This window comes from Schistocerca nitens, chromosome 1, assembly GCF_023898315.1.
Source record: "Schistocerca nitens isolate TAMUIC-IGC-003100 chromosome 1, iqSchNite1.1, whole genome shotgun sequence".
NCBI lineage: Eukaryota > Metazoa > Arthropoda > Insecta > Orthoptera > Acrididae > Schistocerca > Schistocerca nitens.
In genome coordinates this window covers 22,393,695-22,682,052 of record NC_064614.1, presented here as the reverse complement: position 1 = coordinate 22,682,052, position 288,358 = coordinate 22,393,695, and positions in this window count along the sequence as shown.

Genomic DNA, 288,358 nt, shown 5'->3' with positions numbered 1-288,358 from the left:
TTGGTGAATTGCGAATTTGCTGCACGAATGCGTGAGGACTCTCTACCGCCCAGATTCGCACATTGTGTCTGTTCACTTCACCATTAAGAAAAAAATGTTGCTTCATCACTGAAAACAAGTTTCGCACTGAACGCATCCTCTTCCATGAGCTGTTGCAACAGCGCCGAAAATTCAAAGCGTTTGACTTTGTCATCGGGTGTCAGCGCTTGTAGCAATTGTAAACGGTATGGTCTCTGCTTTAGCCTTTTCCGTAAGATTTTCCAAACCGTCGGCTGTGGTACGTTTAGCTCCCTGCTTGCTTTATTCGTCGACTTCCGCGGGCTACGCGTGAAACTTGCCCGCACGCATTCAACCGTTTCTTCGCTCACTGCAGGCCGACCCGTTGATTTCCCCTTACAGGGGCATTCAGAAGCATTAAACTGCGCATGCCATCGCCGAATGGAGTTAGCAGTTTGTGGATCTTTGTTGAACTTCGTCCTAAAGTGTCGTTGCACTGTTATGACTGACGGATGTGAGTGCATTTCAAGCACGACATACACTTTCTCGGCTCCTGTCGCCATTTTGTCTCCCTGCGCTCTCGAGCGCTCTGGCGGCAGAAACCTGAAGTGCGGCTTCAGCCGAACAAAACTTTATGAGTTCTTCTACGTATCTGTAGTGTGTCGTGACCATATGTCAATGAATGGAGCTACAGTGAATATATGAAATCGATTCAATCATTTGTAATAGACCTGTATATGAACAGCACCTGTCGGCAGTTAAGGGTTTTGATTTAATTATCATTTCAGTCTAAAGAATTTGCACGGTTATCAATTGTATCTGTTCTTTCAGGAACATATACGATCTTCATACAGCTAAAGGCTACCTTGCCATTGACCTTCCTCTGTCGGAATGAGCCCACATTGCCTTAACTCTTATTGGACTCGTCAGCTTAGTCTGGAGAGAGTAATGAGTGATCTGGGAAATATCTATTAGGAGCACTACGAATGTAGGTTGTGGACAGTTGGAAATGTTGGTCTCACAGGATGTGTGTACCCCATAAGTCCCTGGCATTGCATTATCCTGTGTGACATCGGTGGCTCAGGTGGACAGCCGGCACGGTAGCTCAGCGTGTTCGGTCAGAGGGCTGCGTAATCTCTGTAATAAGAAAACTGAGTCAAGGAACCAAGGATCAATTTGAACGGATGTCTTGTGACGTGCGCCCCGACCAAACGCAACGAACTATATCGAACAAAATGAGGAAAAAAAAAAAAAAAGAAAAAGGTGAATGGATCATTTGCCGTATAACCAGAAGATCACAGATTCGAGTCCCGGTTGGGGCAAACACTTTCAGCTGTCCCCATTGATGTATATCAACGAGACCTGTTGCCAGCTACTGATTTCGATTTTATTATCATTTCAGTTTTCACAGTTATCAATGGTATCTCTAATTTCGGGAACAGATACTATCTTCATATGGTAAATTTTGGTTTGTGTAACAATACTAAGAAAGCATTTTTGATAGCAAAAATTGCTTCTGTTGTTGAGAAGGCCAACTTCTAAAAAGAAGTCACATGGTTTGATCCACTTCTTCAAATAAGTGTTATTCCTATATATATATATCAGTCTTCCAGGAAGTAAACGTCATTGAGTCATCAGAGATGGTGCCATTTTGAAATGAGTACATAATTTTAGTCCTTTATTTGAAATACGATTATAATCAGAAGACATACTGGATGAGTAACAAAATATTTTTATTTGTTAGTGCAGTAATTTCTGTCCCAGTAAAATAATGGATCTGCTTCCATAAATGCTACTACGGTTTCTAGGAACTTTTAGGAAGTCTTAGGTTTTAGGGTACAAATACTTTCAGAAACGACTTCCTGACACTTAAATCTATACTCGCTGTTAACAAATTTCTCTTCTTCAGAAACGCTTTCCTTGCCATTGCCAGTCTACATTTTATATCCTCTCTACTTCGACCATCATCAGTTATTTTGCTCCCCAAATAGCAAAACTCTTTTACTAGATTAAGTGTCTCATTTCCTAATCTAATTCCCTCAGCATCACCCGACCTAATTCGACTACATTCCATTATTCTCGTTTTGCTTCTGTTGATGTTCATCTTATATCCTCCTTTCAAGACACTGTCCATTCCGTTCAACTGCTCTTCCAAGTCCTTTGCTGTCTCTGACAGAATTACAATGTCATCGGCGAACCTCAAAGTTGTTATTTCTTCTCCATGGATTTTAATACCTACTCCGAAGTTTTCTTTTGTTTCCTTCACTACTTGCTCAATATACAGATTGAATAACATCGGGGAGAGGCTACAACCCTGTCTCACTCCCTTCTCAACCACTGCTTCCCTTTCATGCCCCTCGACTCTTATAACTGCCATCTGGTTTCTGTACAAATTGTAAATAGCCTTTCGCTCCCCGTACTTTATCCCTGCCACCTTCAGAATTTGAAAGAGAGTATTCCAGTCAACATTGTCAAAAGCTTTCTCTAAGTCTACAAATGCCAGAAACGTGGGTTTGCCTTCCTCTTGTGATGTGCAGTCAATTTGATATTAACTTGTATCGACAGAGATCTCTTGGATTTCTGTAACTATGAGGAGGTGTTTCGCAAGCCAAGTACACCAGAAGATATAACTTTTTATTTTATAGCTTCCCTTCGTGATACGACTTGTTCATCTATAATTGACCCTTTGTATGTAGAACAAAATATCCAGATTTTTTATTGTTTGTGGTATCCAGTAAACTTAATTTAGCTTTACACTTAGCTGCTGCAACTGCGTGTATAGTCAGATGGTAGACCTGCTGCTCTGACATATTTGCCATTTACTGAAATTAATGAAGATCATCGGGATTAGCTGACACAGTTCTGTCTCGCAGGCTGCCTCTGGAAATTAGTAATGCAGATAATCTCTTAAAGAAAACATCCAGATGTAGGCCATGACGAATGGTGTGCGACTACGCGACGTACGATGCATCAGTCACGGACATACATGACGGGCACAGCTGGTTCAACGAATCCCGAGGATCCAAGGCCTGTTGCATTACTCAAGGAATGGCATAATCTTCGCCTTTGTGGAAAAAGCACTCTCAGCGATGTTCCTATTATCTCCCTCAATTCCACTGTTACGTTTCCTGTACCTAAATGATCAGTACGTATTCGTCACACACCTCATATCGCGTGGTATAATGGTCAGTCCTAAGTTACAGTTAAAAGCATTCCGTACTGTACATTGAATACCCATTATGAAATACGTTAATTCAGACATTTCATATGATGAAAACTGCCTAACACAAGTATCCTCTCAGCACTTCTTTCAGTATACTATTATTAACCTTGACTTGTACTTTTCATTACTTATCTCATTGTATCTGAATTCTTTGGGTTGTCCGGAGGAGGTCTACAAAGAAGTCTGTTCCATCTTTTAAAGCTGTTATCAGTTTGAAAGTTTGAACACAGTAAACTGATCGGCCCCATTCACGAAATTAATGACGTAATTTTCAGCGCCAACTTCTCTAATTCAGCTTCTGCTACTGCCAGTTAAATCTGATTTATATCCTTCAATGAAGGTTACTTCACAGTACTGACCTATTTCGTTTTCATACTAGTACAATATATATAGAAATTTTTTAAAAATTAACTGTGCAATAAGAACACAACTAAACAGGTTTTAAGGTGTTTTATTTCACGCCAAACCAGGCAGGCTTCCAACAATCACATCACAGCGCTGCTTCAAGTAGCTGTCGTGTTAATGGAATAATCGGCGGGAAATTAGGGTCAGGATGTTCACAAAGAGGAAAGTAATCACGCAGAGTTGAATCAATGCCTGCCGGCAGCGTTTTCTTGTCCACATATTTCTTCAGATGCAGAACTCTTCTCACTGCCTCACGAGCAAATGCTAATCTTCCCTTCATTCGGATGACGAACCCTGCTCTCTCTGCCAACCCATGGTTCCGGCGGTAATCTCTCTTGTTTCGATACAGGTCGATTAGAGTCTCCACTAGAAGCCCAATCCATGTTGTAGGTCGCGGGTTCTCCTGAAAATAACAAATACAATTATTTTTGTTAAGCTGCTTCCTTGAGCAAACCTATATCTAGCACTTGAAATATTACAGGCTACAAAAAAATCTATAACGGTGACATGACTACGACTTTTGCAAGTAACAAAAAATATAGAGCTATAATGTGTAAAGCGAGTTAACTGAATCTTCGTATTAATAATGCCACTCCATAAAAATACCTTCCAAATGAATTAATGAAAGTTTTGTAAAATATTGTAATGTTTGTCTGGACCAACTCTTGACGATCTTTACTCGTTTCCACATATTCTCAAACGATATATCGTGTTTGGCTTCAAGATGCCTTGTTAACCCTCATCAGCAATTGAAAGTAGTCTACACAGTTTGGATGTATGTGTAGATTAAAATGAGTCTTACAGTTACATTTATTTCAAGCGTTAATAAAAAATCTAAGATTGTGCTTCTAACGTAATACAGTGTTTTTAACAGCTAAGCGTTTAACATACCATTGCTTGTATCTCATCTCTTAGATGTGCCATCGCAGTCTGCACTTCCTGCGATGGTGGCTCTCGGATAATCTTCCTTCGGCGCGGTCTGTTGGCGAAGATCTGCAGCCGACTGGGTGGAACTGGAACTCCAGGAGGGTAGTAAGAGCCAGAGACTTCCTCCTCTTCATCTTCATTGTCAGACAAGTCAAAATGCACAATTCTTGGTATCGGTCCAAACTGTGGAAAGAGAACGATATGTCAGTAATCGTGTCTGCAGAACAGTATTCGAATTCATTTCTGTCTTTTTTTCTTGGAACTCTCTGACAGTTATTATTGTTGAATGTTGTACAAAGGAGGCTCTCCTGCTTACGTGAATTGCCTGAAGCTGTGGTTTATCAGCAGCGGCCTCTTCGCAGTCGGTGGTGGTGGACTCCACCTTCCTCTAATTCGGCATTGGTCGAGGCGGCCGAAGGCGGCGTAGAGGCGCAGGTGTTGGCGGTTCGTCGACCAGCCTGGGACACCCCTGGCTGGTAGCTGGCAAGCCGAACAGCGACTTCACTCGCGAAAACATCTGTAAACGTAAAACAAGAAGTCTTTAGTAGTTACATTGTTTCCTGAGACGAAAATTGTCAAATGAAATGTGGCTTATTGACAAGAAGGATTGGTCAAAACAAACAATTCCTCCTCATATGGTTCATGGCACCGTATGTGACACACACCAGCTCTTATCACAATCATTAAAAAAATTAAATGATGCTGATTGTAAATTGAAACAGCAAGTAAACTGAATAATAGCTGGATGGATCGTTAAAAGAAAACAAATAATTGTATCAAGCCAACAATTATTGAGATTCTGGAGTTACTAAATATGTCAATAATACACTATATGAAATACAGTGTGCACTGTACATTTAATTATCTGCCGTAAAAGCTTTCTACTGTGCCAAATCAAATTAATCAGCAAACATTTTAAAGGATGTTGGAGAATTGATAAGTATAGCAGTTGTGGTGATCACCATTCCGGTTTACTGAAATTCTTGAGCGAAGTTATTTCCTTTCTATGAGCAAACTAATTACGAAACCTGCTGACGTTGTGAGAACAAGACGTTTTCCATATGTTCAGTTGTGCTCCTCGTTCCATACTGGACTATGAGTGACGCAATGCAGCGGCTCAGGAAATACAGAAGTTCATCAAAAATGTAGAGTATCGTGTACAAAATGGGAATTGAGGAATATGCCGACCTATTGATACAAAAAAATTATTCCAACTAACTTCAGTTGGGAGAACAAAAAAAAGAAAAAAGAACGTATATTACAGACATACAGTATATACACTAAGAAATTTCATACATTTCTTCCAAAACATTTTTAAAAATAAGTCATTTACAGTCATTTCCATTTTCACACTGGTTTAAGGAAACTAATTTTGCGTCATTACAGTCCAAATAACAAACAGCACACAAATAATATGCACGTTAGTAGAGTAGGTGTAGCCTTCAAATAAAATGAAAAAATAAACACATATACAATAGCACAGAACATTTTACCTTAACACAGAAGAAATTGTGTGTTTCAATATTTTTTAAAGGAATGTAAATTTCAGAGACACACAAGCATACTCATGATCACAGTACATTTTGCAAGGTTCAGCAATTAATGAAATAATGAAAATTTCAGATTGCATTCACATGTGCACAAATATCTACACAAACAGCTATGAGAACCTTTTCCAACTGACTCTTTAAATACAAAACTAACTATTCAAGATTTGTTTTTTTCAAAATTATTAACTTTAAAGCTGGTCTTCATTAATAGCAGTCCGAAATATTTGTTACACACAAACACACTAACATACTCAGAACGTATGTTTAATTATCACTGCTGTGTTTTTAAAGCAGACAGTGCAAAACTTTAAGTTATTCCAGAAAACCTCATCTCGAAAACAGCTGCAACTATCTAAACAAGATTCGAAATACATTTTATAATACTTTTTGATTGACTTTAATAAAAATAGTCAGTCTTTAACACACTGGTCAAAAGACCGAACTTACTTCACTGCTTGCCTCAGCATAAGCAGTCCAAGTTACTCATTCCGCCCATTATTGGTTTGGCAGTCTTTGTATGTAATCATTTAGGCCTATAAACACTTTTTAGGTTAAGAACATTAAAAGGCACATTTTTAAATTGACACACAGCCCCATCCTCTAGGTTAGGCAGTTCATGATCACTCATCAACTCCTTGTCCCCACAATGGCAAGTCCTTTGGCTACTGCTCACATAGCATATTTGGTAGTCCTCAACTTCAGGACCCCAGCATTTTTATTCTTTTGTCTTGTTTTTCTGCCCAACAACATATTTTTGAGCAGTTTATTGTCATCATCTTTAAGTTTTTCATCATTATGTCACATCATTGTTACCAATTGCATTAAAGGCATAAAACATGAAACCTGTAACTTTGAAACAGTAACTAGACACTGGAAACAAAACCAATTATTTTCAAATGACATCAGGTAACATACACATCATTAATCAAGGAAAATTTTAATGACATTTTTGGTATAATGACAATGTTAAGGAGATATTTTAGAGTCCCAGATTTGTGGTTTTTCTCCACACTTTGTCACTCAGTAATATTTCTGCTAAAGTCAACATTCAGTCCAATTATTTTTACACACATTTGGGTTATCAAATATGTCAAGATCAGAACAATAATTTTATATCCTATTGCTAATGATTTCTGCCAACCCTTTGTGGCACTAGGCACATACATCTCACATCTACTTTACAGACATTAGTCAGATTTATCTCCTCAATTTTGAAACAAAATATTTTTCATCACCGTTCTTACCCATTTCTATACAACCATCTCTAGACATTAATCATATTATATTATTTATTTTAAACTTTAGCTTTATTTACTCTTTCACCTCTCTGCATAGAATCATTTACTCATTTATTTTCACTGCATGTTTCTATTCCCTTTTAATGCTTTATTATTTTCTAGTTTGCCCAAATTAATTATTAATTTACTTGTCCTCAAACAAAGCACCTTATATTACATCTACATCTACACTTTTTGTTTATTCTGATAGAGAAGAAGGAAAGAAGATGGTAAAAGTTCTGAATGATGAAGAGGAAGGTTGGCAGCACGAAAAGAAACGACGAAATGTGGCGTTAATGGGCTACTACAGCGGAGACGAATGCGAGTGTCTTTACTAACTCTATCTGCACCAACTTTCCTAGGCTCGTGATGACGTTAGTTGAACCCTAGGCAACCAGAAACCTGTGGCCTGGTCAGATGGGTCTTGATTTCAGCTAGTAAGTGTAGTTGATTGGAGTCAAGTGTGAGGTATACTCCATGAGACTCCACGAGGCCATTGACCCATATCGTCAGCACGGCACTGTCCTAGTTGGTGTTGGCTACATAATAATATAGACTGCGTTTACATCGAATGGACTGAGTTCTCCGGTGCAATTCAGGCGATTATTGACAGGAAATAACTACATTCGGCTACTTGGAGACCATTTGCAGCCATTATTGAACTTGATGTTCCCAAACAACGGCGGGATATTTATAGTTGTCAATGCGCCATACCTCTAGGACACAGTGTTTCACGATTGTTTTGATGAGCGTTCTGGACAAATCGCACGAAAGATTTGGCCGCCCTGATTTCCCGGGATCAGTCCCACCGAACCTTTATGGGTCATAATCGAGAGGTCAGTTCACGAACAAAATCCAGTACTGGAAAGAGTAATGGACGCCTATAGAGGCAACGTGGCTCAATAATTCTGCAAGGGTGTTCCAGCATATTGTTGAGTCAATTCCACATCGAGTTACTGCATTACGTTGGGCATTAGGAGGTCCAACACGATATTACGAGCTACCGGATGGCTTTTGTCACCTTAGCGTACAGCTGTGGTTTCCTTTCTCTGTGATCACTATTCGTACTCTGCTATGAAAGTATTAAGGGTATACGGAACGTCCTATGCTTACAATGTTAAATTGAACCGAAAGTTAGGAACATTTTCTCGTTTGTTATTTGGACGATACTCTTGATTTTTTCACAGAACGCTGATATATGTTCTTCTTTTATGCTGAATTATTAATTTTGAAAGAATAATGTACAGTTTTCCAGATATTTGTTTTATAAATGTTAAAAAAAGTTATACACTTTAACAAGTATTTTAAAATTTACATCCATTAATACACAATAATTCCACATATCTTTTAATTCAGATATATTAGAAGGTCTTAAGGAACAACTACAGAAAATTTCATCTTTCTACTATAAATAGGCCCAGAGAAAATGTACCTTATACACAAAAAAACTAAAGTTATGGGAAATTAGCTTCAAAGATTTTACTTCAGTACAAGCCTGCTCCATAGCTTGTATCATCAGAATCGTCCAACAGCTTCCTCTTGATGGCTCTGCTACGCTGTCTAGCCATCTTTGAATATACTTTTATGGCATTATCTGAAGACCTGAGCCATTCCTTGTCCGAACAAAGCATAGCTGCGGCAGTTCGTAGTCCTACACAGAGCCCCAACTTCTGCAGAACTTTGCACTTTGTTATATTGCCCTGATTGAATGATGAAACAGCATCATAAACGCCAAAGTGAAGTGTTTTTATACCCACAAACAGAGTTTTAGGTAGTCTATTCCATATCACATGGTTCACACACTCATTTGGAATTTGAGTCTGGCCATGAAGACATTTCTTTAGTAGACTAATATCTGCGAGGTCTCGGAATATTGGTTTTATTTCATCCATTATGACAGGTGGCAGGTGATGAGGTTGTTTGTATTGTTTCTTAGTTACCTTGCCTCTGTTGTACTTGCACCAACTATCGTCTCCTTTTGGACGTAGCCCATGTTGGTGATTCGCATTGTTTGAAGCTGTATGAAAAAACAGAGCCCAGACAGCTCTTCTCATTAATTCTGCATCTGCTGTATTCTGTCTTATTGCTAGACCATAGCACTTCTGAATATGATCTATTGTAGCATCTGTCAGTCTATTTTTCCCATCTAAAGTTTCTCCATCGCTCAATTTCTTGCCTTTCATGCTAGCCTTGAGCCGTCGAAGTCTTGATCCCATCCTTTTCTGAACATGGCCAACACACTCCAGTTTCGAAATTTTCACATCATTACCACAGGGTTTCAGTTCCTCAATTTCTTTGAAAGCCTTTGAGTTACCATCTCCAAGATAATTTATGTATCTAACGTTGTACCATTTTACTGAGCGTTGATAAATACTTCTTACACCAGCAACTTCCATACCACCACTTGACCCATAGTAATTTGCCATGCACTTCTCTTCATGTTTAGTTTTCATTTGCTCCTTGCATCTGCAATGCTTGGAAAGTATTGCCACATCAACTACCTTACCAGTGTCCACACTTGTAGCTGTTATTACACCATTCAGAGATGTGTGGCCTCTCTTCTGCGAGCTTCCATCAAAAGCTATGGACAAGTCTCTGCTATTATTATTTTCAACAACTGCTTCCTCAACAGCATCTTTCACGTTTTCCTGTGCCACATCTTATACAGCAGAGCCTATTGCAATTATGTGTTTGTTAAATTTTGAAGGTGGAGGAGGGAGGTTCATCACACCGCACAAAATGGCACCTGCAGCCCTGCCCTTTCGTATACACCGTAATCCATAAACCAGCCTAATGTTTATATCGTATAGTTTACCTGTGTCTGCAGTAACATGTGAGGAATTGAAGAAAGTAACACTGTGTTTGCAATAACTGCACATCAACTCTAATTCACAAGCAAGTCCTACACGTAAGTTTGTTTTCAATGAAACACCACATTTTCCACATTGTTTGCAGCCCACATTGTTCTCCAAAACGTCTGATAATAAAGAGGCGTTAATTACCTCATATTTTGTAGTCCCAGCATTTATTTTCTTGTATTCTTCTTCAATTCCAGCTAGTTATCTTCTTGAAGCACTTTCCGGTGTAGTGGCAGCAGCATCACTCAATGTATCACTACCAGTGTTGAGGTTAGTCGCTACTGGGACATCAGATACTGATGAAGATGAATCAGGCGAATTTTTAGTACACTTTACTTTCTTGCGCCAGTGTACACGCTTTCTAAATACCTTCAGACTAGGTCTTGGGATGCTGAAGGAAAGAAAACTCAATGACTTCTCCACATAAGACTTTCACAACAATGACATGGATGTACTCACAAAGGAAACAAAACAAATGGTCCAGAATCTATTGTCAACTGTCTAGCAGTGTAGCCAACAGAAAAGCTAACTCTCGTGCTCAATTATATCTCTGGCAAGGCTGTCTATATCAAGTATATTTCGCGTCTCATATACAAGGTGCGGAACATCGTGTTTCGAAATTATTTTAAAAAATTATTTAAAATAGTTCTATTCACGTCATCTAAATATTTTATACATGGTATTAAACGGGAGAGTCTAAATTTTTCGAAAATGCACTTACCCAAAAATCGATTTTTTCATCGAAAAACTCATTCCATATACCCTTAATAAACTGTACTCTTGGCTGATGTAGACTAACAGTATTGTTGTTCAAAAATATATTTTTGTGTTTGGAAGTAACTGGTCGTAAAATACTTTTAGGCTACGGTTTGAGAATTTCTTATATACCACTTTGACAATCTTCCTTTTCGTAATTTATCTCATTCATATCTCATGCTTAAAAGTTTTTATTTTATCTTGGCGTGCAACAATTTTAGAGTAGAAACTGACTCGTATTTGCTGTCGTTGAGAATGCCACTAGTTAACCGACCCGCTCGCATTTAGCTGTGCTCTATGCTCACACTTCTTACACCGAAACAGTTGGCACCATTCACAGGATTTGCTTAAACTTGATATGTATATTAAAGTTAATGGCATTTTACTGTCACACAGATTATGTTACGGTTATTCTGGTGTCGGCTTTCATAGGTACGTAAGCCATCGATCTAAGCATCTAAGTCTGTATCCTCTAGAAAACACGTACAACTACGTGTCAATTACCAAACGAGAATAGTTTCCCTAAACGTGCCCTACCACAACACCATTTAACTTTACACATGATGTTTCATGTTATGTGTATCCATTGACTACCACTTCTTCTGTCCATAAACGGTTTTGGGATCACGGAGTGTAGGTCTTCGGAAGATATAGAGCTTATGTTTCACTATCTACTTATTGTAAGCCTGATATGAAGATCATTGGCAACTTATCGCTAAACTTGTGTCATCAGATTATGTCAAGATTTATAAAAAATATTCATTTTCTTGACAAATGATTTATGGTCAAGATCAGGAGAAGTTAAGTAATGCATCTTGCCTGGTACGAAACTGAATGCTTCCATACTCTGAATTTCGCTTTATAGCTGTCGTATCATTTGTAATTCTACATGATTTTTTTATGTAATTAAGATATGACACCATACATTCAAGTAGAATTACGCCATTATCGTTTTCCTAGCACAATACCTTGACCTACACAAGCAGAGGCTTTAGCAAGGTCACACAAAATGCTAAAATGATAACTGTTTTTGGTTGGCAATATTAGGACAGCCTTTTTTATAACAAAAACTGATTCCTTTGTTGAGAAGGCCAACAGATCTGTTGCTAACAGATTATTTTCAGAATGGGTGCCAAGGTTTCGAACAAGAAGTCATTTCCTTTTCTCCACTATTTCTAATGAGTGTTACCGCTATGTGTATCAGTCTTGCAAAAAGAACTCGTCATTGTCTTATTAGATAAGTTAATCAAAGGTGTAATATTGAAGTGAGTACGTATATTCAGACTTTTATTTGAAATACGATTATAATCAGATGAATTACTTGATGAGTAACGGAAAGATATTTATTTGTTATTATAGTCTGTAATTTGTGACTATGTAAGGTAATGAATCTTCTTTCGTATATCGTTTGAACTACCATGGATTTTACGGACTGTTTTTAAATCATAAGGTTTAAGGTAAATAATCTGAATTTAATATAACCTGACTCATCTATATTGCCTTTTTAGAACTGAATGTCGTCTGCCTTAAAACGTTTATTCATTCGGTGCACATTAACTCTCGTAATGGGCTTTGCTTTCTTTCTGGAATTTTGTACCTATTGTGCGCAGCGCATGGCTTTTGCTCTTCGGAAGAGGTTGATGAACGTATTGAAGGATTATTTACTAAGCAGTTCCAGTGTTGTTTGTGTTACCCGCGTGTTTTATTTGTAGCACTTTGTAGCACAAAACTCTTATGAACTGCAGTGTATTTATATCTGAATTGTAGTAAAACAAAACTGTTTGACAGTGGCCTTACTTAAACAAACCTGTCTGATGTGAAATGTTTTTGGCTGTCTTTTGCCATTAAAGTGGAGATGAACGACCTTTTTTCACGAAATACCGTGGGATTTAGAAACTAATTATCACGCACTGTGTGCTTCTGGCCTTCCTAGGAGAGTTCGAGTTGGAAACGTACCGAAACTGCCCACCATTAATTCCAGGTGCCGTCAGCCTTTACTGTGCTATGTCTGATAAATAAATCCTCACATATTTAAGCAGATTTGCGGCTACTACCGCAGACGTACTTGTGTCCTTTGTAATAGTAAAATGAAGTGTAAAACATTTCCTTTTTGGAGCCTCAACACTGACAAAACCATGACGTTCTGTGTTTCCAATTCTGTCCCTGAAGTACAGCACTGGAAGAGGTGTTTAATACTGTACTCCTTTACGTCTGGCTTGGCACCTTATTCCATCTGTCGTTTGTCTTGTAATGTCTACAGAAATTTGATACTATCCTGTATCGACCTAGGTTTATCTCTTCGAGTTCTGTGAAAAGTTGATTTATTATCCTAGCCAAGCACACATGTAGAAATATTATTTTGATTTTAGAGTTTTCTTTCGTGATACGAGTCGTTCATCAGTAAAAAAAAATTATGTACCCGAAAATACCAAAATTTTTTATAATTTGTGGTATAAAATTAACCTCTTTCAGCTTTTTACTTAACTGCTGAAGCACCGTATATAATAAGATGGTGTCTCTGTTGCTCGGAAATAATTGCCATTTACTCAAATTATTGGAGATCATCGATATTAGCTGACAGAGGTCTTTCACGAAAATTGCCTCTGCAAATTAGTAATGCAAATATTCTCTTAAAGAAAACATCCAGGTGTGGCCATGTCGAATGTTGTGCGGCTATGCGACGTACGACGCATCAGTCTCCGACATATATGACGAGCACAGCTGGTTGAACGAATCCCGAGTATCCAAATCCTGTTGTTCTACTCAAGGAATGGCACAGTCTTCACCTTAGTGAAAGAAGCATTCTCAGCGATGTTCCTGGTATCACCCTCAATTGCACTGATATCATTTAAAATTTTCCTGTGCCTAAATGATCAGTAAGTATTCTTATTTACGAATATCCATCGCCACACACCTCATACCGCGTGTTATAATGGCGAGTTTTAAGTTTCAGTTGAAAGCATTCCGTACTGAGACGTTGAACACCCATTATGTTCTGCGTTAATTCAGACATTTCATATCATGAAAACTGCCTAACACAGGTACTCTCTCAGTATTTCTTTCAGTCTACTATCATTAACTATGACTTGTATTTTTCCTTACTTGTCTCTTTGTATCTGAATCCTTTGGGATGTCTGGAGGCGGTCTACATAGGAGTCTGTGCCACGTCTTAAAGCGGTTACCAGATTGACAGTTTCAACACAGTAAACTGATCTGCCCCGTTCACAACCCTAGTGACGTCATCTTCCGCGCCAACTTATCTAATTCAGCTTATGCTGCTGCCACTTAAATTTGATTTATTTCCATCAGAACAGGTTACTTCAGTATTCATAGTGCTGACCTTTTCCAGTTTCACACTAGTACATTGTGTGTAGAATGTATTGAAATATTAACTGTGCAATAAAAACACAATTAAAAAGGTTTGAAGGTGTTTTATTTCAGGCCAAACAAGACTGGTTCCAACAATCACATCACAGGGCGGTTTCAAGTAGCTGTGGTGTTAATGTAATATCCGGGGTATAAGTAGGGTCAGAGTGTTCACAATGTAGAAAGTAATCACGCAGAGTGGTATCTATGCCAGTCGGCAGCTGTCTCTTGTCCACATTCTTCTTCAGATGCAGAAATCTTCTCACTGCCACAAGAACAGGCGCGAATCTTCCCTTCATTCGGATGACGATCCCTCGTCTCTCTGTCAACCCATAGTTCCGGCGGTAATCTCTCTTGTTTCGATACAGATCGACTAGTGTCTCCACCAGAAGGCCAGTCCATGTTGTAGGTGCCGGGTTTTCCTGAAAATTACAAAAAGAATTATTTTTATTAAGCTGCTTCCTTGACTAAAACTATATCTAGCACTTGAGGTATTACAGTTTACAAAAACGAAGTAGCTGTGACATGAGTATAACTTTTACAAGTAATAAAAATATAGAGGTATAATGTGTAAAGCAAATTAACTGAACCTTCCGTTTGGTAATATCACCACTCCATAACCATTCCTTCGAAATGAGTTAATAGAAGTTTCGTAAAATATCGTAATGTGTATTTGGACCAATCTAAAGACGATCTTTTTTCGTTTCCACATATTCTCAAACAATATATCGCGTTTGGCTTTAAGATGCCTTGTCAAAACTGAAAGTAGTCTACAGAGTTTGGATGTATGACCAGATTAAAATGACTCCTACATTTACATTTATTTCAAGCGTTAATAAGAAATCTACGTTTGTGTTTCTAACGTAATACAGCGTTTTTAACAGCTAAATGTTTAACATACCACTGCTTGTATCTCATCTCTTAGATGTGCCATCGCAGTCTGCACTTCCTGCGATGGTGGCTCTCGGATAATCTTTCGGCGCGGTGTGTTGGCAAAGATTTACAGCCGACTGGGTGGAACTGGAACTCCAGGAGGCTAGTAAGAGCCAGAGACTTCCTCCTCTTCATCTTCAACGTCAGACAAGTCAAAATTCACAATTCTCGGTTTCGGACCAAACTGTGGAAAGCAAAAGTTACGTCAGTAAACGTGTCTGCAGAACGGTATTGGAATTCATTTCTATCTTTTTTCTTGGAACACCCGAACAGTTATTATTGTTGAATGTTGTACAAAGGAGGCTCTGCTGCTTACATGAATTACCTGAAGCTGCGGTTTATCAGCAGCGGCCTCTTCGCAGTCAGTGGTGGTGGACTCGACCGTCCTCTCATTCGGCTTTGGTCGAGGCGGCCGGAGGCGGCGTAGAGGCGCAGCTGTTGGCGGCTCGTCGACCAGCCTGGGACACCCCTGGCTGGCAGCTGGCGAGCCGAACAGCGACTTCACTCGCGAAAACATCTGTAAACGTAAAACGAGTAGTCTTTAGTAGTTACATTGTTTCCTGAGACGAAAATTGTCAAATGAAATGTGGCTTATTGACAAGAAGGATTGGTCAAAACAAACAATTCCTTCTCATATCGTTCCTGGCACCGTATGTGACACACACCAGCTCTTATCACAATCATTAAAAAAATTAAATAATGCTGATTGTAGATTGAAACAGCAAGTTAACTGAACCAAAGCCGGATGAATCGTTAAAAGAAAACAAATACTTGTATCAAGCCAACAATTATGGAGATTCTGGAGTTACTAAATATGTTAATAATACACTATATGAAATACAGTGCGCACTGTACATTTAATTATCTGCCGTAAAAGCTTTCTACTGTGCCAAATCAAATTAATCAGCAAACATTTTAAAGGATGTTGGTGAATTGATAAGTACAGTAATAGTGGTGATCAACATTCCGGTTAACTGAAATTCTAGAGCGACGCTATTTCCTTTGTATCAGCAAACTAATTACGAGACTTGCTGACGGTGCGAGAACAAGTCGTATCTCACATGCTCAGTGAGTTGCGCTCCTCGTTCCAGATTAATTTTCTGGAGTATGAGCAACGCAATGCAGCGGCTCAGCAAATACAGAAGTTAATCAAAAATGTAAATTATAGTGTACGAGATGGGAATTGAAGAATAATCTGACATACCGATATGTAGACCAAAGAGAAAATATTTGTCTTCCAGACGCTGATCCCGTGCCTGCGACTGCAGAATAATTTAAAAGTCAGTGTTCACCTACCTCCTCACTACTTCTCAACTTCTTCTCACAGCCCGAAGGATGCGAAAGAGACTTCCTAGAAAGCGCACTTCGAAATCGACTCTCTCCTCGGAAGGTTTGTCAATGAGACTGATGCTACACAAAGTTCGGTAGGTTTGGTGCCGAAAGTCATTGTTGACAGTGACGTCATGAAGACACGTTCTGTTACATTCATTGACAATCGGAGTCTGTATATAATGAAAAGAAGAAGGCGATGATGATCAAGAGGCAGTCTGTGACCGCGGGAGGTGGCGCAGTGGTTAGCACACTGGACTCGCATTCGGGAGGACGACTGTTCACTCCCGCGTTCGGCCGTCCTGATTTAGGTTTTCCGTGATTTCCCAGAATCGCTCCAAGCCAATACTGGGGTGGTTCCATTGAAAGGACACGGCCGACTTCCTTTCCCGTCCAACCCTAATCCGATGAGACAGATGACCTCTCCTCCGCCAAACAATCCAACCCCCATAGTTTGTGAGGGAAACACTCGGACGCGATCTGAAGGGAGGGAATGCCAGGGGTTCAGAACGGCTCGCTACATTCTCGTATAGTCGACTGGTTCGCGACCTAAAGCAGTAAGTGATTTTGGATTTGTGGAATAACGATTGAATCCAACCACGTCTGTCCTTATTTCAAAAGTGATTTCTCCTTGTTTCCTTTTCCAGATATGTGTGTCATCTACAAATATATCCTTGCTACGAGTTTATTGAACGACAAAGGAATGTAACTAACAAATACCAGGAGAAAGAGACAGATCGCCACTGGAGTGAAATTTTTGAACAATGATCTCCGTCGACATATGTATCTATACTCTACAAAGCACTATGAACTGCATGGAAGAGGTTCTTGTGAAAGTATCAAGATTTGGGGGTTTTTGCTGTTCTGTTTGCGTGTGGGACGCAAGAACATTGATTGGTCGCCTCTGTGGGCGATGAGGTTAAATTAACTGTGTCTTCGCGATCCCTACGGGAGCGAGACGTATGTGTTGTACTGATTCAAATGCCTTTCGGTAGTTAGGAAATACTTCATAGGGTCGAATGCATGCTTCCATGACTTTCAGTCCTTCGTATAAGGACGAGATTTACATTTCACGTGATCGCTGTTTACCTACTCAGTGCTGGATAGCATGAAGAAGGACAATCTGTTCGAGATACCCTTTAAAATTTCACCTCAGATTATCTTATAAGACTGCATAACAATGGAAGATGTTGAATTATATTGGACAGTGGGTTTGTGGTTCACTTGTGCTACACTTCATTTGGAGGATTCTGACCTGTGCTTCTATCCTATCATGTGGCGCCGCTATTCTCTTTCTCTCTTTTCTTTTTCTTTTTTTTTTTTTTTTTTTTTTATTAAATCCTCGGTGTATTATGGTTAATAGAAGTGTTAACTAAGGCAGATCATCGGAATAGAATCAGATAGCTTTTCCGTCAAGATCTGGATTTTTGTCTGACTTTAGCAATCTCAACGGTCTCTTAACGACATTGAATAATCTTTGCAGTCGTACAAGAATGAAACTGGATCACAATGGCCCAGGGCAGTTTGAGAAAGGTGTTAAGCAGTTCTGCTTTAAGTCTGCTAAACGTATTATTAGTCGCTGCCTCGTCCCTCAGAACCTATCAATAACTTTCGTAGCACTAACAGCCTTTACATACGACCGGAATTTTATCAGGTCTTCTGAGTGATTATTCGATAATTTTCTTCTAACGTACTCATTGAAGGTCTCCTGTGCTCTAGACAGCCAAACTCGTTATATTCGTCGTCTGTCTGTAGTCCTATAGTGTGGTTTACATTTGTTATTGAGTAGTGTCCGTTTCTTTAGATGTTTCTGTGTAGTGACGAATACCACGTAATGTCCATCCTGTCACGAATTTCTCCAGTAGGTCATATCTAACGAGGGCATTGTCAGTTATTCTTTTAAAATAGAGCCATAGTACGCCTACACTACATCCACCTGTCGTGAACTGAAATTTCATGTCCCTCATTCTACATCTACATCTACATGGACACATTGAAAATCACATATAAGTGCCTGGCAGAGTGTTCATCGAACCATCTTCACAATTCTCTATTATTCCAATCTCGTATAGCGCGCAGAAAGAATGAACACTTATATCTTTACGCACGAGCTCTGATTTCCCTTATTTTATCTTTGTGATCGTTCCTCCGTATGCAAGTCGGTATCAACAACAATTTTCGCATTCCGAGGAGAAAGTTGGTGACTGGCATTTCGTGAGAAGATTCCGTCCCAACGAAAAACGCCTTTCTTTTAATGATGTCCATCCCAAATCCTGCATTATTTCTGTGACACTCTCTCGCATATTTCGCGATAATACAAAACGTGCTGCCTTTGTTTGAATTTTTTGATGTACTCAGTCAGTCCTATCTGGTAAGGATCCCATACCGCGAACAGTATTCTAAAAGAGGTCGTACAAGCGTAGTGCAGGCAGTCTCCTTAGTAGGTCTGTTATATTTTCTAGGTGTAATGCCAACGAAACGCAGTCTTTGGTTAGCCTCCTCCACAACATTTTCTGTGTGTTACTTCCAATTTAAATTGTTCATAATTGAATACCTAGGTATTATTTGAATTAACGGCTTTAAGATTAGACTTATGTATCGTGTAACCGAAGTTTAACGCGTTCCTTTTAGCACTCATGTGGATGACCTCACACTTTTCGTTATTTCAGGTCCACTGCCACTTTTCGCACCATTCCGATATTCCTTCTAAATCGTTTTGCAGTCTGTTTTGATCTTCTGATGACTTTATTAGTCGCTAAACGACAGCGGCATCTGCAAACAACCGAAGACCGCTGCTCAAATTGTCCCCCAAATCGTTTATATAGATAAAGAACAGCAAAGGGCCTATAACACTACCTTGGGGAATGCCTGAAATCACTTCTGTTTTACTCGATGACTTTCCGTCAATTACAACGAACTCTGACCTCTCTGATAGGAAATCACAGATCCAGTCACATAACTGAGACGATATTCCATAAGCACGCAATTTCACTAAGAGCCGCTTGTGTGGTACGGTGTCAGAAGCCTTCCGGAAATCCAGAAATACGGAATCGATGTTAAATCTCTTGTAAATAGCACTCAGAACTTCATGTGAATAAATAGCTAGTTGTGTTTCACAGGAACGATGTTTTCTAAACCCATGTTGACTGTGTGTCAATAGACCGTTTTCTTCGAGCTAATTCATTACTTTCTAATAGAATATAAGTTGTAAAATCCTGCTGCATATCGACGTTAACTATATGGGCCTGTTATTTGGTTGATTACTCCTACTACCTTTCTTGAATATTGGTGTGACCTGTGCAACTTTCCAGTCTTTCTGTACGGATCTTTCGTCGAGCGAACGGTTGTATATGATTGTTAAGCATGGAGCTAATGCATCAGCATACTCCGAAAGGAAACTAATTGTTATACAGTCTGGACCAGAAGACTTGCTTTTATTAGGTGATTTAAGTTGCTTCACACTTCCGAGAATATTTACTTCTACGTTACTCATCTCTTATCCACTCGAATTCTGGAATATTTACTTCGTCTTCTTTTGTGAAGCCATTTCGGAAGGCTGTCTTTAGTAAGTCTGCTTCGGCAGCACTGTCTTCTATAGTTTAAAGGCGTCTAGTTTGTGACCATCAGTAATATCTGACCAAATGAAATCTTCTTCTTCGAAAGTACTGACTGTAGCTACTAACATTCCCTTGTGCAACTCTTTGTCTTCCACTCCGAAAATGTCAATATATTCCGTACTTTTCTTTCTCCCTCAACGTCTTGAACACGTACAACACTTCTACGTACAAGACAATGTGATACATCTAATTCATCATTTTCTTCTAATGGCTCTATTAGACAGACTGTATCTGTAGGTACCTCGGGGTCAACGGTAACCCAGAAAAGTTTTCCTGAGCCAAATGGTATCTTATCCCGCGAATCAACCTTCAAGGACGTTGCACGCAGTGTAGTTGATTTCGCCTTCCGGTTGGGGAAATCTTGCGGCAGCGGGCCCTTTGCAGCAGTGTCACCTAGCTGAAACACTATTCGGCTAAGTTCTACAGTTTGCTGTCTGAGGTCGATTTCAGCGTGATGTTTATTCAGGAAATCCAGCCCTAGGATCGCATCGTACCCGTCAGTTACCTTTGTTACCACTTCTACATCTTCTTGAAATTGGACACCGTGAATATAGAAAATCAATGATGTACATCCTAATGACTTCACTATACCTTCTCCTACCCCACTCAATCTATACTTTGGAGGGTCATATTTCTTTTCTCCAATGCATTCATTACACACTATTTATATGTTTGCGCCTGTATCCACCAGTATCCTTGCCTATTTATCCTGTATGGTAGCAGATAACTAGCATTCCGCCTTCACATTCGCCTTAATGGCATGAAAATTTATTGGGTACGCCTGGCGGCAGCTCCAACATTGCCATTTGAGTTTAACTGATTTCTGTTTCCCAAAACTTTCTTAGACCTGCAGTCCTTGAATGCGTGACCAATTCTTTGACAATTAGTGCACTGAGGTTGTCTGCAGTTTTTTGCTATATGTCCCTGTCGATCGCACCTAAAACATCGTACTCCTGCTGAAAATACATTTCTCTTCTCTTTGTATCTGGTGGCAATGTCTGTTTCCTCGAAAGTCGTCGCCACAGATACAGCTTCCGCTAAATTTTTAGTAAACTCTGCCCTGACACGACGGGACGTTTCAGGAAGTAACCCATGTAAAAATGAAATCAGAGCTCTATCTTCTGCCTCTCGTAAAATAACTTTATTTGGTTCATCACTAGTTGTCAACTAATAGGTGTTAATATTAACTTTTCTAATCCTATCTACAAATCTTTCTAACGACTCGTTTTGCCTTAGAGTGATAGTGTTTAATTTTTCCCTATAAAATCTACAGCTGTTCTGGTTTTGAAATCGGTTAAGTAATCCTTTCTTCAATTCCTCAAATGTTGGAGCATTTCGTAATTCTTCATGGTATAATACGTGTGCTTTAGCCTCTCCTATCAATCTTAACTTTGTCATTTGTAAGAGCTGTTCATCTGACCATGATCCTAGCCTTGCAGCTGCTACTAAATCATCAAAAAAGCTGTTATGTCCTCGCCAGGTTTACCTGAAGAAGGAGTTACCAAGGCTGCTGCTGAGGAATCTAGGGTGGAAGGGATTGAACCGGTTTGCCTAACCTCACACAACTGTTAAAATAATGCAGTATTGTCATTTTTAAGCTGTGCTATTTGATAAACTAAGCTCTGAATAGTTTCCTCAGTAGAAACCGCTTGTGGTGCTGACTCTGAATTTGTACGATTTTACAAACTATTAGTTACACAATCTTACTACAATGAATTAAAAAGATGTTTAAATATTTTTGACAAACTCTTAAAATTATGAGAGAAAATACACTTCTAAATAAAGAAAATATTACGACTGCTGTGCAAACCCCTATCCTTTAACACATTAAACAAGTGGACCTTTAGTGACTGTCATTCAAACCTTATATTGAGCCAAGGGCTTTTTCTCTGACACCTAATGTAACCGAGTTTTCACTTTTGATGCTAGTCAATTGTCACGAAGAGCATTACTGCAAAAGGCATTTGATTCTAAGGCATTATGACAGGGTGAAAAACACTAAATAAATTACTTTTTCTCTCTTAACAAATGTGGGCAGGGTGGGTTCTTCCTTGGCTCGGGTATGAGGTAGAATGAAACAGCATTTTTACATGAGATAACTTTTATTAAAGCTGCTGCGGCAGCGGCGGCGTCTGATTACGCCTGGCGGTGTGTATCTCGTGTCGCTGTTTCGCCCAGTTGACTGGAGACGCGCATCGCGACGTGGCCCGTTTAATTATTGAGAACGAAGTCGTGAATCGGATGGTGATACCTTGGATGTGGCCTCCCAGTGTTTCTCTTCTCTAAGCGACCGCGTGTTTCAGTGTTGTGCGTCGGCTAGTGGAGCGGTGGGGCGGGGGAAGGCCAGTGTCCTGGACTCGAACAACGGACTCCAGCTTGCCAGTCTTCGGCTGTCAGATCTACAGCACCAGCTCACAGGTGACTGCTGATGTGAGGCCATCTCCTTCCCGTCCTCACGAGTCACCAGGGTACGTAAAAATGTCTTCAAATACCCTCTAACTTCAGTCTTCTGGGGGCGAGGCTGCTGCTTGCTCTTCCATTACAGCGGCGGACTTGGTGCTTCTGTGTACGATGTATTCTCTTCCTGCATGACGGTCTTCAGCACCGACTGAACTGTACTGGAACTGAACTGAACTGAAAACTACTGTCGGGCCCACTGCGTCTCGGGTATTTATTTACTTCAGTTCACTGGAGGTGAATGACTTCACGGTCATTGCCTCTTCTGTCACGTATAAAACCTTCTCGAAGAATCTTCTTAACGTCGGTCATTGGCTCTTGGAATGTAGGCGAGGGCCTTTGATCACATGTGACAACTGAGAAACACGTGAGCCGATCGGGCGATGCCCTGACGGCTGAATCGACAGCTTCCGCTTATGTGGGGAGGGCGACGGCTTCTGCTGACGTGCTGACTTCATGGTCATTGGCTCTTCTGTCACTGCTGCTCTGCCCGCTGTTTGCCATTGTGCAATTCTTCTAAACTAAGCTAAGTTCACATTGATTTCACTAATTTATTTCCCTATCTTAAGTACCACTCAACATTTGTTTTTGAGGTGGAAGGATGACTGGACCGTGGTTCATCTTCAAATGTTCCGCAGCCATTTTTAAATCTGTTGAAACAGAGTAAAAACATTTGACTGGCTCACACAAGTATCTCCAAAAGCTGTTTTTAATAGTTCGTAAGTCTCAAAAGCTGATTTCCCAGTTTTATAACAGAATTTAACGGAAACTCGTTGCTCTGTATTTACGTCCATTTTCAAGCAGACAGAATCCGGCAACAAGCCTTAACAGACCCGCACTCAACCAGCTGCCACAATGGACTGATTATAGGAAACGCATTTTCCTGTCAGAGGGCGTTCAAGGACAAGGCAATAACTCACTTCCCACCTCCGTGTACCTACCCTCCAAACCAGTAATCAGTAGCGCATCCATTTTTAACAGTTTCCAATCACACCTCGTAGTTTCTGTACCCGTGGCCTGCTTATAACAACTTGTTTTACACTTGAAGTTTCATGTAGTATGTGTCACTGCTTCTTGTCTATATAGGCAATAATGGATTCACGAAATGTATGTCTTTGAAAGATGTTGGGTTAATGTTTTGCTGTCCACTAATTGTAAGCCTGGTCTTTGGGCACTTCTTGGTAAACTTATGTCATCAGAATGTATCAATTTTTTTGAAAAATCGTTCGTTTCCCTTTAAAATTTACTTATGCTCAAGATCAGGAGACGTTAAGCAATATATATTGCGTGGTACCAAATTCAACATTTCCCGACTCTGAATTTCGCTTTGTAGCAGTCACATCATTTGATATTCTGAAATTATCTCAATGTAATTAACATGTGCACCGTCTATACAAGTAGAATTACACGATCATAATAATCCTAGTAGCATCCCTTGATCTACGCAATCGAAAACTATAGAAAGATTACAGAAAGTGTTAAAAGGGCAACTTTCTTTTAGTTTGACAGTACTAAGACAGCATTTTTGATAAGAAATATGCTTCTGTTGTTGAGAAGCCCGTCTCAACTGTTGTTAACAGATTACTTTCAGAATGGGTGTAAATGTTTCTAAAAAGAAATCACTCGGTTTTATCCACTTCTTCAAATGAGTGTCACATCTACCATATATATATATATATATATATATATATATATATATATATATATATATATATATACGAGGCGTGTATATTAAGTAAGTCCGTTCTGAAATTAAAGAAAAAGACGTGCTAAGATATATCAATAATATTATGTTTACATGAAACCCTGTACCTTAACCTACTTTTCTACATGATTTCCGTCAGTATTGAGGCACTTCTTCCCGTTTTCAAGACCCTCCTCATAGAAGGCTGTCGCCTGACTTGTTAAACACTGCATCACCACTCGTTTTACTTCGTTAGCCGGCGGGAGTGGCCGAGCGGTTCTAGGCGGTAGAGTCTGGAACCTTGCGACCGCTAGAGTCGCAGGTTCGAATCTTGTCTCGGGCATGGAAGTGTGTGATGTCCTTAGGTTAGTTAGGTTTAAGTAGTTCTCAGTTCTAAGGGGCTGATGATCTCAGAAGTTTAGTCCCATAGTGCTCAGAGCCATTTACACCATTTGACTTCGTCATCGTCTTGAAGACGCTGACCGCCCAGGTGTTTCTTCAAGATCAGGTACAGATGGTAGCCACTAGGCGCAAGATCGGGGCTGTACGGAGGATGATCTAAAGCTTCCGGTCGAAAAGTTGTGATGATATCTTTGGTCTGATTCGCCACATGAGGACGGGCATTGTCTTGCAGCAAAACGATGCCCTTGCTCAACTTGCACGTTTTTTGTTGTGAATTGAGCGGCGCAGATTGTGCAATGTCTTACAGTAAGGTGCTGCATTGATTGTCCCATTATGAGGCAGAAATTCCACAAACAATACTCCATTTCTGTCCTAAAAAACTGTGCATATGGTTTTCCGTAGAGAAAGTGTTTGCTTAAACTTCACATTTCTGGGTGAATCTCAATGCCGCCATTCCATGGACTGTTGATTTGATACTGGTCTGACGTTGGCCACCCATGTTTCATCGCCCGTAACAATTTGGCGTAAGAAATCATCAACGTCGTTGTGGTACTGCTCAAGGAAAGTCAATGCTCGGTCTAAAAGTTTTGTTTTGTGCACAACCGTCAACATTTTCGGTAGCCAACATGCGCATAATTTTCGGTAATTCAACTGCTCGCTCACAGTGACATACAAGACACTACGAGAAACATTGGGAAAGTCATCCCGCAAGGACGAAATCGTATAGCGTTTGTTTTCTCTCACTTTCATTAACGATCGAAGGACGCCCACTCCGTTGTTCATCAGGCACATTTGTGGGGCAATCTTTAAATGCGCTCACCCACTTTCTTACCATTCCATCATTCATATTTCCTCCGTAAACTGTACAAATCTCACGGTGAATATCGATCTCTTTTAGGACTTTAGCAATAAGAAATCTAATAACAGCCCGTACTTCACAGTCGGCGGGACTCGCAACTATCGGAGGCATCTTAAACACTCAGTACACAGCGTAAACAAGGAAGAATCAGACTGTAATGGCGTCTTAGACAGATGGTGGCATGTTGAAGTGAGTATATAATTTTAGTCCTTTATTTGACCGCGTGACCGCTACGGTCGCAAGCTCGAATCCTGCCTCGGACATGGATGTGTGTGATGTCCTTTAGGTTAGTTAGGTTTAAGTAGTTCTAAGTTCTAGAGGACTGACGACCACAGATGTTAAGTCCCGTAGTGCTCAGAGCCATTTGAACCATTTGAATCTTTATTAGAAATACGATTATAATCACAAGACCTCCTGGGGGAGTAACAAAAGATTTTTATTTGTTAGTGTAGACTGTATTTTCTGTCTAAGTAAAATAATGGATCTGCTTCCGTAAATAGTTTTCTCTACTACTGGCTCTAATGGCTGTTAGGAAGTATTATTAATAATGGTAAATAATTTGAATATAAAATAACCTTACTCAGCATTGCTGTCTTTTTAGAGCTGAATGTCATCTGCCTTAACAAGTTTATTTATTCGGTGCCTAATAATTGTCGTAATGGCTTTTGCATTCTTTCTGAAATTTTTTACTTCTTGTGTGCAGCGTGTGGTTTTTACCATCCGGAATATGTTGAGAAACGTGAAGGATTATTTGTAGTATAGTTCCGTCTTTGTCGTGCTAGCCTTGTGTTTTATTTGGGGCAAAGTGTAGCACAAGATGCTCTCGAAATCCTGTACGGTTATCTGTGAGCTCTAGTAAAACAAAACTGTATTGGAAATTGTCTTTCGTAAACAAATGTTACTGAAGTGAAATCTTTTTTGCTGTTATTTGCCATTCATGGGCAGATGAATCAACTATCGTAGGACTCGAGTTTTTTCGTCGAAAAAGCGGGGTATTTAGAAACTAGTTGACAGGGACTGTGTACTTCTGGTATTCCTAGGAGTGTTTTGGTTGAGAACGTAACGAAACTGGCCATCGGTAATTCTAGGTGACCTCCATCTCTACTGTCCTACGTCAAATAAATACCGAAAGCCTCACATACTTCACCGACTTCCCAGCTATTACCTCAGTCCGTATTTTGTTCGTTGTAATAGTTAAATGAAGTGTAAACAATTTCCTTTTTGGACACTCTACACTGACAGAACCATTACGTTCGGTGTTTCCAGTTCTGTCACTGAAGTACAGCTCTCGAAGAGCTGTTTAATATTGTACTCCTGTACGTCTGGCTTGGCACCTTATTCCATCGACACTTCCTCTTGTTGTGTGTAGTCAATTTGATATTAACTTGTACCGACATAAATCTCCTTGATTTCCGCAACTAAGCAGAGGTGTTGTAGTGTACTAGTCAAGTACGCCGGAACATATATCTTTTGATTCTATAGTTCCCTTTCGTGATACGAGTTTTTCATCGCAAATAGACACTTTGTATGTAGCATAAAATACCCTTATACTTAATTATTGGTGGTATCCAGTCAACTTATTTTAGATTTACACTTAACTGCTGCAGATGCGTGTGTAGACAGATGGTAGCTCTGTTGCTCAGAAATATTTGCCATTTACTAAAAGTATTGGAGAATATCGGGATTAGCTGACAAGAGTTCTGCCTCGCAGACTGCATCAGCGATGTTCCCGGTATCACCCTCAATTGCACTGTTATGGTTATCATCTAAAACATTTCCTGTACGTAGATGGTCAATAGGTATTCTTCTTATGAATATGATTCGCCACACACTTCATAACGCAAGTTGTAATGCTGAGTCCTACGTTCCAGTTAAAAGGTTTCTGTACTGAGAAGTTGAATAGCCATTAAATCAGGCATAAATCAGACATTTAATATCATGAAAACTGCCTATCGGAAGTACCCTCTCAGTATTTCTTTCAGTCTCCTATTATTAACCATGTTTTGTACTTTCCCTTCCTTGTCTCAGTGTTTCTGAATGTTGTGGGTTGTCTGGAGGCGGTCTACTAATTGGTCTGTACCTTCTCTTTAAGCTATTACGGGATTGAAAATTTGAATCCAGTAAACTGATGTGCCCCATTCACAACCGTAGTGACGTCATTTTAAGCGCCAACTTCTCTAATTCAGCTTATGCTGCTGCCAGTTAATTTTGATTTTTAACCATCCAAGCAGGTTACTTCACGGAACTAACCTTTTACGCTTTCACACTAGTACATTATGTGTAGAAAGATTTAAAAATTAAGTGTGCAATAAAATCACAACTAAACAGATTTTAAAGTGTTTTATTTCAAGCCAAACCAGACTGGCTTCTACAAACACATCACAGCGCGGTTTCAAGTAGCCGTGGTGCCAAAGGAATAATCGGCGGGTAGTTAGGGTCAGGGTGTTCACAATGAAGAAAGTAATCACGCATAGTTGAATCTATGCCCGTCGGCAGCTGTCTCCTGTCCACATTCCTCTTCAGATGCAGAACTCTTCTCACTGCCTCACGAGCAGGAGCGAATCTTCCCTTCATTCGGGTGACGAACCCTGGTTTCTCTGCCAACCCATGGTTCCGGCGGTAATCTCTCTTGTTTCGATACAGGTCCACTAGAGTCTCCACTAGAAGCCCAATCCATGTTGTAGGTGGCGGGTTCTCCTGGAAATGACAAAAAGAATTATTTTTATTAAGCAGCTTCCTTGAGCAAACCTATATCTAGCACTTGAAATATTACAGGCTACAAAAAATTTGTAACGGTAACATAAATAAGGCTTTTGCAAGTAACGAAAAATATAGAGGTATAATGTGTAAAGCGAGTTAACTGAATCTTCGTATTGATAATATCACCACTCCATAAACATTCGTTGGAAATGAAGTAATGTAAGTTTTGTAAAATATCGCAATGTGTTTGTGGACCAATCTCATGACGATATTTTTGTCGTTTCCACATATTCTCAAACAATATGTCGCGTCAAGGCTTCAAGATGCCTTGACAAGCCTCATCATCAATTGTAAGTAGATGTACGTGTAGATTAAAATCAGTCCTACATTTACATTTATTTCAAGCGTTAATAAGAAATCTACATTTGTGTTTCTAACGTAATACATAGTTTGTAACAGCTAAATGTTTAACATACCATTGCTTGTATCTCTGCTCTTAGATGTTCCATCGCAGTCTGCACTTCCTGCGACGGTGGCTCTCGGATAATGTTCCTTCGGCGTGGTCTGTTGGCGAAGATCTGCAGCCGACTGGGTGGAACTGGAACTCCAGGAGGATAGTAGGAGCCAGAGACTTCCTCCTCTTCATCAGACAAGTCAAAATGCACAATTCTCGGTCTCGGACCAAACTGTGGAAAGAAAAATTTATGTCAGTAAACGGGCCTGCAGAACATTCTTGGAATCCATTTCTATCATTTTTCTTGGAACACTCTGACAGTTATTATTGGTCAATGTTTTGCAAAGGATGCTTTGTTGCTTACATGAATTGCCTGAAGCTGCGGTTTATCAGCAGCGGCCTCTTTGCAGTCAGTGGTGGTGGACTCGACCTTCTTCTCATTCGGCTTTGGTCGAGGTGGCCGAAGGCGGCGTAGAGGCGCAGGTGTTGGCGGCTCGTCGACCAGCCTGGGACACCCCTGGCTGGAAGGTGGCGAGCCGAACAGCGACTTCACTCGCGAAAACATCTGGAAACGTAAAACAGGCAGTCTTTAGTAGTTACAGTGTCTCCTGAGACGAAAAAACGAAATCTGCCTTATTGACAAGAAGGTTTGGTCTAAATAAAAAATTCAGTCTCATACCGTACATGGCACCGTATGTGACAAACACCATCTCTTATCACAATCATAAAAAAATTAATATTAAGTGATGCTTTATTTTAGATGAAACACCAAGTAAACTGAACAAGAACCTAATGGATCGTTAAATGAAAACAAAATATTTGTATCAAGCCAACAATTATTGGGAGTCTGGAGTTAGTAATTACGTTAATAATACACTACATGATATACAGTAGGCATTGTACATTTAATTATTTGTCGGAAAGGCTTTCTACCGTGCCAAATCAAATTAACCATCAAAGGTTTTAAAGGATGTTGGGGAATTGATAAGTCTAGTAATAGTGGTGATCAACATTCCGGTTAACTGAAATTCTTGAGCGATGTTATTTCTTTTGTATCAGCAAACTAATTACGAAACCTGCTGACGTTGTGAGAACAAGTCGTTTTCCACATGTTCAGTGAGTTGCGCTCCTCGTTCCAGATTAAATTTCTGGACTATGATGAACGCAATGCAGCGCCTCAGGAAATACGGAAGTTCATCAAAAATGTAAAGTGTAGTATACAAGATGGGAATTGAAGAATAATCTGACATACTGATATATAGACAAAAGTTAAAATTTTTGTCTTCCAGACCCCGATCCCGTGCCTGCGACTGCAGAGTAATTTAAAAGTCAGTGTTCACCTACCTCCTCACTACTTCTCAACTTCTTCTCACAGCCCGAAGGATGCGAAACAGACTTCCTAGAAAGCGCACTTCGAAATCGAATCTTTCTTCGGAAGATTTGTCAATGAGACTGATGCTACGCAACGCTTCGGTAGGTTTGGTGCCGAAACTCATTGTTGACAGTGACGTTATGAAGACACAATCTGTTACATTCGCTAACAATCGGAGTCTGTGTATAACGAAAAGAAGAATGCGATGATGATCAAGAGGCAGTCTGTGACCGCGAGAGGTGGCGCATTGGTTAGAACACTGGACTCGCATTCGGGAGGACGACTGTTCAAACCAGCGTTCGGCCATCCTGGTTTAGGTTTTCCGTGATTTCCCAAAATCGCTCAAAGAAAATGTTTGGATAGTTCCATTGAAAGGACATGGACAAATTCCTTTCCCGTTCTACCCTAATCCGATGAGACCGATGACCTCGTTGTTTGGTCACTTCCCCCAGACTACCCAACCACCGTAGCCTGTGAGGGAAATATTGGCACGCTACCTGAAGGGAGGGGATGCCAGGGGCTCAGAATGTCTCGCTACAGTTGCGTATAATCGACTAGTTCGTCACCTACAGGAGTAAGTCATTTTGGATTTGTTGAATAATGATTGAATCCAACCAGGTCTGTCCTTATTTCAAAAGTGAAGTCTCCTTGTTTCCTTTGTTCCTAGACACTAGGTCCCTGTCTTCCTGCTGTAAGCTGACTGTCTTCCTGCCTGAGCCAGGAGCCCTGTTGGTGGTGCCTCTTTCAAGGCAATCTACAAATACTGTATATCCTTGCTACGAGTTTATTGAACGAAAAAGGAATACAACTAACACATACCAACACAAGAAACAGATCGAAACTGGAGTGAAATTTTTGAATTATACACGTAAGCTCTACATCTCCTTTTACATATACAGGGTGTCCCAGCTATCTTGTCCACCCAAAATAACTCTGGAACAATAATAGCTATTGGAAAACGACTTTCACCGGTATCAATGTAGGGCTGGGGCCCATGAATGTCCGTATTTGGGAACATTCTAAAACGAAAGCATATGTGTTTTTAACACAAACTTATGTTTTTTTAAATGGACCTCCTATATGTTTTCTTCAGCAATCCATAGCATGACAAAGCACATACACAATGGCGTTGATTGCATCGCAATATTCCCATTACATCCCGAGATATTAAGACGTGAAGTTGACGCATGAAACACCCGACATGCGCTGCTGGCGCACGTCCTGAGGCTCAGGCGTGAACCCCATGCTGCCCGTAATCGCGATGTGATTGACATGCGTAATCACACTTCTATTCTTATCAAGAGGTCCGAAACGAATAATACGGTCTGCTGCCATTCTGCATTAACGTCGTACATTCCAGCAGACATTTATCCCATAGGCTAGGGGTGATGCGGTTGTGTAACATATCTGTGTACCGCAACGTTAGTCACAAAGTTAACTTCGCTTATCGTTAATCCGTTACTAAAAAGATAATGCCGTTCAAAGTTAAAACTTTACTTTACTGTACATCTAGCGCAAGTGACAGTTGATCACTCACTCGTAATAGTAAAATTCATGTTGATGGTTTTAGTGAAACGAGCAAGAGGACTAAAAGTTATACCGTTGTTTAGGTAAAAATGTTTTGATTTGGGAAGTTCAGGTAGGACATAGAAGATGAATGTAAACATGTTTAACCAATTAGTTTTATTATCACGTAATTATCAATGTTATGTTTAGCTAATGCGTTAAATGACAAATTGTTGCAAACAAATGTTTCTTAACATCACTGGGTAAAATGGCCCTTTGTAGAAACTTCCACTGTGATACCAGCACTACATACTAAACATAGCGTTCACATCTCATGCTCAAAGTGATGCCCATTGGCTTGCATACATAGGGTCACTCTGCGGATGAAGGATGCCCTACTTCGTGCTACTGTTTCTTCTTTGATGGCTGTACAAGCATCAATAATGCGTTGCTTCATGTCCTCTGGTGTTGTTGGTTCATGTTGGTAAACAGCATCCTTCACTGCTCCCCAAAGAAAATAATCCATAGGTGTAAGGTCCGGAGATCAGGCAGGCCGCCTAACTGGGCCACCTCGTCCATTCCACCTACCAGGGAACTTGCGGTTCAGAAGTCGTCGTGCTCGTAAGGCGTTATGTGCAGGGCATCCGTCATGCTGATACCACATGACCATTCTCCGGTTCAGAGGTGCGATGTCCAAGAGAACAGGAAGATTGTGTCGTATGAATCTGGAGTATTGTCTGCCATTTTGGATGCCATTTATAAAGAAAGGTCCGATAATGGTATCTCCAATAATCCCACACCAAACATAAACTTTCCACGGACGTTGATGCTCTACCTGACGGAGCCATTTTGGATTGTCAGCGGACCAATAATGCATATTCCTCATATTGAAAATTCCTTTGTTGGAGAATGATGCCTCGTCGGTAAAGAGAACATCTGCAAAAAAATTTGGATTTGTCAGAAGTTTCTGCTGAGCCCACCGACAAAATGTTACCCTATTGCGGAAATCATTTCCGTGAAGATCCTGGTGTAAATGAACATGGTAAGGATGAAATTTATGACGTTTAAGAATACGCTGTGCACTTAATTTCGACACACCAACTTCACGATCAATTTGACGTGTGCTGATTTGAGGATTCACAGCTATGGTAGCGAGCACAGCAACTTCAGCACGTTCATCTGTGCGTGTTCTAGGACGATGTCGAGGTCTTGGATTTAAGCTTCCCGTTTCACGTAGACGAGATATGAGACGACCAAACATCCGGCACGAAGGCGATGGCTTGTCATTGAATCGTTTTCTGTACAGTCGTTCTGCCTGAACAGCATTTCGTCCACCTACAACAGGATACAGTACAGGTATGTAGAGTAGGGTAGAAAACAGACATATTTACTTAATAATCATAATGTTCGCTAACAGTACTATCAACAAACAAGCAATCTCATAACGTATTTCAACGTACATTCTCCATAGACCAGCAGCATTTCTACCATATCTTCATGTGTGTACATTATACTGTACAGTATAAGTCAGACAACACAACTTTAATTCACAATGTGTACTACCTCCGTGCCGTCACTAGATTACTGTGATGCACGACTACACTGCAAAGCGGTGTACTGCACGCCAAAGCAACAACAAATGGGATGCTCGGAGGGTGGTGGAGTACAGGAGTTTTCATGGGTCGCAAATAATAAACAAGGCGAAGTGGTAACTGTGGCAGTAGTGGGAACTACGTTGGACACTTGACTAGGCAGAGCCAGGCCCTGCGCGACAGGCACAATGGGTCATATAACGGATTAGATGAACCTTATTATGGGTGTGCTGTATAAATAAGGCAACCTGACGGGTGTACCCCGAATGGTACTGGTTCATATTGTGTACGTAGATACGTAAAACGTGCAAGAGGGAAACCATTAGGTGCTTATGAGAGTTGATGGCAGCAGCCCGTATTATTCGTTTCGGACCTCTTGATAAGTATGGAGGTGTGATTACGCATGTCAATCACATCGCGATTGAGGGCAGCATGGGGTTCACGCCTGAGCCTCAGGACGTGCGCTAGCAGCGCATGTCGGGTGTTTCAAGCGTCAACTTCGTGTCTTAATATCTCGGGATGTAATGGGAATATTACGATGCATTCAACGCCATTGTGTATGTGCTTTGTCATGCTATGGATTGCTGAACAAAAAATATGGGAGGTCCATTTAAAAAAACAAAAGTGTGTGTTAAAAAACACATATGCTTTCGTTTTAGAATGTTTCCAAATATGTACATTGATGGCCCCCAGCCCTACATTGATACCGGTGAAAGTCGTTTTCCAATAGCTATTATAGTTCCAGAGATATTTTGGGTGGACAAGACAGCTGGGACACCCTGTATATTTATACTCTACAAAGCACTGTGAACTGCATGAAAGAGGGCCTTCTCAACGTTTCAAGTTTTCGTATTTTTTCCTGTTTTATTTTCGTATGGGTTGCAAGATGATTGGTTGAAGGCCTCTGTGCGCGATGAGATTAAATTAAATGTGTCTCTACGGAAGCGATACGCATGTGTTGTACCGATTCAAATGCCTTTCGGAAGTTATGAAATACTTCTTATGGTTGAATGCAACTTCCATGACTTTCAGTGCTTTGTATAAGGACGAGATTTAGGTTTCACGTGATCGCTGTTTACCTATTCAGTGCTGGTTGAAGTGAAGAAGTACAATCTGTTCGCATAACCTTTAAAATTTCACCTCAGAATATCTTCTAAGACTGCATAACAATGGAAGGCGTTGAATTATATAGGACAGTGGATTTGTGGTTCACTTGTGCTACACTTCATTTGGAGGATTCTGACCTGTGCTTTCATCCTATCACGTGGCACCGATTTTTTTTTTTATTTTCTTTTGAGAGATCTTCGGTATATTGAGGTTAATAGAAGTGTTAAAATAATTCAGCACGATCATCGGAATATATATAGCTTTTCCGTCAAGAGCTGGAGCTTTGTCTGACTTTAACGCTCTCAACGTTTTCTCAACTCCATTGACTCATATTTGCGGTCGTACAAGAATTATACTGGATCAGAATGGCCCATGGCAGTTTGGAAAAGGTGTTGAGCATTTCTGCTTTTAGTCTGCTTAACTTATTATTAGTCGCTGCCTCGTCCCTCAGAGCCTATCAATAACTTTCTTGCCACTAACAGCCTTTACATACGACCGGAATTTAATCAGGACTTCTGAGGGATTTTTTGATAATATTCTTCTAAGGTACTCATTGAAGGTCTCCTGTGCTCTAGACAGCCAAACTCATTCTATTCGTCGTCTGTGTGCTGTCCTATACTGTGGTTTTCATGTAATGTCCATCCTGTCACGAATTTCTCTAGCGTGTCATATCTAACGAGTGCATTGTCAGTTATTCTTTTAAAATAGAGCCATAGTAGGCCTGCCACTACATGATCCTATCTTGAGCTGAAATTTCAAGTTCCTCATTCTACATCTAAATCTACATGGATACTCTGCAAATCACATTTAAGTGCCTGGCAGAGGGTTCATCGAACCACCTTCACAATTCTCTATTATATAAATCTCGTGTAGCGGCGGCATGAATGAAAACCTATATCTTTCCGTACGAGCTCTGATTTCCGTTACTTCATCTTTGTGATCGTTCCTCCCTATGTAAGTCCGTGTCAACAAAATACTTTCTTATTCGGTGGAGAAAGTTGGTGATTGGAATTTCAAGAGAAGATCCCGTAGCAACGAAAAACGCCTTTCTTTTAATGATGTCCATCCCAAATCCTATATCATTTCTGTCACACTCTCTCCCATACTTCGCGATAATACAAAACGTGCGGTCTTTGTTTGAACTTTTTTTATGTACTCAGTCAGTCCTATCTGGTAAGGATCCTACACCGGGCAACAGTATTCTGAAAGAGGACGGACTAGCGTAGTGAAGGCAGTCTCCTTAATAGGTGTCCTGACAATGAAACGCAGTCTTTAGTTAGCCTTCCCCACAACGTTTTCTATGTGTTCCTTCCAATTTAAATCGTTCGTAATTGTAATACCTAGGTATTTAGTTGCATTTACGGCTTTTAGATTGGACTGATTTATCGTGTAACCGAAGTTTGACGCGTTCTTTTTAGCACTCATGTGGATTGTAACCTCCCCGTCACTTATCGACCTTAATGACAGTAAAAATTAAACCGCGTGTACCTAATGGAAATTTGGGAAAAGCACTCGTCACCGAAGTTAATCTGTCGGTAATGAGGGAGGAAAGGGTTACATCTAAATGAAAGGAAAAATGCAAATGAAACTGGTGGAAATTAATTTTGAAAAGGGGTAAAGTTAATAAAGAAAGTAAATGTTTGGTAGTTATGTTAACAATTAACTGGCGTTAATTAGATATTTGAGATTTGGGGAAAAATACGGTCGCCAGTCCTATGGACAACTACTGTAATAACTGAAAAAGAAAGGTTATTGCACACATAATTAGCACTAAAAGCGTGGCAACTGAAGGTTGACACGTGTTGTGTGAAAACTGAAAGTTTGTCAGAAGTAATAAATTTCGCTACACTCTGAATTTAGCAAAAGAATTAATAAAACCGGAAAATTGTTAGTTAATTTAGTGACTGAAATTAATAGTGAACTTTGTTTCTGAAGCACTACGAAATTCAGTAAAATATTGTTAGCCTTGGGCTACCTCAAGAATCATTTCAAAAGCTACTTGAAGCTAAGCAATTTAGAAATAAGAGATTTAACATTAAATTTGAATTAAATGATTCTGAACAATTAACAATAGTAAATTTTAGCACGTACCCAGCTGAGCTGCAGTCACAGGTAAGCTAAAATATGGCGACAAAACTGGCACTCGTAATTTGTGCTTGTGTAATCTAAATATTGTAGCCAGCTATGAATACTTTAACTGAACTTTGAAATTAAAGCAGTGAAATCGAATGATATTACTTTAATGCTGGCGTTTGAATTTCAACGACACTCGGGTTCATTCCGGCGGAAAAGGAAGGGACCTTGCTTGGTAATGCAATTGGGACAATGAGCAACAAAGGTTCATGCTAAGTTGCTGTAATTTTGTGAGGCAAATGGAACAATTTTAAACGCTGAGGTCTGCCATACAGATCTAAAACTTTACGTGCTTCCAGTCTTCCTTGTTGGTTGATTGAAGGTTTTAAGTCGTGGGTCGAGGAGGTGGCGACAATCACTCATTCTCGGCCGTAGCGTTTGCAGAAGCTGGATGTTGGCGCGCCTTCTTCTCGACACTGTCCACAGCAGAAACGGGCTCTTGATGTGTGCCAGCTAACGCTTCCCGTCCGCGACACCATGTGCAGTAAAGTAAAGTCGAGCGCAATTACATGCTGCCAAACCCCGATAGCGCGGCAACTCGCGGGAGCGTCACACAACACACATGATCCACTGCCCTACCCCCGCCAGACTCTCTTCTGCCCGCGCTCCACGCGACCGTGTTCACGCTAGCAAAGATCCTAAACACTTTGGTTCTCCACACGACCTATCGATGTATTCGTTCGATAGTATAGTTTACCCTAGGCAAGACCCAGCGTAAAAATACAAATAGTATTTACAAAACAAACCAATTATACATCGACATAAATGTATGTATATGCAAATAGTAAAACAATTACAATATACAAACACACAGAAACATCATATCTTCAGGTAACAAAATAAGGAAAAAAATTTATAGTACAGTAGATTGAAATAGGAGGATATGCATTTCCGGCGTTACAGGATGACCTCACATTTTTCGTTATTTAAGGTCAACTGCCACTTTTCCCACCTTTCCGATATTTCTTCTAAATCGTTTTGCAATTTGTTTTGATCTTCCGATGACGTTATTAGTCGATAAACCACAGCGGAATCCGCAAACAACAGAAGACGGCTGCTCAAATTCTCTCCCAAATCATTTATATAGATAAGGAACAGCAAAGGTCCTATAACACTACCTTGGGGAACGCCAGAATTCACCTCTGTTTTACTCGATGACTTTCCGTGAATTTCAACGAACCGTGACCTCTCTGACAGGAAATCACAGATCCAGTCACATAACTGAGACGAGATTACATATGCAAGCAATTTCACTACGAGCCGCTTGTGTGGTATAGTGTCAAAAACCTGCCGGAAATCCAGAAACACGGATTCGATCTGAAATCCCTTGTCAATAGCACGCAGCACTTCATGTGAATAAAGAGCTACACTCCTGGAAATTGAAATAAGAACACCGTGAATTCATTGTCCCAGGAAGGGGAAACTTTATTGACACATTCCTGGGGTCAGATACATCACATGATCACACTGACAGAACCACAGGCACATAGATACAGGCAACAGAGCATGCACAATGTCGGCACTAGTACAGTGTATATCCACCTTTCGCAGCAATGCAGGCTGCTATTCTCCCATGGAGACGATCGTAGAGTTGCTGGATGTAGTCCTGTGGAACGGCTTGCCATGCCATTTCCACCTGGCGCCTCAGTTGGACCAGCGTTCGTGCTGGACGTGCAGACCGCGTGAGACGACGCTTCATCCAGTCCCAAACATGCTCAACGGGGGACAGATCCGGAGATCTTGCTGGCCAGGGTAGTTGACTTACACCTTCTAGAGCACGTTGGGTGGCACGGGATACATGCGGACGTGCATTGTCCTGTTGGAACAGCAAGTTCCCTTGCCGGTCTAGGAATGGTAGAACGATGGGTTCTATGACGATTTGGATGTACCGTGCACTATTCAGTGTCCCCTCGACGATCACCAGTGGTGTACGGCCAGTGTAGGAGATCGCTCCCCACACCATGATGCCGGGTGTTGGCCCTGTGTTCCTCGGTCGTATGCAGTCCTGATTGTGGCGCTCACCTGCACGGCGCCAAACACGCATACGACCATCATTGGCACCAAGGCAGAAGCGACTCTCATCGCTGAAGACGACACGTCTCCATTCGTCCCTCCATTCACGACTGTCGCGACACCACTGGAGGCGGGCTGCACGATGTTGGGGCGTGAGCGGAAGACGGCCTAACGGTGTGCGGGACCGTAGCCCAGCTTCATGGAGACGGTTGCGAATGGTCCTCGCCGATACCCCAGGAGCAACAGTGTCCCTAATTTGCTGGGAAGTGGCGGTGCGGTCTCCTACGGCACTGCGTAGGATCCTACGGTCTTGGCGTGCATCCGTGCGTCGCTGCGGTCCGGTCCCAGGTCGACGGGCACGTGCACCTTCCGCCGACCACTGGCGACAACATCGATGTACTGTGGAGACCTCACGACCCACGTGTTGAGCAATTTGGCGGTAGGTCCACCCGGCCTCCCGCATGCCCACTATACGCCCTCGCTCAAAGTCCGTCAACTGCACATACGGTTCACGTCCACGCTGTCGCGGCATGCTACCAGTGTTAAAGACTGCGATGGAGCTCCGTATGCCACGGCAAACTGGCTGACACTGACGGCGGCGGTGCACAAATGCTGCGCAGCTAGCGCCATTCGACGGCCAACACCGCGGTTCCTGGTGTGTCCGCTGTGCCGTGCGTGTGATCATTGCCTGTACAGCCCTCTCGCAGTGTCCGGAGCAAGTATGGTGGGTCTGACACACCGGTGTCAATGTGTTCGTTTTTCCATTTCCAGGAGTGTAGTTGTGTTTCAAAGGAACGATGTTTTCTAAACCCATGTAGACTGTGTGACAATACACCGTTTTCTTCGAGGTAATTTAATACGTTCGAACACTAAATTCTGCTGCATATCGACGTTAACGATATGGGCCTGTAATTTAGTGGATTACTCCTACTACCTTTCTTGAATGTTGGTGCCACCTGTGCAACTTTCCAGTCTTTGGGTACGGATCTTTCGTCGAGATGATTGTTAAGTAATGCATCAGCATGCTCCGAAATGAACCTAATTGCCATGCAGCCTGGACCAGAAGACTTGCTTTTATTAAGTGATTTAAGTTGCTTCACTACTCCTAGAATATTTACTTCTACGTTACTCATGTTGGCAGCTGTTCTCGATTCAAATTCTGGAATATTCACTTCGTCTTCTTTTGTGAAGACATTTCGGAAGCCTGTGTTTAGTAACCCTGCTTTGGCAGCACTGTCTTCGATAGTATCTACATTGCAATGGCGCAGAGAGGGCATTGATTGTTTCTTGCCGCTAACATACTTCACATACGACCAGAATCGCTTTGGATTTTCTGCCAGGCTTCGAGACAATGTTTCGGTGCGGAAACTGTAATCGCTTTGAGTAGTATATGGGTCACTTCGGACCACCCCTCATCTTAAGGTTAAAATCAACCATAAATAAAATACAAAGTTATGGTCCAATCTAACCTTAAACAATTATTCCACTATTTTATTTTACTACCTCATTTATGGTGGGTGACCCCTTTAACAATCTTAATTTTTATAACTTAATTTATGGCTCCTATTAACCATAAATTAAACGCCTATCCACCCCTCATCTTAAGGTTAAAATCAACCATAAAATAAAATACAAAGTTATGGTCCAATCTAACCTTAAACAATTATTCCACTATTTTATTTTACTACCTCATTTATGGTGGGTGACCCCTTTAACAATCTTAATTTTTATAACTTAATTTATGGCTCCTATTAACCATAAATTAAACACCTATCTACCCCCTCATCTTAAGGTTAAAATCAACCATAAAATAAAATACAAAGTTATGGTCCAATCTAACCTTAAACAATTATTCCACTTATCGTATAATCTATGTTCCCAATCTACCAAAATTTATTTCTTTGCACTTATCTGTAGGATATGCTCTATGTCTTACCATAACTTTATTTTTAAGATATAAACTACTTAATATCCCCAAGGAAACGTTTCAATAATGCCACCGTTCTCAGGCTTAATCATTCTTTTATCATATTCGAATTTGAAATCTTTGCTAACATTCTTATTGACTAGAGTTTTGGATTTCGAATCCCTGGTAATCATTTTGTAGTTTAATCTAACCATAACTATAGACAAGAGCATTGTTTATAAGAATGTGATGTATAAACAAAAGTTTCGGTCGGAAATAATATGACAATCAGACACAGAACGCCACGCGCTCTTGTTACGCCACCCAACGGCGGTCAAGGTACGCGATTTCCGCCAAGCAGCGTTGTGAAGGTCAGCGTCGGCCGCGGGACGTGCAGTCAGCCTTTGATACACTCAGTAGCGCAATCGGTAGCAGCTAGCACGTAATATTAACTCGTTCATTCGCTAGTAGATGGCGTTATCTCGTCGTCCTTGTGTAACTAGTACTCTATCCGAGAAATGTTATATTGCCGGCGTGGTAGCTCAGCGCGTTCGGTCAGGGAGCCCGGCCACCTCTCTGAAGAAAAAACTGAGTCGTATTTTCATCGTGGAATTTTGAGTGACGTCATGAGACGTCCGCACAGATCCGCTCTCCCTCATCAGCCAAAGATGTATGGGACGAGACGTGGAAACAAAGAGGAAAAACCCTGTGGGGCAGAAGATGGACGACGACAACGACGATGATGACAGAAAGAGAAGACCCCAGAGGGTTCCTTGGCGCCAAGGTTTTGCTCTTTTGAACAATTTCTTTTACTAGCCAATAAAGGGTTAAGAGTAACCTGTGGAATATTTACTCGAAGCCAAGTTTGTAACAAGTAGTCTCCAGCACGTGATATAGAGACTGACCATTCTTGTCCAAAAGCTGCATTACCTGTATTTCTAGAAAGAGGAACTGGTACTTGTGTAAATCAAGTCGATTTTCTAATTTCTCTTACAAAATATGCTGTTGCTGTTGGACCTCCATACATATATTTTTCGATTTCGTCGAAAGTGGCGATATCAATAAACCCTGACGATATATTTGATGAAGACATATACATGTTTCATTTATTAGTAGCAATATTTCAGTTAACTGGTGGTTCAAGCGATTTTTAATGCCCCAAGAGTATAAAATGTTTACCTTTGGGTCAGAAGAAGAAAAACGAGTAAAAATCATTTTTTAATAAAAATTTTTGTATTAATAAATAATAATGAGTAATCAACTAGTACCTCCTTGTAGCATGACGAGGATAATGACAGGCGGCGACAAACCAGCAGTGCTTCCTTTTGATTTAAATAAGGTGCCTGAAGGTGTAAAAGGTATCGTTTTTAACTATCTAAGAAGGCTTCAGTACCTACAGCTGACAGTTATGGAATTAGTGGAAGACAATCGTGATCTCTGGAGGGTAGGTGAAAGCATATCACAACTCGAACAAGAATTTGAAAAGCTGATAGCTGGACTCATTGAAAAACCTTAGTATCTATTCAAATATTGTATTTTTAATGGTACATTAAACCATTAAAAGTAAAAATCTATACAATCTTTCACAATACAACGTTATCTTTATTTAACCAAGTATTATGCGAGCTATCAAATCCTAACCACTTGACAAAAACTTTATCGCCTTTCCTTTTCAAAACCTTTTCAACGAGATACATATCTGGATAATCAGTTTTCTGGATCTCATACTCGTAAAAGTTTCCTTTAATTTCTTCGCCGTCTAATGCCTTCAATTTGTATGTAATCGGATCTGAATAGATTACGTCGTCAATTACAAATAGTTCTGTCGACCAGTTGGCTGTATACCCTTTCTCAAACAAACCTTTCAGTTTACTGATTCTTACTTTAGCGCCCACTTTATATTTCGGCTTTACAATAGTGTAATCCACATCCTTAAGCAATTGTTTTTCGTAGGCTTTATTAACATCCTTGGGTTTCATTTTTATGGTCCTGTGTGTTGTATTATTGTAATCATTAATTAACTTTGGTACTAACTCAACCCACTTATAATTTCCTTGAAGGTCGAATTGTTTCCACATCTTCTCTTTCAAGGTTCTGTTAAATCTCTCTACTACAGCGGCTTTCATTTCTGTAAAGGTAGAGTAGTGGTTTACACCACACATTTTCATCAGCTCCTTAAAATCTTTATTGTAAAATTCTTTGCCATTGTCTGTTTGTAAGTTTTGTGGCTTCCTCAGTTTTAATATTAATTTGAAGGCCTCGGCAACATTCTTACCAGATTTATCTTTAACAGGAACTGCCCAAGCGTATTTTGAAAACACATCGATAACTGTTAGTAGATACTTGTATCCTTTATTAATCTTAGACACTCCTTTAAGCTTTCCAGAGTCCATCTCAACCAAGTCGGCTTGCCACAAATCATCAATACCGTAAGCTGTGACAGCTCTCCTAGGGAAATTCTTTCTTACTGGTTTGTGTAGTTCGTTTACAATACCTTCACGTACAGATGGCTGTTCCTTAGGAACGTTACCCCCTACATTTTCTACGTCTTTTTTTTTACAAACTTACTTTTCCTACTTTTGCACTCAAAACAAATACCTTCAATCCTGTGACGACCGTTTTTCGTCGATACTCTCTGAGGATGAAGTGTGTTGGTAAACCTTTTACACTTTAAACACCAAATATGATAGTCGTTCATTTATTATTTAAAAAATCATATTTTAAATAATTTAAAATGTTTCTTATCGGTACTCATTTTTTAAAGATCCCAGAGACCTTTAAAAAATATATTAGTAACAGGTTTTAATTCTCAATATCCTCGACAACTGGTATCAGTTCACCGTAAATTAGAAATCTAACGTTAACAGGTACAGTTTTAACAGTATCTTTGAGTCTTACAGTGAGAAAATTTCCTTCTTTTATTGTTATTGAATGGTTTACGCCATTAATTAGATGCATTTTATCATAAACACTTACTGCCATATCAAAGTCCTTAGTTGACAGACGTTCATTGGCATTTTCGCCAATTGCAATGACTCTTCTTAGCTGAAATTTGTACTCAAAGGTGTGCATTTTTTGTTCATCACCTGTCACAAACGTAAATTCAATTATTTGTTTATCACACATTTTTCTCTGAGAACTCTCAATATATGGCATCAAATCTGCTTTAGTAAAGTAATCTGAAAGGGCTTTTTCAATCTCCTTCTTGCTGTAATAATTACTGAACTGTGTTAAAAGACCAGTGTACAATCCACTACTCTCTACAAGATTTGTTTGCAGAAACCTCTTGTTAACTACATCCATATCATCAACAGGATCATCGACGTTGACTAATCTTCTACCTAGAAAATTAATATAACGCCTCGATTTCTTCAACACATCTGTGAAATATTTTTGAAATTTGGTAAAGCTCTTTTCGATATTTTTGAGTTTATCTAACTCTTCTTTCGTCATGCGAAACGTTGCATCAGTAGCTACAGCTAGTTTTTTCCCAAAAACGTCCATTTATTCTATCAAGAATTTTACTAAAATTCCACCCATCTGTAAATAGCTTCAGTACCAGCATACACAGGTGACCACAAATGTACTCGTCATAATACTGTATTCTTTCTGTGTTATAAAACAAATTATCAGGTCCCAGGTAATGCACTAACGTTTGTGGGATACTACCACCAAACGAGTCAAAAACGAATTTTTCATCACCATTTTTGTAATAGCATATCCAGTGAGTGCCTAAGTGATCAGATGTATCCAAGTTAACTACCCCTGATTCGACTTTATTAGGTTCTAACGGTAGTTCGTCAGCCATGAATACACCCCTAAAGGTTTTTAGTTTCATTTCTTTTGCTAACCTCTCTATATCATAGTTACTCAATGGATGGTTATATTTTTGCACTATTTTTTCGACTTTTTTTAAAGATGCCAGAACCAGCTTTCTTTTCCATTTCAAGGTTATGCCTCTTCTGTTCAGCCAACTCAGCGTCTTCTTTTTGCTTTTTGTGAACAGCACTTGTTATTGCTGCAGCACCACCAGCTAAAGAACCAATCGCCCCCAATGCAGCAAGTATCAGTGGTAGGAATCCACCTTCGTGTTCACTCAACCCAGACCCCTTTTTTAAACTCTTTGAGTTAAGGTACTCAAGAATCTTTTTCACGACAGGTATAGATAGTGTTAGCAACAAGCTACCTCCTTTCTTAAGTTTACTTTCTTTCTGTTTCACTTGTGTATCTGTGAGGAAAGCATCAAGAAACCCATGACTTCTCAAATCATCGTTCGACAGCTTAACTTTAATAGATTTTGCTCTCGGATTCCCACTGGAGGGAACACTGTAGTCAATACTAAATCCTTTCATTTATTAATTCAGTTAAATTAAATTAAATTTTAATGCAACAGTTGCATTAAAATTACGCACGTTTCACAATTCACAACACCCAACCGTTATCATCGACTTCTAATCCCATTCCCAGTTTCCTTTTCCCAAACATTATTCCAGCAACGGCTGTTGAAGCTAGTCTCTCTCCAAGTGAAGCATCTTTGCTGAATATCCTTTCCTTTGCAGCTTTCTGTAGTTCTTTGTCAGCTACGTGTCTATTCTCCAAATCTTTATGGTCTCTATAAGCAATGTCATGTTGTTTACATGCTTCGTCTAAAGGATTGATTCCTGCATCTCCTCTAGCTAGTCTTTCTTCTAGTTTCGTACCTGGCGGTACACCCTTCAAGTTTCCCTGAAGGCCGGACTGTATCTTAATGGATCATCAGAGTTGATCAGACTCCTCACCACCACACCCGTTCAGTCTCTGACGGCCGTCCTTACTAGATTGATCATTTTTTACTAGCTTAGGACGTAACCATGCGGATTACCCAATCCCAACCGTTTTTACCATTGGAGCCGGTCATTACCCGGGTTCCCCCTAAAAGTTTCCAATTAGAGGTGGTAGATTAGGCTCTAAGGGCGTTCCCGCAACAAGGTGTGTATTGCTGTGCTCTTTTCAAGCGCAACAGTGGCCCAGTTGACCACAATAGTTGTATCCAGGAAGGTGCAATTCAACCGGAAGCTTATTAATTAAAGTATTCACTAAACCTTTCCCATGTTTTTCTGACTTCCAGAAGGTGTGAGGGAGGTTGTTTAGAAATCTAATTAGGTAAGGTATTCCCTTTGGATTATCGATAATAAAGTCATTAAACTTATTACTGAGCATTTTAGTTATTGCAACTTTTTCATTATGGTAATTAGTGTTTCCAGCATTTTCTTCCCCATGAATAACCATAAGTCTATCAATTAAGTCCCGGACATCATCCATCCAGACGTATTCAATCGGTCTGTCACTGTATTTCTTAACAAAACCCATACCGCCCTTGGTACCAGGCGAGTTACCACGTTTCTTCTTTATAGCATTATATATTGGCTTAATTAATCTATTATATTTTTCACTCGCACTTGATTTAGGTCCCTTTGTGGGATCGTTGTTCTGATATATAGCATTTGTTAATTTTAATATATCTGCATAATTGTCATGGTCATCAAGTGGTATTGTATCTCCTACATCTTTCTGTGTTAGAAGATTCATTAACCCTTCAGTAGCTTTAATTCGTTTATCCTTGATTATAATATCATCATTCTGAAAATTAACTTCTGAATCACCAATATAATGCTTACCATTATCGAATCTTAAACCAAATACCTTATCATGCAGACCTCCTAAGTACTTGGATACTACAGGGCCTAAATATGTTGTTGCATAATTGGTTATAGCAGCCTTTGGTGTACTAGTTAATTCACCCTTCCTAATCATCTTTTCCCTTTCATTTGCTTCAATTTCTGCTAAGGTTGATTCTAATCTTTGTTTTGTATTTGGAGAAACATCACTGTCAGTATCATAATACCTGTCTTTAAAAATACTCTTTTCAAATGACGTTTCATCAGGTGTTGAGGGAATAGGAAACATGTCTTCGAAATCTGTTTTTTTATATGGAACCAGCTGCTTTTCTACTTCTCTGTTTAGTTCTATTGCTTTTATTACATTATCACCTAAACCCTCCAATTCTCCCTTAACCTCTTTAATTGCATCGATAACGGGTTGGTCTTCTTTTTTATACTTTTCATACTCTGTTATTGGTTGCTTCTTCCACGATTTAAAACCTTCCTTGAGTTCTTCAAACTTTTTTCTGTTCTTCCGTGCACTCTTAATAGCATCGGGATTATACTTTGCAAACATCTTTATTATATGCGATATTTTACAGTAAACGTAAGCGTTGGGCGTTGGGCGTTAAGCGTTAGACGTTAAGCGTTAAGCGTTAGACGTTGGGCGTTGGGCGTTGGACGTTAAGCGTTAGACGTTAAGCGTTAAGCGTTGGGCGTTAAGCGTTGGACGGTAGGCGTTAAGCGTTGGGCGTTAAGCGTTGGACGGTAGGCGTTAAGCGTTGGGCGTTAAGCGTTGGACGGTAGGCGTTAAGCGTTAGACGGTAGGCGTTGGACGTTAAGCGTTGAACGTTAAGCGTTAGACCTTTAAGAATGTTTTGATCTTATTTCTGTACTTGCCATCACTAGATTTATGTGTTAAGTCTATCGTTACAAAACCAAAATCGTCTTCATTCCAGCAATTACTACACATGGTTTTGAATTCTTCGTATCTCATATCACCGCCAACAAATTCGTTAAATATATGATTTAGATTTGTATTATCTTGTCTAAATACGTTCAAAAAATTAAGGTTATCGCGAACCAGTTGTTTCGGTATCTTGGTGTATGTTTGTGCTAAGTAAAAGCAGTCTATACCTTTGTGTCTTCCTCTAGTGAAATATTCTCTAACTATATCTTGGTTCTCCAAAATAAAGTCATCAAATATAACAACTGAATTTTCTGTACATTCATCTAAAGGTATGATATCTTGCGCAGCTTCAACGAAAGATGCTATTTTTACATCGGTTTTTTCTTCTAGCGCCTCACACATTTTAATTAGTTGTTGATACTTTGACTGATCTAGACTTTTAGAATATATGTATACATGGTTAACTTTATCCCAGTTCAGCCACCCTGGTGCAAGAAGGTAATTGTCGATCATGAGTGTTGTTTTACCACATCCGCTTGGACCGATAACTCCACAACGTATCGAATTAGGTAAAAGCTTCCCATGTTTCAATTTTCTTTTCCTTTCTGGTATTCTAACTTTAGGTTCCCAGTCTGTCTTCATTTCTTCTTTCTTCATTCTTTATTCTTTATTTAGCTTTATTAACTGAGTTAATAAATGAGCAGATTATTTAAGTTGAGTGGTAGATCCTCCAAACTAGAAAAGAGGCTAACAGTTCCGATTAGAGACCACTTTAAAGGTGTAGCTTTAAAAGGATTTTACACGACACTTTTAACCCCGAATATTACTACAAAGAATAATAAGTTGCACAGTGATGGTGAAACAATCGTTATACCTTCTGGGCAGTATAGTGTAGATAATTTAGAGAAATATATTCACACCAAAAACCCTCACATAAGTATTAAAGCAGACAAGGTTTTGAACAGAGTTGTTATAGAAAGTGAAGTGAAGCTGTATCTTGACAGAGGAGATAGCATAGGAAGTGTGCTAGGGTTTAATAATCAAATCGTTGAACCAAACACAAAGACTATTGCTAATAATGTCCCTAAAATCATCCCTTTCGAAACGGTAAATGTTCATTTCAACTTGGCAGATGGAATGTTTGTAAAAGATTCGGAACACTACCACAGAGAAACGAATATTATAGCTTCTTTTAAAACAAATGTAGAGTATGGTGCACCTATAATCCATGAACCAAAGAACCTCACGTTCGTTCCCATTTGTGACAGAGTTCAGCACTTGGTAATAACTGTAACTGATGAAGAAAATAATTTGATTGATTTTGGCGGAACCGATGTCACAGTAATTTTAGAAATGCAATAAAATTTTTGCAATAAATAAAGGAATGAACAAAATAGAAAGTTATCAGTACCAGTCTTTTCCCGTAAACGAGAAGACGAAATTTAATCTCAACGTACCAAACAAAGATGTTGAAATAGACATCAAAGTTGGTGATGGTTGGATTGATAGTAAGAATGCTTTTCTTTACATGAATTTTAATGTAACTCAAGCAGATGGCACAGATTATCCTACATATGATGGAAAATCCAACAAAAAGCTAATTGATAATTTTGTATCACAGTTGTTTTCTACAATCACCATCAAAAAGAAAGGAGCAATTATCTCTAGAATTGAACATCCCGGTATTTCTTCAACAGTATTATATCACCTGACCTCTTCACTTATGGAAGATGTTATGTATGAAGGAAATTTTATAAACAATGGTAAGCTAAGGTCTAAATCAAATGAAGTCTTGTATCCACTAAAAATGTTTGGGGGTTACTTTAAAGACTACAAAGAGGTTATGTGGGAAGGTGATCTTACTGTATCTTTTACTTGGAGTGCAACTGCAGGAGATTTTCTTCATAGATGGAGTGATCACAACACTGCTGGAGTCGAAATCAAAGATACTCTACCAAATGAGGGTAAACTAGTAGTAACAAATGTGGAGATTCGCGTACCAATAGTAAAATATGAGCCAACTTATGAGCTCGAACTAAGAGATAAAATATTCAAAGAACCTAAAATGCCCATATCATTCTTTGAACTACAAACACAGGAGATTGCAGGCATTAGTGGTAGGAGGAACTTTGAGATTGACATTACTAATTACTACACATCCCTAGAATTTGATATGCCCTACTTTATTTTTGTTGTATTCCAGACTAACCGGAAAGGAAACCAAAAACTGGATTCATCATTGTATGATCACGTAGAGCTTCAGAACATTAGTTTGAAAAATGGTAGAAACGAAATATTTCCTGAGGAAGCATGGAACATCAACCCTCCTTCAACTTACTTCAAGGCATACAATGCATTCTTAGACTTTAAGCGAATAACGGAGTTGAAAACTGATTCGAAAATCAGTCCTTATAGTTTCATTAATTTGTATCCAATTTATGTTATTAATATGAGCAGAAGAAAAAATGTTGTAGCAACAAACAAAACGAGTATGAAGCTCTGTGCTACTTTTAATGCTAATATACCTGAAAACACTACAGCTTATATTGTAATGTACACCAAAAAGAATTTGATCTATGATGCAAAGCATGGAATAGTAAATGAAAGCTTTTAATTGAAGTATTTTTAATACCCAATGGGGTATTAAAAATTATATAAATTCCATGATGTGTCTCGGTTTTAGGTCATCTGACATACCTCTATAAATCAACTTCAAACCTATAATAGACCTAGAGTCTTCCCAGCTTAGGATTTTGTTGTACCTTTCAGGCAAAATAACTTTTAAATGAGCATCGAGTTCTAAAATGTATCCGCTACCATATTTCATTGTCTTGAACTCTACATCTGTAATAAGATATTCATAATCTATTTCGAGATCTCGCAAACGACAAAACGATGTTTGCTTATTGGAACTATTGAGTTTTAGTAGAAGTTGATGTTGTTGGCTGTTCATTTATTATATGGAAAATTTAAATTAAAAATTTATTTCTGAAAATAAATTAAGAAGAATAGCACACGAGGAAGCAAAGAAAGAATTTGGAGTTTTAACCAGTAAATAAATGGAAAGAGATAAAAAAGGATATGTAGAATGTGAATGTGGTAGGGTCCTAAGTTCTAAAGATATAATGTCTCATCAGAATAGACCATGTCACGATAAAGCTATGAAAGAGAGAGGCACAACAAAAGAAATTAAGAAAAAGATACAAAGGTACCTAAAATACGGAAATGGATCTGAAATTAATGCATTGATTACAGAATGGGAGAAGACTAACAAGAAATAATTGACTTATTGCCGTATATGTGCAACTCACTGGGAAGACTTAATTGAAAATTAAAAATTGATTTTTTTTTCAAAATAATGTATATTCCATATACTACTCCTTAGGTTAGTTAGGTTTAAGTAGTTCTAAGTTCTAGGGGACTGATGACCTCAGATGTTAAGTCCCATAGTGCTCAGAGCCATTTGATCCAGTTTTTTGTAACGTAACTGTGACGGTGCATGAGAAACAGCGTGCTGTAATCGAGTTTCGAATTCGAAGAGTTCGTCCACATGTGGAGCACCAACTCCTTCAGCATGACACCACATACGACGCTGCCACGTAGGAGGAACTTCTTATCCTTTTTTTTCATTTAAAGAAATAAAAATAATAAAGAAATATGGAAGAAGAGCAGATACAGAACTATGCAGCTAAACACTGCAACAAGTGTGGGGTGGACATTACTTACAAGAACTGGTCCAGACACTTGAAATCAAAGAGTCATATTAAGAATGACCCTAACAACGAGGAGGTGGCGGGTAAACGGGAAGATAAGGTGACACTTCAAGATCTCAGGACTATGGCCAAAGATTACAGTCTCACAGGTTTCTCCAAATGGAACAAATCACAACTTATTGAGGCTTTAAATAAAGTAAATGACATGGTGTACAAAAGGGACGATTTGGAAAAGCTGACGGTACCACAACTTAGAGAGATAGGTAAAAATAAGAACATTAAGGCAACTTACAGGATGAGAAAAACAGAAATCGTAGAATCTATTTTAAAGACGCAGGACAATATTTTTAGAAATAAGGTAGCTCAAGAGTTAAGCTTTCACGAAGACATAATAACTCCTGCAAAGGAAGAACGGAAACCACCATACACCATCACAGAAACTAAATCACGTTTCATTAAGTATTTTAATGGCACAGAAGTAGATTACACTATAAAGATTGAAAAGATTATGGAAGTTGAAAACGCCATCAATGCTATGATTAAACTGGCCAAAGAGAAGGGTAACTACAAAAAAGGAGACAGGTTAACTATAGTAGCACACAACCCAAATTTCCATCATCCCATCTCAACAGTTGTTCAATCAGATATCAAAGCAAGGTCCTTCATGAATCACGTTGGTAGAATTCTATCTTCTAACGAGAACTTAAATATCACACAAACCAGGTTCAATATTAGGATTCTGAATATGCCTAGAGGTCAAGGTAGATCAAAAATTGTCAATTTGTCAGAAGATGTCCACACAAAGAAATGCATAACCCAAATAAAAAATAAAGATAACTTTTGCTGCCCACGAGCCATAGTAACAGCCATGACCTACAATACTAACAAAATTTTAGATAGGCCGCTCACTGACTTAAACATCAAACACTTGAGACAAGGAAGGAAAATTCAAACGGAACTAACTGAAGAGTTGTGCAAAAGGCTTGGTACTTACAACGAAGAAGGCTTTACTTTAGAAGATATAAAGAACGTGGAAAAATTATTACAAGTTCAAATAAATGTTGTCTGTGCCGAAAACTTCAACTCGATTATTTACTCAGGTGAAGAAAGAGATACCAAAATTTATTTATACAAAAACGGAAACCACTTTGACGTCATAAACAGTATGAAAGCTTTCTTAGGTAGTGTATATTACTGCGACAGGTGCGATACACCTTACAACAACAAGGATAAGCATAAGTGTAAGAGGAAGGGGAATGTGTGTATTCTGTGCAAGAAACCAGCACACTCGATCGAAGATAAAGCTAAAGTTTACTGTACAAAGTGCAATAGGTACTGTTATAACCAAGATTGTATGGATAATCATAACGTAGTGTGCAAGGAAATTTATAAGTGCAAAGGTTGTAATTTAATTCTTTTGAGGTCTAAAGAGCACAAGTGTGGATACTCCTTTTGCTACAATTGTATGGAACCTTTTAAGATTGGTGAACACCAATGCTACATCCAGCACAAACAACAGAAGGGTGGGAAGTGTGAAGGGTTGTGTATTTGTAATGCTAAAGATAAAAGTAAGTTTCTACAACGTTTTAAGGATAAAAATAGGTTACAACTGTTTAAGAAACCAAAGATTAAAGACCTCCATAAACGATTTTTAGCTAGAGAAATTACGGTAGAAAGGTATACATCACTACTTAACAATATTTTGATTGACATTATCACTCGCGAAAACGGCTGTAGCTACACAGAAAAATATATATGGTTCGATTATGAAGCAGAACAAGAGACCGGGGTACACATACCAAACCTCATTGTAGCACATTACATCGACGGTACCAAAGAGTACTTCAACAACAATGAAGTATTTTGTAAATGGTTGATATCAAAGTATCACAAAGGCTACACCGCCATTGCACACAATGCTAAAAGTTATGACTCACAATTCATCTTAAAATATTGTGTTGAGAATACGTTGAAACCATATACTATATACAATGGTACAAAGTTAATGATGCTAGAGGTTAATGGTCTAATTAAAGTTATTGACAGCCACAATTTTGTAGCTTCTCCTTTGAGCGATTTCCCCAAAACATTTGGTCTAAAAGAACTTAAGAAGGGCTATTTCCCACATTTTTTCAATACAAAAGAGAATCACAATTACGTAGGTCCAATTCCACCTACTAAATACTATGGTGTTGACACAATGAAGACTAAAGCTAGAAAAGAGTTCCTTGAGTGGTACAATGAGAAGGTTAAAGAGAACTACGTGTTTGACTTTCAAAAAGAATTTATGGACTATTGTAACTCTGATGTAGATATTCTGCGTAGAGGATGCCTAGAGCTTAGAAAACAATTTTTAGATATAGCTAACATTGACCCATTCCAGTATATTACTATTGCTAGTGTATGTATGGCTATTTATAGGTCAAAGTATCTCCAAGAAAATACTATGGCTGTTATTAAGACTGATAAGAAAGAAATGTATAGTGAAGCTTCTATAGCCTGGTTAAATAGTTTTAAAAACGTACAGCACGCTTTGAATGGAGGTGAAGTGGCGGTATGCGGCGCTAAAGTTGACGGGTTCGACAAAGAGACCAATACAGTGTACCAGTACCATGGCTGCTTTTGGCACGGTTGTCCTGATTGTTATCAAGAAGAGACTATTAACAATGTCAACAATGAGACTATGGGTGATTTGTTCGAGAAAACAAGACGGAGAAGTGTTCAGATTAGGGAAGCGGGCTACAAATTAGTAGAAATGTGGGAATGTAAATGGCTTAAAAGCAAAGAATACAACAAGAAGTGCACAACAGTCGTAGACCCACTGAACCCTAGAGATGCTTTCTATGGTGGAAGGACTAATGCAAGCAAGCTTAAAGTCCAGAATAAAAAGCTTAGATACATAGATGTGTGCAGTCTCTATCCTACTGTTCAGTATTTTGATTACTACCCAGTCGGCCACCCTACAAAAATATTCAAGCCGAAAGCATACAACAAAGATTGGTACGGTCTGATTAAGTGCAAAATATTACCACCACATAAGCTTTACCACCCTGTGTTACCAGTAAAGAAGGATAAGCTGATATTTACGCTGTGCTCCAAATGTTTTGAGGAAAAATGTGGTACTTGTCAGCACTCTGACGACGAAAGGGCAATTACTGGAACGTGGACCACTGATGAAGTCAACAAAGCTATCGAAAAGGGTTACAAGATGGTAGAAGTATACGAGGTTTGGCACTTTAAAGAAAAGAGTAATGATCTGTTTAAAGGGTATGTGAAGGACTTTATGAAAATAAAACTAGAAACGAGTGGGTGGAAAGATGACTTTGATACTATTGAAGAGTACACTGCAGCAGTTAAGAAATATCTTGATATAGACCTAAATCCTGAAGAGGTGGTTCCAAACCCTGGTAAGCGTGCTGTTTCTAAGATTTGCTTAAACTCATTGTGGGGTAAATTCGGACAAAGACAAAACTTAACCCAGACTGAATACGTAGTAGATGTGAAGAGGTGGTATACCCTACTACTGGATGATAGGTTAGATATAAGTAATATGATTTTTATTAATGATGGTGTAGTACAAGTTACCTATAAATACAAAGACCAATTTGTTGAGGATAGTTTATCTACTAACGTGTTTATAGCCGCATTCACTACTTCAAATGCAAGACTTAGACTTTACGATATGTTAGACCAGTTAGGGTCAAATGTGGTCTATTACGATACGGATAGTGTGGTTTACCTAGATGATGGTAAGAATACTGTAAAAACAGGTTGTATGCTAGGGGAATGGACTGATGAACTGGGAAAGGATGATTACATAACAGATTGGATCTCTACAGGACCTAAGAGCTACGGTTACTTGACAAGTAAGGGAAAGGAGATAATGAAGGTGAAAGGTTTTACATTAAACTACGAGAACTCCAAATCATTGAACATCGAAACTATGAAAAATATTGTAGATAAAGAGATAGATAAGGTTAGATTAAACTACAAAATGATTACCAGGGATTCGAAATCCAAAACCCTAGTCAATAAGAATGTTAGTAAAGATTTCAAAATCGAATATGATAAAAGGATGATTAAGCCTGAGGTTGGTGGTATTATAGAAACGTTTCCTTGGGGGTATTAAGTAGTTAAAATAAAGTTAAGGTATCCTACAGATAAGTGCAAAGAAATAAATTTTGGTAGATTGGGAACATAGATTATACGATAAGTGGAATAATTGTTTAAGGTTAGATTGGACCATAACTTTGTATTTTATTTTATGGTTGATTTTAACCTTAAGATGAGGGGGTAGATAGGTGTTTAATTTATGGTTAATAGGAGCCATAAATTAAGTTATAAAAATTAAGATTGTTAAAGGGGTCACCCACCATAAATGAGGTAGTAAAATAAAATAGTGGAATAATTGTTTAAGGTTAGATTGGACCATAACTTTGTATTTTATTTTATGGTTGATTTTAACCTTAAGATGAGGGGTGGATAGGTGTTTAATTTATGGTTAATAGGAGCCATAAATTAAGTTATAAAAATTAAGATTGTTAAAGGGGTCACCCACCATAAATGAGGTAGTAAAATAAAATAGTGGAATAATTGTTTAAGGTTAGATTGGACCATAACTTTGTATTTTATTTATGGTTGATTTTAACCTTAAGATGAGGGGTGGTCCGAAGTGACCCATATACTACTGCTTTGGATTTTCTGGCAGGTTTCAAAACAAAGTTCCGTTGTGGAAACTGTTATAAGCATCTCCCATTGAAGTCCACAATAAATTTTGAGCTTCTGAAAACATCACCAATCTTGGGGATTTTGAGTCAGTTAAAATTTGGCATGTTTCTTTCGTTGTTTCTGCAACGGTGTTCTGACACGTTTTGTGTACCAAGGAGGATCAGCTCCGTCGTTTGTTAATTTATTTGATATAAATGTCACAATTGTTGCCGATACTATTTCTTTGAATTAAAGCCACATCTGGTCTACACTTACATTATTAATTTGGAATGAGTGGAGATTGTCTCTCAGGAAGGCGTCAAGTGAATTTTTATCTACTTTTTTTTAAATAGGTACATTTTTCGCTTATTTTTCGAATGGTTGAAAATGGATCTGAGCACTATGGGACTTAACATCTGAGGTCGTCAGTCCCCTAGAACTTAGAACTACTTAAACCTAACTAACCTATGGACATCACACACATCCATGCCCGAGGCAGGATTCGACCTGCGACCGTAGTGGTCGGCGCGGTTCCAGACTGAAACGCCTTAGGTTAGTTAGGTTTACGTAGCTCTAAGTTCTAGGGGACTAATGATCTCAGATGTTAAGTCCCATTTTGCTCAGAGCCATTGGAAACCATTTTTAACACAAAGTTAGCGCCGGTGGCGACACCTACAACGTGCTGACATGAGGAAAGTTTCCAACCGATTTCACATACACAAATAGGAGTTGACCGGCGTTCCCTGGTGAAACGTTGTTGTGATGCCTCGTGTAAGGAGGAGAAATGCTTACCATCACGTTTCCGACTTTGATAAAGGTCGGATTGTAGCCTATCGCGATTGCGGTTTATCGTATCGCGACATTGCTGCTCGCGTTGGTCGAGATCCAATGACTGTTAGCAGAATATGGAATCGGTGGGTTCAGGAGGGTAATACGGAACGCCTTGCTGGATCTCAACGGCCTCGTATCACCAGCAGTCGAGATGACAGGCATCTTATCAGCATGGCTGTAAGGAATCGTGCAGCCATGTCTCGATCCCTGAGCCAACAGATGGGGACGTTTGCAAGACAACAACCATCTGCTTGAACAGTTCGACGACGTTTGCAGCAGCATGGACTATCGGCTCGGTGACAATGGCTGCCATTACCCATGACGCTGCATCATAGACAGGACCACCTGCGATGGTGTACTCAACGACGAACCTGGGTGCACGAATAGCAAAACGTAATTTTTTCGGATGAATCCAGGTTCCGTTTGCAGCATCATGATGGTCGCATCCCTGTGTGGCGACATGGCGGTGAACGCACATAGGAAGCGTGTATTCGTCATCGCCATACTGGAGTATCACCCGGCGTGATGGTATGGGGTGCCATTGGTTACACGTCTCGGTCACCTCTTGTTCGCATTGACGGCACTCTGAACAGTGGACGTTACATTTCAGATGTATTACGACCCGTGGCTCTACCTTTCATTCGATCCCTGCGAAACCCTACATTTCAGCAGGATAATGTACGACCGCATGTTGCAGGTCCTGTATGGGCTTTTCTGAATACAGATAATGTTCGACTACTGCCCTGGCCAGCACATTCTGCAGATCTCTCACCAATTAAAAACGTCTGGTCAATGGTGGCCGAGCAACTGGCTCGTCACAATACGCCAGCCACTACTCCTGATGAACTGTGGCATCGAGTTTAAGCTGCATTGGCAGCTGCACCTGTACACGCCATCTAAGCTCTGTTTGCCTCAATGCCCAGGCGTATCATGGCCGTTATTACGGCCAGAGGTGGTTGTACTGGGTAGTGATTTCTCAAGGTCTGTGCACCCAAACTGCGTGAAAATGTAATGACATGTCAGTTGTGGTATAATATATTTGTCCAACGAATAACCGTTTATCATCAGCATTTCTTCTTGGTGTAGCAATTTTAATGGCCAGTAGTGTACCACACCAACACTCAACGTAAGGTCCTGGTCACGGAGGCGCAGTTTTTACATATGTTGAATGAAATGTACAGAGTTTCTGATGAGGTGCTGACATTTACCGACGTAGGACCGTAATACAGCCGTTTGATGTTTGGCCAGCTGGTACGATGATGAGCCTATTTCGCTTACACTAGGACGGAGAAGAACGTCCTGTGTAACAGCTCGTGGTTGAAACTCCTGGACGATTACCTTCGGTAGGGACTGACATGGAAGCTCATGTCTTCTTCTTCATTCTATTCGTCTGGTCTATCTTCAGTTTTCTGTGTGCAAAATCCTGTAGTAGTTTTACGTTATTCGAATGTACTCTGACAGCGGTTGTGGTACAGTGGCATTTACTTTGCCCGCAGGTAGAATGACAATTTCAGGATCCTTCGTAGTTCTCTTCCCGCTTTCTTGGTTTTTGGCTCTAGTGAGCGTGAGGTACATTTCCCAAAGTGTCTCTTCAGCACTGTCGCCAGGGAGCGCGGATTACTTGTTCCACACCACCGACGAAGTCTGCATAGAGATCTGCGTTCGTTCAATTCCTTTTCCAGAACTGATTTTTCCGCGTTGTCATTTTCTTCCCCCGCGTAATCATGATATTATGCTCCGGTGCACTAAATATAGACGTATTGACAATGGGTCAAGGAGGGACAATGACAAGCTACAGAAAACGTAATGTGATTAATCTGCAGATGTATGTGTTGACCATTTTCAGACAAAGTGTGCGCTTATCCAAGAACACTTGTTATTTTTTAAACAAACGTAACTACAAAATTTATTTTAAGAGGTCCACCGATATAAATGATGCATCTACTCCTCGCTGCCTCCCCAAAACTTTTAAATGGTTTTGCCGTCCCAGGAGGCACTCTGTTCCCAAACCAACAAGACAGCCTCCCATACCCTTGAAGACATGGCAGTTACAATTGCTCACATCACACGCATCACGGCAAATGATCCTCTCCTCATCTCGAATGTGAAGTTCGTCAGCAATGGATGGAAAATTGTGTTTATGGGCACACCTGAGCAATGGTTTCGCTTTCTTAAAATGGCTGTTTCGTGTAAAAATTTACCTGTTTCTTGCCTCAGAAAATCTGCATCATTTAGTTTTCAACTCTCCAACCCTAAGAACGCTCAAGCGGGCTGGGCGGCACAAAAATTGAAAGAAGCTACCAATGCATGCTTCAACACAAACACGGACAGGCAAACCTGCATTTTGCGCTGTTGTATTTGACCACTAACGGCACGTTTGCAATATCGTCAACGCGTTGCAAATCTCACTCGCGGTCAGAATAGTGTGCTGTGTGATTGTGGTGCATTAAGTAGAAGCCCAGTGCGTCCGAACGTGGGAACATTTTCAGCTCGTATTGTGGGTGCTTTCGTAACCAGTGTAACCGAAACGTTTATTGATTCAAGTGGCTCCGATCGAAGATTGATACCGCACAGGAGGAAAACTGAGAATATCATCCGGTAAGTACCAGCGTGGACAGAAGACTGTTTTGAGTGACCGTGGCGAACAGTGATTGCCAAGCACTGCGACGATATATAAGAAGAGGTCAGCGGCAGAAGCCATTGCAGAACTGAATATCGCATTGGCGAACCCTGTAAGCACGAAAAGAAAACTATATGTCCTTTATAAGCAGGATTTTACTCGGTGAGCTGGAATTCCAAAACCAATAATCACTATGCAGATGCCTATAACAGGATATTGTGGTGCTGAAGTCATAAAATATGGACTCTGGTGTAGCTAACGGAAGAAAAACATTTAGGCTGCCCAAGAGCGAAACAAAGCAGGGGTTCGGGAATGTTTTGGACAGAAGTATCGTGGTATTCCGGTAGAGCCATGGTTACTGTGGAAGCTGGGGTTACTGTCAACGTTGAAGTGACCATTTTTCCTGCTCAGGATCACCTCATAGTACAACGGGTGTTCCAAAATGACGCTGCTGTGTTCCAGGAAGACAGTCGCTTTTTCACACAAGTCGTATATCTGAGGACTGTTTTAGTGAGCACAAGTATGATTCGTCGCATCGCTCTGGCCACCACAGCACCAGATCTCAATATTGTTGTGTATTTGTCATCTACTACGCATACAAGCGTGCGTGATCGCTGTACACATACCGGGTGATCAAAAAGTCAGTATACATTTGAAAACTGAATAAATCACGGAATAACGTTCACACAGAGGTACAAATTGACACACATGCTTGGAATGAAATGGGGTTTTATTAGAACCAAAAAACACAAAGGTTCAAAGTATGTCCGACAGATAACGCTTCATCTGATCAGAATAGCAAAAATTAGCATAACAAAGGAAGACAAAGCAAAGATGATGTTATTTACAGGAAATGCTCAATATGTCCACCACTATTCCTCAACAATAGCTGTGGTCGAGGAAGAATGTTGTGAACAGCACTGTAAAGAATGTCCGGAGTTATGGTGAGGCACTGGCGTCGGATGTTGTCTTTCAGCATCCCTAGAGATGTCTGTCGATCACGATACACTTGCGACTTCAGGTAACCCCAAAGCCAATAATCGCACGGACTGAGGTCTGGGGACCTGGGAGGCCAAGCATGACGAAAGTGGCGGCTGAGCACACCATCATCACCAAACGACGCCCGCAAGAGATCTTACACGCGTCTAGCAATATGGGGTGGTTCTTATACAACCCCATGTCATTCCAAGCATGTGTGTCAATATTTACCTCTCTATCTACACTATTCCGTGGTCTATTAAGTTTTCATATTTATACTGACTTTTTCATCACCCAGTATATTACCATTACTCCTGAGCTTGTACTATCTGCCCGAAGTTTCGTCGGAATTGACTCTCGTCGTTTCCGTTTGTGTTGAAAACATGCTTAAAGTTGTGAAGCTTCCTTGGTAGGCTTACGTCGTCTGTTTTTGAACGAGCCCCCTATGCAGAGTAGAGTGCGTGATCGCTCTCCACGCACGTTACCATTACCTGGAATTGACACTATTTTGCAGGAAGAACTGTACGCGATTCCCTTCAAATCCACGCAGTACCTGTATTTTTACCAACGAGGGATGACAGGAAGCTATCTCGGAATGCCAGCTGTTTTCCTACACCGCATCAGGTGTGGTAATGTGTTTTTGTGTGTCCGTATTTCTGTCCTCTCTTTGTAGACAATAATTCTGCCTCCCTGTAGCCACTGGAGCATAACCAGGAAGATAGCCGCACGGTTAGCAATGGCTACAAAAAGACGGTGAGACACATCGCGTCTTCAATGCATATCTGCACAAACGGGCTGCCGACCATGGCGGCACCTATATATAAACTTTGCCAGACCAATACTGAGGGTGGTATCGTTCATAGAGATGATGTTCATTTTTAAGACCAGATCTTCATGTCATTAGTAATTTTCAGTTGTCCATTAATAATGTTTTAGCAGTATTTGCGCATTATTTGTTAACAATTATGTTAACTAATATTTTGAACCGAATATTAACATTTTCTATCCACGCATAAATAATTCTTAAATAATTTGTAGTTTACTGTCCACTTACACGGTCGATAACTAGTAGCAACAGAATAGGGGAAAGTGTTTCCCTTTGTGCTGGCTGGCAAGAGAGCATAAACGATAGTTGGTTTGAGCGAAAAGAGCGATCCAACTAGAACAAAGCACCAGTTGTGTAATAGCCTTAAAATGGTACATTTCCCGTTATGAATGCATGGCGAAAGTATCTCCAGTTCCTATGGATTCCAGTCCTGAATTGACGCTGTTTTCACGTTTAAATACGTAGAATGCTAGAATTACTCTTCGCGGCAGTTGTTACTGGAAGATGAGCAATGTGTATGGCATATAATTGCTGACACAATGGCTGTTTAGCACCCACCGAATTCATCACCCGCATTCGCACCATCCCCCGGAGGCAATGTATATCTTTAAATATGCTTCTACCAGTATTCATTCGGTGTTGTTATGCATGTATTGACACAGTTTAACATGCGTATAGGTTCAGGATGCCATTAATTCAAATCATGTTGGACTGATAACATTCTCGTCCGAATCTTAAAATGTATCTTAATATTATATCCGCAATGGAACTCCTTAAATTATATTCTTTAAAGACTGGTAGAAGACAGTAAAGATGGTTGAGTTTCTTGAACATGAAACTGCAGATTGAAGAAAGACAAATATTTTTGCACAGTTTCATTAACTTAAAAATAACTTGAATCTTGCTGTACTGTCCAACAAATTTTAGGTAAATATTTAAATTTTGTTTGGTATCGCATTGTTTTATGGGCGACAAGAGTCTATTGACCTATGAATACAAGAGCTAGCCGAGTATCTACATAAAGATAGCGGGCCTAGTGGTTAAGTTCCGTAATACACTGACATGACGACTTATTCAGAACCATCTAACTAACTTTCTTCAGCGTTAGCATGAGGAAATTATTCCCATGTTCACTACTATCTGCTAGTAAAGAGCAAAATTAATACTATATTGACCAGTTGATTCCCTGAAATTGTTCTCTCGAAGCTGTGTGTGAATATATTCAATTTATTTACCGGAAAATCTAGTTTCAAGACTTCATTTGCATGTTTTACTAAAATATATGTACGATTTGGACCGGCGTCCGTCCTGCTATCTGGAAAAAACTAAACTGCCTGACAAAAAAAAAAAAAAAAAAAATTTGAAGCACCCAGAAGACGTGATTGGTCGTTAAAGTACCCTCGTAAAACTTCACATAAAATTCGTGAAGAAGACTCGAAAATTAATATCGTGATTGAAACCAAAAACTATTTTGTACAAATGATATCAGTGAGATTTATTGTCTCTTGGATTTCTGAGTAAGTTGTATGTATCTGGAGGTAAGGAGCATAGATAGGAAGAGTAATTTTAAACGCTTTCCTGAGAAGACATGGGGAGAATAAGAGGCAACGAATTAACACTGAAAATGTAATTGAACTCCAGACTGCTGTGAAGAAGAATTGAGGAAATTGTTATTCTTGTTTAGTATCAAAGCTATGACATTCGATACATGTATTTCAAAGACGGTAGAATATGAATTGTTTACAACTAAGTCTTAGCGTGTTATCTCATCCAGCAGTAAGGCTGCAGGTGAAGATATCCACGGAATATTGGTTTATAATATTAAAGAGAAGTGACATAGTCGGTATTCTAATACACTTCACTATGTGATTAAGACACGTGGATCATTTCACTTAGCTGCTGATTCAGTGATGTTACCAACATTTTCCTACCTTAGGCAGACCATTCGGAAAATTGTGAAAGCTTACTGTTCCGTTTTAAATAAGCAAACTTCCTAATATCTCTTAACAAAATTATGCCTAACTAAATTAGTAGTCAATGAAGACAATACGAAGAGTACTACATTGCTGCATAATGCAAAATACCAGCAGTTCAAAAGAAAGTTTTTTGAGTTCTGAAAGTAATCGGTAGATTTATTGCGAGTGCTGGACAAAGCTGTGGGGAATTATATACATATTGGGATACTGTCTGTCTTCTTCTTCTTCTACATGATCAGGCCCAGTGGACCACAAGCTGCTACAAGTATTCTGTCCATTGCTGCTATCCGCCACCCGCCTATATCTATTGATGTTTGTTTTAAAAATTCATGGATGCCACGCTTCTCTGGTCTCCCTGGGGGTTTCTTTCCTGTAGGTGTGAAATCGAGGGGCTCCCGAAGCCACCTGTGATTTTCCATCCAGGAGACATGACCGACCCACTGCATTCGTTTGGCTTTCACAGATCCCGCTATCTTGGGCTGCTGGTATACCTCCTCAAGCTCTTAGTTTTGTCTGATCCCCCATTCTCCTGTGTCTACATCCAGAACCGGAGTGAAGATCTTTGAAGCACTTTTCTCTCAAAAACTAGGAGCTTACGGAAGTCCTGTTTCCCGATACTCCATGTCTCACAGCTATGTAGAACAACAGGCTGCATCAGGGTTTTGTATATTCGAATCTTTATCTGTTTGAAGAGATATGTGGACCGACGCAGTTGTGCTAGGCAGCAATAATATTGGTTTCCTGCTTGTATTTTGGCATTCATCTCTGCATCACGTACATAGTATCAGTGAAAATTTCCCCTAGGTATTTAAATTCATGCGCTGTCTTGTAGGACTGGAGTCCCACCAACATTGATTGTAGATGACCAGCAGTCTGACATGGACCACGTGTCATAATGAGGTACTCTGTCTTAGGTCTTTTATGTTTATCTTTAGCCCAAATTTTCTGGCAGCCTCAATTCGTGCTCTGGTCAATTGCTCCAACTCCTCTTCAGACCTAGAAACGATGCTGTCTGTGTGGCCGATAAAATCCCGACTATTGGAACGTGAGACCAACATTATGACTCACACCACAAAGCATTTAAGAAAAAACTTAATTTTCTTATTAAACTCAGTAAGTTGAATGTTGACATATACCATCAGGGAGAATATGCCACGTTCCTCCGAACGGCACACGTGCATGTCGTAATACGATTAATTTTATGATGGGTATTATTTACGCTTTTAAATATACTGTATCGTTAACCACAGTAAATTACAGTTGTGGTTCACTGTTATTTTTCTGTTATTTATCCTGTGATTTATTTTATGCATTTCAGCAACTACCTGGGCAGTGCCATCTGCACTGCCCTCATTTTTGTGTTATTTATTATCAAGAACTGAAGCTGGAACCTATCTGTGTGCAGATATTGTCATCACCAAGGAACACTGCCAATTTTGCTGTCTTTGAGTAGGGCGGAGGGAGGGGGGTGGGCGTACAAGCAACAGACTCCAAGCAACCAAAGCAGTGCCAACGTCACAGCATGACGTCACTTCTGTAGCGGGTGGGTACAGCGACTGACACGGGCTCGAGGCAGATTCCTGACAGCCACGGGCTACTGACCTGGCTGAGGCTGCCACTTGTCACCAGCTGATACGCCTCGCCCACTTCCTTGGTGAAATCGATGTCCTCCAGTAGGCTCCTCTTACCAAATATATCATCATAAATACTTACGAAATATTGGCATCTCATTCAGAGTTCATTAGTGTTGAAGTGATAAAATGAATAGTAATTACGTATCCCTAATTCCAACGCCATCTGCGCTTCTCTCGATCTGCTGTTCTGCTACCATACATGTCTATAGGATCGTTGTGCCTGGTGGCCTGAAAGTATTTTGAAAATTTATTCTCGTAGATATTTCATACACTTGGAAGATTGTGCTTGTTAGATAGCGCTGATATCTCCTTCTGCTGTATTCGTTGCTTATCATGTTTACGTGTCGTTTATGTTTCCATATTTTGTATACTGTTGTTACGGCTTTGTATAGACTACTTAAGTAGTGTCGATCGGTTGGTATCGTAGCTGTTTACTGACCCATCCAGGATGACAAGCCTACTCCAGACCGAAGCCGCCTCGTGGTTTAAAGGAGGGGGATGGAGAGCGTCCAGCCTGCACGTGATTTTTAGGCTGTTTCCCCACATATAGCCAGGTAAGCACCGGGCTTTACCCCAGTACAGCCCCAGATACATACTACCCAAACTCTCAGAAAACGTTCCCAAGCTTTAATATGATATTTACTTTAGACGCAATGAAACGGGGGCGGTAAACAGAGCCAGCCGGGGTGACCGAGCGATTCTAGCAGCTACAGTGTGGAACCGCGCGACCGCTACGGTCGCAGGTTCGAATCCTGCCTCGTGCATGGATGTGTCTGACGTCCATAGGTTAGTTAAGTTTAAGTAGTTCTAAGTTCAAGGGGACTGATGACCTCAGACGTCAAGTGCCATAGTCCTCAGAGCCATTTGAACTACACTCCTGGAAATGGAAAAAAGAACACATTGACACCGGTGTGTCAGACCCACCATACTTGCTCCGGACACTGCGAGAGGGCTGTACAAGCAATTATCACACGCACAGCACAGTGGACACACAAGGAACCGCGGCATTTGTGCACCGCCGCCGTCAGTGTCAGCCAGTTTGCCGTGGCATACGGAGCTCCATCGCAGTCTTTAACACTGGTAGCATGCCGCGACAGCGTGGACGTGAACCGTATGTGCAGTTGACGGACTTTGAGCGAGGGCGTATAGTGGGCATGCGGGAGGCCGGGTGGACGTACCGCCGAATTGCTCAACACGTGGGGCGTGAGGTCTCCACAGTACATCGATGTTGTCGCCAGTGGTCGGCGGAAGGTGCACGTGCCCGTCGACCTGGGACCGGACCGCAGCGGCGCACGGATGCACGCCAAGACCGTAGGATCCTACGCAGTGCCATAGGGGACCGCACCGCCACTTCCCAGCAAATTAGGGACACTGTTGCTCCTGGGGTATCGGCGAGGACCATTCACAACCGTCTCCATGAAGCTGGGCTACGGTCCCGAACACCGTTAGGCCGTCGTCCGCTCACGCCCCAACATCGTGCAGCCCGCCTCCAGCGGTGTCGCGACAGGCGTGAATGGAGGGATGAATGGAGACGTGTCGTCTTCAGCGATGAGAGTCGCTTCTGCCTTGGTGCCAATGATGGTCGTATGCGTGTTTGGCGCCGTGCAGGTGAGCGCCACAATCAGGACTGCATACGACCGAGGCACACAGGGCCAACACCCGGCATCATGGTGTGGGGAGCGATCTCCTACACTGGCCGTACACCACTGGTGATCGTCGAGGGGACACTGAATAGTGCACGGTACATCCAAACCGTCATCGAACCCATCGTTCTACCAATCCTAGACCGGCAAGGGAACTTGCTGTTCCAACAGGACAATGCACGTCCGCATGTATCCCGTGCCACCCAACGTGCTCTAGAAGGTGTAAGTCAACTACCCTGGCCAGCAAGATCTCCGGATCTGTCCCCCATTGAGCATGTTTGGGACTGGATGAAGCGTCGTCTCACGCGGTCTGCACGTCCAACAAGAACGCTGGTCCAACTGAGGCGCCAGGTGGAAATGGCATGGCAAGCCGTTCCACAGGACCACATCCAGCATCTCTACGATCGTCTCCATGGGAGAATAGCAGCCTGCATTGCTGCGAAAGGTGGATATACACTGTACTAGTGCCGACATTGTGCATGCTCTGGTGCCTGTGTCTATGTGCCTGTGGTTCTGTCAGTGTGATCATGTGATGTATCTGACCCCAGGAATGTGTCAATAAAGTTTCCCCTTCCTGGGACAATGAATTCACGGTGTTCTTATTTCAACTTCCAGGAGTGTATTTGAACCATTCGGTAAATAGATTCCGTAAGGTAGTGGCAGCGTCACTTGGGCCATCCTACCACCGACTGTCATTAACATTGCCAAAACTCATACTATAACACCCACCCCTTAGAGAAACGTAAAACAGCAAAAGGAGGAGAAGATTTTAGCAGTTTACTAACAACCTGATAGATTGTTCTGATCAGCTGTCCAAAAACTAACTTTTCTGCTCCATTTCTAAAGGCTATAATCCTGTGCTACAGAGATACATTTCACTGTGAACATATGAAGTAGTTATGCAATTTTTCAGCGGTTTATAGTTCGGTAAGTTTTTTTCTGCATTCAACAGAAGATCTGAAATACTACGTTTTTCGTGTCTGTGATGAATACATTATGTATTTAGTACAGATAAGATCGTCCTTGTACCTTCAAATGACAGACGATGTGTTCTTGAGATATCAAAGAGTGATATCGTATGCACTGTCACAAAATTCAGTTCACCGCAGAAATCATTGTGGGCCGGAAGTATCACGCACGTATCCGTTCGGACAGCGCATTGAAATGTGGCGCTAATGGGCCACGGCAGCAGAGACGGACGCGACTGCCTTGGCTAGCAGCTCCTGCGCTACCTCTCCTAGGCTCGTTGCGACTTTGGTTGGATCCTAGACAACCAGAAACCTGAGGCCTGGTCTGGAGTACTCATTCCAGTTGGTAAGTGCTTATAGTAGGGTCGAGTGTGGCGCTGACCCCACGAAGCCGTAGACCCAGATTGTCTGCAAGTAACTGTTCCAGCTGTTGGCTTCAGAATGGTGTGGGTTGCGCTACATCGAATGCACTGGGGCATCTAATCCTATTAAAGCGTATATTGACTTGAAATATTTGTGGATGAAATTACAATGAATCCAGTCCATTAGCCTCTTACAGGCGTTGATAAATATCAACGGGAACTGTTGAAAGTGTGCGCTGCGACCGGGACTAGAACCCGGAATCTATTTCTTACATGGCAATCGTCCTATAAGACAGAGCCATCGTGGACACAGAGGATAGTGCGACTGCAGGGACGTACCTCTGGGACGCCCCCCATGAGACCCACACTTCCATCTTACTGTCCACATACTACATCTCTAGTGCCCCTGCGCACTATACTCATTATTCGCAGCAGTCAATCTACCGATTCCCGTAAGTGTTTGAGCAATCTGAGTGCATCCGCAGTGAGGAAGATTATTGGCCGGGAGGCCTTATTTATATGAAGATATGTCCGAAAGAAAAGATACCACCTTCTTATATTCAAGTATGAAATATTTACGTTCGGCTACTTGGAGGCCATTTGCTGCCATTCAAGAACTTAAATGTTCCCAAACAACGATGGAATATTTATAGAGGTCAATGCGCCATTCCACCGGGCCGCAATAGTTCACAATTGTTTTGATGGACGTTCTGGACAAATCGAGTGAACGATTTGGCCATCCAGATCTTCCAGCATCAGTCCCATCGACCTTTAATGGCCCGTAAACGAGAGGTCAATTCACGAACATAATCCAGCACCGGAAAGAGTTTGGTAGTTATGGACTGCTATAGAAGCAACATGGCTAATATTTTTGCATGGGACTTCCAGCGAACTGTTGAGTGAATACCCCAACGAGCTGCTACATTACGTCGGGCAAATGGAGGTCCGATACAATATCGTGAGACATTTGTCACTGAAGTGTAAACAAGAGATATCCTTTTTCTATTATCACTATTTGTACTATGCTGTGTCAGTATTAATACACCGCTATACCGCACCATTGGTTGATGTAGACTAATAATAGTGGTACTCAAGAATTAATTTTGGTTGTTTCAAGTAACTGTTCATAACATGCTTTTCGGATAATTTTTTGAGACATCTTACACCACATCTTGACAATTTTCCACGTAGGATTTTCTCTCGTCTTTCAGATCCTGTGCTACAAATATTTCATTTTGATTTCGGGTGCAACACTTACGGTAGGAACGTATTTGCTGTTGTTGAGAATGCCACTAGCTAAATGACTGTCTCGCATTTTGTCGTGTTCCGTGGCGCGCACTTGTTAAACTGTAACAGTTGCCACTGTTCGCAGGATTTGCTCTAACTTTATGTGTACATTAAGATTAATTCCGTTTTTCCTGTCACACAGAATTATGTTACGGTTATTGTTGTATCGGTTTTCGAAGGCTCATGAACCATCGATTTTTGCATCTGTCTCTGCATTCTCTAGTAACTCCGTGCTACTATATGCCAATTACCAATATACGAGGAGTGATTGGAATGCTTTAAGAATGGGACTGCGATTGTAAAATCGTGGTACTTACATTCTGCTGTGATGCATCTCCTTCAGAATAATCCCTTTATGACTGAATACACCGACTTCAAATGTGTTGTCACTTTTGGAAACATTCCTGGAAATTTTTTCCTGAATTGTGTTAAGGACACTCACAGTGGATATCTTCAGTCGAGTAAAATCGCTTCCCATTCATGTAAAATTTCAGTTTAGGAAACAGGTAGAAGTCCGCAGGGGCCAAGTCAGGGGAATATAGAGGTTGTGGAAGCACAGGAATTTTGATCTTGATCAAATATCCAACTATGGAGAAGGCACGATTACCCGGAGTATTGTCTTAGTGGAGCATTCAACTCCTGTCTATCCACAATGCAGGACTTTTCTTCTGCACCTTTTCGTGCAAACGCTCAAGGACACATTTGTAGTCCTCCTGGTTAATTTTCTGTCCTCCAGGGGTGAATTCATGATGTACAATATCGGAAGAATCGAAAAAAATCACCAACATTGTCTTCACCTTCGCCCAACTTCTGTCATGGTGAACCTGGAGTCTTCCACTGCGAAGACTGCACTTTGGCTTCAGGATCATATCTGTATACACAAGATTCGTCACCTGTAATTACCCTATTTAGCAAATAGTCCGATTAATCTGTTCTTGGCTCTCTATAAGTCGGTATTGTCCCTGGTCACTTGACAAAACTTTTGGAACGAATTTTGCAGACGCTCAACGCATGTTCAGATCGTCAGTTAAAACTGACTAAACTTGCATACAAACCTAAATGAAGTTCATCACCCATCTCCCGAATCGTAAGTCTACGGCCAGAGCGCACTAAATTGCTAACATTCACAACATTTTCATCATTTTTGAGGCAGAAGGGCGGCCAGACCGTGGTTCATCTTCAAATGTTTTGCCGCCATTTTTAAGTCTGTTAAAACCGACAAAAACATTTGACTGGCTCACACAATTTTCTCCAAAAGCTGTTTTTAATAGTTCGTAAGTCTCAAATGCTGATTTACCAGTTTTAAAACTAACTTTTCACGCAGACAGAATCCGGCAACAAGCCCTAACAAACCCACTCAACCAGCTGTCACAACGAGCTGAATAAAGGAAACGCAGTTTGCTGTCAGAGGGCGTTCAAGGACAAGGCAGTGAGTCACTCAACACTCTCCGTGTAACCCGCCCACCAAACCAGTAAGCAGAAGCGGATCCATTCTTAAGACTTTCCAACCACACCTTGTAGTTTCCTTGCCCACGGCCTGCTTACAACAACATTTAACTTTACACTTGGACTTTCATGTAGTGTGTGACGATTGATCACTGCTTCTGTTATCTACAAGCAATTTTGGATTCAGGAAATGTATGTCATTCGAAGATGTAGGGATAATCTTTCATTGTCTGCTAATTGTAAGCCTGGTATGGTTCCTTTTTGGGTACTTTTTGGTAAACTTGTGTCATCAGAATGTGTCACATTTTTTGAAAAATCATTTACTTCCCTTGAAAATTAATTTATGGTCAAGATCAGGAGACGTTACACGATGTATATTGAGTCGTACCAAATTTAATATTTCTATACCCTGAATTTCCCTTTATAGCTGTCGTATCATTTGATATCCAGAAATTATCTTAATGTAATTAACATGTGACACCGTCTATACAATTAGAATGACACGATCATAATAATCCTAGCAGCATGCCTTGATCTACACAATCAAAGTCTTTAGCAAGATTGCAGTAAGTGCTAAAACGGTAACTTTATGTTTGTTTGACAGTACTAAGACAGCACTTTAGATAAAAAAACTATTGTTGAGAAAGCCAACTCAAGTGTTGTTAAGAGATTACTTTGAGAATCTAGAATAAGATTTTCAATCTGCGGCGGAGTGTGCGCTGATATGAAGCTTCCTGGCAGATTAAAACTGTGTGCTGGACTGAGACGCGAAATCAGAATGGGTATCAAGGGTTCTAAAAAGAAGTCACGTTGTTTTATCCACTTCATCAAATGACTGTTTTATATATATATATATATATATATATATATATATATATATATATATATATATATATATATATATATATATATGTAGAGAGAGAGAGAGAGAGAGAGAGAGAGAGACAGAGACAGAGAGAGAGGTAAAGGTGGGGTAAATCCGAGCTAGCAAGTTCTTGTGGCTATAAAACGCTTTTCCGAGGTTGTATCTTAACGTTATATCTGTTAAATTATAGATAATATAAAGGAGCAACTGTTCGCAAAATATTTTTGTTGTAATATTAATAGTTTTGGAGATATCGGTATTTTAAGAAACGTCCAATTTTGCCATTTGCAAAAATGGTGGGGTAAATCCTACCCCCTATTTGTTTGGCTGATTTTGCACATAAATAGTTCTAAATGAACGATTTTCTTGGGAAAAAATTATAAACAATTATGTTTTTTACATAAAAGAACAAAATATATAAAAATAACCACGTTTAGAGTACTAATTGCACTGAAAGTTAAATGATTGTAAATTTTAATGGAAAAAAAGATGATTTCATTGTACTGCGGTGCAACAGAAATGTCGGTCTCGGAATGTATAAATCACGAGCGACAGCTCGTAAAGACATTCCCATTTGCATTGCAGTGACTGTTCGCCGAATGTCGTTTTGATTGCGTTTTGTCGTTTTTCGTTTGTAATTTTGCACTATTTTCCTAAAATTAAAAAAATAAGTCACTTTGTTTCCATAGATAAATAATTCCATACACATAAATGATAAAAAATTTGGAGTCGGATTTACTCCGCCACTGAGCGGTCGGATTTACCCCACCATGCCGTTTTTCATTTAAGACACAAAGAAACAATTTACATGAAATTTCCAACACAAAAATATACATACTCTGCATAGGCCGCAAAATGAACTACAAAATCAGTTACCGTTTGTTTTGCGATCGTTTTATTTAATAAGGTAAATCTAGTGATGCAGTTTGGACAAAAATTAAATTGAAACAATCGAAAACACACTTGTTGTCTTTTGAGTGTCTAAATGTCAAATGCAGCAAAGATTTCAAGGTGAGACTTTCGTTATTTCGAAAGCTCTATATGGTAACACTAATGGGAAATCGGTCGGCTTTGCCGTTTCTCAGAGGGCGGTCGGGTTTACAAACCTGGTCGGATTTACCCCACCTTACAATATATATATATATATATATATATATATATATATATATATATATATATGTGTGTGTGTGTGTGTGTGTGTGTGTGTGTGTGTTAACGTGTAAAGTGAGTACATAATTTCATAATTTTATTCCTTTATTTGAAATACGATTATAATCAGAAGACTTACAGGGTGATTAACAAAAGATTTTTTATTTGTTAGTACAGACTGTATTTTCTGTCTCAGTAAAGTAATGGATCAGCTTCCCTAAATGGTTTTCTCTACTACGGTTTCTAGGGACTGTTAGGAAGTCTTACGAATAAGGATAAATAATTTGAATTTAAAATAACCTTATTCAGTCTTGCTGTCTTCTTAGAGCTGTATGTCATCTGCATTAAGAAGTTTATTCATTCGGAACCTAATAATTCTCGTTATGGCCTTTGCTTTCTATCTGAAATTTTATGCTTCTTTTGTTAAGAGCGTGATTTTTACCTTCCGGAAGATGTTGACGAACGTTGTGAAGGATTATTTGTAATATTTTTTAAGTCTCGGTTGTGCTAGCCGCGTGTTTTATTTGTGACACTTTGTAGCACAAGATGCTCTTGAATCCCAGTATAGATATCTCTAAGTTGTAATAAAACAAATCTCTATTGGAAGTCCTTTCTTAAACAAATCTGACTCATGTGAAACCTTTTTTGCTGTCACTTTGTAACATTATTGGTATTTCCGTCGTATGAAAGCTCTGAGTACCCTTGGAAAGGCATTCACCTATCTGTATATTAAATGATCAACTTATGAGATGAGACATATTCTTTGAAAGACATTTATTTTATATAATTTACATAACTGTAAAGATGCGCATCTAGCATCGATTGCGCAGTCAAAGAGACATTTTAACAGAAGCGTAACTGACGTTCCGCTTCGATCTAAATAAAAGATGACAGTAACAAACTTTTGTAGATCTTCAGATTTTAATATACTTCTGCTTGTAATGTGAAAACGTAAAGGAAGGTCGACTTTAAGCTAGAAAAGTGAGCAGTCTTGCCAGCGTGCAGACAACATTATTAATTAATAAAATTCAAGTAATTTATGTTCGAAACTGTAAATCGGCAAGTTATTGTTATGAAGGTGTTGGACAGTGCAAGACTTGTCTTTAACGAAGGAGAAAAGTAATGACTGTAATTTGTGACAAAAACGTAAACCACGGAGACAGCACAGGGTAGGCTGAAATCTGATCGCACCATACAGTTAGAAAAGTACTTATGAAAGTTATATTGTTTATAAATAAGCCCTAATTTGCTAGTGAGAATTGTTTGAATATATTTAGTGTTTACCAGATTTCTGATTCTGTTCTTTTCCTATATACTTTTTTAACCTCCATGCCATATTATTTTTATAAATGCCAACCAGCCTTTACTACAGCAGAGAACACTGCGGCATCCTGGTCGTGTACAGAAGGCCGCCCCTTGTCTTCTATACAACTCATAGCTGCCCCATTTATTAATGATTTCATTTGCAAATGCAATTTTTTTTACTGTTCATTGTTAAAGGTCCCTTAGGTAATTATAAAATTCATACTGATTACGTAAAGAACTCCGGGTTGTTCTTTTCCAAATAATAGAAATCTTTGCGTAATCAAAAACTAGCCTCCTTCTGACAACGATCAGGAGCCGACCAGAAGACGGACGTCTTCGACCGCTTTCGTGTGTCCTGTGGCAAAGCTGTGCCAAACTGGGAACACGTCATTCTAGTATGAAACACAGATTTAAATTGAAAGAATTGAAATATATTTAACCTAATAATAATTTTTTTTATCATACTAGAACTTGACATTAATGAGCAGATAACCCAGTTATCGTGGAACTCGCGTTTTTTCCTCAAAAAAAAAATGGGAGTTTAGAATATAATCATCAGTGACTGTGTGCTTCTGGTACTCCTAGGAATGTTTAGTTGGGACCATACTGAAACTGGTCGCCAGTGTCTTCAGGTGCCCTCAATCTTTTACTGTCCCACATCAAATAAATACCGAAATCCTCACATACTTTACCGACTTCGAAGTTAATACCACAGTCTGTCTTTTGTTCTTTGTAATAGTTAAATGAAATGTAAAGCATTTCCCTATTGGAGCCTCTACACTGACAAACACATTACTTTCTGCGTTGCCAGTTCTGTCACTGAAGTACAGCAGTCGAAAGTTGTTTAATATTGTATTCCGTAACACCTGGCTTGGCAACTTATTCCATCTATATTTCCTCTTGTGATGTGTATTCAATTTGATATTAACTTGTATCGACATTGATCTCTTCGATTTCTGTAACTATGAAGAGTTGTTGTATTGTCCTAGCCAAGCACACCAGAAGATATGTATTTTGATTTTTTAGTTTCTTTTCGTGATACGAGTTCTTCATCTTAAACAGTCTTTGTGTATGTAGCATAAAATACCCAGATTTTTTTATTATTTGTGGTATCCAGTCAACCTATTTTACTTTTTCACTTAACTGCTGCAGCTGCGTGTATAGTCAGATGGTAGCTCTGTTGCTCAGAAATACTTTCCATTTACTGAAATTATTGGAGATCGTCGGGATTAGCTGACAGAGTTCTGTATCGCAGACTGCCTCTGGAAATTAGTAATGCATGTATTCTCTTAAAGAAAACATCCAGATATAGTCCATGTCGCATGTTGTTCGCCTACGCGGAATACGATGCATCAGTCACAGACATACATGGCAAGCGCAGTTTATTCAACAAATCGCGAGGATCCAAGGCCTGTTGTACTCCTCAAGGAATGGCACAATCTTCACCTTAGTGAAAGAAGCATTCTCAGCGATGTTTCTGGAAACCCCCTCATATACACTGTTAAGTTAATCATCTACAAAAATTTCCTGTACCTAAATGTTCAGTACGTATTCCTCAATACGAATATCCTTCGGCACACACCTCATACGTTCCTGTTAAAAGCTTTCCGTACTGAGATGTTGAATACCCAGGACGTTCTGCGTTAACTCAGTCACTTCATGTCATGAAACTGTGCGGCTGGTCCCGGCAGAGGTTCGAGTCCTCCCTCGGGCATGGGTGTATGTGTTTGTCCTTAGGGTAATTTAGGTTAAGTAGTGTGTAAGCTTCGGGACTGATGACCTTAGCAGTTAAGTCCCATAGGATTTCACACAAACAGATCTCATGAAAACTGCCTATCAGAAGTACGCTCTCAGTATTTCTTTCAGTCTACTATTATTAACCTTGTCGTTTACTTTTCATTCCCATCCTCATTGTATCTTTGGGTGTATGAGGGCGGCCTACAAAGGAGTCTGTACCATCTCTTAAAGCTGTTATCAAATTGAAAGTTTGAACACAGAAACTGATCGGCCCTATTCACAACCTTAGTGACGTCATTTTCAGCCCCAGCTACTGTAATTCAGCTTATGCTACTGCGAGTTAAATTTGTTTTTTTTTTTTTTCATCCAAGCAGGTTACTTCAGTCTTCAAGGTTCAGACCTTTTTCGCTTTCACATTTTACATTGTGTGTAGAAAGCTTTTAAAAATTAACTGTGCAATAAAAACTCAACTAAACAGGTTTTAAGGTGTTTTATTTCAAGCCAGATCAGACTGGTTTCCAACAATCACATCACAGCGCGGTTTCAAGTATCTGTGGTGTTAATTGAATAATCGGCGGGTAATTAGGGTCAGGGTGTTCACAATGAAGAAAGTAATCACGCAGAGTTGAATCTATGCCCGTCGGCATCTGTCTGTTGTCCACATTCTTCTTCAGATGCAGAACTCTTCTCACTGCCACACGAACAGGCGCTAATCTTCCCTTCATTCGGATGACGAACCCTGGTGTGTCTGCCAACCCATGGTTCCGGCGGTAATCTCTCTTCTTTCGATACAGGTCCACTAGAGTCTCCACTAGAAGCCCAATCCATGTTGTAGGTGGCGGGTTCTCCTGAAAATTACAAAAAGAATTATTTTTATTAAGCTGCCTTGAGAGACACTATATCTAGCATTTCAGATATACAGGCTACAAAAAATCTGTAACGGTGACATGACTATGACTTTTGCAAGTAATGAAAACTATAGATGTACAATTAGTAAAACCAGTTAACTGAATGTTCGTATTGATAGTATCACCACTCCATAAACATTGCTCCTAAATCAATTAACATTAGTTTTGCAAGATATCGTAATAAGTATATATCCTTTTCTTAGACCGATCTCATGACGATCTTTTTTCGTTTCCACAAGTCCTCAAACATTATATTACGTTTGGTTTCAAGATGCCTTGTCACCTCTCATCATCAATTGAAAGTAGTCTACACAGTTTGGATGTATGTGTAGATTAAAATGAATCCTACATTTAAATTTATTTGAAGCGTTAATAAGAATTCTAAGTTAGTGTCTCTAACGTAATGCAGTGTTTTTAATAGGTAAATGCTTAACATACCTTTGCTTGTATCTCAGCTCTTAGATGTGCCATCGCAGTCTGCACTTCCTGCGACGGTGGCTCTCGGATAATCTTCATTCGGCGCGGTCTGTTGGCAAAGATTTGCAGCCGACTGGGTGGAACTGGAACTCCAGGAGGGTAGTAAGAGCCAGAGACTTCCTCCTCTCCATCTTCAACAGCAGACAAGTCAAAATGCACGATTCTCGGTCTCGGACCAAACTGTGGAAAGAAAAAGTTATGTCAGTAAACGTGTCTGCAGAACAGCATTGGAATTCATTTCTGTGTTTTTTCTTGGAACACTCTGACAGGTATTATTGTGGAATGATGTGCAAAGAAGGCTCTGCTGCTTACATGAATTGCCTGAAGCTGTGGTTTATCAGCAGCGGCCTCTTCGCAGTCGATGGTAGTGGACTCCACCCTCTTCTCATTAGGCGCAGGTCGAGGTGGCCGAAGGCGGCGTAGAGGCGCAGGTGTTGGCGGCTCGTCGACCAGCCTGGGACACCCCTGGCTGGCAGCTGAAGAGCCGAACAGCGACTTCACTCGCGAAAACATCTGGAAACGTAAAACGAGCAGTCTTTAGTAGCGACATTGTTTCCTGAGATGACAATAGTCAAATGAAGTCTGGCTTATTGACAAGAACGTTTGGTCTATATAAACAATTCAGTCCCATACCGTACATGGCACCATATGTGCACACACCAGCTCTTATCACAATCATAAAACGATTAATATCAAGTGATGCTGTATTTTAGATTGAAACACCAAATAATCGGAACAAATACGTGATGGATCGTTAAAAGGGAACAAATACTTGTATCAATCCAACAATTATTGAGAGTCTGGAGTTACTAAATATGTTAATAGTACACTACATGATATACAGTAGGCATTGTACATTTAATTACTTGTCGTAAACGCTTTCTACTGTACCAAATCAAATTAATCAGCAAACATATTAAAGGATGTTGGAGAATTGATAAGTACAGTAATAGCGGTTAACTGAAATTCTTGAGCGACGTTATTTCCTTTGTATCAGCAAAATAATTACGAAACCTGCGGACGTTTTGAGAATTAGTCTTTTCACACATGTTCAGTGAGTTGTACTCCTTGTTCCAGACTAAGTTCTGGACTATGAGCAACGCAATGCAGCGGCTCAGCAAATACAGAAGTTAATAGAAAATGTAGTATATAGTGTACAAGATAGGAATTGAGGAATAATGTGAACTACTGATACGTAGACAAAAGATAAAATATTCGTCTACCAGACCCTGATCCCGTGTCTGCAAACGCAGAATAATTTAAAAGTCAGTGTTCACCTACCTCCTCACTACTTCTCAACTTCTTCTCACAGCCCGAAGGATGCGAAATAGACTTCCCTAATGTAATTTTTTCCTATGAGGATTATTTAACCCGGTGGATGGCATATTACGATCTTCAGTTGTTAGAGAGCGTATTACGCTCTTCAGTTCTAGGCAACTGCTGTCCCCCAATGTAGTAGTGCATTGTCTCTGTTTACTAATGGAGCGATACACCTGGATTGAGTACACTTATACGGTTGGTGCGTACTGCGTAGCGCACCACAACGGAGGAGCTGCACAGCGGGTTTATCAACAACAATATCCTAATCGCCGTATCCCGGATCATACGAAATTTGCTGCTGTGTACCAACGTCTGCGTGACACCGGGTCATTTAGCAGATTACCTGGACAGGGACACCGCCGCGCGGTAAGAATGCTGCAATTTGAGGAAGCTGTCTTGCAGCATGTGGAGCGGGATCCTTCAATCAGCACTAGTGCGATTGCACGTAACATGGGGACGAATCAGACGAATGTAAGAACAGTCCTTCGAGACCAGATGTTACTTCCATTTAACTTACAGTGTCTCCACAACTTGGAACCAGTTGATTATCCACCCATACCACAGTTCCTATACCGGTTTAAATACTCGCCATAGGAAAAATGACATTATGGAAAAATATTTGTCTTGATGTCCCCTACAACCTCCCAGAGTTTGTCTGTTTAAATAAATTTCACCCTGTATAATGAAAAGAAGAAGGCGATGATGATCAAGAGGCAGTCTGTGACCGCGAGAGGTGGTCCAGTGGTTAGCACACTGGACTCCCATTCAGGAGGACGACTGTTCAATTCCGCTTTCGGCCATCCTGATTTAGGTTTTCGATGATTTCCCAAAATCGCAGCAAGCAAATTATGGGATGGTTCCATTGAAACGACACGGCCGACTTCCTTTCCCGTCCCACACTAATCCGATGACACCGATGACCTCGCTGTTTGGTCTCCTCCCCCAAACAACCCAACCCCCATAGTCTGTGAGGAAAAAACAGGGACGCGAACTGAAGGTAGGGAATGTCAGGGGTTCAGAATGTCTCGCTTCTGTCTCGTATACTCGACTGGTTCGCTACCTAAAGCAGTAGCTGATTTTGGATTTGTGGAATAACGATTGAATCCAACCATATCTGTCCTCATTTCAAAAGTGAATTCTCCTTGTTTCCTTAGCAAATAGTTGTGTCATCTTCAAATGTATCATTGCTACGAGTTTATTTAACGACAAAGGAATGTAACTAACAAATACCAGCAGAAAGAGACAGATCGCCACTGGAGTGAAATTTTTGAACAATGATCTCCATCGACATATGTATCTATACTCTACAAAGCACTGTGAACTGCATGGAAGAGGGTCTTCTCAAAGTATCAAATTTTGGAGCTTTTTCCTGTTCTATTAATTTTGCGTATGGGACACAAGAAGATTGATTGAAGGCCTCTGTGGGTGATGAGGTTAAATTAACTGTGTCTTTGCGATCCCTACGGGAGCGAAACGTATGTGTTGTACTGATTCAAATGCCTTTCGGAAGTTACGAAATACTTCATATGGTCGAATGCACGCTTCCATGACTTTCAGTCCTTCGTATAACGAATAGATTTAGGTTTCACGTGATCGCTGTTTTCCTCATCTGTCCTGGTTGGCATGAAGAAGGACAATCTGTTCGAGATACCCATTAAAATTTCGCCTCAGAATATCTGCTAAGACTGCATAACAATGGAAGGCGTTGAATTATATTGGACAGTGGGTTTGTGGTTCACTTGTGCTACACTTCTTGTGGAGGACTCTGACCTGTACTTTCATCCTATCATGTAGCACCGATTATTTTTTTTTTGAGAGATCATTGGTATATTATGGTTAATAGAAGTGTTAAGTTAATTCAACCGGATCATCGGAATAGAATCAGATAGCTTTTCCGTCAAGAGCTGGAGCTTTGTCTGACTTTAACAATCTCAACGGTCTCTCAACGCCATTGACTCATCTTTGTAGCCGTACAAGAATGAAACTGGATCACAATGGCCCAGGCCAGTTTGCTGAAGGTGTTAAACATGTTTGCTTTTAGCCTGCTAAACTTATTATTAGTCGCTGCCACGTCCCTCAGAGCCTATCAGTAACTTTCGTGCCACTAACAGCCTTTACATACGACCGGAATTTTATCAGGTCTTCTGAGTGATTTCTCGGTAATTTTCTTCTAAGGTGCTCATTGAAGGTCTCCTGTGCTCTAGACAGCCAAACTCGTTCTATTCGTCGTCTGTCTGTAGCCCTATAATGTGGTTTACATTTTTTATTGAGTAGTATTCGTTTCTTTAGATGTTTCTGTGTAGTGAACGTATACCGTGTAATGTCCATCCTGTAACGAACTCCTCTAGTAGGTACATATCTAACGAGTGCATGGTCAGTTATTCTTTTAAAATAGAGCCATAGTAGGCCTACCTCAACATGCTCCTGTTGTGAGCTGAAATTTCATGTCCCTCACTGGTATACAATGCTACTGACTGTATCTAGTTTGCTAAATGTATAACAACATCTGCTACTTCTAGTTGAGCTTCGTTCATTGGTGACCATTTTGACTACAACTGCTTCATAGTCAATTGTACCATTTTAAATGTGGACATCCTCAAAAATGCGAGATCAATTCATTGCCATTAAATCGAGTTCAGTCTGATCCTGAATGGGGTTTGGAACTAGGTACTTCCCAGAGACGTATTCAGTAACGGTTCTCAGGATGTTTCCTGGCACTGATCAGAAATATTATCATGAACAGATTCTGCTTTAGAAACCTTCGAGTAACTTGGAATTTTGTTGACTGCGCCTTTCGTCATCGGTTCTGAGAATTGCGTTTTTGTGATGGACGCCCCAACAGTTTGGGTGGTCGTAATTGGAATGTCACTTGCACGAACATTGTCATTCCTGAGAATCGTCGAAATCGGGGTGCGTGCATCCTGTGCAGTGACAGCCGCTACAGTACTGTTTTCTGATACGGTACTTATTGGAGCTTCCGCCACAGATTCTGTAGGCCGCAGTGAAGACGGGGATGCATTTGGTATCTATCATCTCATTTGGAGATACTCTTTCACTATCATTGTCATTCGGGATCATGGTCGCAATTGTGGTGGGTGGCTTCTGTCCTGTAGTAGCCGCCGGGTAAGCTGTCGGCTTAGTGGTCGTAGTCGGATCTTCCTGCTTTCCCGGCCGGATGCTGAGACACCCGCTTCTCTACACATTAGGCTCGCACGTGACCCGTTCCACAGCTTCCAACGGACGTTTTGGTTTGCCCATCGTAGACCACTATATCTCTATATCCGCTCACATTAATGCAGGGCGAAATATGTCATGAAAGATCATTTATAGTTGTCTCACGCCGTTCAATACAGAAAACCTATGGGCGTTGGACCACTTCTCTGGATTTTGTTCGATACTTTGCCGGCAAATCTCAGGTACGACGTTATCTTTTCCTCCTCTTCGTTTCCTGTCTGCTGAGCTAGCACTTTCTGTCTGAAGTTACGTCGGATTTGACTCTCGTCATTTCTATTTGTGCTGAAATCATGCCGTCATTTCTATTTGTGCTGAAATCATGTTTAATGTGTGAAGCTCCCTTGATAGGCTTACTTCGCCCGATATTGTAGGAGCCCTGTCTATCAGTGTACGTAGAACACCCTCACGCAATGAAGGATGATAGCAGCTGGCAACGTGGAGATACAAATCAATGTGAGTGGCTTTGTTGTTTGCACTGTGTACTGCAGCGCCGTTTACTCTGTGCTTGGCTAATACAGAATAATGTAAAACTCAGTGATCACGTACCTCCTTACTTCTTCTCAACTTCTTCACACAGCCCGAAGGATGCGAAACAGACTTCCTAGAAAGCGCACTTCTAACTCGATTCGTTCTTCGGAAGGTTTGTCAATGAGACTGATGCTACCGCTTCCGCCTCCTGAAGGCGTAAAGCATTTTGATATTGTGGAAGAGAGGTTGAATCCAACCATGTGTGTCCTTGTTTGTAAACTCTATTGTCTTTTCCTTTTCCGATAGATTGACCATCTACAAATACATCTATACTACGAGTTTATTGAATGAAAAAAGGAATATAACTAAAAAATCCCAACAAAAGCAACACATCGCCACTTTAGTGAATGTTTTGAACAATGCGCGCCACCTTTGTATATCCATCTACATCTACATCTATACTCTACAAGCCATTGTGAAGCATAATGAAAAGGGTACTTTCCATTTTTCTCGTCCCATTTACATACGGAGCGCAAGAATGATTGTGTAAACGCGTCTCTGCCCGGTGAGATTAGTTTAACCGTGCTTTCACGATCACTGCCGGAGTGATAGCTACGTGTCGGAACGAGTCAAATGCCTTTAGGAAGTCAACAAATACTTCATCAAGTTGAATGCATGGTTCCATGGCTTCCAGTGAGACGTATAAGGACGATTTACTTTTCGCGTGATCGCCGTTTACTGGATAATGTTGGCTTTCATGAAGAAGGTCAGTCTGTTCTAGATAACCTAACAAATTTCAGCTCAGAGTATTTTCTAAGACTGTATAAGAATGAGAGGCTATGAAGGATATTAGACAATGGTTCCGTGTTTCACATGTGCTGCCCTTCTTGTGAAGGAGTCTGACCTGTGCTTAGTCGTAAGACTTGGCACAGTTTTCTATTCGAGGATTCATCGGTGAATTACGGTTAAAAGATGTGTTAACTCAGCCATATCATCGGTACAGAATCTGATAAGGATTCTGTCAAGCGCTGGAGCTTTCCCTGACTTCAACGATATCAGCTTTTTCTCAACGCCGTTGACTCATCTTCGTAGTTGTACGAGAATTAAACTGGAACAACATCGCCCAGGGCTAATTGGAAGAGGAGATATGCATTTCTGTTAGTCTGATAAACTCAATATTTGTCCCCGCCTCGTGCATCAGCGCCTATCAATAACTTTCGTGACAATAACAGCCTTTACATGCGACCAGAATTTTTATCTTTCTTTTCTGAGTGATTTTTTGATTATATTCTTCTAAGGTACTCGTTGAAGGTTTCCTGTGATCTTGACAGCCCAACACCTTTCTTTCAACGTCTGTCTACAGGCCTATGCTGTGTTTCTTATTTATTATTGGTAGTATCAGTTCCTTCAGATGTTTCTGTATAGTGACCGTATACCACGAAATTTCCATCCTGTCCTGATTTCTTCTGGTAGGTACATATCTAATGACTGCATGGAGAACTACTCTTTTAAACTTCAACCATGTAGACCTATCTCTATATGCTCCTGTTCTGAGCTATAATTTCAAGTTTTTGTCTTGGGGGTATAACGCTACTTACCCTTTGTCTAGTGTATTGAACATATAGCAATTTCTGTCTGTTTATAAGAGCTTTGTGCTTTGGTGATCTCTGTTACTCCAACTGCCTCATAGTCACTGATACCAATTTCAATGTGGACATCCTCAAAGATGCGAGATCAAAATGGTTCAAATGGCTCTGAGCACTATGGGACTTAACATCTGAGGTCATCAGTCCCCTAGAACTTAGAACTACTTAAACCTAACTAACCTAAGGACATCACAACACACATCCATGCCCGAGGCAGGATTCGAACCTGCGACCGTAGCGGTCGCTCGGTTCCAGACTGAAGCGCCTAGAACCGCTCGGCCACACCGGCAGGCGATGCGTGATCAATTCACTGCATTGAATCCAGTATATTCCTATGGTGTGTGCGGTTCCTACCTATCTGCTCTAGGTAGTTTCCAGAGATGTATTCTGCAACGATTCGCAGGATGTTTTGTAGCGAGCACCACTAACAGGACTGTAATTAGATCAATTTGTTACTGGATGATAAAGTATAATACTGGAACTTACATAATAAGAAACTTAGAGCTTCCTGTACCTATTATTAAGTGAGATGTACTGTTCGTTAGGAGCTCTTCATATTCGGTCATATTGTTGCTGATATTTAGATTTACCGCCTGTGGTTCTCAACCACACGAGGCCTATATTCGTGTTATGATAACTAAAAATCAGCAATTAATTTCATTGAGCAACATAAAATTTAATACTTAATAAATGAGTCAGTTCTACCTGTAAGTTGCACACAAAATATTCGCTATCGCCATGGACTGGGAAATTTTAGCCTTTTTTAAAAATGAATACTGGATGTTTCATTGAAGTAAACAAAGATTTATGTTTTTGAGTTAGTAATGGACCATATCCTTGACACACATGCATAGACGTAATAACGACATTTGGTATTCCTGAACTGTCCAGTAACTTCTGAGTCAGTATCACATCTAGAACGTCAATGTTCATTCTGATGTGGCTTTTACTATCAAACAGAGATATTTCATTACTAATTCGTATTGTAAGTGACTGATGTAGTAAGCCCATAAATTACAAGCTTTTATTTTTGTTAATAACATTTTTGCATACATCGACATGTACGTATAAATAACACTTTACACACCTTACATTAAAATAAAACATTACGATGTACAATGATCTATCTTAATGTGAGGTGTGTAAAGTGTTATTTATACATAGCGGTGTATTCAGACAATGTTGGTTCTGCAGGTGCGTGACAATGACAAGTAATCGAAATTAGCTAATCGCACGATTAAATAAAATCGCATTGCAACCTACTGGGACCATGTTTATGTTTATTAAACATCTGGAGCTGTGAGTCATCAGAAATACAGAATTTTAATCCGATAATCTACCTGAAACCTTCTGGGATCTCCAGGTCTCATCCGCGTATACCATCTTTATCCATAATTCTTAAAGTAAGTATTAGCAATGATTTCATTGTTCTCTACGTAGCATTCTGCTAGTCCATGTTTTCCTACCTATTTTCCTTTCCTACGTTGTCGTATTGTGGAATTCCATCACAGTTAAATAATTACCTATATTACATACATGAGTAGTGTCTTTTATGTCTTCTAAGTTATTTGAGTCCCTTCATTAATTGCGCATCTGGCAGCCACATAAGCTCCTACTACGGAGGTGCATGTTCTCTTTCTATCAGCATTGGTTGTGATAATCCGGACACTATGTTGTACGTAGCAAGTTATCTGTGCTCCTATTTCATTATAGCATTTTGCATCTAATCCGTCATTACCGCTATTCAGTTTTGGAATTAGTACCCCGTGCTCTTCTGATCAGGAGTCCTGTTTTATCTGCCACTGTACTTTCGCAATGTATCAAAGTTTAAACTGTTAATTTCCTTTTTTAAATTCACTAACCTACCTAATCAATTAAGGGATCTAATATTCCGGCCCAAATCGCCAGTTTTATTTTTCCTAATGATGACATCCACCTTGGAATCCCAGTGGGGGGATGTTTAACCTTATGGAAGGAGGATCCATAATAATTAAGCCACACACTAGTGACTAGAACAGCATGTTGGTTAATACTTCGGAAACAGATCAGTAAACAGCCCAGACTGTTGTTACTACAATTACTGGAAAGGCTCATTCACATCTTCGGGAACCACATGTTCTTGTGGTCTGTCCACCGGTACCCTTCCAATGAGGCTGTATCTGTGGCGTTTCTCTTTGTATTGTTCAGGCATGAAAGCCGTGGCAATGCTGCCACCTACCTGGATCGTGGGAAGTATGAGGTACAGCAGCAACAGAAAGGAGTGGCTCAATCCATGACAGACTAGACTAGTAAGTACGAGAGTCACCGAGTTGCTCGTCAAGCAGTTGTGGTAGACGCTTCTAAAGATTCGTTGTGCCTGGTGGGGAGGATCACTGTTAATATTACGAGGGTGTACTTTCGAAGATGAGCCAGGAAACTTGTTATATCCTACTAAACGTATCATTCGACAATGATAGTAAAAGCTGAAAAATTCCGGCTCATAAAGGTGCTTACACAAAGTCGTTTTCCTCGCACTCCATTTTACGAATGGATTAATACAGAATAAAATTACAATGGAGTCCGATGTATCCTCCACCACTGCAAAGTTTTTTGAAGAATGTAAACATCAATTTAGATGTAAAAATTCTTGAAAACTAATTATTATTTGAGGGGATTATTTTTGAACGACAGTCCCGACGATATCGAGCGAAGTACTTCGTGTTCTATGACACCGTACTCGATGACTCAGTCTGTTTGCGATTAGCCTGATAAAATGCAGATCACGCTTGATATACATACTGGGCTCTCATTACAACAAACCATATAACAACATGAATAGCGCCATTGACTTTTCTCATTACCCTTGCATTTTTAGTCATCGTTCAATTAAAATTAATAAACAAGCATTTATTTATGAGTCTTCTATCGCCATCTTTGTTGCAACATCAAAACCAGATTTTTATTCGTCTTGAAGCAGTTCTCGAATTCAGGTTAGGAACGAACCAAATATCAACACGTGGTAGGGAGACCCGTCAGATAGTTCGTCGTTTCCACCAAATTAACATTTATTTGAGAAAAACACACTAACCATTTAAATTCCAGATTAGTAGCAACATGAAAACCATTAGAATTATAGTGCCATGTAAAGCGAGAAACTATTGAAATTTTCCAATATGAGCAACAGGAAACAGTAGTCAATAAACTCAAAGCATCTGACAATAAGAATGGAATTTGAACCATTCAGTAAAGGGAAATTACATTTACCAAATACAGAGCACATCCGATTTTATGAAAAACAGTTAGTAGAGAATTTAAAAACTATTTTGTAAGCAGTAAGAGGGTTAACAGCTTGATTACAGTTTAAAAAGTTCATGAGTTAATCCCGCTCAACTCCACACCCTACAACCCTGGGGGCAGTCAATCAACCCAGGTACATCTCCAAGGAACAAGTTTTGCTAGTTATGGCAGACGACGCGGCAAAGCGCTCCCGCGGCAATGACTTAGACCTCGGTCGGTGGGCAGAATGGCGCCGAGGTTGCGGCCCATAAGTCACGGCTGCAAACACCAACGTAAACTCGCGTGTATCGCAATCAACTGTGAACCTAAATGCCACGCGAGGCAGTACCTACAAATAATAACAGAACGTACACTAACAAATGATGAAACTCGCTTTAGCATGATAAATGTAACTCGTAACCTCAGATAAAACTAATGGTTAAAGCCACACTGAAATAAACTACACTACTGGCCATTAAAATTGCAACACCACCAAGATGCCCAGATGACGTGTTATAGAAGTGAAATTTAACCGACAGGAAGAAGATGCTGTGATACACAAATGATTCGCTTTCCAGAGTATTCACACAAGGTTGGCGCCGGTGGCGACACCAACAACGGGATCAAATGAGGAAAGTTTCCAACCGATTTCTCATACACAAACAGCAGTTGACCGGCGTTGCCTGGTGAAACGTTGTTGTGATGCCTCTTGTAAGGAGGAGAAATGTGTACCATCACGTTTCCGACTTTGATAAAGGTCGGATTGTAGCTTATAGCGATTGCGGTTTATCGTATCGCCACATTGCTGCTCCCATTCATCGAGATCCAATGACTGTTAGCAGAATATGGAACCGGTGGGTTCAGGAGGGTAATATGGAACGCCGTGCTGGATCCCAACGGCCTCGTATCAGTAGCAGTCGAGATGACAGGCATTTTATCCGCATGGCTGTAACGGATCGTGCAGCCACGTCTCGATCCCTGAGTCAATAGATGGGGACGTTTCGGAGACAACAACCATCTGCACGAACAGTTCGACGACGTTTGCAGCAGCATGGACTATGAACTCGGAGACCATGGCTGCGATTACCCTTGATGCTGCATCACAGACAGGAACGCCTGCGATGGTGTACTCTATGACGAACCTGGGTGCATGAATGGCAAAACGCCATTTTTTCGAATGAGTTCAGGTTCTGTTTACAGCATCATGATGGTTGTATCCGTGTTTGGCGACATCGCGGTGAACGCACATGGGAAGCGTGTATTCGTCATCGCCATACTGGCATATCACCCGGCGTGATGGTATGGGGTGCCATTGGTTACACGTGTCGGTCACCTCTTGTTCGCATTCACGGCACTTTGAACAGTGGACGTTACATTTCAGATGTATTACGACACGTGGCTCTACCTTTCATTCGATCCCTGCGAAACCCTACATTTCAGCAGGATAATGCACGACTGCATGTTGCAGGTCCTGTACGGGCCTTTCTGGATACAGAAAATGTTCGACTGGTGCCCTGCCCAGCACATTCTCCAGATCTCTCACCAACTGAAAACGTCTGGTCAATGGTGGCCGAGCAACTGGCTTGTCACGATATGGCAATCACTACTCTTGATGAACTGTGGTACCGTGTTGAAGCTGCATGGGAAGCTGTACCTGTACACGACATTCAAGCTCTGTTTGACTCAATGCCCAGGCGTATCAAGGCTGTTGTTACGGCCAGAGGTGGTTGTTCTAGGTACTGATTTCTCAGGATCTATGCACCCAAATTGCGTGAAAATGTAATCACATGTCAGTTCTAGTATAATATATTTGTCTAATGAATACCCTTTTATCATCTGCATTTATTCTTTGTGTAGCTATTTTAATGGCCAGTAGTGTAATATACAGGGCGTCCCAGTTATCTTGACCACCCTAAATACCTGTTTATCCAGAAGAAATTATAAAAGTTTCAAGCAAATTTTCTTTGGCCGTCAGGAGGACATCAATAGGCATTATTGCCTTCGTTGTAGCTTTGTTTCTTACATAGATATGAACAGTGGTAAGACTTTTTAAATGGCACCCTGTATTTTTTATTCGGTATTCCATTTCCTCTCCTAAAGACCTATTCATAAACGTGTCACAGCGTACCATTCACTGAGACACAACGTTATTAATTACGTAACACAGCTCGGGTTGAAAAACTCGTCCACTTGCTGGAGTTGTCAGAAAACAAACGAAAACCCAGTAAAAACATAACAGAAAGTAGTCTTGTACTCTCCTGTACCATTGCCCAGGAGTAGAACATTCAAAGGTGGTGAAAGTGGTGACCCTGGACACCGATATACTGGTGCACTCGTTGAATGAAAGAATTATTTACTGTTTCCAGTGTTGCCTGCAGAAGAGAATTACAAACGAGCATGATACGTTCCTGCATGTCCTGTGAAGTTGTTGGAATATCGCGATAGACAGCGTCTTTAATGCATTTCCAAAGAAAACCGTCCAGAGGATTTAAATCAGGAGGCCTAGCAGGCCAAGTAACTGTTCCTCCTCGACCAGTCCATCTCGCAGGATACCTTCGGTTCAGAACACGATGTGCACGCAAGGCACTACGTGCTGGACATCCATCGCGTTTATACCACATAAGCATTCTGGTTCTTAGCGCCACTTCATTCAGAAGAGAAGGAATAATTCGTTTGAGCAAGTTGGCATACGCTGTGCCGTTTGGACTGCCACTGATGAAATAAGGGCCAATAATTGTAGTATCAAGCATCCCACACCAGACGTTAACTCTCCATTGACGCTTATGTTCCACCTGTCCATGCAATCGTGGGTTGTCGCTGGACTCGCATGTTCCTTGTATTTACCTGTCCTTTGTTTGGGAAGGAACATTCATCGGGAAATAGAACATTGGAGAAGTAGTTCGGGTTGGGGAGTATTTGCTGCTTTGCCCGATGACAGAAGTGTATACGATTCTGGAAATCATTACCATGCAAATCTTGATGTAGGTATACATGGTAAGAATACGTGTAAGAATACGATGTACACTGGTTTTAGGAATGACAATCTCGTGCTCAAGCTGTCGTGTGCTCACATGTCGATTCATAGTAACCGAAGCCTAAAACAGTAACTTCGGCAGCTTCGTCTGTACGAGAGCTACGACGATTGCGTGGTCGTCGATTGAAACTTCCCATTTCCTGAAGCGTCGCAACAATACGAGGAAACATCCGTCGGGAAGGTGGTTTCTTGTCACGATATCGCTCTCTGAACAGTTCCTCTGCCTGCGTAGTTTTTCGCCTACCTTCAACAACAACAACAATAAAAGAAACGCTATGTCGATGCAGTTTGTAGGAAGGACAGCCTTTACTATATGCCTACTCTATGCAACGGCATTTAAAAGGACTAAACTACTGTAGTAAATGTACCCGTACGTAAGATAACAGTATATCAATCACTGTTCTGCTAACTTACATTCCCCATAGATGAGTAGCGTTCTACCTTTCCTTCGTTGGTGTACATTCTAATCACACAACTCCTTAACTATGGTTCGCCGGCCGCGGTGGTCTCGCGGTTCTAGGCGCGCAGTCCGGAACCGCGCGACTGCTGCGGTCGCAGGTTCGAATCCTGCCTCGGGCATGGATGTGTGTGATGTCCTTAGGTTAGTTAGGTTTAAGTAGTTCTAAGTTCTAGGGGACTAATGACCTCAGCAGTTGAGTCCCATAGTGCTCAGAGCCATTTGAACCTTAACTATGGTTCACGGAAAGACGGGTGTGGATTCTACTCATTATAAATTTTTCCTCTCTCAACTCCAGCACGTGTATCTGTTCCATGACCCAGAGTGCCTGCACTAAGCGCTGGGAGCGTCAACGTCAGTGTTGTGTTATGTAATTAATAACGTTGTGTTTCAGTGATTGGTACACTGTGATACATTTTTGAATAGGTCTTTAAGAGAGAAAATGAAGTACCGAATAAAAAATACAGGGTGGCATTTAAAAAAGTCATACCGCTGTTCGTATCTTTGTAAAAAAGAAAGTAACAACGAAGGAGATCATGCTGATTGATGTCCTCCTGATGGCTAAAGAACATTTGCTTGAAATATTTTGTACTTTGCATCTGGACACACAGTTATTTAGGGTGGTCAAGATAAATGGGACAAACTATATAAGCCTTCACAAGGCCTTTAATCAGGTCAGGGGAAACTCGCTAAGATTGACAGAGATAATTAGAATGGATGTTGTTGTACACCGTAAATACATGCGCCTCTGTCTAGGTAAGATGATAAGCGAGTACATGTAGCTGACAAGGTGCAGATATAAACAGAGCCGCTACAGTTAAACCCTCTAAGGCATAATAAGTATTGCTAAAACGCCTTAAGGAACACTAGTTAATGTCAGCTTAAGCAAAGCAGAAAATTTCACTCAGTAGATGGCCTACGTTATTCAATTATGACTAAAAGACACTTTACTAAATCACAATTACATTTCAAATTCATACCCAGAACCTGGTATTGTACCGCGACATTGCCACCGGGTACAGTGCCACTCACCGGTGTTACCACTTCAGTTCATAACATCGCATCCCTAGCGGGTGCACACAAGCGATCTAGCAGTTAACAGAATCACGTGGCTGCAAAGAAGCCGCACTAACAACTATTGGCCACTCTCAAGCCAAGGCACACAGCAGAACCAACTTCACTGAACAAAACACAACAATATTGTGCCAATTTTCCTTTAAATAATAAAACCACAGGGGTAGAATATCAATAGGTAGTATGTTACCTCCTAACTCCTTTTCAAATGAAAGAAGGAGGCTCCCCTCACCAGAGCTCCAGAGCACGACCTTCGTCACCTTCTTTAGCGGCTACCCAACATACGACAATTCGCTCGTCGATCCGGCTGGGTAAATGAGTTGTCAAACGCTAATCGGCCCAACCAAACCCCGTTCCCAGGCACTGCTGCTACAGCCCTCCTACTCCAGCCACGTGCCGTTCACCACTCACTTCTTTCACGCCGAGCCTCCACACCTCAACCAGGAAAACAGAAGGTAAGTCACAAGGGAGATGACTATCGATACCGGTGCCAGAGGTAGTTAGGCCAGCCAACCGAGCGACCACGGCTCACGTGCAACTATGTAAAATACTGTGGACTGATTAGAAAACATCCACTATTGGCCATTAAAATTGCTACACCAAGAAGAAGTCCAGGTGATAAACGGGTATTCACGGGACAGATATATTATACTAGAACTGACATGAGATTGCATTTTCACGCAATTTGGGTGCATAGATCCTGAGAAATCAGTACCCAGAACTACCACCTCTGGCCGTAATAACGGCCTTGATACGCCTGGGCATTGAGTCAAACAGAGCTTGGATATCGTGTACAGGTACAGCTGCCCATGCAGCTTCAACACTGTAACACAGTTCATCAAGAGTAGTGAGTGGCGAGCCAGTTGCTCGGCCGCCATTGACCAGACGTTTTCAATTGGTGAGAGATCTGGAGAATGTGATGGCAAGGGCAGCAATCGAACAGTTTCTGTATCCAGAAAGGCCCGTACAGGACCTGCAACATGCCGTCGTGCACTGTCGTGCTGAAATGCAGGGTTTCGCAGGGATCGAATGAAGGGTAGAGCCACGGGTCATCACACATCTGAAATGTAACGTCCACTGTTCAAAGTGCCTTCAGTGCGAACAAGAGGTGACCGAGACGTGTAACCAATGGCACCCCATACCATCACGCCGGGTGATACGCCAGTATGGCGATGACGAATACACGCTTCCAATGTGCGTTCACCGCGATGTCGCCAAACATGTATGCGACCGTCAAGAAACTGTTAACAGAACCTGGATTCATCCGAAAAAATGACGTTTTTCCATTCGTGCACCCAGGTTCGTCGTTGAGTACACCATCGCATTCGCTCCTGTCTGTGATGCAGCGTCAAGCGTAACCGCAGCCATGGTCTCCGAGCTAATAGTCCATGCTGCTGGAAACGTCGTCGAACTGTTCGTGCAGGTGGTTGTTGACTTTCAAACGTCCCTATGTGTTGACTCAGAGATCGAGACGTGGCTGCACGATCCGTTATAGCCATGCGGATAAGATGCCTGTCATCTCGACTGCTAGTGATACGAGGCCGTTGGGATCCAGCACGGCGTTCCGTATTACCCTCCTGAACCCACCGATTCCATAGTCTGCTAATAGTCATTGGATCTCAACCAACGTGAGTAGCAACGTCGCGATACGATAAACCGCAATCAGGATAGACTACAATCCGACCCTTATCAAAGTCGGAAACGTGATGGTACGCATTTTCCGTCCTTACACGAGGCATCAAAACCACGTTTCACCAGGCAACGCCGGTCAACTGCTGTTTGTGTCTGAGAAATCGGTCCGAAACTTTCCTCATGTGAGCAAGTTGTAGGTGTCGCCACCAGCGCCAACATTTTGTAAATGCTCTGAAAAGCTAATCAATTGCATATCACAGCTTCTTATTCCTGTCGTTTAAATTTCGCGTCTGTACCACGTCATCTTCGTGGTGTAGCAATTTTAATGGCCAGTAGTGTATTTCTCATGTCACGTTGCCTTTCTTGGCTATCTCATCGCATGAAACATAGTGTTTTCTGTCGGCTGGACGGAGTCACATAGGAAAACATGTAATAGACATACGTGCCTCACTAAACCAGTCTACAGAGTATCATACATGCAGTTTTGCACCAAATCTAATTAGACATCTGACAGGCAATTAAATACGTACACCCTTCGTGACTACTTGCTGTACATGTTATGTGACTTACGTATTTCACTTTGCTCCTGCCTCACAATGTATTGGCTAAACTCTTCACCTAATTCTGACCTTAATTACACCGCTAGTGAGACCGGCTACAGTAAACGGAGGATATCTCGGCGGGATACGACCGAGCACTCCAGTACTGGTGGCTGGACACGGTACGGCCAGTTTCCAACTATCCGGCATTTAATTACCATGAGGGTAGCGGTACCACTGACAGTAATTTGTGCAGCGAGGATGCGACCACATCAACTGCCCAGGAAGAGCCGCACTAGCTGCTGAGGTATTCGGTTAATGAACGCGGCGCGGTTTAATACCGGTGTAGCAGAGCCAGAAGTTCCTGAGGCCTGCGTGGCGACAGCATCGGAATCCAATACCGACGCACAGGTCACACGCTACCTGAGGTGTCCTGGCGGGTCACTAAGAGCTGACCGAAGCTCACGCTGGTCCAGCTGCTCTCATCCTGCCGCCGGCTGAGCCGGCTTTCGTGCTTAGAAACTTCAAAGAAACCTACTTGCTATTGGTCAAAGTACGCAGACTGGCTTACACAGCCTCTGAGTCGTTTATATGTGAGCCAAACCTGCGAGTTGTAACCGCTCAATGTCATTCAATACGATCACGACGACACCCCTCGGTCGACGTTAAAACTCGTGGTGTCACTCGCCTTCATACATGGCAGTGGACATTTGAAAATTCGTGACGCTAGCTCAATGGTCGTCAATTGACTTAAATTTATTTCCCGGCTGACTCTTAATTCAATTACTGCCACGAGGGTGAGGAGAAAGAACACATCATGGTGGTACCAGCATTATGCGTATTTAGATGTTCGATTAATATGAATGGTTTGCAATGTTCCAGCGATTCTATTCGAACTCTTTGCTGATGTACCGACAAGGATAATTTTCGCAGATAAACATGCAAGTACGTAATGGATGTTCAGTTTCTTAATATAGTTCGTCGCACTCACACGTGATACATCCGCTGTAAGAACAATTTCATGCATTTACGTTTTTGGTGTCCCACAAAATTGGTTGGCTAAATATTATGATGATACATTGCATACAACTTCCACAGATATTGTTTATCATGTAATCAAGACTACGTAATGAAGCCGAAATCATGGATAAAATTGAAATGTAGTTTGTTTATTAACACTTCTCTTTTCACTAACTAAATATGAAAAAATATGAATCGGGATTGGAGGTGATTATCCTATCCTTCTTTTTTAGTATTTTAGGTCCCCGTTAATTAATATCTGGTAATTAATAAGCAGCCATTTTTTATGCTGGCGCGTTGTTTGTATCAGTTACCCCCGCAACCGTCCATGGATAAGATTCTATTAATGTTCCGAGCACACGCGTTTCACCATTTTATAAAATGCAGAATTACGTAAACTATAGCTTTCCGTTGCGCACAACTTTCGTGGGTTCCACAACCATAATAGTTTCGCAAGAGTATTTTTCCCAGCTAACACAAAGTTCGAATTATGATGTCGGATTCATTTTCACTCCACCCAACAATAAACGTCTCTGATCACTTCGTCACACGTAATTTATTTTAAACGTGCTTGAAGAGTCTTTAATCTCCTTAACGAATTTCGCAGTCGCGTACTACTTTTTCATCGACTAGCCCGATCGCGATAACTGAAGGTAGAGAGCTCAATAACGTGTTACATGTTCTTTTATATGTATTAAAAAACAAACGCGCCTCTATATCTTTCTGTCTCGCTTTGTCTTTGCTACTTTGCTTTTTATTACTTTTCATTATATTGCTTCTTAGTGATACCGTGCGGTTATTAAAGTTTCGTATTACTTTCCCCTTTTTAATTCTTCCAAAATAAAGTCTGTTTATCCCCCATTTCAATTAATATGATGCTAATTGACACGCCTGTCCGCAAAGTACCGTTATAGAGTTTACTACTTTTACGGTGGTTAAAGTGGATTGTAAACACTGACAGTCTACAGCACGCAGTGTTGAAGGCAACCATCTTAGCATTAGTGCTCGGAGAGGCTTTCTGCATAGTGAGTTTATAACTGCTGATGGTGTCTTCAAACCGATGACTGTTATGATGCAAGTCTCCGGGCTAATATATCGTGTGAATGCCTATTCATTCAGGACAACTACTACAAATCACATCCATTTCAATCAGCGTAAAGTAATGAAGCCTTGCTCTCTCTCTATACCATTTCTATCTCCTACACTTTCCTCCGTTACCAAACTGACGATTCATTTATGCCTCAGGGTATGAGCTATAAGTCGATCCTCTTCCCTTAGTCAAGTTGGACCATAAATTTTATTTCTTCACAAACTCGAGTCAGTAATTCCTCATTAGTGATCAGATCTACCCATTTAATCATCAGTTTCCTCTCTATCACCTCAGTTCAAACGTGAACTGTTTATTGCCCACGTTTAACTTCCGTACAAGGCCCCAACCGGATAGCTCGAGAATATACTTCCCAAAACTTAAATTGATATTCGATATGAACACGATTTTCACAACTGTGTTCCTTGTTATGACGATTTGCGTTTTATAGCTTTTATGCTTCGAACGGGAAGTTTTATTTTCCCGTCATAACTATGAAGTTTTAAATCGTGCTGACTGTGCTTTCCTGCCTTAGTGGTAGTGCTAATGGACAATAACACAGAAAAACAGCCGTTGACCACTAGAGGCCATCTTAACTACTCATTTGTGTATAACATCCGCGAACTTCAGAACCTTCATACCCTTCCCTTTCTTACATCAAACTAGAAAGGATGGAAGGATGATGAGGTTTAACGTCCCTTCGACATCCAGGTCAGTAGAGACGGAGCACAAGTTCGGATTTTGTCAAGGATGGGGAGGGAAACCGGCCGTGCCCTTTCAAAGGAACTGACTTATCAAAAGAGCAATCCCGGCGTTTGCCTGGAGCGATATAGGGAAATCATGGAAAACCCAAATCTGGATGGCTGTACGCGGGTTTGAACCTTCGTCCTCCCGATTGCGAGTCAAGTGTGCTAACCACTGCGACAACTCTCTCGGTTACATCAAACCTGATATCCTTAGTGAGTTAACACTGCAATACGCGTACTGCAAAATTGCTAAATAATAACAGTAATAATAATAATAATAATAATAATACTTAGGCGAGGTCCTAGAACCCACAGGGGGAGAGAAAACTGCACAAAAAGTTCGACTGCAAAAACTGAAAAGAGCATACTGGAAAACCCACAAAATCTACAATAAAAAGTGTCTCTCCATTCACTCAAAAATACGACACTACAATACAGTAATCAAGCCCGAAGCGCTATATGCCAGCGAAACGCTCACACTTCATAGAAAAGGCGACCTGGAAGGCATCCTGAAAGAGGAACGCAAAATGATCAGAAAGATTCTTGGCCCAAAAAGAACTGAAGATGGATACAGGTTACAGTCTCGGAAAACTACAGAAAAATTATCTAACCTCGCCGCAGGCATCCGGAAACGAAGACTAAAATTTTACGGTCATATCCACAGACTCCCAACACCCAGACTCTCCCACAAAATTTTAATATACATTGAAAAATTGAAAACCATACCCTGGATACAAGAAACCAAAACAGATCTAGCAAATGCACAAATAAATTCTTCAGAAGTTATAAACAGAAATGTATACAGGCAAAAAATCAATAGTTGGAAAGTACAACCCGAGAATGAAGTTTGCAAGAGACAGGGGACAAAATGGACAGAGGAAAGAAAGAGAATTCATGGGGAAAGAATGAGAGAAGTTTGGAGAATTAAAAAATTGAATCGGAAAATCTTTGCGTGATCCGTATGGGTCCAATCGCACATAATAATAATAATAATAATAATGGATGTAATAATCACTACAATGTGCCAATATTAGAACAGGAAAGCTGCGACTCACCATATAGCAGAGATGCTGAGTCGCAGATAAGCACAACAAAAAAGATTCACACAATTATAGCTTTCGGCCATTAAGGCCTTTGTCAACAACAGACACACATACACATATGCGCGCACACACTCACGCAAACGCAACTCGTCTTAATGGCCGAAAGTTATAATTGTGTGAATCTTTTTGTTGTGCCTTTTGCGACTCCGCTATATGGTATCAACATCCCCTCTCTAACATTATTACATTCCATCCCGAATTTTCCATTGTTTCATTGTAATGTGCATAGTACATAAAGAGTATACGGTAATAATAATAATAAAAAATTTGAAAAAATATTGAAACATAGCTAGTTAACACACACTTCTGTCTTTGTAACATGTAGTGTTCTCTGTTTTAAATTCGGCTATACAACGTCAAAGCTATATGTAATACATTTTGAGGTAAATATCTAGTGAAACAAAAACATTGCGTCGCTTATCTGGATGCATTCATACAATCAAACGGAAAAGTAGATAGAAAAGACGATATATTAAGTCGACATTTCGGTGTATACGGCCGCGGAATAGACATCTGCCTACTCTACCTTGTCACAGGAGTTGCTCAATTAAGTCTTCACCAAATAGTACTACAATACACCTACAGTGGTCACGATAAATGGATGTAATAAAATCTGTTACGACCATCAAATTCCACTACATACAGAACGAACGCTAGCAGCCAGCAAGGATGACCCTTGTACATGAGCCAGAAAAGAGTTCATGCCTCTGAATTGGTGTCTTTCGTTAGTTGCGTGTGATAGGAACACTGGCGGTAAGGTACTCAGGTTAAATTCAAATATAATGACTTAAGGATCTCGGTCAGGCGAATATGAAGTTTAAAAATTGATGTGAACCCCGTCATCGTTTGTGGTCTGGGATCAAGAGCATATAATCTGAAGAGCGCTCTTGTCTAGAATCTCAGAACGTAGCAAAGCCGGTGATATACTTGGTGTAGCATTGTTCAGAGTCGCCCATGTATAGGAAAATGACTTAAGTCACTACGCCTACTCCTGAAGAAACTGAAAGTAGCATGGAGATGAATTGGTTGCATTCAACAATATATGCTTCAGACTAGCGCCTGATTTTAAAATAGCGCTAGAGACTTCCATATTCGGTTTTCGCAATTTTCTACCGTTTTTGCTTACGCTAGACATGAGGATGTGTTTCGTGCAGCATTTGGAGATATTTCGAGTTCGACAGATTTAAGAATAGTAAATCCTCGCTATATAATGTTAATTCTTCATTTACAGAATTTTGTGAAACTAGTTATATAAATAACGTTTTGGCGGCAAGTCCATATTTCCTCGGTCGTGCACCATATTGTACCTCGAAACAGAAGAAGGTCTTTCACTTCTAATGTGACATATTTGTAAATTAACTGAATTTCACTAATGTCTTAATACTGCTACCTAGCTTGAAAATGGATCGGACACTGTGGGCGATCGGGTCTAGGGGCTTCAGTCCGGATCCGCGCTGCTGCTACGGTCGCAGTTTCGAATCCTGCCTCGAGCAGGGATGTGTGTGTTGTCCTTAGGTTAGTTAGGTTTAAGTAGTTCTACGTCTAGGGGACTGATGACTTCAGATGTTAAGTCCAGCAGTGCCTAGAGCCATTTTTTTATCTTGAAAATGGAAATATGTTTTTAGTTTCCAATTGCCTCAGTTTGGAAACCAACCGCGTGTTTGGTATCGTGGGACCCTTAACTGATATATGCAGGCAGAATCACGATGTTATGCAAATCACACCCAAATGATTCAGTCATACTACTTGCTTTTGACAACAATAATTCCCACTTTATTCTTTGCTTTAATGCCTCCATTCAGTACTGCACTGCACTGCCTCGGATTTGTTTACCGGCAGAACTTTTCAGATTCACTCATGGTGCTTCCTGTTGGCAACAATAATTCCCACTTCACTCTTCACCCTCAAGCCTGCATTCAACGCTGCACTGTACAGCCTCGGGTTTGGCTTTCTGGCAGTGTTAGTCGTACGTTAATGTGATACACTGCATTATGGATAGGTTTACTCGGGAAGAGTTGACCGATATATATTTCGTGTATGGTTTCAATGAAAGCAGTGGAAGAGCAACACAACGACACCCATGTAGTGACATTCGCACAATAACGACAATCACATGGCATTTCTTTTCCATTTGTACACAGCCTTCTACGACAAACTGGGTGAGCAGTACGTTTGGGTAATTGCATGTCAGGCTTTTTCACTGTCATGACGGTATTTACTCAGACACTAAGGTAACTTGGTCAGAAACTAAAGAAATGATGTAAAGGTAATATCCGGAGTACCACAGGGAAGTGTGATGGGACCGTTTCTGTTTACAATGTATATAAATGATCTAGCAGAAAGCGTCGTATGGTCTTTAAGCCTATTCGCAACTGATGCAGTTGCTTATACCACAGTAGGAACACCAGAAGATAGTAAGAATTTGCAGAATGACCTGCAGAGAATTGATGGGCGGTGCAGACTCTGGCAGTTGACCCTGAACGTACGTAGAAAAAGAAATCGACTGCTGTACAGCTACACTAGTGATGACAAACAGTTGGAGACAGCGTCTCCCGTAAAATAACTGGGCGTAATTATCCAGAGCGACCTTAAGTGGAATGATCATATAAAACAGATAGTTGTAAAAGGAGACACCGGTCTCAGATTCTTGAGAAGAATATTAAGGAAATGTAACTAATCCACGAAAGAAGTGGCTTATCAGGCGATTATTGGCCCCATTTTTGAGTATTGTTAATCTATCTGGGATCCCTATCAGGTAGGACTGATAGAGGAGATAGAGGATGTCCAACGAAGAGCGGCGCGTTTCGTCACGGGATCGTTTAGCTGGCAAGACAGCGTTACGGAGATGCTAAACAAACTCCATTGGTAGACGTTTAAGAGTTGTGCATCACGGAGAAATTTACTACTGAAATTTCGGGACAGCACTTTTCAGGAGGAGTCGGACAATATATTATTTCCCCCTCCACGACGAGAAGAAAGTTCGAGAAACTAGAGCCAACACAGAGGCTTACCGACAACCATTCTTCCCACACACTATTCCTGGCTGGAACAGGGTTTGGAGGGATCAGATAGTGGTACCGAAAGTAACCTCCGCCACACACCACTAGGTGCCTTGCAGAGTATGGTGTAGATGTAGATGAAAAAGTTATAATTACATTATTACTATGTAACGAGCAACCGGAGACCATGGGTCTCTCATACCAAAACACTCACAAGCTATCCCTCATGACCTCTCACAGTTTGTTGGTGGAGTTCTGGTTTACTCCTTTAATTGAAACGTACATCAGGTCAAAGTAATGCCCCATTGACAATAATCATAAACTATATGTCAACACGGTAGGGACACCTTTCTCAAGGGGGGCAAATTTTTAAGCTGAATGCAGGTACAGACTCAGAGGCCACTACGGCGTTCAGGGCCGAACCAATGCACACAGTCGTTGCAGGTCTGACGGCTGAACGTTCGAGCCGAACACGGGGGATGCCCCTGTGCGCCGGAATTATGCAGGCGCCCATCCTCGTGTGGCGAGTGTGATCGGCAGCTTGTGGTCCGCGCCTCGTGTCGCATACATTATGCATGCGCGGAACGTGTGTGTGCCGGCTTGCTGTGACCAGAGGCAATCTGTAACGGATTAGGATTTAGGCAACGTGAGCTGGGCGTACGAGCGCAGAGCGACGGTTTCGCACTGCAGAACGTACAACCTTGACTGATAGTAAGTCACAAATAGCGTAATGAGTCTCGGTTTTAACCAGATGAGCAGAACGTAAAACAGAAGTATACAAATTAAAGTTAAAGACGAATCGAAGGGACATCATACTCGTGTGAAGGAAGCAAAAAAAGAACCAGGGATACAATTCTGACATAGAAGGCATACTCAAGAAAAATCAGGATAGGGAAGAAAATCTTTGAAGGGGAATAAACCATGCGATAGTAAAGGTGGTGTAGATTGTACGAGAAAACGACAGCTTAGTCAACATTTTAACTGGGAATTCCAGAGGTGGAAGAAGTCAAACATCTTTTCTTTGTGGTAACAAAGTTATTGTACACCAGCACAGAGAGCTACAGTCATAAAGTATGTTAAACAACTCTCCAACGGGTATGTAAAATCTTATTGTATCTCATGTTTCATTGTGGTTGTACTAATTTCTGTGTTCCCTGGACATTCATTAAACTGTATTTCATCATTAATAATAACGAGTCTGCTTCCTTTTCGCAGTCTTAGCCATCTTCATATCCCTTTTACTTACTTATAGCGGTCACTCGTTAGAAAAAATTTTTTTCTTAAATGATGACACCTCAGTATCTGTTATTATCTATAAAATCTTTGTTTCATTGCATTTTCACGATTATCAACCACAGCGTTTCACAGTCACCAATTTCGGCCTCCATTTCAGTGAAAGTAACTCTCTGACACAAGTGACCTCCAACCGAACTGGAGTGAAACTCTTACAACAATGATGTCTGTGGATCTTGTAAGTCCAAATTATTTAAATTATCTTTCTCTCATACTTTGCATTGGACGTAAGGCATTCTATGTTTACATTATCCAACAGGCCTAGATTGGAGGAGGGGGAAGAGGGTGGGGAAGTGGTGGGAAAGGGGATGACTGTGACGTTTGGAGAGATATGGGAACAATGTAGGCAGATACTGGATTGGCTATGCTCCACTACTTTAGGAAACTATTTCGCCATTGTTCTGTCGAAGTTCACATCTGTTTTTACTGCAAAAGAGCACTGAAACCGACACTGTACCAAGAAATTGGTAAGTTTTCAGGGAACAGCGTAAAAACAATAAGCAAAAAGAAAAACAGAGTTCACAATATATATTGTCAGATTCTACAATGTTAAATCAGTATTTAAGGATAGCCACAGTCTGTGAGTGAAAAACCTGCACCGTGATTTCAAGATGAAGTATTGAATTGTATTTTATTTTGTGGAACTGGGGACCTAGCAACGACAGAGAGGCTTCGTCCCCGCCGTAGCCCTCAGTGGTTCACAACCCGACAACAGGCTACAGCAGTCCACCCACCCCACCGCCGCCCCACACTGAACTCAGGGTTATTGTGTGGTGCGGCCCCAGTGGATCCCCCTGGGAACGTCTCAGACCAGACGAGTGGAACCCCAATGTTCACGTGGTAGAGTAATTATGGTGTACGAGTACGTGGAGAAAGTGTTTGCGCAGCAATCGCCGACATAGTGCAACTGAGGCGGAATAATGGGAACCAGTCCCCATTCGCCGTGGCAGATGGAAAATTGCCCTAAAAACCGTCCACAGTCTGGCTGGCACACGGGACCTCGACACTAATCCGCCGGGCGGATTCGTACCGGCAACCGGCACGCCTTCCCTCCCGAAAAGCAGTGCGTTAGACCGCACATCTACCTGTTCGGGCAAGAGGAAGTAAATTCCCGGCTTACCTTCCCCCTACCACCAGCAGTGGTTCTTTCCGTATTTCTACCCACAGCTGGAACAGAAAGGAGTGAAGTAGTGGTGATACAAAGTACAGACATGGACATAGAAAAGTCACGCAAATTACTCAGTTCAAGGCTAGCAGCCCGCGTCTCGTGGTCGTGCGGTAGCGTTCTCGCTTCCCACGCCAGGGTTCCCGGGTTCGATTCCCGGCGGGGTCAGGGATATTTTCTCTGCCTCGTGATGGCTGGGTGTTGTGTCATGTCCTTAGGTTAGTTAGGTTTAACTAGTTCTAAGTTCTAGGGGACTGATGACCATTGATGTTAAGTCCCATAGTGCTCAGAGCCATTTGAACCATTTGAACCAAGGCTAGCACTTGCTTGGCTGCTCTCCACTGAAGACCACTGTCTAAGCCTAAAAGTTCCAGCCACACAATGGCGACCACAGCTGTCCGTACAGGCAGGCCTCTCAGACAAGCTAGCGCCACTTTTTACGTGATTTTCCAGATGCCAGCTCTGTTTGCAATACCTAAAACAATGGAATTCCCAGACCTCTGTGCGGTGGTCATTCGTTGCAACCAGCCTGTAAGGACATGCGTTGTGTGCGGCGAGTGACACCTAATTTGCCGCATGTCGGCGTAATTAGATTGGCAGCCGGAACAGACGATATTTTCAGGCTGGCATGTGGCACGCGTCCCATAGCGGTGCCTCGGCTATCGTCTGACCCACTCGTTACCAGCAGCCTAAAATCGTAACTGCAGCTGACGCGGGAGTTCAGCCTGCACACTAATATCAGTAACCCCTTGTTTTGCAGCTTGTAAACAAATTTTCCCGTTTGCCTGTTAATGTGGTTGCCTTCAGCCTGGAGCTCACTCACAGTTTCTGTCTGTCCTATGAAAGTCCTTACACTTCTTCATAACTACTGTTGTCTACATTTACTTCAACCTGCTTACCGTATTCAAAGCTTGGTGTAACGCTACAATTTTTAACCCACCTACTCTCCCCACATTTACCTGTATTGCCAAATAGACAACTTCCTGGTGGCTTACAAAGTGTCGTATGAACTGATCTCTTCCTTTAGTCAAGCTATGCGATAAATTTCTGTACATATTCATTAGTTGCTCAGTTTATTGAAATACACTACTGGCTATTAAATTTGCTACACCAAGAAGAAATGCAGATGATAAACGGGTATTCATTGGATAAATATATTTTGCTAGAACTGGCATGTGATTACATTTTCACGGAATTTGGGTGCATAGATCCTGAGAAATCAATACCCAGAACAACCACCTCTGGCCGTAATAAAGGCCTTGATACGCCTGGGCATTGAGTCAAACAGAGCTTGGATGGCGTGTACAGGTACAGCTGCCCATGCTGCTTCAACACGATACCACAGTTCATCAAGAGTAGTTACTGGCGTATTGTGACGATCCAGTTGCTCGGCCACCAGTGACTAGACGTTTTCAGTTGGTGAGAGATCTGGAGAATGTACTGGTCAGGGCAGTAGTCGAACATTTTCTGTATCCAGAAAGACCCGTACAGGACTTACAACATGCGGTCGTGCATTATCCAGCTGAAATGTAGGATTTCGCAGCAATCGAATGAAAGGTAGAGCCACGGGTCGTAACACATCTGAAATGTAGCGTCCACTGTTCAAAGTGCCGTCAATGCGAACAAGAGGTGACAGAGACGTCTAACCAATGGCATCCCATACCATCACGCCAGTATGGCGATGATGTATACACGCTTCCAATGTGCGTTCACCGCGATGTCACCAAACATGGAAGCGACCGTCATGAAACTGTTAACAGAACCTGGATTCATCCGAAAAAATGACGTTTTTCCATTCGTGCACCCAGGTTCGTCGTTGAGTGCACCATCGCATTCGCTCCTGTCTGTGATGCAGCGTCAAGGTAACCGCAGCCATGGTCTCCGAGCTGATAGTCCATGCTGCTGCAAACGTCGTCGAACTGTTCCTGCAAATGGTTGTTGTCTTGCAAACGTCTCTATCTGTTGACTCAGGGATCGAGACGTGGCTGCACGATCCGTTACAGCCTTGCTGATAAGATGCCTGTCATCTCGACTGCTAGTGATACGAGGCCTTTGGGATCCAGCACGGCGTTCCGTATTACCCTCCTGAGCCCACCGATTCCATATTGTGCTAACAGTCATTGGATCTCGACCAACGCGAGCAGCAATGTCGCGATACGATGAACCGCAATCGCGATAGGCTACAATCCGACCTTTATCAAAGCCGGAAACGTGAAGGTACGCATTTCTCCTCCTTACACGGGGCATCACAACATCGTTTTTCCAGGCAACGCCGGTCAACTGCTGTATGTGTATGAGAAATCGGTTGGAAACTTGCCTCATGTCACCACGTTGTAGGTGTAGTCACCGGCGTTAACCCTTTGTGAATGCTCTGAAAACTGACCATTTACATATCACAGCTTCTTCTTCCTGTCGGTTAAATCTCGCGTCTGCAGCACGTCATCTTCGTGGTGTAGCAATTTTAATGTCCAGCAGTGCACTCTTCTTCATTCTTTTGCAACAGCACATATTCGAAGCTTGTATTCTTTTCTTGTGATAAAACTGTTTATCCTCCACATTTCATATCAGGCTAGACTCTAGGTGAAGACCTTCAGGAAAGGCATCGTAACCTATCGATGATAACAAATTTCACTTTTCCAGAAACGCTATTCTTGCTGTTATCAGTCTGCGTTTTATACCCTTTCTGCGTCATCTGCCACCGATGGTTTTCTTCTCAAACTGCAAAATCTACTCTGTTAAACCGCTCTTTCGAGTCATGTACCACAATCCGCTCTGTAGAATACCTGCCCGGTAACCGCGTTACCGAATCCTGCATATTGGCTTTAGAATCCGGCGCTGTCTACAGCTACTAGCAAACACTTCACTTCTATTCCAAAACTACGTTTGAAATATCAGCAGAATACACAACAGAAATAAATGTAAATAAAAAATTTTCTCTGGGTGAATAGTGTATAATTAATAGCGTCATTGGAATTATTTCATTTTATTATCTATCCCCATTCGGTTACGTTTATTAAATAAGTAGTCTACTCAGGAGTCACAAGTGGATGGAAAACAAAATGGGTAATAACGAAAACTTTTCTAAACGGAATAGTATGTCTCAGGAGCGCATGTGTAAGTGGATTTTACGAGAGAGGCACGTAGAAGGCTACGGCAAGGGGAACTGATTGACGGAATTTAGCAGCGCCAACGACTCTTACGAGGCACTCTGGATTGGGGAAATCATTATGTAGAAAGAACTTCTGCATTAAGGAAGTAATGAACGCAGTTTTACCCAAGTGGCAATGGCGTAATACAGTTGATAGCGACGTCATTGTCCCGACAGCAATTTGGGAATTCTAAGAGCGGCGATGGAAGTAGCGAGACGCGTATTACGCCTGCGAGGGAGGAGAAATCCGTGAGAAAGGATTACGGCATAGCGAGATGCATCGATCACTGGGAAATGTGGCGCATTACGTTCAAGTGTCTCCATATTTTGAACCTTTAAATGTCTCACTATTGTTCGTGAATGGCCGTAAGGAGAGCTCCAAGATGAGAAACACTTAACTAAACATACGCAGTATAGAAACGGAAAGTAAATTACTTGAAAATATTTCATACTCAGTAACGTTCTTTGAGTACTGCGGCACCCACACTAGATGAACCTAACTTCATTGATCCTGTACAGAAAAGTACAAAAAAATACGTGCCAATGGCTGTAGAGAACTGCACATACGTTGGCCGAACATGACTCTCTCTCTCTCTCTCTCTCTCTCTCTCTCTCTCTCGTCACCAGTACATCAGTGTTACGAACAGGTGAGTAAGTGAAGCTGCCTTACGAATGCGAAATGTGGAACCATAGTCCTGTATACCTCTTCGGAGTGGAGGAATTCAGTGGTAGTACGTCAACTTCAACCTTGCATAAAGATTGATATCGTGAAAAATTATTTCTCATACGCAGACATTCTGATTCCTGCACAAAAATACACAAATTCGCCAACTGTACCCGACGTCATCTACGAATGGATCCCGAAATTCCTGGCAGATAACGTCAACAAGTCTTTATTAACGGAATGAAACCAAAATATGTAACAGCAACTTACGAGCGCACCGGGGAAGTATTAATCGGCCACTAGCGTGTACAGTAAGTGTAGATAATTAGTGAAAAAGGCCAGAAGTTCCATGACACTGTTTTTGCCCGATGCCCTTGTCTAAAACAAGCTTGTAACGCTCGTAAAACTGTAAAGGAATACCTGAAGAGGATAAGCAAATGATGCAGGGATTGACGCATGGATCTGAACAGAATTAAATATCAGTAATTTCCCAGATTACTTACTGACTGAATGCACTAATGGACACAAGTAACTGGAAAACAGTTAACAAGCTTGATACATGTTTGACAAACTGCCCGAATCACCCTACAGTTGAATGACAGGACTGTGTTGAAGTTAAGATAAGGTGTCATTCGCTGGAAGATACTTAAGCAAAAGTAATTAAGCGCAGAATACGTTAGAAAACCCTCGTTCAACCGACGCTGGGTTATCGCTCGTCAGCCTGTGACTTTTACCGCCTTGCCAGGTGTGGACGCTACGGGCAGGCTGTGTACATAACTGTGAGGATTTGTGTCAAAGTTCCTGGAGTTGCCGTAAAATGGAGTCAATAGAAACAGATTTCAATTGTAAAAGAAAAAAGAATTTAAAATTTTGTGTAAAGATATGTGAAAAATCAAAATTTTATGTGGGCTTACTGGACATGTGCCTAACTTTGAACTTATAATTATATCGGGCACACAGTTCACGGTTTTATGAAATTAAAAAATTAATTGGTTGTTTCCGTTCACCGCGCAACGAGGGTGAATACGTCAAAATCTGTTTTGGATGTGGTAGGATAAGAAATTAAATTTATGTGGTTAAAAAATATTTCATTTCACACAAAAACTAAAAATATCGCATGATAACATCTTAAGCTCTTTCACCCACATTCTTTTCTTTTACTACTTGTAAGGGTTCTGAAAACCTCGCCATTGAGCACCAATAAACCCTAAACACATACAGTCACAGCATAATTTCCTGGCTTGGGAACAGTGACAAGAGGATTTTCATTTCCATCAAAAGTTTGATCGGTTTTTTGAATAACATTGATATTTATTGCTTCTCTTTATCCCAAAAATTTCGAAAATATCACGCTAAAAATACCTAAAATTCTACCCTACCTTTCCAATTAGCCCAAACACCATTCAGATTAGAGTACACATTAAAACTGAACTTTTGGTTAATGAAACGGAACTGAAAAATTTCTTAACATATGAGATCAAGCTGCAAGTAGGCAAATTCAGCACCACATCCGATGTTTGTTATAGAGTGAACGAAACATCAACTGACAATGCTGTCAAATTTGAAAGTCACAATTTTCCTATTACATTGGTTCAGTGCGATACAGATAGACAAAGTTTTGATTGAAATTCCAAAGTACCGGAAACGAGAAAAGTGAGACACTTAACATCAAAATTGGCGATCACAAAATAATTGTTGTTAAAGAATTCTTCTCTCTCCGAAGCACAGTAACTGATGGCGGAGGAAGCAAGTGGGACCTAAAAAGGAAACTATCACAGGGAAACGGGGCATTCCTCTCGGTAGCAATTCTGTTGGTGTCAAACATAGGTCTTAATTTGTGGAAGAAATTTCTTAGGATATACGTTCGGAGCATAGCATGGGATCGTACATCTACATTTACATCTACATTTATACTCCACAAGCCACCCAACGGTGTGTGGCAGAGGGCACTTTACGTGCCACTGTCGTTGCCTCCCTTTCCTGTTCCAGTCGCGTATGGTTCGTGGGAAGAACGACTGCCGGAAGGCCTCCTTACGCGCTCGAATCTCTCTAATTTTACATTTGTGATCTCCTCGGGAGTTATAAGCAGGGGGAAGCAATATATTCGATACCTCATCGAGAAACGCACCCTCTCCAAACCTGGACAGCAAGCTACATCGCGATGCAGAGCGCCACTCTTGCAGTGTCTGCCACTTGAGTTTGCTAAACATCTCCGTAACGCTATCACGCTTAGCAATTAACCTTGTGACGAAACGCGCCGCTCTTCTTTGGATCTTCTCTATCTCCTCCATCAACCCGACCTGGTACTGATCCCACACTGATGAGCAATGCTGAAGTATGGGTCGAACGAGTCTTTTGTAAACCACCTCCTTTGTCGATGGACTACATTTTCTAAGGACACTCCCAATGAATATCAACCTGGCATCCGACTTACCAACAATTAATTTTATATGGTCATTCCACTTCAAATCGTTCCGTACGAATATTCCCAGATATTTTACAGAAGTAACTGCTTCCAGTGTTTGTTACGCTATCATATAATCATACAATAAAGGATCCTTCTTTCTATGTATTCGCAATACACTACACTTGTCTATGTTAAGGGACAGTTGCCACTCCCTGCACCAAGTGCCTATGCACTGCAGATCTTCCTGCATTTCGCTGCAATTTTCTAATTCTGCAACGTCTCTGTATCCTACAGCATCAACCGCGAAAAGCCGCATGGAACTTCCGACACTATCTACTAGGTGATGGTAGTGAAGAATGGGAAGAGGAAGAACCGGAAGGAATGGGAATCGAAGTGTTTGAGATGCGGTGTTATAGAAGAATGTTGAACATTACGTGGACCGATAAGTTATCGAATGAAGAAGTTCTCCGCCGATTAGTTGAGGAAAGCAACATATGGAGAACACTAAGAAGATGATGATGGATATTAAGACCACACGGAATGAGCTCCATGGTGCTAGAGGGAGCTGTAGATTCTGTAAACCGTAGAGAAGACGGCCACTGAATACATCCAACAGATAATTAAATAACTGAGGAGGTGCCACTACTCTGAGATGCCGAGGTTGGTGCAGGAGAAAAATTTTTCACTGGGCGCATCAAACCAGTGAGAAGATTGAACACTCAAGAACTAGACTGTTTTAATTGCCATTCTTCTTCTGTAATACCTGTAATGACTTCCCAGAAAACAATTCGTCGTAAGACTACAGTAACAAAAAATCAACATATCGAAAAGAAAATTGTACAAATTGCCACTGAAGCAATCAAAGCCTTTCAAGAGATTTTGAATTTGGAGCAAATGAAGCCTGGATCTTTGAAAGCTATACGATGTGTTTGAATGTTTACAGTGAAAATGGATAACCAGTCTTACATTACAACATTAAGGAACGACTTTTAATTATAAAACAATTCAAAACGCTATGAACGCTCAACGGGCAATGAAAAAATATGTTGTAAATTCCAGAGGAAACAGGAAGACAAAGAAGTGCAAAAAATGAATGCTGCATTGGAAAACGAATTTATGACACGACGAAAAAGAAGTAGTGGTGAACAAGCCATGCAGCGAGGCAAGTAGGTGGGGAATAGACCTCGAAAATCCTCTGCAGGTTTTCAAGAGATCCAACAGTGAATATCAGACATCTTACGATATGTACAGGGGGTGACTTTTCAGTGAGTATAGAAAATCAAACGACGTGCATAGAATGCTCACAGAAACCATCATTTACTCACCTGTGGCTATTTTTCTGTAGCTCAGAAACTAGAGGTCGGCAGAACACTAAGCTAACAGAGTGAAGTGCGAAATGACCACATCGTATTACTCTCATGCAGCTGCTTCGTCTGAAAGAAGCATCTTTGACCCAAAATTCAAGCAAAATTTTAGTTTTCAACTAGACGAAACAAGTAACTTGGGAAACACAATGCTTCCCTGGTGTCTGGCTGCGAGAGTTACTTGGCGAACATCATCGAGCGCGTACTGTATATTCTCCATTGTTCGTATCCACTGCGTATTTTCAACGCAAAGAAGGAAATCTTTCGCTTATCTGCTTCTTCCGACATTCGCTCATGTCATGGCCACTGATAACTTCCAAATGCTATAAACTAAACAGATAGTAATTAAACGTTGGCCTAACAAGAAAATGGAAGAGATACTCTCGGTTTCAAACTATAATTTTTGCGGTTACGTTTCAATGTGCACCGACAAGTTGGCACATAGGTATATATTCCTCGCATTTTCTCCAGTGTAATATTTCGTATGTAATGACACACATTATCCCGCTATGAGAGTACAATTTACAATCTAAATCGTTTACTGATGTGGAATTCAAACGAACAACATACACTTCTGGAGAACACTATGCTGCCATATAATCACGTTGGGACAATTAGTAGTGTACTACATCTCAACTGTAACACGTAATTGATAACCTTTCTCACCGTGCAGACTCAGTTACCTAGAATTTTTATAACTTAATGTTCTTGTGAATATATATCTGCTTGGACAGTAAGGATATACTTAAAAAACCGCAATTGGTATTCCAGAAGAGCTCAATGCTATTTACATTTTCAGTTACCTAATTTTATAAGCTTTAAGCAACATAACAGTATCAGTCAATGTTTTCTGTGTTCTATCAGAAACTATTTACTTAATAACTAAAAGCATGCTATTGGGGAACTTGAGGTTCAATGGCACTAATATTATAACTAAAAGTATGAAACTCCAGACTTAACAGAAAGAATGCAGAAACTTTCCCACACCACTCAAAAACTGGATACAGCGAATATTACCATTATCGCAGAGAAGATCATTAAATGAGTTCCTAAACATTAACTTTTAGATCTACTGATGTTTCAACATTTATACATAACATCATCCATTTAATACAAATCAAGGAGAACTTGTTCTCTTTGAAGGTTACAAGCCTTTTAATCAGTTATAATAGGCACAGACCAATAATGTGAATTGTGGAATTGGCAGATTACAGCTGTGTGCCGGATCCGAGTTCTAGTCTCGGTCCGGCACACAGTTTTAATCTGCCAGGAAGTTCCATATCAGCGCACACTCCGCTGCAGAGTGAAAATCTCATTCCGAAATGTAAATTGTGTGTAAAGTCTTTAAAACAATTATTGCCTACTTGTTTGGAAACTTATTGTTTGTTAGCTATAAACTTCATTAATTATAAATAAATTATTGTATGTAATTTTGCTCACTATAGTAAAAGATCCGCGTGATTAGGCCTTGAAGAGAACTACATCAATACCAAATACCTCTTAGCTTTGCCTTTACATATTCTAAAAATGTATTCGACATGATCAGGCACCAAGCAACGTTCGGGGTTCTAACAGAACAAGTGCTACATTAACATCTTATATAACACAATTAGAACGTCTACAATTTTTCTGCCTGTTGCTGCAGAAATTAATGAACTTCCTATAGTAAAAGGTGTGAAGCGAAGTTATGTTACATTTCCAAAAGTAGTTTCAGTGGCCCTAGAAAAATCTGTCTCTAAATTGAGTTGGAAAACAAAGGAAATCATATTCTGAGAAATAGATTAAATAACGTAAGATTTGCTGATGATACAGCTCTATTTGCAAATAGTGTAGAAGAAATATTAGTTTGCGAACTTCCACTGAAGCTGGTCTAAAAACGTGGTATTACAAAACCAAGTTCATGATGAATGAATGGACACGAGAAGGACACACAGAATATGTTGTCAGAGTCAACTTGTAAATATGAAAGAGGACTGAGAACAGTAAATGTTTTGACTTATTAAGCCGGGCAGTCAAGTTTACAGGAAATAACCTTCATTTTTCACGTGTAACATGTCGGCAGAGCTGAAAACTTTTACGTTAAGTAAGTTCATTGTTAGAAAACTCGTAGCAGGTCAAACAAGAGCTACGCAAAGATAGAAAGAAATCAACGGAAAGCTCGGTGACATACAGGAAAGACTAAATATCTTGAGGTGGCAGTGGGCTGGTCATGTCGCTCGAAGAATGGATGGAAAATGGTCAAAACAAGTACTAGTTTGGAGCAGACCTTACGCAAAAAGACCGAGGGGAAGACCATCGGACCGATGAGACAGACGTACGATAGACGGCGGATTAAATTGGCAAGAGGAAGCTCAGTGTCGGCGGCAATGGAGAGTGCGCTGTGGCATGCACATTCCGAAAGGCCACATCACCAAATGATATACGCTGCTCGCCGTCTAGAATGCCACACAAAGAAGGAGCTGAGATATCACAGCCAAATTGATCTGGGAGATAACAAGTTGTACAAACATCACATACAGACCAATGTGAAGTGAGGAAGACGATGAACTCAGTTTTGGGTGTCGCCGCCATTGTTGTTCTCTGGATGTGTTTTTGGGGTATAGCAGTCCGTGCTCCTCGCACAGATTGTCAAAGTTTATATGGTGTAGCAGCGGGTGGTGTATCCCGGGCCAGTGGTTTTGCGATCATCGACCACACTTTTTCGATAGGCGAGAGATCAGGAAAACAAGGAGGGCAAGGCAGCAATGCAGTCTGATGGGCGAAGACGAAGTTTTGAGTATTGTCTGCCATGTGTGGTCGTGCGTTATCCTGTTGCAAGGTGGTCGTCGGCAAGCACAGAAGGTATGGGAGCGCAACAGGCTCCAACACTTCAGATACGTAACGCTGGCTGGTTAGTTTAGAGGAGTGCGAGAGTGGAATACAGTACCACCCTAAACCACAATTCCGAGCGCAGGACCACTATGGCGATGCATGAGGCTACAGTTCAACAGCCTCTTACCACGGTGTCTCCAGACACTAATCTGACCACAGTGGTGGTGCAGGCTGAATCGGGATTCGTCGGTCAAATTAACGTCGTTCTGTTCGGTTGTCCATTCCGTCGTTCATTGCACCATTTCCGCGCAAACACCTGTGCCTCTGAGTCACTCGTAAACGCAGCAATGGAAATCTTTGTCCAGTCTGCTGCAAACGAGGTCGAACACTACGCGCGGATACTGCTTGTTGAGAAACATACCGAATGTGTTGTGATACAGTTCGTCAGTGGCAGGACAATCCATACCTGCCATGCGCACAATATGCCTGTCATCAGATGTGGTGGTGCAACGACATGCGTGCAATCTGTCCCATTGGTTCGTCGTTCCCTCCTGCATACAGCGATTACGGATCCACATAAGAGTTTCTTGGTTCCGTTCGACACCGTCACTAGTTCCTCTTAAGGATAATCCGCAATCCCTATAGTGTGGTAGGTTCAAATGGTTCAAATGGCTCTGAGCACTATGGGACTTAACAGCTGTGGTCATCAGTCCCCTAGAACTTAGAACTACTTAAACCTAACCAACCTAAGGACATCACATACATCCATGCCCGAGGCAGGATTCGAACCTGCGCCCGTAGCAGTCGCACGGTTCCGGACTGCGCGCCTAGAACCGCGAGACCACCGCGGCCGGCTATAGTGTGGTAGGTCCGCTGTTGTTTTTCATCTACATAAATGATCTTTTGGATAGGGTGGATAGGAATGTGCGGCTGTTTGCTGATGATGCTGTGGTGTACGGGAAGGTGTCGTCGTTGAGTGACTGTAGGAGGATACAAGATGACTTGGACAGGATTTGTGATTGGTGTAAAGAATGGCAGCTAACTCTAAATTTAGATAAATGTAAATTAATGCAGATGAATAGGAAAAAGAATCCCGCAATGATTGAATACTCCATTAGTAGTGTAGCGCTTGACACAGTCACGTCGATTAAATATTTGGGCGTAACATTGCAGAGCGATATGAAGGGGGACAAGCATGTAATGGCAGTTGTGGGGAAGGCGGATAGTCGTCTTCGGTTCATTGGTATAATTTTGGGAAGATGTGGGTCATCTGTAAAGGAGACCGCTTGTAAAACAGTAATACGACCTATTCTTGAGTACTGCTCGAGCGTTTGGGATCCGTATCAGGTCGGATTGAGGGATGACATAGAAGCAATTCAGAGGCGTGCTGCTAGATTTGTTACTGGTAGGTTTGATCATCACGCGAATGTTACGGAAATGCTTCAGGAACTCGGGTGGGAGTCTCTAGAGGAAAAGGAGGCGTTCTTTTCGTGAATCGCTACTGAGGAAATTTAGAGAACCAGCATTTAAGGCTGACTGCCGTACAGTTATACTGCCGCCAACTTACATTTCGCGGAAAGACCACAAAGATAAGAGAGATTAGGGCTCGTACAGAGGCATATAGGCAGTCATTTTTCCCTCGTTCTGTTTGGGAGTGGAACAGGGAGAGAAGATGCTAGTTGTGGTACGTGGTACCCTCCGCCACGCACCGTATGGTGGATTGCGGAGTATGTATGTAGATGTATATCTTTTCTTCCACGGTAAAACTCCGAAACGTGCTCGAAAGACGCCCGCTGTCTTCTACGAGGCATACTGAAGCTTCTTACGCATAACAACTACACGAAAAGACAATTCCAGTACGTTCACGCGGCCGTCTGGTCGCCGTACATATAGTGTTTGCAGTGGCAGAATTGGCGCCCGTGATGTGCTACTGCGCTAAAGTGCAAATCATGTACCTCTCTCGTCGCCGCAAACGTATGCCGCAAATTTCGCCTGACTTGAATAGTTCATTCAAAGTGTTGATTTTTTGTGTGGCCCGGAGTGTATAGTCATAAAGCAAAGCTGAAGCTGAAAGTAAGTTGGTAAGTTCGTATTAGAAAACTCCTCAACGCCAGATCATAATTTTCGTTAAGAAATTGCATGCACCATTAGTGGAAAAGTATTACACAGCATTAAATTCTATCTTCTGTTTGTGAACTTCTATATAAACGGTCATGGACCCATATTTAATTAAAAATGAAGTTAATGCCCAGTAAGTTGACTCACTTCATGTATTTTTGATACAGTCTTTTCTATGCTTGTGTCGAAAGCCACGTTCTCACCATTATTTCTTAAATTAATGTTTTTTTTATGTCTTTAACATACGGTTTTTCTCTTTAGCTCGTAACATTCAAGAGATCTGATTTTAAGACATTGTTCACACCCTTTGTGATTTTATTTCAGGACATATTTTAGTGTAAAATACCACAGCCCACTTACGGTGACTCTACATGTGTGTGGCATGCACTTTATAGTCCAAAAGACATAACGTGATATCTGTAATTTACGATATTACGCCATTAGTCGTAAATATGCTGAGACAGGTGTATTTTCTGTTTTTGTGCTAATCACAGTACATGTTGGTGTACATGCAGGTTGCTAGTTCGTGTGCTGAGCTCTTCTGTATTGGTTTATGGACCATGACAGGCTAGCAAATTGACCCACGCATCGGATTTATTGTAGGGCGTAAGTATTTTATTTGTTGGAATTTCCTCATTTTGAGAAGTCAGAAAGAGCGATCTGTTTTGCTTACTAAAACCTTCTACAGCCAGGATCGCATAAATATTTCTTTATTAGAACAACAGGCTTCAACGTACTTTTCTGTTTTCTTCAGGTCTGTAACAAAGTACATATACACGATATATGTCTCATAACATGAGTAAATGTAAATGTCGTGTGACTAGGGCCTGCCGTCGGGTAGACCGTTCGCCGGGTGCAAGTCTTTCGATTTGACGCCATTTCGGCGACTTGCACATCGATGTGGATAAAATGATGATGATTAGGACCACACAACACTCAGTTCAAAAATGGTTCGAATGGCTCTGAGCACTATCGGACTTAACATCTATGGTCATCAGTCCCCTAGAACATAGAACTACTTAAACCTAACTAACCTAAGGACATCACACAACACCCAGTCATCACGAGGCAAAGAAAATCCCTGACCCCGCCGTGAATCGAACCCGGGAACCCGGGCGTGGGAAGCGAGAACGCTACCGCACGACCACGAGCTGCGGAAACACAACACCCAGTCCATGAGCGTAGAAAATCTCCGACCCAGCCGGGAATCAAACCCGGGCCCTTAGGATTGACATTCTTTCGCACCGACCACTCAGCTACCGGGGGTGGACATAACATGAGTTAAGCCGTAGTATCTGTGATAAAGTTTTAGTTTGGCATTATAAATAGTGGAAGAGGAACTGTGCATTTACATACCTTAGAAATGTTTTTGTTATGAAACGTGTTTATTTTAAGTTGGACATCACGCCAAGTTGTCATGTGGATGACAGGCAGCACATTATAAAAGGTTTTTATAACTAAAGTATTTAAAAAAAACATAAAGCACCTTGTGCAAACGGCTATACCCAACAATGTGTGCCGGCCGCGGTGGTCTAGCGGTTCTAGGCGCTCAGTTCGGAACAGCGGGACTGCTACGGTCGCAGGTTCGAATCCTGCCTCGGGCATGGATGTGTGTGATGTCCGTAGGTTAGTTAGGTTTAAGTAGTTCTAAGTTCTAGGGGACTGATGACCACAGATGTTAAGTCCCATAGTACTCAGAGCCATTTGAGCCAACAATGTGTATATAAACATCGGTTACAAATGACTGTTACGTCACAAACACACAGTACACAGTAGCACATGTGTCTACGTAAGCTGGGCATATTATAAACATTGAAAATCGACCTTAATAGTAAGATAAGGTACAAGTGAAAGGTAATATTGCGAAGATGACACTTGTGTAGCGTGTTACAGACATTTTATCGGTAGCATGCCATCAGAGTGTCAGCAATTCTCTTTCCACATTTAAAATTAATTAGCAATTCTCTTTCCACATTTAAAATTAACTGCTTTAGTGAGAAGGTTTTAAGAATACTAATGGTTACAAAACTGTACTTTACTTACAATTGAAACATATTTTTAACTCTCACAATCCCCTTCACAGGTACTTATTAGTTTCTGCATTCGTGATAGGAAAGTTATAGTATTGATTCTGCTATAGCTTATTTCGTTGTTGTTGTTGTTGTTGTTGTGGCTCGTGCACGCACAAACCTCAAAGGCACACAAATGCACAGGTTAAGGAAGTAAAGGGGGGAGGGGGGGCTGTGAATAACATTTCTCATTGATCTGTTCACCAGGTTGGTTGATTTTGTCCGAGGGGAAAGAGGCAGGGGAATAATATTAGTCAATCTATGATGAAAATGTCTGAGGTAGGATAAAGACGTCTTTGAAGACGTCATTACGTTAAATCCTGCAAGTGATTAGCGAAACCTATAAGTAAGTAAATAACTAATATTACAATGTCGTGCTGCAATACCTGTTTTTGCTGCAACAATGTTTCCGCTGTGTGTTAATAAATGTTGCATTCACATAATCCATCTCCTGGAAGCAGTAAACAAACCTCGAGAAATATGCCGCAGGTGCCGTGTAGTAAACTTCCACATGAAGCGTATAAATATTGGAGGGTTACACACGCCGTGAAGAGGGTGCGTGAAGTTGCGCCCACCTCAGCCAAGTCCTGCGCAGCGACCATCCATCACCGCGAGAGCTGGCTGGCGCGGGCTGTAGCAGAAGGGGGGGGGGGTGCCGGGGAATGGCTTACGCGACGGCCAAGTTGGGACTGTTTTTCTAAGACTCCCGCCGAGTTTGATGGATCCTTCTTCTTGTTCTTCTCGCGGAAGTCCGCATCAACGTTAAGTATTTAAAGCCTGAGGGACGGCTGGCTGGCTGGCCTGAGGCAACAGGCGCGCCCCCCGAGCCCGGAGCCGGCGAGGGTCGTAATTGACTTGGCCTGCCGCGGGCGCGAAGCACAGTTTCAGGAGACTGCCGGGGTTAAACGGGGGAAGATGGAAGGAGGGTGAGGGGGAGACGTCGTAGGGTAGGAGAGGCGGTCTCGTTGGAGGTAAAGCGTGAGGACAGGCACGGTGACCGTAAAGCAACTGTTAGCACCGAGCATGGTTGTCAGTGGCTGGCAAGTTTAGTGCCATCAGAACCTCCCTCACATTTAACGAAACATCTGGAGTACATCAATATTAAAATCCAATCAGTACAAGTGTAATTATGGTAATAATAATGATAAAAATAATAATAATGCTAATAATAATTATAATAAATGATAAAAACAATAATAATAATACTAATACTAATAATAATAATAATCACAGCCAATACAGATTAAGCGTGGAATATACCAAGGAGACTCATTAAGTACTTTCTGGTTCTGCCTTACCCTGAACCCACTATCCAGCACGCTAAATAATACAAATTATGGATATAATATTACTAGAACATACCAACACAAAATCACACATTTGCTTTACATGGATGATCTAAAACTACTGGCAGTAACAAATCAACAACTCAGCCAATTACTAAAGATAACAGAAGTATTCAGCAATGATATAAATATGGCTTTTGGAACAGACAAATGTAAGAAAAATAGCATAGCCAAGGGAAAACACACTAAACAAGAAGATTACATATTGGATAACCACAGCAACTGCATAGCAGCGATGGAAAAAACAGATGCCTATAAATATCTAGGTTCAAATGGTTCAAATGGCTCTGAGCACTATGGGACTTAACTTCTGAGGTCATCAGTCCCCTAGATCCTAGAACTACTTAAACCTAACTAACCTAAGGACATCACACACATCCATGCCCGAGGCAGGATTCGATCCTGCGACCTTATCGGTCACGCGGTTCCAGACTGTAGCACCTAGAACCGCTCGGTCACTCCGGTCGGCAAATATCTAGGTTATAGACAAAAAATAGGAATAGATAATACAAATATTAAAGAAGAACTAAAAGAAAAATATAGACAAAGACTAACAAAAGTACTGAAAACAGAATTGACAGCAAGAAACAAGACAAAAGCTATAAATACATATGCTATACGAATATTGACCTACTCATTTGGAGTAGTGAAATGGAGTAACACAGACCTAGAAGCACTCGATACACTTACACGATAACAATGCCACAAATATACAATAACTCACATACATTCAGCAACAGAGAGATTCACATTAAGCAGAAAGGAAGGAGCAAGGGGATTTATCGACGTAAAAAACTTACATTATGGACAGGTAGACGATTTAAGAAAATTCTTTATAGAACGAGCAGAAACTAGCAAAATACACAAAGCAATCACTCATATAAATATATCGGCTACACTATTGCAATTTCATAACCTCTTCTACAACCCTTTAGATCACATAACATCAACAGATACGAAGAAAGGAAATTGGAAAAAGAAAACACTATATGGCAAGCACCCGCATCATCTAATACAGCCACACATCGATCAAGACGCATCCAACACATGGCTAAGAAAAGGCAATATATACAGTGAGACGGAAGGATTCATGATTGCAATACAGGATCAAACGATAAACACCAGATATTACAGCAAGCATATTATTAAAGATCCCAATACCACAATAGATAAATGCAGACTTTGCAAACAACAAATAGAAACAGTAGATCACATCACAAGCGGATGTACAATACTAGCAGATACAGAATACACCAGAAGACATGACAATGTAGCAAAAATGATACATCAACAACGTGCCATACAACATAAACCAATAAAACAACACTTTCCCACATACAAGTATGCACCACAAAATGTACTGGAGAATGATGAATACAAATTATACTGGAACAGAACCATTATAACAGATAAAACAACACCACATAACAAACCTGACATCATACTCACCAATAAAAAGAAGAAATTAACACAACTAATCAAAATATCCACACACAATACAACAAATAAACTGAAGAAAACAGGAGAAAAAATTGAAAAATACATCCAACTGGATGAGGAAGTCAAAGACATGTGGCATCAGGATAAAGTTGACATCATACCAATTATACGATCAACTACAAGAGTCATACCACACAATATCCACCAGTAGGTCAATGCAATACAGCTACATCGAAACGTATATATACAACTACAGAAATCCGTAATTGTTGATACATGTTCAATTACCCGAAAGTTCCTAAATGCAATGTAACATATACCGTACAGTTAAAAGGAAGTCACGCTTGATCAAGGTCTGCGTCACTTTCCATTTTTTACCAGACATAACGTCTGAGACAGGAAAGAGAAATAATAATAATGTAAATATGCAATTTAAGAAACGCAAATCTTCTTAAGCAATTTTTTCATTATCTTCTTGCGGCCGGGGTGGCCGAGCGGTTCTAGGCACTACAGTCTGGAACCACGCGACCGCTGCGGTCACAGGTTCGAATCCAGTGGGTATGGATGTGTGTGATGTCCTTAGGTTAGTTAGATTTAAGTAGTTCTAAGTTCTAGGGGACTCCGCAAGATGACTTTGCTCGTAGCCTACATCCTGTGACCCCTAATTGCTAATATTGTGCCCATGTTATACTTAAGCATTTCATAAACATTTTGTGGCGTTTACTGCTAGATACATTGAGGTTGAAATTGGAGAAGAACAAAATAATTTCTTAACATTCTGCAGCAAATAAATTATTTACGTTCTGCAAATACTACAGCTTTCACTGTTAATTGTCCCTTGTATTGCATGGAGTCAGATTTTGGCACACTTATCGTAGTTGCATGTATTACATAGTAATTATTTTCTTTGAGCTTGATTAAGACGTTGTAAACCCTGTTGAGCATTCTGGATGTTTTAGGTTGTGAGTTGTTCTGGTTTTCTTAACTTTCGTTTTCAACGATATGAGGAATCCTAGGGCGAAAATACACGAGCTCCAGTGATGTAAGGCCCGTGTTGTTACATCTCGACCAGTTCAGCAGTATGTGGTCTAGACAATAACAACTACAACCACTGAAAGTTGTGATAACGTATGATTTAGCATCCCTCAGCGCAACAATGAATTTCGGTGTATCTACGTTTAGGGAACTCATCAGTGTAATAATCGAATTGTGTGAAGTGAACCGACAGATGAGTGCTGTGGAGTACTTGTCTTTACGAGTACGACAGCGTTTTGCGTAGATTTATTCTGCCATATACCATTAATATGACTGTACTCCGTTGTTAATTAATGTACTCGTCCAACACTGAAGTATTCATGAAAGTTAAAAGTTAGTCAAAGTTTCATGACATAATTTCGTGGGGGGAATATCAAATATAGTTTCAATAGAGCGTACAGTAAAATAAAATTGGAATTTCATGCAACTGTTTTCAATTAACGTTTCCTTTACCCTCATATCATGATAACTGAGAGCCCATCAACATTCGAGAAGTGCCGTAATTGTACGAGTTGCTCAGTCTGGATAAAAGTCAGTCTACAAGCCCACTTTGTATGTTATTAACGTATACAATATATTGACATCAGGAAGATGGATAAACACTTCTGCACATCTTTTCTACGACCGTTCGTACAGGCTGAGAGATCTGTGTGTTTGCTGTTAGTGTAGGAAACTCTGCCGACTCGGAGCGCTGTTATAACCTGTAAGTAACGATCAAGTTATTCCTCATTTCTAAACAAAATTAACCGGTACCCCATACAGTACAGTGCACCTGACCCTATAGAGTGTTTTGAGCTAATTACTATTTCACGTTTCGTTAAGTCTATATCTGGTCATTTATGATCTGAGTGACAGTCGACGGTACTGACAATTGCATTGTTACCTTTGGTGAAGCTCTTTATGATGTCATAATATCTCTGAACTCTTATTGTCATCTTCAATTTTGATACTATCACTATTAACGTGTATGAATTGGTTCTTTAGTGAGCAAAACATGTGTTTTACATTTCATGGCTGGCAGTAGTCGGCGCAGTCTAGAACTGGGGACGTCTTACTCTTTTGTTTTAGTGTGTTATAACTGTTGAGATACCAGTATAAATTATACAGTTTACGTACACATTTTGTGTGAACAATGAGACGCACCTGGAAATCGTGAGCGAGCGCTTGGAAGCGACGAGTTAACAGGAAAGATCAAGACTAGAGCAGGTTGTTGAAGATCGAGGTAATTGTAGATCTTCAGTTCTTTTCAGTCAGATAGTAAGCGAGCTGACAGGTGAGTGAAAAAAGTTTCCAATTGGAAATGAATAGAAGGCGATCATCAGTTCCTGGGTTTGCCTTACAATAAGGGAGATGCCCTGAAATCGTTGACCTCATGCGTACGATCAGAACTTTTAATTTACGTTGTGGCACAATATAGTTCTCCGTTCAAGACAAAAATTTAAAAAAAATTGTCTTTGTACGTTCGCGCGCGCGTGCTTGAGTGTGTGTGTGTGTGTGTGTGTGTGTGTGTGTGTGTGTGTGTGTGTGTGTGTGTGTCTAAAACTGCTGTAGGTTTGAAACTAGTTGCGTTTAACGCACAAGTTATTGCTTTTTACGAGTGAAGCCGTTTACATTACTTTTCGTAAAGCCAATAAATAAATAACCATTGCGTCAGGAATCCGTTGTATTAGTATGACGAAACGTGGCTAGCAGTCTTCTTCAGATCATAAAATATCGTTATAGAGTGTAACGCATCACGTTTTAGTTTCAAGTGGTGGATCATTTATAGGACACAGTACCTTTTTGTGAAACGTGTGACATGTTACAACTCTGTAACGACGTTTCATGATCTGAAGATAATTACTAGCACAATCGAAACTAGCTATATCGTTTTGTTAACTCTCGAAGGAGACAAATAAAGTTTATACTGGAAATTAAGTTGTCTTTTCACGTTCTTTACTTGCAAGTAAAGCTTTATAAAATCAGTGCAAGTATTTTTTACCAGTTATGACATGCAGAGTCACTGGGTGGATAAATTCTTCTTTTTGGCCGCGGGTATCTAACACGTCACCGCGCACAGACTGTATCCGATGTGCTTCCCGTTTCTCTCCTCCTCATCCTGCCCTCACTCATCCGACACGGATTTTGCATTTCGCTCTGAGTGGTTCTGGCGGTGAAACCTGATGCTGCCTTTTCGGAAACATCGAAATGCGTCCTGCAGGGCGCAGGCTACAGTCGAACGCGGCTACATATAAAATCACACACTCGTAGAAGTCCTCATCTTTGCAACCCCGTCTACCTGTCTGCCTTCGCTTCTGTTCTATCCGATAGTCCGTAACTGCGTTATGGACGGCCTTGGCTGTTGTGGGTACGACAATCTTATTTGCAAAGCGATTTGTGAGGCCGGAAGATGCACATGGCTTTAGAAAGGGGGAAACAGTATGTTGTTTGGAATGCTCAGCTGCTATAATTTTGGTAACTTTTGTAAAGTTCAATCAAAAAAAGTCTGTGATTGTATGTAAAACCAGGATTTTAAAGTAACTTTCCAAATTAGAGAAATTTACAATTCAGCTGTATTTTCGGCCATGGTTATACTTATTTTTCGATATGTAGTATCTCGTTCATGTTACTAAATATTTACACAACTTACTTACACTTTATCGAAGCTTCGACTTTCTGAAACTTAGTCGAATTCATATAGATAATTTTACAAAAATTAGTCTTCTTATAAATGTCATTACAAAGTACAAAATAAAACTTTATGTTTTATCTCTGCTTTGAAAACTTCAGTGTAACATAATTCATAATAGATGCTATTTTTATCTGATTATTTTACCAAGTTATACTATGATTAACTTACGGGTTGGCTTACATTTTGAAGCCGGCCGCTGTGGCCGAGCGGTTGTAGGCGCTACAGTCTGGAACCGCGCGACCGCTACGATCGCAGGTTCGAATCCAGCCTCGGGCATGGACGTGTGTGATGTCCTTAGGTTAGTTTGGTTTAAGTAGTTCTAAGTTCTAGGGGACTGATGACCACAGATGTTAAGTCCCATAGTGCTCATAGCCATTTGAGCCATTACATTTTGAAAAATGTTTAATTCACTTTCAAGCTCACAAGAACACCTTTTATTTGCATAATATTTGTAATAGTTTTTCATTTACAAAAACATATACTAAGTGGGATTTGTGAGCCATCTGTTTGTGTTCAATCTTAAAGGCGAATATGTGTTCATCGCTGATTTCGTCCATTGAATGTTCTGATTTCCTCTAGAACGGTAAGTAATTATCACACTCACTGTAATAGGCGCCATGGTACACTCACTTGTAGTTTCTGCAGTTTAAATGTTTACTTCACGACATTGTTTGATACGAAGCGGATAGGACATCAAATAAAACCTGTAATACTTCATTTCTATCGGAATTAACACCTAGAAACCCAATCACATTCATCCACAGTGTGCAGTCAACGCTACGCTTGGATGCTGATGCCAACCGCCAGTTAAGTAACATGTACTTCGTTATAAATTTCTGTCCTTTCAAATTCTCCACAAATAATGCGTCAATAGTACTTGTCAGTCACACGTAATAATCTTGGAATTCTAATATACAACGATAATAATTAACGAGGGGCTTTATAACTGAAAGATTTAGTATGTTTAGGTAGGAGGCAGATACTAGATATTGGATAGCAGAGAGTGTAAAGGAGAGAAATTCTGCTGAGCTTAGCAGTAGTAGTTAATAAAACCAAATATGTAATCTAGAGCCTTGCATGTACATATATTTGGTAGGATGTACCCCTCCTCTCTCCTCTCCCCTCTTTCATTCCTGAATGGTACGGAGGAGTAATGGATGTCGTTAACCGCCGTGTGAGTTTTAATTTGCTTGATGCCCTCGCCGTGGTCATTTCGCGAGGCGTTTCTTAGATTAAGCAACACGTTGTCCGAATCTCCTTGGAACTTTCACTTTAGGTATTTCAACAGTAAAATACTCGGTGGTGCCTAATGCATCACCGAGTGAGGTGGTGCGCCATTCAGGAGAACAATAATTTAACCCTGAGTCCGGCAATCCTGATTTAAGCTTTACGTAATTTCTTATCCATCCTCCCCTAATCCGACGGGACCGATGACTTCACTGTTTCGTCCCCTCCCCCAAATAAACCAACAACCGCATAACGTATCTCTGGTACCGTGTGTCTCTATGGTTTTTTGGTAATATCTGCAAAACCCTCGTGCTTAGGGAATGATCCTGTGCCGAAACGTGGCGCTCTTCGTGAAAATTTCTCCGTATTTTCTATTAATGTCCCTTGAGATGCGTGGGGGGCAGACGAACAATATCCAAAACTCGGTAGAGGAAATGGCATACAATATCAATAGAACTAGTGTTAGATGTCCTCTATAGGTCACTCCCAACCATGACTATATGATTGTAACTGCTTTCCTTAATTTATCAACGGTACCATAATCGATCAGTAACAGATCTCTTCGTCCAATTATACACAATAGGTCATATATATTTAGGTTCAGAGTCAACTACCTGTCCCTGCGCCGATCGTGGATCGTCTGCAGGCCTGCTTGAATCGTCCGTGACCACTGCCTCCTGTTCAGAAAACCTAGAGTTCAAAAAATTGACTTACTTTCTCCAGCTTAAAATTTTAACCCGCGCAGACGCTTAATGCCTTTTACATCTAAATCTGTATCATACTCCACAAGCCAATTACAGGTGTGTGGCTAAGGGTACTTGTAGTACCATTAACTGATCCTCCCTACCCCTTTCCACTCGCCAACGGTGGGTCGGAAGAACGATTATCGGTAAGCCTCTGTATTTCTCGAACTCTCTGCTCGTGGTCATTATATATGGGAGGTAGTATAACGTTTGTCTACTCGAAATCTGAATACAAACCTCTCCGTGATACACAACGCCCTTTGGAACCTCTGCCAATGGATTTTTTTTATCATCTCGGTGTCCGCCCCGATAGCAGAGTGGTCAGGGTGACGGATTGCCGCCTTACGGGCCCGGGTTCGATTCCCGGCTGGTTCGGCGATTTTCTCCGCTCAGCAACTGGTTGTTGTGTTATCTTCATCATCATTTGATCCCCATCCGGCGCGCAGGTCACCCAATGTGGCGTCGAATGTAATAAGACCTGCACCAAGGCGGCCGGACCTACGGCCAAAGATGCCAAACGCTCATTTCCATTCATCATCCCGGTAATGCTCTCGCGCCGAGTAAACGATCCCATTACGAAACGCGCCGCTATTCGTTGGATCTTCTCTGTCTATTCCATCAATACTACTTGGTAAGTATTCAAGACTCGGTGGAACAAGCACCTCACAAGCCACTAATCTCGTGGATGAGTTATACTTCTTTAAGATTCTTTCTATGATCTTCAGTCTGGCGAATGATTTTCCTAATGTTGTTTTATGTGGTCATTCCACGTAAGATAGCTCTGGATAGTTACTCCTAGATATTTTACAGCAGTTCTTGTTTCCAGCAGTTTGCATCAATAGTGTAGTTGTGCAGTAGTCAATTTGTTTTCCTACGCATGCTCAATATGTAGCATTTATTTTCATTCAGGGTCAACTACCAGAGCCTGCGCCATCCTTCAGTCCTCTGCAGGTCATATTGAAAACCGATACTGTTTCTCGAGTTGCTACTTCGTTAGAGACAACCGCTTCATTTTGTAATGGTCTTGAGTGCGTCCGCAACTTTCTACATAATTTATATACACTGTAAACAATCACCGTTCTATTACACGTCCTTGAGTTACTCCGGAAATCACCTTTCGTTCCGTTAAGAGCGGCGTGATCAATTCTGCCTGGAAACAAGTGTTGAATCCAATCGCAAGCCTAGTCCGATAATCGTAAACTCGTTTTATTTTTTTACATTAAAAGGCAGTGCGGGACGGTGTCCAATGCCTCTCTGAGGTCCTTTAACACTTACAGTGTGTCAATACTATGCCACCCAGAGCCACAATTTCCGAGTAGCGTCAACATCCCCTATGTTATTAATCCAGATGAGACTAATGAGGGGTTTATCTTCACATACCAAAGCAAATACCACGTTCTCGCTAACTCGAATTCTTTAAATAACTGTGTCCCTGACTTTATTCACGTCTCTTGACCTGTACAAGCGTTACACCGTATATTTAAAAGATATGGCACTATCTACTAAGATAACTACCTTGTATCCGAAGACAGTGTTATAGTAGAAGATCTTAAGATGAAACAAGTCTCTTATCCATTCACAAGAATTCATTTACTATTTTCATTTCCTAATCGTCTGTGCCATTTATGTTTGAAATGAGTGCTTATTATTTTTATGTGTTTCTATGAAGGTATATATAGCTCATGTGTCAGGGTAATCGTGCTCCACGTCCATTACAGATACTCGTATTATTAGTGAAGAAGCATGAGCGAGACTTTCAGTCTACGAGCAATCTACATCTAGACGTAGAACTGTCTCTGGTCATCTTTCCGTCCTTATGACTTCGTACCCTACATGTCAAGGTAAATACGTATTCTTTCAGAGGCAACCACTGTTTCCTAGACATCCTAAACGTTGGATAAATATACTTTACTAGATCTTTAACTTATCCAAAAATAGGGCAGAACAAAAAGTATGTCTCTGTAGTTTCTTAATTATTGCTCCACCTCTCGTGCCTGGTTTGTCACGCTACGTGTTGATCTTGTGGTAAACACACACACACACACGCAAACGCACACACACACACACACACACACACACACACACACACACACACAGAACAGTCGCTTGCTCGAGCCCTTGCTACGTCTCTCAAAAAATGTGCAAATGTGTGTGAAATCTTATGGGACCTAACTGCTAAGGTCATCAGTCCCTAAGCTTACACACTACTTAACCTAAATTACCCTAAGGACAAACATACACACCCACGCCCTAGGGAGGACTCGAACCTCCGCTGGGAACAGCCGCACAGTCCATGACTGCATCCCCTAGACCGCTCGGCGAATTCCGCGCGGCGCCACGTGTTTTCTATGCCCCTTTCCCACTTCAACATCATGGAACTGACGTGCCTTCCACATATTTTCGATTGATTACGACAATAAAGACATTATGAACTTGTTGGGATCATTTTATGAACCCGCAGTATTTCTTCTTTTCATCTGAAGTAATGTCAATTAACCAAACAATCAATATTTCCAAGACTCCTTCAACACTTAGCCAAGGAGGTACGTATACCAGTCCTTCCTCAGATGGTCAGCTTTGAGCTGCCACACGGCTGGCACAAGTTTGGATATTGTTGTAGCGGAACAACAATGAAAGGCGTAGGACCAGGAAATCCTTAGGGATTACGGTGCTCAGTGTGAGAGGTGCCAAACAAGCCTCCAGTACTTTTTAAATAAAGATTTTGTGTTCAATGAATTATCTTTCGATGTCTTCTAATGTATCAGAATTCGATCTACCACAAAGTATTAAAAATAGGCAGGTTTTTTCCTAGGTTTATTTGAAATTCCTCATCGATGGGTGCAAGCTTTTAATAGCGGTTACGTCACTACTGAATATACTTATCAAAACATTAAAGTGTGCCGACGGCTAGCAATAGGAGGAAGAAAGTGAGCTTACGCTCAATTAATTTTGAGGGAGGAACCCGCTGATATCTCATTTAGTAGACTATGCAGCGAGAAAAGTTGATTTATACTGTATGGCATTAGCTGAAAGTAAGGTAATAAATTCGAAGAATGGTAATGCTAAACGATAAAAAATTAAAGCAACATTTGGAAATTTTGCAAGGTTGCTTTTATTTTGTCACTAAACAGTCTAAATAAGTAATAGTGAAATAGAAACAATACAAAGAATTCACAACGACAGACAAAAATGTTCTTTGTTTTTTCCAAATTAACAGATTTGCGCACAATTTCCGAAAACTGATTAACGTGTTTAGATGTGCTCAATGTGGTGGCGGTAATACAGGCCTGACAACGACGGGGGATGCTGTGAATGTCATCAGTCTCACGTTGAGGCAATAACGCCACTTGTTCCTGCATAACTGCTCACAGTCTTGGAGAGTGGTTAGTGGACGCTGAAATGATGCAAACCATCTCCGTAGTGCATCCCAGACATGCTCTATGGTTCTGAAACGGGACTGCGAGCAGGCCACGCCATGCGTGCTGTATCTTCCGTTTCCAAGAAAACATCAGCCACCTGTGCTCTGTGAAGTCGAGCGTTATCGTCCACCAGTACGGCATCTGGGCCAACAGCATCTAGCAGAGACCGCAAATCACGTCCCAAGATCTCATCACGGTACATGACAGCAGTTAAACACCGTCGATTCTCTCGTACAATTTCGTGAATGGGCGTTCGATTGGTGAACTTAATCCCTGCCCACACCATTAGGAGCCCTCCTCGATATCGGTCGCTTTCCACAATGTTTGGTTCCCGAAATCACGTTCCACGTTCCCTCCAGATGCGAATCCATCGAGAATCGCTCTCCAGACTAAATCGGGACCACATTGGCCCACTTTTCGACCGCCCAGGTGGCAATTTGATGACTCCACTCTAGACGTTCACTTCTGTCAAGAAGGGTGAGCAGGTCTCTGACAAAAAGGGCACTCTGCCGAAGCCCTCTTCACACCATTTGCCTCGATATAACACGTCCAGAGGATGCTGCGAGTTTACTTGCCAGCTGTCGCGCTGTACTAAGGCGGTATTGTCGTGCCCTTGCAGCCGAATAACGGTACTCTCTTCTGAAGTCACACGTGGTCGGTCGTGACCTGGTCTTAGGGGTACAGTTTGTGTCCCTATAAACTGTCACCGCATGAGAGAAAGAACAGAACGATTCACACAAAGCCATCGGACCACATCAGTTTGCGATTGTCCTGCTTCCTTTCTTTCTATGGCCCTCCACAGCAGTCTGGTAGGTGTCTTCTCTGTGCCACACTACACCGTCTGTGACTGTGTACACAGCGGTAGTTGATGTGGGACAACCTGGCAAACACTACTCCGTTTGATAGGTGCCCTGACGTCATCGTTGGCGTGGTTGTCCGTTGACCGGAATGCCATATTTCGTGCACAACACGATCGTATGGACTTCTGGTTGACAGTTTGTGTGATTATATCGTGAATTAGACACAGGACGGGGAAATAACGGTTTCCTGCTTTAATTTGGACACCAATGTATTATCTCTTACAGTACCAAGGTGGGGGGTAGAGACTACTTTGGCCCACTTTTTGTAAATAATGTAATTTCGGTTGGTATTTCATATTTTAAAATTGTGACAAAAATATTTATTCTTTCTTGTTATTTCCTCTAATACGTTTTATAAATATACAAATTTTTCGTCTAAACTTAATCCGTTAATTTGCGTCTAATGGCGGTCGTCATGCAGTCTACCTTCTTAGTAGCAGATTTGACTTGACAACGAATGTCTTATTCCATAAATAATAAAATTTCCGCTGTGTAGACCCTCTAGGCATTGAATTTCTCTATGTGAGCAGCAACAGAAATCTCAACAACGATTCATTTCTCCTTTGTTTCAGTTTGTTTCTTGTTCCTTATTAGTTAGTGCCGTTCTGTCCAGTTTTAGAGACTGACTGAAAATTTGCCGTCGAGCTCATACTGAGAGTGAAGGATTAGACGTTTTAGAAGAATCTACAGATTCTGAAATCGAATTTGGTAATAGTGATGAAGTAGTGAGTGAAACTGAAGAGGAATGTGTTGTGCGCTAGGATGTGGACTCTGAAGACGAACTCTCGGGTTCTAGAGCGGATGATGACGCAGCTGGTGAGGTCAGCGAGAAGTATCTTACAGCCGCTGGACAAGTTTTTTACATCCAAATCTGCTCATATCACACGGTGAGCACCACAAAACATAGTGAAAGAGCTAGAAGTCATAAGAAATTAAGGAAAAGTAAGAACAATAAGTGAATCAGTTGAAAATATTTTTTTCGAGAAATTGGTAATATTATAATAAAGCGTAAAAACGAAAAGCATTGAGACAGAATTTACCTAAAAGAGACAGACCCGATTTCATGGCATATATAGCATTACTCAATACTATGGGAAAATAGGACGACAGTAGCTCAGCTATCTCGATTTAAGGTCCAACACTTCAGGAGGGTTTGTATATGCTGCTATATGAATCGAACTAGATTCCGTCAGCTTACTAAAATAGCAAGATGTGATGACAGAGAGACGCGAAATGAGCATAGGAAACATGACAAGCTTGCTATAATACGAGAAGTACTTGACCAAATGAATAAATTACTGCCAAGATATTATTGTGCTAGGATGCCCACTCTTATTGATGTAATGTTGCCATTGTTTCATATCCCACCGGAAAAAAAGAAAATGAACAAATATTTCAACTAAGACGACTACAAGATGGTGGCCGCGGTCTATTTCCTATACTGTAGTGAACATAGCAACTTTAAATGGTTGTACATGGTTTCTGCTCAACTGCCCAGAGTGGAATAAGGCAAAATCTAATAATCGACAGATTTTTCCTCAATATTTGGGACTACAGCTCACGAAATCATATACGAAGAAAGGGCTACGAATATATAGGGCTCTAGAAGTGTTATATTTCAGCTGTGGGAGGTATTCTCGGATAGAATATCAAGCAGACGTTCGCTGCAAAAGACGCTGAAGGAGGAAAGGGAGATATCATTTGCGTTAACCTGAAAGTTAGTCAAAAGCAGTGAAGCGCAATAAAGTAAAAAAAAAAAAAGCAATTATCTGTAACAACTGTAACAGATACAAATGCAGTAGACACAGCAAGAAAACTGTTATATGTTCCGAGTGTGAAGATGTTTCCGAAGAAAGTGCTGGATAAGCGATTCAAGAAACTATGTAATGTAAACTACTGAATTTAACCTAAAATATATGTAACATTTTTGAATTGTAATGAAGTATTCTTCAGTAACTCTGTAATGACTTCTACTGACAATGTAAAGACATACTGCCCAAGAAATTATGACTAAATAAACATAAATAGTGAAAACAGAAAAAAATACTCAATGCTTTCTTGGAGAAAGTGCTAAAGAATTTTAAGGTTTCTGAGTCTTTATTAATCATCAATAGATCTTTATACAATACTTTGTTAATAAAGGTCAATAAAAATTAAAGACATTTGAATTATAATTTTTTTTCGCGTTGGGCACAAAGCTCTCCTCTTCAAAAATACTTTGGCGTTGTAACGGTTAACAACAACAGTAGTAAGAACGAGTAGAGAGGTTTCACAGTCTCCACACCATTATCTTGTTGTCAGAGCTAGGTTTTGGGGTGCACTTTAATCAACACTGTTCTCTTTCTCATACATTTCAAAAATTTGTCCATTGGAGAACAGTCTGTGAGTCTTAGAGTAAAACTGAGAGATTAATCCATTCCACCACAGATGATACCAAATGCCAAAATGTCGTCTCCAAAATGGGCTCTACTTAAGTTGGATATTGTCCTATGTGATATGTCTGGGAATAAGTGTCGTAGTGAAATTCAGTCATCCATTCAGTTATTCACACGCACTGCACATAGTCCAGCAAATAAATGATTTCCCATTTTCTATCAGTCTCTCAATACTCTACAGCAATTACAGCACTCTCGCATGCCCAACAAATCGATTCAGCATCCACCACCGGTCCTCTAGACTCCAAAACTCATAATCATTTCGTCCGTCCAACGGACTAGAACTCGAACAACCTGCTAAGCGAATGGTCGATCTATGTGTAATATATAGACATGTCACCATTCAGCTGACTCTACAGTATGTTCAGGTGATTGTGACTCAGAATACGTCATAGTAGCAAAAGTGATTTACCAAGGTAGGGTCCCAGTGGCAGGAGATGGAAGCTGTTTGAGAGATGCTGAAATATGCACCAATATCAGCTGTATAGTTAGGAGATCATCAGGTTATGACAATTATTATAGCACTGCGGTTGACTCTGAATGACTGCTGCCATTTGCATTGGAAAAGTACATGGCTGACGTGCCATGATTTATTAGGCATTCAGCCTTTCACATGAGTCTGTGCAGTCGAAATACAAGTATACAGCGCTGAAAACCAAGTTTAAACCACTGTATCTCTTTTAAGGACAACGTCATGTAATACTAATGATATTTTTAGTCATTGGAATAATATTCTGTTTCAAAAATAGATTGTTATTATCTTGTGAAATTAAATGCATTACGTTATTTAGATGATGCCTTAGTACACCAAGAATCAGTAAATGATTTACAACATACAATCAATAATTAAAATAAATTTTGTATGGAATATGACTAAAAGAACGTGTAATAATGTTATGTGGAAAACATTCCTTCCGAAATGAAATGGTTTCAGACGGCATGGGAATAGAGCAACTTTCTTAATTGAGCTATTTGTATTGTCAGATTAGAAGTACCATTGATAATGATATTGAAAGGTAATGGTCAGTATGGAAAGTGCATATGGTACTTTACATATTATATTCAACAATAAATATGAGAAAAAATTCTTCAAAGTGGTCCCCTTCCACATTCATTTTTACATTAAAACAGAATGTATGAGAAACGAAACGCTGCTGCTAGAGCTAACGGTGGAGCAAGTACACAAAAAATAAACAACACTAGTACAAGCAAATATAAAGAAAGAACAACAAGGGCCTTCCCAAAATAAATATTTATTATATTTCAGTTGGTAGCGGAAATATTGAAACATCTAAGATAAGATGGAAGGAATTTCTGATCGGAATAATATTAAAGACAGTCGTACGTAGCACAGTGTTCTTCATTAGCTCAAAAATGACGCGTTTCGCCCGGGTGAAGCATTAGGTAATATAGTGAACGTTGGTGACAACAGACATACCAGCCCAAAACAAGACCACGCGCACATGCTATAAATATGGCCGCAGACCAAAACGGAACCGAACGCCTGTCCGCATTCACACAGAGCATACATATGAAGGCTAACATACGTATGATCTGTGTGAATGCAGACGGGTCGCCGGTGCCGTTTTCGTCGCGGGCCATAATTATTTACAACTTGTGCGCGCGTTCTTGCTCTGTGTTGCTATGACTGTTGTTACCAGCGTCCATGAGATAACCTGATAATGCCCTATCCGGTCGAAACATGGCGTTCTTGAGTTAATAAAGAACATTTTGCAACCTATGACTGTTGTTAATATTAGCCATAATGAAGTTGCTGTATCACCACGCCACGATGACATGGAATAATTTTTGTGAATTTTAATGATGAAACAAACTTAAGTATTAACAATTAGACATTTATCAAATTACTTGCATATCAATTTTATTTATAGATTTCTCGTTGACACAATCGTTTACATTTGCTATCAGCATGGTACTAGAGGGAAAAGCTATAATCAGCCGTCTATAAGTTAGAACCATTTCAGTTGTTCGTATTTTTCAGATTAGTATGCTATTAGAGACTACAGAACTAAGCGAATCAGAAAACAGCAAAATGCGACCCTGTGAATTGGAGGGTACGTGTCACATGAAATACCATGAACTCGGTTAAGCGTGTGTGCTACCAACTGAGTCAGACTGGCATGATAACAATTTTACTAACAAAGAATGAAAACATATTTACAAATTGTTCAGATTTGTGAGAAGTCAAGATACATTGAAAATGTCTTAACTAGTCCAAATGTGCCTATTTCATTTCCACGCAATTAAGCCGTGAAATTCGAGTATTAAAGTTGGAAAGAGTGCAATAAGAGTGTAGGATAGTTAGGTACAATTTTAGGGTTTTATTTAAAAACAGTTTTACCTTTAAATAATTCCTCAACTCTCAATAACGAATTGTTATACGCCCTATTTCAGTGACAGCAATGAGAACTAACCGGAGTTATTGTGAAGCATTATACAGGGTGATTCAAAAAGAATACCACAACTTTAGGAATTTAAAGCTCTGCAACGACAAAAGGCAGAGCTAAGCACTATCTGTCGGCGAATTAAGGGAGCTATAAAGTTTCATTTAGTTGTACATTTGTTCGCTTGAGGCGCTGTTGACTAGGCGTCAGCGTCAGTTGATGCTAAGATGGCGACCGCTCAACAGAAAGCTTTTTGTGTTATTGAGTACGGCAGAAGTGAATCGACGACAGTTGTTCAGCGTGCATTTCGAACGAAGTATGGTGTTAAACCTCCTGATAGGTGGTGTATTAAACGTTGGTATAAACAGTTTACAGAGGATGGGTGTTTGTGCAAACGGAAAAGTTCTGGACGGCCGAGAACGAGTGATGAAAATGTAGCACGCATCCAGCAAGCATTTGTTCGCAGCCCAGGAAAATCGACTCGCAGAGCTAGCAGAGAGCTGCAAATTCCACAATCAACTGTATGGAGAGTCCTACGAAAAAGGTTAGTTATGAAACCTTATCATCTGAAATTGGTTCAAGCACCGTCTGCAGCTGATAAGATTAAAAGAATTGATTTCTGTGATTTTATCCTTGCTCAAATGGAAACAGATGAATCTTTCGTTTCAAAGATTGTGTTTAGTGATGAAGCAACTTTCCACACTAACGGGAAAGTCAACCGTCACAATGTCTGTATATGGGGCACTGAGAATCCGCGGGAAACAACTCAATATGAACGTGACTCGCCTAAGGTGAACGTTTTCTGTGCCATTTCAGCCAATAAAGTTTTTGGTCCCTTTTTCTTCGAAGGTGCTACTGTAACTGGACTACAGTATCTGGAGCTGTTCCCTCAGCTCGAACAAGAAGCACAACAATTCATATTTCAGCAGGATGGAGCGCCATCACATTGGCACTTATCTGTCCGTAACTACCTGAACGTCAACTACCCGAGGCGATGGATCGGCCGCCAGGCAGCCCGTGAAAGAGCACGTCATCACTGGCCTCCAAGAAGCCCTGATCTTACCCCCTGCGATTTTTTCTTATGGGGGTATGTTAAGGATATGGTGTTTCGGCCACCTCTCCCAGCCACCATTGATGATTTGAAACGAGAAATAACAGCAGCTATCCAAACTGTTACGCCTGATATGCTACAGAGACTGTGGAACGAGTTGGAGTATCGGGTTGATATCGCTCGAGTGTCTGGAGGGGGCCATATTGAACATCTCTGAACTTGTTTTTGAGTGAAAAAACCCCTTTTTAAATACTCTTTGTAATGATGTATAACAGAAGGTTATATTATGTTTCTTTCATTAAATACACATTTTTAAAGTTGTGGTATTCTTTTTGAATCACCCTGTATTATATGGCTGATTACAATTGGATATTATTCCGTCTTGTATTCCTCTCCCCTTTCTTTGCTTTATTCTTAAATTTTTAACTTATATTCTGAAGAGGAGAAGTATACGTATGCATACTTTCAAATGATAGAACACAGCAATCAGTCATCCTTTTCTTGCAGGTTTTATTCCTCACATCTAGAATTCGGCTACTGCATAGCCATTACCAATGCACCTATGCAATGTCGACTTGAGGCATCTGATTTACTTCTAAAGCCACAAGTACCTGCATGGATGCCGTTAACGTAAGTAATTCAAAAATACAGTTGTAGTCAAGCGCCATATTTAGGAATTTCCCCGTAAAATTTCATTCACAAAAGTATTCCACTTTATGGAATTCATTGACATGAAATTTAAAAACATATAAAACTAAAAACTAACCACATTAAATCGTTTATTTATCATTTACTGCGTAGTATACCACCTACCATCAATGGAAAACCAGTAATTGTTAATTCCTGATGCCCTGTCTTGACATTTTTACAGTTTAATCTGGCGCACTCCTAAATTCACCAGCATTTCCGCTGCACCCATAAGCCAAAGCGATCATTTACTGATATTCTATCCATAAAAGCCTAGTCCGAAGTCCAGGGATGTGATGAGCTCTTCAAAGAGCTATTAATATTGTTTACTTAAGAGCAAACACTAAGGCTGGAAGTGAAGAGTTTATTTAGGAAGAAAAGAGAACGAAAAAAAAGCAACGATACAAAGTCGTTTAGCTGTGCTAACAGGTGTGCATTTCCGTATTAAGAGTAACTTATACTCGGCTATAGCAGCTCGAGATGGAGTTCATTCCTTCTTAGAATATGTCTTGCATGAATATCTAAGAGTTTCTGAAAAAACTTATATATATAAGCTTATAGCCTACTGAAGCCCAACCTTGCACACTGATTCTAAGTCTCGCACTTTAACAGCGCCTATTGTTATTTTTGCTTTCAACATTGTCTGCCGCTCCAGCTCTTTGTCCTCACATGACGCTCATGGAGGCCATCCGCCAAGTTCGTTTCAGACGACGGGAGATGCTATCGAGTCTGTGAAAAGAGGATCGGTCGGAGGGAACATTGCTAGCAGAGACGGTCACTGCACAGGTGCTTCAACAGAGGAAGTGACTGCTTACGCTGGGCGTCTTGTTAAATAGAGAACTGGAGACCGGTCACACTGCCAGCAATATGAAAGCAGTGGCAAAATGTCGTAATGCAGTTGTTTTGTTGATCTGAAGAAATGTTTCAAATGCTTCATTAGAAAATCGCTGCTGCATTCCGTAAGTTAAACATTTAGGATATTTTGCTCGCCGTCTCATAAAATCCTAAACACACTCTCTCAGATTCGTACTGAAGGTACTACTGTGCCGTCGCGTCCACAGTCAATACATACCGGGTGATCAAAAAGTCAGTATAAATTTAAAAACTGAATAAATCACGGAATAATGTAGATAGAGAGGTACAAACTGACACACATGCTTGGATTTACATGCGGTTTTATTAGAACCATGATGTTCTTTACAGGAAACGCTCAATATGTCCACCATCATTCCTCAACAATAGCTGTAGTCGAGGAATAATGTTGTGAACAGCACTGCAAAGCATGTCCGGAGCTATGGTGAGGCATTGTAGTCTGATGATGTCTTTCAGCATCGCTAGAGATGTCGGTCGATCACGATACACTTGCGACTTCAGGTAACCCCAAAGCCAATAATCGTACGGACTGAGGTCTGGGGACCTGGGAGGCCAAGCATGACGAAAGTGGCGGCTGAGCACACGATCATCACCAAACGACGCGCGCAAGAGATCTTTCACGCGTCTAGCAATATGGGGTGGAGCGCCATCCTGCATCAACATCGTACGTTTATCAGCCAGGCTTGGGATGATGTGATTCTGTAACATATCAGCGTACCTCTCACCAGCCACGGTAGCAGTTTTGCTGTCCTGCGCCATCTGTCGGACATTTTGTGATCTTTGTTTTTTTTCCTTTTGGTTCCAATAAAATCCAATGTCATTCCAAGCATGTGTGTCAATTTTTACCTTTATATCTACATTATTCCGTGGTTTATTACGTTTTCAAATTTATACTGACTTTTTGATCACCCCGTATATACGAAGAAATTTCGAACGATTAGTTCGTTTCATTTTTCTTTTTATACCATGCACTGTGTTTATTGATGATGTAATATTATGCACTGACACATTTTACGTAGTCCTTATCTCTTAATACTCAGATTTTCCCAAGGTACAAGGAATCGTATCACTTCCACCAATTTTGAATTCTGAATACAGATTTTGTTAATTTCTTGTATCGAAGCTATATCAGTGTGTGTGTGAAATATTATGGGACTTAACTGCTAAGGTCATCAGTCCCTAAGCTAACACACTACTTAACCTAAATTATCCTAAGGACAAACACACACACCCATGCCCGAGGGAGGACTCGAACCTCCGCCGGGACCATCCAAACAGTCCATGACTGCAGCGCCATAGACCGCTCGGCTAATTCCGCGCGGTGAAGCTATATCAGTATTTGTTATAAATTTGTCGAATAAAGTTCTCTTTGTCTGTGTCAGTCAAGTTCTCATAAATTCCAGGTTTCCACAATTTCCTGCATAACTGTGTCTCTAGTCCTTCCAGTTATCTGTTTACTTCAGTTCTAGTGTTAAATGTATCGAAATTCTTCTCTCACCATCATGTCCACTTTAGTTAACTTTACCACATATTCTTTGCTTAGTACGCTAACCATTCGTTTGCAAAGCTCTTCTTAACATTTCTAGTCTGCTTTTTGTATGGCTCTGCAAACACCTGTACATCTCATTGTATTATGAAACGTCCCCTTTCAATAATAGTACACGACTGTGCTTAACCTGACACACAATATTTTGTTAGCGCAACGCAATCTGACTTTAAATAATCTCTACAAGAGAACGGCCCTGACTAACATTAACCTGTACTTTTCACAAATCACTTACCTCACAAAAATCTTGGTTACTCCCACTACTGCAATAGAGCAAGCGCCACTCTTGCCAGCTAAATAAAAGATTCAAACTATGGAAGGCACTAACTACTGATAGGGATAGTTAGCAAATGAAAGATATTAATAGAGAACAAACAATGTATTTACCTTGATATCATCATATATATAGCAGTTCATGACAAATTTCAAAACTCCGCCATCTCTCTCCCCACATCCACCACTGCTGGCGGCTCACCTCCAACTGCCCAACGCTACGCGCTGTTCACAGCCAGCTGCCTAACACTACAATGGCGAGTATTACAACAATGCAAAGCAGCCACAGACTGCACACAGTACAGCCAGTGATTTTCATACAGAGGTGGCGTTACCAAAAAAAAAAAAAACCTAAACAGCCTACTTAAGCCTACTTACAGTATCATTCATTAGCGCTTTTCCCACTTCAGTCACATATGAAGCACTGAAAGAATGATTGGTTAAACGAACCCAAGCGGGCTTTAATTAATGTGATTTTGTATACGCAATCCCGACTGGAGCGATACGTTGGCGGTTTTATTATAAATCTAGATTTATCACTTACAGTTAGTTCTAGGAACTTTGTAAACGGGACTTCATGAGATACTTGTTGTTTTGTCTTCAAGAATATGGAAGTTTCGATCTCCCCGAGGCGACCTCCCATGCGTCAAATCAACTGTAATCGTACTGTTGAGTGGTACTTAACATAGGTGAAATCAATGTGAAGTGAAGTAGAAATTAGAAAATAAATGAAAAACTTACTTTAGTTTAGAAGAATTACACACTGGGAAACAGCGGACAAAGCAGCAGTGGCAAAGGCCGGCGCTTGCAAGTCAGCATAGCACGTTCAGGAGAAGCTGTCGATTCAGCCGTCAGGGCATCGCCCGACCGGATCACGTCAAGAAGATTTTTCGAGAAGCTTTTCAACGTGACACAAGAGGCCATCGTCCTCCCCACATAAGCGGAAGCTGTCGATTCATCCGTCAGGGCATCGCTCGACCAGCTCACGTGTTTCTCAATTGTCACATGTGATCAACGGCCCTCGCATACATTCCAAGAGCCAATGACCGACGTTAGGAAGATTCATCGAGAAGCTCTTCAACGTGACAGAAGAGGCAATGACCGTGAAGTCGTTCACCTCCAGTGAACTGAAAATAAATACGCGAGTAGCAGTGGGCCCGACAGAAAAAAGCAGAGAAGAGGAGTAGTAGTGGTTTTCAGTTCAGTTTCGGTGCTGAAGACCGTCATGCAAGAAGAGACTACATCATACACAGACGCACCAAGTCCGCCGCTGTAATGGAATAGCAAGCAGCAGCCTCGCCCCCAGAAGAAAGAAGTTAAAAGGTATTTGAAGTCTGATTTTTACGTACCCGGGTGACTCGTGAGGACGGGAAGGAGACGGCCTCACATCAGCAGTCACCTGTCAGCTGGGATGAAGATCTGACAGCCGAAGAATGGCAAGCGGGAGCCTGTTGTTCAAGTCCGGGACGCTGGCCTTCCCCCGCCGCGCCGCTCCGCTGGCCGACGCACAACACTGAAACACGCGGTCGCTTAGAGAAGAGAAACACTGGGACGCCACATCCAAGGTATCACCATCCAATTCACGACTTCGTTCTCAATAATTAAACAGGCCACCTAACGATGCGCGTCTCCAGTCTACTGGGCGAGACGGCGACACGAGATACACACCGCCAGGCGTAATCAGACGCCGCCGCTCACGCAGCAGAAGGCTTCGCAAACGACACAGCTGCCGCTGTCCGAGCCAGAACATCCAGTAAGCGAACAGTTGCACAAAACTTTCAATAAAAGTTATCTTATGTAAAAATGCTCTTTCATTCTACCTCATACCCGAGCCAAGGAAGAACCCACCCTGCCCACATGTTGTTAACAGAGAAAAATTAATTTATTTAGTATTTTCACCCTGACATAATGCTTTAGAATGCTCGTCGTGACAATTGACTAGCATCAAAAGAGAAAACCCAGTTACATTCAGTGACAGAAGTGTTACAGTACTGCGCTCCTCTGCGTACTTGCAACATTTCAGGTTAGCGCTATTTTGTATGGATCCCACAAACCTGATCTAGAATAGGTTGCCCGGGAGATTCTCATGAAGCCTCCTTCGTTGGCTCGTTACATATCCCCAGTACTCTACTAATGAACTGCAGTCTGCTTCACTCACCAGCCAATGGGTTCGTTTCATTTCATATCCCTACGAAAAGTAACACCCAGGTATTTCCTAGAGCTGATCGATTCTAACGGTGACTCACTGATTTTCTATTCGTAGGGTAGAAACTTTTTACGTTCTGTGAATTGGGAAATTTAACGCTTCTAAACATTTAAAGAAAATGCCAATCCTTGCACCACACCGAAATCTTATCAAGCTCTGACTGAATGGCTGTGCAGTTTTTGCGGACTGTACTTCACAGAAACAACTGCGTCATCTGAGAAAAGTCTGTCGTTACTGCTAATGTTGTCTGCAAGGTCATTATTGCACTACATGAACAACGGCTGTCTCAACGCAATTCCTGAGGGCACGACTGAAGTTTTGAGGTTCATCCAAATGAAACCTGGTCAGTGCGTCTACCTTTGCCTTACACGTAAGGTGACACAACGTAACTGCGGGTATGGTGGCGACGTCTATTGGTAGAGCGACTGACGGGTGCGCACCGTTTAATGTTGCATAGCGCCAATATGCCGGCACGGTAGCTCAGCGTGTTCGGTCAGAGAGTTGGTTGGCCTCTGTAATAAAAAAACTGAGTGGAAGGATCAACAAACGTACTTTAACGGATGTCTTGTGACGTCCACAACGACCAAACACAGCGATCAACAAAAAGAAAGAAAAAAAGTGGTTTCACGCCGAAGAAAAGTTGTTAGCACAAGTTATCGTCCACTACCGAAAATGCACGTAAGTAAACAGGAACAACGAGGAGTGATTCTATTTTTGGCGGCAGAGAGAGTTGGAGGTCCGTGAAATGAATCAACGAATGAAGGGTGTATACGGTGAGTACAGTCTGAGTCGTTCAAGTGTTGTGGAAAGCCGCAGACGTAGAATCACCGAGGACGAGATTCATCTGTTACTGGTATTAGCGTGGGCACCGCCCGCGCCATAATCCATCAGCACTTGAACTATCGGAAAATGTGTGGGCAGTGGGTTCCCCAGCAACCGACCGCCAAACAGCGCAATTCTCGAATGGCGCCGTCTTGAGTCATCTGCCACGTAATCATGAGGAAGAATACGTCTTTCTGTTGAGTATTGTCACAGGTTACGAAACACGGTGCCAACATTTTGAACCGGAAAGCAAGCATCAGCGCAAGCAGTGGAAACATGCGACGTCACCACCCACAAAAAATCAAAGTTCGTGCACACCAGTTTTGGGAAGCTCATGATGTCCTCCTTTTTTGACCACAAGTTCCCACTGCTTGTCGAGTTACTGGAACGAGGACCACCATCAATGCCTAGCATTATCAAGCCACTTTAGTTCTGTAAAGACGAGCCATCAAGTCGAAACGCCGAGGCACGTTTCCCAATGGCGTTATCCTCGTGCATAATAATGGCCGCTCACACACGGCCAATGCGGTGAAGACGACATTGCAGCAGTTTCGGTGGGAAATGCTGGAAGATTCGAAGCGGACGACGAATTGTGTAACTGGGTCCAGGCCTCGATCTGACAGTTGCCTAGTAGCTTCTTCAAAGATGGAATAGACCGGCTAGTGTCACAATGAGATAAATGTGCGCCGGCCGCTGTGAACGAGCGGTTGTAGGCGATTCAGTCTGGAACCGCGCGACCGCTATGGTCGCAGGTTCGAATCTTGCCTCGGGCATGGATGTGTGTGATGTCCTTAGGTTAGTTAGGTTTAAGTAGTTCTAAGTTCTAGTGGAGCGATGACCTCAGATGTTAAGTCTCATAGTGCTCAGAGCCATTTGAACCATTTTTTTATAAATGAGCCAACAAAAAAATGGTTCAAATGGCTCTGAGCACTATGGGACTCAACTGCTGTGGTCATCAGTCCCCTAGAACTTAGAACTACTTAAACCTAACTAACCTAAGGACATCACACACATCCATGCCCGAGGCAGGATTCAAACCTGTGACCGTAGCAGTCGCACGGTTCCGGACTGCGCGCCTAGAACCGCGAGACAATGAGCCAACAGTTTCGGCGACTATTTTTGGGTATGTGTACTGTATATGACTAAATTTTTGACTTTGTAAAATCGTTACCGTTTCTCTAAACTAGTGACCGGATTTCATTTGAATGCCCCTTATACTTCTACATCTGTTGATGACCCTCCACCCGACGTGTGTTCACGCGTCCAAGAACTGTATCTAGTTATAAATTTACTTGATATACCTTGCTATCGTACTTTTGACAACAAGCGTATGTGTAGTACTGAGTGAAATGCATCTCGACAGTCAAGAAACCCTGTATCTTCCGAACTTGCTTCATCCATAGTTTCGCAATATCAACAAACGGCGGACTTTTAATTTACAATAAAGCAAAAGCCTGAGAAGAGTACTTTGCAACTCTGATACTGACATTATATGTTAAGGAACTTCCTACTTTGCTTTGTTTACAAACAGATAAAGTTGCATACTAGTCGCCTTTTCTGTTACATTCTGGTTGTGGCAGCTGACGGACTTACCTCTGTATACTGAGGCTAGCTGACTTACTACTAGCATGAATAAGCACCTTCAGGGCTTGAAGCAAACCAGGTGATTGAGAGAAGAATTTATTTGTTAATTACACTGCAGATCACAATCTAAATGAAATTCTGTAGTCCTGATGTTTTAGTACCAACGAACAGCATAGTCTGACTGTATGCTCTCCACCAATAGGAAAGTGACGACAACGAGACCGGAGGTAAAGCTTTGAGAAAGCCGGAGACGGTTGGCCAGTAATCTGGGCGGAGAATGTAAAAGTGTTAGATTAACTGATCACCAAGACAGGCTAGCGGTGAAGCGGCTAGTGGCAGCTCAGATGTCGTCCGATGTTTTGCCACGAAAACAACGTTGTTACAACATTTTTTTATTGATTAGCAAAACTACAACAGTCTTTACGATGTTCTGAGAAGCCAATGTTCCCAACGTGTAAGCTGTACACGTCACTCGACCGGCGAAGTGATAAGGGCAGTGCCTCGGCAGGGATGCTGGCTCCGGGAGAAGGCGGCAACCCACGAAGGTGGTCACACAGGCTAGAGGCAGCCACACGCCTTGGAGAAGGGCACGCCGGTGTGTGCACAGTCATGCTGCGGACTCAGTGGAGAAGGCAGCACTGCCTTTACACGCAAGTGGAAACTGACAGCCCGCACAGGAGATGGTGACTGAGCGGCTACACAGGTCCGGGATCGAACTGTAGACCACCAGGGTAGATGGTCGACAATGGCTGAAGCATGCCTGCAGGTGGCCCACCGGTTGGAGGGCACTAACTCAGCAGCAGCAACATGAACTGCAGAGCCACAGCTACTATATGTGATCAAAAGTATCCGGACACCCCGCAAAACATACTTTTTTCATATTAGGTGCATTGTGCTCCCACCTACTGCCAGGTACTCAATATCAGTGACCTCAGTAGTGATTAGATTGTGAGAGAGCAGAATGGGGCGCTCCGCGGATCTCACGGACTTCGAACGTTGTCAGATGATTGGCTGTCACTTGTGTCATACGTCTGTACGCGAGATTTTCACATTGATAAACATCCCTAGGTCCACTTTTCCGATATGATAGTGAAGTGGAAGCGTGAAACGACATGTATAGCAATTCGGGGATGGCGATTGCATCTTTCAACACGATCGAGCAAGTGTTCATAATGCACGGCCTGTGGCGGACTGGTTACACGACAATAACAGTCCTGTAATGGACTGGCCTGAATCCTGTAGAATGCCTTTGGGATGTTTTGGAACTCCGACTTTGCGCCAGGCCTCTCCGACCGATGTCGATACCTCTCCCGAGTGCAGCACTCCTTGAAGAATGGGCTGCCAGAGTGGAAGCTGTCATCACGGCTAAGGGTGGACCAACACCATATGGAATTCCAGCATTACCAATGGAGGGCGCCACGAACTTGTAAGTCATTTACAGCCAGGTGTCCGGATACTTTTGATCACGTAGTGTAGCAGGAGTGGTCCCTAGCTGACCCATGCATACTCGTAAACCGGCGTAGATCCTCCTTCGAATATGGTGGCTGTCAGACGGCATACTTCTGTGTAGGATCGTTAGTATTTATACGGGCCTGGACCATACTTGTTTTACCGGGCTATATCGATACCCCCGGTCTGACTCGTTTCCATTGGACTCTTGCATTAATTGTGGCAGCGTCTTATTTCGTTCAGACAAGACCAGTAAATTAGTTGCGGTGCAATTGCCTTACCAGTTCGATGTTTTTGGTTCGTTTTTAATATTATGTTTGTCGCTACATGGTTAACATAGCTCGTAGCTTTTTTCTGTTTGACTCAGGCCTCGAAGTACATTGTGAGAGTACAGAGGGTCAAGGGCTCTTTTAATCAGTTCCACTGAAATTCGTATCACAATCGATAGGGGTGAGATTCAGTATTCAAAATATTAAAAATATTATAAGCTGTGTTAACGATACCAAAAGCAACATGTAGTGAATACCAAACACTTTAGAATTTAATTTCTTGTCACGTGGTATAAATCTACAACTATTTAACGCATGGTAGCTACAGACGCTTGCACAGAATAGGGTAGCATGGAGAGCTGCATCAAACCTGTCTCAGGACTGAAGACCACAACAACAACCGCTACAGACAGTCTCCAAGTCTCCCCTATATTCATTTTTATCTTTTATAGTTGTTTGGAGGATGTTTATGAACGTGGCCTGGGGAGGGGAGAGGGAACTCTTCTTAGGCCTAAGACTACGTAACTTGTACCGCTATGTGTGCTGTTACTGGTGAAGTGTATACCCAGAGGACTACAATTGCCTTACACCTCGACGTCATTGGAACGCTTTTAACATTATGTTGGTCGCCATGTGGTTAACAAATGGTTCAACTGGCTTTAAGCACTATGGGACTTAACGTCTGAGGTCATCACTACCCTAGACTTGTTGTTGTTGTTGTGGTCTTCAGTCCTGAGACTGGTTTGATGCAGCTCTCCATGCTACTCTATCCTGTGCAAGCCACTTCATCTCCCAGTACCTACTGCAGCCTACATCCTTCTGAATTTGCTTAGTGTATTCATCTCTTGGTCTCCCTCTGCGATTTTTACACTCCACGCTGCCCTCCAGTACTAAATTGGTGATCCCTTGAAGCCTCAGAACATGTCCTACCAAACGATCCCTTCTTCTAGTCAAGTTGTGCAACAAACTCCTCTTCTCCCCAATTCTATTCAATACCTCCTCATTAGTTATGTGATCTAATCTTCAGCATTCTTCTGTAGCACCACATTTCGAAAGCTTCTATTCTCTTCTTGTCCAAACTATTTATCGTCCATGTTTCACTTCCATACATGGCTACACTCCATACAAATACTTTCAGAAACGACTTCCTGACACTTAAATCTATACTCGATGTTAACAAATTTCTCTTCTGCAGAAACGCTTTCCTTTCCATTGCCCGTCTACATTTTATATCCTCTCTACTTCGACCAACATCAGTTATTTTGGTCCCCAAATAGCAAAAGTCCTTTACTACTTTAAGTGTCTCATTTCCTAATCTAATTCCCTCAGCATCACCCGACTTAATTCGACTACATTCCATTACCCTCGTTTTGCTTTTGTTGATGTTCATCTTATACCCTCCTTTCAAGACACTGTCCATTCCGTTCAACTACTCTTCCAAGTCCTTTGCTGTCTCTGACAGAATTACAATGTCATCGGCGAACCTCAACGAAAAAAAATGTGTGTGAAATCTTATGGGACTTAACTGCTAAAATCATCAGTCCCCAAGCTTACACACTACTTAACCTAAATTATCCTACGGACAAACACACACACCCATGCCTGAGGGAGGACTCGAACCTCCGCCGGGACCAGCCGCACAGTCTATGACTACAGCGCCTTAGACCGCACGGCTAATCCCACACGGCGAACCTCAAAGTTTTTATTTCTTCTCCGTGGATTTTAATACCTACTCCGAACCTTTCTTTCGTTTCCGTTACTGCTTGCTCAATATACAGATACAATAGCATCGGGGAGAGGCTACAACCCTGTCTCTCTCCCTTCCCAACCACTGCTTCCCTTTCATGTCCCTCGACTCTTATAACTGCCATCTGGTTTCTGTACAAATTGTAAATAGCCTTTCGCTCCCTGTATTTTACCCCTGCCACCATCAGAATTTGAGAGAGAGTATTCCTATCAACATTGTGAAAAGCTTTCTCTAAGTCTACAAATGCTAGAAATGTAGGTTTGCCTTTCCTTAATCTTTCTTCTAGGATAAGTCAGTATTGCCTCACGTGCTCCAACATTTCTACGAAATCCAAACTGATCTTCCCCGAGGTCGTCTTCTACCAGTTTTTCCATTCGTCTGTACAGAATTCGCGTTAGTATTTTGCAGCCATGACTTATTAAACTGATAGTTCGTTTATTTTCACATCTGTCAACACCTGCTTTCTCTGGGATTGGAATTGTTATATTCTTCTTGAAGTCTGAGCGAATTTCGCCTGTCTCATACATCTTGCTCACCAGATGGTAGAGTTTTATCAGGACTGGCTCTCCCAAGGCTGTCAGTAGTTCTAATGGAATGTTGTCTACTCCCGGGGCCTTGTTTCGTCTTAGGTCCTTCAGTGCTCTGTCAAACTCTTCACGCAGTATCATATCTCCCATTTCATCTTCAACTACCTCCTCTTCCATTTCCATAATATCATCCTCTAGAACATCGCCCCTGTATAGACCCTCTATATACTCCTTCCACCTTTCTGCGGTGGTGGTGGTGGTGGTTAGTGTTTAACGTCCCGTCGACAACGAGGTCATTACAGACGGAGCGCAAGCTCGGGTTAGGGAAGGGTTGGGAAGGAAATCGGACGTGCCCTTTCAAAGGAACCATCCCGGCATTTGCCTGGAACGATTTAGGGAAATCACGGAAAACCTAAATCAGGATGGCTGGAGACGGGATTGAACCGTCGTCCTCCCGAATGCGAGTCCAGTGTGCTAACTACTGCGCCACCTCGCTCGGTTCTGCTTTCCCTTCTTTGCTTAGAACTGGGTTTCCATCTCAGCTCTTGATATTCATGCAAGTGGTTCTCTTTTCTCCAAAGGTCTCTTTAATTTTCTGTAGGCAGTATCTATCTTACCCCTCATGAAATAAGCCTCTACATCCTTACATTTGTCCTCTAGCCATCCCTGCTTAGCCAATTTGCACTTCCTGTCGATCTCATTTTTGAGACGTTTGTATTCCTTTTTACCTGCTTCACTTGCTGCATTTTTGTATTTTCTCCTTTCATCAATTAAATTCAATATCTCCTCTGTTACCCAAAGATTTCTACTAGCCCTCGTCTTTTTACCTACTTGATCCTCTGCTGCCTTCACTATGTCATCCCTCAAAGCTACCCATTCTTCTTCTACTGTATTTCTTTCCCCCATTCCTGTCAATTGTTCCCTTATGCTTTCCCTGAAACTCTGTACAACCACTGGTTCTTTCAGTTTATCCAGGTCCCATCTCCTTAAATTCCCACCTTTTTGCAATTTCTTCAGTTTTATTCTACAGTTCACAACCAATAGATTGTGTTCAGAGTCCACATCTGCCCCTGGAAATGTCTTACAATTTAAAACCTGGTTCCTAAATCTCTGTCTAACCATTATATAATCTATCTGAAACCTTTTAATATCTCCAGGGTTCTTCCATGTATACAACCTTCTTTCACATTTCTTGAACCCTAGACTTAGAACCGCTTAAATCTAATTAACCTAAGGACATCACACACATCCATGCCTGAGGCAGGATTCGGACCTGCGACCGTAGCAGCAGCGCAGCTCCGGACTGAAGCGCCTAGAACCGCTCGGCTACAACGGCCGGCTGTGATTAACAGACCTCGGAACTTGAGTACTGTGATTTACCCGCTGAGCTACAATGCTATAGAGCACTGTGCTAAGAATTCTTGTAACCATACTTCCTGTACCAGTCTTATTACAAAAAATACAAGCGATTGTCAATAACCAAAAGATTTGTAGCCGAATTAAGGCAACCGTAACCTGCAGTTACAGTTTTGTACACTTTAGTACTACTTCCTTGTTACTCAGAAAGGCTACATTATTTTACATATGACAGCAACATACGGGTGCTTCAAGTATGACACCAATGTCCTTCATTGTTATAGACATTCAGCTTCACCATTAGTACTCCCTTGGGATTTAGTATATGACTTGGTCTCGAGCCAAGGAGTGTACCTCCAATTTCTTCAGATAGCATGCTACAGGAAGGTAATCTTGTGAAGTATATTATGACCAAGTACCAATAAAAGATTCTTATGTTGCATATGTCGTAGATCATATGACAGTAAGAACACGACAGTACTTGGATTTTGGGGCACTGATATATACGTAATTCATAAACCCACGAGTGGATCACAGATTCATTAAGAGTATTAAATATAAGATAAATATTTTGCTGTTCATGCTGACCGATTCAAGGTGTGAAAATATGACATCGGTACAGAGGGTTGTCCAGAAAGTAAGTTCCGATCGGTCGCTAAATGGAAACCACTGGGAAATTCCGGTGAAGCTTTGCACAGATGTGTTGGGCAGTGTCTCTAGCACGCCCATCGATCGTGTTGCGTCGCTCTTTTCAGGTTTGAACGAAGAGTGGGCACGTAAAAATGTGTAGGGAATAGCGTCTCCCGCCAAGTATGAGGGCCTGATTAGAGATTTCGCCTGCGTCATGCAGCCCACATAACACAACTGTCGAGCAGTTCCTTCTTCATGCTAATTCTCGGCCGCACACTGCAGGGGCTATGAAGGCGCTCCTGCAGGGTTTCCGATGAGAAGTGTTCGATCACCCACAATACAGTCCGTAATTGGCTCCCCCTGAGTCTCATCTCTGCCCACCAGAACCGCTGGCTATGAATACAAAATTTTTCCGCAGACAACGAGCTGCAGACCAGTGGAGATAACTGGCTGAAAGCACAGGCGGCTGCTTTCTATGACGAGGATATTGGAAAGTTGATACAACACTACGACAACACTCGAAGTTGGAGCGGTGACAATTTAGAGAAGTAATGGAAAGTGTACCAAATGTTGCAAATGTGGTTTTCACTGTAGTTTCCGTTTTTCGACCGATTGTAATTTACTTTAGCGTTCCTCATAATAAGTCCTACTATATTTTCTCAGAAATGATGTTTGTTAGTTATAAACCAGCTGCTATTTCAGTCGTACAGAGATATTACCGTGATGTAAACACGAAAATTTAATAAATGTTTGTATATTTGATAAGCAGTTTTTTACTGGTACGTATTTTACAAGAAATGTTTATAAATGAATTGTATTCCATTTTTCATCCTACATTGTACAGAGGCTAGTGTTAGTCTACTATTTCCTACTACACAATTGTTAACTATGTTCTCTTGGTTGCTGCGGAACCGACCAAGAAGGTCAAATCCCATTTCAAACTTCTGTAACTATAAAGGACTCCGTCTTCAGGTCACAAGCGGCCCATCGGGACAATTCGACAGCCGTGTCATCCTCAGCTGAGGATGTGGATAGGAGGGGCGTGTGGTCAGCACACCGCTCTCCCAGTCGGGATGTTGGTTTTCGTTGACCGGAGCCGCTACTGTTCGGTTGATTAGCTCCTCAATTGGCATCACGAGGCTGAGTGCAACCCGAAAAATGGAAACAGCGCTTAACTTCGATGATCTGACGTCGCTGATCTGACGGTAATCGGTGTATCCACTGCGACAAGGCCGTTGCCCTCTGTATCTGTAAACATCGTATTATTCCACTGAAACTAATTCTATTACATACACTATATGGCATAAAATGGTTAACGTATGTAATATATTATGCAATCGTTGTGACACGGAATGCTTCCAATTTTTATCTGACGGCGTAGGCAACCACCCAAGAAAATTTAGAGTTTATTCCGTTTTGCATAAAATTTGCGTAGACTTCGCCGTTATGATTACTTGGTGTATACTACTTCGATGTTACATTCCTTCTCTTAACTATAGTGTTTAACAAAAGTGTGACCCTGTTACATTAGTTGTAAATGACGTCATGCACTGCATCCCGCCACATTGTGGTACCTCTAAGTACTAGCTTTAGCTGTACTTCATGTTCAGTCCTAAGCTACTCTGTAGTAGCCAACATGGCACTATACCACGAAGCGGCTATATGTGGCATGTTCATGCTGTTCGTACACCAAGTTGTACTTGCGTTATGATAGCACACCCGACGCGTCATTGTAATGCCTCGATTTCTTTATGGTGTATTTTCTATTTACAATTTCCTTATTAGAGATATTCGTTATTATATCTTAACTTTGGATTGTATCCGTCAATACTAGCAGAATTTTTGAGAGTTCTTATTTTACGGCATGTTGTATAGTTCTCACTAGTCAGAGTGATGTAATCACTGTATGATGTAAAGACCACTGCTTACTTTTATAGGTATATAATTCTTGTGACTGAGCTGTTGTGTATGCCTTACAACAATTTTTATATGATTGTGAGCCTGCATCCTTATATTTATCTTTTATAGATCAGAGGATGGCAATATATATGGTCGAAATCAGTAGTTTTTAGTGACTATTTTAACATAGCGATCCGGTTTTCAAAACAAGGCTACAATACTTACCAACGAATGCCGATAGCATTTATATTGAAAAGGAATCCAGAACCCCCAACAGTCGTCATTGGCTCTTTTCATTATCTATGCTAACACTTTTATTTGTGTAAGTTGGAAGAGTATCGCATTGTTTTATTTCATGTTAATAGGTTTTCTCGTTCTCATTGCATCGTTACTGTGCTATAAAGAGATACATACCGACTTGCAACTTGTATTTCCAGCATTAAAACACATCGTTAGCATTAAAAGTGACAGTTTTATTAAATGTATTGAAATTTGTTACCTTCAAATTATGATACCGAAACACAGTGGAAAAAATCAAAGTGGTAAATTGACAAATTTAAATTTAAATAACTTCCTAAATTATATACTAGTAATCCAGTAGCTTGCTATTTCGGTCTGTTAAACTACTTAGTAACAGAAAGTAACAACACAGTTCTCCCAAACTATTCCATATTATCAGATAGTTGCATGAAATCTACACTCATATACCGACAACAGAACGGAAGTGTTATTTATTTTTGTTTAGTTGAGTCATCAGTTTTCTGACTGGTTTGATGTGACCCACAACGAATCAATCTTGTAGCACTCGCACCCTACATCCCCAGCTGTTACTGGACGTATTTTGATCTGTGTCTCCCCCTTCTTGCTATCTACTGCTTCCTCTAGTACCAAGGAAGGCACTCCCTCCCCATGTCCTCTCATTCTCTCCCTTCTTCTTGTCAGCTTTCTCCACATATTCCTTACTTCGCCGATTCTAATGTGGACCTCCTCATTCATTATAAGTCCACCCAATTTTCAACATTCTTTAGCAGCACGATATCCCAAATGCTTCGATTCTTCTCTGTTTCGAACTTCCCTCAGTCGGTGATTGATTACTATGCCATGCTGCGCTACACACATACATTCTCAGAATCGTCTTCCTTTGATTAACGCCTATATTTTATATCAGCAGACTTTTCTTAGTCATGAACGCCCTTTAGCATGTGAGTCTACTTTTTATGTCTTTATTGCTTCGTCTGACATTGGTTATTCTGCTACTCTGTGATCACCAGGTTTGATGTTAAGTTTCTTGCTATTCTCATTTGTGCTACATCTTAGTATGTTAGTATTTCTTCGGTTTACTCTCATTCCATACTCTGTACTCATTACTGTTCATTCCATTCAACAGATCCCATATTTCTTCTTTACTGAGGATACAAATGTCTTCAGCGAATCTTACCATCGAGGTCCTTCCTCATGAATATTAATCCCACTCTTGAACCTTTCATTTATTTCTGTCATCGCTTCTATCTATAGACTGAACAGTAGAGGTCAAATCGTATATCTCCGTTTTTAATCCGAGAAAAACGTTCTTAGTGGTCCTGTCTTATTTTTCCATCTTGGTTCTTGTACATATTGTATATTACACTCCTTCCCAGATGTTTACTCATATATTCCTCGGAATTACGAACATTTTGCACAAATTTATCATGTCGCACTATTTTTCTAGGTCGATAATTCCTCCGAGCATCTCTTGATTTTTCTTCAGTGTTGCTTCTGCTATCAAGCGCAACGTGGGATCTGCCTCTCTGGTGCCTTTACCTTTCCTAAGGCCAAACTGATCATTATGTAACAAATCATCACCTTTCCTTTCCATTCTCCTGTATATTATTCTTCGCAGTAACATGGATGCATAAACTGTTAACTCTTTCATGTACAACTAATTTGACCAAAAAACAGCTCTAGAAGTACACGACTTACTTTTATTGTCAAAAATTCATACAAGCAACATATTTATAATTGAATGAACATAATTATTACCATTGTACACAAAAATTCAATTTTTATAATCATTGTTGGTCACAAGGGAGGTGGTCCATTTTTTTGTACCACCGTGCATCAAGATGCATGATAGTCTTGGAAGCATGTCTTCATTTTCCCTAAGCATAGAGGAACCTTACACACACTACACTTCCAGTCGGTGCGAATTTGTTGTTTCTTGGAACTACATGCTGCACATCTCCTTGTAGATCTTTCTGGCTGATGAGATGAACTTTCAACACGCACACATTTCGGAACATTGGGTTTATTTTTGCTGAACTGGAGATGGCTGCTCAGACTTCGCTTTTTACCTCTTGAAGCTACCAAGGCAGGTGCCACTAAATCCCTTGCGATTTCTCTTCTGAAGTCTTACGCAACTTCATTTCTTTATGGATGATGAAAGCATTCACCACGGTGGCATCAATAAAGTACCAAAATATTCTGTGCCACCACTTAATGCTCTTTCTGTCAGTTTCATATACGGCCTTCAGCTGGTCAAATTTATCTACACAATTCATGTTGGAATTCTAATCGGAGAGAGCAATGGGGCAACAAACTTCTATTTCATCTTTTTTCTTTCTTGGAACCTCTGTTGTTTGAGTTGGATCATGGAAATTTGAAAGCAGATGGACGGATCTCTTATCCTTCCACTTCATCACACTAAGGCCTGTATTTCTAGTAGCCCAATCATAGTCACCCCTTTTAATATCCTTGTCACTTATCATCATAGGTTAAGATTTTCTACTTGGATTCACTGTATCACAGGCATGTATTTTGTTTTCTTTCAAATCTCGAAGGAGATCTGGGCTACTGAAATAATTATCAAAGTAAACTCTGTGATCCTTACCTTTAATATTTTCAGTGAGGTCTTTCACAACTCTTTCTCCCAATTTCTTTTCCACAGCATTATCTTTCTTTCCTGTGTAAATATCCAGTTTCCATGCATAGCCAGATTTGTCTGCTAGTACCCACACCTTGTAGCCCCTCATGATAGGCTTCTTTGGCAAGTAGTGTTTTATAGAAGATCTTCCTTTAAATTTAATCATAGATTCGTCCACTGCCATACATTCATTTGCATTAACTGCTTTCTGAAAGTTATGTGAAATTCTTTCTAGGAAAGGACGCAACTTATAAAGTTTATCATACTTGGTGTCCCCTCGTTGTGGCATTTTACTATTGTCATTCAAATGTAAGTTGGTGAGAAACCATTCGAAACGCCTCCTTGACATCAACTGACTCACATAACTATCATGTAGATCAGCACCTGAACCCCAGTAGTCTCTGTAACTAGGAAGTGGTTTTATCCCTAAGAGAGTTTTTAATTCTTCCATGGTTGCTGGCACGTAAGGTTTATCAGTAGTCAGAGGCGACTGTTGCGCATATAAGTTCGTCTGAAACAAAAATAAATCCATAATATCATCTGAAAGCAGAACTTCAAATAACTGATATGGTGATGGTGTGCCTAACGCCACAATAAAAACACTGGGACCACACTGGGAAGTAAATGCAGGGGCATCAGCAAGGCGTTCAGTTTTGCTCCACTTATGTTCAGTCTTCGACTGATGATCAGCAATCTCAGATGGTGTCTGATGCACTGTGACGGTTTGACTTAGCTCAGTCTGTGGTGACCTAATCACTGAAACGGCAGCTCGGCACTCATCCCTCAGAATCACTTGACGTATCAGAATCAAACAGAATAGTTTCGGATGTAGTTGGTTCCAGATAATAAGAATTGTCATTAGTGTCATCACTGTCCCCACTATCAAATGATATGTCAGATGTAATATCCTCTTCAAGGGCTATCAAAATTTCGGACTCAGCTTTCTCTGACCCCTCATTATTACTGAAAAGTAAAGAATAAGATTTACCTATGTTTGAAGTAGACTGACTGTGGTGGTACAGTGGTACATATTTTGAACCGATGAATAATTAGCTATATTTTAATAATTTCTCATAGAAATAGCCTGAACAACACAAAAAACTACAATAAACAAATGTACTTACATATTTCAATAGGAATTTTGTTGCAAACTTCCGTTAGCGGGTAACAAATAACAATGTTGCACCAACAATGTCTCCACAGTGTACTTGAGCGCACCTGACGTAGAAATATGAAGTACTGGTGCTGCTACAAGAACCCAGTAACAACTTCCATCTGGTGCATACATCTAAGAACTACAAAGTAGTTCAAGTAATCTACCACGAGAATGCGCTGTTCTACGCATCCAAATTGGTCGAAAAAATAATGTACCACCGTACAACCTCGGTGCAACATAAGGTGGTACACAAATTGTACCACCAGACTTGAAAGAGTTAAGCTGATTGTGCGATAAATATTGCGTTTGTTGGCTCTCGCAATTTTTGGAACTGTGTGGGTGATGTTTATTCGAACGCCTGATGGTATATCGCCAGTCTCATACATTCTACACGCATTCTAGCGTGAATAGTCGTCTTGTTGCCACTCTCACCAACGATTTTAGTAATTGGAATGGGACGTTACGTAATGCTGCTGCCTTATTTGATATAAAATTTTCCCGAGCTATTTTCAATTCCGATCTCTTATGTCTTCATACCGACTCCAATTTCTTCTTCTACCACGTCAACGGACGAGTCCTCCCCCTCACAGACGCCTTCAGTGTACGCCAGCCACCGATGTCCTCTCTCTTCAGCGTTATCAGGTGAATTCACATTACGGTCTTGCAACTAAGACACAGGATTTTGATTTCACTGAGGGTTATTTGGACTTTTCTATATGCTCAGTCAGTCCTCTAGACTATCATTTGTCTTTCTATTTCTTCACATTTTTCCTGCAGCCATTTCTCCATGGATGCCCTGCATTTACTATTTGTTTCATTCCTAAGGGATTTATAATGTTGTAGTCCTGTTCTTCTCTGAATGTTTTTGTACTTCTTCTCTAGTATGCCACGTGAAATACTTTTGCTGCTGCCCATGGTTTGCTGGCAGTTACGTTCCTTGTTCAAACGTTTGTCTGTCAAAAGCCAGTAATTGCTCTTGTATAGGGATGTCCACTCCTTTTCAACTGATCTTTCTACTCTGGTATTTCTTATCACTGTAGCCACATCCAAGTGAATTTCAAATGTATCTCATCATTCGCGAGTACTTCAGCATCTTTCTTCCTTTGTTTCATCCTTCCATTCTGTTTCTTCCTAAAGATCCTCTTGTACTTCGTTCTGCTCTTGATCAATACTGAATTGTGACCTGACCCGGGCACACTTTGCAATCCAATATCTGATTTCGTAATCGGTGACTGACCACGTTGTAATGCACCTGGAATCTTCCCTTGTTTCCTGGTATTTTTCCGGTATACCTGCTCTTCTTGAGTTCCTTGAGCAGAGTATTCACTAATACCATCTCAAATTTAGTGCGTGACTGAAGTCGTCTTTCTCCTCTCTGTCTCCTACCGCCAAGTGCGTAATCTCCAGTAAACCTTCTTCTGTCCTTTCCCCTACAACCACATTTCAGTCCACCAGGATTTCCAGAATTTCATCTCGCTTTACGTAGTGAATTACCCATTCAGTACGCTCATATAATTTCTCATCATCTTATGCTTGCGACGTCGGTATCTATAACTGAAGTATCGTAATCGGCACTGTTTTTCTGGCGAGTCTGATGAGAAAAACATTATCATTGAACTGTTCACAGTAATTCATTCTCTGCTAGTTCATTATCTGCCGTAATATCGTACTCAAAACGAATCTTACTCCCGTTATTCCATTTTCAGCTGCTCTTGATGTTAGTATATATTCGTCTGACCAGAAATCCTTATCTGCTTTCCATTTCACGATACTGACCTCCACTATATCTAGACGTATTTCTCTTTTCAGATCCCTACTTCCCTGTCACGTTCAGACTTCTGATACTCCATGCTCGTTTGCCAAAGGCGAGATCAGTATGGTCATATTTCGACTGAAGGCCACATGTCCTTTGCGTGTACGACACGTGTGTTTAATTAATTAGTTTCTGTTGTCTACCGAATCCTCATGCCCTTGATCATTGCTGGTTCTTCCGCCTTTTAAACGTAGTTTCCTACCCCACCGGAAATATTTTTCCCTTGATTTGAGTCACCTATAGTATACGACATAATGGCTTATAATCATGTAAATACTGTTTGCTGTATCTGCTAAATAGCTTTAACTTTCATTCTGTTACTCCCTCCGCCACAGCCGGCTCGCCGCTCGGTGCTGGACCGCGAGTTTGTTTTCGCCGCCGGTGTCAGGCCCGGAGCTTCTGATGCGGCTCGGCTGCCGACAAAGCGCCGCATGGGATTTTGTGTCGGCCTTCCCAGCACTTTCACACGCACCTGGCTCCGGGAATTGCTGTCTGTGTCATGCGCCGGATACCCTCACGTGGCTATTCTTCGTGTGACAGGCACTGAAATTCCGGGAAGTTCCCCGCCGTTCCGAGAAACTAACGGTGACATAGGGCGGCAACTGTGGAAGGATGGCACGGGTGAGAGTTACTAGACTCGCCTGCAGAGCTAGACGGGTACAGTAAAGTCGCACCAGCATCTGACACGCTGTCATTCGTATGGAAGAACGAGAGTTGTCGAAAGTAAATAATGTTTAGTAAAGAGTTAACTTAGGTGAAACAATGCTAAGCGCATATGTGTATTTCTCATTTATTATCAATAAAGGCTAAAAAGTAGATGACGTGTTTATTTATTGATAATGGCTTCCCTCTATCAGTCTCTCCATCAAAATGCTATCTTACATTTATACCTATACTCTGCCAGCTATATTACTGTGTGCAGCTGAAGGAATTTCGAGCAAATTACTTCCTATTACATCCATAAATAGAAAGTAACAAGCTCCACTAAGCTCTATACTAACAAGAATTTAGATGATTTTATCGTCGTTAACAGTGAAATATATATTGTCAGTTCGTTAGAAATACTCTGCTTTACTTCAAAATTGCAACATCTAGAAAAATGGCTTTATAACCAAAGATTATATACTAGTTGTTCCTGGGCACGCATTTTTGTGGCACATTCTGGTTAAACGGAAAAGAAAGAAAGGAGAAAGCACTCGTTCCTAGTAAGTGTGTGAATTGGATATATGTCCCAATTTCATTTTCATCCCTCTCTCTGTCAGTCTCCTTCTCTCCCTCTCTTTGTCCATTTAATCCCCGTTCCCCCTTCTCTCTCCATCACCTCCTCTCCCCTCTCTCTGTCCACTTCTCACTTGCCACTTTCTCTCTCTCCCCCTCCTTTTGTCCTCTCTTTCCCTCTCTGTCAGTCCTTCACCTCCTCTCCCTATCTTTATTTTCTCCACCTCTTTCTGCACCCTCTCCCTACTCATCTGTCCATCACCAACTCCTCCATTTCCATCTTGTCCTCCTCCATCTTCCTACATCTCCTCCTATCTTTCTTTCCGTCCACTTCGTCCTTTCCACTTTCTATGTACATTTGCTCCCATCCCTATGTCCTTATTCTGATCCTCCTCTCTCTGACACTGAGCCTCTTTTTTTTGTTGCAGCAAATTCAGATTTTGTACTAGTCTAACCATGTGTCAGGAAGTCGTTTCTGAAAGTATTTGTATGGAGTGTAGCCATGTATGGAAGTGAAACGTGAACGATAAACAGTTTAGACAAGAAGAGAATAGAAGCTTTCGAAATGTGGTGCTACAGAAAAATGCTGAAGATTAGATGCGTAGATCACATACCTAATGAGGAGGTATTGAATAGAATTGGGGAGAGGAGGAGCTTGTGGCACAACTTGACTAGATGAAGGGATCGGTTGGTGGGACATGTTCTGAGACATCAGGGGATCACCAATTTAGTATTGGAGGGCAGCGTGGAGGGTAAAAATCATAGAGGGAGACCAAGAGATGAATACACTAAGCAGATTCAGCAGGATGTAGGCTGCAGTAGGTACTGGGAGATGAAGAAGCTTGCACAGGATAGAGTAGCATGGAGAGCTGCATCAAACCAGTCTCAGGACTGAGGACCACAACAGCAACAACCATGAGCTGTTTTCTAACGACGTTTTACACACACACACACACACACACACACAGATATATACATATGGAGCCCATAGTTCTTCATACATTTATTACGGTATTGTGTAAAAACTTGAAGTAAATCGGTCGAGTACCTTTTGAAATTATTAGTAAAAGTGTTTCCCCTTTATGTATTAAATGCATACTTTTAATTTATACATGTTCACAATCGATCTATAAAAAACCGCCTGCATTTTCATGTAATGTTGTGAGAAAATTTCGAAGCAATCGGTGAAGAGCTCCTGGAGATACACGATTCTGAAAAAAACTAATATCTGGATTATTATTTATGTAGACTACTCATATACAGAGTAGCAGGAGAATTAGACGCTTCATTTGTAGTTTATGTAGGAGTATGTACTGTGTGAAATACGCTGCACTCCAGCATCTTTGCATTTTTCGTAAGGATATTTGTGTTGCTGCCACCAGGATAGCAGAAACGGGTTTGCCATTGAATGCTGGTTCATCTTGGGAAGCAACAACATTTGTATCTCTGCTGCGCATTGAGTCCAACAAAGGTTGAATGACAGGTATCTGCTCGTCCTAAAGTGCTGCTTTAACTCTGTAAGTTGTCTATCGCTGGGTATACACGAGTGTGACATGCCAACCAAAAATGGCTCTGAGCACTACGCGACTTAACTTCTGAGGTCATCAGTCGTAGAACTACTTAGGTCTAACTTAAGGACATCACACACATCCATGCCCGAGGCAGGATTTGAACCCGCGACCGTAGCGGTCGACATGCCAACCTCTCGGTAATCGTAGACCACACGTGATCAATGGGCGAGTAATCTAAAGAACCTGCAGGTGAGTGCAAAGGAGCATCCTCTTTATGGAATATATAATATGATAAACATATAATTTTGTACTGACTTTTTGATGAGATGGGGACCTCGAACACACATTACAGCAACTGGCCTTTGCCCTTTAGAGATGAAACGCCTGTTGCTATCGGCTGTCCGATCGTTTTCTGTACGCAGTGGTAACCTGTACTATCACGTGAGGTGCTTGAACTCTATGACTATGACGAATGCAGTCTCGCAAAGTCTCTTTTCCTCAGAGACACCATACGCAGGTACCTAGAATCACTGAAAATGTGACATGGCGCCACCGTCGAATCTCGAGTTGTAGTTTGCTGCCCCATTATCGGCACATCTCAATTTCCTGCTGTCCGTAGCTCCTGGTTTAGCGGCTAGCGTTGCTGCCTCTGGATTACGGGGTCTCGAGTTCGATTCCCGGTTGCGTCGGGGATTATCACCGTCCCTGATCTGGGTGACTGTGTTGTCCTCATTATCTCATAACTATTCTGGAAGTACCGAGACTGGAAACATTTGGACCTTGTACGGGCGTTGATGACCATGATGTTGACCGCCCCACAAACCAACAACGCTTTCCTGCTACAGCAACAATGGTCGCTACGCTTATAGTCGGCGGTGCTCCAAACGTCTACGCACTGTGTAAGTCTGGGTATTTACTTGTCTTGCTGTCAAAGAACAAAATTTCTGACTCAACGTACACGATGATTCTGTATGATCCCGGAAGGCCGAACGAACAATATAAATGTCCTCTCGACCGCTAGTCGCGTAGGGCCGTGGAAAACTCAAATTGCTTTACATATGATCATCCTGAACCCAGTGATTACATATTCAGATGACATTCATGGGACGCCGAACAATGCGAGAAGCAATGTCGTAAAAGGATAAACCGCTTTCTTGATTAGCCAAGGTCGTGCGACTGCCAACTCTCCTATGTGCCTGTATACGTTTGTGCTAACTACATGAGGGCTATCAAGATTTTCTCAAAAGCATCTAAGGGTGAAATGTGATTATACACTCCTGGAAATGGAAAAAAGAACACATTGACACCGGTGTGTCAGACCCACCATACTTGCTCCGGACACTGCGAGAGGGCTGTACAAGCAATGATCACACGCACGGCACAGCGGACACACCAGGAACCGCGGTGTTGGCCGTCGAATGGCGCTAGCTGCGCAGCATTTGTGCACCGCCGCCGTCAGTGTCAGCCAGTTTGCCGTGGCATACGGAGCTCCATCGCAGTCTTTAACACTGGTAGCATGCCGCGACAGCGTGGACGTGAACCGTATGTGCAGTTGACGGACTTTGAGCGAGGGCGTATAGTGGGCATGCGGGAGGCCGGGTGGACGTACCGCGGAATTGCTCAACACGTGGGGCGTGAGGTCTCCACAGTACATCGATGTTGTCGCCAGTGGTCGGCGGAAGGTGCACGTGCCCGTCGACCTGGGACCGGACCGCAGCGACGCACGGATGCACGCCAAGACCGTAGGATCCTACGCAGTGCCGTAGGGGACCGCACCGCCACTTCCCAGCAAATTAGGGACACTGTTGCTCCTGGGGTATCGGCGAGGACCATTCGCAACCGTCTCCATGAAGCTGGGCTACGGTCCCGCACACCGTTAGGCCGTCTTCCGCTCACGCCCCAACATCGTGTAGCCCGCCTCCAGTGGTGTCGCGACAGGCGTGAATGGAGGGACGAATGGAGACGTGTCGTCTTCAGCGATGAGAGTCGCTTCTGCCTTGGTGCCAATGATGGTCGTATGCGTGTTTGGCGCCGTGCAGGTGAGCGCCACAATGAGGACTGCATACGACCGAGGCACACAGGGCCAACACCCGGCATCATGGTGTGGGGAGCGATCTCCTACACTGGCCGTACACCACTGGTGATCGTCGAGGGGACACTGAATAGTGCACGGTACATCCAAACCGTCATCGAACCCATCGTTCTACCATTCCTAGACCGGCAAGGGAACTTGCTGTTCCAACAGGACAATGCACGTCCGCATGTCTCCCGTGCCACCCAACGTGCTCTAGAAGGTGTAAGTCAACTACCCTGGCTACCAAGATCTCCGGATCTGTCCCCCATTGAGCATGTTTGGGACTGGATGAAGCGTCGTCTCACGCGGTCTGCACGTCCAGCACGAACGCTGGTCCAACTGAGGCGCCAGGTGGAAATGGCATGGCAAGCCGTTCCACAGGACTACATCCAGCATCTCTACGATCGTCTCCATGGGAGAATAGCAGCCTGCATTGCTGCGAAAGGTGGATATACACTGTACTAGTGCCGACATTGTGCATGCTCTGTTGCCTGTGTCTATGTGCCTGTGGTTCTGTCAGTGTGATCATGTGATGTATCTGACCCCAGGAATGTGTCAATAAAGTTTCCCCTTCCTGGGACAATGAATTCACGGTGTTCTTATTTCAATTTCCAGGAGTGTATTTCCTTACCTATAGAATTAATGTGGTGCTACTCCTATCTGACATTCCAGCTTTTTACTAAACTTCAGGTCAAATTGTAGTCTGTTACACATCTTCACGGTGTTGCAGTTAAGGGCCAGGGGTGATTTTTGGTGCTGAACTCCTTAGAAGCTACTTCCACGGAAACCTCTCACTGGGGTACAACACCTCTCTTGTAACAACTACCACTTGATCCGATTCTCGTAACACTCTCGCTGTTACGAAAACGACGTGGACTGAAGTTTATACAGCTTCACATATTTCAACAGCATGCAAGTTTTGAAATCATTGTGTCGTTTGTAATGACACAATTCACTTGCTTTCTATAGAGTAGCATTATAACGACAAGGACGAATCAAAGTACGTCTGATTGCTTTATTGAGAGTACTGCTACTTGCGGTTTCGGCAGCGCCTTCACCGACCGCACGCACCGTTCTACCCGCCACTCGTAACTACGCACTTTTGAAACTGCCACCAGCCCGCCGCCGCGTCGGGTGAGTTCGATCTCTCATGGCTCGCAATGTCCGATGGACGGTGCCGCACATACACTACACCAGTTTTGAGAGTGCTACACATTGTTGTTGTTGTTATGGTCTTTCTGAGACTGGTCTGATGCAGCTCTCCATGCTACTCTATCCTGTGCAAGCTTCTTCATCTCCCAGTACCTAGTGCAGCCTACATCCTTCTGAATCTGTTTATTCATCTCTTGGTCTCCCTCTATGATTTTTACCCTCCACGCTGCCCTCCAGTACCAAATTGGTGATCCCTTCATGCCTCAGAACATGTCCTACCAACCGATCCCTTCTTCTAGTCAAGTTGTGCCACAAACTTCTCTTCTCCCCAATTCTGTTCAACACCTCCTCGTTAGTTATGTGATCTACCCATCTAATATTCAGCATTCTTATGTAGCAACGATATTTCGAAAGCATCTATTCTCTTCTTTTCTAAACTATTTATCGTCCACGTTTCACTTGCATACATGGCTACATTCCATTCAAATACTTTCAGAAACGACTTCCTGACACCTAAATCTATACTCGATGTGAACAAATTTCTATTCTTCAGAAAGGCTTTCCTTGTCATTGCCAGTATACATTTTATATCCTCTCTACTTGGACCATCATCAGTTATTTTGCTCCCCAAAGAGCAAAACTCCTTTACTACTTTAAGTGTCTCATTTCCTAATCTAATTCCCTCAGCATCACCCGACTTAATTCGACTACATTCCATTATCCTCGTTTGGGTTTTGCTGATGTTCATCTTACATCCTCCTTTCAAGACACTGTCCATTCCGTTCGAGTGCTCTTTCAAGTCTTTTGCTGTCTCTGACAGAATTACAACTTCATCGGCGAACCTCAAAGTTTATATTTCTTCTCCATCGATATTAATACCTACTCCGAACTTTTCTTTTGTTTCCTTCACTGCTTGCTCAATATACAGATTGAATAACATCGGGGATAGGCTACAACCCTGTCTCACTCCCTTCCCAACCACTGCTTCCCTTTCATGTCCCTCGACTCATATAATTGCCATCTGGCTTCTGTACAAATTGTAAATAGCCTTTCGCTCCCTGTATCTTACTCCTGACACCTTTAGAATTTGAAAGAGAGTATTCCAATCAACATTGTCAAAAGCTTTCTCTAAGTCTAAAAATGCTTGAAACGTAGGTTTGCCTTTCCTTAATCTTTATTCTAAGATAAGTCGTAGGGTCAGTATTGTCTCACGTACTACACATACACGATACCAAACGACACGGAACTTACATTACCCCACGTCATGTTACTCTGATTGGCCGGCGCACCATTTTAGCTGCCATAGTTCATCAGAGGTCGTACGTATAATGAGTAAGTGGGTCTAAATCATCTATTCATTCTCTCAGCGACCACACCACCACAGAAACGGAAGATAACGGAGAGAAGGCCGAAATACTGAATTCGGTCATTCGAAGTTGTTTCACCGTGGAAGATCGTAACACTGTCTCTCCTCTCAATCGTCGTGCGAACGTTAAAATGGCAGATATTGAGTTAACCGGTCGCGGAATTGAAAAGCACAACAATCGCTTAGTAGTGGAGAGGCTTCAGGGCCAGATGAAGTAGCTATAAGATTCTATAACGATTAAGCGAAAGAACTTGCTCCCCTTCTAGAAGTAATTTACCGTAGATCTCTTGAGCAACCAAAGGTACTCTAACGACTGGGAAAAAGCGCAGTTCATTCCAGTTTTTAAGAAAGTCTGTAAGACAGATCCACACCATTATAGACCTATATCGTTGACGTCAATATGTTGTAGAATAATGGAACATGTTTTATGCTGAAGAATTATGATGTTCTTGGAAAATATCAGCATGGATTCCGCAAACAGAGATCCTGCCAGACTCAGCTCGCTCTGTTCCTCCATGAGATCCACAGCGCAGAGGACAACGGCGCCCAGACTGATGCCGTATTCCTTGATTTCAGTAAGGCATTTGACACCTTCCCGAGTTACCACCTACTGAACAAATACGAGCTTACGGAGTATCGGAGCAGACCTGCGATTGGAGTAAAGACTTTCTTGCATATAGACCTCAACACGTCGCTCATAACGGAATTATTATTTCTCATTCGATCTGCCAGATACATTTTACAAAGAACAGATAAGATTAATATAAATCACAATAAACGTTTAGAACTTGCGATGTGGAAACAAATTACATCAGTTATTACATTACAATTATGTCAGGGAAACTACATTATTACATTAAATGGAACAAAAATCACATAAATGGAAGACAATTAATTACACAGTACATTACGATTATGGAGCCATTTCCTGGCATTGTCCGTTAACTTGTGGAGCGACATCAGAGAGCCGTCTCTGAAACCATGAATGTTACAAACCAGAAGATGGTCCATTGTTTGTAGCTCGCCACAGTCACAGCACGAATCGTCTGTATAGCCCCATTTGGTTGTTTGCTGTCTGCATCGTCCAACTCCCGTGCGAAACCTATTTAGAGCCGACCAGTGTTTCCTGTTGAGATTGAAGCCTTCAACCCTTTTTGTTGGTTCGTGGATTAGGTGATGGTTTTCCACGACGCCTCTTCTCAGACCCTGCCATGCATTCTTCCATTCAGTATCGTGCCCCTCTGTGCCCAATGTTCTGCTCCAGACGATAGGTTTCCTGGACTTGAGTCTCGTGCGTCCTCCCATGTCGGCATGTATGGGTAGCCTTGGGTTTGCTTCAATATTTTCTATTATGTCCTAGGTTCTCTACATATGGAAGCAGGAGTGATGTTTGCCAGCACCGGAAGCCACTCAACAGTGGTTGGCCTGAGAGTGCCGGTGACGGTTCTCAGTGGCATTTAGCTGTACATCCACTTTTTTGGCGTGCGGGCTTCTGCTCCAGACTGGGGCACAGTATTCTGCAGCGCTGTACACCAGTGCCAGTGCAGCAGTTAGTAGAGTGGCAGCATCACAACCCCAAGTGGTGCCTGCCAGTCTGTTTAGCAGGTTATTTCTCGTCTTTAGCTTTTGGGCAGTATCAGTTAGGTGTTGTCTTAAAGTCATGCTGCGATCTAGCTTCATACCGAGATATTTTGTGAAATTCTCGTGGCTGACAGCTTTACCATTTATAACCAGGCGCAGTTCCCTTCTCTCTTCCTTGTTGTTTAGAAGCATGACTGTGCTTACTGTTTTTGTCACACTGATTTTTAGATGCCATGTGTCATAGTATTTTTTCAGTGTAGTGTCGATTCCAGGTTTTCAAACGAGTTACTTTGCGCTGTAATAGCTAAATCATCTACGTAGGCAAATTTACCTGAGTGCAGATCAGGCAAATCTGCTATACAGATGTTGAAGAGCCAGGGAGCTAAGACTGATCCTTGCGGAAGACCATTTTTTACGGTATGGCACTTGCTGCTTTCACCATTTAATTTGACCCTGTACTTCCTTTCGCTCAGCATGTCGTTCATGAGCTTCAACGTAGTTTTGCATTTAACTATCTTTGCCAGTTTTAACATGAGACCATTTAGCCATACAGTGATGTCAGGTGAATGAGGACTACCCCTGTTTTCTTCTTTCCCTGAAAGCCTCGTTCAATGTGTGTGGTACGTGCCAGCACCTGGTGGCAGCAGCTTCTTCCTTCTCTAAAACCTGCTTGCTCCACTGGTAGTTGATCCTCCAGTACTGGTTTAAGTCTTTCCAGCAGTATCCTTTCAAACAGTTTGTAGGTTATGCACAGTAATGAGATTGGCCTGAAGTTCCCTGCGTCAGTTCCACTCTTCCCGGGCTTAAGTATGGCAATGATTTTGGGTGTTTTCCATTCTCTGGGGATTTCACAGATTTCCATTATTCTCGTGAATAGTTTGTATAGCCATTTCAGCGCTTTTGGTCCAAGATTTTTCAAAAATTCAGCGAGGATGTTGTCTGGTCCAGCTGCCTTACCTGCCCGTGTGTGTTGGAGTGCCATCTTCACCTCTTCTTCTTGGACTGCTGCCGTGAACATGTCGTCTTTCTCTTCACATTCCTGCAGTGCCACAGCCATCTGAGTTTTTATGTTTTTTCTTTGCTCAGAAGTCACTGTTAGCGTTTTCCCTGAGTTTCTTGCTGATTTTGTTCAGGTGGATACTGGCCTCTGCTGACTTCCTGTGGTTGGCTCCTCCCAGCTTTCTCATGATACTCCAGCTTTTACGGCTTGAATGTGTGAAGTCCATTTGTTCCATCAGCTTGAGCCATCTTTGTTTTCGTTCCTCGTCCAGTAGGTCGGTAAGAGCGTGGGCAGTGCCCTCCTCTTGTGTTCTGTAAAACAGAACGGAACTAAATCGACAGTTACAAAGGTACTATCCGCAGTACCACAGGCAAGTGTGATAGGACCGTTGCTGTTATATATATATATATATATATATATATATATATATATATATATATATATATATATATATATATTGGATGTACTTTAAGGCGTTTCGCAGGTGATGCAGTTATGTATACCAAGGTAGCAACACCAGAAGATTGTAAGAATTTGCAGATCGACCTGCAGAGAACTGATGAATGGTGCAGACTCTCGCAGTTGACCCTGAAAGTAAATAAATGTAACATATCGCGCATACATAATAAAAGAAATCCACTACTGTACAGCTACACTATTGATGACAAACAGCTGGAGACAACGTCGGCCGGAAAATTTCTAGGCGTAACCATCCAGAGTGATCTTAAGTGCAATGACCACATAAAACATAGTGGGAAAAGCAGACACAAGACTCAGATTCAACGGAAGAATCTTAAGGAAATGTAACTCATCCACGAAAGAAGTGTCTTATAAGGCGCTTGTTCGCCAGATTCTTGAGTATTGTTAATCTGTCTGAGATCCCTATCAGGTAGGGCTGATAGAGGCGATAGAGAAGATGCAACGAAGAGCGGCGCGTTTCGTCACGGAATCATTTAGCTGGCGAGAGAGCGTTACGGAGAGGCTAAACAAACTCCAGTGGAAAAGAGAAACGTTTTGCATCACGGAGAGATTTGCTATTGAAATTTCGGGACAGTACCTTTCAGGAGGAGTCAAACAACATATTACTACCCACCACATACATCTCGCGTATAGACCAAGAGGAGAAAATTCGGAAAATTAGAGCCAATACCGAGGCTTACCGACAATCATTCTTCCCATGCACTATTCGGGTGTGGGTTGGAGGGATCAAATAGTTTTACCGAAAGTACCCTCCACCACGCACAATTAGGTGGCTTGCGGAGTATCATGTAGATGTAGAGGATCACCCCTGATTCACAGCATCAATAGACTTAGTAACAATAGTACGGAAGACTGCAATGACGGCAATACATCGACGTAAAACGAAGTTTCTATCACCATCTCCCTCCTCTGAATGTGAAAATATTTTGTTGGTGCCATCCTACATAGGGAGCAACGATTGTCATAATAAAATAAAATAAATCAGAGTTCCTACAGGCAGGTTTATGTTTCATTTTTCCACCAACTGTTAGAGTGGATGGTAAAGAAATATGACGAAAGTGGTTCGAAGAACCCTCTGCCAGGCGGCACTTGAGTGTCAGCCGCAGAGTAGTCATGTAGATGGACGCTAGTAAGTATTGCTTATATTCAGAAACTATCAGAGTGCATCAGCATTCAAGACTGCATGTAATACCAAGAACAATACTCTTATTGTGTTTAACGTAGTACCAAAGAAGAGCTTACAGCAGTTTAAAGTTATCCACAGCTCAGTTGTTACATTGACATATTATATAATGTTATTAATTAGCTACACTTCTGCAAAGTTCTGAGTGTATTTTTTGGCCTCTTCAACTCCCAACAAATCGCTGCGTACAGTGCAGAGGGTAACAGCTAATACACTCCTGGAAATTGAAATAAGAACACCGTGAATTCATTGTCCCAGGAAGGGGAAACTTTATTGACACATTCCTGGGGTCAGATACATCACATGATCACACTGACAGAACCACAGGCACATAGACACAGGCAACAGAGCATGCACAATGTCGGCACTAGTACAGTGTATATCCACCTTTCGCAGCAATGCAGGCTGCTATTCTCCCATGGAGACGATCGTAGAGATGCTGGATGTAGTCCTGTGGAACGGCTTGCCGTGCCATTTCCACCTGGCGCCTCAGTTGGACCAGCGTTCGTGCTGGACGTGCAGACCGCGTGAGACGACGCTTCATCCAGTCCCAAACATGCTCAATGGGGACAGGTCCGGAGATCTTGCTGGCCAGGGTAGTTGACTTACACCTTCTAGAGCACGTTGGGTGGCACGGGATACATGCGGACGTGCATTGTCCTGTTGGAACAGCAAGTTCCCTTGCCGGTCTAGGAATGGTAGAACGATGGGTTCGATGACGGTCTGGATGTACCGTGCACTATTCAGTGTCCCCTCGACGATCACCAGTGGTGTACGGCCAGTGTAGGAGATCGCTCCCCACACCATGATGCCGGGTGTTGGCCCTGTGTGCCTCGGTCGTATGCAGTCCTGATTGTGGCGCTCACCTGCACGGCGCCAAACACGCATACGACCATCATTGGCACCAAGGCAGAAGCGACTCTCATCGCTGAAGACGACACGTCTCCATTCGTCCCTCCATTCACGCCTGTCGCGACAACACTGGAGGCGGGCTGCACGATGTTGGGGCGTGAGCGGAAGACGGCCTAACGGTGTGCGGGACCGTAGCCCAGCTTCATGGAGACGGTTGCGAATGGTCCTCGCCGATACCCCAGGAGCAACAGTGTCCCTAATTTGCTGGGAAGTGGCGGTGCGGTCCCCTACGGCACTGCGTAGGATCCTACGGTCTTGGCGTGCATCCGTGCGTCGCTGCGGTCCGGTCCCAGGTCGACGGGCACGTGCACCTTCCGCCGACCACTGGCGACAACATCGATGTACTGTGGAGACCTCACGCCCCACGTGTTGAGCAATTCGGCGGTACGTCCACCCGGCCTCCCGCATGCCCACTATACGCCCTCGCTCAAAGTCCGTCAACTACACATACGGTTCACGTCCACGCTGTCGCGGCATGCTACCAGTGTTAAAGACTGCGATGGAGCTCCGTATGCCACGGCAAACTGGCTGACACTGACGGCGGCGGTGCACAAATGCTGCGCAGCTAGCGCCATTCGACGGCCAACACCGCGGTTCCTGGTGTGTCCGCTGTGCCGTGCGTGTGATCATTGCTTGTACAGCCCTCTCGCAGTGTCCGGAGCAAGTATGGTGGGTCTGACACACCGGTGTCAATGTGTTCTTTTTTCCATTTCCAGGAGTGTAAGACGTAGCACGAGATGAAATTACAATGAAATCCCGACCTTTAGCTGCTTATAGGCGTTGATAAATATGAACGGGGACGGTGGAAATGCGTGTCCCGACCGGAACTTCAACCCGGAATCTCCTGCTTACATGGTAGATGCTCTATCTGATTGAGCCATCGATGACATAGAGGATATCTCGAGCTCGCTCCCCGTGAGACCCACATTTCCGACTTACTGTCCACACACTACATTTCTAGTGTCCTGCCCACTATACTCATTATTCGCGGCAGTCAATCTACCGATTCCCGTACGACTTTGAGCAATGTGAGACATCCGTACTGAAGAAGATAATTGTCCGGTAAGCCTTATCTACGTGAACATGGTATCTGTTCTTTCGGACATGTCCGAAAGAATAGATGCCATCGTCATTTATATATGTAGTACAAGATGGTGCTGGCACGGGATAGTTACTTTGGAGAGGAATGTGCAGCATTTAGAGGATGAGCCATGTGAAAAATAACAAAAATGGAGAAATTATGTGATCCAGCAAGACGACGATCGATGAGGTAGAAATATAACATGTTCTGGGGAATCGAACCTCGAGGAAGGAAAGATGATAACATTTGGCAAAAATTAGTTTAGAAGTAGACTCCCCAAGGGAGAAAGAAGACAAGTTTTCCACCGAAAACAAAGGTCTATGAGCACACAACAGTGACAGGCTTTCAAGCAGCAGATTGCTTCAGGAGAAAGACATGAATAGTGGGAAGAGGAAAGCGGTGGCAGCCTTAAATAGTGTTCACGATGTGATGATTTCTTCTTTGCTGTTAGGAATCTCATTGGAAATGCAATAGTGAAGCAATGTCAAGTACAAGTAATCTACAGATTATTGAAGCACACAAGAGGCTTTTGTGTTGTCCGAGAATCAAAACGAGTGTGCTTCCATTTCCAGGTTGTGTCCATAAACACTAATTTGAGGTGCTACATGACTTGGTTTCAACAAAAAAAGTTATACAACCATATTCAATAGATTTTGCAGATAGTTGCACATATGTTAAGGAAATTGACTAAGAGGATGATAGATGAGAAGGCTTGATACCATTGTCTGTATAGTGAAAAGACTAACATCAGTCAATTCCCAAAAAGGTACTAAAAGATGATATTCCAGCCATTATGCTGGAATATCATCTTTAAGTACCTTTTTGGGAATTGTACTCAGTGAATGTAAAATCTGCTAATATAACCTTTATTAGAGCCTTACAATATTTTTATGCCTCGGAGGTTAACAAGTGGGGAATTGCTGTACTAAGAGCGTATAGAAATTAGGAGTACAACATTCTACAGTATTTATTAGCATCCTCCTCGAGAAAAAATACAGGTGAACAGGAAATAAACAGCCTCCGGATATGAAGAACGGCTGAAACTCCTGACATCACCTTTGTGGCTTCCCGGACAATCCTGACATTGTGAATCTGCACAGCAGAGTGGAACAAAGGGTGTTCGTTCAGATGCAGAGATTCCTGCGGTGAACGGCTTACTGAGGGAACAGTCTGCTAACTCGCCCTGCCTGTGAGTCGATACTCGCCGAGCTGTTCTCTGCTGAAGCGGCATGCTGTGCAAATATGCGCAAAAGGAACGAGGATTTGAACCGATAGACAATGATATAAAGTTTACCAGAGGAAACAGAACGAGTTCTGTGTTGAGTAACTATATCAATAGATTTAGTGGAAGAAGAAGTTACCGAATTATTTCTAGATAAATAAAGTCATGGTAACAGCACGATTTGAAGAGAACGAGGTCGTATGACAATGATCGGTGTACGCTCCTGAAAAGGGGAAAAAGATGAAAAAAACAATTTTGTAATATACTGTAATCCGAGCAACTGATTCTTGGTGGAGATTAAAGTGCTCAACTAGGCAAAATATCTATGCCAAATGTTGTGGGGATTTCTCATAGAAGTAAAAAGAAATGAAAACTGAGGGAAACTTAGGTAATTTGAAACTTTCGACCACCTGAAATTGACAAATACCTAATTTCAGGACAACAAACATCATAAGCTTGCGAGGAATAGTCGGTATTGTACATCATTAATTGACCATATAATATTAATAAATTTTTCTGTCAGTGCTTGCACGATTACAACATTAAATAGAAACCACTTAGTGATGTTCTCCATAATTGTATTTATTTGGTCACTTACCGGCTTTCGGCTTTTTAGGCCATCTTCAGGTAACAACTGAATGTCGCACACACAGATGCAATATTATGCGACTTGCTCAGGTATTACTTACACAGAAAATACAAAGATGATGACATGTATATCCTTACATAGGGAAGTATCACATTTCTTCTAATGCAGAAATAATTACACAAATTAAATAAAGAAACACATCATCTTGGGATTGAAGCGCTTTTGTCCATGTTTGCTTTAACAATTCATATGTTTTTGAATGGGGTCCGCCTTTAGCAAAACACAATTTTGTTTATTCTCCCAAACATGTTTCACTGCAGTTGCAGGATTATCAGTGGCCTTTTATTTTATGGCTGTTAAACATGAAGAATGTTCTTTACTGTTTGTATACACGTAAATATTAGTTTTTAAGTCGTAATTCCAGATTTTTCATGAAACACATAAAATTATGAATTCGTACCTTTTTACCACATGGTGTGGTTTTCCTGATGTGAAATCAGTTACAGTAAAAACATGCTTTTACACCGTAAATACTAACAGTAAAGAACATTCTTTATGTTCATCAACCATAAAATAAAAGCCCACTGATGATGCTGCAACTGCAGTGAAACATGTTTGGGATACAAAACAAAATTGTATTTTGCTTAAGTCGGACACTCACCAAAGACATATGTATAGAAAAACGAGTTGTTTGTAGAGGTAAATTTAACTACTGATGAAAATTAATTTTGACTTTACAGTTTTAATGTATTATTGTTATCCGAAACTTAATTTAATAGTAGGTAAAAAGGAAACTGACTTTGATCATTTAATTCTGAGTTGGAATTCCGTGTCATACATTTGGTGAGTTTCATTATTCGCAGCAGGATTATCTTTCTACATTTGTTTACAGAATGTAAAGCTACACATTTTACTCATTGTGAGTGGCTTTCTGTTAAAAGATGATATGACAAGCTTGCATGTTTTTTTCTTAATCTCCAGCCTTTCTCCTGCTCTCATAACCTAATTTACATAGTGAAATTATTTGTGCACTACAAAATACGTTATACTTTCTCAAATAAACACTCTACATGTCACCATTTTTGTGTCTTCTGCCAAAATAGTATCTCCTTTACTCGCAAGTCATTGTATAAGTGTTTACGACATTCAGTTGTCACCAGAAGATGGTGTAACAAGTCAAAAGTAAGTTCGTAGCAAAATAAATACAATTTTTCTGAACAGCAGGAAGTGTTTCTTGTTTAATAATATTATGTAATAGCCAACGAAAAAGTAATTTCCGAGGTACAGAACGTGATAGCACACAGAGGCAGTGATGTATGTTGAGGCCATCATATAATAATTTCAGGGATTAGAATAACTGCAAAATGGAGGGAAAATACCCAAAATACAAACAAGACATTGAAGAAGTGTACAAAGTATATGTCCTACAAGAAAAATTTTTGAATTCTGTTGATGAAAATAGAGTTGCCAGTTATCGAACGAAAATAAGGAATGGGAAAATATAGTACACATAATATATAAAATTGCCAATGAAGTTTTAGGAGAGGAGAAAAAGACAAACATTAAAATGGGATTGAGAGTATGGAATGATGAAATAAATGAAATAACTGAAGAAGAATGAAAGGCATACTCGATGTATTTACAAAATGAAACAGATAAAACAGATACATCGTGTGAAGCATATGTAACAACTGCCAAGAGAATATGCAGAAAGGCACACGAGGAAGCATGGAATATATTTAGAAGTGAGGTAGAGCACGACGTGCTTGAGAGGCAGTTAACTGGATTTATACTATTCTAACAAATATATAAATAAGAAAGAATTGCGGGAAGAATAAACGTAATATACGAACAAGATCGGTTAGAACCAAACTAACAGTGCTATGATAAGGAAGTGAATGAAATAGAAGTAGCTCACAAGGAATTAGAATTCTAGAAGTAGTCCCTACAACATTGCAGGAATTAGATACAGCATTAATACCCGTAAAATTAGGACGGCGTCAATGAATATGGAGCCGCGCGGCGTGGCCGAGCGGTTAGAGGCGCCATGTCACGAATTGCACGGCCAATCCTGCCGGAGGTTCGAGTCCTCCCACGGGTATGGGTGTGTGTGTTTAAGTTATTTTAAGTAGTGTGTAAGTCTAGGGACCGATGACCTCAGCAATTTGGTCCCGTAGGAATTTACACACGTTTGAACCTTTGTATGAATATGGAACTAGTTAACTACCGTAGAATAAAGTGCAAATTAATAAACTTAAATCTACACAATAAAAGCGGGAAAGTGCCTCTCTCTCGGTCAACAGTTCTAGTTAAAAACATATTCAGTAGATCAGATCGCAAACATTGTGAAAATGTAAGAGAAATTTGTCTTGTGACTACATTATGTAAAATACATACTAAAACAACAAATAAAAGATTGAAATCCATTTCAGATTGTCGCCTAGTAGAAGAGTAAATTGTATTTAGGAACGAGAGATCATGCATGGATAATATCTGCACCGTTGGACAAATAATGGAACAAATAGGAGAAAATGAAAACATCTCTCTTTTATAGGTTTCGGAAAGGCGTCTCGTACTATAAACGGAATAATATTGTGGCAAATACACACCTAAATTTGGTAATAGGGAGCCTGTATGGAAACACCAGCCTTATGTTAGACACTGGAATTAAGAGAAGTGAACAGATTCTAGCAAGTACAGGACTTACACAAGGGCCTATTCGTTTTAGTATGTATATATTGACCACAATTTTTAAAAAAGTGGAAATTCGTGGCGCACTCTGGAGTTAAATAATGAAATGGTTTTTGCTCAAATACTCGTCTATTTACAGACGATCAAATCATTTGCAGAAATCCATGTATCTATTAAACAATCTTAATGAACCTTGTTTTAATTTTCGAATCTCAGCTTATAATACTAAAATTATGGCTTTCAGATGAAAAGATCCAGTCAGAGTAATGATTGTGCTAGAAAAATATTTTAGATAAGTATCGACATTTAAGATCCCTAAGCTTCGACATAAGTCTTACAGCAACAAGGGCAGTGCGCAGAAAGTGAGCGAATTTCGTGCTGTGTATGGGGTCATCCCAAGAACTTTTCAGAATGACTTTACGAAGGAAATGAAAATGAAATTTTACAGCCTAATGATTTTACTCCCACTGCTTTATTCCAGTGAAGCATGAGCGACAACTGTAAAGCAAAATGAATAAAGTACAATCGGTAGAAATGAAATTTTAGGGGTATTAAGGGATGTACGAGGTTTGATAGAATGCGAAGAGCAGATTACAGGAAAGAATGAAATGCAGAATCAGCCCGTAGTATTATTTACAAGACGGAGTTGATCACATACAATGAGTGGAAAATACCAGCCTCCCGGACTCAGCGCTGGATTAGATGTGCAAGTAAAGTAGACGACAGAGCACACGTTGGAGACAACTATGAAGCCGGAGCGGGCAAGAGTAAAATGGAGAAAGAAAAAACTAAATTCTCTGCAGTAGACAAGCCGTAGACGAGCTCATGAAGTAAATGTCACGTTCCCCCGTTGCTAATCCAATTTAAGCGCGTAATATTTCTGTTGAAGGCCTTTGCGAGGTTGAGGGACTGACTGATGATGTGGCATAAGATGAAAACGGTCGATATGGAAGACATAAGACGTCCAGTATTAGAGTCAGAGTTTAAACCAGCTATGGCAGACTTGGGACCAAATAAGTCAGCAGTGAAAGATAGCATTACAATGGGATTTGTAAAATCATTGAAGGAAGTGGCAGCCACGTTACTATTCAAGTTGGTGGATAAAGGCGACAAGTCTGGGTATATACCATCACAGTTGAGGAAAAATAGAATCCATACAACCCAGAAGATAACGAGACACACACCTGCTGTGCTGCCATTCATGAACAGCATTTCAGAGGGTGTTTCCCAACACGATAAGCCTGCCCAAGAACCACTTTTGTAACCCAGTAAGCTCTAATGAGTGTCTACATGATACCTTGACCCGCTCGATCACAGGATCTGTCTCCACTCGAATACATACAGCACTTCATCGACGACAACTACAGTGTTATTCACGACCAGCGTTAACCGTCCCTGTATGGACAGGATGGACAGGCCAAGTCATAAGCTGACATCCGGTATAATTCCAATACAATGCATGCGCTTTTGCATGCTTGCATTCAGCACTCTGACGGGTACACCGGTTATTGATGTACCCACATTTCACATCGGCAATGACTTATCTCGCGCTTACATTAATCTTTAACTTTGAAGTGTTAATCACTTAAATACTTAACTGACATAAATGTATTAAAAATTTCGCTACTATACATTAATTATTTGTTGGAGTTGCGATTTTTTTTCGCCATTGTAGAATGGAAACTAATACTAGTATCAGAATAAAATAAATTGGCGTGAAGTTTCATATCCTGATTACCTGTGGCTACAACACCTAAGACACTGCCTCACACAGCAACATTGTTACGAACTAGTATTAAAATTTCAATCGAATCTATCCACAGCTTTTTTGTTTAAACTTGGTACTGTAGGGAAGCAGCCTACTCACGCTGTAGTAAATTCACATCAGTTTCCATTGTGTGCCAGCCAGTCTGTTGTAACTAGCTCTGACGTAATAAATGTTGCGCAATACTTTAAAAATCAAGCAAATAACCTAAAACTTTTCTGGTATGTCAGGAATAATACTAAAGTAATGTGTGTTAAAAATCAGTTCGATAAATTCAGCCATTTCCGAAATTTGGACGTTTTTCTGTAAAAATCATTGGCGCAACAGAAAAGAACTAGAGACTTCAAAATTTATATTTAGATTCATCTTTCATAATGATTTAATAAAAACAGTACTTTGGATTTCACAAATTAAGATTTTAGTGGAAATTCATGATTTTCTGGTTTTCGTCTCAAAACTGAAGGAAGCAAGATAGATTAAGTAGGCTAGTAAATAAGGCTAGGATGTTTAGATTTAAATAGGTTGGAGGTCCGCTATGACTATGAAGATGTGAAAAGTTTCTTTTGAATACCTATAAAATTATAGCGATAGCGGATCTCAAAAGGGACAGTTCAGTGCTCATCTGCTGCATGCAGGGCAATTAAATTAATTCTCTCGCCCAAAATATTTAACTTAGCCACGTCAAAATTTTATTATCAATACTTACCTGCGTGCTGAATGCACAGTTAAATTCAGAGCTTAATCGGCCATCAGCAAAAGAAGCTATAATTTATTATGTAACTTGAAGTGGTGCGTTACTAGCCCAGCGGCTACTCGGGAGAGCCGATTTGATCAGGCGTTCCCTTAGCCGTCCACACCGCGGCTTTATATATAAGAACGCTGCACGAGGAAAAAAGGCCCCAGTTCTCTCCAGATGCTGAATGACACGCCATCTGTGTCGGCAGTCGCGCCGCATCGGTATCCCTGCGACAAACAGCCTCGGGTGCCGTATTAAGTTACTAGAGATATGCGGAACCATGAAATCATTTCAAGTGAAGAGTTAATTCTGGGATGATTTTCATTATCTAGCTTCAGTTTGCGTATTGTCGTATTTTCACGTGCCGTCGCGGGACAGACATTCTACCAATTATTTAGCGTGGCGTTTGATGAAATATTTTCATCAAATTATGGCGAGCATTCTTTTAACATTTAATTCGGACATTTATAGTTGCATCAGCGCATTAGACTCTGAACTACTCTGTTAGTTAGGTTGTAGGGATACTTGTGTTTTTTATTTGTGACTTTGAGAATATACTCAACTATTTTGGAAAATCGTTTTTGATTATAAATCCCGGACAATCTCCTAATTCCTCAGAGCTATAAGCTGCAGCTATAATGGTATTCTCAGATAAAGTGGGCACTAGGAACTCTAATTACAGGCTTCACGTTTTGTTAAATCACTTTCTGGGGGCTAACAAGTAAATAGAGAGCCAGTGTTGAGAACGGCGAAAGACAGCATTAACAACATTCTAAAAGCCAGAAACTGATTCAACATTCAAACATTTATACAGCAATCATTATTTTTCCTAAATTCTAACTCGCCGCCCCACATATGGTGCATCGGCCGGGAAATATCAACTAAGTGAAAGTGATTTTTAACTATTCGGATTCGCGAGTGGAATGCGACACGAAGCTGAGTAATAGGACAGTGAAAGTGTTACGTGTGCATGTGGACGACGCAATTGGATTAACAACGCATCTGGATTGACGGAACTGGCACTGAGTCTAGCGGTGCTGCCGGCATCGCGAGAAGCCAGTTTCGTCGTACCGCAGTCGTCCGCTGGAGCAGCCGGAATCGCGCCTGCAGTTACGGGCCACGCAAACACACAACAGCCGTCGGAGTGCCGTCTGCAGTTCAACGTGCCACGTCGCCTCAGTAATCCTGGTACGCCGCGCCGGCAACGCCATACGTCGTGCAGAAGGAACTAAGTTAAATGAAAAGCTGTTAAAAATTTTACTAACCTGCACTAAAAGGCTGTCGGCGATGGAACCGCCAAAAGAAACTGAGTTTAAACTTAAATTAGAACCCATGTCTGTTGAGGGAAATGTAAATTCAGACAATGTTTCAAGTATAAACATGCATGAAAGTAGTAATGTTAAAGTGAAATATGAAGTATTGTCTCCTGACAGTAATGTGCGAAGGGGCAATGATTCAATAATAGAGACCCCTGTTGTAAAGCAGAATGTAGAAATTGTAAATTTATTGGATGATAGTTTCTCTGATGAATTAAAAATGAAACAGTCATCAGAGATGGTAGAGTTTAAGAAGGAGAAGTTAGATATAACTGATCAATCTGCAGTTTCATGTAGTTTTGATGATTCTGGTATTGGAGCTTCTTTTTCGTCACCTGAGTGTGATAAAAAGCCAGTTAGTGAGCAACCCAAAGATGCTGGGGCTGTTGATTTAAATGTTATATTACAAGCAATAGCTGCCAGTAATGCTAAAATGACAGCTGAATTAAAGTCTGAAATAAGTGAACAGGTCAAAAGCAGTAATGCTGAATTAAAGTCTGAGATCATGGCCAGCCAAACTAATTTTAATAAACGATTGGAGGTAATGGACGATACCTTCAAGGCTGGTTGCAATAAGTTGAAAGAGGATCTAGACAGTTTGAATTATAAAATTGATTACAATCATGAGGATATTAAGAAAAAGGTTGCTCAACAGTTTTCTGAAATGTATAAAACAGTTAAATCCGAAGTTGCTGAGGTTCGCAAAGACTTCCAAATGGAAGATGCGAAGCTGGAGCACAAGTTAACAGAAAAGATCGAGACGGAATCTGAACTGTGCTCAGACAGATTTAAAGATGTTAATATTAAAGTAATCATATGTCAAGCAGACGTAGAGGCAATCAAAACTGATACTACTCATATTGTACAAAGAGTAGATAATGTTGAGATGAAAGTAGAAAAAATTAATACTAACATGGCTAACCTTGAGAGTAAAGTAGCTTCAGTAACTTCTGGTAATGGTAGTATACAACAAGTTGTAGCTGCAAACGCCGCTTTTATCGGGTGTCGGCAGTTCTTGCGGTTCGATCCAGATAAAAATATCCACCCGCTAGATTTCTGGAACGATTTTGAAGATGTAATTCCACCAACTTGGTCTGAACGAGAGAAAATCTCATTTATTAAAAGCCATTTAGCAGGTGACGCCATGCGTTGGTCAGCTGATGTTATGTTAAAGTGTAAAACATTAGCGGAGTTTAAAACAGCTTTTATTAATGAGTATTGGTCTAGCAATAAGCAAAATGAAGTGTTGAGAGAATTTTGGAGTGGAAAACGCTTCAATGCAGGCAAGGAATCAATTAAAGAGTTTGCTAGGTCATGGATCTCACGTTTGTCACATTTGGCCGAAAAGCTGAAACCTGAAATGATTATACTAGGTCTTGAAGCCAAACTGCCATGGTTTGGCAAAATAGAATTATATCTGCCCCTAGAGACAATCTGGATCGTTTCATTGAATATCTGGAACGTGTAGAACGTGTTGCTGCCAACGAGGAGCAAGCACGTAATAACAGAAATGCCAATAACAATAATAGTAATTTTAGGAACGAACAAAATGGCAATGTAAACATTAGAACAGTAGGTGTTCGCCATCCTAAGAGAGGTAGGAATTGGGGAAATAATTATCAGAACCAACAATGGCATCTAAATGAAAGTAATGTTGTTCCTAACAGAATTATGCAGTTAAACAACAGTGCAGAAGGCAATGCTATGCCAGCTAACTATAATGAAAATAAAGGAAACAGCAGTAGGCCGAGGCAGGAAAACTAGTTCCCGTCTATGAGGACACTGGCGCTCACCAGGCGGTTACTTTTCCTAAGCCAGTAGTTAAGGGAATTGGTAAGACAGATCAGAATACTCAAACTGACTATGTGGATGAAGAGTCGGTAGCACCTAAGGATACAACAGAAATATTAGATCACTCACAGTATTTGATAGATACCGTGTTAGAGACGCTTTCTAAGTGGGAAGAGAAAGAGAAGGCGCAGCTGTGTAATGATAGGGAAGAGCTACAAAATATTGAATTGTCAGGTGAAGAAGCAGAAGAAATTCATGCTTATATTTACGATGAAGATGATGTGCTCTTATCTAAAGTGCCTGTGCAGGATGTTGATAATGTACTAATAGATTTAGGACAGGAGAAAAGTGGGAATGTAGAGGGTAGGCTGTTGGGGGTCGATGAACCCAGTAGCTGTGACCAGTTGTCACTTGAGAAGGAAACCGACGATAATGGTGAAAATGGTTTAGCTGTAACTAATGTTATGCCCGGTCTGGAGGCGCAGAATCGCTCAGACTACAGTAATTTGGGTTATGTTCAGCAAACTAAATGTAATGAAGTCGTGCGGTGTTTCGATTTAAAATTAATAGACCGACTGGAAAAGGCAGCTGAAAAAGTAATTCAGGAAACCCCTACACTCTGTGACCTAAATGTAATGAAGACAGATGTTGATCACTTTAGTTGGAGACAAATCCAAAAGGAACTATTAGATGAATTTGAGGAACCACCTGTACAACCTAGAATAAGCCACCCTATAATAATAGTGAATATGTTGGATATCAATGTACGTTGCCTCTTAGACAGTGGAAGTGAGGTGAGTGCGATACCTCAGTCCTTCTTTGATGCTTTACCTGGTAAAGACAAGCTTACAGTAATGAGGGTATCAGGACTAAGAATAATTGGTGCTACTGGCAAGGTGTCAAAAACAGTAAAGCAAGAAGCTTTACTGCCCTTTAACATAAATGGTAATTTAATTGATCATCCATGTTTAATTGTAAACAATCTCAGTATTGAGGTTTTAATTGGCATAGATTTCTTGTCAAAATATCAGAGTGTTGTTGATTTTGAAAGAAGCCAGTTAAAAATGGTCTTGCCAATAACCGGAGTAATTACAGTACCTTTTAGTGATAAACATGTAGTAACTGATGATGTAACTTGGGAGCTGCCTATACGAATTCTGAAAAATAGGAGGTATTGGGACGAAGGTGTTAATCTTAGTACAAGTAAGCTAAACACAGAAGAAGAAGAAGAAGCAATTATTTTAGACAAAATAGAAGCTAAATTGCAGGAAATCGATAAGATTTCAGCCAATCAGAAGGAAGAACTGAGACTGGTTCTAAAAAGGCATCATAAGGTATTTTCAGATCGACCTGGCATAGTCAAAGGTTATGAATGTCAGTTAAAGGTGAAACCCGGCCAAGTGTTTTTCAGGAAGCCATACCAAATACATGCAGCTAGGAAGGAGGCGGTTCGAAAGGAGATACAAAGAATGCTGTAGGGAGGAGGTTGTTCTGTAACCTCTACACAGTGTGGCAGCTGTGCAGTCCCAGCTGTGTGAGATCTTCTTTCCTTTTCAGGTCTCACTCATTCGTCATCTTTCCTATCCAAAAAAATTTCGACTTCTTCTTTCCAACACAAAATTTTCCGTTACGACTATTAAGCCAGCATTCAACTAATGAATGCTGTAGGGAGGAGGTTGTTCTGTAACCTCTACACAGTGTGGCAGCTGTGCAGTCCCAGCTGTGTGAGATGTTCTTTCCTTTTCAGGTCTCACTCATTCTTCATCTTTCCTGTCCACAAAAATTTTGATCTCTTCTTTCCAACACAAAATTTTCCGTTACGACTATCAAGTCAGCAATCAACCAATGAATGCTGTAGGGAGGAGGTTGTTCTGTAACCTCTACACAGTGTGGCAGCTGTGCAGTAGCAGCTGTGTGAGACCTTCTTTCCCATTTCAGGTCTCACTCATTCTTCTTCTTTCCTGTCCCCAAAAAAAAAAAAAAAAAATTTCGACCTCTTCTTTCCAAACATTAAAATTTTCCGTTATGACTATCAAGACAGCATTCAGCTAATGAATGCTGTAGGGAGGAGGTTGTTCTGTAACCTCTACACAGTGTGGCAGCTGTGCAGTCCCAGCTGTGTGAGATCTTCTTTCCTTTTCAGGCCTCGCTCATTCTTCATCTTTCCTATCCACCAAAGTTTCGACTTCTTTCCAACACATGAAAATTTCCGTCAAGGCTATCAAGCCATGAGTTATGTAACCATTCTATCTACCGATTAGTGAAGAACAAAACCTGATGTGACAAACCTAATAGTGACAAACAATAGAGAAGTATGATGTAATTAAGAAAAAAATGTATTTGAGTATCAATTATCTATAGAACCCTGGTAAAATAGTAAGTACAAAGTGTTGTTTTATTGGAAATGGTCCCACAATAATATTTTAAAAATATGTACAAATTCATGTACAAGCAGGATCTGAAGTGGTAGTGAAACCTAGTGTATGCATTAGAGCTAACTAATAAATAGTAAAAAAGAGATTGCTTAGTGTTATGAAAAATATGCAGATAAGTTGTAAGGATGAACTCACCTCGTGTAGCAAGGAAAGGCAGTGTAATAGAATTGAGCAGTGTTTGTGGTTGAGACATGAACGACACGTCCCTGAAGTATTTATAAGGTTGGAGCTGGCCATTATTTTGGGTGTAGTGTGTGACAGGATACACCTACACGTATTGAGGTTATGAGTTGGAGGCGTGAATGCGACCATAGGTACCCTTATGTTAGATGAGACAGAGCAGCTCATGGTGTCCTATAGGTTTAACGAAATTAGCATTACGCTTGGCCATAATTACTTGATGCATTTTAGTGGTAGGTCGAGAGAGAATACCTGAGGTTTCAGCGGCCGATCGAGTGGAAATGGATTGCCACGTGAGCAAACTGATCAGCTGCAATACACTAATGATATGAAATAAATGTGCTAGCCTATTCTTTAAATATTAATAGAGTGAGTATTACTTAAGTTCATACACTAGCAAAGTAAATAAGTAACCTAATGGCAGAAGTGAGACATTAATTTTAGCTCAGCATAAATACACTACTATGAAGTAAGTACATGATTGCAGATGTGGAACTAACACAACAGCAGAGGACCAATAAGTGGAATTAGTAGTCAACTAAACGTAGTGTGTTTTGAACACTTAGAACTGTACTATTACCAAAAGTTACTCATATGTACAAAGAAGATGAAAATAAAACTACTAATCAAATATACTCATACTATCTCTAAGAGTAAGGTAATCAAAGATGAGTCAGCTAAGTGAATAAAATACAGATTTGTCAGAAATGTACCGAGCATTGGTTCAGTTTTCCGGGCCAGAACTAATAAATTCAGATTAAATATGATTTATGATTATATGCCATAAGCATAAATTTTCTCTAGTACATGACTAAAGGCGTTTTGAGCCATTTGTTTACCGATTTTATGACAATTAAATAACCGCGAGAGTAATACTGAAAAAGTTCTGTTAACTTTGTTCCAGCAACATATTAAAGGATAAAATGTATATATCCCCATTTCATTGTGACCCACCCTTAGATATTAAGTGAACAGAGTCTGAGGCACTCTTTTTGTTTGTTCTACAGGACAAACCAGCTAATGGCAGCCTGGTAGCTGCGTGAAAGCGTGGAGTGACTTGGACACAACTCACAGTGACCGCTCCCCTTTCCCCATGTACTTTAGAGAGAACGTGAAGGACGCACACCATAGCAACTTCCCCTCCTCTACCCTTGTGAAGGGAAGTGTAGGACGCCAGCCAAAGCGGCTACAACCACGTGTGTAAAAATTATGTGTGAACTTTTCTTTCGGGTTTAGAAAAGACTGCTAAGAGATAATCATCTGTTTATGTATCATGTTATTTTCTTGAATTTGTGTATGTAAAAATGTATTTAATGGATCTAAGAATTTCATAATTTTTCAATTTGTATGTGTTTGTTTGTCTAAGGCAATATGTATGCCAAAATATTTCATTGACTTTGCTTAAAATTTTGAGTAATGACATTGTTTAAAAGGCAGTGAACATGCCCACAATTTAAATAATTAATGTAGGTAATCAGTTTTCTTTTAACGTTTCTACATGTTTACATTTCAATTTTGATTTTTGATAGGGTGTTAAACTGTACTCTTGCTTCCCTTTTTGTAATTATTTTTTTTTCATTCATTAACATTTATAAACAGAAAATTTAAGTAGAGGGTGATGTAGGGAAGCAGCCTACTCACGCTGTAGTAAAGTCACATCAGTTTCCATTGTGTGCCAGCCAGTCTGTTGTAACTAGCTCTGACGTAATAAATGTTGCGCAATACTTTAAAAATCAAGCAAATAACCTAAAACTTTTCTGGTATATCAGGAATAATACTAAAGTAATGTGTGTTAAAAATCAGTTCGATAAATTCAGCCATTTCCGAAATTTGGACGTTTTTCTGTAAAAATCATTGGCGCAACAGAAAAGAACTAGAGACTTCAAAATTTATATTTCGATTCATCTTTCATATTGATTTAATAAAAACAATACTTTGGATTTCACAAATTAAGATTTTAGTGGAAATTCATGATTTTCTGGTTTTCGTCACAAAACTGAAGGAAGCAAGATAGATTAAGTAGGCTAGTAAATAAGGCTAGGATGTTTAGATTTAAATAAGTTGGAGGTCCGCTATGACTATGAAGATGTGAAAAGTTTCTTTTGAATACCTATAAAATTATAGCGATAGCGGATCTCAAAAGGGACAGTTCAGAGCTCATCTGCTGCGTGCAGGGCAATTAAATTAATTCTCTCGCCCAAAATATTTAACTTAGCCACGTCAAAATTTTATTATCAATACTTACCTGCGTGCTGAATGCACAGTTAAATTCAGAGCTTAATCGGCCATCAGCAAAAGAAGCTATAATTTATTATGTAACTTGAAGTGGTGCGTTACTAGCCCAGCGGCTACTCGGGAGAGCCGATTTGATCAGGCGTTCCCTTAGCCGTCCACACCGCGGCTTTATATATAAGAACGCTCCGCGAGGAAAAAAGGCCCCAGTTCTCTCCAGACGCTGAATGACACGCCATCTGTGTCGGCAGTCGCGCCGCATCGGTATCCCTGCGACAAACAGCCTCGGGTGCCGTATTAAGTTACTAGAGATATGCGGAACCATGAAATCATTTCAAGTGAAGAGTTAATTCTGGGATGATTTTCATTATCTAGCTTCAGTTTGCGTATTGTCGTATTTTCACGTGCCGTCGCGGGACAGACATTCTACCAATTATTTAGCATGGCGTTTGATGAAATATTTTCATCAAATTATGGCGAGCATTCTTTTAACATTTAATTCGGACATTTATAGTTGCATCAGCGCATTAGACTCTGAACTGCTCTGTTAGTTAGGTTGTAGGAATACTTGTGTTTTTTATTTGTGACTTTGAGAATATACTCAACTATTTTGGAAAATTCCTCAGAGCTATAAGCTGCAGCTATAATGGTATTCTCAGATAAAGTGGGCACTAGGAACTCTAATTACAGGCCTCACGTTTTGTTAAATCACTTTCTGGGGGCTAACAAGTAAATAGAGAGCCAGTGTTGAGAACGGCGAAAGACAGCATTAACAACATTCTAAAAGCCAGAAACTGATTCAACATTCAAACATTTATACAGCAATCATATTTTTCCTAAATTCTAACTCGCCGCCCCACAGTACCTCAGTAATTTCTCTCATTTATAGGCTAAAGTGTATTAAGAAGAGATACACCAGTGGATTTGATGTCATAATCAAAGTTTTAGGCATTTTATTATTTGAAACAATGTCAAACCTAGTTTTATTACAGAACGTAAAGTGAGGCTGAATATGTTACCAGCACATAGGCTGAGAATGGAGTGCTGAAGAAATAATGCACTGATCTGTGGAAGCCTTGAAACGGTACATTCTAACTTGATGTTAATAAATTATAATTTCCTGAGGCATAATTGAACTGTAATGGTGTCAGATTACTGTCTCTGGCACTATGTTATGTATGGGAACTGACAGCTTACCATAGAGTCACAATATGTCGATGACTAATGCAATCTGGGAATGTTTGCTATTCTTGGAACCTCTACACACACCTAAATACACTGTGATTCTATAAACATAAGTGTAGAACAAAGAATCATCGAGAAAAGCGACCTCCTGCCATTTCCCTGCGTGGTGTTGCCATCAGGCGTACTGGTCCCTGCGCCGCGGTGTGTAGCCGCTCGGTCTTAGGCGTCCTGTCACGGTTCGCGAGGCTATCCCCTTCGGAGGTTCGAGTCCTCCATCGGGCATGGGTGTGTGCGTTGTCCTTAGCTTAACTTAGTTTAAATTAGATTCAGTGCTGCGTAAGCTTAGGGACCGATGAACTCAGTAGTTTGGTCCCATAAGAGCTTGCCACGAATTTCCAAATTATTTTTGTACGCATGGTCGTCTATGTTTCGTGCACAATAAGGCGACAGTGCTTGTGGTGGTTAGACTTGGTCAACCAGAACCATGATAACGAGTACGCCTGCCCCCTTGCTCCTATGCCATCCAAAATGAGTCACTGTCACAACCGAATGCCCCATAAATCTAAATGTTGTTGCACAACCAGCCGGCCAATTGGAGACCCACATTGAGACCGTTTCCAAATTGTGTCAAGTGCTGATATTCTCACATATGTAGGCTACGTGGCATGTTTGCGTCCTTCACAGTAATCACTGAACATGCCTCTTAACTACGCTAGAGGGGCAGTAACGGCCCCCAACAGAGGATCAAGTCCTTCCTCGGGCATGGGTGTGCGTGCTTCCCTTAGTGTAAGTTAAAGTTAGGTTAAGTAGTGTGCAAGACTAGGGACCGATGACCTCAGCAGTTTGGACCCATCCAGTAACGGCTCTAAACTCGAACACCATGAATGCGCTCGGTTGTGCTATCAGTCAAAGATAACTGCAGCTTATCCGCAATCTAGAACTGTTTATGACATCACATTGTTTCACACTTGTTTCACACTCTTCCCTGTGCGAGTTCTTCACGTTGTGTACGCTCCTCCCAATGCCGGTGGGGTGCTGGAATGGTGAATACGTTCTTTCTTTCGAAGGCAGGTAAAATGGCTGTTGCCAGGCCAGAAGAATTCTCATGCCTTCGCTTGTGCGTTCTTGATGTTGTATCGTAGTGACTTCAGGGGGCCAAAAACTTTTTGGCTCGCTTTACATTATCCGCTATGCTCTTTGCGACGTTTCCATTTCTAAGCGAGGCGAGGACATCGTCTCGCCTCCCTCTGCGTGGATGCACAATGGCTCCGGTGTCACTATTCGGGCGCTCACCTCGTGGGGGTCAGCTGCCTCCACCTTCCCCTGCGCCACTGACGCTGTGAATTGGCGAAAGTGGCCCCTGGCAAAGGTATCGTAAGCTTTAATCCTTTAGGCACCCATCGCTGGAGTGTATATGAAAGAATGTACACTGCCATCCAGTCACGTCTTCGATGTGTTCCATTTTGCTGTCACGCCGTGTATTGTATAATTCAATATATTTACTGCCAGGCATAGCACCAATAGACCATTTCAAAGTAAAACCAGCGGAATATAGTGAAACTGTAATACGGTAATCTGTGACTCTCATATCGAAATTTTCTCTCAGAACTATTAGGTTGATGCATAACTTCGTAGCGTTTTCGTTTTGCGTGTAGGTTTTCCGGTTGCTACGGGTTTATTTATCTTGTCATTTGATAATTGTGGTCTGTTGCTATTTGACTTTACATATTGTCATTTTGTCATTTGAGGGCAGTGAGTGGAGCTGTGAACGCTAGGTAAAAAAGTGCCACGTGGAGAAATTGCAACATTCCCGAAATTTTCTTCTGTTTGAGTTCAATAGAGGTTTGACAGAAGCAATGCCAGCCAGATACATCTGCGCCGTGTGTGGTGATAATGCCACTGCAGAGAGCATGGTAAGAAAACGGTTGTCTCGTTTTAAGGACAATCGTTCGACTTATTGACTCTCCACATGCAGGAAGACCTTCGGTGTTTAATGAAGATCTTGTAACCTCCCCCTCACTTATCGACCTTAATGACAGCGAAAAATTAAACCGTGTGTACCTAATGGAAATTTGGGAAAAGCAATCGTCACCGAAGTTAATCTGTCGGTAAAGAGGGAGGAAAGGGTTACATCTAAATGAAAGGAAAAATGCAAATGCAACTGGTGGAAATTAATTTTGAAAAGGGGTAAAGTTAATAAAGAAAGTAAATGTGCGGCCGTTACGTTAACAATTAACTAGCGGTAATTAGATATTTGAGATTTGGGGAAATTACGGTCGCCAGTCCTATGGACAATTACTATAGTAACTGAAAAAGAAAGGTTATTACACATATAGTTAGCACTAAAAGCGTGGCAACTGAAGGTTGACACGTATAGTGTGAAAACTGAATGTTTGTCAGAAGTAATGAATTTCGCTACACTCTGACCTAATTTAGCAAAATAATTAATAAAACTGGAAAATTGAAAGTTAATTAAGTGACTGAATTTAATAGTGAACTTTGTTTCTGAAGCATATCGAAATTCAGTAAAATACAGTTAGTCTTGGGCTACCTCAACAATCATTTCAAAAGCAAATTGAATCTACGCAATTTAGAAATAAGAGATTTTACTTTGAACTTGAAGTAAATGATTCTGAACAATTAACAATAGTAAAATTTAGTACGTACCAAGCTGAGCTGCAGTCACAGGTAAGCTAAAATACGGTAACGAAACTCGCACTCTTAATTTGTGCTCGTGTAATCTAAATATTGTAGCCAGCTATGAATACTTTAACTGAACTTTGAAATTAAGGCAGTGAAATTGAATTATATTCTTTTAATGCTGGCGTTTGAATTTCAACGACACTCGGGTTCATTTCGGAAAAGGAAGGGACCCTGCTTGGCAATGCAATTGGGACAATGAGCAACAAAGGTTCTTGCTAAGTTGCTGTAATTTTGTGATGCAACAATTTTAAAAGTTTGAAAAGCTGAGGTCTGCCATACAGTTCTAAAACTTTACGTGCTACCAGTCTTCCTTGTTGGTTGATTGAAGGTTTGAAGTCGTCGATCGGGGAGGTGGCGACAGTCACTCATTGTCGGCCGTCGCTGTTGCAGAAGCTGGATGCTGGCGCGCGTTCTTCTCGACACGGCGACCAGGCGAAACGGGCTCTTGATGTGTGCCAGCTAATGCTTCCCGTCCGCGACACCGTGCTAGAAACTACCATAGCAAGTCGAGCGCAATTACATGCTGTCAAACCCCGAAAGCGCGGCAACTCGCGGGAGCGTCACACAACACACCTGCTCAACCGCACTACTCCAGCCAGACTCTCTTCTGCTCTGCGCTCCACGCGGCAGAGTTCACACTACCAAAGATCCTACACACTTTCGTTCTTCACATGACCTATCGATGTATTCGTTCGATAGCATAGTTTTCACTAGGCAAGACCCAGCGTAAAATACAAATAATATTTACAAAATAAACCAATTATAAATCGACATAAATGCATATATATATACAAATAGTAAATCAACTACAATATACAAAGACACAGAAATGTTATATCTTCAGGTAACAAAATAAGAAAAAAATTACAGTACAATAGATGGAAATAGGAGGATATGCATTTCCGGCGTTACAATCTAGTAAACGTATTAATCCGCAATGATCCTGGCAAATGAGATCATTCGACCATCGTGGGACATATTAATACTATGGGGACGTTTCAGAAACTGAATGTATTGGTATCGCATGATATAAGCCAAAATCACAAAAATCTTCGTGTGGGCCATATGTGTGTCTCTGCTTCGTGATCAACACCGACCATTTCTGTGGTGTATCGTTACTGGTGACGAGAAATGGTGTCCTTATGCAAACATGAAGTAAAGAAAGGAATGGTTGAGCCCAAACAAAGCAACGACTCCCTGTGTAAAACCTACACACATCGACAAAAGATAATGGTATGAATCTGTTGGAACAGCGACATTGTGGTGTGTTCTGAATTGCTGCTGACATTTATCGTCAACATGTGAGACGTTTTGAAGAAGCAGTCCAACAACAAAAACCAGATAGACTGCGTGAGTGATGCTACTTCACAATAAATACCGAGCGCATTCTGCTCGAATGAGAAAAAGCACTTTACAGGACCTGAGATGGGAAGTCAATCCGCACACACAGAGGTGTTCTATATGGCGTGTAAAGTGAAAGTTCAACCTTACCGATCAATGGGAAATCACACGGTAGTTAGCCAATACTATAAGGAATCCTAACGCAGGATTATCATTATTCTAAATGCTAGAGTTTCTAATAGTTATGTTTTCCTACTGTTCTCAAGGACTTTTCCGCATCTGCACTTCATAGCCACACTCACTAAAGTAACACAGATCTACAGAAGCATTAATAGCATTAACGAGGAGAAATGGTTAGATACTATGTAACGTCTCCCATTCTGAAGATGAATGGCGCACATCAGATGGACAGGTGTATGCCTATAATATCGGGTGCTTATCACAGAGAATAAATGGCATCCCAACGACTAAACTGTTTTAAAAAGTACAACAAACGCCATAAGTTGTTACAAATATTTTCCCAAGTTTCTGCTTGTCCTCGTTTGTTTTACGCGTTCAAATGATTACAAGTGATACAAAGCGCAGTTAAAATCTTAAATGTGGTGCTAAGATTCAGTTTTAAACAGTATTTAAAGCAAATCATTGCTCATCGTCGCAGCACTTTCAAACTGACCAAAACTACACCTGTTTCAATATTTGAGTATCCCATTCACACGCACGCTTACAAACACACACAAAACATCCTGACGCGAATCGTTAAGAGTGACTATGATCAATGCATAAATTTTGATTTCATTTCCGTTACAAATAATTTCTGAAACATTTCTTACATTCCAGAATGAAATTTTCACTCTGCAGCGGAGTCTGCGCTTATACGAAACTTTCTGCAGGATTAAAACTGTGCGCCAGACCGAAACTATAACTTGGGACCATTGCATGTGAGGACTTGTCGTCAGTCATGCTTAGGTACCTCAGGCAGAAAAGCACTTTCTCACGACAGGTTGAAGTCCCGTATTCGAGACTCATTCCGGCACACAGTTTTAATGTGTCAGTAAGTTTCATTTCTTACACTTTCTGCGCACAGTGTTCAAATCATTGTTTATAGTCAAAGGCATACGAAACATAAAAAATTAAAGTGACATCGATAAAAGAATGTTAATTGTGGTGAAATAACACATTGATATGGTACGTGACAACCACGTTAACATATGCAGTATCCTTAAATCTTTTTTTTTTTAACTTCGAGGAAGTTATTCATGATTTCCTTTTTTTTAGCTTCAATAAAGTTTTGCATGTTTTTAGGAAACTTCTTTTGATGGAGAAGGCTTCAATTCCTCACCTATCGATGGTCTGAGCCAGTGTCTGATTGTAAGGCACAACAATAACATTTTCATTAGTCAGACTTTCGAGAAATAACGGAGAAAGGAACAACATTTGTCTTTATGATGACATTTATGGAACCGCTTCTGTGTCACCATAGTAAAAAATCAATAGGTCATACAGCGACTTTTTCCTTGGCTTGAGGGCAGGAATGGAATCGGAATACTCAGCGAATATAAAACCTGGAAAAATAATGTTTTACAGCTCTACAAAAGTTTATGCCTCATAGGCAAACAAGTGTGACACTGTTGTAGTGTGATCTCATAAAATATTTGCAGCATGTTTTACTCTCCTCGCTGGAGTAGAAATGCAAATAAGTAAGGAATAAAGACTTTCTGGACGTGGCTAATGAAAAAAAGCTGCAGGCAGCGCCGGTGCTCTTCCAAGCACTAACTTGGCTCGGTCAATCCTCACTGTAGGCCCCGGTCTGGTGCTATACTTGGACAGCGCTTGTCTATCCGCTCTGATGCAGATATTCCAGTGGTGAACCGCATACTGGGGTAACGGTATGCTAAAACGCTCCGCTTCAGAGCCAATACTGAGTTGTTCTCTGCTCAAGCATCCTGCTGTGCAAACACCCCTCCTCTGCAATACACAAGCCATGGAGCAACTCATGGAATGGAGATTAAGTCCCACTGTACTTCAAAAATGGCTCTAAAATGGGTCAAATGGCTCAGAGCAATATGGGACTTAACATCTGAGGTCATCAGTCCCCTAGAACTTAGAACTAATTAAACCAAACTAACCTAAGGACATCACACACATCCATGCCCGAGGCAAGATTCGAACCTGCGACCGTAGCGGTCGCGCGGTTCCAGAATGAAGCGCCTAGAACTGCTCGGTCACACCGGCCGGCCACTGTTCTTAATCCGAGTTAAATATGTAATAACTAGAGCCAATACTGCTGGTCAGCTATAAGCACAGACCCCTTAATTTCTGAGATGTTATTTGTAGCATTTATGTATGAAACTGAACAAAAAAGCAGCAATCAATTTTGGAACCACATTATTGCATTGTCACATGGGAGTGAGCTATGTGAGATTGTGAGTTTCAGAAGAGACCTGAATCAGGCTATTATCTAACTTGTCCTAGTACCAAGGTCGTTTCATTAGAAGTTAGAAAACCAGGAAATGCCAAACAACTGCTACAAAGAGCCAAGCTGAATGCTAATAGTTCGTAAGCTGTAAATGAAGTAAGAGGTGAAATGCGTAATTATTAGGTGTAATTATGATATTTATAAAAGTATGAATCTTTTGTACAATGTAAATTTGTAGAATCGTTACTTGTGGTTCATTAACTGTTGAATGACTCAATTAATTACACAGCTCTACAAAATAAATTTTTTTTTCGTTGCCAGGGAAGTTTGAACGAAAATGTGATATTGTTATGATACTCATTCCGAGTATATTTGTACTTTTTCCAAATTGGCTCTGGTTTTTGAGATATAGGTTATTTGTGGAAATGAGAGTTTCATGTGGATAATATCGACTGCAGGGTCCATATATGGTGTAATGTATTTGCTACCTGTTTTTTTAATTAGTGATATTGTACTATCTTTATTAAACAATTGTGCTCAGGGAGTGCATCTGTGTGGTTGAGGATTACATCATGCAAACATCACACTGTCAGCATGTGTTCAGTCCTGTTGTGCGGTGCGTGTGTTGAAGATATTGAGGGTTGTGCAGATTTGAATTCGGCGGTACTCGACATTCATTTGTTGGCCGAGGTAATCCCCGCAACAGCCGATAGGTAGCGTTCAGTGTAAACAAGCACATGTGCAGTGCAGCTTCAAGGAGATAGAACCTTTTCATCGTGACGTAGCAAATAAGAGGTGAGTATTCATTTCACACAAAACAATTAATGATGTTTGTTGGATGTGATTGACATGCAAATACAAGAAAGTTCTGCATAATATGTAGTATTTGTGCAATTTTGTTTTAGGAAAACATGAGTTCTTCACGCCGTCTTTGCGTGAACCATCCAGATGAGTTCTGCTACATTTGTGGTGAATACGTTCTTCAAAAGAACAGGAAGAATATCACTCCTTTTGTGAAGGAAGCGTATCTGGCATATTTCGGAATTAAACTTGGAGATCAAGACAAGGCGTGGGCACCCCATAAAGTTTGTAAATGCTGTGTGGAGTGCTTACGGCAGTGGACAAAACGAAAAAGGAAAAGCTTAAACTTCGGAGTGCATATGGTATGGCGAGAGCAGAAGAACCGTACAGATGATTGCTATTTTTGCATTGTTAATGTGAAAGGTTTTAATAGGTTCAAAAAACGAAAGTGGGAATATCCCGATTTGGAGTCAGCAAGAAGACCGGTGGTGCACAGCAACGATGTTCCTGTACCAACCTTCACAACATTACCCACGCTAACATCATCAGATGACGATGTGCACGGCGAGGAATGTACAAGTAGTGGTTCGGAATACGAAGGACGTGAGACACAACCCCAGCAGTTCGACCAGAAGGAGCTCAGTGACTTGATACGAGAACTCAATCTTTCAAAGCAAGCATCAGAACTCTTAGCATCCAGGCTTAAGGAAAAGAACTGTCTTCATCCAAGTGTTAAAATAACAGCTTACCGGACGAGAGAAGAAAACCTTCTTCCATACTTCAACCAAGAAGAGGTTATAGTGTATTGCAGCAATATACCTGGACTTTTACTTGAATTGGGGCTGCCGGAATATAGACCAGAGGACTGGCGTCTGTTCATAGACAGTTCCACTAGAAGTTTAAAATGTGTTCTCCTACACAATGGCAATCGTTACGCATCTATTCCAATTGCCCACTCAACAAAACTTTGTGAAGCATATGCTAACATCAAGATGGTTCTGCAGAAAATTCAGTATATGCAGCACCAGTGGTTGATTTGTGTTGATTTGAAAATGGTGAACTTCTTGCTTGGACAACAAAGTGGATACACAAAGCACCCATGTTTTATCTGCATGTGGGATAGTAGGGCAAAGCACGAACATTGGAAGCAGAAAACATGGCCTCCAAGGGAACATATGGCTGTTGGTGAAGCAAACATCATTAATGAACCTCTGGTTAGTAGGGACAAGATTGTTCTTCCACCATTACATATTAAGTTAGGACTAATGAAGCAATTCACCAAAGCTTTAGACAGAAATGGTAATTGCTTCACATACATCTGCAATACGTTCCCTGGACTCAGTAGTGAAAAACTTAAGGCAGGAATATTTGATGGTCCTCAAATTCGCAGGCTCATCAACGATACCAATTTTACAAGTGTCATGACTGTCACTGAAGCATCGGCCTGGAACAGTTTTGTCGCTGTTGTAAAATGATTTTTGGGCAATCATAAAGCTCCCAATTACGAGGAACTGGTCAAAAACATGCTCACTAACTTTCAAAACTTAGGAGCTAACATGAGCATAAAATTGCACTTCCTTCACAGCCACTTGGATCGATTTCCTCGTAATCTAGGTGATTTCAGTGAGGAACAAGGAGAGCGGTTCCATCAATATATGAAAGGAATAGAGGAAAGATATAAAGGAAGATGGGACAGGCATATGATGGCAGATTATTGCTGGAATCTGCAACGTGACAGTTCTGAAGAGACCTATAAAAGGAAAGCGTGCAGGAAGCGGTTTGTCATGGATGGAAAATGATATACTTATAGAGAAACTTTTCAATTATGTTTTATACGTGGACAAATGCCTATCAGGTTTTCATAGAAGCTATTTATAAAGATTATTTTCGTTTTTCATTGTAGTTTGTAGCGCTCGAGTTCAGTATTAGCAATTTTTTCTAATTTTTTGAATAAATCATGCATTATCTCAAAAACTAGAGCCAAACTGCATAAATGGTTGCTATATTCGTCCTCAGCACCACTAACCCATCCTAAAGCCACTCAAATATCCTTGGCAAGAAAATGAGTGTTGACCAGTGTTATTGAATGACTCCACAAGTTAATAAGAGAGTATACAGAAAGAATGCAAGAGACAAACTCGTTTATGTGACCATTTGTAACTTAACTCATGTACAATTCTAGAAATAGGTATTTCCAGGCGCACACAGATCGTGATTTCTTGAGATAGTTCCTCGGTAGTGGGCGTTTCCATTCTCTCCTGGTTCTTCCAGAATGTAAATAAAACTAGTGGAACTCTTTTTAAGTCTCTCAGAGAAACCTTTAACATAAACTCATTTATACGACTAGGCAACTTTATTCCAGAGGAAGAATTCTCATAGCCGGCCGCAGTGGCCGAGTTGTTCTAGGCGCTCAGTCCGGTACCGCGTGACTGCTACGTTCGCAGGTTCGAATTCTGCCTCGGGCATGGATGTTTGTGATGTCCTTAGGTTGGTTAGGTTTAAGTAGTTCTAAGTTCTAGGGGACTGATGACCACAGATGTTAAGTCCCACAGTGCTCAGAGCCGTTTGAACCATTTTTCAAAATTCTCATACCAGATTATTTTTCTATTCTGCAGCAAGATTGCGAATCTGGATTATTAGGGTCTGCAAGATTTGTTTTATACGTACGGATAGAGGAATTTATTACTTTCTATAGGATACTGAGAAATGCAGATTCTTCCTGCCATGCATATGATATTAAATACGACACAGCTATTTCGAAGAATTAAACAGTGTCCATATTTAAGGGTGTTAACTAAGCACAGGGAGATAGCAGATTCTCCAGCATATTCATTTAACCGAGAACAGGTCACTGACACTTGTATGAGGCGTGCGAACACAAATGACAAAAGAAACAAATTTTACGGCTGTCTTCCAATTTAATATCGTCAGGCGTGCCCACGGTGGAGGTACATCCAGGGTACCGTTGGCATCCGACAGCTCACACAAGCGGCAGCGGCTCCAGCGTCCCACGCCGCTGCGTTTAACATTATCACATTTCTCAGCAGCATATACAGGGCAGGTTCCGGCGCCGCGCTGCCTTCTGCGTGCAGTAATCAGGTTTCCAGAGGCAGCGAGATCACAGACCTCGCCTCTGGATTCTAATTACGGAGCCCCGGTCGCCACAACAGACACACGTCTGGCAGAACAACGGGGCCTAACTGGTGGCACGAACCTCAACTACACGCTCTGTAGTAGGAACAGCGTTCAAAACACCACATTCTGTAACTAACCTCTATTGATGTGGATCAGAGATTTGGCTTTCTTTTCTTGCTCATTAAAGGAAGATGAACTGTTGTACAATTTCGCTTCTTTCTTTCAACAAACTCCTAGCATTTCTCGATTAAAGGAACTTTCCAGTTCGGAATGTTTGGCTATTGCCATTGAGTACCTACCCCCACCTATTAAAGAAGGAAACCTCCAGAGTCCCTAAAATTCACAGGTTAGGCATAACTTTTTCACCTTAAATTATGTTTGACGTGTTAAAGACATCTGTAACTGGTTTACACCTAGAGTATTGCAGCTATAAAATATATAATATTAGCAGCTGAGGGTTTCAGTTAATTATAATTTATTCTACAGAAGCTGCGCGGTCATCAATGGTATCTGTTCTTTTGAGAACAATTACTATCTTCATATATATATAGTTAAAGGCTATCCAGCCACTGACCTTCGTCTGTGCGAATGCGCACACGTTGACCGAACTCTTACGGGAATCGTCACCTAAGTGTGCTCGAGTAATGAGTGGATGGGCAAATATCCATTAGGTATATTATGTATGTAAATTGGGGACAGTTGGGAATGTGGGGTCTGACGGGAAGCGTGCAATGGATAAGTCCCTGCAGTCGTGCTATTCATTTGTGTCCTCGGTGGCTCAGATGGTTCTCAGCGTGTTCGGTCAGAGCGTTAGGTATATCAACAACACCTGTCGGCAGCAGAGGGCTTCAGTTAATTATAATTTATTAAAAATTGCCGATTTTTTATTTTATTTCAAATTATTGATTTTTGTAGTACAACTTATAGCTTTTTGAAATGAAAAGTAAACGAATGAATGCTATCGTTTTAAAAGTTGATGCCCTCCTCTATTCTTCGCTTCCAGAAATTGGTCCCTGAACCAGAACAATTGCCCACCCCTGTTCCAGGCGACAAGTGACTGGGGACTCATGAAACAAATAAAAATGCTTTTCCGCAACTTCATTAATTATCAATATACAGGCATCAACTTTTTTGTTGATAAAAAAAACAGTGATATACACGTCTTACAGTTAAAGAAATAACAATGTAAAAGTACACCGATTCAAATGGCTCTAAGCACTATGGGACATAACATCTTGAGGTCATCAGTCCACTAGATGTAGAACTACTTAAACCTAACTGATCTAAGGACATCACACACATCCACACCCGAGGCAGGATTCGAACCTGTGACCGTAGCAGTCACGTGGTTCCGGACTGAAGCGCCTAGAACCGCTCGGCCACAGCGGTCGGCGAAGTACACTAAATATTGGAATGTTTGTGCTGCTTTTGCCGCCGTTGACTAGCCTGCTACCAGTATGTTTTTGCGTCTCCAAGAAAACTTGCGTCGCTGCGATAAGAGGCAAAGTCATACTTGTGCGTTTTACTGTATAATGCATTAAACATGTTTCTTGCTAAAGAATTTATATCGCTGGAACGTCATTCAGCCGGTATTAAGGTAATCAAATAAATAATTTTTACCTCCCAAAACATCCGTCAAATGGTCCAACATCCATAGATAAATCTGATGCTTGTTGATCTACTAAGGAGACTGCCTAAACTAGGCTTGTCCGTCCTCTTTTAGAATACTGCTGCGCGGTAAGGTATCCTTACTAGATAAGACTGACGGAGTACATCGAAAAAGTTCAAAGAAGGGCAACACATTTTGTATTATCGCGAAATATGGGAGAGAGTGTCACTGATACAGCTTTATTTTACAGGTCCGTCTTGACCACATAAATTTTTCCATTTCATTCTGACCGGTTTCAATTACTTCCATCTTCAGATCTGTTACAAAAACAAAACAAAAATGTGTAACCAACTATCCTAGTTTGCTGACACTAAATCTATAAAAGCCCTGTAAAAGTCCTACATAAGAAAGATAAAATGTTTAGATATACACCATCTATACATACCATAGAATATTCTGATATAGTATCAACGTCAAACTAAACATGTAGGTGCATGGTAACTGCTGATGATGATCACTAGCCTAGCTATAGCGCTCTCTGCTGGCCTAAGTTCCCTTGCATAAATACCAGACGCATTCTGATCATCATCAGCACTTATTATGTACCTACATGTTTAGTTTGGCGTTGATACTACATCAGAATATATTATCGTATGTATAGCTCCTATAAATGTAAACATTTGATCTTTCTTATGTAGGACATTTATAGGACTTTTATAGATTTAGTATCAGAAAACTAGGATAGTTGGTTACACATTTTGTTTTGTTTTTGCAACAGCTCTAAAGATGGAAATAGCCGAAGCCGGTCATAGTGAAATGTAAAAATTTGTGATCAAGACGTACCTGTAAAATAAAGTGCCAAAAATATGATAACGGACTCATTTTCAGACTTCATGTCTTCAGTTGAAATGATACAGGATTTAGGCTACACATAATTAAAAGAAAGGAGTTTTTCGTTGCGACGGAATCTTCTCACGAAATTCCAATCACCAGCTTTCTCCTCCGATTGCGAAAATATTTTGTTGTCACCGATCTACATAGGGAGAAACGATCACCACGATAAAATACGCGAAATCAGAGCTCGTACGGAAAGATACACCCCATGAACCATGGACCTTGCCGTTGGTGGGGAGGCTTGCGTGCCTCGGCGATACAGATGGCCGTAACGTAGGTGCAACCACAACGGAGGGGTGTCTGTTGAGAGGCCAGACAAACGTGCGGTTCCTGAAGAGGGGCAGCAGCCTTTTCAGTAGTTGCAGGGCAACAGTCTGGATGATTGACTCATCTGGCCTTGTAACATTAACCAAAACGGCCTTGCTGTGCTGGTACTGCGAACGGCTGAAAGCAAGGGGAAACTACAGCCGTAATTTTTCCCGAGGACATGCAGCTTTACTGTATGATTAAATGATGATGGCGTCCTCTTGGGTAAAATATTCCGGAGGTATAATAGTCCCCCATTCGGATCTCCGGGAGGGGCCTACTCAAGAGGACGTCGTTATCAGGAGAAAGAAAACTGGCGTTCTACGGATCGGAGCGTGGAATGTCAGATCCCTTAATCGGGCAGGTAGGTTAGAAAATTTAAAAAGGGAAATAGATAGGTTAAAGTTAGATATAGTGGGAATTAGTAAAGTTCGGTGGCAGGAGGAACAAGACTTTTGGTCAGGTGATTCCAGGGTTATAAATACAAAATCAAATAGGGGTAATGCAGGAGTAGGTTTAATAATGAATAAATAAATAGGAGTGCGGGTTAGTTACTACAAACAGCATAGTGAACGCATTATTGTGGCCAAGATAGACACAAAGCCCGTGCCTACTACAGTAGTACAAGTTTATATGCCAACTAGCTCTGCAGATGATGAAGAAATTGATGAAATGTATGACGAGATAAAAGAAATTATTCAGGTAGTGAAGGGAGACGAAAATTTAAAAGTCATGGGTGACTGGAATTCGTCAGTAGGAAAAGGGAGAGAAGCAAACATAGTAGGTGAATATGGATTGGGGGGAAGAAATGAAAGAGGAAGCCGCCTTGTAGAATTTTGCACAGAGCATAACTTAATTATAGCTAACACTTGGTTCAAGAATCATAAAAGAAGGCTGTATACCTGGAAGAATCCTGGAGATACTAAAAGGTATCAGATAGATTATATAATGGTAAGACAGAGATTTAGGAACCAGGTTTTAAATTGTAAGACATTTCCAGGGGCAGATGTGGAGTCTGACCACAATATATTGGTTATGAACTGCAGATTGAAACTGAAGAACTGCAAAAAGGTGGGAATTTAAGGAGATGGGACCTGGATAAACTGTAAGAACCAGAGGTTGTAGAGAGTTTCAGGGAGAGCATAAGGGAACAATTGACAGCATTGGGGGAAAGAAATACAGTAGAAGAAGAATGATTAGCTCTGAGGGATGAAGTAGTGAAGGCAGCAGAGGATTAAGTAGGTAAAAAGACGAGGGCTAATAGAAATCCTTGGGTAACAGAAGAAATATTGAATTTAATTGATGAGAGGAGAAAATATAAAAATGCAGTAAATGAAGCAGGCAAAAAGGAATACAAACGTCTCAAAAATGAGATCGACAGGAAGTGCAAAATAGCTAAGTAGGGATGGCTAGAGGACAAATGTAAGGATGTAGAGGCTTGTCTCACTAGGGGTAAGATAGATACTGCCTACAGGAAAATTAAAGAGACCTTTGGAGAGAAGAGAACCACTTGTATGAATATCAAGAGCTCAGATGGCAACACAGTTCTAAGCAAAGAAGGGAAGGCAGAAAGGTGGAAGGAGTATATAGAGGGTTTATACAAGGGCGATGTACTTGAGGACAATATTATGGAAATGGAAGAGGATGTAGATGAAGATGAAATGGGAGATAAGACACTGCGTGAAGAGTTTGACAGAGCACTGAAAGACCTGAGTCGAAACAAGGCCCCGGGAGTGGACAACATTCCATTAGAACTACTGATGGCCTTGGGAGAGCCAGTCATGACAAAACTCTACCATCTGGTGAGCAAGATATATGAGACAGGCGAAATATCCACAGACTTCAAGAAGAATATAATAATTAAAATCCCAAAGAAAGCAGGTGTTGACAGATGTGAAATTACCGAAGTATCAGTTTAATAAGTCACAGCTGCAAAATACTAACGCGAATTCTTTACAGACGAATGGAAAAACTGGTAGAAGCGGACCTCGGGGAAGATGAGTTTGGATTCCGTAGAAATGTTGAACACGTGAGGCAATACAAACCTTACGACTTATCTTAGAAGAAAGATTAAGAAAAGACAAACCTACGTTTCTAGCGTTTGTAGACTTAGAGAAAGCTTTTGACAACGTTAACTGGAATACTCTCTTTCAAGTTCTGAAGGTGGCAGGGGTAAAATACAGGGAGCGAAAGGCTATTTACAATTTGTACAGAAACCAGATGGCAGTTATAAGAGTCGAGGGGGATGAAAGGGAAGCAGTGGTTGGGAAAGGAGTGAGACAGGGTTGTAGCCTCTCCCCGATGTTATTCAATCTGTATATTGAGCAAGCAGTAAAGGAAACAAAAGAAAAATTCGGAGTAGGTATTAAAATTCATGGAGAAGAAGTAAAAACTTTGAGGTTCGCTGATGACATTGTAATTCTGTCAGAGACAGCAAAGGACTTGGAAGAGCAGTTGAACGGAATGGACAGTGTCTTGAAAGGAGGATATAAGATGAAAATCAACAAAAGCAAAACGAGGATAATGGAGTGTAGTCAAATTAAATCGGGTGATGCTGAGGGGATTAGATTAGGAAATGAGACACTTAAAGTAGTAAAGGAGTTTTGCTATTTAGGGAGCAAAATAACTGATGATGGTCGAAGTAGAGAGGATATAAAATGTAGACTGGCAATGGCAAGGAAATCGTTTCTGAAGAAGAGAAATTTGTTAACATCGAGTATAGATTTAAGTGTCCGGAAGTCGTTTCTGAAAGTATTTGTATGGAGTGTAGCCATGTATGGAAGTGAAACATGGACAATAACCAGTTTGGACAAGAAGAGAACAGAAGCTTTTGAAATGTGGTGCTACAGAAGAATGCTGAAGATAAGGTGGGTAGATCACGTAACTAATGAGGAGGTATTGAATAGGATTGGGGAGAAAAGAAGTTTGTGGCACAACTTGACTAGAAGAAGGGATCGGTTGGTAGGACATGTTCTGAGGCATCAAGGGATCACAAATTTAGCATTGGAGGGCAGCGTGGAGGGTAAAAATCGTAGAGGGAGACCAAGAGATCAATACACTAAGCAGATTCAGAAGGATGTAAGTTGCAGTAGGTACTGGGAGATGAAGAAGCTTGCACAGGATAGAGTAGCATGGAGAGCTGCATCAAACCAGTCTCAGGACTGAAGACCACAACAACAACAACAACGGAAAGATACAGGTGTTTGTTCTTTCCGCGCGCTACACGAGATTGGAATAATACAGAATTGTGAAGGAGGTTCTATGAACCCTCTGCCAGGCTCTTAAACGTGATTTGCAGAGTATCCATGTAGATGGAGATGAGTCTTAAAATGTTTTCAGTTGATAAAATTATTAGCCCTTTCATGATAAAATTTACTAAAGGATCATAAAATTCGTTTTTTATTTTTAGGATTCCATGCCTAAATCGGTAGAAACGGAACTCTTACTGTACCATTTCGTTTTCTGTATGTCCGTCCAAGTGTTAAAAATACTTTTTCTCGGTATCGGCTAGACGAATCTAGTTGAAATATACAGGGTGAGTCACCTTAATATTACCGCTGGATGTATTTCGTAAACCACATCAAATACTGACGAATCGATTCCGCAGACCGAACGTGAGGAGAGGGGCTAGTGTAATTGGTTAATACAAACTATAAAAAAAATGCACGGAAGTATGTTTTTTAACACAAACCTACGTTTTTTTAAATGGAACCCCGTTAGTTTTGTTAGCACATCTGAACATATCAAGAAATACGTAATCAATGCCGTTTGTTGCATTGCAAAATGTTAATTACATCCGGAGATATTGTAACCTAAAGTTGACGCTTGAGCACCACTTCTCCGCTGTTCGATCGTGTGTATCGGAGAGCACCGAATTACGTAGGGATCCAAAGGGAACGGTGATGGACCTTAGGTACAGAAGAGACTGGAACAACACATTACGTCCACATGCTAACACCTTTTTATTGGTCTTTTTCACTGACGCACATGTACATTACCATGAGGGGTGAGGTACACGCAAACAAGTGGTTTCCGTTTTCAATTACGGAGTGGAATAGAGTGTGTCCCGACATGTCACGAGCCGGCCGAAGTGGCCGTGCGGTTAAAGGCGCTGCAGTCTGGAACCGCAAGACCGCTACGGTCGCAGGTTCGAATCCTGCCTCGGGAATGGATGTTTGTGATGTCCTTAGTTAGGTTTAACTAGTTCTAAGTTCTAGGGGACTAATGACCTCAGCAGTTGAGTCCCATAGTGCTCAGAGCCATTTGAACCATTTGAACCGACATGTCACGCCAGTAGATGTTCAATGTGCTGGCCATCATTTGCTGCACACAATTGCAATCTCTGGCGTAATTAATGTGGTACACGCCGCAGTACATCTGGTGTAATGTCGCCGCAGGCTGCCACAATACGTTGTTTCATATCCTCTGGGGTTGTAGGCACATCACAGTACACATTCTCCTTTAACGTACCCCACAGAAAGACGTCCAGACGTGTAAGATCAGGAGAACGGGCTGGCCAATTTATGCGTCCTCCACGTCTTATGAAACGCCCGTCGAACGTCCTGTCAAGGGTCAGCCCAGTGTTAATTGCGGAATGTGCAGGTGCACCATCATGCTGATACCACATTCGTCGACGCGTTTCCAGTGGGACATTTTCGAGCAAGGTTGGCAGATAATTCTGTAGAAACGCGATGTATGTTGCAGCTGTTTGGGCCCCTGCAATGAAGCGAGGACCAATGAGGTGGTCGCCAATGATTCCGCACCACACATTTACAGTCCACGGTCGCTGTCGCTCTACCTGTCTGAGCCAGCGAGCATTGTCCACGGACCAGTAATGCCCCGTGGTTTGTGAAGCCCGCTTCATCGGTAAACAATTAATGCCCATTGACATAATTGCACTCGATGATAAAAGTCATCACCATGTAATTGCTGATGTAGTGACACATGAAACGGGTGAAAGCGGTGACGATGCAGTATGCGCATGACACTGCTTTGACTCAGTCCACCGGCTCTCGCAATGTCCCGTGTACTCATGTGTGGGTTCATGGCAACAGCAGCTAACACACCAACTGCACCCGCTTCTCCTGTGACGGGCCTGTTACGGACCCGTTTGCGTGCTACGAACATACCTGTTGCATACAGTTGGCGGTAGATGTTTTGCAATGTGCGGCACGTTGGATCCTCTCTGTCCGGGTACCGTTCTGCATACACCTTGCAGGCTTCAGCTTCATTTCGTCGACACTCGCCATAGATGAGTATCATCTCCGCCTTTTCAGAGTTCGAATACACCATGGTCACAGTTCCTACAACACTACACTATCACAGACGTCTGGTAAGACGGTGTACTACAGTTGGTCTGCGTGCGGAGACGAATGCAGAATAACAATAGCAACTAGCGCTACATGCGGACACTGCGACAGCTAGACCAAACCACAACAGTGCACTACAGCCACACTCGTAAACACGGTCGTCATCGTAAACATGTCCCTGCAGATGCAGCTCGCCGACCGTGGCCCGTGTTTGTTACAACACGCAACTGAACGTCGGAGGTTTCAAAAATGGTTCAAATGGCTCTGAGCCAATGGGACTCAACATCTGTGGTCATAAGTCCCCTAGAACTTAGAACTACTTACACCTAACTAACCTAAGGACATCACACACATCCATGCCCGAGGCAGGATTCGAACCTGCGACCGTAGCAGTCGCGCGGTTCCTGACTGAGCGCCTAGAACCGCTAGACACCGCGGCCAGCGGAGGTTTCAAGCGTCAACTTTAGGTTACAATATCTCCGGATGTAATTAACATTTTACAATGCAACAAACGGCACTGATTACGTATTTGTTTATTTGTTCAGATGTGCTAACAAAACTAACGTGGTTCCATTTAAAAAAAAACGTAGGTTTGTGTTAAAAAACATACTTCCGTGCATTTTTGTATGGTCTGTATTAACCAATTACACTAGCCCCTCTCCTCACGTTAGGTCTGTGGAATCGGTTCGTCAGTATTTGATGTGGTTTACGAAATATATCCATCGGTAACGTTAGGTGACTCACCCTGTATATTACATATTAAGATTTACCGTTTCTCGGAGGAGTAAAAAACTGAAACTAGTAAGCCAAAGCAGTCATATGATGTGGACATTTATGTTGCATATTTTGATACTCGAAAATCCCACTCATTGAAACTTATAGGGTTTAGAATCATGAACTTTGGCAAGAAGCCAGGCTTCGCTGTAGAATCAGAGATAAAATCCCGGAAGTTTTGATTTGTAACTGTCGTAGAAACAATAAAATTAAAAAAATAATAATAAATTGCATTTATTATGCATCTGTCCGTCTGCTAAGGACCATTTTTCTCATGAACAGGTAGTCGCGTCAAATTGAAATTTATATCACATACTGAGATCTATGGTCCCTTGGTGGTTAAAAAAGTTAAACTTCAATGTCAGTGCAATCAAAGGACAGGGCAGTCTCTGTCACATATTTCGATGCTCGCAAACGTATCAGTAAAACCTGCGGGGTACTTATGTTGCCCTAGAATCATGAAATTTGGAGTGAAGTAAGGTTTTCCAGTACAAGTAAAGAGAGAAACGACGAAATTCTTAATTTATAATTGTATCACACAATTGTGTCATCGATATCCGACATCAAAGTTAAAAGTGAAACATCCTCTAAATTCCCGGTACCATTATGTTTCCAGTATCAGTATCGATAACACGCAAAAATGTCGAGATTCCCAGAATGGATAAACTGTCGACTTACATAATTTGGCACGGTACATTCAGAGCGCGAGTCCTATTCGATTCTGGACAATCTATTTTTACATATGCTCAATCATTTGCATGAGGTGAAAAGTTGTACACCATAATAAAACACGATAAAAACGTTACCAAACATTGTGAACAAAAACAAAGAAGATATTAGTATTTGTCATCAGATTGTTTTGGTGCCGTATTTTAAAGATTACATCCCAGAGAGAAACATTTCCATCATGACACTTTCCTTCACGCTGCATCGCTGATGAACTCACTGCTATCAACATATGGGGAGTAATCGCCTTACACTTAGCAGTGAGTAATTCACGCACGTCCCTAGCAGTCATTACCGAGCCTAGTCACGCAGCATTTAGCACACCGTACTCGCACGCGTTAGAGAGAAACATGATTCAAATTCTCATTCGACCACCGAAATTTAGGTTTTCCATGATTTCCCTAAAACGTTTAAAGCAAATGCTTTGATTGTAACTTTAAAACGGCGCGGCCGATTTCCTTCCCCATCCGTTCCTAAATCGAGTTTGTGCTGTCTCCAATGACGTCGTTAGCAACGGGAAGTTCTACTAATCTTCCTTATTTCTTTCCACAATTATCGGAACCATCTTGTAGACCACGTGATTTACACGACTTAAAGTAAAGATTGCTAATGGAGTTAAGTCACGTGATTATATTGCATAACCCTATGTACAACATCTTCCATCCACCGTTTCGGAAATACTCCGTCTAATGCATCTCTTGCTACTAATGGATTACGGGCAGGACAGCCATCATGCTGGAATAACATCCTTTGACAAATTCTCAAGGGCTCATTACTTAATAACATATGTGCGGAGTTCATCACAATATGCGTACTTTTCCCCGTTCACAAAGCACGGCAACGGAATAAGAGTCGCTTACGAGCAGTCCGATTACGCATAAATTTACACTCCACTACTGTTGGCTGAACATCTATTACAACCTAAGCGGATTTTACGTAGGCAGATACTGTCTGTTTGTCGAATTCATATTCTCGTGCTTTGTGAATTTGGCTTCATCAGTAAACAATTGTTTCTCCTCAGAATTATTACCTTGCCCGAAAAACACACTGGTAGTGATTATAAATGATTGTAAATGATGCAACTGAGAGACCGCGGCCCACCGAACGTTTGCTGGAGTGTGGAAGAACGTTTCTGACGTTTGAGCTAAGTATAGCTATTGACATAGTCCACACGTACCGTTTATTTTACATTTTATGCGAGACTTTTGCCATTTTTGGTGTTCTGTATTGATGTTGGACCATGTCTCTTTAGGCAGTCCGTAGTTTTAGTGAATTCCGAAGAAGGCGTGGTTTTCCGCGCCGCTACGTATGTAAGCAATGGTACTACTTACATCGATGTAAATATTGATGTAGAGATATTTGGTTCAAGTGGTACTCACGCCTACGAAGATTACGCAGAACGCTTCTTTATCATATACGAACCTCCCTGTTTAGTTGAAAAGAACTGCCTTACGTATTTCTTGCAGCAGGTAAAAGAACTACTGTTTCTGCAGTCTTCCATCGCATATGTTTTCGTGGGACAAAACTTCCACTCTCGCAAAATCATTTAACAACATTTACGTCGGTGGGACCAGCTGGACAGCGTCTACCGGCAAACCGCTCTGCGTAAAGTTCAGCTGTTCTTGGTGCGTTGCAGTGACATTTGCGGTAAATCAAGAGCAAGTTGACGAACTCTCTCTACCGTTCCACTCTCGAACGGCACGCGGGAAAAAGGATCACTTAAATTTTTCTTTGCGAGCCCTGATTTCTCTTATTTTATCGTGATGATCATTTGTCCTCATATAGGTGGGTGCGAACAGAATGTTTTTGCAATCGGAGGAGAAAACTAATTATTGAAATTTCATGAGAATATCCCGTCGCAACTAAAAACGCCTTTGTCGTAATGATTGCCACTGCAATTCGTGTATGTCTGTGACATTATCTCCCCTATTTCGCGATAGTACAAAACAAGCTGCACTTCTTTGTACTTTTTCGATGCCATCCGTCAGTCCCCCCTGATGCGGATCCCACACCGCACAGCAATACTCCAGAATAGGGCAGGCAAGCGTGGTGTAAGCAGTCTCTTTAGTAGACCTGTTGCACCTTTAAGTGTTCTGTCAATGAATCAAAGTCTTTGGTTTACTCTACCCACAAAATTATCTATGTGATCGTTCCTATTTACGTTATTTGTAATTGTAATCCCTAAGTATTTAGTTGAATTTACAGCCTTCAGATTTGTGTCACTTACCGCGTAATCGAAATTTAGCTGATTTCTTTTAGTACTCGTGTGAATGACTTCACACTTTTCCTTATTCGGGGTCAATTCATGTGATGATGGCTTTGCACTTCTGAAAGATGATTACACTATGTGGATGTTTTAGAAGCAAACCACTGTAAATTAATTACAGCACTGTTCTCTGTCAAACTTGATCTTCGTAGACAGTGGTTCAACTACGTACATTTCAGTTAACTCCTCCTAACGGAAACACGTAAATCTGGCAGTATCTGTTGCCCCAACACAGGTTTCTGTAGTGTTGAGTAACCATCAAGTACCTATTGCCTCAGCAGCGCGAGTTTGCTTGGTGAGTGGTGCAACCTTGCGAGTCATTCAATGGTCAAAACAACACCACAAAAATCTTATATTCAATACATTTTTATTCCACGATTTCTTGTTGGATCCACGAAAAAGTTACACCACTGAATTTCTCTGACCGAGATCAGCTATTCTGTTGATACAAGAAGCATACTTCCATTTAAAAGCAGGAGGCCGATATTTGTTTCCTGGTTTTCAATAACGTTGCGAGAATATATATGTACTAGGTTGGCGCATAAGGTCGTAGCATTTTAATTTTACATGTTGCTATTCCGGTTGCTACGGGTTCATTTATTGAGTGTCACTGTTGCTATTTGGCTTTACAGCTTTTCATTTTGTCATTTGGAGATAGTGAATGGAACCAAGAGGAGAAATCGGAACATTTCCGACAAATTCATCTGTCTGAGATCATTAGAAGGGTGACAGCAGTGGAGGTAGCCAGAAACATTTGCTTCGTGGGTGGGGGTATGCCATTGCACAAATAACGGCAAGAAAATGGCTTAACAGTGTTACGGGGGATCTGTCTGACTGTACACGTTCAGGACGACATTGAGGATTTGATGAAGGTCGTTTAAATGCATTAATCCACAATGATCTACGTTAGTGTACTCGCGAACTGGCAGATATGATGAACTCTGATCATCCACTATCTTACGACATTTCTACGCAATGGTGAAGGTTCCAAAATCTGGCGTATGGGTACCGCACATTCTAAGCCAGACCATGCTGTATACAGTATATTTGGCCAACTGCCACAACTGCCAATGTGTCACATCTAAAATGTCTAATTATAAAAATCACGAAAAAGGATTACTAACTACTACAAAAAACAGCAGAATAGTTTATAACATAAGGGTCCTAACCAAGCTATAATAGAATACAGAGTGACAACGGCCATAGGTGATACATGTTCATGGTCTGAAGATGGCAGGCTAGTTTCATCAAAATAAAACACTAAACTCCTGTAGCACCAATCTGGACTTAATTACATGACAATTTATAACAGCTCGTTGTCACTGTGAAGGAAACCGCTGCTCAAAATGCTGCTGTAGACGCAGTTTAACGATGCGCAAGCACCATAAGCCGTACACGAGAATCTTCTCTCGCAGTTGCGCCACACTGCCGTCTGCAGCCCGGTCTTTTGATTGTGTAAATCATGGAATACTCCTATATAAGCTCAAGTACTGTGGTATGAATGGGACAGAGCTCAAATTGTTTAAATCATACCTAATTGGAAGAGTGCAGAAAGTTGGAATTAGCAGTTGACATAATATGCATAAAAAAAAACCTGGTGATTTCTCAAAGTGGGGAACAATCAAGAATGGGGTGCCGCAAGGTTCGGTCTTGGGTCCTCTGCTGTTCTTAATATATATTAATGACTTGCCATTCTATATTCACAAAGATGCAAATTGGTACTTTTTGACGATGATACAAGTATAGCTTTCACACCCAACAGACAAGAATTAACTGATGAAATTGTAAACGATGTTTATCCGAAAGTCATTAAGTGGTTCTCTGCAAATGGGCTCTCATTAAACTTTGACAAAACATAGTATATTCAGTTCCACACAGTAAATGGAATGACATCACTAATAAATATAGACTTCGATCAGAAATCGGTAGCTAAGGTAGAGTATTCAAAATTTCTAGGTGTATGCACTGATGAGGGGTTGAACTGGAAAAAACACACTGAGGATCTGCTGAAACGTTTGAGTTCAGCTACTTGTGCTATTAGGGTCACTGCAAATTTTGAAGATATACATCTCAGTAAATTAGCTTACCACGCCTATTTTCATTCTCTCTTTTTGTATGGCATCATATTCTGGGGTAACTCATCATTGAGTAAAAGAGTGTTCATTGCACAAAAGCGTGTAATCAGAATAATTGCCGGAGCTCATCCAAGATCATCCTGCAGACACATATTTAAAGAGCTGCGGAACTTCACTGTAGCCTCACAATATATATATAAATATATATATTCACTTATGAAATTTGTTATTAACAATCCGAACGAATTCAAAAGTAATAGCAGTGTACATGGCTACAACACTAGGAGAAATATGATCTTCACTACTCAGGGTTAAATCTGACTTTGGCTGAGAAGGGCGTAAATTATGCTGCCACAAAATCATTGGTCACTTCCCTAATCGCATCAAAAGTCTGACAGATAACCATATAGCATTTAAAAGGAAATTAAAAGAATTTCTGAGTGGCAACTCCTTCAACTCATTAGATGAATTTTTTGATATAGTAAGTGGGTAATTTCCCACCTCCCACCAATATATATATATATATATATATATATATATATATATATATATATATATAAAGTGTCATGTAATATTTTGTGGAATGTAATATCTTATATAGACACCTTTTATTAACCTGACACGTTCCACATCATTACGAATTGTCGTATTCATGATCTATGGAACAAGTAATAATCTAATCTCTTCCTGCGATCGTACTTTCTCGTTACCACTGCTGCCAACAATCACACACAGCAGCTACGTGCTTTCCAAGTCTGTCTGCAGTACGGCAGAAGAAACATCCAGCTTCTCGTAGACCTATTTACACGACGTCGTTCAAGCTCAGTGGGTTGTTGATAATGGCGTCCTTGTCGCCTTAAAGGCATTCTTGACCACCATTAACTCATCACGCTCAATCTGAAAGTTAACTAACGCTTATGACCGCTACAGCGTTTATTTAAAGCAAACCTGTTTTGCGTCCCCATAGTGACACTACTACCGCCACTCTTTTGCAGTGGCGCCAACTTTGAATAGACATCTTTCAGATGTGGAAACACGCCTACCAACTTTCGCTTATGTCGCACAACTCTTTTTGTGTCGCTATTTCTTCTGTCAGTGTATATTCTGTGTGTGTGTGTGTGTGTGTGTGTGTGTGTGTGTGTGTGTGTGTATGTGTGCGCGGGTTGCATCACCATCCGGCTAGGCGCTCAGCAGGCAGTGCAGCACTATGTTTTGTTAATTTTCTCAAACTGTTGCATCCTTGAGCCCCCGGTTCGTGACGTACGCTCCCCGGTTAGTGGCTGACGCTACAGATCACACTTTATTAGTAATTATAGTACAGGGTTACATCATCAGTTAGAGTGACATTCTCAGCAAGGACACCAAGTCCTTTCGTCCATACATGTATTTTTTCATCATTACTAACTTTCCGACATGAGCGGGTATACAATGTAAAAGGCATATTACTATTTACATAACTAGGTCTAGACTGGAACTTAGCATCTATTACACAATGCCAGGTCTTGTAAGAGATGACATCTCGGTCGGCGAATGATTCCAATCCAGGTAGAGAGGCATTCTCACATCGGACAATAGCTAGAGTAAACCATCCACTTCCAGTACTCCCTGTTCCAGCATGAAGACTGGAATTAACTCGACATCCACGGAAAAAATTGGTCTATTTAATATGACACTTTGTGCAGTTCCACTTGTGCCAAGTTTATTTTTGAGGCTTATTATGTGTTTGTAGACAGGCATGCGGTGGCGGCGTTGACGATAGACACGTCGACGAGGCATAGTGCTTCAATGCTGTTGCAGATAGAGCTCACAGCGGAATGATTCCGCTGGCGTGCACTGCCCACTTACATAGGGAGGGGACGACCTTGGTGTGTGTCAAGAGTTAAGAATGAGGTGAAAGGTAACTACAAAACTGGAATGAAAGTGCAAGGACACGGATACTGTTACTGGGGCTCGCTGCCGACACTCACTTTTTCGTTAAAAGTAAGAAGTGGTTGCTATAAATGTTGTATGGCGTGAATATATAGCAGGACGATAGAGAGAAAGATAATTAACGTAATGAAGAATCCAGTGAATAGTAGTGGCAACTCAGCAATATGATACACCAGACAAATCAATTACGTATAAGTATGAAATTAAGAGCAATTCGACGAAAAGCAAATGAAGACGTCTGTGTGAACCTCTGTGTAAACCCCTTAGTGGAAGAAAGGAAGCGTTAGTGGGACAAATGCTAATGAAGTGCAGAAAGGTATCTTTGCCGAGGAATAGGTGCAGATGAAGGCAGTTTTGGATATCCAGATGATGACTTCCGTAGTTACCAGACAATAAGGTGCTGGAATGAGATTTTCACTCTGCAGCGGAGTATGCGCTGATATGAAACTTCCTGGCAGATTAAAACTGTGTGCCGGACCGAGACTCGAACTCGCGACCTTGGCCTACCGCGGGCAAGTGCTCTACCAGGCAAAGGTCCCGAATTCTAGTCGCGGTCCGGCACACAGTTTTAATCTGCCAGGAAGTTTCAATAAGGATACTGGTTGTAGAAGATGTAGAGAAAACGATTCGAATATGAAACTCTCGGTACTCCCTACTTACTATCATTCATCTCATTCCATTTCCACTTCTCACCTACAATGGACATATCAATATTAGTATCCATTAACATTCAACGTAAAATGTGATCCTCGAAATTCTGTCTATACGTGGCAAGACCCACTGGTCTGTGACTCACACTGCCTGCTTGGTACCGAGATAGGATCAATACTAAGACTCACATTTTCCTCAGTACCATGGCCAACGAATGTCCGACTCCCAAAATACTTGGCCCACGACAGACGTGACACACTTACGCACTCCAATATATAAATACGTCCGCAGCTCGTGGTCTTGCGGTAGCGTTCTCGCTTCCAGTGCACGGCGCCTCCGATTCGATTCCCGGCCGGGTCAGGGATTTCCTCTGCCTCGAGATGACTGGGTGTTGTGTGTCCTTCCTCATCATTTGACTCGAAAGTCGCCGAAGTGGCGTCAGCTAAAAAGGACTTGCAATACGGCGGCCGAACTCCCCCACGTGGGGCCTCCCGGCCAACAATGCCATACGCTCATTTCATTTCGTATGGAAATACGTGTTTGGAAGTCGGATTTCATTTGCTGAAACCGGTTTTCGCGCAATATAAACGTGGTTGAGTCCTGACTGGGTTGTTAGGCTGTTACATGCCCTTTCAAATAATAATTAACGAAAAGGACGTGTTTTCGTGTCAACTGAAAGAAAATAAGTTTCTGATTTGTCAGGTTACTCGTATTATTCTATTATTTTACTTAATTAAAGGAAACACATTTTATTTTTTACGATAGGGAAGAGATACGTAAAGCTTGGTACTCATTTGGTGAATTAGGCAAATGGAAGTGCTTCGCGTTGTTCCTACTTCCTGCATATCCAGCTAATTCGTTAATTGCCGCAAACATTCTCACTTAGAGTACACCGTCAACGGGTGCTTTTAAAACATTTCATAATTCTACGCACATCGACAGCAGTATGTATTTACTCATTCAAAATTTTTCTTAACGTTACAAGTCGCGAAAGTGATGAATGCAATAATGTGCCATGAGCGATCACTTGGAACTACTTCCAAAACGAGCGTAATCTAAGCAGGTGTAAGAAAACTTTCGCTTGCAACAATAGGTACAGACAACATTTTTAAACATTTGTTCTTGTTTTCGTAAACAGTTACCTCTCTTTCTTATGAGATGACTGGCATCCACATTGAAATTATATTACCTATTGTTGGAAAATATTACGAACATTGTCTGAAGCTGAAGCAGAAAGTATCCTCCAGAAACTGCCTTCTTCGGAAACTGGCGGGATCGAACTGGGGTACACATCCGCAAACATTAAGAACAACAAATGTTGTCTTATGATATTCTGCAGGAAAGTACGCTATCCCAGTGTGGTACAATTAAGTACATACAAAACATGTTGATGTAGCCTTAAATGACAGCTGTAGGATGGTTACAGGCTGCCTAAGGCCAACCCACATGGACGAAGTTTAATGCCCCGCTGGGATTGCTCCTTGTGACATCAGAAGAGACGTCACCGCTAACATCGAGAGGCATAAATGAAATACATGTCCACTCTTTGGACATCAACTTGCGAAGCCAAGACTGAAGTCCAGGAAGAGTTTCCTATCAACTTCACAGTCCTTAGAAGGTTCTGCTGCGGCTACCCGACACACCAAGTGGAAAGAAAGATGCCAACACCTGTCAAACTGGATGACACCACAAGAATCCCTGCCGTCATGGAGAAGTGGGTCATTTGAAAGTCCTTGAACCGACTACGGACCGAAGTCGCAAGATCGAGGGACAATCTCCTTAAATGCAACTTCTAACAGTCAAATACCAACACAACCTGTGCGAATGCGGTGAATTGCAGACAACCCGGCATCTCTTCCAATGTAACGTTTGCCCCACCAGCTGTAGCATGAAGGACTTAACGTCTGCAGTACCCAATGTTATCAAAGTTTCCCAATTCTCGGTGAATACTGTATAGTTTTCTTTGTATGTATTGTATATGTGTTCATTTTAGTGTACCTCTGACACGAATAAAGAAAGAATATTACGAAGGTTCTGAAAACTTCATTCATTGCACTGATGAAAACGTAACAACTGATTTACCTGCATAATTCGAGTGAAATTCGCTCGGAAAAATAAATATTTGGTCAGGTTACCGATATCGATTCTGGCCTAACATGTAAACAAACATGACAGCAAAAATCGCTTTTCTATTCGCAATTTGTGTCTCACGCAAACATGAAGATAGCGTAGCAATGGATAAAGCCTGGCGGCTTTTGTATCCTGTCGGGCGGAACTATTTGTTGTTTACCAATGGCGCCAATATCTTTTGACCGAGGTCTCGAGGTCTTCAGGGGATTTGGTATAGAACGAAGGCGTTTCCGTGAAGTTGGCTTCTGGGAACCTGTTTATTGGCGGACGAAACATGTTATGATTAACGTCTTCTCAGAAAGCCTTTTCGCCAAAGCGGGAGCTGCACCGGGCATTGCTATTTAATTTACCTCCGCCCTGCAGAATTTTTTGTCGTCGATGTTCTGCACTGCTGCCGATTTCTCATGTCCAGAGATATTTACAGGACCACACACAATTAACCTCTCTAACATACAAAAATACACTAACGATGTTCTAAATTCCTACTCCGAAAGATTTATTTTCTGAAAGACAGCTATCATACAACTGGATGTATAACGTTTGAAACTAGAGACTAAGGTTCTATTACGCATCTACACCTGTCAGTCCAGGACTAGGTGTTATATATTGTTTCGGCCCCACGATATCATTCTCGGCTTTCTTCTTGCAATAAGACTAAACCCCTCGGCTTGCCAAGAGATTCTCTGAGATGACACACACAATACATTTTCGTTCCGATTTAGATGAATTCCGTTTTCAGTTTATGGCTGTCCTACCTTTTCTTTCCTTACTTCATCATGTTTTCCTTGCCTTGTGTAAACCTTCCCAGATCTAAGGAACTTCATTCCTAATGTTTCACAATTTCGTAGGTCTTTTGATCCCAGTGAGCAACATTCTGCTCAATATAGCGCTATGGGTAGTGCTATGAATACAAAATTACATGTGGGTTTCTACTCTGATTTTACCCTTTAATGTTCTCTTTATCGTCTCACACATACACTACTGACCATCAAAATTGCTACACCACGAAGATGTAGTGCTACAGACACTAAATTTAACCGACATGAAGAAGATGCTGTGATATGAAAATTATTAGCTTTTCGGAGCATTCACACTAGGTTGGCGCCGGTGGCGACACCTACAACGTTCTGACATGAGGAAAGTTTCCAACCGATTTCTCATACACAAACAGCAGTTGTCCGGCGTTGCCTGGTGAAACGTTGTTGCGAAGCCTCGTGCCAGGAGGAGAAATGCGCAACAGCACGTTTGCGACTTTGATAAATGTCGGACTGTAGCGTATCGCGATTGGGGTTTATCGTATCGCGACATTGCTGCTCGCGTTGGTCGAGATCCAATGACTGTTAAAAGAACATGGAATCGGCGGGTTCAGGAAGGTAATACCGAACGCCGTGCTGGATCCCAACAGCCTCGTATCACTAGCAGACGAGATGACAGGCATCTTATCCGCATGGCTGTAACGGATCGTGCAGTCACGTCTCGATCCCTGAGTCAAGAGATGGGGACGTTTGCAACACAACAACCATCTGCACGAACAGTTCGACGACGTTTGCAGCAGCATGGACTATCAGCTCGTAGACCATGGCTGCGGTTAGCCTTGACGCTGCATAACAGACAGGAGCACCTGCGATGGTGTACTCAACGACGAACCTGGGTGCACGAATGGTAAAACGTCATTTTTTCGGAGGGATCCAGGTTCTGTTTACAGCATCATGATGGTCGCATCCGTGTTTGGCGACATCGCGGTGAACGCACATGGGAATCGTGTATTCGTCATCGCCATACTGGCTTATCACCCGGCGTGGTGGTATGGGGTGCCATTGGTTACACGTCTCGGTCACCTCTTGTTCGCATTGACGGCACTTTGAACAGTGGACGTTACATTTCAGATGTGTTACGATCCGTGGCTCTACCCTTCATTCGATCCCTGCGAAATCCTACATTTCAGCAGGATAATGCACGACCGCATGTTGCAGGTCTTGTATGGGCCTTTCTGGATTCAGAAAATGTTCGACTGTTGCCCTGGCCAACACATTCTCCAGATCTCTCACCAATTGAAAACGTCTGGTCAATGGTGGCGGAGCAACTGGCTCGTCACAATACGCCATTCACTACTCTTGATGATCTGTGGTATCGTGTTGAAGCTGCATGGGCAGCTGTACCTGTACACGCCATCCAAGCTATGTTTGACTCAACGTCCAGGCGTATGAAGGCCGTTATTACGCCCAGAGGTGGTTATCCAGGGTACGGATTTCTCAGGATCTATGCGCCCAAATTGCATGAAAATGTAATCACATGTCAGTTCTAGTATAATACGAGGTGTGGCTAGAAAAAAACCGGACTAGTACTGGTGAAACAATAAAACGAATGCAATAAGGCTGAAAGTCGCGTGGCCTGTCACGTGACTCTTGCTCCGCCTACTGCTCGAGTTTCATCTGCCTCCTGCACTCAGTCTGCCCGTGGCGTCTGTTTTAAGTCGTTGACGTTTTGTCTGTGCGTCGAAAAATGTTGAGTGTACAGAAAGAACAGCGTGTTAACATCAAATTTTGTTTCAAACTAGGAAAATCTGCAAGTGAAACGTTTGTAATGTTACAACAAATGTACGGCGATGATTGTTTATCGCGAACACAAGTGTCTGAGTGGTTTAAACGATTTAAAGATGGCCGCGAAGACACCAGTGATGACACTCGCACTGGCAGACCATTGTCAGCAAAAACTGATGCAAACATTGAAAAAATTGGTAAACTTGTTCGACACTTTCCTTGTCAACTCCTGTTAACTCAGACACTGCTCTGATTGTTAAACGGTGATCTTGTCGAACAAGTTTACCGATTTTTTCAATGTTTGCATCAGTTTTTGCAGACAATGGTCTGCCAGTGCGAGTGTCATCACTGGTGTCTTCGCGGCCATCTTTAAATCGTTTAAACCACTCAAACACTTGTGTTCGCGATACACAATCATCGCCGTACACTTGTTGTAACATTACAAACGTTTCACTTGCAGATTTTCCTAGTTTGAAACAAAATTTGATGTTAACACGCAGTTCTTTCTGTACACTCAACATTTTCCGACGCACAGACAAAACGTCAACTACTTAAACAGACGCCACGGGCAGACTGAGTGCAGGAGGCAGATGAAACTCGAGCAGTAGGCGGAGCGAGAGTCACGTGACAGGCCACGCGACTTTCAGCCTTATTGCATTCGTTTTATTGTTTCACCAGTACTAGTCCGGTTTTTTTCTAGCCACACCTCGTACATTTGTCCAATGAATACCCGTTTATCATCTGCATTTCTTCTTTGTGTAGCAATTTTAATGGCCAGTAGTGTACGAGTGTATTGCGGATGCTAATTTTCTTATTCATATTTTTTTCTCTTCTTCGAATTTTTGCCACATTCTAGATTAAACTGAATACCAGTTCTATTATTAGGGGGCCTACGTTACTAATGATTAACGTAGTTTTAATGAATATTATGCAAAACTTTAGATTTTTTGTTGCTGATATCTTCTGAATATAGTTTTTTCCTATATCGTTTGTTCTGTTCATCAGTATTTGTGATTTGTGTTCACTGCTCTGTACGATTCCCAGATCCTCGGTAAAATTCAACGTATTGAGAAACATGTCTGCCCAATTCATAAACCCTGATGCAGCTCGTCCTTCGTTCTTCCCTGACCAGGTCGTCGATGCAGATGTTGAGCATTGTTCGTGTCGTGCTACAGTTTTGCCTTGTTGTTGATGTTTTTGTGGTCTTTACTGCAAAGACTAGTTTTGATGCAGCTCTCCATGATCATTCTGTGCAAACCTCTTCTTCTCCAAATAACTACTGCAACTTACATTCTTCTGAATCTGTTTAATTCATTCATCTCATGGGCTCCCTCTATGGTTTTTGTCTCCCACACTTCCGTCCAACGCTAAATTTGTGATCGCTTGACATCTCAGAATGTTTCCTATCAACCAATCCCTTCTTCTTGTCAGGTCATACCACAAATTTCTTTTCTCGCCATTTCCATTCAGTACCCTCTAATAGTTACACTATCTGCCCACCTAATTTTATGTATTCTTCTGGAGCACCACATTTCAAAAGCTTCTACTCTCTTCATGTCTAAAGTTTTTCTTGTCCATGTTTCACTTGCATACATGGCTATACTCCATACAAATAATTTGAGAATTAAGACTTCCTACCTGTCAAATTTATATTTGATTTTAATATATTTCTCTCCTTCAGAAATGCTTTTCTTGCCATTCGCAGTTACATTTTATATCGGGTCTACTTCGACCATCATCAGTTATTTTTCTGCACAAATAACAAAACTGATCTACTACTTTACGAGCGTCATTCCCAAATCTTATCTCCTCAGCAACACTCAACTTAAAGCGACTACATTCCGTTACCCTTGTTTTCTTTCAACAGACAGTCCATTACGTTCAGCTGTCGTTTCGAGACCTTTCCTGTCTCTGACGGAATTACAACGCCATCGGGAACCTCAAAGTTATTATTGCTTTCCCCTGAAATTAAGTTCCTACTCCAAATTTTTGTTTTGTTTCATTTACCGCTTGCTCCGTGAACAGATTAAATGACTTCAGGGATAGCCTACAACAGTTTCACTCCCTTTCCGACCACTGCTTCCCTTTCATGCCCCCCCCTCCCATTTCTTGTAACTACCGTTTGTTTCTGAACAAGTTGTGAATAGACTTCCGCTCTCTGTATTTCACCTCAGCTACCTTCAGGATTTGGAAGAGAGTATTCCGGTCGACACTGTCGAAAACCTTCAATCTACTACTTGCTATGTACGTTACGTTTGTCTTCCCATAACTTATTTTTATGATAAAGTCATATGGTTAGCATTGCCTTGCGTGTTTCTGTATTTCTCTGGCGCCAAACTGCTCTTACCTGAACCACGGAATCAGCCAGTTTTTCTAATATTTTGTAAAGAATTTATGTTACTATTTTGTAATCATGACTCATTAAACAATAGTTGGGTAATTTTTGCACCTGTTAGCACCTGGTATCTTTGGAATTGTAATTACATTCTTCTTGAAGTCTGAAGGTTTTTCGTCTGTCTCATACATCTTGCACCCCAGCAGGAAGAGTTTCGTCATAGCTGTCTCTCCCAGCGGTGTCACTAATTCTGACGGAATGTCATCTACTCCCGAGGCCTTTTTTCGCAGGACATCCTCCAGTGTTCTGTACAATTCTTCTCGCGGTATCATACCTCCCATGTCATCCTCATTTTGCTACAATCATCGCTTTCATAGTATTACCTTCATGTTGATCTCCTTTGGTTAGACTCACCGTATACGCCTTTCACTATTCAACTTTCCGTTCTTTGCTTAGAATTGTTTTCCTGTCTGAGCTCTTGACATTCACACAGCATCCTCTTCCTTCTCCAAAGGCCTCTTTAATTAGGTAGTACCTAATTTTGCCCCTAGTGAAACATGTTTCTAAATTCTTACATTTGTCCTCTATCCATTCCTGCTTAGACGTTTTGCACTTCCTGTAATTCTCATATTTTAGAAGTTTGTATTATCCCTTTTCACCTGTTTCAATTGCTGCAGTTCTATATTTTCTCCTTTCGTCAGTTAAATTCGGCATCTCCTTTGTTTTTTTTTTTTTTGCTTTATTGTTATTTTAATCACCGATACAGGCGGGCTGGCAGATTTTTTACGCTGCTGTTCAGCCTTAAGTGGAACAATAACATGACAAATAGGTGATACAGACAATACAAAAAAACGGCGGGCAAAAAATGGAGATACAAAACACAATAAACAAGAAGCCGTTCATGCTGGACGATAAAAACACTAACACTTGTTGACACGGCGCACAAAACACGGAGGACGGCGACGGCACATGTGAACAGTGGAGTTGTAACTGCGAAAGAACGCGAAACATAAAACGAAGCACACACACGAAACACTGATGGCGATGATCTCCGGCGCGCGAATGTTCACTATGCGTGTGCGAGTCCGGGGACCTGCCAAGAGAGGAGGAGGAGGAAGGGGAGTGGGAGCGCGAGAGGGGAGAGCAGAGATGCCACGGGCAGGGGAGATATGGGGGAGGGAGGAAGGGGGAGGGGAAGCCCGGGGGATGAGGGGTGGAGGGAGGGGACGGGGGAAAAGAAAGAGAAGGGAAGGGAAGAGAAGGGAGGGAGGGTGCCTAAAGGAAAGGACACCGGAAGTGGGGGGTGTGGCAGGGTCAAAGTTGATAGGAGGGGCAGATGGAGGGGAGGAGGACATCATCAGGGAGGGGGAGCTAGCGGAAGCCACCTCGGGAGAGGGTAAGGAGGGTGGAGAGATGGAGACCAGGTGGGACGTGGGAATACAGGTGTGGCAGCGGGCGGGGGTGGGAGAGGATCGGGGAGATGAGCGGGTGAGGAGGATCGAGTTTACGGGAGGTTGTCCTTTGTTATCACAGGATTTGTAATAGGACTTGAAGTACACCAAGTTTTACTTCTGTTTCTAATGTCAGCCCGTCTTTTTCCAGTACCTACTTTTGGTTCAAATGGCTCTGAGCACTATGGGACTCAACATCTTAGGTCATAAGTCCCCTAGAACTTAGAACTACTTAAACCTAACTAACCTAAGGACATCACATACAACCATGCCCGAGGCAGGATTCGAACCTGCGACCGTAGCAGCTCCGTGGCTCCGGACTGCAGCGCCAGAACCGCATGGCTACCGCGGCCGGCAGTACCTACTTTTATTTTGGTTTATTTATGTATTGTATCAGAAGCACAAAGTACAGGGTGATTATAATTAGACTTTCAAAACGCTGTATAAATAACAAGACTGATCAGAATGATGTCAAACTGCAACGGAATATAATCGGAGAAGGGAGAAAACGCATGGCCGAAGAAAAGAAAGTGTGCAAATTGACCATTAGATGGCGCTGTATGTATCAGAATAAGTAAATGAAAACACCTGTAATGTGCACGGCCCATTGAAGTTGGTATAAACACGCCGAGTGCACAGCTTTTTTTCCATTCGTGTCTGCGACGTTCGCCATGACTGTCTCAATGCACGATTGCACTCTGCTTGTAAAGCTGTATTACGAGAATGATGACTGTGCAACACGTCGCTCTGCAGAAGTTCCGGACGCTTAAGGATTTGAAAAAAGGCGTTGTTCCGATGACTGCCGTGGGTCTGGAGAAAATGATCCGGAAATTCGGCCGGCCAGAGTGGCCGAGCGGTTCTAGACGCTACAGTCTCGAACCGCACGACCGCTACGGTCGCAGGTTCTAATCCTGCCTGGGGCATGGATGTGTGTGATGTCCTTAGGTTAGTTAGTTTTAAGTAGTTCTAAGTTCTAGGAGACTAATGACCTCAGAAGTTAAGTCCCATAGTTCTCAGAGCCATTTGAACCATTTTGAACCGGAAATTCGAAAAGACAAGTTGTTTTAGTGTGCATGCGGGTAGAGGGAGGAAACGAATTGATTCGACTTCAGTGGAAGCAGTGGCCACAGCAATGCAAGAGGAGACGAGTGGCGGTGTGCAAACGTGTAGTGCATGGAGAATTGCCCGAACACTGGACATACCCGTGAGCACGAAGCGTAAAATGCTCCGAAACATTCTTCTTTGCTCTCCATTCAAAATTACCTATGTGCACCTGTTGACATGCCAGCAAAAGCGACGTTTGATTTAGAATTTCTTGCTCGCATGGAAGTGGACATTGATTGGCCGTGGAAGATTTTGTGGACAGACTCAGCCCACTTCCATCTGACAGGGTATGTCAATACATAGAATTATCGAATATGGGCAACTGAAAATCCACACGCGAATCAATCAGTAGCACCTTGTCCTGAAAGGTTCACTGTGTGGTTTGGGTTTACGGCATTATTTAAGATAGGGCCGTATTTTTTCGAAGAGACAGGTGCTTCTGTCCTGTTTCCTGTACCATCACAGGTAAGCGCTATGAGTGTCTTTGTGCAACCACGTCATCCCAGCTCTCCAACAGCGTGGATGTGTGGGTGGGATCATTTTTGTGCAAGATGGCGCACCTCCGCACATTGCAAATCCAGTTAAGCAGCTGCTGAAGCGTCATTTCGGAATTGCTAGAATTATCAGCTGCCATTTCCCTACAGCCTAGCCGTCCCGTTCATCTCGTCTTAATCCGGGTGACTTCTGGCTGCGGGGCTATCTGAAAGATGTTGTGTTCAGTGTTCAGAATGCAAATTTAGCTGAATTGAAGGTGCGCATTGCGCAACACATTATGAACATGACCCCGGAAACACTTCGATCAGTTGTGGAACATGCTGTTTCTCGATTTCAAATTTTTGCAGAAAACGACGAAAAGCATGTTGAACATGTTTTGCGCCAGTCACACGGAAATTAATAGTCCGATCTGATTTTGATGGATGCTTTTTATGGCCCCAGGACAGTTAAAAACCGATGTGATTTATGCTTTTTATGCGTTTTTAGGCGACAGAACAACTAAAACCCAATTTTCCTCATCCGATGTGATATGACCTTGCCGTGGTGGATGGGCTTACGTAACAAACAGTATCACACCTGTACACCCATGCACACTGAGTAGTACAGTTCGTGTAATGTCAAACGTACACCTTGGGCATTGTTGTATGATACATTTGTCATCTGTAGTCGACCATTATTAAATTACGGTCCTTATACCACCATCTATTGCTACATTTTGTAACTATTTATTTTTCTTCTGCCATACGTTTTCCCGTTCTACGACATGATTCCCTTGATATTTGACGTTATTCTGACCAGTGGTGTTATTTCTAAAGCGCTTTGGACGTTTACCTTTAATTATAGTCACCCTATACATAATCACCAAAAGGAAATGGACCGTTGATATAATTTTATACATTAGCTGTCCTGAAACTGGCCACATCAAGTGCAAAATGTTTAAATGCCTGTGGAATCTTATGGGACTTAACTGCTAAGGTCATCATCCCTAAGCTTACACACTACTTAACCTAAATTATCCTAAGGACATACACACACACCCATGCCCGAGGGAGGACTCGAACCTCCGCCGGAACCAGCCGCACAGACCACGACTGCAGCGCCTTAGACCGCTCGGCTAAGATCGACTGCATTTGGTGACATGGTTATCAGGTCTCTCGTGGTGCATGTAGCTAAAGATGAAAAACGTTGTACAGCATTCCCCGTTGTCCACTTCTCTTCCTTCGGAACCATTCACTTCTCGAAATTTTGACATTTCCCCCGCCTTTTTGAGTGTTCCTTTAAGAGCTACAGTAGCCGCCAAAAAGATTTCATTATTTCAGCCGAGGATGTCCTGGCTGACAGCCGAGGATGTCCCTAGTCATAGCATTGTTTCTCCAACACCTACCAGCGATCTCTTGTCTAGTTTGGGGATGGGCTATGCCAGCGATGCATTGTTTATCTACGAGTGTATATTTTAAACAATCCATTATGCAAACAACAAATGTATGTTTCTAGCATGGCTGAAACTGTACCAAACCGAACATGCGTATTCAGCACGGGAGTAATGCGGCGTTAGAACACTAATTCTCAAGGTGCATGCGTCAGTTTCTCATGTGGTGCCTGTCTGTTTCCACACTATGCTCTTTCTGGAAACATTTTCTGTTTCATTTTTAGGCAGTGTTTACTACGCGCAATCGTTCACTCCGGAGTCACTCTTTGATATTTCAGAGTCGGACAAGAGCAATTCCCTCCCAAATGATTTGAAGTGTTTTGGCTCTTGTTTGCTCCCGAGGTGGAAAAAAACAGCTCTTGGTTTTGGAAGGACTCGGCTGCAGGTGATTTTCATTATAGTAGATGGTAAATTCTTACGGAGCTTTCGACAACGTTTGCTCCATCTATTAAAAACAGTCTGCCGGAGCAGTGACTGCACACTCAACATCATAAATAATGCTCTGGGTTCCCTTATGCAATGGCTGATGGTTAACGTAGATGTTCAAGCAATTGAAATTGAAGTAGCAACATCACCAATTCGATTAGACAAAACAGTTAATATATCCATACTCTGAATAACTGCCTCACTGAACACTGAGGAAGCAGTGGTGGAAATTTAAAAAAAGGTTCAGGAGTGGAATTAAAATTCAGGTTGAACGGATATCAATGACACGATTCGTTGATGACATTTCTATCCTCACTGAACGTGAAGAAGAATTACAAGATTTCCTGACTGAAATGAACAGTCTACTGATTAAGTGAGTACAGAGAATGGATTGAGAGTACATCGAAGGAAGGCGAAATTAGCATGAAGTAGCAGAAATGAGAACAACCAGAAACTTAACATCAGGATTGATGGTCACGAAGTAGATGAACTTAAGGAATTCTTCTACCTGGGCATCAAAACAACCAATGACGGATGGAACGAGGAGGGCATCAGAAGCATCCCAGCACTGGCAAAAAGGGCATTCGTGGCCAAAAAAGTCTACTAGTATCAAACTTAGTCCTTAATTTGAGGAAGAAATTTCTGAGAATGTAAAATTTCTGAAAATGTAAATTTGAACCACAGCATTGTGTGGTAGTGAAACATAGACTCTGGGAAAAACGAAACACTAGAGCATCGAAGCATTTGACGTATGGTGCTACAGGCGAATGTTGAAAATTAGGTGGACTGATGACGTAAGGAATGAGGAGCTTCTTTGCAGAATCAGGGAGAAGAGAGAAATGTGGAAGAAACTGACATAAAAAGGGAGAGGATCATAGGGCATCTGTTAAGACATCAGTGAATGACTTCTATGGTACTGGAGGGAGATGCAGACGGGAAACACTGTAGAAGGAGACAGAGACGGGAATACATTTAACACATAACTGAGGACAGAGGTTGTAAGTGCTAATCTGAGATGAAGAGGTTGGCGCAAGAGAGGAATTCGCGGTGGGCCGCATCAAATCAGTTAGAAGAGTGATGACTCAAAAAACAAAAAAAAACGTCACATAGCAGAGTGCCATACCAGACGAACAGTTTGGGTTTTGGAGCGGTCAGTACATTTCCCACCGGCTGCTGAGACTGTTAGAACCGGCAGTGTGGGCGTTCTAGACAAGGGAGTACCGTGGAGAAGTGTTCCTCGACATATACACTGCCTTCGACTCCTTGTGGTACGACAGCGTTGAGTACAAACTCTTTTGCAAGGGATGCCGGCATCAAACATGGTCCCTCTTTCGTCCTACCTTCGTTGTAGGACCATCCATGTGAGGGCAGACGACAGGTCATCGAATGACCGGGACATACGCGCAGGGTGCGTCCATGGTCGGTGCTCGGCCCCTTGCTGTACTCCAGGTACACTGCCAATACACCAGTGGCGTCACACGTGGAGTAGGCCGATGATGCAGTGCTGTTTACGTGCAGCATCAACGTCCAGGGAATGAGACACAGCGTACAACTCAGATGCGACGTAATGTGAGCGTGGGTGACGAAGTGACGCCTTAAAACCAATGCCGTCAAGAGATAGACAGTAGTCTTCACATGCAACAAGCTACCGCATCTGCCGCCTGTAAACATCAGGCAAACCCCATTCCATCGATGAATACCGTGACATATCTTGAGGTGATGCTCGACCAAAGGCACACCTGGGTCCCACACATTCGTGTAGTCAGAAGCAGGGCAATGGGGCGCCACTGCACCGTATCCCCTGCTTAAGCCACAGTCGTCGCTGCCGCTGCACAACGGCATTACGCCTCACCCAAAACTGGTCAGACCAGTGTTGAAGTACGTGGCCGTAGTGTGGGGAAAGGCCGCTGATTCACAGACCGTGGTGCTGCAGAGGGTGCAAGGCTATCGAAATTCTTTTTAACCGTGGAAAGAGGATCACTTTCGTTTCGAGTCTCGAGAAAATACGTTAGATGTATTGGAGATTGCCCGAGGTGGGGATCGCACCTACGCACCACATGCGCCCCTATTGCCGCCTTCTATGGTCTGCGGAGCACGAAGCTGCCTTGTCTTTCTGCTCTTTATATGCTGCCGATACAAACCAATGCTAGAATGAAAGAAAACCTTAACGACATGAAGACACATTGGGAGTATCAGCGCATGACGCTGACTGTATGCTTTTTAGGTCATTACTGCGTGGTTTCAAGAAACATATTACCTATATTATTGAATGTACTCGCTTATTGACGTATAACTTGTTCACATGACAACTGCAGTTTTTTTGCTGAGTGCGCTTCAAACTGCTGACAACTTCTGCTATTTGTTTTTTCGAGTGACGCATGGGCGATTTAACTGCACTCAGTCAAAATGTAACACTGTTCCTGAACCGTACTTGGCTTAAGTGCACCAAATAAAACAAACATATATTCTGTCAACACACATCTACAAAAAAACAGTCGAATGAACACAGGAAAATAAAACTTGTTTTACTGCTGCACAATGCAAGTGGGTGTGTAGGAGACAACGGTCCTTTTGCTTTAATATATCCTAAAGGAAAGCGTAGAAAATGAAAAAAAAAGAAACTTCTGTTGTAACTGAAGCTAAAGTGTAATACAATATCAATATATTCTTCTAGAGACAAGATTACGAAGTTAAAATAAAACTGTTGTTTTACGATCCAGTAATTGGAGTTACTCACAGTCGTAGGTTTGTCCTCGTCTTTCCAGTCACAGTCGCAGGTTTTTTCGCGTCTTTCTCGTTTTCTCTCATCGTTCCAATAAAGTGAGCAAGCCATGATACAATGTCCTCCCTCTGAACCAGAATTATCCTCTTTTTACATTTTCCAAAACATAGCAAACCTTTCGGTTTTTCTTCTCGACACAACTGAACCACATGATATTTATCGACGCCTGTAAGCAGCTAAAGGTCTGGATTTCATTGAAATTTCCAACTGAACTACGTTCAGTGAATGAAATCTTCACTCTACAGCGTAGTGACACTGATATGAAACTTTTTGGCAGTTTAAAAGTGTGTGGCAGACCGAGACTAGAACACGAGACGTTTGCCTTTCGGAGGGCAAGTGCTCTGCTGAAAGACCTATCTAAACGCAGATCACGGCCTATCCTCACAGCTTTACACCAGTACCTCGTCTCTGTCTGTCTTTCTAGGGGCCTTTGTCGCGCGTCAGGCGGTGTCGGCCCCGTTACTATTGATTTGGCAGTGTTGGTTGCAGAGGGTGGCCGGATGCCCTTCCTGCTGCCACCCCGAATAAAGATACACTTAACAAGTCACCCAGGCCGACGGACTGGCCGTCGAATTCTATTGGAGTTTCTGCATCCTGATGATGCCACGGTGGGTAACAATGTACCAAGAGCTGATGACCCCCGGCTTTTGCTTGCCACCTCGCTTCGTCTATGGACCACTCATCCCAACACACAAGCCTTTCACAATTCGGTCGATCGAGGACTACCACGCAACTGCAATGCTAAATTCTGAAGGCCCTGCCCCAATCCTTTCAACGGAGAAAGCGACACGGCTAGGAGAGTCCAACATGCAAACTGCCACTGCCTATCGCCTTTGAGCTGCTGTGATCTTAAGGGGGGTAGGACGTCAAACGGGCCGACTTGGAGCACGAGAGGCACCACAGGACATTTTAATTTCCACTGTCTATACGTTTACCAGTAAATTCATAAAACTTTGTCAGCAAGACCATGAAGGATTCAGGATTCATACTCGTAGCAGCGGAAGTTCAAAAACATAACAATGTAATTTTTTACATGTAAAATTTCATCATTTTTTCACTTACTGTTGGCTGTATTTGTTGCTATAGGTACACTTTTCTTCATAAGTAAGAGAGACTGTTCGATGAATTTTGCACATCATACAAACCATACTTACAGGTGTCTGACACTCTAGAATCTATTTAATGCATCAAAAATTAATGAGCCGTTACGTTTTAAACTTTATGTTTAGAAAAAAAATCAAATTTTGTGGTTAATGATCTCAACCCCAGTTTTTAATAGATTTGGAAAATTCTTGAGTTTCATACACCTGTAAGTATGGTTTGTGTGCTGTGCAAAATTCATCAAAGAATCTCTCTTACTTGTGAAGAAAAATGTACCTATAGCAACAAATGCAGCCAACGATAAGTGAAAAAATGATGAAATTTCATATCTAAAAAAAATTATTTTGTTATGTTTTTGCACTTCCACTGCTATGAGTGTGAATCCTGAATCCTTCCTGGTCATGCTGACAAAGTTTTATGAATTTATTTGTAAAAGTGTAGAAAGTAGAAAATAAAATGTCCTGTGGTGCCTCTCCTGCTCCAAGTCGGCTCGTTTGACGTCCTGCCCCCCTTAATTAACTTCGACCACATTCCGACAGAGTGAATCAAAAGTTTCTTATGTCAGTTCTAGACCGCACGGGCTTCCCTTCTGACTTCTTCGGTTTAATCTTGGAATCAAAACTTTCTTATGTCAGTTCTAGACTGCACGGGCTTCCCTTCTGACTTCTTCGGTTTAATCTTGGGCCTCGTTTGTGGAGCATCAACCGATGTCCTGGCAAATGGACTTGCTTTGGGTCCCTGGCCAGTCTGGCGTTCAGTTAGAGAAGGATGTCCACTCTCCATGATTTCTTACGCGATTACACCGGAACTACTTACAGGAGGGCTGAAACCCAGACTTTCCGGAATTATGTTGAGGTGCCGCACCTTCCACTGCAGACCATATGCTGATTGATGTGCGTTGCACGGCTGCTAAGAACTGTAGACTTCTACTGCAGGTGAATAAGTCCACCAGAACCTGATTTGACACATGGACTTTCTACAATCTGTCCAGTATCTTAACCTTCACGTGCCGACCAGTTTGATAGACGTGCCTCAAGTTCTCCCACTACCGACATCCATGGCAAACAGACTACAGGAGGCATTTGGATATTACCCTACTGCTGGATCCGTATTTTAAGTGCTGTACACTACCCACACCCCTTCTGCGTGTGAAGGTGTATTGGGACTTATGAATGTACAAGTCCGGGCTGCAGCACAATGGAGAAACAATTATTATCGGCCAGGGCTGTAGATAGCAGCCAGATTACATTTAGCGTAATTCAGAACAAATGCCCATTGGCAGATGCACACTGATAGAGGCTCTTGTCAGGAATCACACAATAAAGTAATTGCATAAATATTTGCCAGAGGCAAAGTCCTTGGTCTCTGGCAGGAAGTACACTTAACTTATGCAAATATTTTATCAATATTGTATCAGTTTTGTATATGACAAGAGCCGCTCTGTTTCGACTAATCTAATCTACGACCATGTGATGTACGAAGGCCCACTCCCTCTGAAGAAAATATTTTTAGAAACATCGGAAGATAGGTCAAGGACTAATAAACCTTTGTTTTGAAACTAGTGGGCTGATTGTTTGAACCTCTTTAAAATCTGTAGTACGGAATGCGAATGGTAGCATTCGGTTTATTCGGAGAATTGTAGGTAAGTGTAACTCATCTATAAAGGAGGGGGCGTATACAAATTTGCTGTGGTCCGTTCTTGATTACTGATCGAGGGTCTTGCATCTTCACCATGTCGGATTAAAGCAAGGTATCGAAGCAATTCAAAGGTGTGCTGATAGAGTTGTTATCGATAAGTTTGATCATGCAAGGGTACTACGGAGATAGTACGTGATGTCAAGTGGCATTCCCTGCAGGAAAGATTCCGCTCTTCTTGCTAAACACTATTGAGAAAATTCACAGAACCGGCAGTTGCGGAAAACTATAGAGCGATTGTATTGCCGTCAACGTACATTTCGCGTAAGGACTGCGAAGACGAGTTAAGAGAAATTTGGTTTCGTTACGAAGTATATAGACAGTTGGGTTCCCATTGTTCCATTTGCGAGTAGAACATGAAAGGAAAGGACTATTAGAGATGCAAGTAACCCTTCGTTATGCAATGGCAGGTGGGTTACAAGAGTACGCAACTAGACGTAGAAGAAAAGCTCATTACGTTTCCTGACGTTTTATGCTTCTCGTCCTATTAGTGTTTTAGTACATGTGAGCCGTGTGCGGCTTGCGTTGATGCCATTCATAGCTTAGAATCTTGTAATAGCGATAGTGGTGTCTCGTTTTCTTAGTGTGTTCACTGGTGCCACTAAGTTTTCTCGCCTTGTTTGTCCGAGAGTGGCAGCAGCAGCGCTTATCGATAGCACGTACTGTGGTGCTATCTTTGGTGCCACGGCTAGTATTCCAGGTCGTCGTGTGTGAAAGGTAGTTCGGCTTCGGACAGAGCAGCGAGGAGGTCCGCAACGCCAGAGCAGGCCGGGACCGCTGGCAGCGCGCAGGCACTGTCGGATGGAGAGGCTGTAGCCGACGACCGAACCCAGTGCGTTTGAAGTTGAGTGAACCTTATCCTGTAGTGAAACCTCCACTTTCTGAGATCTCGCTGTTGTTTGCGTGTTGCTGCTCCCAAGGTCGGTGAGACCAACCGCAACAAGTGGAGTCTGTCAGGTTGGCGGAAGCTATTAGCCGCGTTCTACTCCTTGATGTTAGTTTGGATTTAGTATTATTCTTATTAGTGAAGTGCAACCAGCGGTATTTTCTGCCTTGTGGCCGCTAACGCCCCAGTTACCTGCCCTGGAGGTTGGCGTTCTTTTCGGGCAGTGTTCCTTTCCTCGTCGTATTGCTGCTGTCCGACACGGCGTGTAGTTGGACAGCCTCTTGAATTGTACTGTGCATATGTTTTTCGAAGGTCTACCTTGGTTCTAGTGTTTCCTTCGGCCTTGAGTGTGTTTATGGAGACGTGGTCTGTCTCTTCGCCCTTGCCTAAAAATATTCCATCGTTGTACCGGTCATCGGACGTTCGGCGCATTGGTTAGTCGGCTGGTCGGCGCTTAAGCTACCCATAGTGTGAGTCACCATCCTGTTACAACTCTTCGCTGACTGTCTCACCGCTTACACAGCTGTAGTCACCTTCCGCAGGTAGCTCCACGGAGCCGAGCGGTTCTAGGTGCTACAGTCTGGAACCGCGCCACCGCTACGGTCGCAGGTTCGAATCCTGCCTCGGGGATGGCTGAGTGTGATGTGCTTAGGTTAGTTAGGTTTAAGTTGTTCTACGTTCTAGGGGACTGATGACCTTAGAAGTTAAGTCCCATAGTGCTCAGAGCCATTACATCCACGGAGCACAGTCTGTGGATCACTCTGTCTCATTTGGACAAGTTGTCATAATTGTTTAAAATTTAATGTTTTAACATGTTACTGCCTTCCTCACTTGTAATTACGACCTTCAGCCGATAAACGTTTGTAACACTGCTTGTGGCCTTCAGCAGACAAATTATTTTCAATTTTCTCTTAATAAGGCCTGCAGCCGTCACAATATCCTGTTGCAGTTCGTTAAGATTGTTTTAAAAAGTTTTTAGTATTTTAACATGCAACTGCCTTCCTTACTTGTAAATCAGGCCTTCAGCCGTTGATCATTCTTAAAATAGCTTGTGGCCTTCAGCCCCCAATAATTTTGAATCCTTCCATAACCAGGCCTTCAGCCGTTAATTGTTTGTAACACTGCTTGTGGCCGTCAGCCGACAAATAATCTTCAATCCTGTTTTAATGAGGCCTTCAGCTGCCACTATAGCTTGTTACAAGTTATTAAGATTATTATAAACGGTATTTTTAAAGTGTAATTGTCCACCTTATTTGTAATTCAGGACCTCGGTCCTCGTGTATTCGGAAATTGCTTGTGGCCTTCAGCCCACGAATAATTTCCAACCTTCTTAATCAGGCCTTCAGCCATTGATTGTAACACTGCTTGTGGCCTTTAACCGACAATAACTTGCAATTCTTCTAATAAGGACCTCAGCCTCCAGTGTAGTAAAATCTTTTAAAAATGACGGTTGAAAGTTTTGTTTTTTAAAAATAAAGTGTATGTGTTTTCTGTGCAACCAACGGTAACTGATTAGGACCCGTCCACACCTTTCCTGCTTCCCTTGAGTCCCACGTCTCAACATGTACAGAACTTAGTTACGGCTCTAAAACGAAAACTAAGTTTCGTACAAAAAAAGGACGTGATGACCAATATCTGCTAACAATGTAGAAAATGTAAATAAGGTTCTAGTCGAGACGTAGTCGGTGTAATTGACCGACATCTTTAGGTGCTGCAAACACACTGTCTAGGCTGTGACCGAAGCCTCTCACTTATGACAATCCGAGAAAAAGTTGCGCAGGCACGAACGCGCGAAGTTTCTGTGGCCAATAGCGCGGGTATGCAGATCGATAGCGAGAGCGACAGTTACGCCACCTGTTGGACGATGACCACACGCGCAGAGGCTGCGAGCCGTGCTGTGAGCCATGACGTCGGCCGCCCCAGCGCCCTCTGTCGGGAGCCGCCTGCCGAAATCTGCATCTGCACCGGTTTCTGCCCGTCGTCACCGTTTTTGACCAAATATCTATGTCGCCATCGCAGGGTCATCCATCGCAAGACCAACAGTCATTTTCTGTGTTCACTGTGATTGTAATATGCCCAGCGCTGGATCCCGTGCGGTGCTGAGTTGGTATCCTGTGTCATTGTTAGGCAGATCAGTTGAGCTGCGAATTTCCACTGCATCTTTAATAATGCTGTCCCGGTACGAAGGCTTCCCAAGACCCAGGCGATCATCGTAGACAAAACCACCCCTTCCTTCCTTCTCCTCGACTTCTATCTCACTATTTATGGCCGTCCTATGGCCATCACCCCCACCCTTAAGTATCTTGGCGTTACCCTTGACCGTCGTCTCTCCTGGACCCCCCATCTCCTGACAATCCAAGCCAAGCAACATTCCCGATTACGTCTCCTCAAGATCCTTTCTGGCCACAAATGGGGTCTGGACCCCTCCACCATCCTCCACACCTATAAATCCCTTCGCCGCCCTACCCTCTGCTACGCTCATCCCGCCTGGATCTCCGCCCCTCCTACATTTTACAAATCCCTTCAAATCCTAGAACGCCATGAGCTCCACCTCCCCTATCGCATCCGCCCCCTGTCCCCCACGCGGATCCTCTATGACGTTATTCCGTTCCCGCACCTCCTTCTCTTCCTCGAATGGATACGGATCCTTTACACATCCCGCAATCTTGATCCCCCTCGCCCGCTTGGCTCTCCCGTCCCCTCCCACCCCCGTCCGCTGCCACGCCTGCATTCCCACATCCCACCTGCTCTCCATCTCTCCACTCTCCATACCCTCGCCCAAGGTGGCTTCCACCAACTCCCCCTCCCTGATGATGCCCCCATCCCCACCATCTACCCTTCCTACCAGCTTTGATCCTTCCCTTCCACACCATGTGTTTTTTCCTTAGGGCACCCTCCCTCCCCCCTTTCCTGCCTCCCTCCTCCCCCTGGGCTTCCCCTACCCCCCCTACCTTCTTCCCTCCCACTCCCATCTGCTCTGCCACTGGCACCTACACACTCCTCTCTCCTTTCTCCCCCGTCCTTTTCCCCCTTTTGGTAGGTCCCCGAACTCGTACACGTATAGTGAACTTCCGCGCGCCGGAGATCATCGCCTAGTGTTCGTGTGTGCCGTCGTGTTGGTGCTCAAGTGTTCCAGTGTTACTCGTTTGTGCTCCACCGTTCGCGTGTGCCATCTGTCATCTCTGTGCGTGTCCACCTGTCTGAACATTTTTATTTTGGACTCCGCGCCCGTGAACGGCTCCGTGTGTTTTAATTTTGTATATCTACGTTTGTATATCCACCATGTCTGTTGTGCGACTGTCTTCTTTTGTATCATGAGTTTTATCTGTGGCCGAAGAGCGGCGTAGTATGCCGCTGCTGGCCTACCAGTGTCAGGTGTGAAATTAACAATAAAGAAAAAAAAATGAAGGCATCGACGACAGAATTTCGGTATTTTTGTATTCCACGCACTGGTCTGTGTGAGGCAATATTCGGCCACTGCAGATTACCGGCTGGTCCAGAGGTGTGTATTATCGATGTTAGAGACATATCTGTCCTCCACGGTCCGAGACGTTTATCATTGTATGACATATCGCAGCTACAGGGAATCTTATTGACACCAGGCCTTCGTAAGGCAAGATCATCTTTCACTTAGCCTGAAAGAGCTGAGTTTTCATTGACAGACGAAAGACGCATTTCATTTTATGTTCCTCCAGTAATCTTCCTATTTTCGGAGAAACACCACCGACATGGGGCAAAACGACCATACCTCTTTGTTCATCACTTTCTTTCAGCTCCTAACTTTCTCTAGCACGCGCCACCCGTCAGGTATGGCGAATCTCCCCTTCAGAATATCCATTCTCTGAAAATACGGTACAGAAGTGGCGTAGCTTGGGTCACACTGTGTACCCCAAACCTACACCCACGGCCTTACACTCACAGATCACCAGCTGTTACTATCCTGCACAATGAAGTAGTGTGCTTAGGACGTTGGTCCACAGAGCACGAGCCCTTTTGGATTCTGACGACTTGTTTGAAGAGTTACGCCACCTTTATTTCCCCTTGAACCAGCTTAAGATCTAGTCCCTGATTCACCTACGAATGTTGTATTTAGAAATAGACATAGGCTAGAATCTGGTGTATCACAAAGGGCTCAGGAAAACCATTTAACATATTTACTTGAGCTGAACGAGAGAAATCAACTGTTCATTATTCAGAAGTAAAGAGATCTTATACGCTGCTATACTAAATACCTAAATGTTAGAAGCAATATTTGACCTTCCTCTTCCTGCACGTGTTTGTGTGCTTCTTAGAAGTAAAATGCATGCTGCCAGACAACTGTCTTCGCCTACGTTGCTCTAAATTATATCATATCGGCGGTACTACACTATCAAATTTCGTTGTCAAAGTTGATATGTCAAATATGTTTGTCAAAGAAGTTTGATGGTGTAATAGGACACTTTGTCAAATCTCGTCTGTCGTCAAATACATTTGATCAAATATACGTCCTCGCTGTAGATTTGATCATAAAAGTCGCTTGTGTTCTGTTAACTGCAATGTCACTTGTAACCACGTGGAGCGCAAGCATCGCTGCAGCGTTATGTCATCTGTAGCGTGTTTGTAAACATTGCTGGTAAATACAAAATTGTGTGTACCGACAACTACAAAATTGATAGAGATGTGTAAAGCTGATGAGGCGCTTTACAACGTGAGGCACCTTGAATACAAAAATAGATTAAGGAGATTGAAGACATAACCTGATCTAACCTCTCTCCTGTAGCAAGGAATCGGAGTGTTACAGTGAGCCTGTCTTCTGCAGTTATAGCAGTTCTTAAGTGAGTATTGAGCTTCGTGATATGATACATTTCACTGAGCAAATATGAAATGTATGCTCATCCATTCTTAAGTAATTTATATACGACTTGACGTCTTCCACTACAAGCTCACGTAACAAGTTTTGTCGAATGCTTTTATCATCTCGTCGTAAAACTCACGGCATCACCCAGGTACGTTTCCTTTTTTCCCCCCGCTTCTCTCCCACATGTGCACACAGTGCAATTGTGGTACATGCAGCTGCTGCGGTTAATAACAAGCTGTTGTTGTTAGCCATCTTTGACGAAAAATATGATGACAGTGTAATACCCCTTTTTAGCTCCACGACAAAGATTTCTGTCAAATAAATTTGACGAATATTTCACCACATCTTTGATCAAATCTTTGACAAAGAAATTTGGTAGTGTTATACCGGCCTAAGCGATACATTCGTTGAACTAAACATTTTACTAAAACTACTTCGGTGACCACCTACACACCGCAAAATAAATATTCTTCTCAACGAAACGTCGTTTCACGTTGAACGTAAGCGCTTAATGAGACTGTTACCATCTACGTGCAGTACACGCCCTCGACATATTTGACATTGTAGTGCTATTTCGTTCACACGTAAATGAAATAAACAAGTTGCTAATAATGATTTGGTAACCACCCAAATCACATAACGTAAATTTTGTCTTCCAAAAAATTACTTTATCCTTTATTTGAGCGTTTAGTCAAACTGTAGACCATGGACTGGGAGGCACATTTTCAATCACCCTTAAAAGTACGATGAACATATGTAATAATAGTGGATGATACGGTAGAGCATGCGCTGGCGATTCGACGACACATGTATGGCGTAGCTGGGGCTTCGTCATAGACTGCATCTTTGACTCCTCCCCAAAGAAAGAAATCGAGAAGAGTCAAACCGGGGTTACCTAGCAGTCCCTTTGAAATAGAATTTCGTCCTGTCTGACGTCCAGGAAAGATCTCATTCTGAATTCCTTTGCAATAAGGAACGAGTAAGGTGGACAACTTTTTTTTTTTTTTTTTAATGATGGGGCCCCTCCACGCCCACACCAACGTGGTGACCAAACCAAAAGTTCTACTGTCACCTCCGTATAACATGTTAGTTTCTACATCTACATTATTACTCTGCAATTCACATTTAAGTGCTTGGCAGAGGGTTCATCGAACCACAATCATACTATCTCTCTACCATTACACTCCCGAACAGCGCGCGGGAAAAGCGAACACCTAAACCTTTCTGTTCGAGCTCTGATTTCTCTTATTTTATTTTGGTGATCATTCCTGTCTATGTAGGTTGGGCTCAACAAAATATTTTCGCATTTGGAAGAGAAAGTTGGTGACTGAAATTTCGTAAATAGATCTCGCCGCGACGAAAAACGTCTTTGCTTTAATGACTTCCATCCCAACTCGCGCATCATATCTGCCACACTCTCTCCCCTACTACGTGATAATACAAAACGAGCTGCCCTTTTTTGCACCCTTTCGATGTCCTCCGTCAATCCCACCTGGTAAGGATCCCACACCGCGCAGCAATATTAGTGGACTTGTTGCATCTTCTAAGTGTGCTGCCAATGAAACGCAACCTTTGGCTTGCCTTCCCCACAATATTATCTATGTGGTCTTTCCAACTGAAGTTATTCGTAATTTTAACACCCAGGTACTTAGTAGAATTGACAGCCTTGAGAATTGTACTATTTATCGAGTAATTGAATTCCAACGGATTTCTTTTGGAACTCATGTGGATCACCTCACACTTTTCGTTATTTAGCGTCAACTGCCACCTGCCACACCATACAGCAATATTTTCTAAATCGCTTTGCAACTGATAGTGGACTTCCGATGACCTTACTATGCGGTAAATTACAGCATCATCTGCGAACAACCTAAGAGAACTGCTCAGATTGACACCCAATTCATTTATGTAGATCAGGAACAGCAGAGATCCCAGGACGCTTCCCTGGGGAACACCTGATATCACTTCAGTTTTACTCGATGATTTACCGTCTATTATTACGAACTGCGACCTTCCTGACAGGAAACCACGAATCCAGTCGCACAACTGAGACGATACCCCGTAGGCCCGCAGCTTGATTAGAAGTCGCTTGTGAGGAACGATGTCAAAAGCTTTCAGGAAATCTAGAAATACGGACTCAACTTGAGATCCCCTGTCGATAGCGGCCATTACTTCGTGCGAATAAAGAGCTAGCTGTGTTGCACAAGAACGATGTTTTCTGAAACCATGCTGATTACGTATCAATAGATCGTTCCCTTCGAGGTGATTCATAATGTCTGAATAAATTATATGCTCCAAAACCCTACTGCAAACCGACGTCAATGATATTGGTCTGTAGTTCGATGGATTACTCCTACTACCCTTCTTAAGCACTGGTGCGACCTGCGCAGTTTTCCAATCTGTAGGCACAGATCTATCGGTGAGCGAGCAGTTGTATATGATTGCTAAGTAGGGAGCTATTGTATCAGCATAATCTGAAAGGAACCTAATCGGTATACAATCTGGACCTGAAGACTTGCCCGTATCAAGCGATTTGAGTTGCTTCGCAACCCCTAAGGTATCTACTTCTAAGAAACTCATGCTAGCAGCTGTTCGTGTTTCTAATTCTGGAATATTCCATTCGTCTTCCCTGGTGAAGGAATTTCGGAAAACTGCGTTCAGTAACTCCGCTTTAGCGGCACATTCGTCGGTAACAGTACCATCGGCACTGCGCAGCGAAGGTATCGACTGCGTCTTGCCGCTTGTGTACTTTACATACGACCAGAATTTCTTCGGATTTTCTACGAAATTTCGAGACAATGTTTTAAAAAATGGCTCTGAGCACTACGCGACCTAACTTCTGAGGTCATCAGTCGCCTAGAACTTAGAACTAATTAAACCTAACCTAAGAACATCACACACATCCATGCCCGAGGCAGGATTCGAACCTGCGACCGTAGCGGTCGCTCGGTTCCAGACTGTAGCGCCTAGAATCGCATGGCCACTCCGGCCGGCTCAGACAATGTTTTGTTGTGGAACCTATCAGGAGGCACAGGATACGGGCTGTGATGTTATCCATTCGTCTGGGTATGATTACTCATTGACATGGTCAATCAGGAGGCAGAAAGTGGACGAAAGCGATCGAAGAGTATCTGTTTGTAAGGATAGAGGGAAAAATGTGCCAAGGCAAGCGCCTTGAGAAAAAACCTCTGCGACAGTAGGTCGGGTAGTAAGGGCAGTAACGGCTTGCTATCTGCAACAGTGCATGCAAGATGTGGTTATGTTAGTGCGAGGTATCGTGCATCGTTACCTTCGTCGTTGCGGAAGCTCGTTGTAGGGCTTTCTGCAGCTGCTGCGTCCCTGCAACAGTTCAAGGTCGTCATACATTAGTGGGCGATTGGTCATAGATCATCTCACAGTGTAGGGGGTGTGTGTGGCTGGTTTGCGTGCTGTGTACACTACGGTTTCCCTGCGATTGCCTGTTTGCGGCGGGTCGAGCATCTGGGGTTACCAGTAGTAGCTGTGTTGCAGGGGCTCGCCAGTACTGTCGTGTTAGCGTGCTATGGACCATACATGTTTAGTTTCTTGCTAATAGTGTCTTTGGTCTATTATGTTTTCATCTATGGTTGTGCTCGTAGTTACCCAGAGAAAGGATAAACGGGTTATGCGAGTGTCTCGTGTTATTGTACAGTCGTGTGGAGATTTTTTGGAATACCTGCAAGGTGGTATCTAGCCGATATTCCCGGTAAGGTCCGCGATGCGTGTGTAGCGCGGAACTTTGCTTATGATCCTGAGTACTTTGTTCTGTATGAGCTGCAGACGGCGCAGGCGTGTGGGCGCAGCGTATCTCCAGACAGGTGCTGCGTACGTCATCAGGGGTCGAATAAGCACCATGTACATGGACGTAGACACCCTCCTATTCAGTGTGCTACGCCTGTTAAGCATAGGGTAGAGTTGTTTGAGCCTCGCGTTTGCTTTGTTGGTCCCGTGTTGTATGTGGTCCCCCCAGTTTCCGGTCCAGCCAGACACCGAGGTATTTGACCTTCTCGCGGAAACATATTGAGATTGGATGTAGTGTTATTGGGTTGCAGTGTTGATGTTTGCGCAGTAGTTTCGGTCTTCTTGTGAACAGAACGGCTTCGCACTTGACGACGTTTACTCTAACACGCCATTTCTCCAACCAAGGCTCTGCCGCTCTGAGTGCGCTGGACAACCGTCGTGTTGCAGCCACATATACTGTCGAATAAGCAGTGGTACCGCTTCTGAAACAACTGGCAGAATGTTCGTCAGAAAGCGTGCGCACGAATGTGCGTTTGGAGCGCGTTAGATGGAGTAAGGTCCCACAATGTAATTTCCGATGATGTCGCACCAAACGTTTACGGTCGACGGCCGTTGATGTTGCACCTAACGGAGGCAGTGTGGATTTTCGAGTGCCCGGTGGTGTGTGTTATGCAAACGTATAGGTTGCTTAGTAAACGTGCTTCATCGTCAAAGGGCACACGCTAGAAAATAGTATGGCCGTCTTCCTGTTGCTGAAGGACAAACCGTCAAAATTCTGAACGACGTTCGGAATCACGGTCGCCGAGAGCCTGATGTAGTGACAGATGATACGGATCCAAATTACGTCGATGCAGGATGCGAATGACACTCGTCTGGCTGGTTCCTCATTCGTTGACAATACGTTTCGTAACCACTACGCGGATTCATTAGATTCATAGCCAGAACAACTTCTTCGTATTCTCTGTCAGTATCAGTCTTAATTCTTGTCCTGTTATTGACGTTAAAGCAGCCTGTACGGACTAGTGCCGTAATAATTCGTAGTTATCTCGCGCGTCGGACATTGGCAATCCGGATAATAGCCCCTTACGGTTTTACTGTTTTCTGAGGAATTTCTTCTGCATTCATCATTTAAAAGTAGTACACCGAACTTGTACTCGCTGGTGTACATGGCTGCACGCAACGAACGTTGAAGCGGAAATGAGCGGCCCGCAGTCAAAAGGCAAATGTGTTGACATTCTGACACAGCGTAGCACGACCACAAACTTCTCGAATTCTAGGAGAATTCTCGATTTTTTTTACCACGGGTTTCAACGTCAACGTTAACAAATACCAATAAAGGTTTCGCGGGCTTCCAGCCGCGGCAAATGGTTTAAAATCCAAGAGCTTTCGACCGAGTGCTCCCTGGCCATTGTCAAGAGGTGACTGTCTTCTGGTTCTTGCTGAAGTGCTTATATAGCTGCGCTGCCTTCTGTGACGTCACTGGTACCCGCTCCGGCAACATAAATGGCAATTTTCATTAACCCGGGAATTCAGCCGGGCAACACTTTCAGCGACCGCGGATATTTCGGCGGGAGAACACCCCGCCATTCTCAAGGCAAACTGCAACGGTCCGGCGACGTACATGCAAAGTTAAAACCTTGGTTCTCGGACTGATGTAGGAAAGATAACACACAAGCTGAACACTACTGCCACCAAAGATGACCAGTGTCAGTGCTACATCGTGTTCCTCTGTCTGATTCGTTGCGGTTAATTCAGGCTAGGTTTGGTGCTGAGTTAACTGATCTCTTTCGGCGTGTGTTGACATCCACTTACATTTTATTCAATGAGCAGTATTACGAGCAGACAGATGGAGTTGCGATGGGTAGTCCGCCGTCTCCTGTGATTGCAAATTTGTTTATGGAAGACTTCGAGGAACGTGCATTTGAGTCGGTGCCTTTGAAACCCGCCTGTTTCTTTAGATATGTTGCCGATACCATTGTTGTTTGTCCTCGTGGTGGGTAGAATTTGAATGCCTTTCTAGAACATCTGAACTCGATCCACCCGAACATTCGTTTTACGATGGAGGTGGAAGAGGATGGTTGCCTTCCCATTCTAGACGTGTTGATTAGGATGAAAGATGACGGATCACTGGGAGATGCAGGCTACAGGAAACGTACTCACACCGACTTGTACTTACAGGCTAATAGTTGTCACCATCCGGCTCAGCGTGAAGTGGTACTTCGTACCTTGGTACACAGGGCACACGTCGTTTCTAACGCTGAGACTTTGGCAGCTGAGCTGACCCATCTTGAAGTTACATTTCGTCAAAATCGTTATAGTGATAGACAGATTGAACGTGCGTTGCGCTATCGACCAACTGTACATTGGGTGATTAATGGTAATTCTGAGTCGCCACCTAGTCTACTGCCTTTTTGCCTCACGTAGGAAACACTTCCCACAAGATCGGTCGTATTTTACGGAAATACGATGTGAAATGTGTTTTCCGACTTCCACCTAAAATTAGAGCGCTTTTAAGTTCTGTTAAGGATGATCTTGATCTGCGTAAGGCGGGTGTATATCGCATTCCTTGTAGCTGCGGCATGGCATATATTGGTCAAACTATCAGGACCGTGGAGGACCGATGTACTGAGCATAAACGGCACACACGATTACAGCAGCCAAGTAGATCTGCTGTTGCCGAACATTGCATCGGTACTGGTCACCCCATGTTATATAATAACACCGAGATATTGGCATGCACGTCCAGCTATTGAGACAGTGCTATTAAGGAGGCAGTTGAGATTAAATTAGCGAGCAACCTTGTTGACAAGGATGGAGGTTTTTGTTTAAACTCTGTTTGCAATCCGGCTCTCTCCCTTGTCAAAAACAGAGGGACAGAGTCAATGCTGCCTCACCTGCGAGTCCGTAGTCTCACTATCGATAGCTCTGACTTTGGTCATCTTTGGTGGCACTAGTGTTCAGTGTGCGTGTTATCTTTTCTCCATCAGTCCAAGAACCAAGGTTTTAAATTCGCATGTACGTCACCTGTCCGTTGCAGTTTACCTTGAAAATGGCTGGGTGTTCTCCCGCCGAAATATCGGCGGTCGATGAAAGTTTTACGTGACTGAATTCCCAGAAGTTATTTGAAAGTTGTATACGCCAGGAGAAACTCATGTCTCACATAAATGGTAATGTTTGCTTTGTGCGTCAGCCGCGCCCGCTGCAACCTACCGAAGGCCGGGTCCCACGCTGCGCTTACCTGCAGGTCGCCATCTTTATTGAGCGTGTTGCCACAAATTTTTATTTCGATCGCTTCTTTTATTATGCTAGCCAAAAAAACTGTTAGTCCGTGTGAGATTAGATGTCTCGTTGAGTGCAATAGGATGACCGTGTTCTAATGCATGCTCTGCTACCGCTGAGCTAAACAAAGCTTGGGCCGACCATAGGAAGGTTGAAGAGGGCGCGGCGGCCGCACAACGCTATCATTGTCGTATATGGTGCCGCAGCAGGTACCAGTGACGTCACGGAAGGTAGCGCGGCTATATAAGGACGGCAGCTGCACCAGAAGACAGTCATCACGTGACAATGGACGGGGAGTACTCGGCCGAAAGCTTGTGGATTTTAAACCCATTGACGTGGCTGGAAGCCCGAGCAATCTTTATTAATACGTATCACCGCAAAACTGTGCACTCCAATATTAACAAATGCTGTAATTGTCTTCTCAAGAGCTATCGAAAACAGTTATAAGTATGAAACGTCCCCTTATTAACAATTATACACGACTGTCCTTAAACTGACACACAATATTTTGTTAGCGCAACGCAATCTGACTTTCAATAATCCCTACAAAAGAATGGCCCTGACTAACATTAAACTATACGTTTCACAAATCACTTACCTCACAAAAATCTTGGTTACTCCCACTACTGCAATAGAGCAAGCGCCACTCTTGCCAGCTAAATAAAAGATTCAAACTATGGAAGGCACTAACTACTGATAGGGATAGTTAGCAAATGAAAGATATTAATAGAGAACAAACAATGTATTTACCTTGATATCATATATATATATATATATATATATATATATATATATATATATATATATATACTCCTGGAAATTGAAATAAGAACACCGTGAATTCATTGTCCCAGGAAGGGGAAACTTTATTGACACATTCCTGGGGTCAGATACATCACATGATCACACTGACAGAACCACAGGCACATAGACACAGGCAACAGAGCATGCACAATGTCGGCACTAGTACAGTGTATATCCACCTTTCGCAGCAATGCAGGCTGCTATTCTCCCATGGAGACGATCGTAGAGATGCTGGATGTAGTCCTGTGGAACGGCTTGCCATGCCATTTCCACCTGGCGCCTCAGTTGGACCAGCGTTCGTGCTGGACGTGCAGACCGTGTGAGACGACGCTTCATCCAGTCCCAAACATGCTCAATGGGGGACAGATCCGGAGATCTTGCTGGCCAGGGTAGTTGACTTACACCTTCTAGAGCACGTTGGGTGGCATGGGATACATGCGGACGTGCATTGTCCTGTTGGAACAGCAAGTTCCCTTGCCGGTCTAGGAATGGTAGAACGATGGGTTCGATGACGGTTTGGATGTACCGTGCACTATTCAGTGTCCCCTCGACGATCACCAGTGGTGTACGGCCAGTGTAGGAGATCGCTCCCCACACCATGATGCCGGGTGTTGGCCCTGTGTGCCTCGGTCGTATGCAGTCCTGATTGTGGCGCTCACCTGCACGGCGCCAAACACGCATACGACCATCATTGGCACCAAGGCAGAAGCGACTCTCATCGCTGAAGACGACACGTCTCCATTCGTCCCTCCATTCACGCCTGTCGCGACACCACTGGAGGCGGGCTGCACGATGTTGGGGCGTGAGCGGAAGACGGCCTAACGGTGTGCGGGACCGTAGCCCAGCTTCATGGAGACGGTTGCGAATGGTCCTCGCCGATGCCCCAGGAGCAACAGTGTCCCTAATTTGCTGGGAAGTGGCGGTGCGGTCCCCTACGGCACTGCGTAGGATCCTACGGTCTTGGCGTGCATCCGTGTGTCGCTGCGGTCCGGTCCCAGGTCGACGAGCACGTGCACCTTCCGCCGACCACTGGCGACAACATCGATGTACTGTGGAGACCTCACGCCCCACGTGTTGAGCAATTCGGCGGTACGTCCACCCGGCCTCCCGCATGCCCACTATACGCCCTCGCTCAAAGTCCGTCAACTGCACATACGGTTCACGTCCACGCTGTCGCGGCATGCTACCAGTGTTAGAGACTGCGATGGAGCTCCGTATGCCACGGCAAACTGACTGACACTGACGGCGGCGGTGCACAAATGCTGCGCAGCTAGCGCCATTCGACGGCCAACACCGCGGTTCCTGGTGTGTCCGCTGTGCCGTGCGTGTGATCATTGCTTGTACAGCCCTCTCGCAGTGTCCGGAGCAAGTATGGTGGGTCTGACACACCGGTGTCAATGTGTTCTTTTTTCCATTTCCAGGAGTGTGTATATATATATATATATATATATATATATATATATATATATATATATATATATATATATAGCAGTTCATGACAAATTTCAAAACTCCGCCATCTCTCTCCCCACATCCACCACTGCTGGCGGCTCACCTCCAACTGCGCAACGCTACGCGCTGTTCACAGCCAGCTGCCTAGCACTACAATGGCGAGTATTACAACAATGCAAAGCAGCCACAGACTGCACACAGCACAGCCAGTGATTTTCATACAGAGGTGGCGTTACCAATAAAAAAACCTAAACAGCCTACTTACATAAGATGTACACGGTTCAGTTTAAAAAAAAATGTAATTACTTAAATATCTCCGTTGATACCAGCCCCACAAAATTAATCAAGCAAAAAATACGTACCTCTTGGCGCTCTAAAATTTACCGATAACCGCGTTTCGATTTGAGTAACCGTTCACGAAACAAAATGGGTGTTACGTCTTATCTAACTCGCCCTGTATACTTACTAGCTGCGGAAGACCTCACCTGCACACAACACAATTCTTTGTTATGCTTTTACCTAACTGACGTTGAAACCATAGCCATTTCATTTTTAATATTGCGACTTTCACAGAAATTACGTAAACTGTCGCACGACGTTAATAATACTAATTCCATAGATTAGCCAGTTTTTTTTAATTTAACTTTTTTTTACATTTCATCTGAAAACGTGGAAATTTCTGACCATCACAATCACTTCAAACAGCACTTAATCTCGGAAACACGTCTGAATTCCACCTGTCAGGTGGTTTCGATGTTAGTTTCAAAGGTCAGCGCGGCTGAGGCAAGTCCTTCCGCGATGTATAACTGTTGTATGACTGTGAACGTTAAGATATCCAGTTTGTTTCTCTGTTTTTGCATGGTCTGTGACATCAGAGACTAGAGTATTCCTCTGGACAGTCATTTGCCACCTCGACTTTTCGCTGCATTCAGCGTTCACTGCCTTCACGCTGAGCTCTTTCTTCCAACTTCCTACTATTTCCGAAGTTGTCGGGGCCATTTCGCGAAACTTACATCGGCGCTGGAATCGTTTCAGAGGATGTCCTGCTGATTTACGGGAAACCGAGTTAGTTCCATAATTATCAGTGGAAGGCGACAATCTGGGTTACAGCCGGCAGGGAAGAGTGGGTAGTTGGAAGTTCTTCGCAGCTCCCGCCAACAGGTCTGCCGTTGCGCCTTTAGTGGTCGTTAGGAGTTCCCGCCGTTCGGATCTATTGCTATGGAACCGGCGTGCGCTCTTGTAAGCGGATTGCTTTTCTAAGCTTCTCCGGAGGGGAGCAATTATCTCACACCAACAAAGTTCCGCACTCTCCGTCGTATTGATGACTTAAGCCGGCAGATAATATCGAAAAGGCTCTTCAATGAAGGATTTCGTAGGAAAGCATATGATTATATTACTGACTGCAGCCTTATCAGTTGATAGTACACCTGGAAGCAACAAATCCTAATTGACAATCCCTACAGTCCTTGTAGCAGAGATCACTAACTGTAAATTTTGTCCTGTTTACCTGCACACCCTAGATGACTACTTGTTCGGGAGAAAAATAATAAATGAATGAAACAAATGTGGTTTAGGTACCTGTCCTGAAACTGTTTGTACAAGAAGAATAAATTGGAAGGAACGCAAAGTAAAAATTAAACAGGAAGACTCTCTTTCATCTTTCTTCGTTACGAAGATCTGAACAGCAGTGGGTCGTTTTTTAATTAGCATTCTATATTTATAATTTGCAGTCAACTTCCTCTCCTGAAAACCTGTTCAAAAACGTATCACAGTGTGCCTCGTATGTGCCTCGTACGTAAACATGGCTTTAACAAAAGATTAACACAAGATTTATAATGACTTTCTTATCATAGCACGCACAAGGGAACTATACAATCCGACATGTCGGCACTTATCCTGAATTTATTTTTACAGGAAGAATACATCGAAAAGAACACACTGTCAAAGATTTAGCTGCTAAGACTGTCTGCAAGTACTTAAAAAATACGTCCAAAATTTCAGCATGCGTGGCTCCCCAGCTGGCTGAGGGAATGAACACCCCTGCATGCGCAACACAGCGGATGAATAGCCTTGGTTGTGCGGCACAACGATGAACAGATAACATGGCACCACATGATTTAATTCGTAAACTGAATTTCAGTTTCCCTTGATACGTTCCCTGCAACAATTGTATGGAGTTGCTATTCACCTGAATTTTCCACTGATTTAATGTTTGTAATAATTATCAGCAGGCTTTGCCTACCACTAAGTGTTAACAATGGAGATAAAACTGAATTAGTTGTCTTTGTCTTTCCTTCTTATATACTAGCTAATAGCATTCGTCTTTGCTCATTGATTCCACAACAGTGTGGAATCCAGTTAATGTTTTCCACCTTATAGAGATGAAATTTGAAGAACGTGATATGTAATCGAAATCATCTACTTCTCCTGCGGATCTAGTTATTTTTTAGTTGTTTTGTTGAACGACGTTGACATCTCGTTATAAAGTATGAAATTTTAGAAGAAACAGGAAATGACTGACGATTCTGCGAATTTTGTTTCAAACGATGATTGTTGTGCTCATTATAGTCCTGAAGAAAAACCACAGTACCTCCCTAGCCTCAGGAAAACATTTATGGTAATAACTTTCATTGTCAAAGGAAAGGCTCGAAAACTTTTGGTTAACAAAGGAGGGAGAAAATGTGTAATGTGTAATGTTTAGCACTGCAAAGCCGATTCAATTTTGTATGATTTTACGTGAATTGTGTAACTCGAAAAAAGGTTTACTCGAAGTTCAAAATACAAACCAAAATAAAACTCACAAAATTGGGAAAGAAAAACTATTCGAAAGATTTAGAATTGCTCGTTAGAATCAATCCACCTTTACTGAGGCAGGTATCCGAGACTGGACTACCTAAATAGCAAATGACATTGTTGTTGTTGTTGTGGTCTTCAGTCCTGAGACTGGTTTGATGCAGCTCTCCGTGCTACTCTATCCTGAGCAAGCTGCTTCATCTCCCAGTACCTACTGCAACCTACATCCTTCTGAATCTGCTTAGTGTATTCATCTCTTGGTCTCCCTCTACGATATTTACCCTCCACGCTGCCCGCCAATACTAAATTGGGGATCCATTGATGCCTCAGAACATGTCCTACCAAACGATCCCTTCTTCTGGTCAAGCTGTGCCACAAACTTCTCTTCTCCCCAATCCTATTCAATACTTCCTCATTAGTTATGTGATCTACCCATCTAATCTTCAGCATTCTTCTGTAGCACCACATTTCAAAAGCTTCTATTCTCTTCTTGTCCAAACTATTTATTGTCCATGTTTCACTTCCATACATGGCTACACTCCATACAAATACTTTCAGAAATGACTTCGTGACACTTAAATCTATACTCGATGTTAACAAATTTCTCTTCTTCAGAAACGCTTTCCTGCCATTACCAGTCTACATTTTATATCGTCTCTACTTCGACCATCATCAGTTATTTTGCTCCCCAAATAGCAAAACTCCTTTACTACTTTAAGTGTCTCATTTCCTAATCTAATTCCCTCAGCATCACCCTACTTAATTCGACTACATTCCATGACCCTTGTTTTGCTTTTGTCGATGTTCATCTTATATCCTCCTTTCAAGACGCTATCCATTCCATTCAACTGCTCTTCCAAGTCCTTTGCTGTCTCTGACAGAATTACAATGTCATCAGCGAACCTTAAAGTTTTTATTTCTTCTCCATGGATTTTAATACCTACTCCGAAATTTTCTTTTGTTTCCTTGACATTAACATTACTTATTTCCAGGATTTTTCGACTTATTTAAAGAAAAGGAAGTCACAAAATTACGAAATTCACTTTAAGTAAACGAGTAGAGCAGATACAGTTAATACGTAATACCATAGAAAATTTTGTAGGTGACATCAAGACGAATTTTCTCGTTATCCACTTAAGTACTATGTAGGAAGCCAATCAGTCAGTTCTTGTCCCAAACATCGTGCAAACCGCATTTTACATTTCGAGCGAAAGAAAGACAAAGTCGCTCGCGAAGTCGTATATAACAATGCCAGTGATAAGTATCAGTGAGTTACTGTTTCTTTAGCTTTATTCCTGTGTCCCGGAACCTCAAGGCATACTACGACCAAAAGAAAAGGGCTGTATAGTTGTAAAGGTTTTGTAATCGATGTAGCAAAATCTGGAAGAATTAAAGAGAATAATACACCCGAAACGTCATTTTACCAGTCGCAGCAAATAATTTATTGCCTCCGAAGGACGTTTGTTCTGGACATAACATCACGTCTGTCTTTAGGAATCACGAAAAGATTCTGCCTCTCGATAAAGAAATGTTTCGATATTCTAAACCATTTTTCAGGAAATTGTTGGACAATATTGATTCTTATAACTCTTTTTCATTTCAGGTTTATCAGCGGAATAGTATTCTTAAATTTCAGTCACTTGTGGTTCGTCAGTCTGCACACTAGAATTTACGAATTTGATGAAGTTCGTGTGACACGCAGCACAATATGCAGAACAGTGGCAATGCCTATTTGTTACTCCATCCTGGTTTTGTCTAAATAAAACTAGTAATTATTGAGAGGTGCCGAAATGTATTAATTTTTCTTTTCTCATTTGTTCCTGGTGTAAAGAAAATATTTGTTTTCTTCTTCCAATAGACATATCGCATATTGTGACTTCCGTTCCAAGTAATTAAGTAAATATTTCACGTGAAGGAATTAAAATCCCGATTGATGGAAGTAGTCTCTAATGTAACATTTATACACAGCCTTGATTTTCTTTTCTCTGCTAGTCACTTGTGTAACAATTACATCTACAACAGCTAAGCTGACGATTTGAAGTGCAAGTTATTAAAAAATGATTTGAGACATTATTGGAATGGCTTAAGTGCTCAAAATTCGCGTGTGTGCACTGCGAACTTCGAGATATGCGGTACTACGTTCTCTTGTCACTGGATCTGCTTCTTCGCCGATTATCGCACCAAGTAGGAACAGTTGTGCAAACCATTGTTCGTAGCGATTCTTCGTGTGGCAAAGAGGAGTAATTTTAACATTTTTTTGAAGAAAACTCTTGCAATACCCTTTATCAGCTAAACTTTGCCTTTACATTTCTTTCCGTGTATTCTTCGTGCATTAAAAAATTTCTTCATGTCGGATTGAACCATTACCTTGTCAGTGCAAGTTCCCGGGGTAATGTAACTCGTCCACTTGTTGGAACTGACAGAAAACACCTCGGAACACGAGGAAAATACACACAGGTCTTTCAGTCCGGTGTACATTCCACTCGTACAAATGTTTAAATGATCGGTTGATTGCTTGAGATACTTGCCTGCACCAACAAATTTTCGCCTTCAAACCTGCATTTAGTATTCATTAATTCTGTCTTCGATTTACTTTTCCACTAGAGTTAGTTCTACATTAAAACTGACGCACATGAGCATAGATATAATCATTGACGAATATTTGGCCGGTATAGGTCACGCGTATGCAACAGAAGCATGGAATAATGAAAGTACGCTGAATTGTTCCAGCATCGACGGCAACCATATCACAGATCTTTCGTGTACGTACGTAGGTATCTATTAGAGACCTGTCGCTTTGTGACATTGCAAGTGGCGGCCCACTAAGAACTGTATCTAAAGGTACACAGGCTGAGTGACTGACCAACTGCCATGTAGTGACTCGGCGCGTTAAATCAGAGAGAGCGCTGAGCAGTTTATCGGACTACTGCAACGAGCTGTTAACGTACGTTGGGAGCCATTCGGGCGGTTGAAACGGCCCAGCACTGTGTGAGTGTGTAACACCGGAAATGCATATCTTCCTATTTCCAGCTATTGCACTGTAATATTTTTTCCATATTTTGTTACCTGAATATACGACGTTTCTGTGTCTTTGTATATTGTAATTGGTTTACTGTATATATATATATATATATATATATATATATATATATATATATATATATATATATATATATATATACTTATCGCGAATGGACCCAGAAGGATCACGCAAAGCTTTCTGACGTCGTTTCTTCCATACTTCTTTCATTCGTTCTCCATGTTTTCTTTTTCTTTCTTCTGTCCATTTTGTTCCTGGTCTCTTTAGTGCTTCCTTCTCCGACAATACATTCCACTTTTCCACCTTATTTCTAAAAGTTTTTCTATCTTTGACATCTTTAAGTTCAATATTTGCTTTTTGTAAATCTAATTTTACTTGGCTAATCCATGGTGTTGTTGATTTGACTTTTTCTATGTAAGTGAGAATTCTGTTGGTGAGTCGTGTGGGGGGAAGTCTAGTGACATGTCCATAAAATTTTAATCTTCGCCTTCTTATGTCTGCTGCCAGGTTTGATATAGTTTCTGTGGTTCTTCTTGATTGTATCCGGTATCCTTCTTCTGTTAATTTTGGACCTAAAATCTTTCTCATAATTTTTCGTTCTTCTTTTAGTATTTTTTCTAAATCACATTTTGTGTGGAGTGTGAGCATTTCACTAGCATATAGTGCTGCTGGCTTAATTACTGCGCAGTAGTGTCTGATTTTTGTGTTCGAGGAGATGCATTTTTTATTGTATATTTCATGTGTCATACCATATGCTCTCTTCATTTTCTGTTGTCTGATCTTCTGTGCAACTTTCTCTCCTCCGGTTGGCTCCAAAATTTCACCTAGGTATTTAAAATGTTTTACTCTATTTATTTTTCCATATTTAGTGTTCAAACTGTGTATATGGAATTTTGTACAGAAAAATTCTGTCTTTCGAAACGAAATTTGTAAACCTACTTTATCCGCGCATTCCTTAAGGATCTCTATTCGTTTGGTGGCGATTTCTTCATCATCTGCAAGTATGGCCAAGTCATCCGCGAATGCTAAACAAGATATCTCCACGTTGTCTTTGGTTCTACCAAGATGGATTGATTTCCAGTAGGATTGATTTTTTAATTCTTTTTCCCATTCCTTAATGACTTTATCCAGGACTATATTAAACAAAAGTGGAGATAGCACGTCACCTTGACGTACTCCAGGTTTTATGAGAAAAGGTTCAGAGATTTCTCCCCTGAATTTAACTTTAGATACAGTGTCTGTCAGTGATTCTTTGATAAGCCTTAGTGTTTTGGAGTCAAGTCCAAGTTCCTCTAAAATGTTAAACAAAGATTGCCGGTCAATTGAGTCATAGGCTTTCTTAAAATCTACAAATGTACAAATTATGGGGGCATTTCTAATTGCTTTGTGTTTTAATATTGTCTTTAAATTAAATATTTGTTCTATGCATGAGCGACCGGAGCGGAAGCCTGCTTGATAATCACCAATTTGGCATTCCAGCTGCTCTTGTGTTCTTTTCAGCAGGCATGTTGAGAGAATTTTGTAGGTGACTTGTAAAAGTGAGATTCCCCTGTAGGTATTGACATTTGTTCTGTCTCCTTCTTTATGTAACGGGTGAATAAGGGCACATTTCCACTCCTCTGATAATATATATATATATATATATATATATATATATATATATATATATATATATATATATGCATTTATGTCGATTTATAATTGGTTTATTTTGTGAATATTATTTGTATTTATACGCTGGGTCTGGCCTAGAGGAAACTACACTATCGAACGAATACATCGATAGGTCGTGTGGAGAACCTAAGTGTTTATGATCTTTGGTAGTGTTAACTCTGCGCGTGGAGCGCGGGCAGAGCATGAGAGAGTCTGGCTGGAGTAGCGAGTGGAGCAGGTGTGTGGTGTGAAGCTCCCGCGAGTTGCCGCGCTTTCGGGGTTTGGCAGCATGTAATTGCGCTCGACTTGCGATGATAGTTTCTGACATGGTGTCGCGGACGGGAAGCATTAGCTGGCGCACATCAAGAACCCGTTTCGTCTGGTGACCGTGTCGAGAAGAAGGCGCGCCAACATCCAGCTTCTGCAACAGCGACGGCCGACAATGAGTGACTGTCGCCACCTCCTCGATCGACGACTTCAAACCTTCAATCAACCAACAAGGAAGACTGGAAGCACGTAAAGTTTCAGAACTGTATGGCAGACCTCAGCTTTTCAAACTTTTAAAATTGTTGCATCACAAAATTACAGCTACTTAGCATGAACCTTTGTTGCTCATTGTCCCAATTGCATTACCAAGCAGAGTCCCTTCCTTTTCCGAAATGAACCCGAGTGTCGTTGAAATTCAAACGCCAGCATAATTCCATTTCACTGCTTTAATTTCAAAGTTCAGTTAAAGTATTCATAGCTGGCTACAAAACTTAGATTACACAAGCACAAATTAAGAGTGCTAGTTTTGTTACCATATTTTAGCTTACCTGTGACTGCAGCTCAGCTTGGAACGTACTAAATTTTACTATTGTTAATTGTTCAGAATCATTTAATTCGAGTTCAAAGTTAAATCTCTTATTTCTAAATTGCGTAGATTCAAGTAGCTTTTGAAATGATTGTTGAGGTAGTCCAAGACTAACCGTATTTTACTGAATTTCGATATGGTTCAGAAAGAAAGCTCACTATTAACTTCAGTCACTAAATTAACTTTCGATTTTCCGGTTTTATTAATTCTTTTGCTAAATTAAGTGTAGCGAAATTTATTACTTCTGACAAACTTTCAGTTTTCACACTACACTTGTCAACCTTCAGTTGCCACGCTTCTAGTGCTAATTATATGTGTAATAATCTTTCTTTTTCAGTTACTATAGTAATTGTCCTTAGGACTGGCGACCGTAATTTCCCCCAAATCTCAAATATCTAATTACCGCTAGTTGATTGTTAACGTAACGGCCGCACATTTACTTTCTTTATTAACTTTACCCCTATTTCAAAATTAATTTCCACCAGTTTCATTAGCATTTTTCCTTTCATTTAGATGTAACCCTTTCCTCCCTCTTTACCGACAAATTAACCTCGGTGACGATTGCTTTTCCCAAATTTCCATTAGGTACACGCGGTTTAATTTTTCACTGTCATTAAGGTCGATAAGTGAGGGGGAGGTTACACGTGGCGACCTGGTGACAGGACAATCTTCGGATTTGAGGTTGTTCTGGACACGAATTTTGTATGGTGCAAATCTCATAACAAAGTACTGGTTACGTACAGGCCGTTACGTCAGCGAGAATAAGTAGTGGGAGTAATCCTAATTATATTTGAGATTTGGCATTTATATTGAAAATTATTTAAATGGGTGAAGGCAACAATTACCAAAATTTGGTAGACTTAGATACGGAACAATCGGTCGAACAGTGGGAAACGCGCACCGCGGTACCCATTGTTCAGGGGCAGGCGGTGAGCATGAAAGATGCGACCGCCGAAACGCAACAAAGAGCAGAAATGGGATTCCAACCTTTAGAAAATGTTTCGGAATCGGAAGTGAAAATCAAATCTGAATCCCTTGATGACGAATACGGGGGGACAATTAAAGAGGAAGCCGCTACGGAAATAAAACCGGTAGTTTCCGGGAATTTAACTGATTTATTGAATGTTTTGATTATCGAAATCAAGAGTCAATCGGCCAAGCAAGAAGATCAGGCTGCCAAGCAAGAAGCTCAGGCTGCCAAGCAAGAAGCTCAGTCTGAAAAAATTGAACGGATGCTAGACAATCAGAACAAGGCTATTAACGTTGTTAACAACAATGTTGGAGTTGTTAACACAAAAGTTGATAAAATCTTAGAAGATATTGTTGTAATTAATACCGAAATCGGTAATCTTAAGCAGGAAATGATAGGCGTTCAGGCGGAAATTGCGAGCATAAATACTCGTTTTTATTCCGAAATTAGCAGAATCGAGAAAAGTGTAGGAGAATCAGTTGCTCCGATCATCGAGAATAAGGTGACGGAACAAATTCAATTAGTGAAAAAAGAGGATCAAAAGAAGGTGGAAACTTTAAAGGCTTTAGTATCCGAGGTAGATACCAAAGTGACGAACCAGGCTAATACCTGCGAAGAGAAAAAAAGGGAAGTAGAAACGCTTGCGACAACCACTTGCCAAGTAATTACGAGAGTGTCGGAATTAGAAAAGAAACTTGACGAAAAACAGAGCTATGTGCCAATCTATGCACATAGTTCGGAATTGTTGACGAAAGAGGAGCAGTTCGACCCCTTGCAAAAAGGCGGTATACACGCGACGGATTTCATTAAGAATTGTGATAGAGTTTTACCCAGATCATGGACTGATGAGAGAAAAATTAATGCGATTATTTATGTGTTGGCTGGTGATGCCAAGCGTTGGGGCTTAAACCTCAACATTACGAACCTGACTTTTGGCGAATTTAAAAATTTGTTTCTGGCTGAATACTGGTCAGAGCAAAAACAGCAAAGTGTCTGGCGCGAATTTGTCGTATCGAGGCCTTTCGATGCGAATTCGCGCGGTTCGATGAAGGAGTTTTGTGAGGGCTGGATCCGCAAGTTGGAATATTTGCATGATCGCCGCACGGAATCCGAAATAGTCTGGGAACTTCCAGATGATAAAAAACGCTACGTTGGAAGCAATTACAGGACAATAAATGATTTCCTGGGAAGAGTTGAGGACGAGGACTGTTGGCGCAATAATCGCGACAGTGGTAGAGGCCGTGGTAACAACAACGGGTACCACAGCAACCACAACAACGACAACTATGGGAATAATGCATACCGCAATTTTGGCAGCAATAACAATAGTGGTTCGTGCCGTAATGACAATCGATACAATGCAAATAATAACAGGAATGACGGAAACCAGTATCATACTAGCGTGATACGGGCTTCGCAGAATAGTGATAACGCCAGAGGGTGTGATCAGCCGCCTCAGCAGCATCCGGGGAGCGTATCTGCTGGGACGAGACAGGGAAACCATTAGCCGCGCCGGTGAGGGGCCGACCGGGCGTGGAGAAATTTTGGAGGCCCAATAACAAGAGAAAACCCAGGTGTCGTCGTTATGAAAATTCCGTATGGAATAATCAACGGCGGAAGAGTGTGCCAGTGTTAAGAGAAAGGAGTGCGCCCACAAGTAGTAGATCAGCTGTAGACACGGCAGTAGAAAATACATTCACTGTCAGTGAGAACAATTTAAGTAGTGTTCCGGAAATCGATTATAAAGTGGCAGCTGTAATACCCACAGAGGAACTGGAGACTGAGTTTAAGAATGATTCGCAAGTGTTGAGAGAAGATCAGATGTCGGATAAAACGTCCGTCATCGAGCGAGGGGATGCAGAGAGGGATGAGGTCTGGTTAAGGCAGTTCGGTCGCTTATACGACGAACTAAGAGATTATAGGGGCCTGTATGGGAGAAGTGTTTATGGGGAGCGCGGGCAGGATTTTCCGCGTCTCGTCCCGCAGGAAGATAGTGTTTGTGAAATGATAGAAAGTTCTGGCCCTAACCGGCAGACTTTACTAGAAATAGTTGATGTTAATGGGGAGCACGAGCAAGATTCGTCGTGTCTCGTCCCACAAGAGTTCGATGTTGAAGTAGTAACGGAAGGTTCTGGCCCTAACCGGCAGACCTTACCGAAAGTCGTAGTGGTAGAAGTAGCCGACCCATCCGACGCAAACCTCCAGTTTAAACATTGCGAGAGTATTAAGGAGAAAGATTACGAAAATTTTAGTGATAGCCGGACACGATTGGTAGAAAAGCACATAGATTACAGCGTGTATGAGGTTAGAGCTGACATTATACGGTCAGACGATAACAGTGTGGGTTGCGCAGATCTAGAGGAAGTAATTGCAGATACTACTGGGCACATTTCTCCAGGTAGATTGGCAGATGAGATCAATCTGACTAAAGAGGAATCAACGAAGGTGACAATTAGTGAATTGATAGCAAAGCAACACTCACTAGTTGACGAGTTACAGGAAAAGGTTTCGGCACTGGAGGCGAAGCTACAGACTAAGCCACAGGACAAACGTGTTGAAATTAAAACTGTATGTGAACAGAGGCTGAAAAAGCCGCCAGATAAACCGGATTTAGGATCAAAGCCGGATGGTTTTTTCTGGAATGACCTGGATATAGACGAGGATTTACTGTGGGAAAATAAAGAAACAGTCGAGGACAAGTGTAGACAGATAGTAGTGTCTGTTAATATACACGACCTACAACTAAACGTGTTGATTGACACCAGTGCAGAATTGAGCGCTGTATCTGGGAAAATATTTGAGTTACTGAGAGACAGACCCGGCATCGTAGTTATGCCAGTAACAGGAGTGAAAATTATCGGTGCTACTGGGAAGGCCAGTAAACCGGTCACAAAACAGATTTTTGTCAACTTCGAGATATGTGGGGCACGATTTGAACAAGAGTTTGTTGTCGTGCCAGACTTAACTACGGAAGTAATTATCGGGTTAGATTGGCTATTAAAGTACCGTGCAGTGATTAATTGCGAAAGCAAAACTTTGACATGTACGTCACAAGATATAACAATAGTAGTTAGTTTTGACGAGGCAGGAGACGGTGTGCATAGGCAATACCAGCCTATACACATTGTTAACTGGCCGGATGACATTGACGTAGGAATGAGTTTGAACTGCCGTAACGTGAGGAATTTCGGCATTGACAAAAGTGTAGAAAGTGAATTGGAAGAGATAATCAAATTCCCTCCACGGATTGACATTAGTATTGGTGTGAAAAAAGATCGTTTGCGAGAAGTAATGAAGCTAAAAGTCGATGCTGGCATATGTCGTCATGACGCTAAAGCGCGTTTTGCTAAGTTTGCTATCGGAGACTTAGTACTTGTAAAAGCTCATGAGAAATCGAGCGAGATAGACCATGAAATCTCTAAATTTAAGTTTGTTTATAATGGACCATATAAAGTCATTGGTATACCTCACACAAATGCTTATTACTTAGAGTATCCAAGCTCTGGAAAACTATTAGGTATACGGAACATTGTAGACTTGAAATTGTACCGACCTAGGATCGATTAATACCACACAATAGGTAATTTGTACAGTATGTAAAATAGAGTGTAAGATTTAACGATTTGCTAGATTGCCATGCCTTTGACTAACCAAGGTCATTAAAGAAGTTGTAATTAATAAGTAATTAATTTTGATTAATCAATTTAATTTTAATCAATTTAATCATGATCTAATCAACTGAAAAATCCAAGCTGCTAGTTTAAGTTTTCAGCTGAGTCACAGTAGATTAAGGAATATAATGTGGTTTTGTAAATAGCTGTAAGATTTCATAAATATGTGATTTACTAGTCATTGCCGATGTACTTAGACGCTGTTTTAAGTTTCAGGCTAGTACATGCGTGTGATGATGGGCAGTGTTGACTTATCCACTGTGATGGTGTTTATGGACTCCTTGAGATTACTCGGGAGTGAGTTTTTCCGAAAGAATTCAGTGAAACGGACGTTCTGGAAACGCCGTTACAAGGGCGTTTGAGATCAAACGTGCCGCACAGGCGGGCGCAACAATAGTATCGAGGCGGAGTCGCTGTCGGCTCTTGTGCCGCTGTTGGCTCTTGTGCCGCTCTCGGCGTTCTTTGTACTTGCGAGTACGGAAGGCGGACTTGTTTTTCTTCCCGGACAGCTGATGTGAAAGAATTCTGCTGTCAATATTTATGATTTTTCGATCTGATGTGTATTATTTTCTTGTTTAGCGTCTAATGGACTCTCATGACGAGAATATTAATTATGAAAAGGTTACATAAAAATGTGTATTCTATGTAATTAATTATTAATTTGCGTATTTTGATATACCTGTTTTTTATGACCATGTACTCTGGTTAATTTTGTAAATAGAATTCCATTTCTTCGTACTGTTAGGAATTTTGACGATTTTAGAATAGCAAAACCATTTTCTATATGTGCTATGAATTTTAATATGTTGTCAACCTGTTTTATTTTGTGCAAGATGACAGAGTGGAATAAGATTAGGAGTGTCTCCACTCAATTATTATGGTCTAAAAATTGATTTATGCTTAATTAGACGAATGCTAAATTTTGTTGATGTTTTGAGCATATGCATTTCCGCTGTTTCTTTTTTGGAACATTTTCTGAGTCTGTTTAGGTTACACGAACATCCTCAGACAATGTGGGGCATATCTTCCTATTTCCATCTATTGTACTGTAATATTTTTTCCATATTTTGTTACCAGAATATATGACGTTTCTGTGTCTTCGTATATTGTAATTGGTATATATATGAAAGAGGCAGATATAAAACAAGATGAAATTCAAGACAGAAAATTATTTAGGCAAAAAATTCATGACTGGGTAGTTGGTCAAGCTGAAAAACCAAAGAAAACTGGAACCACATGGTGTGATGAAAGGAAAAGAGCTCATTCCGAGAGAATGAAAACAATTTGGGCAGAGAGAAAGTCTAAAAGAAAATAACTGAATGCCCCGTGATTGTACTTCGCGTGGTCCAGTAGGGCCCAAATGTGAATAATAATAATAATATATATATATATATATATATATATATGCATTTATGTCGATTTATAATTGGTTTATTTTGTGAATATTATTTGTATTTATACGCTGGGTCTGGCCTAGGGGAAACTATACTATCGAACGAATACATCGATAGGTCGTGTGGAGAACCTAAGTGTTTATGATCTTTGGTGGTGTTAACTCTGCGCGTGGAGCGCGGGCAGAGCATGAGAGAGTCTGGCTGGCGTAGCGAGTGGAGCAGGTGTGTGGTTTAAAGCTCCCGCGAGTTGCCGCGCTTTCGGGGTTTGGCAGCATGTAATTGCGCTCGACTTGCGATGATAGTTTCTGACATGGTGTCGCGGACGGGAAGCATTAGCTGGCGCACATCAAGAGCCCGTTTCGTCTGGTGACCGTGTCGAGAAGAAGGCGCGCCAACATCCAGCTTCTGCAACAGCGATGGCCGACAATGAGTGACTGTCGCCACCTCCTCGATCGACGACTTCAAACCTTCAATCAACCAACAAGGAAGACTGGAAGCACGTAAAGTTTCAGAACTGTATGGCAGACCTCAGCTTTTCAAACTTTTAAAATTGTTGCATCACAAAATTACAGCTACTTAGCATGAACCTTTGTTGCTCATTGTTCCAATTGCATTACCAAGCGGGGTCCCTTCCTTTTCCGAAATGAACCCGAGTGTCGTTGAATTTCAAACGCCAGCATAATTCCATTTCACTGCTTTAATTTCAGTAAAAGTATTCATAGCTGGCTACAATACTTAGATTACACAAGCACAAATTAAGAGTGCTAGTTTTGTTACCATATTTTAGCTTACCTGTGACTGCAGCTCAGCTTGGTACGTACTAAATTTTACTATTGTTAATTGTTCAGAATCATTTAATTCAAGTTCAAAGTTAAATCTCTTATTCTTAAATTGCGTAGATTCAAGTAGCTTTTGAAATGATTGTTGAGGTAGTCCAGTACTAACCGTATTTTACTGAATTTCGATGTGCTTCAGAAAGAAAGCTCACTATTAACTTCAGTCACTAAATTAACTTTCGATTTTCCGGTTTTATTAATTCTTTTGCTAAATTAAGTGTAGCGAAATTTATTACTTCTGACAAACTTTCAGTTTTCACACTACACTTGTCAACCTTCAGTTGTCACGCTTCTAGTGCTAATTATATGTGTAATAATCTTTCTTTTTCAGTTACTATAGTAATTGTCCTTAGGACTGGCGACCGTAATTTCCCCCAAATTTCAAATATCTAATTACCGCTAGTTGATTGTTAACGTAACGGCCGCACATTTACTTTCTTTATTAACTTTACCCCTATTTTAAAATTAATTTCCACCAGTTTCATTAGCATTTCTCCTTTCATTTAGATGTAACCCTTTCCTCCCTCTTTACCGACAAATTAAACTCGGTGACGTTTGCTTTTCCCAAATTTCCATTAGGTACACGCGGTTTAATTTTTCACTGTCATTAAGGTCGATAGGTGAGGGGGAGGTTACAAGTGGCCGAGCGGTTCTAGGCGCTACAGTCTGGAACCGCGAGACCGCTACGGTCGTAGGTTCGAGTGCTGCCTCGTGCGTAGATGTGTGTAATGTCCTTAGGTTAGTTAGGTTTAAGTAGTTCTAAGGTCTAGGGGACTGATGACGTCAGAAGTTATGTCCCATAGTGCTCAGAGCCATTTGAACCATTTGAACCCAGCATTGTGGAAATCCCAAAGTGCGGCCGAAGAATCTATTTCTCCTAGCTTCAACATTTTCGTAAATACAAAATTGTTGAGGCTTTCGTGGCCACTTGTTGACAAACTGCCTATTGGCTTCTGTCTCGGGTTCTTCGGCCGACGTTCATCTAATGATATTTCTGACGTTTCGCCAGCACGAGTGGCTGGCATTGTCAAAGCTTCACCCTCCACTGCCGGTGGTGAACTGGAGCCGAGCTCGCGGCCGCAGACTATATGTACCTGCCGCGCCAACGTCCGAGGGCTTCTCCGCGGTCATTTCCGGTGTGGTTCTCCTCTTGCTACCTGCGACGGTCGTTCGCTGCAGTACGGGAAGCCAGGATCCGTTTACCTTAAGGCTTTCCTCTTTCTTGTTCAAACTGTTCGCGTGTTTTTGTATTTCTACAGCTTCTCTGAACAAGCGCGTGTGATAGTGGTTCTCTACAGCCAGAACTTCCGTGTCGGCGAATTTTATTACGTGGTCGGTCTCATTCAGTGCGTGTTCTGCCACGGCCGATTTCTCCACCTGCCCCAACCTGCAATGTCGCTTATGCTCCTTGATCCTGGTGTTAATGGATCGTCCAGTCATTCCGACATAAACTTTTCCGCATGTGCATGGTATGCGGTATATTCCCGACATTGCAAGTGGGTCTCTTTTCTCCTTCGCCGATCTAAGACACTCTTTGATCTTCCTTGTCGGTTTGAAAACCGTCTTTACGCCATGTTTGCGCAATATACGGCCGATTCTGTCCGTCACTCTGGGAATGTATGGCAGAAAGGCCGTACCCGACATTTCTTTTTCTGGTTCCTTACTTCGCCGAGTGTTTGGCTCAGTTACACTTCTAATATAATTTGTGGAGTACCCATTGCTCCTCAGGACAGTTTCCAGGTGTTTCATTTCTCGTTTGAGGTGTTGCGGCTCACATATTCGTCCTGCTCTCGTTACGAGCGTACTAATCAAGCCTCTTTTCTGGCTCGGGTGGTGGTTTGACAGTTTGTGCAGGTATCGGTCCGTGTGAGTCGGTTTTCGATACACGCTGTGTCCCAGGTTTTCGCCGTCCCTTGTGACCAGCACATCTAGAAATGGCAGTTTCTTGTCCTTTTCTACTTCCATGGTAAATGTTATGTTGGCATGGAGGCTGTTCAAGTGTCTTAGGAAGTCACCGAGCTGTTCTTCACCATGGCTCCACACCACGAAAGTATCATCGACGTACCTGTACCACACCTTAGGTTTGCAAGTCGCCGAGTCCAGTGCCTGTGCTTCGAATTGTTCTATGAAGAAGTTGGCCACCACTTGACTGAGAGGACTACCCATGGCGACGCCTTCCAGCTGTTCGTAGAAGTCGACATTCCACGTGAAATAGCTCGTGGTGAGACATGCATGGAAGAGCTTTCTGATGTCTAGCGGGAAAATGGAACCGATGTGCTCCAGAGCGTCACTGAGTGGCACTTTCGTAAATAACGAAACAACATCAAAGCTGACCAGGATGTCGTTTGGTGCAAGTTTCAGTTTCTTCAGCTTCTCAATGAAATGTCCTGAGTCCTTAACGTATGTGTCGGTCTTCCCCACGTGTGGCTGGAGCAGAGAGGCCAAGTGTTTTGCCAGTTTATATGTCGGTAATCCAGGAGCGGTAACGATCGGTCTCAGTGGAACGTTGTTCTTATGGATCTTGGGTAATCCATACAGCCGAGGTGGTAGGGCTTCTGTGTTGCGCAGGTTTCTCTGGATGTTCGCCGGCAGAGAAGACGCCTTGATCAATCGATTCGTATTCCGTGTGATACGTTGCGTCGGATCTGCGCTTAGTTTTCGGTACGTCGTCGGATCTAATAGGTCTCGGATCTTTTGCTCATAATCTTCGGTCTTCATTACGACGGTCGCATTCCCCTTATCGGCAGGCAGTACCAATATACTCTTGTCGGCGTTGAGATTCTTAATGGCTTGTACCTCTTCTTTCTTCAGGTTGCAAGCTGGCGGTTTTGCTCGGCGCAGTATCCTGGCTGTTTCAGTGCGTATTTCCTCTGCCCTTTCCAAAGGAAGGGGCCGAATGGCTGCTTCGGTGTTGGCAATGATGTCCTCCATAGGTATAGTTCTCGGGGTGATAGCGAAATTCCCTCCTTTTTGAAGAACAGACACTTCCTCTTCGGTCACTTGTCGTTCAGTGAGGTTGACCACTGTGTGTGACATGTCGGGAATCGCCTTGTCGGTCTCCTTCCGGCATCTTTCAATTTTTTTATTCTGTCGCTCGGTGCAGCGCTCGAGTTCGTTCTGCATGCTCCTGTGAGTGATGCTGTCGATCTTGTCCCAGTCGTCTCGATGCATTCTGCTACTTAGATGATAGAAAATGTCCAGAAGTTCCTGATCCGTTCTTGCCAAGTCTCTCCGTGTTGTATGTATTCGCTCACGAAGAAATGCTCGTTCCATTCTGTCGTAGATACGATGAGCTTGGGCGGTGGTGAATAGGCGCTTGCATCTCAAGAACTTCGGTGTAGCACATTCATCTCGGCACCGTGACAGAAAGGCGAGAGAGGACATCAGTCGCGCTTTCTTCTTCCGTCGTTGGTCAAGGCGTCGGTACAATCTGCAAATCTCCTCCCCGTAGAGGCGTAATACAAAATTGTTGAGGCTTTCGTGGCCACTTGTTGACAAACTGCCTATTGGCTTCTGTCTCGGGTTCTTCGGCCGACGTTCATCTAATGATATTTCTGACGTTTCGCCAGCACGAGTGGCTGGCATTGTCAAAGCTTCACCCTCCATTGCCGGTGGTGAACTGGAGCCGAGCTCGCGGCCGCAGACTATATGTACCTGCCGCGCCAACGTCCGAGGGCTTCTCCGCGGTCATTTCCGGTGCGGTTCTCCTCTTGCTACCTGCGACGGTCGTTCGCTGCAGTACGGGAAGCCAGGATCCGTTTACCTTAAGGCTTTCCTCTTTCTTGTTCAAACTGTTCGCGGCAGGTACATATAGTCTGCGGCCGCGAGCTCGGCTCTAGTTCACCACCGGCAATGGAGTGTGAAGCTTTGACAATGCCAGCCACTCGTGCTGGCGAAACGTCAGAAATATCATTAGATGAACGTCGGCCGAAGAACCCGAGACAGAAGCCAATAGGCAGTTTGTCATTTTCGTAAATGATTCAGGTGATCTGAATACTGTTTCACAGCCTAGTTCGTGTCCTCGTGAACTCCGATTAGCCCTCGGCTCTGATTTTGTCTCCAGTAACGACATATGGATGTGTATTGACGAAGTATCATCTCGAAAAAATAATATTTTGTTTGATTGCTGGTACATGTCTATATTCCTGGTACAAACTGATCGGGTGAATCGGCTACACCATTTTGTTTTGGCTACTCTCGTGGCATGTCACAGCACTGCCGCACGAAGGTTCTAATTAATGGATATCGGAACTGCAGAACACACCCCCACAAAAACAAACTAACTGTAATTTTAAAGGTAATTATTAATGTTTTATGGTAATTAAGTGTACAGGGGTGTTACGAAAGTATGGAAACTGCAATTAATTGTGACGAAAATTAAGACGATGACAGCTGCAAAAATCACTGCAGTACTGAATGTCGTACTCACGAATCCTGTCAGTGCCATAACAAAACGAAGACAGCTCTGCAGGGCAAGCTAGTATTCCAAAACCATTCATCACTGATGCAAGTGCCCGTAACAGGAAAATATTGTGCTGAAACCATAAACCTTGGTCTATAGAGCAAAGGAAGGAAGTCATTTGTTCGGATGAGTCTTGTTTCACACTGATGCCAACTTCTGGCAGAGTTTGTGCCCCAAGAGTGGAACAGGGCTGGGGTTCGGTGACGCTTTGGTCAGCTATATCGTGGTACCGCATGAGCCCCATTGTTACAGTACAAGGTCGCATTCCTATCAAGTATTATGTGACCATTTCAGCTGTTCAGATCCATCCCATGGTACAATGTCTGTTCCCTAATGGTGATGCTGTGGTTCCAAGCGACAGTGCCTGTGTTCGCACAACTGTCATGGTCCAGAACTGGTTCTGTCACCACGAGATGAATGACAGCATCTGTCCTGTCCACCAAAGCCACCACGTCTCAACATTATTGAGCGTTTGTGTACTACTTTAGAGAGAATGTTGCTTGATCTATATCCACCGCCATCAATGTTACCTGGACTTGCCACTATTTTGCTGAAAGAAAGATATAAGACTCCCTTCCAAATCACTCGGGAATTGTATTTATCCTTCCTGAGACGACTGGAAGCTATATTGAATGCCAAAGGATTTCGTACATTGTATTAAGCGTGGTAATGTTTTGTGTATTTCACGTTTCTATGTTTTTATCCATTCCTGTATGTGAGTGTTGGGTTCTGTAGTAACACTTCCTACATCTAATTAAAATATGTTGCACGACTAGGAAGTCATTCAGTTGCAATGTTTATACGTATTTACGTATTCCATGTGTATCTTTTAACGATGTATACCAGTCTCTTTACTTTGGGACTTTTTTTTCTGGCTACTTGAAGCAAACCTGCCCGTTTCCTCTCCAGGACGACTACTAATCTCTTCATTAAAGTGTTCCATTCACAACCAGCAGCACCAATTATTTGTGATATATATTCCTATCTCTGTTCATCCGTATATTTTTATCTTCTGTGGCTTCCTCTGCTACCTTCAAGTTATTCCCCAGTGTATTAATTACTTATTTATTACTTATTAATTATCCAATAACCGTCCCTGTTTTACTGGTTAGTTTTTCCTTACATACTCACTTCTTCCTTGATTCTGCGTATAACCTCCTCATTTCTTATCTTTACCACTTCATTTAATATATTGCATCCTTCTGTACGTCTGTTCTTACCTCTTCCAGTTTTTGCACAGTCGGTGATTCACTTCCATACAACGCTCTGCTACAGAGACACATATAGTAGTAGGAAAGTTGTTTTGGTGAGGACTGCACTCACTGTCTGCTCTACTCTGCCATATGTCCTCCTTGATTCATCAGCCATTGCCTCTGAGGTCTTAAGTTTCTTTAACTTCATCTGCTACGTGGTCCTGAATTTTAGGTTTGCCACTAATTGTGCTTCTTTTGTCTCTGGTCTTTTTGATTTACTCTTAATATGTACTGTGCTCTGCAGGATCTTCACTCCACTCACTAGATCCTACAAATTATCTTCACTTTTACAGAGTAATAAGCAGACCTTTCAGCGATATTCTTACACTTATGAAACTTCTTTTTGGTTGTTTCGTGCCTTCCGACATTTTAAATCCTAGAACTTGATTTTACACATCTTTCACTACAGGTAATATCTACTTCTCTGAGGATTTGAATCATCTTGCTTCACCTTACATTGTCAAACGCATTTTCTTGTTCCATACTTACTGTGAAACCTCTTGACATTTCTTAATTATTGCTATCATTATCAGTCCAAACTGATATTCGTCTAATAGATCCTTGAATTTTCTCTTCCACTGTATTATATATTTTTCAGCTCAACAGCCTTGATACATGACGTATCAAACTGTCTGTAAAATAGGCCTTGCTTCTATCATCCTTGTTGTCTTCCTAATTCTGTGGAAGGTAGTCTTCCGAAAGTCTAATGATATGTTCTAGTCTAACAGTCCTCACACCAGGTTCAATAATGTAATGTTACAACGCTACTAGAAATTCGGAAGGAATATCTCCTCTGCCTTGTCGGATTGCAAGTATAACAAAACTCTGTCAAACTGTGACTTGAAAACTGGATTCCTTGTGCTCTCACATTCGACGCCGGTCTTGTAAAGTGTTCGGAGTGAAATTCTGTCTTTCTCTGGTTTCACGCTTCGTCTTTCGTACTGAAACCGTACCAGAGCGGTCAAAATACGTAAAAAGCCACCAGCTTTCGTTGGCAATAAATAGAGAATTGAGGAAAGGCTGCACTCACGTCTTCGCCTGCTGAAGCGAGCGTAACTTTGTTACTGGGAGAGGCGAGGCGCTGCCGTAAACGTCATTATGGCGGAGGCCCTCTCAAATTCCCCACACCACTGCCACCTGCCAGTCAACAGTTTAATGACACACGGGGCCCCATTTTGGAACGTAAACATCCATCGTATCCGCTTGTGCCTCCGTTCCAATCCGCAGTATTAAAATACTGTTCACTGTATTCCCCAAAAGATACCACTTTCTAAGGTACCTAAGACGACAAAGAATGAAGAACATTACACAAGGGAAGGAAAACATACACAGCAGCAGCATCTATTCCAGCGACGCACATTTTTTTGTTTCTTTACTCACAAGTCGTACAGGTGGTGAATCGGCGAGTAAGTTGCTTCACTGGCTTAAAGTTTTGATCCCGTCTTTAATCACGTGAGCCTGGCAACTAATTTGGTGTTACAATGAAATGAAGACCCTTAGCTGCTTATAGGCGTTGACATACGTCAACGGGGACAGATGAAAATGTGTGCCCCGACTGGGACTCGAACCCGGGATCTCCTGCTACATGGCAGACGCTTTATCTATCTGAGCCACCGAGGACACAGAGGACAGCACGACTGCAGGGATTTATCTCTGACACGCGAAACCCACATTCTCAACGGGTTGTCCCGCACTACATTCGTAGTGCCCCCGCCCATTATACTCATTACTCACGGCGCGTTGCCGATTCCCGTAAGAGTTCGGGCACTTGTGCATCCGCACAGAAGAAGAAGATGGTCAAGTGGCCGGTAAGCCTTATATATATATATATATATATATATATATATATATATATATATATATCAAGATGGTATCTGTTCTTTCGGACATGTCCAAAAGAACAGATACCATCTTAGTATCTATATATATAACTAACTTGGTGGTCAGCCAGACTAACCTTAGTTTCCAGTCTTATATATATATATATATATATATATATATATATATATATATATATATATATATATATATATACCAAGATGGTATATATATACCAAGATGGTATCTGTTCTTTCGGACATGTCCAAAAGAACAGATACCATCTTAGTATCTATATATATATAACTAACTTGGTGGTCAGCCAGACTAACCTTAGTTTCCAGTCTGCACGGCCACATTTCGGTCCAGCCCACCGAACGAAAAGTATCTATTTCCCATTTATTTGCGGGATCAGGACTATGACTTCAGTAAAAGTTTAAAGTTCCAATGAAGATTCAATTCAACTAAAGTTTCTCAGAAACGACACTTAAAATTGCGTTATGTTCAATTGAAAACAAGTCTTTCTAATCTAACAGCACCTTTAGCAGTTCAGAGGCGACCTCTACGGTAACTTCCTACCAGACTGTTTTTCGCCCTGACTAACATCACTCAATTAAAATTTCGCAATAAATGTTCAAAAATTAACGCGCCATAAAAGTGGAAATAAATTCACCACTTGCCACGCGGAATTGAATTTCACACGGACGGCACACTAACTGTTATTTTACCGAATTCTAAACGATCCAGGACGGTGTACAGTCCTCGCAATTTCACTATCCGTTTTCACTGCCAAATACGCGCTCGTCACAACTCGGCTCTGACGTCATCCGAGGCAGAGCGCAACCAGACGTTTAACTGGCGTGGACCTCACAGTGTCTGAGAGCGAACTGAACCTTCCTGCTGCTTCAGGGGCTGTATTTATAAGGTGCCGGTGCGGACTGCCGATAAAACATCTGTTGTCTCTGTCTATTTGCATACCGCGGCAGTATACAAACGACCGCTAACTCGGGCACATTATCTTTAATAATATAGTTACCAATTACTTCGGAAACTTCTTAATTTTTGCTGGTATGCAGATACGCAGTTTGAAAGCACGTAGAAAGTTTCAGCTCGCTGGAATGAAAACTTTGCTTAATAGAACGTATTTAGTGGAACTAACGGTAGATTGTTACCTCTGAACCATACCTTTGCTAAGACTTATATCAGTTGCTATATATGTTACAAGTATTAAACTTGGTGTAGCTCTATTATTTGATATATTTGATCATCTGGTTTATCCCAAATCCTCTATCATTAATATACAACACTTAGGTACATTTTAGTTACAAAATATAGTTTTTATTTAATTACTCAAAAACTATAAGAGGTAGATTAACGTGGACTCTCTGTTATTATTTCTGGGGTGTACTGAAGCATAAAACAAATTTTCAAGTTTCTAAGTCCATTATTTAGTGCCTCTGATTTTTCCGAAAAACGTGGATTCTGGCGTTAATTTTTGTTTTGTGGTTTTGGAAACCAGCATCACTTATTTATAACTTCTAACTGCACCTCCTGACCAAATTCTGGCTTCCTAGCGTCATTATTTAGCGCCTCTACTTTTCTCTAAAACGGCATTTTTCCGTAAACTATTAAGTTTAGAACATCAAGACTTGGTGTTTGGAACATTATTACACTAAACTATAATTTAACAAAAGTTTTAAACATAAATTTTTGTTTTTAATTTCAAGCTAAATTGTGGTGCAATACTTGTGCGCTACATGCTGACGCGTTAAGGTGACGTGGCGCTACTAGCAGTGAACTGGGGTAAGTCCCGGCGCAACCGCTCGCCTCTGTATCTCACACATGATACTGCGCTTGGGTTGCTTCAAGGTGTACTGCACTGTTGCATCTCTTCCTAACATGTTCCAGACTGTTAATCGCTGTCTACCAACTGAACTCTTCGTCCCGAGATACCTTTGTGATTTCTAATCTTTATCTTCTGCACTTTTCATTCCAACTCCCATCTTTCTTTTAATGTTTTGCAGGGCTATTTGTCCACTGTAACAATGTGGTATACACTGATCAGAGAAAACATTATGTCCACTACCCACCGTGACGCTGATGCCGCCTGGTGACGATGAGGGAACAAGGCACAGTAACAAAAGTATGTTAGAGGAGCAGACATGAACGGGGGTCACCCTAGCCGTGATATGGTCTGGAAACGTGGAAATGCATTGAGATATGCGACTTTGGCAAAGAGGAGATTGTTATTACGCAGAGCCCGTGAACGAGTATCTCGAAAACGGCGAGGCTGGTCGAATATTCACGTGCTAGTGGTTTGAGCAACAACGGAAAGAGGTAGGAAAGTGAAACTACCGTTAGGCGCTAAATCGTTGGGAGTCCACGACTCTTCACGGAAAGTGAGGTTCGGAGGCTCGTCTGATGTGTAAACTAGGACAGATCTGTGGTACCTCTGCCGAAGGAGCACATTGCTGGTGCACGCACAAGTGTTACGGAGAACAACTTTCGTCATATATTGTTGAACATGGAGATCCGCGGCACGCTACACCTACATGTTCACATTTTGACCCAAAAACATCGCCAATTACGATTTCAGTGGGAACAGGGTCATCAATCAATGGATGCGTATCAGATCTTCGAGCGAATCGCATTTTTGCTGCACTAACTCGACTGTCGTCTCCACAAACGCCGTTATCGAGGTTCAAAATGGTTCAAATGGCTCTGAGCACTATGGGACTTAAATGCTGAGGTCATCAGTCCCCTAGAACGTAGAACTACTTAAACCGAACTAACCTAAGGACATCACACACAGCCATGCCCGAGGCAGAATTCGAACTTGCGACCGTAGCGGACACGCGGTTCCAGACTGAAGCGCCTAGAACCGCTCGGCCACTCAGGCCGGCGTTATCGAGGTGAACGGTTGCTCGAAACGTGCAGCGCACGACGAACGAAGGCAGATGAGAACAGTATTGTGCCATGGGAGATATTCTGCTGCCCTTGCATGGGACCTGTGGCAGTAATCGAAGACACGCTGACACCTGTGAACAATCTGCACCCCTTTATGTTTGGTGTCTTCTCCGACGGAGATGTCATATTTTGGCAGTAGAATTGTCTGCATCTCAGAGTCAGAACCATCCTACAGTGGTTTGAGGAGCTATGAAGTGAACCAACGTTGATGTGTCGGCGACCAGATTCGCCGGACACCAATCCTACGAAACCCACCTGGGTCGCTTTCGAGTGCTATCACCGCGTACGCAAATCAGCGGCCTGCGATTTAAGCGAATTCCATGACGTGTGCGTAGGCATCTAATACCACACACCTTCGCAAACCTACTCACAAACTGTCGGATCCCTGATACACAGAATCAGTAATGCATTTCATTCTCAAGGCGGTGAAACATGCCATTAAGCAGGTGGTCATAATGTTTGGGATCATAAAAAAAAAAGGCTCTGAGCGCTATGGGACTTAACTTCTGAGGTCATCAGTCCCCTAGAACTTAGAACTACTTAAACCTAACTAACCTAAGGACATCACACACATCCATGCCCGAGGTAGGATTCGAACCTACGACGGTAGCGGTCGCGTGTTTCTAGACTGTGGCGCCTAGAACCGCTCGGTCACCCCGGCCGGCTTGGATCATCAGCGTTACTTTGTCCATTTCATATCCAAGATCCTCCTGCTACACCACTTTTGAAAAGTTTCGACTCCAAACTCTATTTGCCTTTACATCACTAGCAACAAAGTTACGAGAGAAGTCTTGAAAAAGTAAGTTACCCATAACGCCACATGCTAAGACCACCATGCAACAAGAGTTGCCCATTTTCAGGAGGTAGTACATATTCTATGTTTCCTGCATATGCTGTTCTGCTGCATCTAAAACTGTATATCGGTACGGATGAACACTGAAATTTGAACAATCATACACATAGTCAAATAACATGGAATCATAGGAAGGAAATAAGAGTAGGTATATCTAAAGAACTATGTATTATATTGAAACTTATTCTTTGCCGTAAAATAACTGCGCCTATGTACAGTCTTTTCTACTACACGCAGCGTAACGACGCTCGTTTCAGAGTCAGACCACAAATCCGTATCATGCGACCGTTAGTCACGACAGCCACTTTAAACGTAATCGTATTAATACATACATACACTTTGTCTATTTGTGCTTTTAGCGCTCAGGCTACTGTTATGTCACGGAGCTATTCCAAAATGTACCTCTGCACTACAGCCGCAACTCCGTTCGGAATGCTAGCCGCCACGCTAATACTACACCAAAGATAACTGTAACGCAAAAAAAAAAAAAAAAAAAAAAAAAATACGCAAAATTCGGAAGGTATAACAGGCGCATCAGAATGTCAGAGTGAAGTGGTGCGGCAAATGGAAACGTAATCCAAAATTTGAAGTACGCGGGACAGTACCATTCTTGAGGGCAAAGCGGCTACACTGCATACAGATCCACAGTGAAATTCTGGTGGTGGGCCCTTCGAACCAAATGCAAAGACGCTTGCAGCTGCAGTGAAATTGTGGCAACAATTTGGTCAACGTCGTACAAATATGGGTGAAGCTTATCAGGATTGAAGACCGTCGACCAAAATCAACAAAGTAAAGGTAGTCGAGGAACTGATTTGCAGCACTCGCAGATTTTCCGATGGTGTGAACGTTCAGACAGCGGTTTTCGAGTGGATCCGTGATCAAGGAACGGATTTCTGTCGCCGAGAAACGGAATGATTTGTAAAAAGACCCAACCGTTGACTTGGTGACTATGTGGAAGAATAGCATCATGGATCTGTGCGATTTCGAAGAATGCTACAGCATTCAGAAAAGGCACGTGGCCTGCCATGATAACGTGTAACTTACTTTTTTAATTCACCTCATATGTTGCAAAAATTATTGTAACATTTAGTACCGTCACTTATTGGACATATTTGAGGTAGAAGAGTAGGATTACCCGGATACAGAACGGTATTTCTTCAGTGGCAGAGACAGACTCAGCGACAGATAAAGTAACCGATTTTGCGACTTTTACGAGTTCCCAACCAGGTGCGAATTTTATAGTATCATCTGTGTGCTTTGATAGTTAAATATATTGAGTTTTTTCCTTGTAAATTTAATATCTAATAACTACAATACTCGCGTTTCCGTTTGCGTCTGAAAGTAAACCCATTTTGTCATACATTACAAGTTGCTAATCAGATTTAGTTTCACGTGAGTAGTTAGACTTCTGAATCTCTGTATATTAATCTAATTTATTAGACATTGTTCCCTCGTTTTCGTCAGTGTCTATGGTAGAGTCCCACAGCATATGCCGATAGTCTGTTTATCTGGGTAGTTTAGTTTTGTACCCTATTTAGTATGGATAGGGGTTGTGATTGTTGTGTGTGGATGCGAGCAGAGTTGGTGACACTTCGCTCTCAGCTCCAGGCTGTGATGGCTTCGGTTACATAGCTTGAAGCTGCAGTGGATGGGCACCACTGTTGTGGGCTGTCTGTGGGGATCTAACGGAATTACCGGAAATCTGAGTCCTCTGATAGGTCCTCACTGGTGGCCAGCCCAGCTACTGCTCGCACTGAGGTTCACCGTTCACCTGTGGTCTAATGGGACGTCACACCAGAGTGTAGCAGGTCGCGAAAGGCTTCCCAGGGGGCCACATAAAGGCCTCCCCGGTTTGTCTGACAAACAGGTTCCAGGTGCTGTCTGTGGCTGACACTGTTGCTGAGCCACATGCTGTCGCCTGTCCTGTTTCAGAGGAAACCATTCAGCCTGCAAGATCCAGGCAATGACAGAGGGTGGCATTATTGGTAGTTTGGACCTCCAACGTTAGGCACATTATGAGGCCCCTCAGTGACATGGCTGCCAAGAAGGGGAAGGAAGCCAATGTGCACTCCATGTGCATACCGAGTGGAGTCATTCCAGACGTGAAACGGGTTTTCCCGGAGGCCACTAAGAGCACAGAGTGCAGCCAACTGCAGGTGGTGGCTCATGTCGGTACCAATGATTTGTGTCACTTTGGATCAGAAGAGGTTATCTCTGGTTTCGAGTAGCTACGGAAGTGGTAAAGGCTGTTCGTCTTGCTTGTGAGATGAAAGCAGATCTGACTGTAGCATAGTCGGCAGGACTGACTGCGGACCTCTGGTACAGAGCCGAGTAGTGGCTTCAATCAGAGCATCAGACGATCCTGCGACCATGCAGGCTGCAGATACCTCAACTTGCGCCAAAGGGTGACTGGGTTTCGGGTTGTGTTGAATAGATCAGATGGCCACTATACGCAGGAGGCGTCTACACAGTTAGCTGTGGCTGTGCGGCGTGTACTGGGTGGTTTTGTGGTTTTTAGCTTACAAGTTCAAAATGGCTCTAAGCACTATGGGACTTAACATCTGAGGTCATCAGTCCCCTAGAACGCAGAATCACTTAAACCTAACTAACCTAAGGACATCCCACACATCCATTCCCGAGGCAGGATTCGAACCTGCGACCGTAGCGGTCGCGCGGTTCCAGAGTAAAGCGCCTAGAACCGCTCGGCCACAGTGGTCGGCTTAGGTTACAGGATCTTGGGAAGAAACAAAAAGGGCTTCAGTCACAAAGGGTTCAGGCCGAAGACAGGAATAACGTAGAAACAGGAACCATCGATATAACAGTTGCAAATGGTCGTAGCTGTGTTCGGGAGGTACCAGAGCTCCAATCACTAATAGAATGCTCAAATTGTTACGGGCACTGAAAGCTGGCTAAAACCGGAGAAAAGTTTCGCCGAAATTTTTGTTCAGAAAGGATAGGCTCAACACGGTGGGCAGTGGTGTGTTTGTTGCTGTTAGAAGTAGTTTAACTTGTCGGCAATTGAAGTAGATAGTTCCTCTGAGTTAGTATCGGCAGAAGTCATTGTTGGGAACCGGTATAAAATAATAATTGAATCCTTTTACCGACCTCCCTATTCAGATGATACAATTGCAGAAAGGTTCAAAGAAAACTTGAGTTTGATTTCGAACACGCACCCGACCCATACGATAATAGTCGCTGGTGTCTTCAATTTACCGATATGTTGGCGAAAATACGCGTTTAAATCCGGAGGTGCGCATAAAATATCATCTGAAATTGTGCTAAACGCATTCTCTGAAAGTTACTTCTAGCAGTTAGTTCATGAGCCCACACGAATAGTAAACGTTCGTGAAAACACACTTGACCTCTCAGCAACAAATAATCCTGAGTTAATAACCAGCATCAAAACCGATATAGAGATTAGTGAACACAGGGTTGTGGTAGCGAAATTGAATGCCCAAATCCTCGAAAAATAAGCGAAAAATATACATATTCAAAAAAAGCAGATAAAAACTCACTCGACGCTTTCTTGAGACACAATTTCCACTACATCCAAATGAACAGTATAGGTGTGGACCAGATGTGGCTTGAATTCAAAGAAATAGTATCGGCAGCAATTGAGAGATTTGTACCAAATAAATTAACAAACGGCGGAGCTGACCCTCTTTGGTACACAAAACGGGGCTGACCACCGTTGGAGAAACAACGAAACAAACATGCCAAATTTAAACAGACCAAAAATCCTCAAGTTTGTCGATCTTTTACAGAAGCTCGAAATCTGGAGCAGACTTCAATGCGAGATTCTTTTAATAGTTTTCACAACGAAACTTTGTCTCGAAACCTGGCAGAAAATCCAAAGGTATTCTGGTCGAATGTGAAGTATGCTAGAGGCAAGACACAATCAATGCCTTCTCTCCGCGATAGAAATGGAGGTACTATCGAAGACAGTGCTGCCAAAGTAGAATTATTACACACAGCCTACCGAAATGGCTTCACAAAAGAGCACGAAACAAATATTCCAATAATCGAATCAAGAACAGCTGCCATCATCAGTAACGTAGAAGTAAATATCCTTGGAGTAGTGAAGCAACTTAAATCGGTTAATAACAGCAAGTGCTCTGGTCCAGGCTGTGTCCCAATTGGGTTCCTTTCATAGCATGCTGATACAACAGCTCCATACTGGACATGTGGAATAATCGGGTCTACTGCCGGATGTTTGTTTCGCTCTGGCACAATATTTCAGCCACGTAACTCGTTGCCTTCTTCAGGTGCTACCTGAAACTGCCGTATTGGAGGGATCTTGTCCAGTATTTATGCCCAGAGGGCGCTGGGTGCTCTCTCTGCCGTCCGCGCCCGCTTGGCGCTGCCTGTAACGTGTTGTCTCTACCCCGGTGCTCCCTCGGACATTACATTAGCTCCATACTTAACAATCATATACAGCCGTTCGCTATACGAAAGATGCGTACCCAAAGACTGGAAAGTTTCACAGGTCACACTTATGCTCAAGAATGTTAATAGGAGTAACCCACTGAATTACAGGCCCAAATCATTAACGTCGATATGCAGAAGCATTTTGGAACATATATTGTGTTTGAACATCATAAATTACCTGGAAGGAAACGGTCTACTGACGCACAGTCAACATGGATTTAGAAAACACCGTTCTTGTGAAACACAACTAGCTCTTTACTCGCATGAAGTGTTGAGTGCTATTGACAAGGGATTTCATACTGATTCCGTACTTTTGGATTTCCGTAAGGCTTTTTACACTGTACCACATATGGAATATCGTCTCAGTTATGTGACTGGATTCGTGATTTCCTTTGAGAGAGGTCACAGTTCCTAGTAACTGACGGAAAGTCATCGAGTAAAACAGAAGTGATCTTTGGCGTTTCCCAAGGTAGTTTTTTAGGTCTTTTGCTATTCCTGATCTACGTAAACGATTTGGGAGACAATCTGATCAGGCGTCTCAGGTTGTGTGCAGATGACGCTGTCGTTTGTCGACTAATAAAGTCATCAAAATATCAAAACAAATTTGAAAATGATTTTGAAAAGATATCTGAATGGTACGAAAATTGGGAATTGACCTTAAATAACGAAAAGTGTGAGGTCATCCACATCAGTGCTAAAAGGAATCCGTTAAACTTCAGTTACACGATGAATCAGTCAAATCCAAAGGTCATAAGTTCAACTAAATACCTAGGATGTACAGTTACGAAGAACTTAAATTGGAAGGAACACGTATAAAACTTTGCGGGGAAGTCTAACCAAAGGCTGCGTTTTATTGGCAGAACACTTAGAAAATGTAACAGTTCTACTAAAGAGACTTCTTACACTACGCTTGTCAGTCCACTTTTAGAATACTGCTGCGCAGTAAGGGATTCTTACCACATAGGATTGACAGAGTTCAATGAAGGGCAGCACGTTTTGTATTATTGTGAAATAGGGGGGTGGGGGGAGTGTCACTGAAATGATACAGGATTTAGGTTTGACATCATTAAAACAAAGGCGTTTTACGTTGTGGCGGTAACTTCTCACAAAATTCCAATCACCAACTTTCTCCCGCGAATGCGAAAATATTTTGTTGACACCGATCTAGATACGGAGAAACGATCACCACGATAAAATAAGGGAAATCAGAGCTCGTACGGAAAGATATAGGTGCTCGTTCCTTCCACGCGCTATACGAAATTGGAATAATGGAGAATTGTGAAGGTGGTTCGATGAATCCTCTGCCAGGCACTTAAATGTGATTGGAAAAGTATCTATGTAGATGTAGATGGGCTTTCAATCTGTGCCGTATTGTCATCCATATTCAATCTCTAATCCTTAATTGTTTTAAGTAGATCAACTGCAACAATGGATGACACACGTGACACTCCTGTGTAGTTATCGGATTTACTTAAGGTCGTGAGATAAAAACCTATGTGATAAATGTGTCCAAATACAGGGTGTCCATGATTAAAGTTACAGTTGTAATCGCTGTACAAAGACAGCGACTGCTCAGAATTACGTCAAATGCGAACAGCATATTATTGATGCAGCGTGAAAAGTTACCAAAAGAACTGTACTCTGCCCTAACAGGCCACTAAATCCCAACTGTACCGATCGGCCGTCGGGTCATGCTCAGCCCACATGCGTCAATTCATGGGGATATGGACAGGCATGTAGTCAGCACACCTCTCTCCCTGGCATATGTCAGTTTACGAGACCGTAGCCGCTACTACTCAGTCAAGTAGCTCCTCGGTTTGCCTCACAAGGGCTGAGTGGCACTCGGTTGCCAAAAGCGCTCGGCAAACCGGATGGTCACCCATCCAAGTGCTAGCCCAGCCCGACAGCACGTAACTTCGGTGTTCTGAGGGGAATCAGTGCTGCAAGGCCATTGGCTTACCAGAAGAAAATTGCCAACATATCGCGCTGTGGTCGGCTGCAAACGGCAGATGGAAAGTAATACGATGCTATGACTTGACTTACATATTACGCTCTAGGCGCTGCAGTCCGGAACCACGCGACTGCTACGGTCGCAGGTTCGAATCCTGCCTCGGGCATGGATGTGTGTGATGTCCTTAGGTTAGTTAGGTTTAAGTAGTTCTAAGTTCTAGGGGACTGATGACCTCAGATGTTAAGTCCCATAGTGCTCAGAGCCAGCCACATATTACACTATCCGTACTTTTCAATGACTGCACGAGTTTGGCAGTCAACAGATGTGGCATTATTTGTTAGATGAGCCCATCCACGACGGCAAGGTCATACCACGTCGCATGGGAAAAATCGTTTTTTAAGTGTCCTGAGACGAAAAACCACATAAAAAGCAAAATTACGTCGGTTTTTGATTGTCCTGGGGCCAAGAATCGCATAACAAGCAAATTGACTTTTGAGATTGGAGCAAGACATGGTCAATATGCTGTCAACCGTTTTCTGCCACAAAATATATGGGATTGTCTCGGGGCTATGTTCAGAATTCATTGCGCAGTAAGTGCCTTCAGATCAGCTCCGTTCGTAACTGCAGCACTGCACACACAATATTTCAGGTAACCCCTCAACCAGAAGTCAAGTTAAGATCAGGTGATCTCGGTCAGCAGGTGGGAAGGGAAATGCCGGCTGATTATTCTAGCACTTCCCAAATGCCTTTACAGCAACAGTTTCATTTGCTGTGAAATATGCGGAGGAGCCAAAAATGATCCTATCGGCATGCCTCAACAAGAGAAGTGTTGGAATGAAATTTGTGCGCAAAAATCCTCCCGTAGCGTTTACCAGTGACGGAACAGGCAACAGGACCAACAGAAATCGCGTCCTCGAAAAAATACTGCCTTACGATGAACGATATCGTCAACGCGCACTACACAGTCACTTTTGCAGAATCAAGTGGTACCGTTTCATGTGCGTGCTGATTTTCCGCTGGCCATGTCTGCAATTCTGTGTACCTACAAGTCCTGGGAAATGAGCTTAGTGTGTCCACAGTATTTTCGATGGCTGTTCATTGTCCAGTTCCACGCGAGCAACAAATTCAGGGGCGAACGTTTGTGTCGCTAGCAGGTCAGCAGGAAGCAACTCCTGAACTTGGTGATTTTTTAAGGATAGCAATACGATCTTTCGTAGGATTTTATGCAACGTCTGGACAAATCCCTGAGCATTGCTTGTTTCCACACCACCGCCACACACCCCCTCCCTATGGTGCAGCATCTTCGACGGACGTCGGATTGGTTGATTTCCTCCCTCTGCCACATTGCATTTCAAAAGAGCATGTCTTTTCGAATTTTGTAATAATTTTTTCCAGTCCTCTATCAGACATCGGACTAATGCCTTTTCTCCATACCCTTGAGTGTCCGCAACATCTGCAGGGCTGCTGGGGCAGAGTCACCCCTTTTGTGAAAGAACTTCACCAGTAGCACGCGATCCTTCATGCTGGGCTTCTCGGACGCAAACTGAGCAACATCTCCGTGCCGCCTGCCTGTTGATGTGCATATACTGACGATTACAGCGCCATCTATTGGTCAAATTTTTATTAATTATTTGTTCGTGTACACAATTTTGTCCGCTAGCACAGGATTTTCAGAAAAAATTTGTTTTCTAGATAATTAATAAAGATTTCTGCCAGAATTCCCGATATTGAGCTCCCCATACTGACACCATCTTGTTGGGAATAAATGTCCCCATTAAATTTAAAGTAGTTATACTTCAAAATTTCACCAACTGCGACATGGTCGCGTATACAAACAGTGATCCAATACTGTCAAATCTTTTTTATCCCAGTCTTTGATCACAATATGAATTCTTTAGACGATGACCGGTTTCAGTCCGTAATGACAATCCTCAGATCTTTTTTACACCATGTCCTAAAGTGATAAGGTCATAATGGCATCGTCAAAACATATAAATATAATCAGCATTGAATCGTCATATTGATCTAAATTAAGATGTAGAATAGGCCGCGTCGTCCACACAGTCAGTAGCCAGTTGCATATATGACTGTGTGGACGATGCGGCCTATTCTACACCTTAATTTAGATCAATATGACGATTCAATGCTGATTATATTTATATGTTTTGACGATGCCATTATGACCTTATCACTTTAGGACATGGTGTAAAAAAAGATCTGAGGATGGTCATTACGGACTGAAACCGTTCATTGTCTAAAGAATTCATATTGTGGTCAAAGACTGGAATAAAAACTTTAAACTTCAAAATTATTGTAAGCAGCCCAATGATTTGATCTACTTCCATCATAGAAAGCTTGTTTTGTTGTATTAAATTGCGCTGAATGATTTACACGGCTTTGTCAATAGGCATATTTGTGTATAAGTTGACGATGTCTAGAGAAACAAATTGCATTTCATCAGTTATTGGTATATTTCTAATTTTATCGTTAAGTTCGAGACTATTTTTAACGGAATATTGTTTATAGAATTTATGAGTTTTAAGAAACCGCAGGCATTTGCCAGCTATATTGTGTTGGCCGAAGGGCCAACACCGTATTACTAGAGGAGGCCGAAATGCACGCGTTTTAGCTCACGCAGGCTGGCCTGAGGAGGGAAGAACTATACTGACGTGAGGTCTGGAACATGACAAGGAATTAGAATTCAGAAACCGGACGTAATTAGTTTGATACTTAACTTTAATCCATTAAAGATGAACGTCGCTCTTGACGGTACATGATTCATATTATTGTCTGTGCAGAATTCATTCTAATTACTGAATACGGCGCCTCTCTAGGTCGTAGCAAATGAAGTAGCTGAAGGCTATGCTAAACTGTCGTCTCTGCAAATGAGAGCGTATGTAGTCAGTGAACCATCGCTAGCAAAGTCGGATGTACAACTGGGGCAAGTACTAGGGAGTTTCTCTAGACCTGGCGTGTGGCGGCGCTCGGTCTGCAATCACTGATATTGGCAACACGCGGGTCCGACGCATACTAACGGACCGCGGCCGATTTAAGGCTACCACCTAGCAAGGGTGGTGTCTGGCGGTGACACCACAAGCTACCTTATAGAAAGGACTGCTCCTACCATCCACCACTGGGCTTATCGGATAGCCTTGTTTGTGTACCTTTATTTGTGCTCTACGCGTGGCTGCCATGGGGTTCATAACCTTTAACCTCGGTGCCTTCCTCGGTGATATTATCTCGCTGCAAGTTTTTAACTGCTCTAGCAATCTCTTCTGAGCTTCGGACGTTACATCCTTACCGAGTTTCTTAATCTTATTACCTTCAAAGAATTTTAAAGTTTTGGCAATATAGACTTCTTTAGCAATGACCACAGTTGTTCCCCCTTTGTCTGCCTTAGTTACATTGGCGTCATTTTCCGAAAGCTTGTAATTAATACTTTCTACGACTCTCCTCTCTATTATAGGACTTGGAACCGGTTTACTAACCTGATTAGTAATAATCTGTTTAATCGCTAAGCAAATCTTATTCTGATCAAGATTTTCTATTCTCAATGAGTCAATCGCAAACGTATTGTTGACTACCGTGTTTTTGTAGCCTTACGATCCACTTTCTTGTTTATGTTATACTTCATACCCTTACTAGGCATGTCTGTTTCACTCTGATCAAAAACAATGTTCGTTAAATTCAGCACTCTTGGAAAGAAGTTAAAATTTGACACACATTCATTATTACTCGCTGTTACGCTATTTTCTAAACTCAGAATCTTATTATGATGTCTTTGCCTTAGTTTGTATATTACGTTATCCACTGTCTTCCTCACACTATGTGGCATTGAATCGAAAACACACAGACTGGTTTGATGCGGCTCTACATGCTACTCTATCCTGTGCAAGCTCTTCATCTCCCAGTACCTACTGCAAACTACATCCTTCTGAATCTGTTTAGTGTATTCATCTCTTGGTCTCCCCCTGCGATTTTTACCCTCCAAGCTACCCTACAATACTAAATTGGTGATCCCTTGATGCCTCAGAACATGTCCTACCAACCGGTCCCTTCTACTAGTCAAGTTGTGCCACAAACTCCTCTTCTCCCCAATTCTATTCAGGACCTCCTTATTAGGTACGTGATCTACCCATCTAATCTTCAGCATTCTTTTGCAGCACCATATTTCGAAAGATTCTATTCTGTTCTTGTCCAAACTATTTATCGTCCATCTTTCACTTCCACACGTGGCTACACTCCACACAACTACTTTCAGAAACGACTTCGTGACACTTAAATCTATACTCGATGTTAACAAATTTCTCTTCTTCAGAATCGCTTTAGTTGCCATTGCCACTCTACATTTTATGTCCTTTCTACTTCGCTGCCTAAATAGCAAAACATATCTACTACTTTAAGTGTCTCATTTCCTAATCTAATCCCCACAGCATCAACCGACTTAATTCAACTACATTTCATTATCCACGATTTGCTTTTGTGGATGTTCATGTTATATCCTCCTTTCACGGCACTGTCCATTCCGTCCAACTGCTCTTCCAGGCCCCTTGAAATCATAAAGGTTCCAACCCCAGTGCAGAATGCGGTGGCATGTTTAGACCCCTCTGTAAGAGGAATCTGATAATAAACTTGTTTGAGACTAAGTTCCGTGAACGACTTAGCGTCTGAAAACCAGTTAAAGTAGTTGTGGAGATCCGGCAAGGGAACACATTCTATGATGACCTTTTTATTAAAGAGTCTATAATCAACCACCGTTCTGTAGTCCTAGTCCAGAGCTTTAGGAAGGAGAAAAACCGGCGACGTATAGGAAGAAGTAGACGGCCTAATGACACCCTTCTTCAACATACTCACCAGTTTCTGTCTCAAGATTTCCATTTTGGATTTTGGTTGGCCTGAGGCGATAAGGAGACTGTCAGACCGGAATATCGTGAGCCAAAAGTACTTGGTACTGTATAGCATTAGTGAGCCGCAACGTATTAGAGTAAACGACGGGCAACTCACCAAATAAATTCAACAACTGCCCTGCTTGACTGGGCTCAAGACGAGCAACATTAAATGCACCAGTACTACAATTTTCAAAATTCTCCATACGTGCGCTACAGCATGAGCAAAAGACTATCGTGTCACTAGGCGAAAAACCTAACAGAGAATGTGCGGTTGGCAAAGTCGAGAACTAATCCAGTTTTCTGAATAAGATCACACCCGAGCAACAAACTGAGCTCTAGATCTTTACCAAGCAAAAGCGTATTGGGTCACGAGAAATTACAAATGGACAGATTAGCACGCACCTCGCCGACCGGAGGCAACTCTTACCCATTGACCACATGACATTTCTGATGACAGGGCTGCACGGAATATGGTTTACACAAATACCCAAACTCCAAATACCAATTATAATTCAACATCGGCGTGGAGCTACAGAATCCCATTACAATTCAACACGGACACGATTCTACAGAATCCAATAGCGCACACAAGGGTTCTTGTTCTAGCTGGGAACACATAAAAGGGAAGCCGATGGAAACAATCCCTACCCCTTCTTCTCCTGGCGTCGTTTGCCGGGTCTAGGAGCTCATGTTACGGGACTTTAGCGCAGCAAGTGATGGCGGGCGCCGCACCGAAAACAACCTTTCCCAGAAAGTGTTCGATGCTCTAGGAGCCGTGCTAATTCTCGAGGTGGGCGGAGGAGTCACGTCTCCGCTCCTTATCGTCAAACGGCAAGGATTCAACGGAATCAACCAATGTTTGCAATTCCCGGAAGGCAGTGGTGCAGGAAGAAAACTCCAAGCGCGACCTGTCGCGGGGCGCATGCCCTCCAAAATGTTTGATACTCTGAGTTGCGAAACCTATATACCGATAATCAAGGTGGCTGGGCGCACTCGCTCGACGTACTGGCTCAGCGTTCTGCGCCCGCCAGTAATATTTGCGTTGAACCTTATAACATTACTTTGCGGGCAGGCGTGTCAATTAGCATTATATTAATTAAAATCGGGGAAGAATCAAAAGGGGGAAAGTAATACGAAACTTTAATAACTGCACATTATTACTAAGAAGCAATATAATGAAAAGTAATAAAAAGCAAAGTAGCGAAGACCAAGCGTGACAGAAAGATATAGGGGCGCGTTTGTTATTTAATACATATAAAAGAACATATAACACATTATTGAGCTCTCTTCCTTCAGTTGTCGCGATCGGGCTAGTCGATGAAAAAGTGGTACGCGACTGCGAAACTCGTTAAGGAGATTATTTAAAGACTCTTCAAGCACGCTTAAAATACATTACGTGTGACGAAGTGATCAGAGACGTTTATTGTCGGGTGGAGTGAAAATGAATCCGGCAACATAATTCGAACTTTGTGTTAGGTGGGAGAAATACTCTTGGGAAACTATTATGGTTGTGGAACCCACGAAAGTTGTGCGCAACGATAAGCTATAGTTTAAGTAATTGTGCATTTTATAAAATGGTGAAACGCGTGTGCGCGGGACATTAATAGAATCTTATCCTTGGACGGTTGCGGGGGTAACTGATACAAACAACGCGCCAGCATAAAAAATAGTTCGCTTATTAACTACCAGATATTAACGGCGACCTAAAATACTAAAAAATGAGGATATTATCATCACCTCCAATCTCGATTCATATTTCATATTTAATTAGTGAAAAGAGAAGTGTTAATAAACAAACTACATTTCAATTTTATCCACGATGTTGGTATCATTACGTAGTGTTGACTACATGATAAACAATATCTGTGGAAGAATGAGATTTTCAGTCTGCAGCGGTGCGTGCGCTGATATGGAACTTCCTGGCAGATTAAAACTGTGTGCCGTGCCGAGACTCGAACTCGGGACCTGTGGAAGTTGTATGCAACGTATCGTAATAATATTTAGCCAGCCAATATTGTGGGACACCAAAAATGTAAATGCACTAAATTGTTCTTATAGCGGTTGTTGTAGCATTGCTCTTGGGGGACGAAAATAAAAAGAATTGTTACCTTTTTTTTAATGTCGAAAAAGTAAATATTTTTGGTGGGCCACTTGGCAACAGAATCAGGGATTTATTACGCTATTATAATAACATACGTTGACCATTAAATACCTGAATAAGAGCAGCATATTGATATATATATTTGAGATCGCTCGGAAGAAACATTATCATTTCTGTGTATTTTTATAGTCGCGATGTAGTCATACCCGGATCAACACTAAGGGACCAGAAGATTTATAGACTTTAAAAGAAATGCAACACTACACAAAAAAATTGGTTCAGAAATAATAGGAAAACGATAATGTTCCTTCTGCCTCATGCTGCGTTCGGCCCATCAGCGTGATCGTAATTTCTGATGATGAAGTAACACAAACAATAATTATCATTCAGAAAGGAGATGGAATCATCAAGGTTAATTTACGAAAATAAGCACACTTATCTTTAACACACGTTTTTTTAATGTTACGTACCTTTTCATATTAAATTACAATAGATGACCATTGTGGTTAAATACTTTATACATAACAGTTAAAAATGTCCTCTTGATGCTGTCTGTTCGTAATCAGTTACAAGAAACTACATGTTTTCTGATTGAAAAAAAAAATAACAATTAGCATATTCACTCAATATTTTCACATAAAATATAAGATACAGTTGCGGAACGCATCAAGTCCGCGTCCGCCTTTCATAGAATTCAAACAGTAAAAGGTGTGGCGCCAAAAGCCTCATTTGTCTTGAAACAACAGAATTCTTTTTTACACCATTAATCGATACATGTACATAGAGATTTACTGGCACCGCGCAAGAACGGCAAAGATAAAGAATAATAGATTCTGTCGCTGCTATGCGATGGTTCATTTCTTTTACTTTACAATTGTTCGATAACTTTAGGCCATCAGGCGTTTACTATTGAGCGTATATTAATGTTTGTGAGGCGAAAATTACTAATATTACAATGTATAATGTGTGAGTGCGACGAACTATATTGAGAAACTGAAAATCCATTACGTATTTGCATGTTTATCTGCGAAAATGGTCCTTGTCGGTACATTAGCATAGAGTTCGAATAGAATCGCTGGAACATTGCAGACCATTCAGATTAAACGAACATCTAAATACGCATAATGCTGCTATATAAAATCACTCAGAGTACCTTTCGCCAAGGGGCAAAGTAATGCTAATATCACATGATGAGACATCCGGAAGGCATTCCCATGAAATTCAAATCGAACCATCAGCCATTAAAACTGCTGGACACGTCGCAACAAATCGAGTGAAAAGCGCCCAAATACCGTTGAATAGGCCCAGTCTAGCGAAATGATTAGCTGGATGACTACGTAAATCTTGAGCGCTTCATGCTTGATCAGAAAACTGATTCGTGGGAGTAGCTGCTGGACTTCGTGACTTTCCAAGCAGACCAACACAGCTTAAAGCTGGAAATCCATCGCTCGGTCACTCAATTGCCCCACCCTGGCAACATTCCCAAATGTGCTAGGTGGGGCTGCCTAGCAGCAGGTTGACTGTCCTGCAAAAAGGACAGGTTCCGCTGCACCTCATCCAGTGGTATCGAGACAAACACCTACCTTCTCCACTGTGATCGCCGAAACGTGAAGCGGGGTGCCAACGCCTCGCGTAACCTGACCGCCAGCTCTAGAAAACTACCCTCGGTGATAAGCTCCTGAATTCTAAGCTCATTCAGCAAATGCTCCCTCTTTAGATGCCCGATAGCGGGGCAACCTCTTGGATCCATAGCAAGCTAGCTCCCTGCGAACAACGGAATAAATTAATATAATGCTCGACATACAGTAAGGGATCTTTACACGCTAAGGAAATGATCGCAGGAAATAACAGATGATCAGAG